Below are 284,278 nucleotides of genomic sequence, written 5' to 3'. Positions count from 1 at the left end.
TTTGTTTGTTTTTTTTTTAAAGAGCACATCTTCACAAGCACACAAAACCAGCCAGAAAAGTTTGAAGGTTTTTCCTGGAACAATCCCAGCAATTTGAATGATGGAAAGACAAAGGGCACAACTCTGGGTGGTAAATCAGTCCAGAATGTGCAGCAGAGTCCCACAGACCCGTTCTCCTCTTCCCCTATTAAGCACTTTTATAGCCCAGGCTGGGGGCAGATGAATTTGCATTTAAACTTTTCCTCCTCCTCCACGGCGGCACTTTCTACCTTCTGCTCCTTTGAATCAGGCGATGCAGAATTGCCAAAGGAAAATAAAATAAAATGTCATCTTTTTTATTTAATATTTAACTGCTGCTTAGACTCCTCCAAGAAAAGACCCTGATATTACTGTTTGGATTGAATTATGACGGCTCCGCCTGAAAGTTATATATTGCTGGTGCTCCATTATTCATTAATCGTAGCTTTTCCTGTCAGGATCAACATGTACTTCTCAGCTGGTGTCTTGCCTGCGTAATGCCTCAGCTAGGGAGGGAATGTAGAAAAGATGCCTCTTAATTGTTTGGGGATTTCAGACATGGCTTTTAAAATGTCAGTGACGGATCCTGAAAGATGGCATCCTTTTCCCTATGAGCTCTAGATTGCCAACAGATGTTATCAGCCCCCGGCTCCACCCGATACTTTATGAACTATAGAGAAAGTAAACAATATCAGGATCCAGGCAGCGAGGTCTGCTTAGAAATTCATTCCTGGGGAGCAGCAAAAAAACACCCCACACCTGGGATTTGGTGCAGCCTGTCTCATTGTGCCGGCGTTGAAAAAGATGTTGGGCTTGCAAAGAGTGATGGAGCTGCCATCAGATGGGAAGTTCAGGGGGAAGGACATAAATTTAGGGCGTATTCTGGGCTTTTTGTTCTCCTGCAGCTCCAGGGTGAGCACTCGTGGGTCAAATCCTGCCTCTCCTGGCTGAGCCACTTGGCATCTCTGTGGTTTGGCTCCTGCATTGAATCATAGAATCACCAGGTTGGAAAAGACCCACTGGATCATCGAGTCCAACCATTCCCATCAAATACTAGACATGAGGCATGAAGGTGTCAGAGATCAGCCTGCACGCGTGCTCTGCAGGAAGGGTTGCTCCATCCTGTAAATTCTGGACTTATTATTTTGTGTTTCTCTGCCAAAATTATTGCTATTTCTTTCCTTAATCAGCTTTTCAGGGTACAGGTTTCTCAATAAATCTCACCTTCCCAGATGTGGAGAAGCCAGGTTCCCAGTGTGAACCTCCCAGCACAACCCATGCCGGCGCTGAGCAGGGAAGAGGAACGCGGGAGAGCAGCGTAGGTGTCGCAGTGCTCAGAGCAGCTTGTGGTTTCACCCATGCAGCTGAGGCTGGAGGCTGGTGCAGGATCGCAGCGTTTCCCATGCGGACTGTCCTTGGGCAGCTCGCCAAGGGCTGTGTGTCTGTCAAAACATGCCACGAGCCGAGAGCTGCTCAGAGGAGATATCCCACCCGCCAGCCCTTCTCTAAGCTGCTGACCAAGGTGTCAGCATGTTGAGAAATGTTGTTTTCTTCTGCTTTCTGCAAGCAGGACACTCTTTAAGACATAAAGCGGTGCAGCCAAGAAATAAAAAATAAGGCTTTCCATGGAGCTGGAGCAAGTTAATAACTTGTACTGAGGATGATCCCCCCTGTGAAGAGAGGCTGAGGGAGTTGGGGTTGTTCAGCCTGGAGAAGACTCCGAAGAGACCTTATTGCAGCCTTTCAATACTTATAGGGGGTTGATAAGAAAGATGAGGAAAAGCTTTTTAGCAGGGCCTATAGCAGTAGGATGAGAGGTGATATTTTTGAACTAAAAGAGAAGTTTAGGCTAGATCTTGGGAACAAATCTTTCTTTGCTGAGGGTGGGGAGACCCAGGCCCCGGTCACCCAGAGCAGTGGTGGCTGCCCCATCCCTGGAGGGGTTCAAGGCCAGGTTGGATGGGGCTTGGAGCCCCTGATCCAGTGGGAGGTGTCCCTGCCCATGGCAGGGGTGGGACTGGATGGGCTTTGAGGTCCCTTCCAACCCAAAGCATTTTGTGATTCTACGATCTACATGTCGGTTACTGCAGTCAGGGCTCGAGGGCATCAGCATTACATGAAGAAGAAGCAACTGAGCAGCCACCCCTGCCCCTCCCAGCTCTGTTGGATAAAGGTTGACACCCTGAAAATGCTTCAGAATACTGCAAAAAGAAGAAATGGGTGGGAAGTGCTTATGTTGGTATAGAGGATGTTGAAAATGTTCTGGAATTCATCAATTTGAGAATTATAACAATAAGATAAATATTTTTCCTCATTTTTTTTCCCAGTAGGAATGAGTATTGGCTGGATATTTCTGCAGGGTACTGACCTCATCTCCACCACTTAGCTTCAGCTCTTGGCTTAAGGATGGCAGGAACTTCTCATGGGATGTGTATTAAAAATCTTTGCCCTTGTTAGCCTTTTAGGCTACAGACGTCTGTATAAATGCATGCAAGTATCTGCCTACTCATGTGCTCCACCACAAAAACATTTCTATTACTTGGTCTTTGACTGGTGAACACAAGAATTGGGTTTCAAGGATAAGACTCACTGGAGATCTTGTCTAAGAAGCCAACTCAAAGGCAGCAGAGATGGCATTTTGGGGACTGAATGTCCCTAGCAAAGAGGTATTTGAATTTTTTGAAGGATGGTTTTTATCTACCATATGGAATAGAGCAGAGCGGCCTGGTGCAAGGGGTTGGGTGGGCCAGGTCTCTAAAGCATTGATGGGTTTTGAGATTCAGATGCTTGTGCTGGCTCACAGCTGAGGAATGGGAAATGCAGCTATTGCGGTCAGCAGCAATGATTCTACGTAGAACTGTGATAGCCCCCAAAATCTACAGCCGTGTGTGGGTCTGCAGTGTGCAGCACCCTCAGATATTCACACGTCCTTGCACGGCATCCTCAGACGTGCACACACCAGTGCACAGCACAGTGCCCCTCTGGGCTGCATGGGGGTGATGTACCTGTACGTGAGTGGTTCCTGCCTTGGAAATAACCCTGCTGGGAGCTTCTTTGCCTTGCTGTGGCACTGCAAGATATTCAATCCGCTCTGCTTCATCCTCTGCCCCCCTGCAAGCTTTGCTGTCCCCACAGGCAGCAACAGGAAGGCAAAGCTTAGCTCTGCCCCCTCCCTAAAGGAAAACACAATGTCCTCAGATGTCCCTCGGACATCGGGGTGATTTCTGCAGTGATTGAACATGTTTATTATAGGGCAGATGGGAATGGAGGATTCAGTGGCAGTCCCATGCTCCCTTCGCTTGTCCTTCAGTTTAATGGGATACAGGCATAAATCATAGATCTGATACTGCACATGGGCTCTGGCTATATTTTTTTTATAAAGAACATTTGCTCTGATTTATAGAGCACTGGGTTTTGAATTAGTCTAGCTTGAAAACTGAATCAAATCTTTCCATCAAGTCTGGTTTTTTGCATTATGAATGGCTTAGCTGTTTAGTAATGGAATGCCAATCAGCCATTGCCTCTCTCCATAGGCGATGCCGAGAAGATCATTTCGGAACATAGACTCTGTGATTAACTGAAATGAACTGTAAAATTGTATTTTGTTTAAAGGTTTTTCTTTTGCTGGGAGATTCCTGAGCCGATTGTGGAGTCGCCTCGCAGGCGGCGTGACAGGGGTTAAAGGAGGAGGGGGGCACAGAGGGAAGATGCTCACCGCGTTATCTCTGCCTGAGTTTTCTCAGGGATGGTCATTTCTTACGTCTTGGGGATGTCTTACCAGCTGGGAGCAGATCTGAGGTTTGGCCAACAAATTTGCACAGAAGGGCGATAGCTTTTTCCTTAATTTAAGAGCAGGGTGTCCTCCCTGCTTGTGGAGGGCAAACTGTGCGTGTTGCTCCTGGCAGGCAGATTGCTGGAGCCAGCCCTCATCTCCACGAGCATGTATTCCCTTATAAACCTCAGCTGCACTTGGAGCTGCTTTCCAGCTTTGCAGGGAGAAGAAGGTGCCACACAGACCTGTACTTCCACAGAATTGTAGAGTCACTTGTTTGGAAAAGACCTTTGAGATCTTCAAGTCTGAATGTACCTGCCCACTACTAAACCATATCTCTTGAGCTCCTGCCCATCTTTTAAACCCCTCTAGGGATGGGAACTCCACCACCATTCTGAGCAGCCTCTGCCAGTGCTGTTAACCCTCTCAGTGGAGACATTTTTTGCAATCTAAACCTCCCCTGGGGCAACCTGAGGCCATTTCCTCTCAGGAAACAGGCTGCCCAGGGAGGTGGTTGAGTCACCTTCCCTGGAGGTGTTTAAAAGATGAGGTGCTGTGGGGCATGGTTTAGTGATTGATAGGAATGGTTGGACTTGATGAGCTTGTGGGTCCTTTCCAACCTAGTGATTCTGTAATTCATCCTATCACTGGTTATTTGGGAGAAGAGAGCAGCATCAACCTCACCACAACCTCCTTTCAGGCAATCGTAGACAGTAATAAGATCTCCCCTCAGCCTCCTCTTTTCCAGGCTAAAAAACCCCAGTTCCCTCAGCTGTTCCTCATAAGACTTGTGCTCCAGACCCTTCACCATGCTGCACCCACAGCCCCACGTGGGGCTGGTGCAGCTCCTCGTCACAGCTAGATGCCCAGGGAGAGGTATGAGTTAGAGGGCAAGCAAAAAAACATGAGGTGCATGGCTACTGCTTTCCCTGGTACAAGCAGGGGGTCCAAGCTGACCCAGGACCCTTGACCAGGACCTTCCTTACCGGCCTCAGTGCTTCCCTGGAGCTCCAGCAGCCCCTGTGAAAAACACATCCCACCCCAGCATTAAAGATGACAGAGTCTTGAAACCCGTCATGTCCCCAGGTCAGTCGGGCTGCTGTTAATTACCCTCCCCAAGAAAAGCGCGTCCCTTCTTTCTAATCCGAATTTGTCAAACTTGAGTTTTAATGAACCTTTCTTCACAGAAGGCCCTTGACACCAAGGTGACTGAGCTCTCCACCTTCAGCTCATATTTTTGCTTTGTCACATACACAGGAGCATAAATATAAGCTGGTTTTCAATCAAACAACCCAAGGTTCTCTAGATCTTTCATATGCAACCAGAGTGAATTATTCAGTGAATTATTTTGCTGTATTTAATGAGTTCCAGTTTGATTTGACTAAGTGTAACTTTACAAACTCATTCTGTCTGCCCCCATCCACCTCAACCACAGCTTTGAGATATTCCTTTAAAGTCACATTTATTGGCTTTGGGTTGGAACTCATTAATGCGGTGATGATATTATGGAAGAACTCACGTGCTAAATCCATTCTGCAGAAAACATCAGTGAAATCACTTTAAAGGGGCTGAAAAAAAATAATTTTCGGAGCTACTCTGGGTAACTATGGGCATTCTGCCTGATGTGATTGGTGCTTTGGTTCCCTCTTCCACCCTTTGTTCAGCCTCCCTGTGTGGGTTTTCCTCAGTGCATTGAAGGCTCACCTGCCCATCCCTACAAAAAGGCATAAAAATAGTAATTCAGTAAAATCAGGAGGGAAAAAAAAACCTTACGTGAATATCAGAGTCCAGGTTGCCTTTCCTGCAGATTTGTGTCTTGTGGGTGACCGTGAGTTCTGGCTTAGACTTTTTGTGTCATTAAGTCTTCTCTGTCTTCTCCCTGCTAGCTTGTGTCACAGCTCAGACGTCTGATCCGGAACGTGATGATGCTGAGGTTCCCTCAGGTCATTCGTGGGGACTTTCTCCTCTGCTCTGCTGCTGTTGACAGGAGGTGGCAGAAACATCATGAACATCTACAACTGCCTGAAAAGAGGCTGTAGCAAGGTGGGTGCTGGTCTCTTCTCCACAGTAACAAGCGATAGGATGAGAGGAAATGGCCTCTAGTTGTGCCAGGGGAGATTTAGGTTGGATATTAGGAGGGTTTTTTTCATGGAAAGGGTTCTCAAGCACTGGCAGAGGCTGCCCAGGGAGACGGTTGAGTCACCATCCTTGGAGAAGACAAGTAGGTGTCGTACTTGGGGGGACAGTCTGGTGTGCCAGGGGAGGGTTAGAGTGAATATTAGAGGTAATGTCTTTACTAAAAGAGTGGTGAAGCATTGGAAATGACTGCCTGGGGCAGTGGTAAAGTTCTCATCCCTGGAGAGGTTCGAAAACCATACAGACATAGCACTTCAGGACATGGTTTAGTAGGAAACAGGGTGCTGAGCCAACAGTTGGACTGAATGAGCTTAGAGGTCTTTTCCAACCTTAATGATTCTATGATCAATTCCTCTGTCAAATTTGCTTGAAAATAGCTAACACATTGCAAAGTTACAGGGTTGGTAGGAAACACAGCTACTTACACACAGCATGGAGTATCTTTTGAGATTAAATTCCTTAAGAAAATGGAGTAAACATCTGCAAAAAGTTTTCCTACATATAGAATCATATCTATGTGTAGGATCTCACCAGGAAGACCATGTCAGTGGCCAACTGACCGGTACAGCAGCAACGAGTCGTGATCACAGAATCATAGAATCACCAGGTTGGAAGAGACCCACCGGATCATCGAATCAAACCATTCCTATCAAACACTAAACCATGTCCCTCAGCACCTCGTCCACCCGTCCCTTAAACCCCTCCAGGGAAGGTGACTCAACCCCCTCCCTGGGCAGCCTCTGCCAGTGCCCAATGACACTTTCTGTGAAAAATTATAGTGATACCTCTGCCTCAGTTTTCCTCCTGGCAGGGAAGGGGTGGTGCTGCTACCTTCCTTTGCGACTGGTATATGGAAGAGCTACCGGAGAGCAAGGCACTCAGTATTAACTCACCTGTAGCCAATTTTGTACCTGGGAACAATATGTGTTTGATTGTGCCGGTGCCAGCAGATTGCATTTCATAAGGGTGTCCCTGGCAGGAGCTAGAGCTGGAATCTTTCTCAGTGGGAACAACCATGAGCTGTGATGTATCGCTTCAGTCTGGAAACATTTATAGCATGCTCCTCGCAGTGGGCATCTGCAAAGCAGGTTCTTAAGCTTTTATCACAGCAGGGTAATATCGACAACCAATGAACTTTCCCTTTCCATAGCAGTTAGAGAGGGATAGGTATTAAAAAAAAAACCCTCCATCCGCTTGGCTCCCTATTGTTTCAGCCGTGCTAAGCAACCAGCTTGTCACGGGGTTGTGTCACACCAGGATTGAGGTTTTCAGCAAGGCAAAAAGTCGATAGGGGGATGCAGCAAACCAGCCCCAGCTACCCCAGCCACTGCACGTCCTTGGGGTGGTAGAAAGTACCCACAGATTTCCTGGGACAATCACCTGCAGGATGACATCCACCCATTGCAGCACCTGCCTGCAAAACCCACCTGCACCCTGTCCAGACTGGTAGGTGTCAGAGTGGGTCCACCAGACCGTGTGGGACTGTACCGCTTCACTCACCCCAGGGCACCAAATCCCCACTGGGAGATCATAGAATCATAGAATCACCAGGTTGGAAAAGACCCACCAGATCATCGAGTCCAACCATTCCCATCAAACACTAACCCATGTCCCTCAGCACCTCGTCCACCCGTCCCTTAAACCCCTCCAGGGAAGGTGACTCAACCCCCTCCCTGGGCAGCCTCTGCCAGTGCCCAATGACCCTTTCCGTGAAAAATTTTTCCCTAATGTCCAGCCTAACCCTCCCCTGGTGGAGCTTGAGGCCATTCCCTCTCATCCTGTCCCCAGTCACTTGGGAGAAGAGGCCAGCTCCCTCCTCTCCACAACCTCCTTTCAGGGAGTTGGAGAGAGCAATGAGGTCTCCCCCTCAGCCTCCTCTTCTCCAGGATAAACAACCCCAGTTCTCTCAGCCTGAGTCAGGGACCGCAAAGGCATCCTTATTCCTAGGGCCTGACAACCTTGGCACCTGGACACGGGAAGGAAGAGGCTGAAGAAGTGAAATAAATGAAATTTGGACAAACATGAGATGTGCCTTTGATACTTTGCCTCCACTTTGTCTGCCTCTTCCTGTCTGTCTCTTTTCTTTGCTCATGACTTCAGCCAGAGGTCATTAAATCAATAAGCAGATTTCCTGGTATCCAACTGTGTGGGGTCAGGATCTTTCAATACAGGGGAGGGAAAGTGCCCCTGCGTACGAGCGCAGCATCCAGCTCATCGCTGTATTTATTATCATGATCGTTATTATTGAAATATCACTCACAATTCCTTTATCGATTTTGGCACACAAAGCGGGGATTCAAATCTGTGTTAAAATAACAGCTCCACTGCAGTGCTCAGTATTGATGGACGGGGAGCACTGAGGCTTCCTGGAATGAAAGGCTGGGGTGCAGCACGGTAACGCTGGGAGAGGGAAATGTCATCGTTTTGGAGTAGAATCCTTTGCATGGTTTTTGGGGAAAGGACCTGCCTTTTGAGCCAATCCCAAGCACAATTACAGGTTGGACGGGGAATGGATAAAGAGCAGCCCTGAAGAGAAGAACTTGGGGATGAGAAGCTCAGCACGAGCTGGCAATGTGTGCTCACAGCCCAGAAAGCCAACCAGGTCCTGGGCTGCACCCAAAGCAGTGGGACCAGCAGGGTGAGGGAGGGGATTCTGCCCCTCTGCTCCGCTCTGGTGAGACCCAGATGGAACCCTGGATTCAGTTCTGGAGTCCTCAGCCCAGCGAGGGCATGGAGCTGTTGGAGTGAGTCCAGAGGAGGTCACAGAGATGATCCAATGGCTGGAGAACCTCCTATACCAGGACAGGCTGAGAGAGCTGGGGTTGTTCAGCCTGGAGAAGAGAAGGCTCCAGGGAGACCTTAGAGTAGCTTTGAGTATTGAAAGGGGCTCCAGGAAAGATGAGGAGGGGCTCATGATCAGGGAGTGCAGGGAGAGGATGAGGAGGAATGGTTTACAGCTGGAAGATGGGAGATTGAGATGAGATCTTAGGCAGAAATGTTTTGCTGTGAGGGTGGGGAGGCCCTGGCCCAGGTTGCCCAGAGCAGTGGTGGCTGCCCCATCCCTGGAGGGGTTCAAGGCCAGGTTGGATGGGGCTTGGAGCCCCTGATCCAGTGGGAGGTGTCCCTGCCCATGACAGGGGTGGAACTGGATGGGCTTTGAGGTCCCTTCCAACCCAAACCACTCTGTGAGTCTATGATTGTATGGTCTGGGAAAGAGGTGTAACAGTGTGATAGTGCTGAGGAACAGTGAATAGTTGTCATTTTGGACTAGGCTCCACTGCACAGTTTTGTAAAGGGGTCTGGAAGAGGAGAGGGCCAAGAGTTGGATGGTTGTTCCAGGTGGGATGCCCACTGGATACGCATGGCATCCCTACATGTGCGTCTTTCTCCCTAAAAAAAATGATTACCCACCATTTAAAAGTTCCTGGACCACCACTCCCAAGACAAAGTGAGGCTGCTTCCTTTCCAAAAGCTTTTGGGTGGCTGCAGACACCTTGGGAACGAGCAGGGGCCTGCGTGTGTTGCACACAGGAGGACCAGTATAAACAGACTCCACCTGTCCAGTTTGATTCATGTTGCAATTTCAGAGGCTCTGAAATACAGTGTTATTTCTGCAGAGAAAAAAAACTACGCTGACTTTCCCAATAACTTTCTGTTGAACGATCCTGCAGGCAGGCCTGAGGAAAGGGGACATTAGCAAAAAAAAAAAAAATCTATTTATAATTTTACTCTTTTTCCCCTCCTCTGGAATGTGTTACCTCCAAAGGCAGAGGCTGAGCAAGCAGGGAGGAGCTGCCAGGTTATCAGCAGCCCTCGGCATGGCCAGCACAGAGCTGTGGCCTCACAGGGAACAAGGGCAGGACAAGCACGGCTGCTCTAAAAACACCGTTTTCATTCTCTACAGGCATCTTTTGCGGGAGAATATAACCTCTCTCTCCACGCTATCCTGAATTCTTTCTCTGTCTATCTCTCTACTTCAGTTTCCAGCTATTTATCTGCTTGCATCGAACAGATTAGATAAAGATTTAGGTGTAAGGACGGATGGAGATGGATTGGTAGGAAGCTACCCAACCATCCATCTGTCCCTCCACCTATCCATCTCACTTCTTAAATCTTGATACATTTCCCATCATAGGGAGCGAGCTCTCCTCCTGGATGAAGACTGAGGATAGATGGATGGATGGCTAAGTAGATCTTCATTTAATCTATCCATCTATCTATCCTCCCAGACTGACCTATCAGCCCGTCTTGCCTCCTAATTTTTTCTCTGCCTGTCTATGTTCCGAAACCCTAATCCATCCAGCCTCATTTAAGGATTTACTACAGCTTCTGTCATCAATGAGCAAATGTGTTTGACCCTTTTCATTATCCATAAAATTACTTGCACTGCTCCTTGGTTTTGCAATAGTTTTAATGGAGGGAAGCAGAGCTCAAAAGCCAGCAAATACCCATGCGCTCTCCCCAATTAAATACCAGGTTAATCACCACCAGAAAGACAAGCAGCGCGCCTGCAGCCAAGCAGGGTGCAGCCAAGGGGACACGGGGGACCCCAGCCCAAAAGATTGTATTAAAAGCACCTGTAGCTCCCCTAGCATCAGTGGATCCCATCCATTTGGATGGCACAAGCTTATAAATTGCTGATCTAGTGGGAGGTGCCCCTGCCCATGGCAGGCGGTTGGAACTGGATGATCTTAAAGGTAGCTTCCAGCCCAAACCATTCTATGATGCTTATGGTTGAAGGCAGGCCTCTGCTGGGCAATTCTCTCATGAAGGTGTGAAGATTTGGTTCTGCAACTTCTTGATGTGGGTCTGATTAAACACCCTGCTTCCAAATGCCGGGTCCTGCACTTGGGGCACAACAACCCTGAGCAGCTCCAGACTAGGAGAAGTCTGGCTGGAAACTGCCTGGAGGAGAAGGACCTGGGGGTGTTGGTTGACAGCGACTGAACATGAGCCAGCAGTGGCCCAGGTGGCCAAGAAGGCCAAGGGCATCTTGGCTTGGATCAGAAACGGCGTGGCCAGCAGATCCAGGGAGGTTCTTCTCCCTCTGGACTCAGCACTGGTGAGACCGCTCCTCGAATCCTGTGTTCAGTTCTGGGCCCCTCACCACAAGAAGGATGTTGAGGCTCTGGAGCGAGTCCAGAGAAGAGCAACGAAGCTGGTGAAGGGGCTGGAGAACAAGCCTTATGAGGAACAGCTGGGAGAGCTGGGGGTGTTTAGCCTGGAGATCCAGTGGGTCTTTTCCAACCTGGTGATTCTATGATTCCACCTTTTCTTTCTCACGACGTGCTGGATAATCTATGACAGCTCCCAACCCTCTATTGTGAATATTCCCAATTGCTCTGGCAGCGCTCTTCCCTCCCTGGTACCCTGTTCCCTCACTGAAGAGTAATGAGCTCAGCTAGTGATGATCTCTGCTGCCTTCAAAAAGGTTCCAGCAAGACTATGGAACCTTAAAACCCAAGAAAATTAAAGAAGGTGAAAATTTTAACCTGAAGGCCAATTAAGTTCTCAACACAAGGAGAAAGCTGGGACTTTAGAAAATGTCTATTCGTTAAAACTGAACTTTTGTGGGAAGGAGCCTACATCGAGCCCCCTCCGTTCTGCCTGCCTCTGGGACATTTTCAGCTTTGTTCGTGTTTCAGCCTTGATATTTGCAGAATAGAAGAAATTTCTGGTTTGAAACGATTCTGCGTTTCACAATGTGGAGCTGATTATCGTGAAATTAATTATTACAAACATAACGTTAACACGGCAGAAATGGAAACAAAAACCTCCCCAAAATTGCCAAGGGAATGATTTGCCCAGATCAAAAGCAATTTACTCTGCCAAGCTTTTATATTACAAATGCTATTTGAGAGCTCCTCTCTCCATCCCAGTGTGGTTTGCAGAGGAGGTTTGCTCAACTCAAAACATTTGGCAGAGCAGGACGTTGTTTTCCTCAGCCAGTTGAAGCGTTGGGTTCGTTACATTGAGTCAGAGGGGATTTTAGCACATCAGGGAGCAAAACCCTTAAGCCCCAAAGAAAGTGCCCCGGATGAGGAAATACCCCAAGGAAATTCCAGGGAAGAGGAGCTGGAGAAAAGTCTTATGAGGAGCAGCTGAGAGAGCTGGGGGTGTTTAGCCTGGAGAAGAGGAGGCTGAGGGGACACCTCATTGCTCTCTCCAACTCCCTGAAAGGAGGTTGTGGAGAGGAGGGAGCTGGGCTCTTCTCCCAAGTGACGGGGGACAGGACGAGAGGGAATGGCCTCAAGCCCCACCAGGGGAGGTTCAGGCTGGACATTAGGAAAAAATATTTCACGGAAAGTGTCATTGGGCACTGGCAGAGGCTGCCCAGGGAGGGGGTTGAGTCACCTTCCCTGGAGGGGTTTAAGGGACGGGTGGACGAGGTGCTGAGGGACATGGTTTAGTGTTTGATAGGAATGGTTGGACTCGATGATCTGGTGGGTCTTTTCCAACCTGGTGATTCTGTGATTCTACGAAATGCTCTTTAAGTTGTGTCGGGGAGGTTTAGATTGGATATTAGAAGAAATGTCTTCAATGACAGAGTGTTGAAGCCCTGACAGAGGCTGCCCAGGGCAGGGGTGGAGTCCCCACGCCTGGAGGTGCTCAAAAAATGTGTAGACATGGCACTTTGGGACATGGTTTTGCAGGCACAGTGGGATTGGGCTGGCAGTTGGACTGGATGAGCTTAGAGGGCTTTTCCAACATCAGTGATCCTGTGATTCTATAACCAGTGTGTTCCCATGTGCACAATATTGCAAACACCAGAGTGGGAGCTGAGGGTGGCTCTGCCTGGCGCAGCGAGGACGAGGTGCCTCGGGTGTGGTATATTTAGGGAACCGCCAGCAACAAAGCCAGGGCAGGGAGAGGGCAGCCGTCTGTCTGCACATCTCCTGTCCGAGGCAGTTTTGTCCTTCATTTCCTGAGCTACAAATTCACTTGGACACATGTACTGAATTTAGAAACAAGCACATTGAGGGGAATTCATATTTTATGAGGCTCCTTTTAGGGGCATATTGTAAAAGAAATGGCTAAATCTGATTTTTCCATTTTTTTCTCTTCACTTAAAACTAGTTAACAAGCATCAGGAAACATAAAAGGTCCTCCTTAGGCTGTGCTGTGAACCTAGAACTCTAAGAACTTATGAATATCCCAGAGTTTACTATGTGCCAGTGAGACATTAAGGATTAGAGGATGGCTTTTCCTCCCATGACAGTCCAGGAAAGCTTTGCTGTTATCACCCTGAGCCAGATTTGGGGAGGAATCAAGTTAAATACTACAGCCCTGGAGATGCAGGAGTTTGCTCCATCCCAGCTGTGTGGTCTTGGCATTGGGTTTTCCATCTTTTACTTTATTTTTCATTTAATCTTACGAATGGCACACACAGAATTACATCCAAAAAAAAAGGTTGGGGCTGTAAAGTCCAGCACTCAGACCTTTGACAGCTCAAATATGCCATTTTAATATTTGTAGATATAGAGATATATGCACACATATACACTTAAGCTGTCCACTTAGTGCTGACAAAATGTCAAGTCCTTACCTTTTCCAGTGACTCAAGGTGTTTCAGCTGCCCAAGCCGATAAACCAGAGAGACATGGATGTGCTGTGAGTGCTGAAAGCAGTAAGCCCTGCAAAAGCTTCTCCCTGGAAACAGAAAGCCCTCAAAACCACACGTCCCCTTTGAAAATAAAGGCAATATTGGTGTCCTTTACATTATCGGAGTTTGTGAAGGATGCTTTTGACCAGTCCCAGCCCTATCCTATGCTCTGGATATGGCTGGGATGCTCCCGGAGTGCACCTTTCTATCCAGAGGGTTGGACAGGACCCAGTTCATACTCTCCAGGGTGGCTCCAGGGCATGGACCAAACCACAGTTGTTGAGGACACCAAGGAGGATCCCTTCACAGGCACATCTTGATCCAAACTAAGACACTAACAGAGGTGGTCCCCAGGGGGCCAGGTCACCATCCCTTGCCCCAGGGCAAAGCTCAAAGGCTTGGAAATACAAGTGTGCAAAGTTCCTCTCCACTCTCTCTCATCTATAAATCATCCCCTAGCCATTTGTTTGGGGGAAATATATGGTTCCTGCCACAACCACTGCGAGATAAAGCATTGTAAGTGTTACAACACACGGCTAATCCCTTTAATAGATCTCTTGCTATTAATTTCAGTACTTACTTTGGCTTTGCCAGGCCCTGTCATTATTCCTGTGGATTATGTCTTCAGGGTGGCCTATCTGCTTTATCCAAACACTTTTCATATTTCAAACTCCGGAGTGCACTTAGCATTCAGCACAAACCAGCCAAACACCTTGCGGAGCCGCTGAACTAGCGAGGCATAAATCTGCCACCCGTCTTGCAGCGAAACAAATGGCTGCAAGGGAGAAAGGAGAGGGCTCCGTACTGTATCGTTTAGCAGTGATGATCTCCAGCGCAGTTGCAGATAAATACAATTTGCTCGTTCTTTGAATAGCAGGAAGGTGCATTTTCTCAGCAGCCTCGTAGGACAGTTTGGAGAAGTGTAGAGTTGACCTGAGAGTCAGCAAAACAAACCAGGTCCTGTTTGTGCCATTCTGATTGACCTCCTTGGGCATATTGAAGGGCAAGGGATGAAGTTTGCTAGAAACATAGAATCATGGAATGGTTTGGGTTGGAAGGGACCTCAAAACCCATCCAGTCCCACCCCCTGCCATGGGCAGGGACACCTCCCACTGGATCAGGGGCTCCAAGCCCCATCCAACCTGGCCTTGAACACCTCCAGGGAATTTTGTCCTAAGATCTCATGTTAATCTCCCCTCTTTCAACTGAAAACGGTTCCCCCTCATCCTCTTCCTGCCCTGCCTGATCAAGAGCCCCTCCCCAGCTTTCCTGGAGCCCCTTTCAGCACCGGGAGGCTGTTCCAATTGTTAAGAGACAATGGAAAGCAGCTGGTGAGCCCCCATATCCTTCCCAGAAAGTCAATCAACCCTGATGCTGAGAGACACCAGGTCTTCAAGGATGTGTTTCCAGCTGACATCTCCCTGTGGCTCTCATGGGTCCCCAGCACCAGCAGGATGCATTTGCAGCCCAGCATCTTTCATCCATGGAGCGTGTGGCAAAGAAGAGCCACCCAGTTGGGTGATCGTGCCTCCCAGGGAATGATGAGTTTATAAAGATGAATTCTCCCACCTCAGCTTGAACTTGTAGAAGCCCAGCAAAGATTAAATAATCCGGCAAAGACATCAGGAACACAACCTAAGAGCACACTGCAGCCTGTTTTGAAATAACCACGTGCGCTATCAACCAGATGCATCCAGCGAAAAAGCTGTGTGGCATCAATTCGGCGGTGTTGGGCCAGGCAGAGAAATGGAGCCCTGGACCCTGTCTTTGAGTCCCTCATCCCTCACTCCCTGCTTTTGTTGGGATGCCAATGCCAGTTGGGAGATGCTGAACCTCGGTGGCCTGTGCTCATTTCTGGTAAGTAATGACTATTAGTATTCAGGCCAAAGACCTCGCAGCATTATACAGTTCAATATTTTCTGCCCCTGTAACAAAAGCAATCCATTTTGCATGCAGAACGCGGGAGTGCAACCTTTTGTTACTCAAGTTTCTTAAATTTTTATCTCAAAAATCAATGAAGGAATTGGAATTCCACATCTCATTTTATGGTCAGGAGAAAAAGAGGGAAAGCACAGGGGACAACGATGAAAGAGGGGAGAAGGGGAAAAAAAACAACCCTAGATCATCCTGATATGCTCATAAATTCTTTAACAATTCAATTACCGTGTATTTTGTGCTTTGGTTTTAAAGCTTTGAATGAGGGTTTGGGGTTTTTTTGTTGTATTTTTTTTCCCTTCCGAGTTTATAGAACTGCTTGTCTTTTTTTAGCTGATCATCTCAGAGAAAGAAATTATTCTCCATTCAATTAATCTAATTAGAATGTAATCAAGTTGTAGAGATCTGTGCAGCAGTGTGAGTGATTAGGAAAAATTACCTTTCCGCGAAGAGTTTAAATTTAATTTTAGGCCCATAATCTAAAGCCCAAATAAAGGGAAGTGTTATTTGCGCTGCAATCCTTCGTGCCACGCTGCCTGTTTCCTGGGTAGAAGAGTAAATTTCAGCCATATTCACAACAAACCACCCTCGTGTTTCACAGCTCAATCCACGTAAAAAAACAACAGGTTCCGTTTTCCAGAAGGAAATGGGAAGATGTGCCCTGCTCACGATCCCGCAGCGGGGGTTTGAGAGCAGAGACGGGTTTTTAGTGCTCCAGATTAGTGTGTCTGGTGGTTAACCCATTACACCGTGGCCCAGAGGTGCTGCTAGGTTGTCAGCACCAGGATGCCCTCACCAACCTTGAGCATTGACATAATATTCGGGTACTTGTAGAACCGATAAGTTGGAAAAGACCTTTGAGATAATCAAGCCCAACCATACCCGTCCACTACTAAACCAGATCCGTGAGCACTTCATTTACCCATCTTTTAAATGCCTCCAGGGATGGTGACTCCACCACCTCCCTGCACAGCCTCTGCCAGGGCCTGAGAATCCTTTCAGTGAAGAAATTTTTCCTGATGTCTAACCTAAACCTCCCCTGGTGCAACTTGAGGCTGTTCCCTTTTGTCCTATCACTTAGGAGAAGAGACCAGCACCCACCTCACCACAACCTCCTTTCAGGCAGTTGTAGACAGTGATGAGGTCTCCACTCAGCCTCCTTTTCTCCAGGCTGAACAACCCCAGGTCTCTCATTAGGCATGTTCTCCAGACCATTCCCAGCTCCGTCCCCTTATCTGGATGCACCCTAGGACCTCAATGTCTTTCTTGTAAAGAGGGGCCCCAAACTGAACCTATGATTGGATGAGGTGCTGAGGGGCATGATTTAGTGATTGATGGGAATGGTTGGACTCGATGATCCTGTGGGTCCTTTCCAGCCTGGTGATTCTATGATTCTAGGTGCAGCCTCACCAGTGCTGAGTACAGGGGCAGAATCACTTCTCTGGTGGAGTAAGATCAAGTGAAACCCAGAAGGAAGGACAAGCCTACAGGAATTTTCTTATTATCTACATTCTCTCTCCAAATAAAAAATAAGTATTACGGACGTCAAATTTATCTGTGCAATGAAATATTTTCAGAACAGTTCTTTCCAGCACATCTGGAGGTTTCCAGGGCCATAAATAGTTCAGGAAATAGGAAAAAAATTAACTGGCATTTTTTGGTAATTTACTAAATTATTCCTTTGGCTTCCAGCCTTCCCATTTCCACTCAGCTGGGACCTTTCGCTTCAGAGAGAGCTTTTTGTTCCCTCTGGGAAAGGTTTCAGGGGTGGGAGGTGTTCCACTGCTCTGAGTTCATCAAAGCATCGGCCCAGCTAAGAGGAGAAGCGTTGCGTGTTCAGTCTCACTGGAGCGACCCCAGTAGCTGCATTTCCCGTTCCACAGCTGTGAGCCAGCACAAGTGTCTGAATCTCAAAAACCATCAACACTTCAGAGACCTGGCCCACCCAACCCCTTGCACCAGGCCGCTCTGCTCTATTCCATATGGTAGATAAAAACCATCCTTCAAAAAATTCAAATACCTGTTTGCTAGGGAGATTCAGTCCCCAAAATGCCATCTCTGCCACCCTTGAGCCGGCTTCTTAGACAAGACCTCAGTGAGTCTTATCCTTGAAACCCAATTCTTGTGTTCACCAGTCAAAGACCAAGTAATAGAAATGTTTTTGTGGTGGAGCACATGCGTAGGCAGATACTTGCATGCATTTATACAGACGTCTGTAGCCTAAAAGGCTAACAAGGGCAAAGATTTTTAATATACATCCCATGAGAAGCTCCTGCCATCCTTAAGCCAAGAGCTGAGGCTAAGAAGTGGAGATGAGGTTAGTACCCTGCAGAAATATCCAGCCAAGACTCATTCCTATTGGGAAAAAAAATGGGGAAAAATATGTATTATGTTGTTATAATTCTCAAATTGATGAATTCCAGAACATTTTTAACATCCTCTATACCAAAATAAGCACTTCCCACACGGTTTTTCTTTTTGCAGTATTCTGAAGCATTTTCAGGGTGTAAATCTTTATCCAACAGAGCTGGGAGGAGCAGGGGTGGCTGCTCAGTTGCTTCTTCTTCATGTAATGCTGATGCCCTTGAGCCCTGACTGCAGTAACCGACATGTAGATCGTAGAATCACAAAATGGTTTGGGTTGGAAGGGACCTCAAAGCCCATCCAGTCCCACCCCTGCCATGGGCAGGGACACCTCCCACTGGATCAGGGGCTCCAAGCCCCATCCAACCTGGCCTTGAACCCCTCCAGGGATGGGGCAGCCACCCCTGCTCTGGGCAACCTGGGCCAGGGCCTCCCCACCCTCACAGCAAAACATTTCTTCCTACGATCTCATTTCAATCTCCCCTCTTTCAGCATGATGAGGACGTTGTCCCCTTAGGACTCCTCATTGAGCAAGACATGACCATTGACCTTTAGCCCTTGAAGGAAAGGGGTGAAGGAAAAGGGAAAAAACAGCCAGTGGGAAGAAGAATGAGAGAGGGAGAGAAAAATGAATTGCTTAAAACTCCTATTACTCTTCATTACCTTCTGTTTTATGTAAGTTCCAAGGTTCATTTACCAGCTGTAAGTAGCCCAGTGCCTTTGTGTGTAAGAGTTGTCATGCCTATTGCTCCCATTAATGGACTGCGTGAAACCAAAGGTAGCTCGGCTGGCGCTGCGAAGCCAAATCAATGTAACTAATGTTCCTCGTGCAGCAAATCCGTAATTGTCTGTTGTTGGACTAGATGGATGGGCTTTGAGTATTCGTCAAGAACAGAGAGAGATTACTGCTAGTGGGAGTAAAAGCGATGCTTGCCCTGGAGCTCAGATGATTGCTCAAAACCTTTCCTTTCTTTGGTGAGACGTGGCCAGGTGATGTTGTATCACTGGTTCATTTGAATGAATCAGTGGGTTTTTTTAAGATTAAAATGTGCCTTTTGCAGAGAATCATAGAATGGTTTGGGTCAGAAGGAACCTTAAAGATCACCTAGTTCCATCTAGATCTAGGGACAACTTCCACTGGATCAGGTCACTTATATCACCTCTCTCTGCACAGACCTACCAGTCAGATACGGCCAGGAGAGCCAACCCCCTGTTTCTGTATCAAAGCAGCAGTGAAGTGAGATGACGTGGTCTGAACATGGAGGAACATTCAGAGTTTGCCTGAGAGAGTATAATTTTTTTAAAGTTTTTTTCCCAGCATATATTTGTAGGCTTGCTCATACCCTGAGCTCCCTTCCCACAGGAGGCAGCTTGCAGGGTTTTTTCTTTGGGCTGCTCTTAAGAAAACAGGAAGTATTTTTTGAAGAAAATATGGTGTAGCTTGATATTTACGTATGGAAAGGAGGCTGGGAGCTCCTGGAGAGCCCAGATTATGCACAGACCCTGGCTTTTCTGGGATCTTCACCCTGCCAGGAGCTCCCAGCATTGGTGAGGTCTCAAGTTCACTTTCCAACTTCCTGCTCTAGGTGCAGTCTCCATGGAAATGAACTGACTTTTCTTGTTTGCAGTCATCAAAATACATCTATCTCATGTCTTGGAATATGTATTTTGGTGAAACAGTATAAATATTTTGGGTTGTCATTCATTAAACATGTGTTTCTTTGGAGTTCACTGGGATGGGAGGTTGCAGTAGACTTGGTCTGTGGGCCGCTGAGGTTTGCTTATGAGGAGAAGTCTGACTCTTTCATGTTTCTTGCCTGTTTTACTGCTTTTCCTCCAAAGCAAGAGCTCTGAAGAGCCTCTGTGTCATAGAATTGTGGAATGGTTTGGGTTGGCAGGGACCTCAAAACCCATCAAATTCCAATCCCCTGCATGGGCAGGGACACCTCCTGCTGGATCAGGGGCTCCAAGCCCCATCCAGCCTAGCCTTGAACCCCTCCAGGGATGGAGCAGCCACCACTGCTGGCCATATATAGCTATGTTACATTAAACTATATTAGAATTAAAAATAACGTAGTATTTCCAAGTCCATGGGTTGGTCTGTAATGTTCCAGGATGAGTCTGGTGGTTTGTGCTGTGAAGGACACAGTGAGAGCCGGTCCCTGCCCCAAAGACCTTGAAAGCTAAATACATAAGAAGTTAAGTGGGGCGAGGAGATGTAAGTAATGGGAAGAGTGATTTACCCAAGGTCACCCAACAAACCAAAGGATTTCCCAAACCCCTCAGTAGTCCCTCACAGGACAAAATTTTCTTTTGTTATAATGCAAAAAATCCTCTTTTCTATATTTAGCTGCAGAATTACTCCTGGAACACGTTAGTTCTCCAGGCTCCTTGGACAAAAATAGTATTATTAGACCCAGTGCTGGTGGAGGCAAAGATGATGTGACATTTCAGTGAAAGCTGCACCCAGAACTATTAAGGAAGGGAACTTATTTGGATGCACTACAGGCACAAACTCTTCAGATTTACACTTTTCAGTCAGAGCTCCCTGCAACCCTTCTGCAAAAGCAGAGGAGAATTTCATACTTTTTCCTCCTCTCTCTCTCTCTCTCTCTCTCTTTCTCTCTCTCTCTCTCTTTTTACACTGAGACAAATCTCCGGGAAAATTCATTACGCGGTTTAAGTGATGGGATTTATCATTCCATTCAGCTTCTCCAACTCGGAGCTCTCCTCGCTGTCACACCAGTGAGGCAATTCTAATTTGTTTCTTTCATATTTCCTCTGTGAAGTTCGCCTCTGAATGACGGGAAGAAAATAGAGACGAGAGCCTAGAATGGCTTGGGGCAATACATAGCACCATGGGATGATTATCTGCCAGCTGCTTTGCTGTCTGGGGCTGGGGAGCCTTCCTAAAAGGGGAGACACTTTAGGAGAACCTAACCCTAACCTTGCAGCAGGGCTCCTGCAGGGCACCAGTGCAAATCAGAAGCCTGGATGGATCTATCACCTACTCTGGAGGAGGTTTCTCACCCCTGCAGGAGGGCTGCTGGCTCAGCTAGTCCTTGTGTGTATTTCTGTGAGGTCTAGAGTCAGAGCACTTCTTCCCATCCAGTGTCTCCTCCCTGCAAGGCACAAGGGTGGAATCATAGAACCATAGAATCACCAGGTTGGAAAAGACCTGCCAGATCATCGAGTCCAACCATTCCTGTCAATCACCAAACCATGTCCCTGAGCACCTCATCCACCCGTCCATTAAACACCTCCAGGGAAAGCGACTCAACCCCCTCCCTGGGCAGCCTCTGACAGTGCCCAATGACCCTTTCCATGAAATACTTTTTCCTGATGTCAAGCCTGAACCTCTGCTGGCGGAGTTTGAGGCCATTCCCTCTCGTCCTGTCCCCTGTCACTTGGGAGAAGAACCCAGCTCCCTCCTCTCTACAACCTCCTTTCAGGTAGTTGGAGAGAGTGAAATAAAGCCTTTCACTCAAAGGACTGCTTCACACCTCATCTGCATAATGAGAAATCTCTGCTGGACAGTTGGCATCACAAGAAGGTCACCATACTCCTGAGAAAGGACTAAAGGTGTCTGCGGCGCAGTATTGGGTAGGGCCAGCAGCTGATTTAGTCAAAACCACCCTGGAGCATCATGAAAAAGTCACCCGAGCATGAGTAGCCCCAAGGCAGAAGTGTGTACAGGGTGGATCCAGCATCCTCACTCCTGTCCACCTGTTATTGCTCTGGGTCCTGGTCCCATCCTAGCCAAGGTGACAGTCCCTGCACCCTGCAAACACCATCCATCCTCCTTCCCCCAGCCCAGCTTGCCAAGTCAAGAGATGTGATTGTCCCACTCCTCTTTTGTGAGACCCTACCTGAAGTCCTGTGTCCAATTCTGGAATCCTCAACATGAGAAGGATATGGACCTGTTGGAACAGGTCCAGAGGAGACAGGAGACCACGGAGAAGATCTAAGGGCTGGAGCACCTCCTGTACGAGGACAGGCTAGGAGAGTTGGGGTTGTTCAGCCTGGAGAAGAGAAGGCTTCAGGCAGAACTTAGAGCAGCTTCCAGTGCTGAAAGGGGCTCCAGGAAAGCTGGGGAGGGACTTCTTAGAAGGGCATACAGTGGTAGGACAAGGGGGAATGGTTTTAAATTGAGAGGGGAGAGTTTTAGATTAGACATTAGGAAGAAATTCTTCACTAAGAGGTTGGGGAGGCCCTGGCCCAGGCTGCCCAGAGCAGGGGTGGCTGCCCCATCCCTGGAGGTGTTCAAGGCCAGGTTGGATGGGGCTCGGAGCCCCTGATCCAGTGAGAGGTGTCCCTGCCCATGGCACAGGGTGGGACTGGATGTGCTTTAAGATACCTTCCAATTCAAACCATTCTGTGATTCTGTTCAGCCAGGGAAGCCTTAGGAGAGGACACCTGAGCATCTCCTTTAGACAAGAGCCTAAATATGGGACCCACATTCAATTTTAAATGTGTAAGTCCTTTATTAGCTCTGACCTTTATCTAGTGTTAATAAATTGATGGTATTTCCTATTAGCCTCATATAAATACATCTCTGGCAAGTAAACTCTGTGGCCATATACCCAGAGAGTTTGTTTCTATCTGCCTAGAGTTATCACTCCATAAAGCAGGAGCTGCTCCACACGCTCATCCAATTGATGTATTTTGCTTGATTCCCAATAAGCTGTAAAAAGGTACGTTCGTTATGGGGGAAAACTACAGTTTTTATCATCTTTTACCTCATTCTACAGGAGGAGAAAAGGAAGAAATCCACTTTATGTTTACTAAAATATTTAGAATAAGCTGTGAAAGATGGAAAACAATTTAGAATCACCCTAAGTTGTATTAATACGATAGTCCGTCCTTGAGAATAAGAAGTAGTCATAGGTACGTAGGCAGCTATTAAAGAGATAAAGAGATCTTACTTTAAATCGACACGTATCTTATTTGATTGCAGCACCATTCCCATGCAGTTTCAATGTTCTTTCTCCACTAACACCGAATTAATTCATTTTGATTATTGTTATTATGGCAAATGGCAAAAGGAATTAACAGTGATGAATCAGGCGCTTACTGCGAAGCGCGGGCTGGATTTCCCACCTCCCGTTGAGACGCAACGAGACCTGCACACGCTTGCAGGGCTATAAAAATGATGGAAGGGAATCATCGGGCAGATTAAAAAGGTTCTTTGCAAGGTAACAGCTGCCAGAGTTTGTACAAGACCCAAGATCATCCCTGTGACCTACAAATGGTTGGAGACAGGAGCATTTTTTCCCTATTGAACTACTTTTTTGGCTCAAGGGAGGATGGCACGGATGCCTGGCACTGGCTGAGCAACCAAAGGGCAATTTCTGCAGCTGCGCGGGGTTGTGCAGCTGAAAAGCAAACTCCAGTTGCAGCAAATGTGCAGGGCTGCAAAAAGTGGAGCAGATCTGGGAAGCAGCTCCAGGGCCTCTCGGGTCCCATCCTCTTGCCCGTACCACGTTTGCAGTTAGCCCCTTGACTTCTCTCCCTCGTTTCCCCATGGCATCACTGGGATACAGGAGGCACCACTCACACTCCTGACGCTAAGCCTGTTCTCTCCACTAATAAGCTCCAGGAAGATCTCAAATGAACCACCCCACGCCCCAGGTTAGAGCCTGATTTTCTTGTATTTCTCAGGCCAGTGGGAGCTCAGCTGAAAAGCAGAGAGGAGGACCAGCTCTGTTCATCTCTGCATCCCCGCGCGGGTGTTGCTGCACAGGGGGTTCTAGCATCGCTGCTCAGCTGTGCAGGGAAAGCAAAGTGCTGCATTTAGGACAGGCAATCGGGGACTCGGATGAGCTACATCCAAGTCCCACCAGGGCTGGAGAATCCCAGATGTTTGAGAGATTTTATCTGCCCTGGAAAAAGATTGCTGGCATTTGTAAGTCTAACAGGACTGTTGGGAGGCAACAAAAACCACAATGCTGACTGACAGGCGTGTTGGCAAAGGGAAAAAAAAGCTAAATAAAAAAGAAACCAGTGCAGCACAATTGAAGTGTTACCCAGGTCAGAGCATCCTAAAGCTCCACCTTGTTCAAGGAGAGGGTTGAGCTCAGCTGAAGAAGTCCCCACGAGAGGGCATTGCTGCAATGGCTCTGTGCAGGTTTCCCTGCTCTCTTAACCCCTCTGCGAGATGGAGATGGAAGTTGTGAAGTCTTTTCTCCCCATATCACGTGTACCTTGGGTCTATTTAGGGCCACAGACTGCAAGTGCCTCCATCAGTCTGGCACGGAGCCCTTGCACCTCTGACACAAACACGTGCTCTGACACATCTTAACCTGAGCTCAGCAGCTGCCAAGTTTATATTTTCACGCTGCTCTGCTCTCGTTTCACACAGGACAGACTGAGCATGAGTGGGAGCAAAGAGCATTTCACTAATGCCACAGCTCACACATGCATTGAAGGGTGTTGCCTGGCTCGGTGGCATTTCACTCACTTTCTTCTCCGTGCTCTCTGGTTGTTTGACTGTGAACGAGACCGTAGGTGGGGGCTCGACACCTCCTGGCATCAAACAGCTCCTGGCAGGGACTCCAGCGGCACTTGCTCTGTGATAACAGGGTGCTGGGCGTGCAGTGTGGCACTGGAGCAGTCCCTGAACACACAAAAGCGTCACCCAGGTAGGTTTATGTTGGCATCCCCACAATTAATGTGCCTCTACCTTGAATCCCAGCCAGCACTTTGTCAGGGCTTATGCTTTCTTTTTACTGAGCTGTTAGGGTTTGATGGACCGAGGCTGTGAGCTGAGAGAAGTTGAGATGCCAAACATTGTACAGGGAGCTGTGTTACTTCCTGAGATGCTCTGGGGCACTCATGCCACCCCTCAGCCTGTGGCCACTGCGGCTCAGAGGGGAGGGCCAGCATCTGTAAGGCAGGTTTGGGCATTAGCTGCTTTATATGGACAAGCAAGAGACACCGAGCTTCACTGGAGGTCACAGAATCACGGAGGGGTTTCGGTTGGAAGAGACCTTTAAGGTCATTGAGCCCAACCAATGATCCAGTCCTGCTACTCCACCACTAGATCATGTCCCCAAGATGGGCAATACCCAATGGTTTGGGTCCTTGTTCTGCCCTGGGTGAGTTTGAGCCTTTGAGAATGGAGAATTTTGCACTTTCTTGAGGTCATATTTTGAGACTCTCAGAAAAATAGGCAGCAAAAAAGACCCATCTGTATGCCAAATCAATTTTGGAGGGCTAACAGAAAGCACAAAGTGAAGACCCAGCACAAACCTTCCCCAGTGCAGAGACTTGCCTCTTGGCCACATCCAGCAGCTGTGTCCATGTCCACATCCCGTACCTCTCCCTGCAGTTAGGGACCCGCAGCCTCCTCTGTGTTGGGTGGTGTTTCAAAGGCTGAGTCCTCTTGGATAATCATGATCCGCTCTGTCCACCCAGGAGCTGCAAAACCAACAAAAACTGTAAGGAGCTAAAAATCATCACTTAGCAGGCACCATATATTTGTTTATTTGTTTGTTTGCAGACACCGAGAAATGATGCTGTACTGTTAGCATCTTCAAGTCCTCAGCCGTGTCGAGTGCTCCGGGAAATCGCAGCGCCGCGTCTCCCTCTGTTTGACCCAGCGGGAGAGCAAGAGCTGCTTTAATAGGGAGGATGCAGAGGTGGCTGCACAGGAGGGAGCAGGGGGAGAGCTGGCAAATGATGTGATCCCCTTTGTGCCAACACCACTGCCTGATCCTGTCCTACAGCTGAGCCAAACTGGGGATCTAGAAGTGCAGAGATGTGGGAAGGAGGGGAGGATAATAGGGTCAGGAGATACAGTCCTCATCGCAAGTGTGGTGTTCCTTTGGGGTGAGATTTGAGAGGGACTAATAATTTAGGGGGGCTTATTGCAGTAGCAGCAAGCAGACTTTGGGAGGGAGGGGGGGATATGGCTACATTTTCCATTTAACAGTCAGTAACCAGTCTCGGCTTCGCGCAGAGTGACCCAGGCTGATTCAGGAGATGTTTCCTTGCCATCCTAATCACTTTGGGGCTCTATATCCCTTCCCTCCAGAGGATCACAAAGCCTATCTCTGTGCCCCACCCCTCCCTCCCCTTTCCCATTTCTAAAGGATGCTGCTATTTCTGTATTACAGGGAGGTTTTAGGAGCCGAATCCATTAGGGGCTCATTTACAGCTGTGCCCTTAGGCAGACGCAAACCTCGCTTCACTGAGATGATAGACTAATCCATCAACCTACTTCACGCTGGCCTGTTCTGTCTGGAAACAGCATTACTGAGCACAAGTACCTAACGCCAGCCTGTGACTGTCTTCTCACTCTCCTCATAGCCTGGAGATGCTCAAGTGCTCCTGGACCCCTGTGTCCGACAGTCCCCAGAGAAAACCCACACGGCACCATGCCCTCGAGCCGCACCGCTGTGCTGAACGAGAGGGTTTCGCTTCCCAGGTTGCCCAGAGCAGTGGTGGCTGCCCCATCCCTGGAGGGGTTCAAGGCCAGGTTGGATGGGGCTTGGAGCCCCTGATCCAGTGGGAGGTGTCCCTGCCCATGGCAGGGGGATTTGGAACAGGATAAGCTTTTAAGTTCCTTCCAACCCAAATCATTCGATGATTCTATGGTTTCTGGTCAGTTATCAGAGGCCATTAATGATAAGAAAAGCTTCCCGGATCAGATCAAAAGTCCATCTAGGCTGGTCTCCTCTATGATCAGCGCAGGAACAGGACAGGCATGTGGCCATAAACCCTTCCTCGTTCTGATAATCTGCAGCTCAGGGCCTTCCTGAGCCAGACGATGGATCTGTAACTTGTATTTAAAAGCCCTTGATGGCCCTTTTCTGTACATATTTGTCTAATGACTTTTCAAACCCATTTCTGCTTTTGGTCTCCACTGGCCCCAGCAGTGAGGTTCACAATTGAATTAGGCATTGTCTGAAGGACTCCTTCCTCCATAAGGGAAGAGATAAAGTTATTTTGAATTTCATCTGTTGCTGGCATCAATCTGAACTCATATCTTTCCTGCATCTCTGTGAGGAAGTGCAAGTCATGCCTGGCCAAAGACTGGTATGTGGCAGGGTCCAGGTGCCCAAGGGATCCATGAAGGAGCTATTGGTCTCCTTGGAGCAATCTGTCCTTATAAGTTGCAGCCTGTCCTTAAAATCTCCTTGGGTGTGTTCCTATCAAGGACCATCCCAAAGAACTGACTTCTCAGAGATGCTTGTGCATTTGTCCAAACAACTCTGTCCCCTTCCTCTGAAAACTGCCAAAGGAGACTTCAGCTCTGAATCATAGACTCATAGAATCATTACAACTTAAAAGACCTCTGAGCTCATCCAGTCCAGGTCAGCCCAACCCTCCCAGCCTACTAAACCATGTCGCAAAGTGCCATGGCCACATGGTTTTTGAACCCCTCCAGGGAAGGAGACGCCACCCCTGCCCTAGCAGCCTCTGCCAGTGCTTCACCACTCTTTCATTAAAGAAATTTTCCCTAATATCCAATCTAAACCTCCCCTGGTGCAACTTGAGGACATTTCCTCTTGTCCTCTTGCTTGTTATTGGGGAGAGGAGACCCAACACCCACCAAAAACCTCATTTTAACTAGTTATGGAGAGCAATAAGGTCACCCCTCAGCCTCCTCTTCTCCAGGTAAATGATCCCAGTTCCCTCAGATGCTCCTCATAAGACTTGTGCTCCAGATCCTTCACCAACTTTATTGCCCTAAGGGCACTTCCCACTGGGACGCCTACCTGTAATATCCTTTGCTGATAACAGCCCTTCTCACTCTTGGGCCATAAACAGAGTTTCAGTGCAGAATGGCGATGCTTTGTTTTATTGGTGCTTTCTCCGTACCCTCCAGATGGTGACAATGCCCCTTTGGGTGGCTTCTGAAGTAGATGACAAGAAAGGAAGGATTGGGAGAAATAAAAAGAAAGTTCCTAACAGCGAAACGGATCAGCACACACCTCCGTTCTCCTGATGTTAAACACTGCTGACACAGGCCCTGCGCTGCACAAATCTGTAGCTTCCTTTAAATTAGCAATTCCACAGACACAGTAGGAGCTTCCATAAGAATTGTCCATAAAGGGAAGAAAGTAACAGTATCAGCCTAGCATGAAACCCTGGTTTCTGCTTTTTAATTAAGATTTCAAGCTTGTGTCTCCCCTGAGGTGCTGCGGAAGATTTTGCCAGATAGAGCGAGCAGCCGGGGTCCCTATCAGCAAATTGGCTTTTCATGGGATCCTAGTTCTTCTCCCACACCCTTTAGTGCTGAATTCTCGGTGCCAGAGTTGGGGTACAAGAAGGTTAAGCCCAGAGGCTGAGCACTGGGACCCATCCTTGCAGGCTCAGGTCCTTTCATGACTCCCTTTTCTCAGCAAGGTCTTGCAGGTGATACGGGGAAGACACAGGACATGAGTTTGGGCACACGTCACTCTCCGTATTAAACAGACACGTGGTAACTCTTAGAATCATAGAATCATAGTATGATTTGAGTTGGAAGGGACCTTAAAGCTCATCCAGTCCAACCCCCTGCCATGGACAGAGACATCTCCCACCAGTTCAGGGTCCTCAAGGCCCCATCCAACCAGAGATGACATTTCCAGTGTGAATCCCTGTGTTTATATATTTTAAAACCCATTCCCCTCTCTTCCAGGTTCTCTCAGTCTTCTCTTAGCTTCTCTTTCCTTACCTGCTCCTGTCTGCCATGTGTCCCTGCAGCTGGAAGGTGAAGTCAAGGAGCCACGAGCAAGTTCTCTTCCAGCATTAAAGGCAGATGTTGGCACCTGCATTTGTCCTGGTCTGTTCTTCCATCACAACCCGGTTCTCCCACCTGTAATTTCAGAGCAGAGCCCAGTGGATCGTGAACATCTCAAAGACGAAGCAATAACAAAACCGCGGCTCCCTGTGGAGTGCCAGAATAACCTCACAGACACAGGGGTCACAACCAGAAATCCCTGTCTCCCTCCCTTTTACATCACTGCCAATTTAGGATTCATTTAGGAGGAAACAGAGACACAAGGGGTACCCCAGCACAGATCTCCCCTGGCTCTGGCAGTTTCACACATGTCAGGACACACTGCTGTGGGCATCCATCATCCCTGGGAATGCTGCTCCTCCAGCCGCAACACGTTCCTGGGCAAACGCAAGCTCGTATCTAGCAGACATGACATCTTCCCCTGCCTGTCACTGCCTCCCTGCAGTCAACATGTGCCAGCAAGGTGTGCTCACAGCCCAGAAAACCAACCAGGTCCTGCACCCAAAGCAGTGGGACTAGCAGGGGGAGGGAGGGGATTCTGCCCTTCTGCTCCGCTCTCATAAGACCTCAACTGGAGCCCTGCATCCAGTTCTGGAGTCCTCAGCACAGGAAGGACATGGAGCTGTTGGAGCAAGTCCAGAGGAGGCCACAGAGATGATCTGAGAGCTGGGGCACCTCCTGTACAAGGACAGGCTGAGAGAGTTGGAGTTCTTCAGCCTGGAGAAGACAAGGTTCCGGGGAGACCTTACAGCAGCTTCCAGTGCAGAAAGGAGCTCCAGGAAAGCTGGGGAGAGGCTCTTGATCAGGGAGTGCAGGGATAGGATGAAGGGGAACAGTTTTGAGCTGAAAGAGGGGAGACTGAGATGAGATCTTGGGAAGAAATGTTTTGCTGTGAGGTTGATGAGGCCCCAGCCCAGGTCGCCCAGAGCAGGGGTGGCTGCCCCATCCCTGGAGGGGTTCAAGGCCAGGTCGGAGGGGGCTTGGAGCTCCTGATCTAGTGAGAGATGTCCCTGCACATGGCAGGGGTGGGACTGGATGGGCTTTGAGGTCCCTTCCAACCCAAACTATTCCATGATTCTGTGATGATTAATACTCCAGAGAAGGAACTTTGCTGTGTGTGCCCACGGTCTCCATTGGAGACTTTTAGATGCCACTTGCAACTTAAAGGGAGAAACGCACCACTGAGCAACAGGTCCCACTGCTGCTTGTCACTGTACAGAGAGGACATCGACAAAGATTGCACTGGAAGTGCCTTTAAAGGTTTCACAATTGCTCCCATAAAGCATTTAATGTGCAATAAAAACAGTGAGTAAGTTATCAAGGACTGGTGTGGAGAAGGAAGCTAATGCCTTGCCCTGCAGATGTTCATAAAATATTAAGTAACTTTAAAAAGAGGAGGGAAAGGACGCAGCTCGCTAGACCACTGTTACAAGCAGGTCCATTCTGCCAAGCACCAGTGAAATGCAGAATTTCTTCAGGACTCATTAACTCCCGTGCCAGCATTAATGGTCCTGTGGCCATTCGTTCCTCTTCCTCCACGCCACGGAAACAGCTTTATTTAGAAGCTGAGATTGGAGCCCAGCTCTGTGAACACGTTTGCCTGGATGTAATTAGGCATCAGCAGAGCAAAACTCCACAGCTGAGAGAGTGGAAATCCAGGTCAGGCAGTTCTCTGCCTGCAGCTACCTCCACCCTGCCTGAAAATAAATGAATTGGGGGAATCTGATGACTTTTCAAGTCCCCACGCTTAACTGAGAGGCAGAGGTGAACTATGTAGAAAGTTTGTTTGGAAGAAATCTGTTAATGATCCTTGGGCTTCCATAGAATCATAGAATCACCAGGTTGGAAAGGACCCACTGGATCATTGAGTCCAACCATTCCCATCAACCACTAAACCATGTCCCTCAGCACCTCGTCCACGCATCCCTTAAACCCCTCCAGGGAAGGGGACTCAACCCCCTCCCTGGGCAGCCTCTGCCAGTGCCCAATGACCCTTTCCATGAAAATTATTTTCCTCTAGTGCCCTCCCTGCCATGGAGATGGACCAATTCAAGCCAGAGCCACCTGAGGAAGACCTGCCCTGCTCCTTTTTCCATCCTCGTGATGCATTTGCACTGGGGCTTGATCAATCAGTGCTTCTTCCCCATCGTTTTCAGGTGTGGACAACAAAGGTCGGACTAGGCAGCAGTGCGACTGCTCCAGGCAGCACATGCTCTCAGACCCAGGCAGGGAGGAAGAATGTAGAGCACCTGCCTTCAATACATGACTGAAGAGCAGGCAGTTTCCAGGCTGGTGTGGAAAAAGCTCTCCCAGGAGCAGTCAGGACCAGGAGAGATGTTGTTTGTCTTGCTTCAGCGCAAAGTGCATTTGATATGTCAAATTTTGAGTGTTACAAAGGAGCAAATCATAGAATGATGGAACGGTTTGGGTTGGAAGGGACCTCAAAGCCCATCCAGTCCCACTTCCTGCCATGGGCAGGGACACCTCCCGCTGGATCAGGAGCTCCAAGCCCCATCCAACCTGGCCTTGAACCCCTCCAGGGATGGGGCAGCCACCACTGCCCTGGGCAGCCTGGGCCAGGGCCTCCCCACTCTTATAGCAAAATGTTTTTTCCCAAGATTTCATCACAATCTCCCCTCTTTCAGCTCAAAACCACTTCCCCTCATCCTCTCCCTGCACTCCCTGATCAAGAGCCCCTCCCCAGCTTTCCTGGAGCCCCTTTCAGCACTGGAAGCTGCTCTAAGGTCTCCCAGGAGCCTTCTCTTCTCCAGGCTGAACAACCCCAGATCTCTCAGCCTGTCCTTGTAATCAATGTAATGTCAGAGTGACTTGGAGACAAGAGGCAATAAAAATCCTAAACTGATGTTTTGACATTTTCTTGTCACAAGCGAGGACAGAAAATTCAAAACTGGAAAAAAAAAAAAGTAGCAGAACTGGAATCCCATGCAATTTCCATTTGGATATGTCAAAACAGCTCATTTTGATGCAGTAAATCATCAACCTGCCTCTGCCCACGCTGCCATTCAGCCCCAGAAAGCCATGGGACAGACACCAAGGAGGGGCTGGCACCCCACGAGCTGGAGCGACAGAGGAAGAACAGCCCATCATGGTCCTCAAGCCAAAGAGGAGGTCGTGGTCTTGAGCTTCTCCCTTGTCGCACATAAATACCTTGAGTCCTCATTTGTCTGCTATACAAATAATGAGGAGAAAACCATGTGCATAGGAATAAAATCTATTCTTCAGACTGAAAAGATTCAATTTTTTTAATATATGCGTGTCTGTGTTTTAGTGAAAAAGAATTAAGTGTCAAAAAAAAAAAGGAGTCCTTCTGAATTAAGGCTCATTTCATCTTAAGATCGTTGAAAGGCAGAACACCGGGTGTTTTGCAGAGGTTCCTTTGTTCGTTGTAACAATTCAACATGAATTTGCAAAATACTTTGACTAAATCCATTCTGATTTTCCTGTCAGAAACATTCCAGGTGACAATTTTTACCCAGAAAACTCCACTTGTGGCAACTCAGACAAAACAGTTGAACATCAGCCTAGAGGGAAGAATTTCATTCTTACTTTCCTGAAGAAAAGAGATGAACACTTCCATAAAATTGACACTTAAAGTGGGAGGTATTTTGCAGAAATCTCTTTTCTCACAGAAACCCAGAAGAACAAGGATGTTTTCATGGAAAAATCTCTGTCAAATTCAATGTAGCCCGAGACCTCCCTGAAAGTTTGCACCCCCCCAGGCTAAAGCATCTGCTTTAAGGTGCTGGACCAGTGCATCCAGATGCAGGCACGGAGATGACTCATTGAATCACAGAATGGTTTGGGTCAGAAGGGATCTCAAAGCCCATCCAGTCCCACTCCCTGCCATGGGCAGGGACACCTCCCACTGGATCAGGGGCTCCAAGCCCCATCCAACCTGGCCTTGAACCCCTCCAGGGCTGGGGCAGCCACCACTGCTCTGGGTAACCTGGGCCAGGGCCTCCCCACCCTCACAGCAAAACATTTCTTCCCAAGATCTCATCTCATTCAGCTCCTGGTACCTGAGCAGAGCCTCAGGAGCTGAACCAAAGGGCCAGTGTAAACCAGCATGTGTTGCCTGACAGTGATGGAGAGACGTTAATTTATAGGAGTTGAGAGCCTGGCCTGGAGCCCTTCCCTGTGCTCCTCACACCGCTGAGCACTGGCCATGGGTGAATCTTGTGCTGTCTCCCCCAGATGTCCCTGAGAGGGATTATTTGCTCAGACGGAATGGAAACAGGGATGTAGATAATCTGTGCCAGCTGCAGCTTTTGCAGCAAGGAGGACCATCTCCCAGCTATGCAGCAGCACTGCAGTGCACCCCCCTACAAAAATGCTGAGAGCTGATTTATTGCCACCTTTCCAGGAGAGACGTCCTGAACTCATCCCTCTGGAGCAATAAATTCCTCTTTCTCCTTGAGTTCTTCTGAGGTGGCAAGACCGGCCATTGCCCTCACACCTCAGCAGGTCAGACGTGCTCCATTGGTACCCAACAACCACCCTGGCTGTGACGAGATGTTCTCCTCTCTTTGCAGGACCTCAAGGTCATGAGACCTGAGGGACCAAGAGCTCTTAGAGCTGAGGGGCTCAGGGCTTCCTCTCACACTGCTGGCTTTACCTGACTTACTTTAACTCCTTATTGCACTTTAGGTTTTGGGTTTCTTTTTCTGCTGGTAAAATTTTTCTCCTTCACATTGGAAAAGCTTGATTAGACTCACCTCATCCTTTCTCTGCAAGTCTGGTTTGGTTCATCTCATCACTCAATGCAGCCCAGGTCCCTGTAGGGTGGAATGAAGGGGGACTCACCTCCTCAGCTGCTGATTCCCAGCTGAGGTATCTACATTGAAGGAAATCCCTGCATCAAGAGAGCTTGGAGGATATTTCTGTGTCCTTTGTGGAGATGTTTTTGCTTGGCATAAATGTGCATTTTGGACTGGCAAAGCAGGAGCACTTCCAAGCTCACTGTGTGGGTAAAAGGGGCTGTAGCCAAGTGATGTAAATTAGAGCCGACCAGCCTGATTACAGCAGGTCTGCCACCACAACAGTGCTGGCATGGGAATGAGAAGCCATCCAAATGATCTCCAACAGCATTGGACTCATTTGAGCTCATCTTGGTCTTTCCTCTTGGTGGAGAGGTCCACCAGTAGGAAATGAGGACTCCACATGCTCCAAACACAGCAAAAGTCTGAATGCAAAAGCAAATGGAAATGCTATGGTTGGCTCGTGCTCTCAGCATAACCACAGATCTCTGCTCCCTGGACCACTGGGAGCTGTTGAACTGGGAGGAGCTGAACTGGGAACTCCCTGTGCACTGGGAGCAATGGAAACGCCAGTGTGTATCTAAGAGGATTATCATTATTATCGTTATTATTAGTAGTATTATTACTGTATCAGCTGGAACTCCCAAGCATGCCCCTGCAGCAATGCACTATAAAAAATAAAGGCACGAAACATATGAATGGTCCTTCCAGAAGGGGTTTACATTTTTCCTGGCTAATGGCCCATCCCAGGATTCGGGCTGAGCCAGATCCTAAATTCTAAGAAAAATCTCTGGCATCCCCCTTCTGTTTGAAGGGAAACTGCCAACATGTCTCACTGATAATCGTCTGAATCTAAGGAGAGACATTCAGATTTATGATGGGAGGCAGACAGCCAAGTCCCATTGATCTTCAGTGAAAAACCCTTCAGTGCAAACCCCCTCATCCCCCGTCACTGGCTGCGAAGAGCTGGGCTTTGCCTGCACAGCCTGTTTTGTTCTGCAGCGCTCGTCATCTTTGGGCTCAAATTCCTATTGCTATCCTATTATTATCTCTGATTAAGCAAGGGGGAAGAGGAAATTAGACGATTCCTGTGTACTCTTCAGCTTGCAGTGATGTGCCCTAACAAGCTCTGTTTAACCCATTCGTTACCTTCAAAATCAAGTTGCCTGGGGAGTTTCCGCTGCTGGATTGTGGTCTCCCCCTCCTGAACTTAGGCACATCACAAGTGGGTCAGGGTAATGACTCACTCTCAGTATTTAAAGCCAGCCCAATAAATCCCTAAACGACTTTCTAACAGTGCAGTAAACTCCTCAGAACATAATCAATGCACATTAACAAAACACTGGGAAGCCAAGAATTTTTTTGGGGGAGGAGGGGTTGCAGTAAAGCATAACCATGAATCTTTTCCATGTTGTATCGGGCAGGAACCTCCAGTTTCCTTAGTGTGTTTGATGTATATAGATGGGAGATATTTTCTAAGGCCATTCGTAGGCTGGTCTTGGTGTTTCTAAGAGGTCTGTTAGAGCAGAAAAGTCTAGGCGTGTTTTTTTAAGGTATATAGAATCATAGAGTCATAGAATGGTTTGGGTTGGAAGGAACATCAAAGGCCATCCAGTCCCACCCCTGCCATGGGCAGGGACACCTCCCACTGGATCAGGGGCTCCAAGCCCCATCCAACCTGGCCTTGAACCCCTCCAGGGATGGGGCAGCCACCCCTGCTCTGGGCAACCTGGGCCAGGGCCTCCCCACCCTCACCAGAAAAAAATTCTTCCATAAAAATGCAGATGCATTGAAAAGAGAATTTTTACAAATGTCAGAGAATTTAGGGTTGAAAGGATCTCTGGAGGTCTCTAGTCTGACCTTCTTCTCAGAGGACTTTGGTTAGCTTCAGTGTTAGCAGGTGTGGCAGCTCCACCACCTTTCTCAGGGACCCGTCCCAGGGCTGCACAACCCTGCAGGGAAGAGGCTTTGGGAAGACTTCATCACATGCAGTAGCATCCAGAAGATGCCCATCCCACCACTGAGAGCCTGTCCTTGATCTGCTCCATCTCCTGGGGCTCAATATACCAGAGGAGATGCTGCTTAAAAGACCTGCTTGATTTTTTTTCTCTGCACATCAGCAAAATTACTCACTCCTAACCTCATTGTGTAATATTAATTTTGCACCTCAAGGAGAAAACGGGCCCCTCTCTCAAACCCAGACTTCGGATGAGTTTCAGTCAGGCACGGATAGTTAAGCACTTCAAGTTACACACCTTCAGCTCTCTCCATAATCCTTATGGGCAAAACAAACCCTCAACAAATTATCTCATACTGCAGTCAGCTCGAAGGTAAACACTGGGCTGTGGAAATGAGCTCAGACTTGAACACATATCAGTGTTCCAGGTTAGGGCAGACAAATCCTGCCCTTGGACAGCCGTCAAGCCCCGAGCGCCAACTAGGATCTCCAGTCTCATTACCAGTGTTGTTACAGGATCTAGAGGTCCTGATTAGACGCGGCGCCCTGTTGGGCTAGGAGCTGCGTGCAGACACATAGCCAAGTCCTGGCCCAAAAAACACTGCAATAAAAATAGACAAGACAGATGGAAGCACAGATTGATGGCAAGTCGCACAGCAGGTCGGAAGCAGAGTTGAAATGAGAGTGCAGGCAAGTAGCAGGTCTGAGATCCCTCAATTAATGCTTTTCCTTTAGCACCAAGGCACAAACCATACACTTTAAAGTTCCCTAGCCCAGGTGCTCTGGCCACCTTGAATTCAGAGCCCAGAAAGCGCAGACATAGCTAGTGCAAAGCCACGATGCCTGAAAACATCTATGGCCCCAAACCACTTCTGCCAAGACCCACAACTCATTGATGTCCCCAGCTTTCACTCTGCCATGACAATTTTCTTCAGAGCAGGGCATCCTCGCCCACTCCCATACCTTTCTCTGGAGGTGACTCATCACACCAGCCTTTTCCCAAACCCTCCTATCTCTGGAAATCAAGATGTGTTGCTGTTGCATCATGAGTTGTAATAGCAGGCAGTATTACTGATAGACATCATTAACTATTAGACCAGCAATCATGCTAAGTAGGCTTTGTGTTCATTAGTACAGTGCTCTGTTTGGGTTAATGTAAGACTTATAAATAGTATTAATAGTAATTGCATCAATAATAATGCTGCAGTTGTGAAATGTTTATATAGCATCCATCTGCTCTGAGATCCACTGTGATAGATAACACTAGAACCATCTGGCATCGCTGGGTTTGTTTGGCTGGTATGTATCAGTATGGCAAATCAGGCAGCCGTCTCCATCTCAGGAGCTCCCACTGGTTCTGGCTTGCCAGCAGCCGTAAATCACCTATAAACTGGAGCCGCTTCTGGAGAAGAAGATGGGAACCAACAGGCAAAAGTTGGGAGCACCAAGATGTAAAGCAAGAGGGCTTCTCCCCAGAAGTGTTCCCCTACCTAGAAGTGTTCGAGGCCAGGCTGGATGGGGCGCTGAGCAGCCTGGTCCAGTTGGAGATCTTCCTGCCAACGGCAACGAGTGGAACCAGAGGGGTTTCGAGGTCCCTTCCAACCCAAACCATTCTGCGATTCTCGTTGCAGCATGTGAAGAGGCCCAGAGAGTGGAACCTGCAAACCTACAGTGAAATAAGGAGAAACACATCATTGCCAAAGCGCAGCCACTTTCAGAGCATTGATCAGTTGGGTTTCAATTGCTTTTACAAGAAGCCCTTACATGGTTTTGGCTTTGAAAGGAATCTCTCTTTACCTGGGCCGGGGGGGGCTGCGCTGATGAGACTCTTGCGCAGCGAACGTAGCACCCCAATGGATGCTCTTACCTGGGCTTTATTTAGTGCCTGGAAAACATCCTGTAATGTAGACCTGCCACTTGGCTCTGGACAGGTTTCACCCATCAATTTATCAGTCTCATTGCAAAAAAAAAAGAAAAAAAAGAGCAGGGCAAGAGGGAATCGTTCCTTCGCCAGTCAGCACCAGTAGGGGCCAAGGGTGAAGGTTTGACAACAAATCCTGGATCCCTGCAAGGAATCCATGTGCTCAAAACACGTACATGCTGCATTGGCCATAGTGTGACTGTCTATGGGTGCACAGGGGCAAGTATTACCTGGTGGAGATGGCTAAAAGCACTCAAAAATCTTGTTCTGTGTCCACATTTTTTTCTTCACCCCTGCGACCAAAGCAGGAGCTTGAATGTGAAAGGAGGAACAGTTAATCCATATTCTCCCACTGACAGAAAAGCACGGGGAGAAATTGTTGGAAGAAACCACTGAATTTGCAGCAGTAACATCCTGGCCAGGGAGTTTCGGTCTTCACCACCGTGTTATGAACAAACCAGATTTCAATCCAGGTCTGTCTCAGGAGGTCTCTCAACCAAGGAAGTCTGAAAAACATGGTGTGTCAAAAGATTAATGTTCACTCCTGCTTCTCATCAACACCCAGACGCCCCTGGAGGAGAAGTCAGCACTTCTGCTCCTGCTGTAGCTGCACAGAGCTGTGTGAAAATGTCCTACAGGGACAGAGAAGGTGGCAGCAAAACCAGCCTCCCAGAAGACTCAGGATCTGCACATTGGCTTGTATGGAAATCTCCTTCCAACACCGAGGTCTTCAAACAATGTACTCCATGCACCAATTTCCCTAGCTAGAAAGCAGGGACAATGCTGTTTACCTGCCACTGGGAAGCCCTCTGCTCTGCCTGGGCAAGTGATTCAAACAGCACTTGCAGTGCTGGAAGATTCACTTTTACTTGCTGTAGCCAAGACAACCGAGAAAGGCTGGATAGCTGGAAAGCTCCCAGCCCCTGGCAACTGGAGACACACTTCATGGCAAGCTGGGTACCCACTGCTGATAATCTTGACCTACAGGGAGCAATATCACAGCAAACCCCAAGCTGAGCCTTTCTGCCAGGTGGAAAGAGACGGTCTCTGCTTCGATAGCTCCATGGGAAGCCCGTGAAGAAATCTAAAGCAGAAGAGTTGCATTGCAGAGACTTTAGAGCAGCTTCCAGTACTGAAAGGGCCTCCAGGAAAGCTGGGGAGGGGCTCTGGATCAGGGAGGGCAGGGAGAGGACAAGGGGGAATGGTTTTCAGCTGAAAGAGGGGAGATTGAGAGCCCCTGATCCAGTGGGAGGTGTCCCTGCCCATGGCAGGGGTGGAACCGGATGGGCTTTGAGGTCCCTTCCAACCCAAACCATTCTGTGATTCTATGACTTCCAACACAGACAATGAGCTACTTCAGTGAAAATAGGAGGAATCAGCACCAGGAACCTTATATTTACCACCCTCACTTGAATTCTTTCTGTACCTTCTTTCAGTTTTTTTTTACAAGTTTTTTGGGCTTCCACAAAATGTTCTGGTTTAAGACAAAAAAGACTTCTCGTTAGAAATGGCATTTGAAGGTAAAATGGTTCATTCCAAGACAAATATCTTTCAAATATTCTCATTGAACAAGGAAAAACAGATTCAGGCAATCTGGTGTTTTTGTCTATAAAAAAAGAACAGTTTTGACCTCACCATCTTTTTCCAGCGGGAATATCTCGTGAAAGTATGTCTCGTTCTCTCAGCTCTGTTCCTAAACGCAGCACGTTCAGGAAAAAGCAGCAAGACACAGCTTGTCCCCACTCGCCAGACACACAAAAGTTCTCCAGCTAAAATTAGGTAAAATAATGGCACATGGAAAGACAGAAAGAAAGGGGGAAAAGAAGTTTCAAATAAACTCTCCTTTTTTTCGCTCCTCCCAGCTCAACTCCAAGCTCTTCAAAGTTTCTCCTCTCGTTGAGTTGAGTCATTAGTCTTCGGATAAGTGATGCTTGAGCCTTTGATTAAAATTACTAGGGAGCGTCTCTGCATGATTAAAGAGAGATAACACAATAAAAGGAGGAGGACTTTACACCATTATTATGGCAAATAAGTGCAATTCCCAACCTGAGAGCTGCATCAACTTGTCTAATGTAATAAATGCTTCCCCTGTTGGAAATGTGTCAAATTAGGCTTGAAGATGTCAGCCTTCAATTTTCAAAAGCCTCGAAGCTTTACAAGGCGCTGCGAGACTGCGAGTCTAACACGCCGAAGAGGTGGAAGGTGACGCTGCCCGATGGCGCAGGGCACAGAGGGAGCGACCCGCGCTCGTTAGTAGCGAACGAACACTGGGGCAGGGTCTGCAGCCTCCAAAAGGGAGGAGAAGGGCAGGCAGAGATGCAAGATGCCAGAGAAAGGAGCCTGGGGGGAGGCAAAGGGTGGGTTTGGGATCCAGGAGGGGCAGGTTGGGGCCGCTGCCATGCAGCAGTGCGCTCGCACGTGTGAAGGCCTCGCCTCAAGAAGGATGTTGAGGCTCTGGAGCAAGTCCAGAGAAGAGCAACGTAGCTGGTGAGGAACCTGGAGAACAGGACTTATGAGGGGTGGCTGAGAGAGCTGGGGGTGTTTAGCCTGGAGAAGAGGAGGCTGAGGGGAGACCTCATTGCTCTCTCCAACTCCCTGAAAGGAGGTTGTGGAGAGGAGGGAGCTGGGCTCTTCTCCCAAGGGACAGGGGACAGGACGAGAGGGAATGGCCTCAAGCTCCACCAGGGGAGGTTCAGGCTGAACATTCGGAAAAAATATTTCATGGAAAGGGTGATTGGGCACTGGCAGAGGCTGCCCAGGGAGGGGGTTGAGTCACCTTCCCTGGAAGAGTTTAAGGGTTAAGGTTTGTCTCTTGGCATCAGTTCCAGTCTTACCCAAACAAGAATGGTTGTTCTGAGGGGGAAAAAAAAGTCATTTTTAGTCCAAAGAGACTGTCTAGCTAAGAATTTATTTCGGAAGAGCCACACAATCTGACTCCCTGAAAATGATTTGAGGGCTCCTACGAGGCCAGGCTGAGAGAGCTGGGGTTTGTCAGCCTGGAGAAGAAGGCCCCAGGGAGATCTTAGAGCAGCTTCCAGCACTGAAAAGGGCTCCAGGAAAGCTGGAGACAGGTTATGTAGAAAGTTCTGTTGTGACAGGACAAGGAGTAATGATTTTAAACTGAGAGAGGGAAGATTTAGATTGGATATAAGGAATTTTTTTACAGTGAGGGTGGGGAGGCACTGGCAACAGGCTGCCAGGGAGGTAGCGGAGGCCCCATCACTGGAAATTTTCTGAGTCAGGTTGGATGGGGCTCTGAGCAACCTGATCGAGTTGAAGATGTTCCTGCTTCTGCACAGGGGTGCTGACTGGATGACCTATAAACATCCCTTCGAACACAAAGCATTCTATGATTCTATGATATAGACAAGCCCTAAACCTCTGCGCTCCTCCTGGGAGAAAATATCATTCATTCCCTCCCAAGGCATGATGTGGGGTTCTTAGTCAAGGAGTGAGGACACTACGCTTGTAAAAGTGTAGACAGATAGCTCACAGAACCATCCTATTTGGGGCTTAAAATATACAAGTTTATCATGCAAATGATATGACAACAAAATAGCTGTACTTGGCAATACTTCCCAAAGTAAATTAAGCAGTTAAACATGCCGTGTGTAATATTAAGGAGGTTATGTGTTACATAGAGTAAGGAGATGAAGCCAAGTTGTCAGGAAGCCAGGGTTCCTCAGCAATCTGAAATCCACCTCCAAGGAATCAAGGTGCGTGCTTCTTCCCACTCGAGCAATGCAGAGAGGGTGAGGGTGAAGCAAAAGTGGGGCTGCGTTCCTGCCAAGCCACCTTGAGGAAACAGGGTCCCACGGTGACCATCCCTGAGATGAATGGTCCAGCCTCAGCTTCCCAGTTGGCATTTCAAGGTTCACTGCACGCTGAGGGCTTGCATTGTGCATTTTTCACAGCTTGAGCTCCGTGCGTCTGGGAGCTATTTGCAGGGGTAAAAATAATGCATGATCCAATCTTCTCAAGGCTTTTCACTTCCTGGAGGGTGGAAATACCAGGCAGGGAGAAAAAAAAAAAAAAAAAGAAAAGAAAGCTCGTGGATTATTTCAGCTCCACAAATTGCTCCCTGAGGCGAGTAAATGTTGTAAAAAAACATGCACAAATATTCAGATTCAAGTTTAACCAAATACCAGGACATTTGGATTTATTCAAGTGTCAGCAGCCCCCAAGCTTTCCCAGTTATTTCAGGCTCCCTTGCATCAGCAAATGTTTTCTGTTTCATAGAAACTCAAAGTCAAACCTGGGGGCTTATGGGGTCCAAAAGATTCAAATAAAACCATTCCCTGCCTGCCCCATGAACCAGCTCATTACACCCAGCCCGCATGCTGCTCTCTGTCCAAAGTGAAAATAACTCCCATGATTTATGGAAAATCAAGGCTAAAATCCTGTTTGTTTATAGATGTGATGTTTGACTTCAGGGTGGTGTTTCAACGGGATGCAATGGAGTGAGATAGGAGACAAGTGCTCCTCAGTCCCACCTTGCCTGGGATGCTGGTTCCACCCAGACTCCAATCCAGACCTTCTCTTCTCCAACACCTCTACCCTCTCCCAGGTCCCCCAACCCATTTTGCACCAGTGTCTTCCTGGGCACCTGATTTTGAATGGCAAGCTCTTATCTCGCTTACGCTCCAAATTTCGTCTGCTGTGAGCCTTTAGGCAAATATTTTTCACACATCCTAAAAAACCATCGCCTCCCTCTGCACACACATATGCACATTCCTTATGGTTTGCTTCCCCTCAGGGCCCCATGGGCCTGAACAGATGATAAAGTTTCAGTAAAGTAGGTGTTTCTTAGGCATTTTCTACAGTTCGTGACCCTGTTTAAACTCCTGTGAGAGACACAGTAGGATGCAGCACATAACCTTGAATAAAGGATTTTTTTTTTTTTTAGTTAATCACTTCCAAAACATCCGGTGATGAGAAATCCAGCAATATCACCGAATGAGTTCCTTCGCTGTTATGAAACACCACCCTGGGCTGGGCTGCCCTGGCAAAGCCATCCACCCACTGATGCTTGTGCAGCCACTGATGGTTGCTCAGCTTTCCTCTGCCGTGTTGTCAAGCTCTCCAAAACGACCATTTCTCTTCCCTGCAGACGTAACGGTGCCATCAGGCAGCTATTACCCTCTCTTTGCTAAATTAAGCAGATCACACTCTTTGATTTTCTCTCCGAAAGGTGTGATTTCCTATTAATTAGTCTTTTTCTGGCTCTTCTTTGAATCTTCTCCAATATTTCCACACCCTTTTTGCACTGCAGATATTGTGCCAAGAACAGGAGTAACGTAACCTTCCTTTGCAACACTGGCCAGAGGATCACAAGTTGCTCCTCAGTGACCTACTGTCTCCCCAGGGCTTTCCTGAGTCATCAGTTACCCCATCCTCCAATTATTCTCTGCATTCCCTGGTTCCACATTTGGGCTTCCTTGACCAGCTTTAGCCATCTAGGAGTTCCATGTGCTGAGTTAACCACTCATCTAAGTTGTCTCATTGCTGGTAGAGAGACAGGAGCATTGTCCAGAGGTGATTGATCCCACTCTAAGGGATATCTGTGGTTAATTAATAACTCATGTTCTGGAGGTGCCTCCAATCCCTCCAGGGACCACATATACCTAATGTTTAGTTGGCCTCAGTTAAGTAAGATGAATGGTCTGACATCTGATCATACCAAAACACCGTGTTTACTTGACCCAGGCTCTATATCATTAACTGGGGCTGTTCAAGGGCTGCTTTTCCCCCCCTGGTCTTTGTGTCACTTTCAACATTTATCAATGAGGGTTTAACAGATTCTTCTCTTTTTCACCCCTGGCTCATTGCTGGGAACATTAAATGGGAGAGGGTCAAGACCAGCCCTATAGGGTCTCCATGAGAAATAAAGCTGTTTGAGGTGGAATTTCCTTTCAGGACTCCATTTGGAAACCAGTTACAAGCCCCATTTGTTTAATGTGCACAATGTTGATTTTGGATAGCTGCTCTCAATCTCTATCTGTTAGGATGCCCTGTGATACTAAGCCAAATGCTTTTTAAAAGTTTAACCAACTTAAGACTAAGTGTAGATGGTGACAGCCGTCCTCCCTTAGACCGATAGGTTCTGAGGGCCGAAAGGATTGTCCCAACCAGGGTTCTGACCTCCTGAGCAACATCAGCTATAAAATTCCATCCATTAGGCTTCTTTGAAAATCCCAACTATAAATCTCTCAGGTCCGATCCTCTCCCTCCACAGCTCCCCTGGACGCACCACAGCTGTTCATAAAAGCTCAAAAGGATGTTGGTGGGGTCAGGAGGGTCCAGCTCCAGCTCCAGTTCTCTCCTACCTGTGTTGACCTAGCAGCAGACTCACGAAGGATTCATATTTTCCATGCTGCTAATTTTAGGTCTTTGCTTTCCAACACCCACAGACTTGGAGACACAGCCCGCTGCCTCGCTGCAGCTTAAATGCTTTCTAATGGCCTCAACCCAGAGATTTACACTGAGCCAACTCACTTTGAAACCCTTCCATAAAAATGCCTTCTGCAAACAGATTTGTTTCATTATCGTTGGGCTTGAAAATGCCTGAAGTAACAAACAACTTCCAACTCCTTCAAATTTATTGTGGCACTAGGTTCACACTTCATTTCCATCCCGTGTACCTGGTGGACGGGTTATGGGGGACCGGGCAGGGGAGGGGGGCGTGGAGAGCCCCGGTGCAAAGTATCAGTGATTATAGTGCAATAAATATAGGATGGAGGATCTATGATAACATCTATTATGGCTTTATGAAATATTGATAGCATCTGAATACATATTGCCTCCTGAACAGCTCGTTCCGGAGATGTTTAATGAAAGACATCTGTCGTTTTATCCTTCAATCTACATGCAGGCGAAGTACAGGCTCGATCCCCACTGTAATCGAAGTAAGAGCTTCCTTACCGAGTGTGAAACGCTCAGGCTCACCTATCCAGAGGGGCGGAGGGGAGAGAGACAGTGACTGGTTTAGGTATTCAGCCTCTTTAATTTTGGAAACGAGTTAAATTCGTGCTCTTCTGAAATCAATCCCTGCACAGACAACTGGCTTTAATGGGCCCGATAAAAGACTGCGCCGGCTGCTGGGATGAAAAGATGGGATAGAACAGGGACTCCCAGGAAAATCAGCTCATCCTTCAGACTTCTACTCCTGCTTGTGCACCTCTTGCTATTTAACCCCTCCCTTGCATGATCCAAAACACGAATCCCTGATAGACATTCACACCAGATGTCCAACATATTCCCAAATTAATGACACGTGGTGTTATTTCTCACCTTGTAGGCTCTCTCCAGGCACACACGTGCAAGCATACACACAAGCACACCAAACACTTGATTATTTCTGTCTTTACAGAGCTGACTTCACTTTCCTTTTAACACATCTGCCTGCACAAAGCCCAACCTCTCCTGCTCAACCCCTCCCAGTGCAGGGAAACCCAAGTGCACCATTTCTATGCCCCTTGCGCTGGCAGAGCTGCAAGTCCCTCTTTCCTCACATGTAAAACCCAAATGCCCCATCACATGATGCTGTGTGGAGATGCACGCCTACGACACACAGCAGTGACCACCCCAAAGGCCTTCCAAACGTGTGGAGGCTTGAACGCCTGTGCCATCTCGTCCATTCTCCTCTCAGCCCATCCTTCAAACCAGACAGCTGCATTTTGAGGGTAGGGGAAGAGGTTGTTTTCCATCCACAACCTCTCTTCTTACTCTACTGGGGAAAGAAAGCAGTTTCTGGCAGTATTACAGCGTCTTATGAAAGACAGGAAAGCCCTGTATGAATCTATGCCCTGAAATCTATGCTCCTTGAATCCTGTGTTCAGTTCTGGGCCCCTCACCACAAGAAGGATGTTGAGGCTCTGGAGCGAGTCCAGAGAAGAGCAACGAAGCTGGGGAAGGGGCTGGAAAACAAGAGGAGCGGCTGAGAGAGCTGGGGGTGTTTAGCCTGGAGAAGAGGAGGCTGAGGGGAGACCTCATTGCTCTCTCCAACTACCTGAAAGGAGGTTGTGGAGAGGAGGGAGCTGGGCTTTTCTCCCAAGGGACAGGGGACAGGATGAGAGGGAATGGTCTCAAGCTCCGCCAGGGGAGGGTCAGGCTGGACATTAGGAAAAACGTTTTCCCGGAAAGGGTCATTGGGCAGTGGCAGAGGCTGCCCAGGGAGGGGGTTGAGTCCCCTTCCCTGGAGGGGTTTAAGGGACAGGTGGATGAGGTGCTGAGGGACATGGTTTAGTTTTTGATAGGAATGGTTGGACTCAATGATCCAGTGGGTCGTTTCCAACCTGGTGATTCTATGATTCTATGAAATTGTGTGCCAGGAACAGAATTCCCACAGGTTTCCAAAGGATGGGGAAATTTTCTTGCACAACAGTGACCCTCTTTGTGCACCTCCTGGTTGTGTCTAGTGCAAACAGAGAGCATCCTCCTGGCACAGGACATACTCCCTGTTGATCCTGGGAGCAGAAGGTGACCCTCTGCTGTGAAGTCAGGGTGGGTTAGCATCCCAGAGAGTACCAGTTTGGCACTCGCTCCTCTTGGCTGGGTCAAGGTTCCCACAAAGACCACTGCACCAAACCCATGTCATGCACACTGAGCTGAACCTGTTGTTATTCCTCATTTTCTGTTGTGGTGGCAAAGCTGGGTCAAGAGGACTGGGAGGGAAGCGTGCTGTCTTCAGAAGGCAGATATAATTGAAGAGCATTGACCTTTCCTCACCCGCGGAGAGAAGACATACCATGAAAAGTGTAGTACAAGGCTGTGTTGGCTCAGCTGCTGTGCTTTGTCCCCGTTCAGTCCTTATCGAGGGCAGCCTTAACTTTATGGGTTCAGCTGCTTGCTTTGCAGACAGGAACACACGTTTCTGTAATTCCTGCCCTGAGCCGCAGCGTTGGGTGATGGGACGGACCTCCCAGGCTTGACCCCAGCAGCTCCTACACATCCCAGTGCCAACCCTGCTGACTGAAGTAACACAGAAAAAAGTTCCTGGAAACCAGGCAACATGTGTTTTTCTTTCCAGAGACGTAAGATATTGACACCTGGCTGCTGCTAAGTAGGACAGAGCCAACAGGGGCACCAACAAACAACCATTTCGCTTGCCTGGATAGAGTCTTCGAAGCTGATTTCTGCTTATTTAACCATAGCTTGTGACTGGAAAACTGGTCCATGGACCTGCCTGTCAGCAGCCTCTATTCCTGGCCCTGCTCAGACACACTTAGCTGGAATGAATCCTTTCACCCTAGGTCTTAACTAGAAAGAATAAACTTTGCCAGCCCAGGAACCACCAAACTGAGCCTCCTCGATTGTCTCCCCAAGGATAAGAACTCTAATGAAACCTTATTTCCCAATGTTTATTTCCCACAGACACAGGATCCTCCCAGTGGCCCACGGGGCACACGGGGCAACATCAAAAGGGAAATGAGAAATGAGTGAACCTCAGACATGTGTTTTCTGCAGCATCTCATAAGATCAATAACCGCTTACAAGCACCACATCCCTGGAAATGTTTATTTTCCCACCGTGAACTGACTTATCCACCCTGCAACAGCCAGAGTCGCTGAGGAGCAACACAACACCTCTCCCACAATTTGTTACCACGTAGGAGAGCCTAATGTATTTACAAAAACAACACAGGGCACTCCCCTCCTCTGAATTAATGATGGGTGCAATTGTGTTTCTCTTTACTTACTCAGCAGGAGGAATCCCAGCGCTAGAGCCTCCTCTGCTCTTCATGCAGGGAAACATCCCCTCCACAGCCTGGGCCTGGGAAAAAAAACCACAAAGCACTGTAAAAACATTGTCAGAGCCATTCCTTGGCCCTGTCTCTTTGAACTTGTTTGATTTTCCTCTATATGGGCTGTGAGGCAGGAGCAGTATCTCTCTCCATGCTTCTACAGAGACCAGCCCCAAGAAGATCTTAAGGCACGAGAGTACAAATGTGATGCAGGTGATAGATGATAACCCACTTCTGGTGAGTTTTTTTTTCCTTTCCTAGTTTCATTTCTTAGTCTGAGCATTGAAAGCTTAGCTTTTTGGCTCAATTATAGCCCTATTATTGTATGAAAATGAGAGTAAGTCCTTGCCTCTTCCAGTAAATTATATCATTTTCTAGGTGAGGTTCCAAACCAATTCAGGGAACACCCTGACAGCACTTGCATGGACATTTCTTACTATGGTAACTTTAATGGTGTTTTTAAAAAGCATCTTTAGCTAAACCAACATGAGTTTCAATAGTAGCATAAGAAAAAGAAACACATGCTTCTCCTGGCCATTTGATGGGAATGGTTGGACTCGATGATCCAGTGGGTCCTTTCCAACCTAGTGGTTCTATGATTCTATGATTTAGCCACTCCCTAGACTACTTCCCCAGCCCCAGTTTGAAAGCAAAGTGCTCCAGGCTCTCTGCCCACCCATCTCCAGGTAAGATGCATGTAATTAACTGCAGGCTCAACGCTGCTGTGCATCAGGGATGGTGTTGCCCTTTTCCCCTTCTCAAGGAGATGGGTCCATAGGCTCAACTCATCTCTGCCCATTTTCTGATTGAGGTTTGGTGCCTGAGCAAGCACACCAGCAGCCAAAGCCAACCCTTCGTCCTTTCCCATCCCACCTTCCTTCACCTTCCACGACAATGTATTTCTTCTACCTCCCTCCATCAACCCCTCTTCAATGGCATTTCCCTTTCTGCTGCCAAATGGATGCTTAGGAGCACGGAGACAGTAAAACATTGATCTAGTGTCCCTTGATGATGCATGGTCTCCTCCCATTATTGGTGTAGCAGCATCAGGTTATGCGCTGTTAATAGCCTTTCCACTTGTTTATAGCTTCTCTGGCATCGTTCCTGGATTTAGCACTGCTGTTTTACTTCCCCTCGTTGCTTCGGGGACGACCTCCCCTCAAGCAGTGGGACTCGCGTGTCGTGTGCTCCATGTGTAATTCAGCATGCGGGTGCCGGTGGGGGCATTGCAAGCAACCAGCACATTGAAAACACATTATAACAAAGCCAGCAGCGAACCTCAGCTTGGATGGATGGGGGGCTTGGGAGGGAGGGGAGTTTTTTTGATGTGTGAAGTGAGTGAATAATTCATAGGCAAACCATTGACATGATAAATTCCTCCATTTCTCCTCTTTTGTGAAGTCACAGCGAACAACTTTCCAATTCCTCCCCTCTGCATTTTTATTACCCAGAATTATTCACTAAACAATTGCTTGGAATAATTCTGGGGAGCAAATTCTCTGCCTGGGACGTCGTCGCTGACGTCAGTGGCATCAGCACCAGCAGGAGCTTTGGTTTGGAAGCAACGGGCCGTCCGCAAGCCTTTCATCACGAGGATTTGGTCTCTAGATTTTGAGCCACGCTGAGTAGCTGTGGCAGAGCACAGAGCCCGGATGGTGCCTTTTTCTCTTCCATTAGACAAGTGGAGTCCTGCAAATCAGGTTTTCCACCGTGAATACTTACATTTATAAATTAACGGGGGTTGAAATTGCTGAGATGCGATGATGTATCGCATTGGAGCTCCCAGAAGCACTTCTCCAGCCCTGCAGGACAAACAAAGTGGGGTTTCTCCATTTCCATTTCAATCCCTGCAAACGAGCCCTGCCCTTTCCAGGAACTCTCCGCACAGTGCCATACGGGCTCTCTGAACCCAGCACCAGGCTCACGGCTCTGTCTCCCTGCCTTTCATATTCATGGGAAGGGAAAGAAAACAACTGAAGGTTGGCTTTTTAATTCCATGGGAAATTCTGAAAGTGGCCTTTGCTCGCTTCCTCACTTCATGTATTCATTTACAGACTGACCCAAACCCCATATGAACAACGAAATATCTCCAGTAGACCGCAGCTCTGACTCAGAAAGTCCTTGATATTTATCTGCCTGCAGTTTCCAATAAGTTAAAGCTGCCTGACCTAAAATACCAAATTCCGAGGGGGCTCTCTGGCTGATGACTCTCAGCATCTGACAGCAATCGTCGGGGGCGTATTTTCTGTATTTATTTATTGTAAATGAGACACCTGACACCGTGAGATCATAAGCAATTTCCAGCTCTCTCCAAAATCACCAGGAGGATTCCAGCACCGAGCCACACAACATCATCATTTCTGCTGCTAAACTTTCTGTGCTGATCATCAGTAATTTGCAACACAGAGCTTGGAGAGAGAGAATCGCTTGCAGTTCTCCTCTTCATCTCATGAAAATCAGCCCATGTTGGGCAGGCCAGCCAGCCTGCCATGACTATAAAAAACCTGCAGAACAGGGAATCTGACTCTCTGTTCCTTGGAATGTTTTAGGTCAGTGGCAAGACCTGTTTTCAGATCTACCCTGGTGAGGCTAACTTCTTTGGTCATTCCTCTGGTTCAGCATCTGCTTTTCCCACATAGGATCATAGCATAGTTTGGGTTGGAAGGGACTTCAGAGACCATACAGCAGGGACACCTCCCACTGGATCAGGGGCTCCAAGCCCCATCCAACCTGGCCTTGAACACCTCCAGGGACGGGGCAGCCGCCACTGCTCTGGGCAACCTGGGCCAGGGCCTCACAACCCTCACAGCAAAACATTCTTCCTAAGATCTCATTTCAATCTCCCCTCTTTCAGCTGAAAACTGTTCCCCTCATCCTATCCCTGCCCTCCCTGATCAAGAGCCCCTCCCCAGCTTTCCTGGAGCCTCTTCCAGTACTGGAAGCTGCTCTAAGGTCTCCTCAGATCCTTCTCTTCTCCAGGCTGAAGAACCCCAACTCTCTCAGCCTGTCCTCATATGGGAGATGATCGCTGCTACCCGCTCCACCACTTTGCAGCAGGGCTGCGTGAACGTTGCGAGCAATTTGTAACCTGCTCCCTTTAGGTGCAAGAATTCCTCATACGTTTTTGTAGCAGGAGCAAACATCCCACCAGCAATGCCGTGCTTCAGCTCCAGCAGCAGTGACATGGAAGCAGGAAGACCCTGCAGCCAATGTATAAATCTGATCATCCTATACTTTAGCAAAGGATCAGGACATATCCATGGGTTTATAGTTTCAATCTGATTCTCCTTGAAAGATGCATCCCTGTGCTTCAGAATTGCACATTTCTAGCATGGAGTAGCTTTTCCTTCCCACCGTCCTCCCAATGTCTTGGACAATCCCAACTCAGCTTCAAGCGCTCAGCCATCTCAGTGATGATGAAACACTATTTACTCCTTATGCTTAAGCCAAAAAAATACAAAGCTTAAAGGCAGAAATAAATTCAACCCAAGCCACTGTGTTTAGTCCCAGAAAGCAGAGCGGTGCTTTTCTCTGCCCCAGGTGCCTGGAGTGCAGCAGAGTTGGAGCATCATCTGGGATCAAACTGCTGCCTGGAAAATGCAGGTGGTGGAGCAGGTGACGTGACAGTGAGAAGCTTGGGGACAGATAAGAAAGCTTAAGCACAGAATGGTAAAGCTTGGATTTTTTTGACCCCTGTTGACACTGAGGATGGGTAACGCCCTTTGGAAGCAGCAGGACCCACATTGTGCTGTTCTGTGCGGCCACCAGGGCCAGAGCCAGAAAGAGAAGCCACCACTACCACTGTCAGGGTGCTGAGGGCTTCTTACAGACACAGGGCTCCTTAACCTGGCCACAGCACGGTGCCAACATTGTCATGCTGCTGCCAAATGCTCATATCTCAACACGAGGTTGCAGTCCACAATGCAGACAGACCATAAACCGATGCTCCAAGGTGACACCAGGAGCCAAACCCAGTGCAGCCCCCAGGCAGCAGCTCCCCACTCTTTTCCTGACCTCTGCACTTCCAGCATCAGCACCATCTGCAGGCAACGTCCCCACCAGAGCTGCAAGTCTAGTGTGTGCTATGATACAGCCCTTCTGCTAGGAGAAAAGAGGAAAAACACATCTCTCACCCTCTCCACCCAGCCCCAGAAGACAAATCTTCTCTGGCTTAGGGCAGGAGAAACTTAGCTGCCTCCTGGCCTCGCTTGATGTGTTTGCAAATCCTCCTGGTGTTAGCTGGATCTAGGCTTCCGGCAGCACGGAGAGATGCTTTCCATCAACATTCAAGACACGCAGACTGAGGGAGAGAGGAGAAAGGGAGAGATGGTCTCCATCAACATTCAAGACACGCAGACTGAGGGGGAGAGGAGGCAGGTAGTGAGAACCTCTGTGCCACAGAGATGAATCAGTCCTGCTCAGAGCCAGAGCAGGAGAGTAGGTGGTTGCAGAGCCCGTGTTCTGCCACAGGCACCAACAAAGCTCTGCTCTTACACAGCCCTCTCGTCCCTGCCCACGACCACCCTGCACCATCACTGTGTCCCAGCCCAGGGCCACCAATTGTGACTGTGGACCCTGGAGCCACTCCAGGGCTTTGCACACCACAAAGCAGCCCTGGTTCTTTTAATTAGCTGGAGAATGTTAATGAGCATGGCATGTGACCAGCCTCCTCCTGCAGAGCCCAGGAGAAAGTGCCACATGCTTCTGGGATCACTGTCAGCAGATTAAAAAGCCACTTGGCACCCAGTCTGCCTGCAGCGGGCTCGCAGGCAGGTTCCGTGGGGCTGCAAGCGCCTGCGAGTGAAACCAGCCACGTCCTGCAACAGCTCCCTGGCAATGACATCTCTGAGCCCTACGTGCACCCAGATCAGGACCACAGAGGAATCATTCCCAGGATCAAGACAAGTGTTCTGGTACCACCACCATCTTCCCATCCATCCTCCAGTTGTGCCATGGGAGGTTCAGACTGGACATTAGGAAAAAATTCTCCCTGAAGGGGTTATCAGGTGCTGGCAGAGGCTGCCCAGGGAGGTGGTGGAGTCACCATCCCTGGAGTGGCTTAAAAGACAGGTAGATAAAGTGCTTAGGGATATGTTTTAGTAGTGGACAGGTATGGTTGGATTTGATGATCTCAAAGGTCTTTTCCAGCCTAATGATTCTATCCCCATGAATTAACGGCTATTTCTTGTACCACCAGACCCGAAACATCCATCCATCCATCCCTCCCTCCCTCCATCCATCCATCCATCCCCTATGTGTTCTTCTATCCATTTCTTTAGCCCCTTTTCAGACTGTCTCCACTTGTTTAAGATTAGAAAGTCAGTGTTTGTTTTCTCACCCACTGTGCAGTAGTCTGTGTATCTACAGGAGGATGCTTATAAGTATCCTGGGAGAGCAGGACCAAACTCACCCACCCTGTGCCTGGGAAGCACCCACCAGCTCTCACTGTGTGGCAGAGAATGTGGGGGCAGAAAGGGTTTTATTAGCGGGGACTCAGGCTGGGACCTGGGGCAGACAGATCCTCATAAGGGCCCTTTCGGAGACATCAAAGGGTCCTTGATTAGGTCCATACCCAGGCTCTCCTGCTGCTCAAGAAAACCATAGGTTTATGTGTTACTGGGTTTCAGCTTTGGTTTAATCCTTTCCTTTTGTTAATGATACAGAATTAAAATCTACTGATTCTGCAGAAGAGCAAAGAGAGCACCAGGACAGAGACAGTGACACATTCAGTGAGACAAATAAATATAGATCCTAATTATTACTAACCTGAGATAAAGTCCCTGACCTCCTTTGGGTGCAGTTCATGTGACTTGGAAAGGCCAGGCTAAGCCATAATTCTCATTTTTTTTCCCCAGCAAATGCCAGCCTGGAAGCAACCCTGGACACCCCTGAGACAGAGCAGCTCAGTCTCAGCAGGATGGGCTTTTCCCTGAGCTGAAGTAGCAATGCTGGAACAAGCAGTGCTCAGCTAACATGACCTGTCATCGCAGCATCTTTTAATTCAAGCTCTACAGGATAATGTATTTCAAAGCAGCTAAACCAGCAAGGGATGTGAGACAGGACCTGAGCTGTAACCTCCCCCACACCATCCTCTGAAACAGAGACCATGAGTCAAACTTTACTGCTTCCCCTGCTCCACCCTAGACCCTCGCTCCTCTCACCTTTAATTAGAAAGAGGAGGATGTGCTCGAAACAAGGAGATGTGACCTGTAGTGCAACAGGGCTGAGACACCTCATCCCTCAAAGACATGGTCCTCCTGGGGCCACAAGGGTCGTTCTGGTGGCGTGGAATGAGAGGAGCCTTGGCAGCCAAGAGAAGCCCCAACGTGCTCCAGCAGCAGCAGCTCGGCCAGCTCTTCAGCCCTCATTGCCCTGGTGTGTGCCAGCTGGCACAGCTGATGCTGTGATGCTCTGGAGCATCCTTATCTCTCCAGGAGAAGCTTTCACTGCAGCCCTTGAGCACTGGGAAATGGAGATACTCAACTAGCTGATACTGCTCTGCAAATCAGAGAGCGAGGATGGGAAGGGGAACAGCTTGTCCCTGCCTGCCACTCCACGGAGGCTTTGCCCTTCACTATTGATGACTGATTAATTCTAAGCCAAGCTCGGGCAAAACTGGTGCCCCAGGTCCCAGCCTGAGTCCCCACTAATAAAAATCACCAAGAAGTTTTAGCCTCTTGCCTGCAAATGACCCACCATGGGGGTCCCCAGGATGCAGAGGTCTTGGATCATACTGTCCTTGGGTACGTGAGGTATGATCATGCCACAAGTGCTGTAAATCTGCGAACTCTCATTGCTGAGAGTTGGCCATTTCCCTCAGGTAAGAGAATGGTCCATTATCGATGCCCAGAGCTGGCAGTGCCATCCCTGCTACGCACAGGAGGTGGGGGTGGCAGCAGGTCTAGAAGGTTTTGGCACCTGGAGATAGAGCCAAGCTTGCTGTGGTCACAGTGCAATGAAAATAGAATCATAGAATAATAGAATCACAAGCTTGGAAAGGACCCACTGGATCATCGAGGCCAACCATTCCTATCAGTCACTAAACCATGCCCCTCAGCACCTCATCCACCCATCTTTTAAACCCCTCCAGGGAAGGTGACTCAACCCCCTCCCTGGGGAGCCTCTGACAGTGCCCAATGACCCTTTCTGTGAAATATTTTTTCCTAATGTCCAGCCTGACCCTCCCCTGCAGGAGCTTGAGGCCATTCCCTCTCGTCCTGTCCCCTGTCACTTGGGAGAAGAGCCCAGCTCCCTCCTCTCCACAACCTCCTTTCAGGTAGTGGCAAGGTGGGCTCTCAGCCCCATGGCAGGAGGCTTCAAGTGGGTCCACACCAGCTCCAGAATTGTGCCCTCTCTCTCTGCCCTCCCTCATGCTGCAGGGATGACAAAATAGAGGCTGAAATATTTGGCCTTGCTGGAAAATGCTGCTCCCTGGTGAAAGCAGCTCATGGCTTGGTGCCTGTCTCCCATTAGTGGGCTGCAGGAACTCTGCTGCCTCACCACAGGGCTGGAATTGGATGATCATTAAGGTCCTTTCCAACCCAAATCATTCTATGATTCTATGAATTTGCTAAGCACCGAAGGAACTCAGCCCCAGCAGGGGTGTTAGCTGAGATGCCACCCTGTCTCAGAGACCCCAAACATCCCTTAAATTGCCCATCTGGCTTTCAAGTCTCATCTTGTTTGGAGTCAGGCTGCGGATCACCCTTTGCCATGATCGGATGTGCTATCGCGAATGTGATCGGATGAAGGTGTTACCTCCCACTGCCTTTTCTGCTGCTTGAGTGGAGTGTCCTGCTGGGGCTCAGTGGGTTTGTAATGAAGTGCTGGAGGACATAGTCCTGGTGTGGGTGGAGGAGTGCTTGTGAGACTGGTTGCAGCAGCAAAGCTTGCAGCGTAGGCTCAGCTGGAAAGGCAGGGATGAGCAGCTTGGACTGGAAGAAATGTTTCGCTGTGAGAGTGAGGAGGCCCTGGCCCAGGCTGCCCAGAGCAGGGGTGGCTGCCCCATCCCTGGAGGGGTTCAAGGCCAGGTTGGATGGGGCTTGGAGCCCCTGATCCAGTGGGAGGTGTCCCTGCCCATGGCAGTGGGTGGAACTGGATGGGCTTTGAGGTCCCTTCCAACCCAAAGCATTCCATGATGCAGTGACTTTCTCAGCCTCTTGGGCTTTGTTTGCAGTAGAGCCCTGACCATGGTCACAGCACAGCTCTCTGCTGTCGGTCACGAGACAGTTAATTCCCATTTCTCTCCAAGCACAGAGAAAGCAGAGAGGTAAAAAAATCTCTGTGATTTCAGTCAATTAAACTAAAGCCTACTGAGGCTGTTGCTTTTTGGATTTTTTTTTATTTATTTTATTTTATATTTTTGTAAATGAGTCTTCCAGGGTCTTCGAGCACTTACCATGGGGAGTGACAATCATAATCCGCTGCCTCGCCTCTCCCCATGCTGCCTCTCCACAGGAGCTCAAGAAATCTTAACATCCCATCAAAAGCTAATTACATTCTGACACACCAATTGGAGACATCGGGAGATGGGGGGGAGAGAGCAGCTTACATAATGGTTTTAAAATTACATGGAGCCTGCTGAATATTTGGTGCTACAAAGTGCCAATAGTTCAGAGCAGCAGAGGGAGAGAGTGATGGGAAGGAGCTCTGAAGGGGTTTGTACTGAAGCCCACTCTCGGCTGTAGGTGCAAGTCCTGTTCCTGCACCTTCAACACTGGAAAAGATGCCCCCAGACATTCCCCTCTTGCGTCTTTTTCTACCTAGAGAATCAAGGTATCACTAGAGCAAAGGGGATGTCTCCTTGTCCTTTGGGAACCCCCATCCAGGTCCCAGTAAACAGAAACAACCCCTGTCCTGTCTGCAGCCCCTGGAGAGAGGGGAGAGCTGTGGGCAAGGTGAGGAGTCTGAGAGTAAATGGGCAGGAGAATCATAGGATGGTTTGGGTTGGAAGGGACCTCAAAGCCCATCCAGTTCCACCCCTTCCCATGGGCAGGGACGCCTCCCACTGGATCAGGGGCTCCAAGCCCCATCCAACCTGGCCTTGAACCCCTCCAGGGATGGGGCAGCCACCACTGCTCTGGGCAACCTGGGCCAGGGCCTCCCCACCCTCACAGAAAAACATTTCTTCCCAAGATTTCACCTCAATATCCCCTCTTTCACCTTAAAATCTCACCCCTTCATCCTGTCCCTGCCCTCCCTGATCAAGAGTCCCTCCCCAGCTTTCCTGGAGCCCCTTTCTGCACTGGAAGCTGCTCTAAGGTCTCCCTGCAGCCTTCTCTTCTCCAGGCTGAACAACCCCAGCTCTCTCAGCCTGGCCTCGTACAGGAGGTTCTCCAGCCCTCGGATCATCTCTGTGGCCTCCTCTGGACTCACCCCAACAGCTCCATGTCCTCCCTGTGCTGACGACTCCAGAGCTGGACGCAGGACTCCAGGTAAGGATCTACTTAGGGTTGTTCACTGCAAAGCTGCAAATGGGTAAGCGGCAGAAGCAACTTTTTTGGAATGTGCTCCTATGTAGTCACCCCCTTCTTGCATCCTTCCCAAGGCCTTGGCTGTTGACAGCTCCTGAGGGCTGGACACTGGCTGAGATGCAAGGGATGCAATCGAGCCTGGAGGTTATGATAGTGAGATGGAGGAAGATTGATTTGCCTTGGCTTTTTCTGGCCTTTTTCTGGTCTGCAGTGCTCTCCTCAGCCTGTTTCAGCCCTAAAACCTGCTGAGAGGTTTTAGACTCCTACTGACTGGAGACTTTGCACCTCAGAGCCCCCTCGAGCTCTTGGGAAAGTGAGACTTGCCAAGTAAGCCTCTGAAAACAATGTTTGGTTCCTCATCATCAAACTAGTGGCGAACCCTCACTTTTGGCTCTGGAGGCTGCATGGATGCCCATCACACCAAGGAAGAGTTGCAGTGTGCGACACAGCGGAGAGGGCTGCACCCCAGCCTGGAGAAGGGGCTGTTCACTGAATCGAGTCATCCAGCAGCCCTAGGAGCAATGTAATTCTTTCTTAATGATATTGGCTGGGCTCAGGAGCATGGCAGGAGGGTTGTGGCTGACCAGGCAGCAAATTAACTGGAATTTCATTATCTAATAATTTACATGGTGCCTATGCATTTTGGCAAGACACCTTCATTAATAGAAGATGCCCTCTGTCTGCTGACTATTTACATTACCGGGTTCCCAGGGACCCCATGTGCTGCTTCCCTTTTTAGTGACCTTCATAAAGAGAGAAAAATGCTCCTCATTTCCCTTGATTTTTATAATTAATTTCGTTCTCTTCGGCTTTGCAGAGATTTGTTCCTCTGGATTTTTAACACTGCAGGCTTAATCTTCCCTCTACTCTGGTGTAAATCAGGATTCACTCCCTGGGTGTGACTGGTGTTACAAAAGGTGCTGGGCAGCCCAAGAAAGGTGCTCACATGGCCCTGTCTCTTGGGTTTGGTGGTCCTAGGCTGTAGGAGAAGAGTGTGATGGAAGTGGGTAACGTGTGTATGAATACCAACTTCTTCTGCAGAAGCCCTCAGAGATACTGCCAGGTCCCCAGGCTGCAGGCATGGTGCCACTTTGTCACTTCTCCTTCATTCCACGGGGCTTCATGCAGGGCAGCACGAGACGTAGCAGGATGTCACTGTCCTGTGAGGATGGTGGCTCGGGGCAGGTTCTAGCGAGGACAAGCGTTCTTGTGTCACTTTGGCATGTTGTCCCCCAGATCTTGCATGCTCTGCTTTTCATAGAATCATAGAATCACCAGGCTGGAAAAGACCCACCAGATCATCGAGTCCAACCATTCCCATCAATCACTAAACCATGTCCCTCAGCACCTCGTCCACCCGTCCCTTAAACACCTCCAGGCAAGGTGACTCAACCCCCTCCCTGGGCAGCCTCTGCCAGTGCCCAATGACCCTTTCTGTGAAAAAAATTTCCTAATGGTCAGCCTGACCCTCCCCTGGTGGAGCTTGAGGCCATTCCCTCTCATCCTGTCCCCTGTCCCTTGGGAGAAGAGCCCAGCTCCCTCCTCTCCACAACCTCCTTTCAGGGAGTTGGAGAGAGCAATGAGGTCTCCCCTCAGCCTCCTCTTCTCCAGGCTAAACACCACCAGCTCTCTCAGCCGCCCCTCATAAGTCTTGTTCTCCAGCCCCTTCACCAGCTTCGTTGTTCTTCTCTGGACTCGCTCCAGAGCCTCAACATCCTTCTTGTGGTGAGGGGCTGTCAGCCAGCCTCCAGGACATTTTTCAGTTCTATCTGTCCTCCTGTGGGGACAGTGGCAGCAGAGGAGAGATCTGCTGGCTCCTCAGGGTGCTTGAGACTCAGCTTCTTTGAGGTTTTCCTGAGCTGAAGAAAACAAAGTCTCATTAAATCCATCTCTGAGCTCTGCTGACACGGAGAGGTGACATCAGTGATGTGACTCACAAAACACCAGCAGAAAAACAGCATCCAGGAGGGCAGGCTGGTGCTTTGTGTTGCTGGGGGGAGGTGGGAGTGAGGAGGCAGGGGCCACCCTGCAGCCCTGTGGGGGTGTTAGGAAGCAGGGGCTGTCCCTGTCCTCTCCTCCTTGGTGCCCTGCTCCCAGCCGAGCAGACTGAGAAAGGTTGCCGAAGGATGAAAGTCCTTGTTCAGGTAAACCATAAGGGGAATTGGTGTTTTGGGACTTACGGCCCCAGACATTGCAGCCTAGCCCTGACATGGAGCTTTTCCAGAAACCAATGCATGGTGGTGCCACTTTTCCAGCCTCACAGATGTCTTATGATGGAGAGCTGCAGGATCCTAAAGATCCATGCAGGAAATACCACACTTTCAGAGCCTGCTCCACACTCCTCCCTGCTAACTGAGCCCTGTGGTGGTGTAAAACAGGGCTGGCAATTCCCCTAGAACAAGTTTTCTGCAATCTGGCCAGGTCTGAACTTTCGCAAGAGCATCTGCCCTGGCCAATGACAGCACACGGAGCATTTATATACCTACAGATGGTGCTTATATCACCAAGCAGTACGTTTACCTACACATCAGCCCTGGCTCAAAGCCCATCAGAGTCATCAGATGCTTTTCATTAACTTCAACAGGCTCTGGGTGAGGTTGGTTTGGTCAGAGTCCCCACCCGTGCCAACAGAGGCGTTCGAATGCATCCTGCAGGATGCTCAACTACACGTGTGTTCAGATCAGCCACGTAAATGCTTCCCTAAACACAAACCTGACACAAACTCCCTGCAAATGCACGTGGCCTGATATGAATCCACCCCGGCACTGAATTAGCTGATGATTTGAAACACAGACACATCCAATACAATAATGAGCCATTCCCATCAAATGCCAATTCAACTGGATAATGGGCCATATTGATTGCTTCAAGGGCCAGACCGATTTCACTTGTCCTTTTAATGATTATTATGACATTATCTATATTATTTGTGCTCAGCAAAATGAATTCCACTCTCCCCACCCCTGTCGCTCTGGATGTGAGTCCATTCAAGCTTCCATTCCTGCTGAGAGAGAAGCTAAGGAGACCTCTTTGCAAGGATTGGACTTAATTCACTTCTAAAGCGTTGTCATGCAATTGGATATTTTTTTCCTCTAATACTGCCACTGGCATTAATGGAAAGAAAACAATAAATGTATCTGGTCATCTAAGTAGTCAGCTTCCCCTTTCATAGCTCTGCTGACATTTCTGTCTCCAGCCTGGACAGTAATGCATTCCATTTTAATTTTAGCAAATGCTTTCTTTATGATCAGAGACATTTTTCATTTGTACTTGTTTGCATCTCCCTTAAAATTCAATATTTCTTTTGGGGATGCAAGGTTATTGCCTGCTCCTCAAAATAAAACATATGTGGCACAAGGATATTTCAAATTATTTCCTGCGGTTTCCTCCGCTCGAGCAGCAATTGCCTTCGCAGCAACTCCTGGGAGCAGCCGAGAGGAGTCAGTCCCAGTCCCTGGACACCACACAGTGTGTCTGGCAGCATCACCACAGGGAGGTGTTTAAGGGACAGGTGGACAAGGTGCTGAGGGACATGGTTTAGTGATTGATGGGAATGGTTGGACTCGATGACCTGGTGGGTCTCTTCCAACCTGGTGATTCTATGGTTCTATGATCCTATGATTCTACGACATGGAACTACATGAGCTGCGCTAGACAGGATCACCCAGAAAAAGCAGAAAGAAGAATTTGAACCAGCTTTTCTTACACTGCGCCAAACAGACCCACTGCTACGTTTATTCCTATGAGAAGAATCATCAAATCACAGAACGACCTGAGTTGAGAGGGACCCACAAGAGCCATCGAGTGTTGCTGGAATATTGTCAAGCTTGGTGCTGTTACTGCTTCCCTGGGAGCTGTTCCAGGGCTCCATCACCCTCTGGGGGAAGAACCTGCTCCTAGTGTCCAACCTAACCCTCTACTGGCATCTTCCTGCTGTTCCCTCAGGTCCAGAGAAAAGAGCTCAGCGCCTGCTCCTCCTCCCCTTGTAAGGAAGCTGGAGACCTTGATGAGGTCTCCCCTCAGTCTGCTCCAGACCCAGTGACTTCAGTCTCTCCTCACACACTTCACCTCTAAACCCTTCACCAACTTTGTGGCCTCCTCTGGATGCTCTCCAGCCCTTTTACATACTTTTTATGCAGAAGCCACATATCCCCGAAGTTTCATCTGAACCAAACTCCTAAAAATGTCTTGCAAGCAGATGAAGGCAGTCACTGTTTGAGGGACAGCTCTGTCCTAACACCCTGACCTCCCCCATCTGCCAACCTGCCAGGAAACTACAGACATCAGAGGCTGAGTGAGCTCAGGACTCCTGCTGCCTTTAGGTATTTGTAATTCTCAGGTGCTCTGAATATAAAACAATAAAGCTGGTGAGATTCCTTTGCAGTAACCTGTGCCTCCCTTCCCTACCAGGTTACCCCAAAGAGGTTTGGGCAGGAGCAGGCGAAGTTCCATGTTGTGAATGAAATGGGGCGCGACTGTGTCTGTCTGAGGGACACGGGTCTGTTAGAGCGAGTCCAGAGGAGCCCACGAGGGTGATCCCTGGAGCACTTCCCATACAATTCCAGCCCAAGCCATTCTGTAATTCCATTGGGAGACTTCAGTCCCCAGTTTTGGTGTCCAGATCCGTGGCAGACCCCAAAAAGGCATCAGAGAACATCTGAAGAATGTTCCCCAGAGTTGTTACTTATTAGAAGCGGTGTCTCAGAAATGGAATCACAGAATAGTTAGAAATGGAAGGGACCTTAAAGATCATCTAATTCCAACCCTCAGCCATGGGCAGGGACACCTCCCATTGAATCAGGCTGCTCAAAGCCCCATCCAACCTGGCCTTGGACACCTCCAGGGATGGGGCAGCCAGGACTTCCCTGGGTAACCTTCTCCAGTGCCTCCCCACCCTCATTGTGAATAAATTCCTCCTTATGTCCAGTCTAAATCTTCCCTTCTCCAATTTAAAGCCATTCCCCCTCGTCCTATCACTATATACCTTTATAAAAAGTCCCTCCCCAGCTTTCTTGTAGCCTCCTTCAGGTACTGGAAGGTCGCTCTAAGGTATCCTCAGAGCTTTCTCTTCTCCAGGCTGAACAATCCCCACTCTCTCAGCTTGTCATGGTCCCTTGACTCACACACACACTTAAAATAAGCATCCATCAGTCTTACAACCTACCTGGAGAAAACAGGCAGGTGGTTTGCAGCATGCATCTCCCCCTTTGGCTTGGGCAGCTTACACTGAAGTGACACCAGTTCCTCTCCCAGGTGTCCTCTCCATCTCCCATACAAGAGAATTCACTGCTGACCCTCCTTCTATAGAACAGAGATCAGTCCCCTTAAAGGTTGCCTGTGGGACCCAGATATCTTGGAGGATAATTATCAGATGCTCTTACCTGAATACTCATCTGATCTGTGGCACTAAGTAAGAATTGACAAGCAAAGTGAGTTGGAGATATACATATCAAATTTCTAATTTGGTTAAAGCTGCTGAACAAGAAAGCCTGAAACCTCAATAATAGAGCAAGAACACAGGCTTGGGAACGACAAAAGCTTTGAACTCAAACACGGGGCTGCCCTGATCTAGAGGGACCATTTGAAAGGCTGAAGGCGATGTTTGTCCTCCCTTGGCCGTTCCATCAAGGCTGCTGAGATGCTGAGGAAGGCTTCCCAGCAAACAGTTGTTTACAATAGAGTTACATCTCCACTGGGGCCTATCGCAAGACTTGTCAAGTGGTCTGAAGCTACCCTTTGACTGTCTTGAGCCAACAAGACAGAGGGAAAGATTCTTCATACAGATTGCTAAAGGGTTGGGGTTTTTTTTGCCAGAGGCTGCACATACACAACTTGAATAATCATAAAACATTTGCAAGTAGGAGGAGCCCCTTCAGCAACCTGCGTGCTGCACAAGAGGATGGAAAGAGACCTTAGCTGGATGTATTTCTGCAAGATGAAAGCGGCCAGCACTGGAGTTTTTCTGAGAGCAGGAATCAGTGCAAGAGCTTGTCTCCCAGCTTCTCTGATCTATCGTAACAACGGTTCAGAACAAAAGGGTTTCTCTCTGAGCAACAAAGGGAGGGGTGTCCTAGTTCCTGCATCCCTGTCCTGGCAGCTGCAGCAGTGGGACACGTCAGCTCTGCCTCAGCTCTCTGTTGATTTGTATTGCCTGCAACAGGTTTTTGGGAGCAGTAAGTGGATCAGCTCAGGGGAAGGTGCCAGCCAGGTCCTGGGCAGAGGGATCAGATTCCCTTAGTGCATAAATCAGCAGCAGCCCATGGAGCTGCTGGAGGAGGAAGGCAGCGCTCCATGTCAGAGCGGCACAGCCTGCCCCTTCTCATCCACACCCACAGCTTTCTGATTCCATGCAGTGCAGAAGCTTGGCTTTTTCCCAGTAAGACTGACTGATGCTCAAGCCACCACCAGAGCCACCAGCCCACTCAGTGGATGTCGGCGAGCCAGATCCACCCACATCCCAGGTAAATGACTAGTGCTGCCAGCTCTGCTGGATCCTGCTCTCAGCTGAGGAAAGATCTGACAAAGCTCTCTTGAAGCCGTATCTTTTGTGCTGTTCTTTTGCTTAACACATTTCTGGTAGCTTTCCAGGACGTATTATCTTACTCATGGGTTTAGGATTCATCTGATACACTAGGGTGTTACCTCCTCTCTTCTGTTGTCTTGCTTTCTCCCTAGCCAGGTTCTCTCACACTCACAAACACCCCTATTTCAGTTTCCAGTACCAGGAATTTCATTTTAATCGTCTTCAGACACAATAGAAGACGTGATGTAATTGTTTAAGATTCACAGGTCCACTAGCTCTGCTCCTTCATGACCTGGGGGTGTTTAGCCTGGAGAAGAGGAGGCTGAGGGGAGACCTCATTGCTCTCTCCAACTCCCTGAAAAGAGGTTGTGGAGAGGAGGGAGCTGGGCTCTTCTCCCAAGGGACAGGGGACAGGACGAGAGGGAATGGTCTCAAGCTCCACCAGGGAAGGTTTAGGCTGGACATTAGGAAAAAATTCTTCACAGAAAGGGTCATTGGGCAGTGGCAGAGGCTGCCCAGGGAGGGGGTTGAGTCACCTTCCCTGGAGGGGTTTAAGGGACGGGTGGACGAGATGCTGAGGGACATGGTTTAGTGATTGATGGGAATGGTTGGGCTCGATGATCTGGTGGGTCTCTTCCAACCTGGTTATTCTATGATTTTATGATTCTTTAGGCAGTGCCAGAATAAAATACACATCATGAGCATCCCAGCTTCGATGCAATGCAGTGCATGGCGTGCCGGTCCCTCTGGAGCACACGGTGAAGGACATCTCTTCTGGTCAATGAGAAAATCCCAGCAATAACAATCCATAAAACTACACTGCATTAAGAAACCCCCTAGACTCATCTTGCCATATCTAATTGATTTAATGCTACTAACAAACGCTATTGTCCATCCTTTTCAGGTTTTATTACAAGTTTTTAATGGAGTTGGAAGGAAAATTGACTCTCTTGGTGGGAGTAAGTGATGTGTTAGCTCTCAGTACCCCCAAAAGGGAGATACTCAGTATAAAGGAAAAGAAATCAGAAAAAGAGGAGGGAAGGCAAAAAGACCAAATGAAGTCTCATATCATGGAGAACATTTTCTGTGCCTGTACTGCCAGATAAACCCAATTTGAGCTCCTGATTTGTTCAAAGCCTTCCAAGAGCATGCTAAGAGATGAACTGCCTCTTAATCAAATCAGCTCTGTCTCTCCTACAAGCCTGATGACACCAACACATGAAAACCAGGGAGATAAGAAGGTTGCCAAGGGCGTGGAGCTGAGAGTAGAATTCCCTAGCTGTTTTCAAACCACACCAATCAACAACTATTTCTTCAGTGCAGCTTGTGCCTCCTGGCTTTTGTCTCCGTGTTCTGCTCTCACCTACTCCACCTCCTACACGCTGAGATCCTTCACAGGTGTCTGGTAGCAATGATGTGGCTCCAGAACACCCTAAAATCAAGAGAGGAGGCTTCCTGCCCTAGGGACACCACCACACATCAGAACTGAGGTGTCCTTGCAGGACAGACATGAGCAGACATCCCAGCATCCACCTGCTCCGTGCCTCGCTCAAGCTGGACAAAGCCACATTACTCACCACTGGTAGAAGATGTACTCCTTCTACTACTGGGAATGTACATCATTCCCATCACCTTTAAATTGCTAAAAGTTTCAGCCATTCCGCACAGCTCTCAAGCACTCACAAGCTTTTGGCTAAGGATATTGATGGGGTTTTTTTCAATCCTAAGCCTAGGTACCTCAGTAAAGTTTGCTGACCTCTGCTTCACCACCTTTTTTTCTGCTGGGAAGCTCTCTCCCCTACCCAAATTGGCCTTGTACAGGCTCTTTCCTTAATGCAGCTTCCCCTGTAACTGCTCTGAAGAGCACACTTACCTGCTTTATTCATCTCTGGGTGTTGCATTCCCCTTCTCTGGGCAGCTTGTTAAAAAATGGATCTGTTGGCGCTTCGATCGATCTCAGGTGCTATTAACAATAATTGGTCTTACTCTAAGTGGATTTCACATGGCTTTTGTGGAATACCTGCTCCTCTCCCTCCATGCTGGCCTGGTGCAGGATGGCAGGGGGTCTCTCCCATCGGCATCGCGTGCCTGTGAGTTTAAGCAACTTTGAGATGAGGATCCATGCTGGAAGCACGGTTGGTCTGAACACAGGCTGGTGTAAACTGCAAGTGAAACCACAGGAGGAGAGGGAGGTGCAGGAGAGGAAAGCGAGACCAGTACCTCAGATAAACACCCAGTGTTTGCTCTGCTCTGAACTTTCTTGGATCAGGAAACACCATAATCTTGCAAGCAGGGATTTCTTCTTGCTTTCTCATCCTCAAAACATGCCAGCTCAACAGGCACTGAAGCCTGAAATCCTTTGCTCCACAACTCTGCTACAGCCACAGCAGCACCAAGGAAATGTGTCTGGAGGGGAGAGCAAAAGAAAAACTGGAGATGAAAAGGGAGCTCCTTCCAAATCACAAAATCAAAGGATAGTTTGGGTTGGAAGGGACCTCCAAGCCCCATCCAACCTGGCCTTGAACCCCTCCAGGGATGGGGCAGCCACCACTGCTCTGGGCAACCTGGGCCAGGACCTCCCCACCCTCACAGCCTTCTCTTCTCCAGGCTTAACAACCCCAAGTCTCTCAGCCTGTGTTTGTACTAGAGGAGCTCCAGCTCATGCATCATCTCCGTGGCCTCTGCTGGACTCACTTCAACAGCTTATGGGCTCATAAGGGCAGAACGAGCCTAGAGACCCCCACGTCCATCCCTCACCCAGGGATCGGAGCCAGGATTAACAGCAGGATCTGCGCACAGATCCCTGGGTCTGGCTGCTTGGATGGCTTGGGAACCACCCTGGTATTTTAAAGGTCCCGAAGTCAAAACAACAGCAAATCTCAGGGCATGCCCACTCTGGAAAGCAAACCACTGAAGTGGACACATGCTGCTGTTTAAATATTAATGAGTCAATAGCCATTAAATCCTGAGAAGCACCCAGACGCAAAACACTAAATCTGGGAAACTAATAGGATTATCAGTGCCATCGGGGGCTTAGCTGGAGCAATTTTCTCAGCCTGATCTGTAGTTGTGGGTTTGAATCACACCCAGTCTAGAGAGAAGGAAGAGGTGCAACCCCTTTTTGCCTGTATTTGTGCTCGCCTGTGCCACAGACCATTTTCTGCCCTGTGCTTCGAGCAACCTGATCCAGTGGGTGGTGTCCCTGCCCATGGCAAAGTATTGGAGATGGATGAGCTATAAGTTCCCTTCGAACCCAAACTATTCCATGATTCTGCTCAGTTCCTGGGGGTCAGACTGTGGAACCCAGGCTGACACAACACTTGGCCCTTCCCCTCATGGAGGAGCTCAGGTTGGTCACATCAAGAGCAGGGACACCCAGAAAAAAGCCCTCCAGGGAAAACACAGGGGTGGATGTGACCAGGCTAACACTCCTCCAGCCACTGCTAAAGCCACCTCTCCCATCCCAAGGACAGGCTCCATCAGGCAACACGTGAAATCCACGTTTGCATGGCTTGAAGAGAAGAAAGGCTGAGGGTGGCTATATATTATATCAGCAATAAATGTCAGCAACAATAAACAGCCTTCAATTTCTAACTGTTGATTTTCAATAAAAATAAAAGCTGAATCCTACCAAGCCTAGTTAACTTGCAGGCAAACTGACAGACCCAATCAGCTTGGTTTTCTTTAACCACTGTGGTATGTGAGCATCTAAGAACTCTTACCACCTCATTAAGTAAGACACCCTCATTAGAAGGGATTTCCCACTGCTAAGTGTGCCCTTACAGCTCAGGATATAGGAGAAGCAGCACAGGTTCAGACATCTTCCAGTGCAACCGCCCCTCCCCGTGCTCTGACATTTACTGTATTTATCACAGTATTTCTGTCACAGAACCACAGTATGGTTTGGATGGGAAAGGAACACAAAGCCCATCCAGTCCCACCCCTGCCATGGGCAGGGACACCTCCCACTGGATCAGGGGCTCCAAGCCCCATCCAACCTGGCCTTGAACCCCTCCAGGGATGGGGCAGCCACCACTGCTCTGGGCAACCTGGCCCAGGGCCTCCCCACCCTCACAGAAAAACATTTCTTCCCAAGATTTCAACTCAATATCCCCTCTTTCACCTTAAAATCTCACCCCTTCATCCTGTCCCTGCCCTCCCTGATCAAGAGTCCCTCCCCAGCTTTCCTAGACCCCCTTTCTGCACTGGAAGCTGTTCTAAGGTCTCCCTGCAGCCTTCTCTTCTCCAGGCTGAACAACCCCAGCTCTCTCAGCCTGTCCTCCTACAGGAGGTTCTCCAGCCCTCGGATCATCTCTGTGGCCTCCTCTGAACTCTCTCCAACAGCTCCATGTCCTCCCTGTGCTGAGGACTCCAGAACTGAACCCGGGGCTCCAGGTGGGTCTCACCAGAGCACAGCAGAGGAGCAGAATCCCCTCCCTCCCTGCTGGTCTCACTTCTCTGGATGCAGCCCGGGACATGGTTGGTTTCTGGGCTGCAAGTGCACGTTGTCAGCTCTGTCCAGCCCAGATGTAAATGACTGAAGTAATAAAGCTCCAACCATTTCCCCTGGAAGATTATTCCACGGTCTAACAGACTTTGCCATTTTTTTTCTTCCCGACAGCTGAAATTTGATGCAGTTTAATTTCATCCCCTTATGTCAAGATATGGAATGAAATGAGAGGAACTACGACTATAGAGACAAGTGCCTGGAGGGCAGAAGGACCTCAAGTGAGGATCCAGAAGGGTCTGGGCAGGATGGGGCTAAGAAGAGACAGATCCTGTTTTATTCCCAGTTCTGTATCCAGTCTGGTGTAGCACACTGGCTAGGGTTGGACTGGATGAGCTTAAAGGTCTTTTCCAACTTTAATGATTCTATGATGATCCGTCTCTATCTTCTCCCCAATCCCTGCTTTGCCCATGAACTGGAATCAGGTATTCCAGAGGTGCTCCCAGCACCTGCTGGCAGGGTAGGATAGTCAGAAACTCATATAATTTTGCATGAATAATGAATCTTCTCTGAACTCCAGGGAGAAAAGTTCAGGGCATCGCAGTTATATGGAATACGCACCTCCTTCCCTAATCAGGATGTGTTATTGGGGAACAATTAAAAACAAGTCAGGGGTAATTAAAGGTAATTAAATGCTCTCAGTGGGGAGTGATATGCCTGTGGGATGCTGCATAGTGTACAGAGAGTCGCCTGCCTGCTGGCACATCTGCCCTAGGGAAGGTTGTGAGTGAGATCAGGATGGGGGGCAATAAATGCACCCCCAGCCCTGCACCAGGGACTGGGGCTCCTAAAACCACACGGGATCCAGACCTCGAGGTGAGGCAGGCTCGAAGGTTCGGTTTGTCCTCATGGGATGGGGCTTGGTGCACTCTGATCCAGTGGGAGGTGTCCCTGCCCGTGACAGGGGCTGGAATTGGATGGGCTTTGAGATCCCTTCCAGCCAAACTGTTCTATGATATATTTCCTGCTGTAAAAGGCAGAGAGGTGTTTCTGAAGGAGCTTAGTCAAGCTCCTCCTCAGATCATAGTTCTCCCTCAACCCCAGCCCAGTTCTTGCTAAGAGCACTATCCCCAAACGCGATGGGCTGTGAGCACACGTGTGACAGCTGACCAGACAATGAACAGGATCTAGGATAGGAACAAGGTGACCGGTGGGACTGGAAAATAATTGATTGCAAATAAGAGTTCAGCGTGAGGAAGAGAAGCTTTCCCAAAAAGTCAGCAGTCACTCTCCGGCAGGGCTGATCTTCCCTGGGCTATCAGGAAAGGCTAATAACTATGGATTTATGCAGTGGCTGTGGGTAGACATTGCAAGACATTTCATAAACATCCACTTGCAGTTTTTACATTAATTTCATCTGCATCCAACTCTGCAACAATAGGTGGAGCTAGAACTACTGCCAGCTCGCAAGAATGAGAGTGATGTGCTGAAGCCAGAATCACAGCCAGAGTTATGTCTGCGTAGGACTGTCCTACGGTCTTCAAGACCAACCTGTGCACAGCCACCCTCTAAGCTTGCAACAGACAGAGCCTGACTGCTGAAATACTTTGAGTGGGAATGACTTCGACTTCTGCATTAACATGGTAGGATGAAGTCTTGGCTCTCACTTCAGGTTTTGTGCCTGGTTGTGTCCACACAGCCAACACCACCAAGCTAGGACACTAGGCTTGGACGTTGGCCACTTGTTCCAGCAAGGCCAGACCTCCAGTTCTGTAATCCCAGTTCAAAATCAAACTAGAGGAGCACAACCTGCACCAAGGCACTTTGGGGGTCTTTGAGGTGGATTACACTGCTTGTGTAGACATTATCAGGGGATGCTTCATTCAACCAGACCCTCACAGACACTGACGGAGTTAAATCAAGCAGATTGCTAAGGAGCAAAACTAAGCCTGGATGGTGCTCAGGAGGGAGCAATATATCCAGCAGCACAAAATTCCTCATAGCTTTGGCAAGGCAGGATGGAGAAGACCCACTGTATCTAATACAGTCCCTGCTCCATCCCCTTTTTCTGTCAAATAAGAGCTGGCTGAAGGGATGCTGAGTACATGCAGTGTGAAATCGCAGCATCCGTGCTGCAGGAAGGTGCTGGCAGAGCTGTTTTGGACCAGGGCAGGAGCCAGACCAGCCTTTCTGATGCACATTGATACTGCTTCTCACCCACCCAAATTCTCTTTGGAGCTTTACCCAGGCAGAGCTGCTGCACTGTCTTTGTTCAAGCCCTGGTGACAGCTAATTGGCTGTTTAGCATAAATCCAAACTGTCTCTCCTGCCTTCCCTTGGGATGGAGAGAGAAGTTTTTAGCTTCTCTGAAGTGAAGAAAACAATCTTGTATTGCAAGGAGTGAGGGGGGTTGCATAGGCTGGCAGCAGCCCCGAGGGGCGTTCGGGATGCTCTCCCCTGCTCCAGCCCCAGGTCAGAGCAAACAGGGCCCAGAGGTTTCTCTGGGACATCTCTTGCTATAAACAGTCAGCACAAACCCTGCAGCTGAAAGCAGAAGGGAGCTGCAATCCCCCTCCTGCTCCTTCAGAAGCTGAAGGAAGCAGCTCCTGAAGGAGCGGGAGGACACTCAGCCCCACTCTCCAAGGGCCACAGTAGAATTCCTACCTGCTTGCAGGCACCGGTTATTGACTGGGCATGGACTTTCATTCCCCTGCACCCCCCAGACTCCCTCACCCTTTCTGCACCAACCTTTGCTGAGCTGAGCCAGGCCAAGGGAGCTGGGGAGGCATTTCCCACTTCTTGCTCCTCCTGGTTGTTCCTGCAGCAACTCTTGTACCGACCTGACCTTGCTCAGAGTTTCCCACACTGCCCAGATAGCCCTTCCCCTCCACCTTCAAGACAGAAAGATGCAAGGGTGGACAAAGTCATCTGCAAAATACTGTCAGTGAGCAAAGCACTCCCAGCCACAAAATGCAACCACCTCTGGGCTTCCTCCAAGTAACAGCAGCAGAAATATTCCGCGCAGGTAAAAGAGGACATCTCAGACTGGACAAAGAGCCAGAAATACATAAGGAAACAAACCCTGAAGAACTAGAGAAACAGCAAGCGTAGTAGCATACCTGTCTCTTCTCTTTGGTGGTGCTGCTTCTTCACAGGAGCAAGAGGATCAATGACTCCCCCAAACATTGCAAGACCTCAAACATCACTTTGGACAACGTTGTGGGGCTGGGAGCAAAGCAGAGAAGGGCTTGCTTTCCCTGGGTGATCATCAAAGCAGAAGCACTGGAAGGCTCAGCTGAATTGAAGACTCTATGGGAGCACCCTGAACTCCTGGGGGCAATGGTGCGAACAAAAACTGACCTGTCATTACATTATATCTTTCTGTTTCATGGATGCAAACGCAAGCTAGAAATCCTTGGAAGAATCCTGAAACAAAATAAGAGCAACGAAACGCCTCACATGTTTAATTCTGAAGCCTGAAGGCAACCTGTGAAGGGGTGGCTTGGAGCAAGGTAGGGGACAGCAATGGTCTGGGGACTCCAAACCCCTCAGCCCTGCTTAGTGATCACCAACGGCCGAGGCTGTGGCTTCTGCACATCCTTCCAGGCTTTCCTCTTCTGCTCATCCTACAAAGTTAGTCTCTCTTTAATACTTCGTTATAAAGTGGTCAAAACTTGATCCCACTGCCTGTTGACCGAGAGTCTCGCACATCGCAGCTGGTGCTCAGATAGACCCAAGCCATTGCCATGAAGATGGTTCTTAAATGCACTGGGCCATGCATAAAAAAACAAACAAACAAAAAAAAAAAAACCAAACAACCACAGTTGCATCCCAACTGCTTTGATAAAAATAGCAGAACAGTTTTCTTCAGCCAGAGCAAGATGCTCGCAGCCCTCCATTCCATATCCCTCTGTCTTGAGCTGAGGACATTTGCTATGTCACCAGCTGGGACCAAGAGTTCAAGCTTTCTCTGCCCACCCTACTCCTTCAAGGTGCCCAGCAAGGCCAGAGTCAGAAGAAGGATGAAGGCACCTGCACCTGCTATTGAGGATTTGGGTCCAAAGGCCAAATATTTCCTCTGGGTCAATTCTTCCATGGGAAGAATCTTCTAGGAAATTGAAGTTTAAAACTTTGCAAAGGTTTAAGCTCCTCACCAGGGCTGTGTCATCTACAAGATGCTTATCGTAGAATTGTTTAATCATAGAATCATTGGGCTGGGTAAGACTGATGCCTCCTCAGGCCCATTTCCATGCATCCATGTAGCCCTGGGAAGGCCCATATGGCAAGGGCTTCTGGCACCCATAAAGTACAAGGGCTGCTGTGATGGAAGCTGTCTCCAAGGTTGGAAAAGACCTTTAAAGATCAAGTCTATAAGCAAGCAAGGTGACCTCTCCAGTCCTCCCCATGGCTGTGCCACCAGGATGCCCAAACATCCCCTTTCATCTGAGAGTTTAAGGCAGCGCTTTAAATTAGAGCCTCTTCGCTGCTACCTTAACAAAGGATGGAAAACTCATTGACAACTCCTTTATAAGCTTCAGAGGCAGAAGCTTTTCTCCAGAGCCGCTATTGAAGCCGGGCACCAATTGCCCTGGTTGGCCGGGCTGCTCCCTGAGACACTGCGGGCAGCAGCAGGCAGCTGGGGTCGTGCTGGTTTTAATGGAAACTCATTCACCTCGGCCGTATTCTGTGCACGGTGTGAAGTGCCTCTCTTTGTGAGACACACTAAGTAATCCTGGCTTCCCGGTAAGATAATTAAGTTCCACTTGACGCTGAGACTGCTAGATTTAAAGCACACACAGAGAATGAATAAAGGGTTGTGGGTTCTTTTCCCCCCTCATAAAAATAATTGGCTTTTACCAGTTGATGGTGTTCCTTCTTCCCTTTTCAGCATTGCCAGGGCAAGCTGAGCCTGCTCAACTTTGAAGCCTGGACCATCTTTTCTACAGCAGGAGGTGGTGCACCCTTCACAGCACCCACTGGATGCACACGAAGGAAGATGTAGCCCTTGTTTTGCAAAATTCATAGTCTAAAATTCATAGTCTGGAGTAGAGGAGGCTGAGGGGAGACCTTATTGCTCTCTACAACTACCTGAAAGGAGGTTGTGGAGAGGAGGGAGCTGGGCTCTTCTCCCAAGTGACAGGGGACAGGACGAGAGGGAATGGCCTCAAGCTCCACCAGGGGAGGTTCAGGCTGGATATTAGGAAAAAATATTTCACAGGAAGGGTCATTGGGCACTGGCAGAGGCTGCCCAGGGAGGGGGTTGAGTCGCCTTCCCTGGAGGGGTTTAAAAGGCAGGTGGATGAGTTGCTGAGGGACATGGTTTAGGGATTGATGGGAACGGTTGGACTCAATGATCCAGTGGGTCCTTTCCAATCTGGTGATTCTATGATTCTAAATAGACAAGAAATCGGCTACAGCAGAGCAGTCTGCCTTCAGGGGCATCAGTTGATGTGAAAACAGAGAATTGCCTGGATGGCATCCTTATGCTGCCTCTGTTCCTGAAGCATGTTTGACACAGCAATGGGAATAAACACCCCTGTGAGCTGGCCCTGCTGTTACCCTCACCATACCGTGGTGACAAACGGAGACACAACAGCAGTGATGACAGTGCTGCAGGCATCCCTGGGCTGGGTAGGACTGCTGCATCCTCAGGCCCAGCTCCACGCATCCATGTGGCTCTGGGAGGCCCCAGATGGCCGGGGCTGCTGGCACCCACGAGGTGTGAGGGCTGCTTGAGTGGAGGCTGCCTCCAAACCCCATCTGCAAATGTGGGCTGAGACACTGAACGTGGGACTGGCACAAGGAGGGGACATTTCTGTCTCAGATGAAGCCTGGAAAGTCCCAGCATCTCAAAGGGGGTGGGATCGAAATTCAGGAACCCATAAGGGAATGGTAGGAAGATGTCAGGGGAGGGTTAGGTTGGACATTAGGAAAAGGTTCTTTCCCCAGAGGGTGGTGGAGCCCTGGAACAGCTCCCAGGGAAGCAGTCACAGCACTGAGCCTGACAATATCCCAGAAGCACTTGGCCAACACCCTCAGCCCCACGGTGTGAATATTGGGGTGTCCTGTGCAGAGACCGGAGCTGGACTTGTTGGTCCTTGTGGGATCCCTTCCAATTTAGGACATTCTATGAGTCTATGAAATTTCTAAGCTTTGGACAAGATGATTGCCATCTTAAATATCAACTTTTCCACCTGCAGATCCCAAAGCATCTTATAAACACTCACCTGCTCCACCACAGCTTCTGCACATGCTGAACAGTCATAGCAACATCAGAGCACCTACACAGCAGCCAAATCCAGGCTACTCCTACCCAGTTTCTGAATCAGTCCCATGTCTGTAGATCTGCTGCCACCTCCCTGGAAACAGACCTGTACAATGTTAGCATCAATAAAGGGCTAAATTCCTAAGTGAGCCAGTAATTACATTTTTACTGTAGTTTAAAAAGGCCATTTGAGGCCCTACGGAGCAAACATTTTTCCCTTTTAATGACACCATAATAGATTAAGAGGAACCTGTCTCCCAGCAAACATTAAACAAAGGAGATTGATTACCCTGGTGACCTGAGCAGAGTTGATCTCCAGCGTGTGGAGACACCAGGAAAACAGCTGCAATCACTTCAGCGCAGATGTGGCACAGGCAGGTCAGGACCTTCCCCTCCTCATCTCCCAACAGCCACCACAGAAAGGGAAGCTGTGTCAGAAAAAAAAGCAAACTGAGAGCGCTCTTGGGGTGGGAAGAGGTGTTATTGCAGATGTTTTGGTTATTGCAAGATATTATCCAGGAGAAGGAGCGAACAGGAGAGACAACAGGGGGAAGGAAATGGTTAGTAAGCTTAAAAAGATGCAGGTGGTTGCGATGGAACAGAAAGCGCAAGCAGGATGACTCCAGCGGGAGCAGGATTAGTCCCGACCTTGTGAAGATTGAAGTGCTCCGAGCCACCACATCATTGCTGAAACCCCAGAGTGCTCATACTCATGCAGGAGCTCCATGCAAAGCTGGGTGCTTGTCTATGCTGAGTTACTGGGGCCAGCAAGATATCTTGGGGGTCTTGGAGCGTCCTCCATCTGCATCGTCAGTGTTCTGCTCCAAGATGGGCATCCAGGCAGGAATCACCTTCCCTGCACTGGCCTTGGGGGGTCTCGGCTGGTGCCTGAGCTGCCCCAGGACTTGAGCCATCTCCAGTCACGACCCGTGGGACAAACACACTGACCTCTTCCACCACCCGCGGTGGGATACGAGCCTGGCCAGAGCTCACCAGCGGAGCCACCTCTAATAGAAGTGCCTGTGACTGGCAGGATGGAAATCTGCCTAATTAGCACCAGTAAAAGCAGCAGCAGCAGCAGGGGCCCAGGCAGCCCCTGCCAAGCAAACATGTTCAAATCAAACTGCAGCTTCTTTGCTCTGAAGTTTACAAGATGTTTCTTTCAAACCGTCATTAAGCCATCCTGTCACCCCCACCTCCCCCTGCACTGCCTGGCGCCCGAGGCTGAGATGCCACCACTCGCAGCCGTTGCTGTATCCTCACTCCCTTGGCCCCATTCCTGCTCTGCTCATGCTGGGGATGCAGATTTCTGTACATTTGGCACAGAAGGGCCTAGGAAACTCAACAGATTGGACATTTCATCAGTCTGGGTCATCCTCCAGAGAGAGCAGCCTCTGTAAAAGGACACAGGGTAGCATTCTCAAAGGCTTTTGGCAGCAGGGTGGCTTCCCCTGAAGGTATCAATGTGTGAACCAATGTTTAAACCTGAGCTGGCCAACCACAATTCCACAATGCATAGAATAACCAGGTTGGAAGAGACCCACCAGATCATTGGGTCCAACCATTCCCATCAATCTCTAAACCATGTCCCTCAGCACCTCGTCCACCCGTCCTTTAAACACCTCTAGGGAAGGTGACTCAACCCCCTCCCTGGGCAGCCTCTGCCAGTGCCCAATGACCCTTTCGGTGAAAAATTTTTTCCTGAAGTTCAGCCTGAACCTCCCCTGGTGGAGCTTGAGGCCATTCCCTCTCGTCCTGTCCCCTGTCACTTGGGAGAAGAGGCCAGCTCCCTCCTCTCCACAACCTCCTTTCAGGGAGTTGGAGAGAGCAATGAGGGAAACTCCCTGACCCTAAATTGGGGCTGGCAAGGAGATCAGTGAGGAGAGAAATTAAGATAATGATGGACATGTTAGACATTTCACCACAATGGATTACAGACAGAAAGAAAGGGTCTCCAAAGGGAAGAGAATATCCCTAAGGATGGATGCAGGTTGGTACATAGGGATGAGTAGACAGCTAGCTGGGACATGGTGGGCTCAGCAAGACCCTCACTGCGAAGGATGGTTCACGCTTACCTTGCTTTAATCTCTCCTCTTCACTTGCTTTTCAGTTGTTGTTGGAATCCTGGGCTGCTCCTACACGCTGCAGGCATTCCCTGGTCAGCGCAGCTTCCAGAGGCAGCAGGAGAGCATCTGAACCGGAGCCGAGCTGCCCACACACATCCCCGGGCAAACAGGCAGGGTGTGCAAATACAACCCTGCCAAGCTGTTCCCTGGCATCAGCAGAGGGCTTCCGAACGAGAGCAGCCCATGCGTTGAACACGATTTTTAAAAATAAGTTCATTTCCTCAGACTCTAATTAAAGGTTCAGCAGCAAGTCTTGGCTCTGGGCGAGTGCCCAGGCACCTTCTGGCACTACAACAGCCCAGCCTGCTGCTTCACCACTAACTGCACTGCTCAAACCCATCCGCTCACCGAGCAGCGCCTGAGGCATCAGGACACAGCACTGAGGAAAGTGCCAAAACACAAAACCCCACACTCCGCAAACAGCCTTCCCTCCTGAGTGGCTGACTCGCCCTCTGGCATGAGGACCCTGATACACCTGAGCAAGGGTGGAGGACCCCAAACTTCATGCCTGGGGCTCAGCATCCCCTTGGCATGTCCATACCAAGAGCAGCTTCGTTGCTTTTCTCTGGACTCGCTCCAGAGCCTGAACATCCTTCTTGTGGTGAGGGGCCCAGAACTGAACGCAGGATTCGAGGAGCGGTCTCACCAGTGCCGAGTCCAGAGGGAGAAGAACCTCCCTGGCCCTGCTGTCCACGCCGTTTCTGATCCAAGCCAAGATGCCCTTGGCCTTTTTGGCCCCCTGGGCCCCTGCTGGCTCATGTTCGGTCACCGTCAACCAACACCCCCAGGTCCTTCTCCTCCAGGCAGTTTCCAGCCAGACTTCTCCTAGTCTGGAGCTGCTCAGGGTTGTTGTGCCCCAAGTGCAGGACCCGGCATTTGGCCTTGTTAAACCTCCTGCCATTGGTCTCAGCCTAGCGGTCCAGCCTGTTCAGATCCCTTTGGAGCCTCCCGACCCTCCAGCAGATCCACACTTCCACCCAGCTTAGCGTCATCTCCAAACTTGCTAAGGGTGCCCTCGATGCCTTCATCCAGGTCATTGATAAAGACATCGAACAGGGCTGGACCCAGCACTGAGCCCTGGGGACACCACTTGTCACTGGCCTCCAGCTGGAGTTAACTCCATCTCCCACCACTCTCTGGGCCCTCCAGCCAACCAGGTTTCCACCCAGGAGAGTGTGCGCCTGTCCAGGCCAGAGGTGACAGTTTCTGAAGCAGAATGCTGGGAGAAACCGTGTCAAAGGCTTTACTGAAGTCCAGGATGCGTCCTGTGCCAGGCTAGGGCCACCAACCATCCCATACAGGGTCCTGGGGACACCAGGGTGTAATGTGCTCCCAGCTCCAGCACGTTGCGTGGGGCAAGAGCCCCCGGCATGGTGATGCTGCAGGCCCTGCCCATCCACACCACCAAGTTCCCTGCATTTTGGCCATGCTGAGGCCTGCCAGCACTCATGACATAAGTGACAGCAATGAGGACGGCCCCGGTGTGGTGGTTAGGCATCTGTTCTTGTGCTGACCGATGTGGGCCGATGATGGACACTGCATAGTCATTGCAGAAAATCTCTTTGTCAAGGAAGTCCTGGGGAGGAAGATCTTTGACACCAAGTCCATGGGAGGCTTCATCCTCCAACTGAGCCTCCATGGATTCCAGCCAGTGGAAGGAGATTCACACATCTCTATCTCCATCGAGAAGCTGCAAGAACTAGCAGCAGCAGGACCTTCTCTGGGCAAGGTACGGGAGTTCCTCCCCCTTGAGAGAACCCTCCAGACATTTGGTGGGGAGAGGGTCACATTCAGCTAGAAGAAACCTTTCCCAGGCAGGGAGCCAGGATGGGGGTGGGAGCACGTGGCCTGAGTTTGTCTCGGGGCTGTTGTCAGGAATTCTAAGTGCAGGATTTTGGAGGAGCAGAAGTGCTGACCAAAAGATTTGGTTGCAGCTGTGAAAAGCAAGCACAGTCCCATCACTTGGGGCTCTTTCTGTGCTTCCTCGCTATCGGGCTGAACGAAAAGTTCCAGTCTTCTTGTGGCATCTACTGAACATTGACCAATCCACGCTGAGTGATTTGGGGTTCTCCATAATTCCCCCATTTTTCATGCTTGGAAAACTCTATGCTTCTCTCCTCCCAAATACTGAGAACCCCAGCATGGTCACCACTTACAAAAGCTCCATCCCAACATTTCATTCAGCCTAAGCTGGAGGGTTCACAGGCCACCCAGAGCCCTTTGTCCCAGCCAAACGCTTGCCTAGAGAATCTCTCTCTTCCTCCTTGTGGCACTGCTGGCCCTGACTCCTGTCCTCTGCGATCCGCAGCTGCACTTCTTCCACAGCCCCTGCTTCCAGAGAGCTCAGCCCGAGCTCCTCCGGAGGGGACACCCCAGCCCTGGGGAAGGAGAGCGAGCCCCGGCTGCAGCCCCACGCGGCCCCGGGCAGGAGGCCGAGCGGCCCAAGAAGAGACGAGCGGATGCTCCGGCGGCGACAGGAGCCACGGAGGAGAAGGACGCCCAGAGCCGCGCAGCCCCCAGCCCCACAGCGACCGAGCCGTGGGCCGACCCCGACGCCCCGAGCACCAGTGCCGGGCCAGCCCCGGGCAGACGGCCCGCACAGACAGCCCTGAGCACGTCCCAGAGGCGGCTCCGGCTCCAGCCGCCTTCACCCCAGCGCCGCTCACCTCCTGCCCCGCTGTTCATTGGGCCCCCTCCACGCCCAGACTGGTGGCCAGGTCCGGATCCCGGGCAGCTCCCCGGGGCTGCCGGCCTTCCATTCCGCCCTCCAGCACCTCCTGCCGCTCCCGCGCCACGGCCACCACCCTGCCAAGGTCGCATCTTCCGACACTGCCGGACCTGCTCCTGCCCACCCCACGACCCGGCTGCCCGACACGGCGATGGGCTTTGAAACGGGCCGGGGGGAAACAGCAGCGACCTTGGGCTGCCAGTCGTGTTGCAGATGGACAAACGTCTTAGTCTATTAATAAGCAATTTAGTGGTGTTTGTTGTTGGCAATAATAAACTTTTTCAAACTGCCTGTTGGTTTTGAGCCTGTTTGACTGCATCGAGTTATTGCAACCCAAGTGCAGGACCTGGTGCTGAGCCTTGTGGAATTGTTTCTGTTCATTTGTATCTTATACTTGACTAGATGGAAAATCCCCAGGATTTAGGACAGGGATGGGGCCAGTCCGTGAAGGAGCCCAGTGTGTTCAGTTTCCCGTCCTCCACATCGTGCCCCCCGCACCACCCTGAGCTCAGAAAGATCTGAACAAACCCCAACAGGCATGAGAGATGGATTTGCCAGAGGATCTTGTCACAATCAGTAGTGGCAGCGGGAACAGCAGCACAATTGAATTCAAGTCTCGGTGTCCCCCAAAACCCCCTTGCCCTGCAGGAGTCCTACTGGGTCCCAGTCTCCACATCCAACGTCACCACCCCAGCACTGTCCCCAAGGGGACAATGACATCTGTGGTGTCCCACAGCTCTGGATGGTGAGGCAGCACTTGCCTGTGCTTGACGCTGCTGGTCAAGCACACAAACCCCGGTGCCTGCCAGGAAAGCTCTGGTTGCAGTGGCTGTCAGCAAGTTGTGGAGCAGGAGATACAGTTTTTGTCAATTCGGGAGGCTTTTGCCCTTCTGGTGAGACCGCTCCTCGAATCCTGTGTTCAGTTCTGGGCCCCTCACCACAAGAAGGATGTTGAGGCTCTGGAGCGAGTCCAGAGAAGAGCAATGAAGCTGGGGAAGGGGCTGGAGAACAAGAGGAGCGTCTGAGAGAGCTGGGGGTGTTTAGCCTGGAGAAGAGGAGGCTGAGGGGAGACCTCATTGCTCTCTCCAACTCCCTGAAAGGAGGTTGTGGAGAGGAGGGAGCTGGCCTCTTCTCCCAAGTGACAGGGGACAGGGTGAGAGGGAATGGCCTCAAGCTCCACCAGGGGAGGGTCAGGCTGGACATTAGGAAAAAATTTTTTACAGAAAGGGTCATTGGGCACTGGCAGAGGCTGCCCAGGGAGGGGGTTGAGTCCCCTTCCCTGGAGGGGTTTAAGGGACGGGTGGACGAGGTGCAGAGGGACATGGGTTAGAGATTGATGGGAATGGTTGGACTCAATGATCCAATGGGTCTTTTCCAACCTGGCTGCACACCATGTCGGGCAGCATCTGCACAGAGGTGCCGCTGATAAACCAGACACTGAACAACCAGCACAGCTGGGATGGGTAAAGCTGGCAATGCTGGCTACAGAGCAGAATAAACAACAATAAAATGTGATGAAGGCAAGTGGCAGTGCTGCAGGGTAAAGGGTTTCCTCCCATGGCTGCTCCCTCCCTGGCAGTGGCACAGCCTGCTCTGGTCCATCATAATCTCAGCTGCAGCACAACAGCCCCAGGATGGGGCTTGTGCCCAGCTCAGCCTTGCCAAGAGAAAGGAGAGAAGGGGCTTCACAAGGATGTGCACAGTGGGATTGGAGACAGGACATGCAAATACCAACCCCACAGCTCGAAATCAACTGCAACTCTCCTGGAAATGCACTCCAAGATTTGCAAAATCTGTTTGGGTTTTCAGGGTGGGGAAAGGCCAGGGAAAAAAACCACTAAAAAATATCTGGTTTCTACACGCAGTGTTGTGTTATTCCCCTTTTGATGCTACTTTTTGTTATGACTGAAAAATATTTTGCGGTCTAACACAAACCTCACTCTTGCCTGAAGAGCCAATGTCAACACAAAGCTCTGCGAGCGCCTCAAAGGGAATTGTTTAAAGTTACAGAATGTTAAAAAATAAAAAAGCAGCTTTCCATTTTCTGGGCTTTACGTCTTCCTTCCTGGGAACTTTCAGCATTTTTTGCTGTCTTTTCCCTATGAAACAGAGTCATATTTTGGGGTATCAAGTTCCCTACCACACAGCTTAAGCAAAGCCCAGCTCCCAGCTGGCAGGGCAGTGCCCAGACCAGCTCTACTCCTTCCAGGACACCATCCCAGGGAGAAGACCCAGGCAGGTTCTTCCAAGAAAAATTATTCCTCCTGAAGCCAAGCCAAACACCTTCCCCTCCTGGCATGGTATGCAGAGGCCAGACAGGCTGCTGGAAGTTCAGTTAATGCTCAAAAAAACTTGGATTAGGAGAAAAGCAACACTTGCCCACAGAAAAATGCAGCCCCAACCCTTTCTTCTGGTCAATTAGGGCACAGGCTTGTTGGAGTCCAGGGGAGGCCACAGAGATGATCCAAGGGCTGGAGCAGCTCTGCTATGAGGCCAGGCTGAGAGAGTTGGGGTTGTTCAGCCTGGAGAAGAGAAGGCTGTGAGACCTTACAACAGTTTCCAGTGCTGAAAGGGGCTCCAGGAAAGCTGGGGAGGGGCTCTTGATGAGGGAGGGCAGGGACAGGAGGAGAGGGAACAGTTTTCAGCTGAAAGAGGGGAGATTGAGATACAAGGAAAAAAAATCCTTCACAATGAGGGTGGGGAGGCCCTGGCCCAGGTTGCCCAGAGCAGGGGTGGCTACCCCATCCCTGGAGGGGTTCAAGGCCAGGTTGGATGGGGCTTGGAGCCCCTGATCCAGTGGGAGGTGTCCCTGCCCATGGGAAGGGGTGGAACTGGATGGGCTTTGAGGTCCCTTCCAACCCAAACCATTCTATGACAGCGATACAGCTAATTAATCTTCCCTGTATGCATCTTGCACCCTCTCCTTGGCCAGCAGTTTTCAGCCCACCCTGGTGCAATCATTAGCCAGCCTTTCACTAAACGAAAAAGCCTCTGAAAGCCATGAAATTAGGCAAGAGCAGGCTTGCAAACAACTTCAGTTTCTGGATCTTGGCAATATGTTTAATTTCAGCCAGAGAAACTCAAACCAAGAGAGGACTTTGCCAAGTGGCAGCACATGCATGGATGTTTAAAGCACTTGCGTCTTATCTTTGTATTTCCTCTCATTATAGCAGTATGGGAGAGGAAAACCTATAGATGCACATGCATTTTTGCCTATCTGAGCATCTCCACACAGGCTTTCTAACGCACCTGCCTGTGTGGATGTGTTTCAGGCATTCTGGGGGGTGTGAGCCTGTTTATTTGTGTCTGTTTATGTATCTGCATTCTGGCTGTTTGTTGGTATGGGCTGCGTTTCCCTCCCCACATGTCTCTGTGGCTACGTGCCTGATTGCGTAGGAGAGTTTCCCATGGCTTCTTGGTGCCATTCCCAGGCAGCTCCGACAGCAAAAGGCACACTCTGCAATGGGAAGCTATTAGACAGCAAAGGGAAAAGAGGGGAAACACTGTAAAACAGTTAATTTGCAGAGAAAAGCCAAGTCAGGAAACAATACCCTGGAGGGTCTCTTTGATGGCTCCTCACAGACACATGAAGCAGATGTGATGCTTGGGAGAGGATGCTGGCATTCCACAAGAGGCATCTGTGGCCACACAGAGTAAAAGAGAGAACCACAGGGAGGGAAACACGTTGCAGGTGCCCTGATGGATGGCTTTCAACCTGCATCTCATTCCTTTAGGGTCTTAAGAGGATCTTTCCTACTCCTCTTTTCCCAGCATCTAAACCAAGAAGCATCTGGAACAGCAAAACTGCCTGCCAGCACCTGCATGGCTCCGTTGAGTGCTGTGCCCACACTACTGGTGTCCTACACCACAGCACAGGGCTCTTCCCAATGAAAAGAGCCTCCAATTCCTCCCACAGTCACTCCAAACACAGCAGCCTCCCAGATAACTGACTTGAATAGCCAGCAGTGCAGCTCAGACACTGAAACAAGGCAAGGACACATCACTAGCTGAGCTGTGATGGCCCCAGGAGACAAGTCCTTGGTGTATCTGCACTTCAGGAGCCACATTCTCCCAGTCTAACAACAGCCAAACTAACAGCACAACCACCCCACAGGAATCTCCACAGGCAGCTACTCACACACCTTGAGATAACAGCCACCAGGCTTCACCAAACCAAAGGTTCTTTGCTTCCCAGGGGTCTGTATAAGAACATTCCCTGGCCCTGAGGTCCTGCCTTCCTTCATTGCTGTCACCTGTGAAACACCTAAGAGGTGCCTGCTCTCATTAATGAAGGTTAACGAGTTAACGATTCATTTATCCTTCAGCCCCCTGAGGAGCTTCCCTGGGCAGCTCTTCCCTGCTTTAATGGAGTTACAAGAGGATTTCTAGCAGCTTTGGGTGCCTCATACCAGTCTCATGTGGTCCCTCCATTCTGTATTCTGGGCTTGTCCACCACTCATGACTGAATTTCCCTTTCCTGGGTGCCTCCTTGCATGTGAGTGTGCAAAGCACACTCTGACCTGCCTTCTCATCCCCACCAAAGATAGTGGGAGCCACCAACACCTTCCACGGGGGGACTTGGCACCACAGCAAAGAGCTGATTCCCCTTTCATCAATGGATTTGGTCCTTCTGATCCCAGAAGGCGCTCAGTAGCCAGTCCCGTACCTTCCAAATTCCTTATAAAGCAAGGGGGGTGGCAGAGAACAAGCCATCCTTGGGAGGACCATGGGGTGCAGGTGGAAATGAACCCCCCGAGCAGTTTGCAGATACGGAGCAATGTCAACTCCCAGTATCTTCACCCAGCCAGACCCACATCGTCTGCCCCATGGTGGGGCCACCCCAGCTCTGCTCCATCGATCTGCACCCCTTGCATGGAGACCAGCCTGTGGCACAATGCGGGTGCTGGGAAGAGGCTTCTCCATCCGCACTGACACATACACACCACCTCTTTATCCTCTCTCTTTCCAAGCAGACATTTAGGTTCGAGCTTTCCTCACATCCCACAAGGTTTCCATCCCATCAACAGCACAGAGCAACCTGCACGGGCTGCTGTGTAGAAGCATCGCTCGGGTTATCTCCATGCCAAAGGTCCCCAGGGGTCCCATCTATTACTCTCCTATCTGCACCCCTCATTGGTTCATTTCTTTAACAAATCTTCCCTCTGCATGTTGGTGGGAACAGTCCAGAGATAATAACAGCAGATATGCGTTGACCTATGGGATTCCAGGAGTGATCAAACTGTCAGATAATGGAATAAATCTTTCTCGTGGGCTGGGGATTAAATCAGAGAGTGTTAGCTGCTCCGGCTTCTTATTTATTTCTGTTCTCTTAAATTGCATCTCCCTTCCCCCCACGAAGAGCGCTTGCTGCCTACAGCTGTAAATTACTGCAAACCTTTATGGTAAGTTTAGACACTGAGTCTCTTAACCTTGCAAACACCTCTTGTTTCTCTTAACGGTCTCCAAAAGCTCTCAGGAAAGAGAAAGCAAAAAGGGGAATGTGATTTGATGATAAGTGCACACTTCGGCATTGCACAACAGTGTGACCCTGTCTGAAGGTCCCCAAAAATGCACGGGCTCCATGTGTAACTCTTGGCTGTTGAATTGACTGGCTTCATGGCCTTGGATGCAGCTTTTCGTCTCTGCTCCACCCAACCCTTCATAGAATCACAGAATCATAGAATCACCAGGTAGGAAAAGACCCACTGGATCATCAAGTCCAACCATTCCTATCAAACACTAAACCATGTTCCTCAGTGCCTCGTCCACCCGTCCCTTAAACCCCTTCAGGGAAGGTGACTCAACCCCCTCCCTGGGCAGCCTCGGACAGTGCCCAGTGACCTTTCGTCTGTCTCTTCTTTGCAGCCTCTTGGGGCTGAGGACAGTCTGCACCCTGCAAATGGGGTTGCCGGGAGCTGAGAGCACAGTCCTCGTACATCAGATCATGGTTGTCCCACCCCTGGAGGTGCTCAGGGTTGGATGGGGCCTTGAGCAGCCTCATCCAGTGGGATGTGTCCTTTCCCATTGCAGGGAGGGTCAAATTAGATGATCTTTAAGGTCCCTTCCAACTCAAACCATTCTGCGATCCTACTATCAGCACACATCCTTGGTGCTGGTGAGACCTCACCTCGAGTCCTAGCTTCAGTTTTGGGTCCTTCACTATAGGAAAGACATTGAGGGGCTGGAGCTCGTCTAAAGGAGGGGAATGGAGCTGGGGAAGGGTCTGGAGAACAAGCCTTGTGAGAGGCATCTGTGGGACCTGGGGCTGTTTAGCCTGGAGAAGAGGAGGCTGAGGGGAGACCTCATCGCTCTCTGCAGCTCCTGGAAAGGAGGTTGTGGTGAGGTGGGTTTTGGTCTCTTCTCCCAAGCAACAAGCGCTAGGATGAGAGGAAATGGCATCAAGTTGCACCAGGGGAGGTTTAGTTTGGATATTAGGGAAAATTTCTATGATTCTATATCAAGTCCAAATGTGGCCCATGAGCTTGAAAACACCTTTGCTCTGGGCTGGGGGAAAGCAATCAGAGAGAATCACAGCTCCTTGTATGGTGCTGCCTGCTCCTGCAACACCAGCTCTCCTCTCCCATCCCTCCGCAATTTTTACCCAAGGAAACTTCATTTGCATACGGAGCAGCGTTTCTCAAGTCACCTCTAATCCTATTTGCACCAGCCAGCAGTGTTTGAGGCCAGCTCTCCTTCCTCAGCTCAGCTTCTTCACTTTCATGAGCACATACCAAGCTGTGTCACAGACAGAAGAGATTGCATGATCAAGAGCTGAAAGAGAGGCTGAAGGAAGCAGGAACCGATGCACGGATGGATGATGGTACAAGTTTACACAGACTAAAAACTCCCGTGACTTTCTAATCCTTCTCTGGAGCAGCAACTTTATAAATCCCACCTCCGTAACTCCTATTCATGCCCCGACCAGGACCTCAGTGAATGCCCAGGGCTCTGCAGAGCCACCAGCACATCCTCAGAGCCAAACCTGGGGAGAGCCTTCTCATTCCCACCACCTTCCCAGCCCTTCCTGCATCCGCTCCAGCCTCACTGCTGCAATCTAGATACTTCGTAAGATCATAGAATGGTTTGAGTTGGAAGAGACCTTCAAGCCCATCCAGTTCCACTCTCTGCCATGGGCAGGGACACCTCCCACTGGATCAGGGTGATCAAAGCCTCATCCAACCTGGCTTTGAGCACCTCCAGGGATGTGAGGGTGATCTGGAGGAGACATATGTCACCCCATTGGTTACCAGGGTTGATTTGGCTGATCTGGCTGTCCTCTTCCTCTCTCCCTGTTCCATGTGCGTCCTTCCCAAATCTGCATGCTCAGTCAAAGAGGACGACCTTCCCCAGTAGAGGTGCACCATTCATCGGTCCAAGGGATACGGTAGCTGCATTCCCCTGCTAGAACCTCCAAACAAGCAATCCTCGCTGTAAAGCTAGTCCTAGGAAAAAAAAAAAAGAAAGAAAGAAAAAAGGGGGGGCTATGAGACCTAGTTCCCAGTCAGACATTTCTAATGAGTTTTGACTTCATAAAACCAAAAAATCCCAGAGACATTGAGTCAGTCGATCCCTCTTCAAACTGCATTAAGTGTCCCACAGAGCAGGGAGAGACAAGGCGCTCCACATTCCCTTTCCTTTTTAAACACCATCCATCTGAGGATGGTGGAAGCTTGATCAACAGGCAGCGCTGGCGTGGGCTGCCCGAGGAGCTCACGTGCTGTTTCGTTAGAGGATGATTGCCCTGCCACCGCAAGCCCACACTGCGACTGGTGGGGAGCAAACAACCAAGTTCAAAGCCGTTCCTCACAGCCCACCCGCTGCTGCGCCGCAGCGGGGCTCGAGCCGGGAGGGGTTCGAGGTCTACGGAGCGAAGAACACAGCCCATCGGGTGCCGGGGAGGTGATGTTTCTTTTCATGTCTCAAATTAGAAAACAAAACAGCGCTGGCACCCCGGGGGAGCAGTGGGGAAGCTTCCATTCCAACGGCAGCGACAAAATTTCAGGGCTTGGCAAGTGGAAGAGGAAATGGGCACAAATGGCAGCTGAGCGGCGGGGGGCTCACTCGGAGGTGAGGACGGGGGCTCGGCCAAATGGGTAGGGTGCGGTTCTGCACCTCCCGCCTTGCCACCGAGGAGAAATGCAGGTGGACTAGAAACTCAGCATGAGCTGGTGATGTGCACTTGCAGCCCTGGAAACCAACCCTGTCCTGGGCTGAATCCAGAGCAGTGGGACCAGCAGGCGAGGGAGGGGATTTTGCCCCTCTGCTTCCCTCTGGTGGGATCCACCTGGAGCCCTGTGGTCAGTTCTGGAGTCCTCAGCACAGGGGGGACATGGAACTGTTGGAGTGAGTCCAGAGGAGACCACGGAGATGGTCTGAGGGCTGGAGCACCTCCCGTACGAGGACAGGCTGAGAGAGTTGGGGTTGTTCAGCCTGGAGAAGAGAAAGCTGTGGGGAGACCTTAGAGCAGCTTCCAGTGCTGAAAGGGGCTGCAGGAAAGCTGGGGAGGAGCTCTTGATTAGGGAGAGGATGAGGGGAATGGTTTTCAGCTGAAGGAGGGGAGACTGAGATGAGATCATAGGGAGAAATGTTCTCCTGTGAGGGTGGGGAGGTCCTGGCCCAGGTTGCCCAGAGCAGTGGTGGCTGCCCCAGCCCTGGAGGTGTTCAAGGCCAGGTTGGATGGGGCTTGGAGCCCCTGATCCAGTGGGAGGTGTCCCTGCCCATGGCAGGGGGTGGGATTGGATGGGCTTTGAGGTCCCTTCCAACCCAAACCATTCTAGGATCCTATAAAATGTGCCTGAGCCCCCCAGCACTCAGCCAAAACCCCACTGCTGCAGGCAAAACCTCCCAAGCATCGTTTAAAGACACAATTGCCATGGGCTCTGCTCCTTTGGATTACACTGATTTTTCAGCAACAACCTCTAGGCTCCCAGCAGACCACGGTACCACGAATCCCCAGTGTCCCAGGGATGGATTCACCCTGATGCTGACCTGGCTGCAGCCCCCATCCATCCCTGCGGAGATGCTTCAGGCCCTCGTTTTCTGAAGTCCATGGTAATTTTGGGTGCATTCATCTCTGACTGCCCCCAGGGGAGGCCTGGAGTTCAGACATGGCTCAGTACCTCCTCTTTAGAAATCTGGCAGCTTTACCAACCAGCTGAGCCCTTTTTAATGGGCAGCAACAGCATCCCAGGCGTTTGCAGCAAGTGCTGCTTCGCTGAGCACTGTGTTGTCCTTGGCCAAGAGCTCTGTCAGAGCAGGGGAGGGCAGCAGGATGGCAGGATCACTGTCCCTAGGGTGACCGTGAGCTCTGGGAGATGCTCTGCTTAGTACAGGGTCTGTCCTGAGCCCTTCCCCAGTGATGAGAAGCCCATCAACTCCAGCCCAGACAAGGTCATCCTGGTTTTAGGAAGGGAGAGGCAAAACCCTGAGAGATCTTGTCCTTGAAGTCCCCAAAAAGATCACCAACAAAACCAAGCAGCTGACCCAGATACCCTCCATGCTTGCCTTACCTGAGGGACAACCCTGCAGCCTGCTAGCAAGTGCACGATTTCTCGATCCACTGGCACCACCAACACAGTTTCTTGGGGATTGAAAGTCCTCCCTTGACCTTCTTCACCTCCTGGGACTGGATAGAAAAGTGTCACTTGCCCGTTGACCCTGAAGTGCAGAGGGTCTGGCACATGGAGACGTGGGTCCAACACATGGAGACGTGGGTCCAGCAGTCAGAGATATGGATCCAGCACATGGAGACATGGTCCAGCACATGGAGATGTGACTCCAGCAACCATTAACGTGGAAGGGCAGATTGAGGACCCCTCACTGGCCATCAGAGATTTCCTATTGACTAGAAAGTCTTTAGGCCGCTCAGGGAAGGGAGGATAATTATCTGCTGCCATTAATCTGCAGGGACATCCATGACCACAGATAAATCACAGATAAAAGCTGTTCTGCCTCTTCCAGCGGGAACACCTCCCCTGTCCTGTAAACCTCAAAGACACGACACAAAGAGGAAAGTTAAATGATTAATTTGTTTTTCAAAAACCGCGTGCTGAGAAAAATATCAAATTTTCTAGCCGGAGGAAAATTCTTTTGGCAGCCTGAGCCCCTCTGAGATGTTTGGGAGTTCATTTTAGTTGACTGAGTGTGCTTACAAATCTGTGATGAGACACACACTCTCCAGATTTTTTTTGTTAGCCTCCTTATTTGAAATTCTCCCCAAACTTCCCAAGCAGGATTTTCTTGTCCAATCATTTGTATTTTATATTCACGCTAAAACACTGCTTTATAAATAGCAAGAGCTTTATCTTGACTCTAACCAGCAACCTCAACTTAAAGCTAAATGCATAATTTACTGCAAATTAAACTTAATGGGACTGGAATAATTATGTTGACTTTTGGAAGTACTTAAGGATAAATACATGATTAGATATTTTGCACACCGTGAGGAAATATTTATTTCAAAATATAAATTCTTCCCATTGAGCTTTTTGATGGAACATTTAGAGGGGACGCTATCAGCATATAGATTACAGTACCATTAAGGCTACTTAAATAAATTATCCTGCTGCATCATCAGGGCTGGGGAGATGGGGCGCGTCCAAAGAAATGTGGTGTCTATGCTGCTGGTTCCCTCTATCATGGAATGGTTTGGGTTGGAAGGGACCTCAAAGCCCATCCAGTTCCACCCCTGCCCTGGGCAGGGACACCTCCCACTGGATCAGGGGCTCCAAGCCCCATCCAACCTGGCCTGGAACACCTCCAGGGCTGGGGCAGCCAGGTTGGATGGGGCTTCGATCACCCTGATCTAGTGGGAGGTGTCACTGCTCGCCAGGGTCTCTGGGGATCAGAGAGGGAAGGACACGATCAACCCAACCTAAGCCCCAGACAGCACTTGGCCTTGCAGATACATCATAGCCAATAAACAGGCTGCTATGACTAATTGAATTTGGGTTTCGCTTTAATGAATTAACCTGCCAAGGTTAATCTGGAGGGTTTTAACACACCTCTCCCCCAGCTCTGCTTTTGCCTTCACCTGTGACTCAAGGCAGTGTTTAAAAAGCCATGTGAAAAGGAACAAGGCAAGAGCTGAGAAGGTGACCTGCCACAGGCTGCTGAGAGGCGCAGGGGAGGGGAGCACCAGGTAGGACCTCACACCGGGAAGGGACTCACCTCACACTGAAGGAGAAGAGTGAAAAGGCAGCTGTTGCTCTGCCCACGACTCCTTTGGTGACCTTGGTCATGTCCCTTGATGATGGGGTGCTCCAGACACTGGGATGGGTGGATGGGATCTGAGCACCATCGTGACAACACTCATCATGTCCTAAAAATATGGTTGGCTTGCAGGCTCTCCAGAGGCTCTGCCTGCAGAGAGACCCTCATGAGCCAAAGACCCATAGGTGGGTTGGGATCTGAAGCTCAGTTTTCCTGCAGCCTTTGACACGCAGGTACATGTGTCACCAGTGGTGCCACCACCACCTTGAACCTCAAAGACAAGAGCGCTGGTGCAAGGACCAACCTCTCTGCATGACCTATTGCTGCTCCAGAGAGGAGGAAAGAGGGGAACATGAATTTCTCCTGTCCCAGGAAGACCAGCACCTTTCTCCATCCCATGACTTGTCAGACATCATGAGCTCCAGCTGGGTCTTTGCACACAAGTAATTTGCTGTGGGAAACAGGGCCACATCCAGAGATATGGCATGGGGAACTCCAGCAGGCACTTATACGTGGCAGGATGGTCTTGGTGGAGCTGGCAAGGACAGAGCAGAGCATCCACTGGGAACACCAGCCCTTCCAGAGGTCCCTGACTGCCACCTCTGCAGCTACCACTGGACACCAGCCGAGAGCTGGAGCTGGGTCCCCCAGAACATCCAGCACAGTCTGTTGGCCCCATTAGGGAATGAGCCCATGAAAGCAACGAGAATATCCAGGTCACCTCCAACAACTCCATGGGAAACAATTACCAGCTCTCCTGGGCATGTGGACAGCAGATAACAGCACAAAGGAGGTGCTGAGTTGGCAAATAAATCTCAAGGGTCAAAATCTGGGCATTGGACAGCACATTTGGATCAGTTCTTGAAATGCAAAGTGCTGTGTTTAAGCAGCTTTAATCTGTCCACCCCCAGTGGAGAGCAGCAGCGAGACCCAGGCACCTGTGGCCACACCAAGGGACTCTTGGCTCTGCAAACTGGGAAAAGTGGAGTCCCATCCCCATCCATGGGCCACCCGACAATGTCACTCACTGGGACAACTGAAGAACCAGAGCTGAGGCAGGAGGGAAGTCTCCATGGGATGGAGACCTGGACTCCTCATCCTGCCCCAGCTCCGTAGGACAGTGCCAGTTACCTGTTGACATCCTTGGGCTGCCCACGCTTCTTCAAGATGTTGCAGGGATGAATCAAGGAAGGAAGGTGCTGCCACCTGCTTCCCCAAACAACCAGAGGAACCAACCCAACCACCACCACCGTCCTTGTCCCCGCAGAAACAGCTCTTTTACCTATAATGGGGCGTAGCAGAGAAGGGCCAATTCATCGTTCCTGGTGGGATCCGGCCCCACGGAGCAGCTGCTGCTTCTCTCGTCATTACGGAGCGGCCAATGGAATGATGGCTTTCATAAAACCAAGGGGAAAGGTTTTTTCATCATTAACAGTCGATGACAGCGAGTGCCCAACGAGCTGTGGCTGAAATACGGCTTGGGAAGAACAAGGCTCCAGCTCCAGCTGGGAGGGGACTGCGGGGGTTCGTGGGTGACCGGGCACTGAAGAAATTACAAGTAGCTCGGGATGGATGAGCCACCAAGGCAGTGGCCAGCCTGGCCAAGTGCTGCAGGGGAGTCAGCGAAGCCGGACACTCAGAGCCACGCACAGCAGTAACCTTGCAGAAGGCTGTCTTTTCCTTATTTTGAAGAGATGCAGATTTATCAGACGTTTTCTGGCTTGGTTTGGTTGCAGGGCTGGTTTTTGTGCACAGTCACCGCCACGGACACCAAGTGGGAAGGGAGCGAGTCCAGAGAAGAGCAACAAAGCTGGTGAGGGGGCTGGAGAACAGGCCTTATGAGGAACGGCTGAGAGAGCTGGGGGTGTTTAGCCTGGAGAAGAGGAGGCTGAGGGGAGACCTCATTGCTCTCTCCAACTACCTGAAAGGAGGTTGTGGAGAGGAGGGAGCTGGGCTCTTCTCCCAAGTGACAGGGGACAGGACAGGGAATGGCCTCAAGCTCCACCAGGGGAGGTTCAGGCTGAACTTCAGGAAAAAAATTTTCACAGAAAGGGTCATTGGGCACTGGCAGAGGCTGCCCAGGGAGGGGGTTGAGTCCCCTTCCCTGGAGGGGTTTAAGGGACGCGTGGACGAGGTGCTGAGGGACATGGGTTAGTGATTGATGGGAATGGTTGGACTCGATGATCCGGTGAGTCCTTTCCAACCTGGTGATTCTATGGTTTTATGAAAGGAAAAGGCAGCAGTGGGACATTGCTGGTGGCTTGGAGGCTACAGCTTTGCTGGGAAGCAGCTCTGGTGCGGAGCCCCTCCCCGAGCAGGAACCAATGTCCCCAAACAGCCCCAAACCAGGGATCGGGGTGCTGGAGGCTGCAGGGGCCATTCCAGCTCGTGTCCCCCAGCACTGCCACAGCTTGAGGCCACCCTGCCCTCCGAGACAGCACCCCAGGGCTTGAGAACAACAAGGTCCCCTGCAGGAACACCCCTGTCAAGGGCTGACCCCGCAGCCCCAAGGAAACATGCACACCGAGACCCTTGATTTAAATTGCATTACCCCCCTTTCTATTATTTATTGGTAAAATCTAATTACCGCATCCTTCACAAACCTTAATTAAAGATGAAAAACAGCCCTGACAAGTCAATTAGATATTTTTTTTTCTTGGGCTCCATTAAATTAAGACTCAAATGTTACTGGAAGTGTTTAATATCACAACACATTTAACTGAAGGTTGCTTTGTAAAAAATAAATCACTGCAGACAATGCACCTTTCGTCTCCTGAAGGCTTTCCTTACGCTAGGATTTCATTTTCCAGCTGGGTAATGCACTGGAAGAGTTTCTTCTTCCTTTGTAACACCTTTTCCAGCAGTGGAAAACTCCCATCGGAAGCATCACCTGAAGTTGTGGGCAACCAGGGTGGCTGGTAGGTCTTGCCCAGTCCAAGATCTCACCGCACAGCAAAGCTCTGCAAGCACACGGCAACCCCACCTCCTCTTTGCAGTGATGGCCAAACGTGGCTCCTCTGAAGTTTCTGCAGACCTGGAAGTTGACCCTGCAAATGCACTGCCCTAAAATACCCTCAAAAAGCAAAATATGGCCAATACAGAGGTCTTCTCTACTTGATTCCTGGTGGGTACCTGCAGCAGGGCTCCCTACATCACAGCTCCTGGCCCAGAGCCGGTGAAAGAAATCCAGAGGCCATCACAAATTTGGAACATTTATTTATGCAACTGATTTTCTTCAAAGGAAAGAAAGCCAAAAATAAGAATAATAATTAATAATAATAAAAACCCAGGTAACAACAGCTGGATGTGCGTGGTCCAACCCACAGCGGACGTGTCCCTCCTTCACTGTCCCTCCCTTTGTCCCCACGCACCGTCCCCCTCGTGGTACCAATCCCTTTGGCAGCTGCCAGCTTTCAGGGGCACTTTTCCTGCATATAGACAAAAATCGTTCCAATCTGGTGTTTTTCTCAGGTTTTACCTTTTTTTTTTTGTTATCATTTTGTTTTTATTAAAAAAAAAACAAACCACCACTCCAATCTGTAATACCAATAAACACTATCCATCTTAAGAACAGTATTTATAGTTTTATATATATATTTCTATATATATCTTTCTATGTACAGGATGTCCTTGCCTCATATCACACGAGCATCTCAGTAGGAGTTGGAGAAGGGTTGGGTTTCATAGCACTTTGATTTCAAAGTCTGCCCTTCGCAAGAGATGCCCTAAAAACCCCGAGACATCCAGCAAGGAGATACCAAAAAAAACCCAACCAACCAAAAAATCTGGCTTTTAAAACATATATACAACTCCTCCCGTCTCCGTTGTCACATTAGGAGTAAATGGGGTTTGAATTTTATTTTTTTTTTTGGCCTTTCTGGCCACACTTTACCTGCAAAGCACTGGGGGATGCTTCTTCCCCATGGACCACAGGGAAGATGCAAGTGGCCCAGGCTCTGGGATGAAGGAGCATCGTCTCTCCAGCCCCCAGGCACAGTGCAACATCCCATCCCCGGGAATCCCAGAGGTTCAGCTCAGCCATTTTCATACAAAACCCAACAATTTCTGCACTATGGGACCTCTCTGCACCCACCACACTGCACCTTCCCTGCTGCATCCCACGACAGCGCAGGCACGACTACAGAGAGATGGGGATTGGGAAAAGGACACTAATTTATTCCAAGTCAAGGCTTGCGATGCGAGTACTGGTGGGACCCAGTACTGGTGTAACTGGACCATCCTGGTGGGGTAAAAAGACTGTTTGGTCACGAGACAGCATGGGCACAGCAGGGTTAGGCAGCAGGGGTGAACATGAAGGGGAATAATCTTGTATAGCCCTTGGAATAAGTTATTGTCAGGCCACATGAATAATTCAACGAGCACATGGGAAAGCGAGTGTTTGGGCAAAAGCTTCAGATGCTGCTGAAATCCTCATCACCACCCCCAGGTGTCTAGAAGGCAGCGGGTAGGACATCCTCTGAGGTGGGGAAAGGACACTCCTGCACCCCCGGAAGGTGGGTGGAAATCTCTCCTGGGTCTATGCGCTGAAGATTGGTTCAGCCAAACAGCATCTCCTAAAGCTTTGAGTCGTGGTCTGGGTCTGAATGCAGCTCCCCAGGGAGAGTGCTCCCCAGCCTCCAGGCAGGCAGGGAGGGGAAGGATGTGACGGAGGAAGGATGGGGTTGCCAACATCCAACTTCAAGCACATGAAGGACCACTTCTCATCTGTTCTGTTCCATCCCCCCAAAAATAACTGTGATAGGTTCTGCCTGGCCCTCAAGACAGAAGCAATCTCCCCTGGGTTCCTTAAGTTTCCGAGGCAGATCCTAGACCTGCATCCCTCCGGTTGCACCTTCTTGAGGCCATTTGCACGGAGAGAAAGCTTTGACCACAGCCTGATTACAACCAGGCTCTTCCCTGTAATTATTATTACACCAGACAAAAAGTGACATCTTGCACCCAAACAGAGCAAGATGAAGCCACAACATTTTCAGGTACCTCCAAATCATCACCTTGGTACGCCTGGACTGCCTGTGCCGAGCCCTAAAGAGCTGCCACGGCTCAGGGCGTCTGCACAGCTCACCCCACGTCAATGCCATCACCAAAACAACCATCCCACTTCACCAACCCCAGCGAAAGCTGGGACCAGCATCCCGGAGGCATACAGCATGGACCCAAACTTTGAGGATTTCATTCCCAGGCACCAAAGATGTCTCATGTAGGGATTCACAAGGGAAGGGTTAAAAATGGACCCATGGGTGGTGCCTTTGGGTCAGCCCAGGTTGAATTAATTGCTACAAATGGAGAAGACAGTGCAGAGAACCATCGCTTCAAAAGCTTTGCAAAGGTGCCAAGAGGGGTTTGGTCGGTCCCTGCAGAGGGGCACTGCATGCCCCATGTCCCCTGCACCGCATCGTAAGACCTCCACCTCCTGTCCCTCATCTCCGTTCTGTTCAGGGCTGGATACATTAAGGGTTGCAACTCACAGAACTCAAAAAACGAAGATCAAACTCATGGTGTAAACAGGCAGAAGCTCAAGACCTTCTCACAGGGTCTTTGCTCTGGCTTGGAATGCGGCCAGCGCCAAGGACAAAACCTGACAGCAGCCATCTGGGCTCCTCAGAAGAGCGGCGTCAACTCCATATACAACCGAAAAAGCAACGTATCTTCTCCTAATATCCATCCTTCACTGCTGGGAAACGGCCTCAGCTCCTTCTGTCGTCCTCCTCCCCACCCTGGCCTCCTCTCCAGCTACTTTAGAGATGCCCAGACAGCACCGCAGGGCCATGTCCTGCACACATTGAACCCGCAATGGTGACTCAGAGCAATGCGCGCGCAGGACGAGTCGTGGCACCCAACCTGTGGCCACTCGGATGCACTTGGGTCAGGAAGAAAAGATGGAAGGTAGAGGATGAAGATGGGGAGTGGCCAAGACGTCCCCATGTCCATTCATTTTTCTTGTTCTGATGGGTTTTCTCATCGGGTCCTTTGCTGTTTCCCTCCTCCCCTTCAGCACTAACACAACGTCCGAGTGCGAAACGCGTGGCTGGCACGGCCCCTGCACAAGCCCTCGCTGCCGCTGTCCTGGCGAGGTGCTATCTGGTCTCCAAAGACTCCAGATATTCCAGTGCTATGTCATAGCAGAAATGATACTGCTCCTGTTTGGAGAGAGAAAAGACGACGTGATGATCCCAAGTAAACAATTTCCCAAAGAGATCCCTTATCGATGCAAAACATTTAATAGCGCTACGGGAAAAGCCTGTAGGGTCTCTATGGGATGAACACAGGTGCCAACCCTCACTGGGGGCTGTGTCCCTCTCCTGTCCCCTGGTGAAGCAACAGCTGGGAGAAACTCAGCTTTTGGCAAATAAACCCTGTTGCTGGGGAAGGGGAACAAACCATCCCCCAGCTCGAAAGGGGCTGCATGCACAGAATGTCCTGCTTTTTGGGAGCACATGGCACCTTTATAGCTCCTCCAAAGGAAGAACAACAATTGTGATGTCCCCTTTGCTCTTCCAAAGGAAGGACAGGGACTGCAACGTCCCCATTGCCTGCCCCAAAGGAAGGACAAGGACTGTGACGTCCTCTTACTGTGAAAATATGTTTTATTCTCTACACCAGGGTACAAACCAGACAGCATCAGTGCGGGGCTCCACCACCCAGCCTCACCCATCACCACCGCAGCGACTGAAATGTGTCAATCAGATGGTGGCAGAGCCCTGGGAATAATGGAATCTGGGGTCACAGGCATCTGAAATAAAACCCCAGGCATGAAATGGAGGAGCGTTTGCATTTCTGAGTTCAGCAGAGGCAGCAAATAGGGTGCACGCCCAGGCGAGCAGCCACGGACTGGGCACGGGGCTGCTGGAGACGCCCTTCTCTGGCTGCCAGGACCTTTCCCATCACAAATTCTCCTGTTGCAGATTAAAAAAAATGTCATTTTCCACCCTTGGCAGGGATTTGGTCCAGATGTTTGTTTTGCATCGGGTAGAGGCATGAAGGGAAGTCCCAGAAGCTTTCACTTCCAAAAATCCAGATTTTCTACAGGAAACACCACAAAAATGAACATTTTGGTGCTCAGGTCAAAGTTGAACCAGCCTGTGACAGGTAGGCTAGTGCCAAGGGGTGCAGGTGAGAAAGGTCTTCTTCAAGCCTACATTGGGACTAGGGTCACTCTCCCATCCAGCATCCTCCACCGTTTGCTCCCCCCACAGCTAACTCCCCAGATGCAAAAGGGTAAGACCAGTATGGCTCAAACTGGGCTTGTGAAGGCCAGTCTTGTCCATCCCTCTTCTCCTTTCCTGGTCCTGTTCTTGTGCTCTCTTGTCCTCATACAACAACAGCACAGAAAGCTAAGGGAGCTTAGCCCCTCAAGGTCTTTTTCGTAGTGAGGAGCCAAAACTGAACCCAGAATTTGAGGAGCAGCCTCACCAGCATCAAGTCCAGGGGGACAATCCCTCCCCCGCTCCTATTGGCCACCCCAGGGCTGATCCAAGCCAGGATGCTCTTGGCCTTCTTGGCCACCTGGGCCACTACTGGCTCATGTTCAGTCGCTGCCAACCAGCACCCCCAGGTCCTTCTCCTCCAGGCAGCTTTCCAGCCGCTCCTCCCCAAGCCTGGAGCTGCACGGGGCTGTTACGACCAAAGCACAAAACCCAGCACTTGGCCTTGTTTTGTTCTTTCAAGCATCCAACAAGCAAAACCAGCCAGAGCGAGGAAAAAAATCCAAATAAATAAAGTTTCTGATGTTGCTGCAAGTGTTGAGACATTCTGGGAGCGTTCCAGGTGTGACAGCAGGAAGGGAAAGGGGAGAACTATCTCCCCAGATCCCCAGCATGGGGATTACAGCCTGAGCACTGGCACGAAAATCCTGTTACCCCTGCGGTGAGTGGGCAACTGCTCAGGGACTCCAGGTGAGAGCAGGCAGTAGGGGAGGTTTCAAAGCGAAGAGGCTGTGACAGCTTAGATTAAAAGCACATCATGCTTTTTGGATTAAGAAAAGTGATTGCTTCCATTTATCATCATATAAAAATAACCCCCAGAGGCAAATAGAGGGGAGATGCAAGGGCAGCGGGAAACCACTACGTGCCAGCTGCTCTCTACTGGGCTGCAGCTCTTTACACCAAGCGAGGATCCAGCCTCCCAGTGACTCCAGTAGATTGGGATTCCTAGAATAGACGGTTCAGGTTCATTTGAGGCAGGAGGACGCTCGTGTCCTGATGTGAAATGGTGCCTTTTTTAATACCTTTGCAATTTAGCCCAATGGGTCTGGTGGCTTCATGCTTGTCACATCATCTTTCCATTATCTGCATCCCTCCCTCTGCTCCCCGTCCCCTCCCTCATCTTCTCCTCCACTTGGATTCCTAATGCAAATCACATCCTCTCCTCGAAACCATTTCATTTTGCAACTGAGGGATTTTATAATCTAAACAGGGTAAATATTCTGGCTGACTTGCTTTTAAAACATCACCAGGCACCTGGATTCCTCCCCCACAGAGACGGACACACGCCTGCTCCATCTCCTGTCCTCTTATTGAGGGCCTGAAACAGGACACGGGCTTTCACCCTGACCTGCTGTCACCTCCAGTCATGAAACACGGCTCCATCACTGCCCGCAGCAGCTTGTCCACCAATTAATTTAACTCAAAACACAGTTTCCCTTTTATATTTCCAACAGGAATTTCCCTGACTCCACCTCGGAGCTGCTCCCGGCACTGCAAACCCTCCGAAGAGCTGCAATCACATCCCATGAATTAATGCGAACCTGCCTTATTACTCCTGGGAAGAATTTCCGACAAGCCCAACGCCGACGCCAAGGACGTGTCAGCACAGTGAGATGAAGGCAAGCCCGAGGCTCCTTTCAAGAGCTGCCTCGCCTCCCCGGCCGCCCCAGCCCACAGCCCAGCGCTGGCGCATCCACCGAGACATGCCCTGCATGGGGATGCTCATCAGGATTTGGGATGGGAAAGGGAGGGGAGCATCATCTCTCATCCCCGCTGGAGGGCTGCATGGGGACCAGCAGCCGCGGCGGACGCCGGCTGTGGCCGGTGCTTACCAAGGTCTCTACCATATTTGGCTTGTAGTTGCGAAGGGTCTTTGCGGCATAGAAAACATCTGCCATGTTGTGACAATTGATCATCTCCAGAATCATGGTGGAGGCACAGAAGGTACCGCTCCGGCCACCTCCATTCCTAGTGGGAGAAACACACGTGTCAGTGGTGAGAAGACAGCATTAGGGCACCTTCCTCCATCCTTTAATTCCTTCCTTTCTCTGTCCATCCCTGCACCCCAGGAGACATCCCAGAGTGGGGGCTCATACCCCGGAGTCCTCCCACACTGGGGGATCTCAAACAGACCCATATTGTGGCAGGAGCTTTGATCCTGCCCCCCAGTTCTCATGAGAACCACAACACCTTTTTTGGATCACCAGGGCTGGATCTTGGACATCTGGGCTCAGTTTCCAGCCCTACCAAGGACTGATACCTCGTGTGACCTTGGGGAAGCCACTGTGTCCCTCTCTTCCCATCTGCAGGGTGACCCTGGACTAATGACCAGTTGGGTAGCACTGGCTGGAGGAACCATCCCACATTTCATCCAGTGCAAAGCTCACTGCGTACCTCCCCTCATCCTGGACTGAAATCATCCCACACCATCCCATCTGATCCCTGGCAGCGAAAGGGACTGGTGGGAGGAAGACAGACCACGATGCCAGTGTTTTATAAAGCATGTTCTCAAATTATCCTTCAGCTAATGAAGACGGACGAGGCTGTAATTAATTTTTGATTAAAGGCTCGTCTGCTGTCTCTACCAATCTGCAAACGTGCTAGGTCCCATCCGAGGAGAGCGCACACGAGTGTTTGTGTGAGTCAAACCCAGCTGGGAGGAGGGGGATGGATCACGTCCACCTTGATGAGAAGCAGGCAGTGCGAGATGCACAGCTCCCGTCAAATCCCCCTACAGTTACACACACAGGACGTGGGGACAGCGCTGGGACCTCTGCCAACCCCCGCTCTAAGGGAGGACATCAGGAGAAGCAGTGGGGATGCTGACAGCAGGTGTCACTCCCCTTGAGCATCCACCTCACAGAGGAGGCTTGACATGGTGACCACAAAGTGCCTCACCCAAAACTCGTTTTGTTGGAGAGATAACACCAGTGGAGAGATGCCAGTGGCATCTTGGCTTGTATCAGAAACGGCGTGGCCAGCATGTCCAGGGAGATTATTCTCCCTCTGGACTCAGCACTGGTGAGACCGCTCCTCGAATCCTGAGTTCAGTTCTGGGCCCCTCACCACAAGAAGGATGTTGAGGCTCTGGAGTGAGTCCAGAGAAGAGCAACAAAGCTGGGGAAGGGGCTGGAGAACAAGAGGAGCAGCTGAGAGAGCTGGGGGTGTTTAGCCTGGAGAAGAGGAGGCTGAGGGGAGACCTCATTGCTCTCTCCAACTCCCTGAAAGGAGGTTGTGGAGAGGAGGGAGCTGGGCTCTTCTCCCAAGGGACAGGGGACAGGACGAGAGGGAATGGCCTCAAGCTCCACCAGGGGAGGTTCAGGCTGAACATTAGGAAAAAATATTTCATGGAAAGGGTCATTGGGCACTGTCAGAGGCTGCCCAGTTGAGTCACCTCCCTGGAGAGGTTTAAGGGACAGGTGTAAGAGGTGCTAAGGGACATGGTTTAGTGATTGATGGGAATGGTTGGACTCGATGATCCGGTGGGTCTTTTCCAACTCGGTGATTCTATGATCTGAGAACAAAGTCACCCCAGTGAGGGCTTTCTAGAGGATTTCCAGGTGGGACTGTGCACATGCGAGCTGGTAGCATCTCCCCCCATGCCAAAGCCTGCTTCTCTCCAGCTGCCACTCACAGGCAGTGCACCACTGTCCTGCCATCACCGCTCTCCTTCTGCCACCTCTCCACTTGGGCCAGGAGGTTCAGAAAGGATTTCTTGGAGTCCGGAGTGTCTCGATATGCTGACCACCGCAGGTACTGGAAATGCCGGACCATTAAGTGCCCCTCCTGCAACTAGAGAAGCAAACATCAGCAGCTTGAACCCATGGGCTGCCCTCATTTGCCTCCTCTGGAGGTTTCATGGAGGACAAGAGAGGTTTGCCATGCATTAATAGTAGAGGAAGACAGGAAAACCTTTTCCCGGTGCTTTAAGATGGATGGTTTGGCTCTCTCCTCCTTAGTTCACACTGACCCACTGGTTTCACCACCCTATCCTGCTCCACTGACATGGCTTGTTCTCACTCACAGTATCTCAGGCTGCCTGTGTATCTCCCAAAGCCTGTTACCAGACCCCTGAGCCTCCTCAAGGCTTCTCCATCACCTCCTTGTCTTGCACACAGAAGATCCCAGGGAATGTGTTGTGTTGTAGTCGCAGTAAGCCAGGAGGCTGAGGAGAAGCTGCTGCCTACAGAGGTGGGGAGCAGTGGAAGCACACCTTAATCCCCTGGTAATCTCGTTAGTGTTATAACCTAATCTGGTTAGCAGGCTCCAGGAGGAAGATTACATCCACCAAGCTAAATGAGGCCAGTCATTAGCCAGGCAGATGTGGGGCTCTTGCTCAGAAGTACCTGGGAATCAAGAGTACCTGGTGGGATCAAACCATGCATCCCACACTCCAGATGTATCTCGAGGCTCAGTGGCTCATGTTGGAAGCACACACAGGAGAAAGGGAGAATCAGACACAGATGGAGGATCCTCAGCTCTGGAGGCCTCTATCCACCCAACTTCAGATATGTGATGAGCAGGGCCAAGCATCAAACCATCTCCAAACAGCAGGACCAGGTAATCCTGCAGCTCTGCAGGGAGCCCCAGCCTGGGCAGTGGGTGCTGGGAGCATTTGATGCCCTCCAACCAGCAGATCCCAAACTCACGGGGGCTTTTCTGAACCTTCTGGGTGGCTCCAGTGTGGATCAGCAATGCCACTGGGACAGGCTGACCTCCCTGGGCTCGAGCTTTTGCTTCCGGTAGAAGCAGAGTGGAGTTAAAACAGGAGAAAACTCCTCTGGTAACCCAGGAGGGAAAGTTTTGGGATCTGTTTGGAAGATCACATGAAAGCTCCGTCTGGCTCTGGAGGAACTGTGACATCCCCAAGGCCCAGCTCCCCTCCAGCCAGGAAGGCTTGGCAAGAAGCAGCTCTTTGCATTTACCAGCGCTCCCAGGGATCTGCTCCCTGGGGAAATCTCTTCTTAGATCCTGAGATTTCAATCACGCTGCAGTTTAATGTAGCACACGGTATGTTCTACCACCTGAGAGCAAAGCACTTCTAGTGAAGAAAATGCCAGATGGTCCCACGGGAAGTGTGAACCAAAACCCGCTTTGTGTTACGAGCCCAGATAATCAGGATTTATCTCCTCCAACCCAGCTCCACGCTGAAGCACTCTTTCCAACCAGGCCATCAGCCAAGCTGCACGCTCCCTTCCAAGCTCCCTAATTCCCATCTGCCCAGTGACTTCCACTGGGACATTGCCCTCGGCCTCTTAGCAACCCTTCAGAAGATTTAAAGACCTCAGGCACGCCACCTCTTCAGGGCTGGATTTTGTAGTTAAATTAGCTTTTTTTCCACATACAGACACAAACCCACATGGGCTGTTCATCTCAGTCCCTGTCCTTTCTCAATGTCCCAAGCTGAACTAGCCAAGCACCAACACAACAAGGTTAATGGGTAAAAAGCTGTGTGGACTTTCTCACCCTACAGGCAAAAAGGACTCTCCTGGTCCCAGAGTTGCTGTCATCCCCATGTGGGGAGTCTCCATCCTGTGATATGTGTGGCAGGGCAGAGATGAACCTCCAGGCAGGATAAGAAAGGTCTTCCTAGAGAGTTATTGGAAATCTTGCAAGGAGCTATGAACTCCAAAAAGGTTGGATGGAGCCAAAAGCAATTTTACAGGCATCTCTCTCTGCCAGGGGGAAAGCTGGGGCTGCATCTTTTGGAGGAACTGATTAGGCTGAAGATAACACAGCATCTACAGCATCGTTCTGCAGGTTTATATGGCAAATTACTTGGCTGGGCAATCCCAAGCTCTAGGACTATGTGCCCTCACTAGACACATCATCCTTCTGCTCTTCAGGGGAGGTCTTTGCTCGTATAAAGAAGCTCTTGGTGATGCTCCAGCCCTTCCCCACAGCAATGGCTAACAAAAGCAATCCATCCCCTACACACAAGCTCAGCCAACCTGGACCTCTGTACTGGAAGATGCCTGGGGGGCACCTGGGCACCGACACATGTGAAGTCCCCACAGCCAGAGGAGAGACCCTCACCCGTGTGATGTTCTGGACTCGGAAGAGACGAGACACGATGTCCTCATCTGCCACTCCGGAAATGTACTCCACCTCCATGGGGCCGTACTGCTGGAGACCCGGCTCGGGCCAGTACTGCAAACAGGGCTGTGGAGAGAAGGAGGACAGTTCACCATAACTGGGGACATGCACTGGGATAAATATCATCATGTAGAATGGAGTGGTTGGTGTGGGACACCGAGAAGGGCTGCCGGCACAAGGGGTGACCCCAAGATGGGATGCTGGACCCACGACGCTGTTACTCACACAGGACCCACAGCAGATTGCTGGATGAAGGATCCCTCAGAGGGATCAACACTGAAAGGTCAAGTCCACCCCAGAGCATCCATACAGCCCCCTCCCAACTGCAGAAACACAACAACTGATGCTCCTGGTGATGATCTTGGCTGGTCCAGCAGGATGCAGGATAGTCCCTGCATTCACAAGCACAGGCCAATCCTGTACTGTGATGGAGCAGGGTTTGGCTGCTCCAAGTCTCAGAAGCATCAGAAGCAGCTCTACCATCAGTAGGAAGAGAAACATGGGACAACAGTCCCTCTCTCCCCATGGCCACGACATCCCTCCAAGCCAAAGTGATCCCAGGAAAGGGCTGGGGAGCAACTCCTGCTCCCCTGCACGTGTCCCGCCTGGCACTGATGCATGGCTCGGTCCAGGGGTCACGGATGAGATTGTTTTCCCATCATGACAGCTGGGAAACCAGCACCGACACAAAATATATGATGTTTGTCACCGCACTTTAACAGGACATTTAGCATTTCAGGCCATCTAACGGCTTGGGCCAAACTGTATGGCAAACGTGTGAGAGAAATAATTGGTTATTAATAGGGGCTATAAATCTCCACAATCTCTGCGCCTTCTAGACTCAGAGCTACAATTTGGATATTAAAACTACCTCTGGCAAGACATAGTTCAAGTGAGGGATCTACCCTCTAAGTCACCTTTCAGGGCTGCCTGCTGTAAAGGTTGATTTATTACCTGTTGGTCCTAAAATGGTAAACATTTAAGATGCAGCTAAATATTGTAACACAGACATCCCTAAAGAATAGATGTCCTGAGAGAGTGGCAGGGGTGAATAATGAAGAGAAATGGCAGAGATCGCGTTGGATGGCGCCCAGGGATGGGGACATGGGTGAGAACGGCATGGGAGCACGCAACTGCTGCGAGGCTGAAGGGCATTTCTGCACCATGGAATGAAAGAACAGGTGGAGAGAGAAATAAAATGGGGTTTACAGCCTCCTTCCCTGCCGTGGTCCTCTGCAGCGGCGGTGAGCTGAGAGCTGTGTTCGTGCTGCAAAGGGGAGATGCTAGATCGTCATGGTAGAGGGACAGTAATACGGGGGCACTGCCGAAGGGCTCAGTTTTTGAAGAAGGACTCAGTCACTGGCCGGTATCACAGCACACGTAAGGGTAAAAGTGAAGCAAGGTGAAAAAAACACACAGCACTCAAGGAGGCCTCTCCAGACCACCTCCCTATGGACACAGGGCATCTCCAGCAACTCCTCTCCCACTTTATCCTTGGTCCCGGCACGACCCCTCCCAGGTGCAGAATCCAGCATTTGCTCCTCTTTCCTTTCCTGCCAGTCATGGGTGCGATCCCAGAGCGGGGGTTGTTCCACAGCAGAGGGCACGGGCGTTTCCTCATGGGGGGAAGGTGCCCACGGGAAGAACTGCAGCTCTGGGCTCTTTGATGTCCAGCACTGCAGCCTTGGCACCCCTCCCCGGGGACAGCCCCATCCTGGAGACACCCCCAGTCCTTTGGGACTGCCCCCAGCCCTGGATGCATCCACCGTTCCTCATTCCCACTGATGACTAACAGGGTCCCTCTTGCACATCCCTAAAGAGCATTTTTCTCCAGAGCCTGGAGAAGAGGAGGCTGAGGGGAGACCTCATCGCTCTCTGCAGCTCCCCTAAAGGAGGTTCTGGGGAGGTGGGTGCCTAGGGGAGTGGAGGATTTACTAAGGGAGGGATTGAAAAGCCATGCGGATGTCGTGCTTGCTCCGTGGTTTAGTGGTTGGCTTGACAGTGTTTGGGATGCAACTGGACTTGATCTGAAAGGTCTTTTCACACTTAAATGACTCTGCGATTCGAGGATTCCCTGAGGAATGGGCAGGTGTTCCTCCATGGACATGCAAGACTCAAAATCCATATTCTGAGTTGGGGCCCCAGTTTATTTCAGCCCCAAGCTGCATTTACAGAAGACAACAGGACTTTTTAGAAGTTGCGCTGCCTCCCAGCTCCTGTCGCCAGGAGACGCGTGCCACACGGTGAGGTCAGTGATGGGACACAGGCATCCCAGTGACCCAGGGCACTGGTCGAGCTGCTGCCCAGGCATCAGACGCCACAGCCCTTCAGCCGCTGACAGGCAGGACTCCGTCTCGCTGCTCAGCCAAAGGGACGAGGCTCCAAGCTGCAACCCAGCTCAGCCATGAGGCACAACATGGAGTCACCTTCCGAAGACTCATCCTCCGACACGGAGGAGCCTGGTTTGGTGCCTCCATCTTCTCCCAACCACGCAGTTGGTGATACGGCAGCACCCAGGGATGCTGCCAGCGCACCTCTCGCAGGAGAGAACTTCCAAGGTAAGCCTGAGGAGTGCGGGGTGCCCAGCCTTCGGTATCATTGGTGGGAGGACAGCTGTGCCAAACCCAGCCCCTCTTCAGCCCGCAGGTTCCTCAAGAACCTCTGGAAGATCGTCGGCAGCCGTCGCTTCCAGTCAATCTGGTGGGCCGATGATGGACACTGCATAGTCATCGCAGAAAATCTCTTCGTCAAGGAAGTCCTGGGGAGGAAGATCTTTGACACCAAGTCCATGGGAAGCTTCATCCTCCAACTGAGCCTCCATGGATTCCAGCCAGTTGAAGGAGATTCTCGCATCTCTATCTCCATCGAGAAGCTGCAAGAACTAGCAGCAGCAGGACCTTCTCTGGGCAAGGTACGGGAGTTCCTCCCCCTTGAGAGAACCCTCCAGACATTTGGTGGGGAGAGGGTCACATTCAGCTAGAAGAAACCTTTCCCAGGCAGGGAGCCAGGATGGGGGTGGGAGCACGTGGCCTGAGTTTGTCTCGGGGCTGTTGTCAGGAATTCTAAGGGCAGGATTTTGGAGGAGCAGAAGTGCTGACCAAAGGGACTTGGTTACAGCTGTGAAAAGCAAGCACAGTCCCATCACTTGGGGCTCTTTCTGTGCTTCCTCGCTACCTGGTGAACCAAAACTTCCAATTTTCTTGTGGCATCTACTGAACGCTGACCATTCCATGCTGAGTGATTTGGGGATCTCCATAATTATTCATGCTTGGAAAACTCTATGCTTCTCTCCTCCCAAATACTGAGAACCCCAGCATGGTCACCACTTACAAAAGCTCCATCCCAACATTTCATTCAGCCTAAGCTGGAGGGTTCACAGGCCACCCAGAGCCCTTTGTCCCAGCCAAACGCTTGCCTAGAGAATCTCTCTCTTCCTCCTTGTGGCACTGCTGGCCCTGACTCCTGTCCTCTGCGATCCGCAGCTGCACTTCTTCCACAGCCCCTGCTTCCAGAGAGCTCAGCCCGAGCTCCTCCGGAGGGGACACCCCAGCCCTGGGGAAGGAGAGCGAGCCCCGGCTGCAGCCCCACGCGGCCCCGGGCAGGAGGCCGAGCGGCCCAAGAAGAGACGAGCGGATGCTCCGGCGGCGACAGGAGCCACGGAGGAGAAGGACGCCCAGAGCCGCGCAGCCCCCAGCCCCACAGCGACCGAGCCGTGGGCCGACCCCGACGCCCCGAGCACCAGTGCCGGGCCAGCCCCGGGCAGACGGCCCGCACAGACAGCCCTGAGCACGTCCCAGAGGCGGCTCCGGCTCCAGCCGCCTTCACCCCAGCGCCGCTCACCTCCTGCCCCGCTGTTCATTGGGCCCCCTCCACGCCCAGACTGGTGGCCAGGTCCGGATCCCGGGCAGCTCCCCGGGGCTGCCGGCCTTCCATTCCGCCCTCCAGCACCTCCTGCCGCTCCCGCGCCACGGCCACCACCCTGCCAAGGCCGCATCTTCCGACACTGCCGGACCTGCTCCTGCCCACCCCACGACCCGGCTGCCCGACACGGCGATGGGCTTTGAAACGGGCCGGGGGGAAACAGCAGCGACCTTGGGCTGCCAGCCATGTTGTACATGTAGGAACCCATTAGTCTTGTAATAATTAATAAACAGTGTTTGCTGTCGTTCAAAACACCTCTTTTCACGTTCCCCTATCCTGTCTCCGCACTCTCACAGTCGCTCTCTCGATACCTTCAGGCTGGGAAGGGTTTGAGCACAACCCAGCCGAGAGCCAACCTGGGGCTGCTCCAGCACCCAGCGCCTCTCCAGCCAAACCAGCGCGCCAGATCTCCCGGCGAGCAAGGGTTACAGACTGAAACGTATCTGATGGTGTCATGGATGCTGGAAACACTGATTCTGAGAGAACGTGCCACTCCTACCAAACTAGGCGTTGAAAACTTTCAGGCTTGTATCACGGTCTCTAGCAGAGGACACTCAGTCCATTCCTCATTTGGGTTTTCTGAGCCAGTGGTCTCCAGAGCGCAGTGTGCAAGATAATCCAGAGCGTAGGAAGAAAATGTTTGACCTTCGATTTATTTTTATGTTATTTATATATTCTCATACAAAGATGGTAGATTATCAACAAGAAATGACTTCTTTACAACATGTTGGAATGAGACAGGGAGCAACCTTGAAAATGTCATGTAGCACATGGAGATTTGCTACTTCTCTTGCGGCAGAGAGCTTAAAAGAGCTGTCACATCGACAGCAGTTCTATTTTACAAATAGACAAGCAGCAGCTGTCAGTAGTACGCTACCTGGCAGATACTGTCCAAAAGCCAAACACCTTAAGGTGCCTGTTCAAGGTGAAGGTGCCTCTCAAACAACAAGAGAGAAAGTAACTGCTTTTTGAAAAGAACTAATGCCAGAGAGAAATCGTTCACTAAAAACCCCAAAATGCAACACCTTTTTGCAAGCACAAAGTTTGCAAGCACAGCTGGCTGACAGCAGGGAAGGTGGATGTCTACCAGCAAAGAAAAGTCTTTGCCTAAGCAGTGGAAGCTCTTATTGGGGAGCAGAGTCAACGATGCACTTCTTCCATTTGCACCTATACACCTGCATGAGGTGTCATTAAACCCAAGTGTCAAAACAAACTGGATTTGGAACCGGCCCTTTGGAGTGCTATACGAAAATCATTAAATCCTTAAGGTTGGAAAAGCCCTCTAAGCTCATCCGGTCCAACCATCAGCCCGACCCCACCGTGCCTGCTAAACCATGTCCTCAAGTGCCACAGCTACAGTTTTTGAACACAATATTTTCCAAATTAATAAAGCGTAGGGAATCGCAGAGCCCTCCCTAAAAAATATTGTTATTAACAACATAACTATTTTTTTAGCAAGGACAAAAAAGGGGAGTACCATTAATAGAGTAAACTTAAAAAATGTTTTCAATAATTGTTCATTTTTATCACCTACTTTTTAAATTTCTACTGCCTGTGTGTGCCTTACAGGGTAAGTCCAGCCTTCCTGGATCCCTTTGCCCTTCAGGGCTGCCTCCCGAGGGACTCTGACAACCACGCTCCTGAACAGACTGAAGTCTGCCCTCTGGAAACCCAAGGGAGCAGTTCTGCAGTTCTGCTGACCCTCTTCCTTACTCCTCAAAGAATCAAATTCTCTATAATTTCATAATCACTGTACGGAAAACAGCCTCCATCCACCACACCACCACAAATCCTTCTCTGTTCACAAACAACAAGTCCAACGGGTGCCTTCCTTACTCGGTTCTTGAAGGTCTCTTCCACATGCTCCAGGTATCTCCTGGATTGTTTCCACTCTGCTGTACTGGATTTCCAGCAGACGAGGTAAGTTGAAGCCCACCATGAGAACAAGGGCTAACAATGGCAAGAATTCTCCCAACTGCTTATAGAATATTGAATTTTTCTACATCTTGGTTGGTTGGTTCACAACAGACCTTGTTGGCCTTTGCTATGATTCTTACCCATTAATGCTTGACCCTTTCATTACCACTGTCAAACTCTAGACAGTCAAAACCATCCCAGCTGCTGGAAGGAGCCTCTCCAATGACCCCAGTCACATAAATACGCTTGCTTCTGCATTCCCATGGGCAGATAGCTTCGTTGAACACACACCTGATCTAAGAGCAACTCCTCTGAGTGAGCACACATGCTGGGAAGCTCCTTGAGGCCAGCTCTGCCTCCTCTCCTGGCAAACCTCTGCAAGCCAAGAGACTCTCCAGGACATTCCTTCAGTCCTCAGGGTCTGCTTAATGTTACCCCATGACAAGCTCCTCAGAGCACGTGGCATTAGCTCAGCAAGGAAGGACGCATGGCTGTGCTCCTCAGCTCTGCATGTATATTTATATATTTAAATAGAAAAACCAGTATTACTTACACACCAGTCAGTACCAGTGCTGCATCCAGCTGTATCCTTGCAACAAATGATAAAACTGCTTTTACAGGTCATTGTCATTGAGTATCTGTTCTCAACTTGTAAAATAAGCCAGCTAATGAAGTCTTCTCCAGACATCCATTAAGAGTCTCTAACGTTAATTTTATGTAAAAATCCAATAAGTTTCTTCACTGAATTAACATTACAGACTTGTAGCAGATTCTTAAATCCACTCCAGCGGTGGCAGGAGCACTCCAGGCACTTCCCTGGGGAGCAGGGCACGAGGAGAGAAAAGCAAGGCAAGGCCAAGGTGGCCTTTCACTCTCTGCCTTCTGTCCTCTCTCCCCCACATCACAGGGGACACCTCCCCTCTGGTTCAGCAGATCTGCTCATCCCATCACACCGTAAAACCCACCAGCTAACTGCTTTGCAGCTGGCTGATTTACAAAGCAGCGCTCACAAGCCACCAGTGCCCTTCGAAGATGAAAGTGGGAAATCATCATAAAATTACCATATCATCAAATCACAAAATGGTTTGGGTTGGAAAGGACTTCAAAGCCCACCCAGTTCCACCCCTGCCAGGGGCAGGGACACCTCCCTCTAGATGGGGTTGCTCAAAGCTCCATCCAACCTGGCCTTAAACACCTCCAGGGATAGGGCAACCTGGTCCAGGGCCTCCCCAGCCTCGCAGGAAAACCCTTCTTCCTAAATCTTCAGTGCCTCAGTTTCCCCTTTGTAAAAGTACGCTAAAAATGCCTTCTTTATAATGACAACTTGTCACTAACCTTGTATCTCTCTGGGGCATCCTCAAAGATTACGATACACTAAAGCAACACCAAGGCAACACAAATACAACGAAGCCAGGCTGAAGACATCCTTGGCTCCAGCTGGGCAGCTCTGGGCTTACGGAGGATAAAACCCGAGTGCCACAGCCAGTCCCACCTCTCTCTGCGTGGGAGAAGGAGCCAAGCGAGCATGACAGGGGGTTGCAACGCTGCCAAGATGGATGGAACAGAAGGACAGAGCCACCCGTGGGGCCAGCAAGGTCCCCAGGGCAGCAGGACTCACCCAGGCGGAGTTGGACTGGTTGAGCTGGTTGAGCATGACGATGGAGGTGCAGCCGTAGTCGTACACCAACCGCCAGAAGTCCGTGGTGGTGTTCTGCAGCGGGTGCAGGGTGACGATGAAGGCAGCGCTCTTGGTGTAGCTCTGTAGAGAAGGAACACAAGCACCGTTAAGGACACGGCAGCGGCGTTGAAGTCACTGCTGCTGCACCCCAAAAAACCAGCGCAACCACAAGATGAGTGACATCAAAGCCATTTTCTCCATGCTTCCCTGGCACAGCCTTGGTCCTGCCACGCCTCGGTGCTGGGGAAATGCTATAAAAACAGGCCTAAGTGATCCCTGCCCTTGGTCAGGACGAAAGCATCTGCTTTCTGCTCTCACAGGAAAGGAGATTTTGGACAAATAGCTAGGGAAGAGATGTCCCCTTTGAGGTGAGAACAAGCAAAAGCCACGGCTACCAAATGGTTCCAGCCCACAGCTCTGCACCCTGGCCTCAAAAGAAAGCATCACCCACAGCATCACCACAGTGCCCCACCACCGAGCACTGAGAGCAGCAAAGAGACTGCCACTGACCCAGGCCCAGTGGGATTTAGAGCAAGGAGAGGAAACCCCTAAACGAAAGAATCCTACAGGCTAAAAGAAGGAAACAGGGCGGGGGGAATCACTGTGCTCGTTTGTGCTTTGAATGAGATTTGTCCCCTCGGCCACCCTGCCACCAGCTTGCCAAGGGTCCAGGAGCCCCCAGCCGAGCTCCACACTGCATCAGACTTCACACATTTTAGCTCAAGCTTCTTGAGACACAGGAATAGAACAGAAAATGTTCTATGCCCATGAACTAGCACAGCTGTCCACTAATAGGAAGTCCTCTCGCTGCTGCAAAATCTCCATGTTCAGCTCCTGGAAATGCCTTTATTGAACCTTTCCCACTGCCCTGTCCATGGGGCAGCAGAGAGAGCCCCTGCTCTTGGTGAGAGCTTTTCACCTTCAAGGAGGGTGATGAGAGCAGCAGGAGGAGGGGGATTTTATCAGGAGGTGACCAAGCTTCCCTTGGCACCTCCAATCTTTTGGCATCGGTGATGGCAGCCAGCACAGAGCAGAGCATGGCTCTGCCAGCCTGCACAGTGCTCAGCATCGCTGACAGGCAGCACAGACCGATCTGACCCGACAGATGGACAGGCTCCCTGAGCAAATCACTTTGGCACTTAAAGAAAATTAGACTACTATTTTTTCCACCCAAAGAGGGAAATGGGTTTTATCCCTTCAGCAAGAATTTCATCCGAAGGGCTTTTTCTCTCTATTCTCTGACCCTGTAACAGAGATTAAGGGAGGCTCAGTGAGGTATAAAAATAAAATGGATATGCAAACAATAAGCAAGCTGAAAACAAAGCTCCAATCCCACCACAGTCAAAGCCTACAGCCCAACATGCGCTGCTCCCCAGCCGCCACCTCTGCTTTACAAATTGCTTTTTGCTGCGAGAGCAGGTAACAGCGAGACAAAGCCCTCCATGGGCTTTTTACCACGGGGTAAAAGGTTCAGGGCTCAGCCTGCTGTCGGGGCTCAGCTGTGACCCTGGGGAAGGTGCTCAGGGCACAGCAGGGTTCAGTGCTGCTCGTGCAAAGCACCTCAGTTCACAGCAAGGAAACAAAAGTGGTTTCAGTGATAAAAGACCTGTTGCTCAGTGGAGGCTTGGAGCCCACAGCATCCTCTCCACTCTGCTTTGGAGGAGACCTTAGAGCAGCTTCCCTGGAGCCCCTTTCAGCACTGGAACCTGCTCTAAGGTCTCCTCAGAGCCTTCTCTTCTCCAGGCTGAACAGCCCAAACTCTCTCAGCCTGTTCTCATACATTCTCCAGCCCTCGGATCATCTCCATAGCCTCCTCTGGACTCACTCCAACAGCTCCATGTCCTCACCATGCTAAGGTCTCCAGAACTGAACTCAGAGCTCCAGGTAGTGTCTAAGCAGAGCGGAGCAGAGGGGCAGAGTCCCCTCCCTCGCCTGCTGGTCCCACTGCTTTGGATGCAGCCCAGGAAATGGTTGGTTTCTGGGCTGTGAGCGTACTTTGCCAGCTCATGTTGAGCTTCTCAGCCAACACCCCAAGTCCTTCTCTTCAGCGCTGCTCCCTACCCAACCTCTGCTCAGCCTGTATTTGTGCCTGGGATAGCCCCGACCCAGGTGCAGGACCTTGCACTTGGCCTAGATGAACATCCTGAGCTTCACACAGACGCACCTCTCAGGTCTGTCAAGGTCCTTTTCATTACAAAATAAATGAAGACCCTTTGTGTGCAGCTTGTCAGAACATGCAAAAAGCTCTTTCAAGACAAGCAAGCTGCTGCTACACCAAAGAAGGGGTGAAGGATCCCACTTATGCTGGTCCCATCCTTCCGCCCCTTGCACACAGCTGGCAGCTGCCATGTGCCTTCATGCCCTTATGCAAAACAAGGCTGTAAATTTGAACCAAACAAGGATTTGCCAGGAAAAGCCACCCAAGACAATCCAAACCGGCATGAACAGCAGGTCCAGAGAGGTTATTCTCCCTCTGGACTCAGCACTGGTGAGACCGCTCCTTGAATCCTGTGTTCAGTTCTAGGCCCCTCACCACAAGAAGGATGTTGAGGCTCTGGAGCGAGTCCAGAGAAGAGCAACGAAGCTGGTGAAGGGGCTGGATAACAGGCCTTATGAGGAATGGCTGAGAGAGCTGGGGGTGTTTAGCCTGGAGAAGAGGAGGCTGAGGGGAGACCTCATTGCTCTCTGCAACTCCCTGAAAGGAGGTTGTGGAGAGGACGGAGCTGGGCTCTTCTCCCAAGTGACAGGGGACAGGATGAGAGGGAATGGCCTCAAGCTCCACCAGGGGAGGTTTAGGCTGGACATCAGGAAAAAATATTTCATGGAAAGGGTCACTGGGCACTGGCAGAGGCTGCCCAGGGAGGGGGTGGAGTCACCTTCCCTGGAGGGGTTTAAGGGACGGGTGGATGAGGCGCTGAGGGACATGGTTTAGTGATTGATGGGAATGGTTGGACTCAATGATCTGGTGGGTCTTTTCCCACCTGGTGATTCTACGATTCTATGATTCACTCCTCACAGCACACTCACATCAGTTAAGGCCGCGTTGATGTAGTTGTTGCTGTCTCCATCCACGGAGATAAGGAAGGGAAGGCATCGGTCGGGCGGCAGGACATCCATGCTGCGGTTCCTCTCCCGGTTGCGGGGCAGGAGGGCAATGCTGCACTCCTCCACATCCAGGTGAGGAGTCACCGAGTTCAGGGTCTGCAGGTACACGTGCTCACATTAGCTCCCTTCCTGCCTACACCGCTAACTGCACCAGCGCCAGAGCCCACTGGTCCTGGCTGTGGTGGGCACCGCAAGGGTGAGGAGCAGAGGGGATACAGCTGGTTATGGAGTCTGCTCACCTGAAACTCCTCCCGCAGCTGCGAGGAGTTGCTCTGTGGCTCTATCCTCACCATCTCCTTGTAGGTGGGCTTGAACTCGCTGATGGGGATGCTGGTCTCCCCACACAGGCAGGCTTCCAGGATGGCATCGTGAATGAAGACGTACTGCTCCTTTTGCAGGGGAGGAGAGAGGAGAGGGCTGAGCCTCCACAACCTGCCGGTGGTAGCAGCCCCATGTGTCACCCGTTGTCCCCAGCGCCCACTCACCTCTGTCTGTATCATGTTGATCCTCCGCGAACACAGGGTCTTCACGCAGTTGTAGATGTCCACGACACCCTCACACTCAGCCATGTCCAACATAACATCCAGGACGATGTAGCAGCCAGTCCTCCCCGTGCCGGCACTGGGGATGGATAATGAAAACATAGCAAAAGCATTGCAAATCCACACGGCATCCACACGCAGCTGGGCATGGGGCAAGATCTATGTGGTTGAGGGTCAAAGTATGGTCTCTACCCACAGATGTGCCTTAAACCACCCTCCCCACCACCCACTCGGGCACCTCTGTAGCAGCCCAGAGGTTGGATGATGGTCAGGTAGCTGGTGGGAGGATGGGAAGCAACATTTTAGTTCAATTTTAATTTAAGGCAATAAAACACATGCTTTTGGCAAAAAAACCAGCTGCTAAACCACCTAGACGCCAAGAGTCTTTTGGGATCCCATCTCAAAAGGGCCATGAGGGATGCCCAGCACCAACCCCCCAGAGCACAAGGAGGTGCCCCCAGCACAGAGCGGGTCTGAATTTCCCCAGGGGAGACTCCTGGGATAAGGCCAAGCACTGCAGGATGCCCAGAGCCAAATAACCCAGCAACAGAGATATCCCGAATCCTGGCATGGCTGGACTCACAGTCAAAAACCTACAGATGCTACAACCCCCCTGCAACACATTGGGAACAGCACTACTCCCCAAGCTCCTTTCTGACAAATTCTTTTCCAGTGAAATACTAATTTCTGGGGCTGATGAATCACTCGTCGTGATTATCAGTGATTACAGGCTACAGGCACTAATCACACTCGCTGTTGCTGGTGAATGAATACTGATGAAGCAATTGACAGCGAGAAATCAAATAAAAAAATTTCTCCTGCTCATCAGCTCCTCCTTGTTTGCCCAGCAGAGGAAAAGCCATTAACCCATCGTGTGGGGATTCCTGCTCAGGGGACAGAAAGCCACTGCCCCCACTCAGACATGCCACCCGTCTCCTTCCAGCTGCAGCGTCCCAGTGCCTGAGCCCTGCGGGGACAGCCCTGCAGGCAACCCTGGAGACAGGGCTGTCCTGCTGTCCCTTCCCACCTCTTCCTTTGGCCATACCCCATGTCCTGAGCATCAGCAGTGGTTGAGCTGCCAGTCTCCCCCTGTGCCACCCTCACCCATGGGGACAGATTTGTGGCATCAGTAACAAACACTAGGGCAGCTCCAAGAAAAGCATCACTCCCTGCTCGCACCGCTGGACCTCCCCATGCCTGATGCCACCAGCCTGGCGGTGACATTTTACAGCTGATGCTATTATAGAGGGACATCCAACCTCACGTTGCCTACCCCGCTGCCCTCCCTGTCCCAGCCTTTCCTACAAACCCAATTTATACATTTTATATTTCCCTGCTGAGTATTTTAGCCTGGAGAACAAGTCTTACAAGGAGCAGCTGAGAGAGCTGGGGGTGTTTAGCCTGGAGAAGAGGAGGCTGAGGGGTGACCTCATTGCTCTCTCCAACTCCCTGAAAGGAGGTTGTGGAGAGGAGGGAGCTGGGCTCTTCTCCCAAGGGACAGGGGACAGGACGAGAGGGAATGGCCTCAAGCTCCACCAGGGGAGGTTCAGGCTGGACATTAGGAAAAAATTTTTCATGGAAAGGGTCATTGGTCACTGTCAGAGGCTGCCCAGGGAGGGGGTTGAGTCACCTTCCCTGGAGGGGTTTAAAAGACGGGTGGATGAGGTGCTGAGGGACATGGTTTAGTGATTGATGGGAATGGTTGGACTTGATGATCCAGTGGGTCCTTTCCAACCTGGTGATTCTATGATCTGCAGCCAGGGGCTCAGCACCCACTTAACACCATATGGTCCCCCCAGGGCCATCCAGATTTGCCCATCCCAGAGGAAGATGCTCCTTGCCCAGCCGGCTTTGCCCCATGGCCACACAGATACCTGCAGTGGATGACGATGGGGCCGGCATCGGGCGGTGTGGACGCCTTCACCCTGCGGATGAAGGCCAGCAGCCCCGTAGCGTGGTAGGGGACGCCGTGTTCAGGCCACGATGTGAAGTGGAACTGCTTCACCTCATGCCGAGCCGAGTAGCCTCGCTGAAAGGGAAGGGCGAGGGGCGGTGAGGGTGGATGGGAGACCAAAGTCCTGCCCATGCCACTTAAACATCCAATTTTCTTGGGAATCCATGACATTGCTTGCTTAGTGCTCAGCCAAATGGACCACGCAGCAGTCAGCTGCTTCAGCAGCCCTGTAACTCCCTCCTCCTCGGCTGCAAGAAGGTTAAAAAACAGCCAAGGAGTAGCTGGCAGCAGCCACAAGTCTCATGCCACAAGCATCTTTGCTACCTGCCCTATAACTAGTCAATAATTTCATCTTCCTGTAGATTAAGAGGTAAATCACACCACCAGCTCCATCCCCAGGTACTCCAGCCTGGAGGTGAGAAAGCATCCCTCACCCTCATCGCAATTACACGATGCTCACATGGAAATTCAAATACCCACTGCTAAAACCAAAGCACGGTTGAGTGGCTCGTCCCGGCGGACGGCGCAGAGCCAGGGAAAAGGCAAAGGAAGAAGCTAGGAGCAACCCCAGGGCTCAGAGGTTGCACCTCAATCAGGAGTGAAAGCCCCATGTCAGGGTAAATAAATAGGAGATCAGTAAACACCAATCTAAAGATGGTTAGAGGTGCCCAAGGTGGTTGGTTCTCTGCCTGGAAGAGCAGGGTGAGCAGGTTTTGGCCAGCAGGAGTGGGATCGTACCCTCTCAAGAGCAAAGGTGCGGACAGCGTACTCGGCCAAGGTTTCCGACTTCACCAGGGTGATCTTGATGTCTCCATACATCTCAGAGTCATCTGGCCAGTATTTGGAGCATTTCACCTGCAGGGAGAGGATGGGATGGGGTTTCAGCTCTGCAGAGGAGGCTTTTGGTAGAGCTGGAGCCAGGAGAGACAGGGACAGGATGGGATCTTTACCCGGCCTACTTCCACCAGCTTGGTTATCATCACGATGCTGGAACAGTGCTCCTGCCACACCATGCGCCAGAAGTCGTACACCATCTCCTGCTTGGGCCCTGTGGGACAGAGGAAAGGCCACCAGGGATGGACAGGTACCACCACCTTACCCCAGCCACAGCAGCACCACGGTGCCCACACATTTCTCCTCCTGTCTCTGCAGCACTGTCTCCTGTCTCATCCCCACACCATTTTAAGCAAAAAAAAAAAACCACTCTCAGGGCTGGCTGAACCCACCCCTTTACCCCAGGGATGTGCAGTGCTGTGGGACATCAGCACTGCGTCACGGTGGGAGCCATTCCACATCACTACCACCCTGTCCAGCCCCAACTGGCTCATTCCTTTTCTTGCCCACGCAAGGTTAAATCCCACCCAGCTAAATCAGGAGCTGCTGACCCACTGGCCGAGAGGGCTCACCTTGGGTGGCTATGAAGTGGTTGGACCTGTGGTAGCCCTGCAAGGGAAGCAGAGACGTCAGTCCCGAGTTGGGGAGACACACTGGGGCACAGTCCTGTAGAACATTTCCCAGTCACCCAACTGGTGGCAACTCCCACGGTCTGCCAGGCCAGGTCCTGGCCACCAGCGTAGTGCTACCCGCCAGCACCGGAGGAGGAGGTGGATCAACAGCCACCTCACACCTGGTGCACCCTGTCCACACCTCACAAAAAGCACATGAAAACACCAACCCTCATCCCTCTTCTGCAGCACCTTGTGAGCATCCTGAGATCCACCAGCTAAACCCTGGCTCCTGCCTGCCAAGCACAGCAAAGACCATCAAGAGAGCCTCATTAATGATATCCCATCCCACAGTAGCCACACGATGCTGGGCAATGGCCCCACTCCCCATCTTCCTCCCAGCCTGTTTACTGGAGCCATTCCCATCTTAACAGGGATGTGCCAGCCCAAAGAGTAGAGCACATCCCAGCAAGGCCACTGCCAAATGGACCAGGGACACAGTGTTCCACACCTTGGCCATGGGTCCAGCAGATGCGGAGGCGATGGCATGAATGTTGGGGTGTCCTGTGCAGGGACAGGAGTTGGACTTGATGATCCTTGGGGGTCCCCTCCAACTCAGGACATTCTATAGCCCTATGAACCTCCATCCACTTTCATGGGGGATTTGCATGGGTTGAATTCAACCCCTCCTCTGAGCACACGGTCCCTGCTCCCCATCGCCTTGGGGAGGACATGCCATGGAGACCTCGCTTTCACGTTCCCTGGACCGTACTCAAGGTTATCCACACGTTTTCCCAACCTGCCTCTCCCAGATGCTATTTAACGCCACGCTGCCCGGTCCGACACCTGGGAGGAAGTGGAAGCAGAGAGAATGGAGGAAAGGGGAACTGTCTACTTACTTCTCGGTTAATCCGAATCTTAACGATCCCGTTGGGACACAGGTTTGAGAGAAAAAGATCAGAGACAGAGCCATTAGTGAGGCAGAGCTCAAGAGACAAGTTAGAGCACCAGCCCCGGAGTGGGTCGTGGAGAGCCACAGGGGAGAAAGAACACACAGGGACAGGCAAGGGCACAGGAAACCCATCGTAGTGGCATCAGGCCACCACTGCCAGATGACATTCTCTGGGAAGAAGGGAAGAGTGGGACTCGCTGCTGCTTCCAGGAGATGCTCAAGCCTTGTGCCCAGTGAAGCCTTCCTGCACCTCCTTTGGACTCAGCATCACTGGAAGCGACAGGGGACGTTGCTCCTAGGGAACATCACTCTGGGGGACACCAGGGCCAACCTCTTTCCAGACTCACATGCACGGACAGGATCGGGAACACCACGGTGAGCCCCCAGCCAGTCCCTGCACACCCCCTAACGTTTGCATCCTCCACCCAGGGAGGAGGTGAGGGGATGAGAGAGGATGGAAAGCAGAAGGAGAATGAGAAAGGAAGGACAGAGTGGAGTAGAGGACTGAGAGACACAGCTGCAGGGGACAGTGACGATGGAGTAAAGAGAAATTGCTGATCAACATCAATAAACCAGGCAGGTTCTTCATGGTGTCTCGGGGATGCACAGTTCAGACCACGCTGGGCTGTCACAGCTCCTCCAAAAGCTGCTGGGTTTTCAGGGATGGACCCTAACATCCCATGGGAAGCTCCAGTCCAGATTCCCTACAGAGAGATCTGCCAGCCCAGATCCCCTACGGAGAGAGCCACTGTCCCCGCTTACATCAATGTAGTTGGCGTTGATGTAGTCTGAGTTGGGATCACCCAGCAGCGGGTGCAGCTTCACTCGGTGGCGGTCATCTGGAGAACAAGAGAAGGGACTATCAGCACACTTTGGGATGAGCACAGGGATGGCCCACCATCCCACCAGGTCCTACGGCTCCCAGGCACCTTTTGCAATCGTTTTGCACCAGGAATCCACAAAATGCAAGCAGGTGGGATGTATTTGGGAGCAATAAACAGAACCTGGCAGAGGACTTCCCAAAGATGGTGGTTTAGACCAGCAGAGCCATGGAGAAGCAGCTTTTAGAACTGTATCTCCTTGAGTTCTGCCCAGTCCTGCCAAAGACACAGGGCACCCACCCTCCTCCAGCACCTTGTCATCTGCCCTACGGGGCACCAGGATGGCCAGAGCCCAGAAGGGTCAGCAGAAAGCTCTGCCCACCCTCAGGTGTCCACCCAGAGTCCTGGACAATGCTGGAGTGGAAGGGATAAGGCTGCAAAGCATGTGGGAGGTGGAGAGCACTAGAGCTCCTGGAGGGCCAGGCTTGGTGTCACCATCCCTGCAGGAACATCAGTGGAGATGCAGCAAGGACCAAGGTGGCCATGCCATACTGATTGTGGAGGGAGCTGGTGAGAAGCATCCTCTGCCTGGTGGGGTCAAGTCCTTCCCAAGCCTTCTGTCCTAAAACCTCATCATTTAACCCTTTTCTCTTATCCTGCATGTCCACACCAGAAGCTCCCTAGGGCAGGGCAACACTTTCATATAAGGCCGTACAAGACAATATGCTCCCAGTTTTCTTGGGCTTTCCAGCACCACCCAGAATAATATGGCAACGTTATAATTAATTTTAAAGCATCCAAAGATGTTCTGTCTTAAAGAGTTATCCAGCACCAGGGGTCAAAGCTAACCCAGCTTCATCCCTCCCCATTTGCTCCAGCGGCCAATGCTCTCCGGCTGGGAGGCTTTCATTGGCAAGGACCTTTGACCAACCAAACCCCATCAGTTTATTCCATGCCATGGACCTACCAAAACAAACCCCAAAGCCCTTCAGAAGCTTTTTCTCAAGCTGTTCAAGGTATCTAAGCCTTCACTAAAAACACTCACATGTCGACATGTGGTCCTGTCTCCCTTTGGTCTTGTCTTTCTTCTTGGAAGCATCCCAGCCTTCAAAGAAACTCTGTAAGGAAGGGGTGGCTGTCAGGATCCAAGGGCAGGACTGGGGGGCATCCCAAGGCATGGGGCAGACACCCCAGTAGTCTCCCAAACCCCAGCAGCCGTGGCTGCAGCCCCAGCTCCACAGCAGGCCCTGCCAGTTCCACGTTTCTGTTGCATCCACAAAATGTCCCATTTTCCAGCAAATTATAGACTGCCTATTTTTTTTTTCCAGGGTTGGCTTTTTGTTTTCCCCTCTAAACCTCCCCAGTCCCTTTCTCTCCCCAGCACAGAATAGGTTTGTGTGTAATAACAGTAACATTCATAGATTGGCGTAAGAGGAGGAAAGTGGAAGGAAATTACATGTTTTCTCCCCTCCCATAATATCTGAGTGCTTTCAAATGATGAGTTCCAAGAACATACAGCAGCTTTTCAAGGAGCACTAATGATTATAGCGAGCCCTGGTTTGTCCAAAACATGAAAGGAGGGAGGGGGGATAAAAGCTCCTGTACTTGAAACAACTAAAGCGTTAAACAGTAATTTCATTGGGAAATTTCAATCCCCAGACCCATGGGACACTGAGGAGCTGGGAAATCAACCCCACTGGGTGCTCTGCAGCAGGGGCAGGCGGAACAGTGTGCTCTGTTACAAAAGCTCTGGCCTGCTGAGGTGGGATGGTCATGATGCGGCCAGTGACCCTTTCGGGGGGGTCCTCTGCCCCTGGGATCACCTTCTCCTACGTCCTCTCCCTAGGGACTTCATGGTCTTGGGAGCTAGCAGGTTGTAGAGGATTGGGTTGTCATAGAATTATGGAATGGTTTGGGTTGGAAGGGATTTCAAAGCCCATCCAGTTGCACCCCTGTCACGAGCAGGGACACCTCCCACAGGATCAGGGGCTCCAAGCCCCATCCAACCTGGCCTTGAACCCCTCCAGGGATGGGGCAGCCACCACTGCTCTGGGCAGCCTGGGCCAGGGCCTCCCCACCCTCACAGCAAAACATTTCTTCCCAAGATCTCACCACAATCTCCCCTCTTTCAGCTGAAAACTGTTCCCCTTCATCCTATCCCTGCACTCCCTGATCAAGGGCCCCTCCCCAGCTTGCCTGGAGCCCCTTTCGGTATATTTCCTTAGGCTGTGGTCATCTTTATTGCAGGATAGAGAATTGTTGGAGAGAATATCATGACACCATGGAGCCCAGAAGAAAGGGAGAAAGGGGGAAGTGTCCCTGGCCCTTGCAGGAGAGGTGGGAAAACACACTGCAGACAGGGCAGGTATGGGTTGGTAGGGCTGGTTTAGCTGACAATGAACTCTTCAGCTGCCAGGACCAGAGGTTTGATCCAGGTGTAGGGACACCCTACACCTTGATAACGCCTGCCCAGAGAGCTGTGACTCACAGTTCCTGCTATCAGAGCACTGCAGCTCCAGGTCTGGTCCATCTTTTCCTTATATATGGGTCCTACCCAAGCCACCTCATCCGTCCTACCTCCCACACTCCCCAAGATGCCAGCACAAGATGGTCTCACCTCATACTCCTGCTTAAAGCCATAGCCTTCTGCCGTCTTCATCTGGTTGATGTGCTGGAGGAGATCTGCCACCCGCACAGCGGGATGAAGCTGCCCAGTGTGATACGGGGACCCTTTGCGGCCGCACTGGCGGCGGGGAGAGCCCCCTAGCAGGCTGCTGGACTCATTGACAACGCTGCTACGCTGGTCACCTGCAGAAAGGAGAATCAGGGGCTATTAGACAAGCAAAGTCTTGGACCACCTCCCTTTCACCTCCTCGCATCCACACAGTAGGGACAAGAGGGCACCTGGAAACATGCCCAGGAGATGCTGGTGCTGCAGCTGGTCTCTCTCCAGGGGCTACAGGTGGTCCAGATCCCCTCTGTGCTCTCTGCAGCTTGTCCTACACCACAAAGCCAAAACCACCCACTGCACTGAATTATCATAGAATCATGGAATGGTTTGGGTTGGAAAGGACTTCAAAGCCCATCCAGTCCCACCCCCTGCCATGGGCAGGGACACCTCCCACTGGACCAGGGGCTCCAAGCCCCATCCAACCTGGCCTTGAACCCCTCCAGGGATGGGGCAGCCACCACCGCTCTGGGCAACATCGGCCAGGGTCTCCCCACCCTCATCGTGAAGAATTTCTTCCTGATGTCTAATCTAAATCTTCCCCTTCCAATTTAAAGCGATTCCTTCTCATCCTGTCACTTCATGCCCTTGTAACAAGTCCCTCCTCAGCTGTCCTGTAGCTCCTTTCAGGTACTGGAAAGCTGCACCAAGGTCTCAAGTCTCTACCAAGCAGAGGGATGAGGAGCAGCCAGCAGGTGGGAGCAGGATCCAGCCCCTCAGCCCCTTTCCCAAAGGAAATCGAGGACTGACAGCCCCAGCCCAGGTCAGAGACCGTCAGCCTTCAAGCATTTTGAGGACAGTAACCAAAAAATAATACACCTAGCCAGACGTATTAAGAAGAGGAAAAGTTTGCCCTCTGGGCTTCTATTATCTGTGAGACAATGCCGGGAAGCGTATTAATCCCGCAGCCAGTGGAGAAGAGCTGTGGGTAAGCAGCATCTTGAAGTTACTGTAACAGATGTTATTAGCATATGGTTGAAACTGGGGCATCCGACGAGTTATTTTACAACTAAATCAGCACAGAGATGCATACTACAGTGGGTGTTAAATTATCAGGCTCCCTCTGATATCAACACGGTGGTTCTTTAACCCTTCAAAGCCCAGGGATGTGCAGAACACAGCAAACTGGAGCCGCATCAGGTGTGCTGGGTGAACGCTGGTACAAAGCTTGTGTTCAAGATGAGGTCGGATGGGGCTTGGAGCAACCTGATCCAGTGGGAGGTGGCCCTGCCTGTGGCAGGGGGTTGGAACTGGATGGGCTTTGAGGTCCCTTCCACCCCAAACTGTTCTACCATAAGCCAAAGTTCACCCAACACCGGTGTTGAAGCCCACAAATGTCCTCAACCCTCCCAGCCACAAGCTCAGATCTCCACCTCGAGAGGTTGAGATGCAGACCCAGCTCGAGCTGCCCACAAATGTTTTTCCTTCAGCAAAATCTAGATGATAATAAAAGCTGCAACAGACACTGATGAGACCGGTGCCCCTCGCGGGGCATGGAAAAGCCTGCAATGTGTCCCACACACCAGGGTGACGTAGATGCAATACCTGCTACCAAGCCTTGCACAGATATTTCAGCTGATTCTGGGACATTTAGGGATTACTGGGGACCCTCGCTGTAGCTGGATGAGAGCATGGGGGATGCTGCAGTTCCCCATCCTTACCTCGGTTGCTGTAGTTGTGGGTGTCCATGAAGGAAAGCCCTAGGCGCTCGTCCTCCTGCAGCGTGCTCTGGTCGGTGAAGCTCCTGTCGATGGCACTCATCATATGTGTCTTCTCATGGCGGTAATTAATGGTCGCCTTGGTCATGTTGACGGGTTTTCTGCAAGGGGATGCAAAGGGGAGGAGGGAGAAGCAAATGTAAGCAGGGCCAACCTGACAGTGCTACAGCTCTAAAGCTACTGGGCTTGGATTATTTTGGGGAGCAGGATGAATTATTTCATAGAATCACTAGGTTGGAAAGGACCCACCGGATCATTGAGTCCAACCATCCCATCAGTCACTAAACCATGTCCCTCAGCACCTCATCCACCCGTCCCTTAAACACCTCCAGGGAAGGTGAATCAACCCCCTCCCTGGGCAGCCTCTGCCAGGGACCAATGACTCTTTCCATGAAATATTTTCTCCTAATGTCCAGCCTGAACCTCCCCTGGTGAAGCTTGAGGCCATTCCCTCTCGTCCTGTCCCCTGTCACTTGGGAGAAGAGCCCAGCTCCCTCCTCTCCACAACCTCCTTCCAGGAGCTGCGGAGAGCAATGAGGTCTCCCCTCAGCCTCCTCTTCTCCAGGCTAAACACCCCCAGCTCTCCCAGCCACTCCTCTTGTTCTCCAGCCCCTTCCCCAGCTTTGTTGCTCTTCTCTGGACTCACTTCCAACAAAGACACCAAGAAAGCCCAGGAGCTCTCACTAGGACAGAACTTCACACCCTAAATTCAAAATGAAACAACTGATTGATTGTTTTTGAGAGACAGCATCAGGCTCCCAAGAAGCCAGAGCAGAGATTAAACCAGGGGACAAATGAACAGGAGATCTAAGCCCATGCTGGCATGTTGACAGGGCCAGGACACAAAAAAAAAAGTGCCAAAATCCAGATTTCAACTCGGAGTCGCTGACCCTTCCCCTTTATGTTGCCTTTGGTCTCTAACAAGCTTGGCAGCATTATTTTCTCTGAGCCAGAGTCCTTTACAATGCACTGGGCAGAGAAAAGGACTTGTTGGAGCAGCAGGGCAAGGGGGTGGCCAGGAGGGATGGCAAATGAGAGAGAGAATGACAATTACTTACGGGTAATAGGAATAAGAATAGTAGTTCCTCCTGGCAAGCGTGCAAACAAAGAGAACAGCAGAAATTGCATAAGCAGCTTTTCTCTGGCATAGGGAGGGGGGGGTTACTGGGCAACTCGGCTGCTGGAGCATTAAATGCACCGTAAAGAAAAAAGAACCGTGGCTCCCCTTCTGCATCCACAGGCTGTTTACTGTGGGCAGGGGCTGGCATCCCAGCAGCAAAACCCAAGCCCCAGCTCTCAAGGTGACCACAATCCCCCACAGGTGATGGGGTGTCCGCAGCATCCTTGTCCGAGGCGTTATTCCATGATTTTTAAAACTGAACAGTAAATGTGTCCAAAATACAGGGCCTTCCCCAGGGAGCTGGTTAGAGGCCAGGCACCCTCAGTGGGAGAGACAGGGTTGGGACATCATTTATTAGGAGCAGGCGTATTCCAAGGGTGCGTTTCCATTCCACATCAGTGTTTTTCCAACAGCAAAACGCTCCAGAGGAGATTTATGAGGTCACCCCGACTTCCCAACAGCCCCAAATTTGGGGTCCTCAGCACCAGCTCTGATTTGTGGCTTTAGTTTGTCCTTCAATAGGTTCACCCCGGGGTGCTGAAGCAAAGCTGCTCCTCCTCCTCCTGCCCTGCACTGGCAATGGGGATGCAGCAGCCGCACTCGTAGCTTCCTACGTATCAGCATCATTCCCAAAAACACACCAGCAGTTGCTCCATCAGGAACAGATCCGAGGCTGAACACACAGGCTAATCCCAGAGCAAGAGCAAGCAAGGAGCCGTGAGCCAGCCCTGCACCCCTCACACTGTGCAGTGATGCTACACAGCCCTGCTCTTCTAGCTGGTGTAAATCAGCAAGAATCCTTTAAGGGTGAACAAAACCATACACAAATCTGCACTTTTCCATGGGCTGAGGTTGTGCCCTGCTATTTTTCTCTCCCCTGTGGCTGCTAACGTACTTTCCTCCCATCATGCCAAGCCCGGCAAGGGGGAGGCGTGTAATTGCTGCCCTTTCTCCCCTGCTTTGAGAGCCCCCCTGGCTCAGCGCCGCTTCGAGCCCACACAGTAAGAAGCCGTTTTCCAAAGCACTGAGTGAAAAAAAGCGTCCACGTCCCCAGAGCGCTCCTGGGGATGAGTGTCCCGAAAAGCCCTTGTCGTCCTCATCCCTCCCGCCCCACCGTGATTGTCACAGCCACATCCATCCACAAGAACTGCACTGAGGTCCCCAGTTAGCAAACTGGGGAGCCCCAGAGGGGTGGGACAGCTGTTTGGGGCCCCCAGGGACCTTCAGCCCAGGGAAAACCTCCAGCACGCACTCAAATTTTAACATCACATTTGGAGCCAACTGGAGGCTCTTAGCAAAGGATTGTTCAAGTTTCACTGGAAGCTCAGTGGTTCCCCACCAAACAAGCCCAGGCGGATGAAGTATGGACTGACTGTCCTCATCCTGGAGCTCCCAGAGCAGGCAGCCACAAACAGCCCCCTGCCTGACCCTTGGAGGAAGGGGGAATGCTGCTCCTCCTAACCCTCTTGAGAACCGGAGCCCAGGACAAGTCAGCTCAGGTATCCAACAGGACACACTGCACTGCTTCCCAGTTAAACACTGTAAATAAAGTCTTTATTCCAGCCATCACCCTAGAACTGAGCACCCTGGGGCTCTGCTCCCCTCAGTGCTGGGTGCTCGCCTGCAATCTCGGAAGAGCTCAGCAGAGGAGCAATAGCAAAAATATTTTCCCTTCCTCCTCATCTCCACGAACACCAGGTCGATGTGAGGGAACTGTGCCTGGTCCCATCCCTAATCCATCCCACCAGCCAGGCAGCAGCACGGCCAGACCCCAGACAGCAACATGCACGTGGATGGATTCAGCCCTGAGCCAGCCAAGGCAGCGGAGAAGCCCCGAGACAATATCTCAGTGCAGATTAAGCTGATTTGGGGAATTTGGGGCTGAAGGGGTGCAGGGCTGCACACCCCAGGGTTGCTGTTAGAGGAGAGAGACAGCAGGAGGGGGCCAGTAAGGCTCAGCACCGAACCAGGGCACCCCCAAGCCTGATCCTGCCCAGAGGCATTTCCATCAATGCATAATCGACAGAGCAGCACAAAGCCAAAAAGCAGCAGAAAAATAGGCTGAAGACTGAAAACTATGTAGAGCGGGATGGTGGAACCAAGCTCCAGAGCCCAGAAGGGAAAGGGATGATGCCAAGACTTTGTTCCTTGGTACCCAGTGCCCCTGGCCTGATACGCCTGGTATCGCTGAGCATGGAGGGCATCGTGCCCAGTGGGATGTGGGAGCACATGTAAACACAGCTTGAGGGAGGGTCTGGAGTCTGCCCAGCACGGCAGTATCACCACCAGTAACTCCCAGTAAGTGCTGGAGCGGTGGAGAAGGACTGAACTAGGAGGAGGGGATGGGTGGAGGCACCAGCCGCGACACTCGAGTCTCCTTACCCCTTCCGAATGACGACAATGATGGCTCCCAGGAGGATAATCAGGACAATGAGGCCTCCAGCGCAGATCCCCAGGATCAGGCCCATCTCCTCCGAGTGCTGTGACACCTCCAAGGGACGCTTGCTCTCTTTGCAGGCAGCTGCCAGGGGACAAGGACAGGCGGGAGGGGTCAGCACTCAGCTCCAGGCAGGTTTGGTGGGAAAACACTGGGATGTGTCCCATGGGATGAACATTTCCCCTTGAAGTTGTTTTATTCCACCACACTGTGACCATGGGCAAATCCCTCTCAGTTCCATGGGGTGAGACAGTCCCTTCATGTCACCTTTTGTCAAGGTCAATTCAAGTTTGTCTGTCCACAGAGTCAGTATCCAGCACCACCAACTCCAGCGTCCCACTGTGATAACAGCGTTAGGAGGAAAAACCCAGATACCAAAGAAAGTGGGAAACAGGAGCACAGGATGGGACTGTTATAAATCACCACGTGCACCCCAGCTACTGGCAGAGCTGGCAACAACCCCCACTGGCACAGCCCCGACCACCGGAGCAGCCGCAGGTGGGATCACGTTGGATGGGAAAGGGAAGTCTCACCTTTGCGGGCGATCCGGACACAGTTCAGTCGGGTTTCCTATGGAGAAAAAAAGAAGGGAATCAGTGTCAGATGAACATCCCAGCAGCTCTGCTCCCGGCTCCAAGAGAATCTGGGTGGACGCAAGGCTGGTCTGTTGGTACTTTGACTCCCAAATCGAGGGAGTTTGCAGGTGACTTGTGGTGCAGCACCTGCTGCTGAGCCACAGGAGCTCCAGGGACACACACACCAAGAATGAATGATGTGATGAAGCTGAGGCCACCACTCCTAGCACACAGGAGACAGCAAAGCTCATCATCGAAGGTGGGACCTGACACAGCTGAGCCGCAGGTCCCCAGTGCATCACCAGCTCCAGCCAAAACACTCCCATGTCATCATTCACAAATTCGTGGTGGGTTTTTCTCCATCAATCAAAGCTCACAATCCCTATTCCTGGCTCTCTGCGTGTGCTGTGAAGGTTGCCATGAGGGCTTCCAGCTGAGTTCTCCAATAATTTTAGCATTTGCTTATTTAGGGATGGGTTCAGTTAAATATTCCATCTTTCCATGCATCCAACTTCCGTTGTGAAATGAAAAGCCCCTCAGGATCTCAGTGCTAACAAAGCTGCTCCTTCCACCCTCAGCCCAAGACCTGTCCATGCAGAGTGCTTAGCTCCAAACCACTCTCCCTGAGGGCTCCAGCTCTTATTTCTCCTGCTTCTCGCTCCATCTGGCATGAAAACCACAAAACCACCAAGCTGGGATACAGCTTTTTTTGCATCATCTGACTGCAGCCAGGACAAATCCATTGCCCCCCAGCAGGAAGGCTATAAAACAGCATCAGCCACCAGTTATTATCCAGCAGCGCCTGAACAAGCCAGAGCTGAGATCTTCCCTGTCCATCTCGGCTCTAATTACAACCCAGCGAGGTGTGAACGATCCCAGAGCAGAGAAAAGGATTCAAAAACCCTTTCTGTGAGATGGAGCCACACAGGATGAGGATGCTGATACAATCTTGCTGCTCTGCTTTCACAGTTCATCTTCCCCCAGGCAGGATGGGAGCTGCTGGAGCAGGTGAAGCCAAGAAGAGTTCTCAGAGGGTCCTGGTGGAGAGCTGGAGGAAATCAGCCCAGGGGGATGCAGGGGCTGCTGCTGGAGAGGAGTTGTAATGACTTTGCTGAGAGAACAGGCAGGGAGAAGGCAACTCAGCAGCTTCCCAGGAGATCTCTGCAGCATTCACTGTGTCAGCAGCAGGTCCCAGTAACACACACAACTAGCTCTTGCTGCCCAAACAGTCCTTTTGCACCCCAGGATTAGCCCCAGGAACGTGTTCTCAGCTGCAGCAGCTGGTTGGTGTCCCGGCTGGTACTGCAGTGGGTGGCAGTGGCTGAGCTCCACCAGCCCTGGATAGAAGGACAGGCGCTGCCCAGGGGTGTCAGGAAGAAGGGAGACACCAACCACATTCCCGATATGCTGTAAGAATGGCCCCAAGCATCAGCTCCTCCCAAAAAGGGTCTGGGGTTAAGCCCAGGGCATTTAAAACAAGTCCTTTTTTTTTCCAACCCACCCCGAGGACCCCAGCTGGGCTCCTGCTTGGTCCACCCAGGACCCCAGCCACCCCACCGGATGGAGCGGGGTCAAGCAGCTACTCACCCCTTTGAGGTTGCTCATGGCTTGGAAGTAGATGAGATACGCCTTCTTGGGTTCTAGGGGTGGGTTCCAGTACCCACTGTAGGTCTGGTTGTCCCCCACAGTGAAGGGTTTGGCTTCGGTGAGGCTGCTGGCGGGCAGCTCAGCCCCGAAATAGTGCACGGAGCCACGGGACACGGCGTCATCGAAGGTCAGCGGCACCGGGAAGCACTCCTGCCCACCCAGCTCCCGCTTGATCTTCTTGGGCCGGTCTTCTTCTACGATCACCTGGTAGATGCTGGTGAGGATCAGACGTAGGTTAGCTTTATTAAGAGGATGGTCCTGCCCTTCCCTCCACGCTCAGCTCCACCATCCATGCCATGACAACCCATTTGCGGGGGTCTCACCCTCACACAGCCTCAACCTACCTGATGGGAGCCCCTCTACCCTGCGCCGGCCGCAGCAGCACCGTGATGGTGCTCTCCGACTCGCTCAGCGGCGATGGCATGTCCCCGTAGTCAAAGGTGGGAGCTGCAAAGGGAGCAGAGGTGAGTTCTGGGTCCCCAGGGATGCGCTTCAGGCTGCTCTCCCATGCAGGGGGAAACTGAGGCACGAGCAAGGCATCACCAAATGGCATAATGAGGATTATTACTAATAAAGAAAACCCTCCTGGGTCTTGAGAAAACATTGCAGCTGGCAGAGGACTCGTGAATGTGCACAAAGAGTGGTTATCAACACCGGTCTGGTGGAGGGGAGAAGTCAGATGCATATTCTGACCTTGGCAGGACCCAGCCTTGAGATGCAGCCTGGGGACAGCAGGGCTCCACAGGACAGTGTGAGCACCCCGTCCACGGCAGAAACACACCTAGGTCAGCCCAGTTACAGAGTTATAGAATCATAGAATCACCAGGTTGGAAAAGACCCATCGCATCATCAAGTCCAACCATTCCCATCAAACACTAAACCATGTCCCTCAGCACCTCATCCATCCGTCCCTTAAACCCCTCCAGGGAAGGTGACTCAACCCCCTCCCTGGGCAGCCTCTGCCACTGCCCAATGACCCTTTCCATGAAAAATTTTTCCCTGATGTCCAGCCTGAACCTCCCCTGGTGAAGCTTGAGGCCATTCCCTCTCATCCTGTCCCCTGTCACTTGGGAGAAGAGCCCAGCTCCCTCCTCTCCACGACCTCCTTTCAGGTAGTTGGAGAGAGCAATGAGGTCTCCCCTCAGCCTCTTCTTCTTCTCCCCCTAGAGCAAGCCGGGGGCCTCCCTCACACCCAGTACAGCCCAGAGGTCTCCAAGCCCTCACCAGCAGCTCATGCTGCTTTGCCATTTCAGTGCCCCCACTAGGGCTCATCTCATCCTATTGGCTGTGATTAATAGCAACGCCACAGACATGAGCAAACAGCCCCAAGTACTGTGAGGCTAATTAACGAAGCCCAATTAATTCTTCAATTGTATGCTGACAGCTCAGACTGCACCAGTGCACCGGGCTCTCCCCTTCCAGAGACCTAAGGCAGCTCAGCTGATGGGTTTGGGGGGGCTGCCTGGAGGACTCAGCAAGGATGCCAGCACTCAGAGCATCCTTCAACAGAAGCCACCAGCCACCAAAATCCACAGCAGCGCTCCAGAGGCTCTGGCATGGCCATCACATCACCGTGCAGAAGCAGAAGAACCAGGTGGGGAGGCCAGGGGAACACACCAGAGATGTTGGTGGTGATCTCAGTGAGTGCCGTCTGGCCAAAACCCTTGCCGGTGCGGGCCCGGACCGAAAAGAGGTAGGTGGTGCCGGGGTGGAGGTTGGAGAAGACATGGTAGGTTTCATTGCGCAGTTTGGAGACGGTGCGCCGAGGGCCGGGCACGTTGACTGCTGGGTCCGAGGACTCGATGCTCTGGTAGCTGATCTGCAGGGACAAGGGCAGAGCATCATCACCAGCAGCCACGGGAGAGGGGAGAGACCCCGGATCCAAGCAGGGGAGGGCTTAAAGGGATGAATTCAGAGGAAGGGATGGTCACAGGGACAGCCTGGAAGGCAGACAGATTTTAGGATAAATCAAAAGCAGAAAAGCTCTTGCTGGATACAAGTGGTGAATCTGAAAATAAGACTCGCAAGTAGGGACAGACTCTGCATGCAGGAGATTGAGAGCAGGCTGGACCCATGCTCCAAATGAATGACTCGGGGGGCAACCCTTAATGCCCACAATCGAAAGGAGTAGTTGCCCCAGATCTCCTCCAAGGGACCCTCTCACGTCCCTGTGGGTGCCACAGCAAGCCAGGACGCACCTCGTACTGTGTGATGAGGCCGTTGGGCTCCACTGGTTCCTCCCACTTCAGAAAAATCATGTCCTCCAAAGGGGTGAAGGTGAGGGACTCCGAGGCGATGCCACCGGGTACTGGAGATGGAAAGGGGACATGCTGAGATGCAGCAAGAAAACAGGCTGGAAAGAGAAATCCTCCAGGAAGCCTCACCAGGAGGCTGCAGCAGCTTTCTCCTGCTACCAAGCCACCACATCCCCTCTGCCACGTCATCCAGCTCCAGCGTGGCACCAGATGAGGCTGGTGGCTCTGCTCCCCAGGGCAGTGACACTCCTGGGCCCACTGGTCACACTTTGCCATGGTGGGAGCGACGTCCCCCCACCTCAGCACACACCCCACAGGTACCGTTTCTGGCATTGCCCCCGATTTCTGATGGCACAGCAGCAAATCCCTGGGCGCTGTCACCAACAGAGCTCATCTGATTCCACCAGTGCATGGAAACAAAAAAACAAATCCCCTTTTCCTGTTCAACCCAACATCCCCCCCGGAGCCACCAGTATCCTTGGGAGATGTTGTCTGCAAGAACATACTCGTCTGCAGACAGGCTTGACATGCCCCAGCCTTCACCTCTAATTAACACCAGCAACGTTAATAACTGCAAACAATAACAGCGATCGACAGCGCTGGGATCAATATTTGCTTCTTTACCATGGCTCGATGGAGTCAACGAGGAGGACAGGAGAGGCAACAGCTCAACAAAGACATGATTCACCAGAAGAATCCTCCACCATGGGGTTGAACACGCAAACCCACACCCTCTTGTTGCAGAGGGGCGTCAGCTCTTCCCCTCTCTTTTCCTTTCTTGCAGCTTTTGTTCAGATCCAATTATGGGGCCAAGAGAGAGGGATCGCCTTCCGCCTGCTTCCCACCATGCAAATACACAATTTCCACTTGATTTACAAGTTAATTTAATCAGAGATGCTGTGTCCTACACATGTACACAAGGCGCTGATTAAATTGGTGGTGAATTACAAAAACCTTTAGGGCAGGACTGCATGTACCTCTATAGATATTTACATCTATAGCCTACACATTTATATATCATAGAATCATTACAGAATCACAGAATGGTTTGGATTGGAAGGGACCCAAAGCCCATCCAGTTCCACCCCTGCCATGGGCAGGGACACCTCCCACGGATCAGGGGCTCCAAGCCCCATCCAACCTGGCCTTGAACCCCTCCAGGGATGGGGCAGCCCCCACTGCTCTGGGCAGCCTGTTCCAGGGACTCCCCACCCTCACAGCAAAACATTTCTTCCTAAAATCTCAATCTCCCCTCTTGCAGCTCAAAACCGTTCCCCCTGGTCTTGTCCCTGCCCTCCCAGATCAAGAGCCCCTCCCCAGCTTTCCTGGAGCCCCTTTCAGTACTGTGAGGCTGCTCTAAGGTCTCCCCAGAGCCTTCTCTTCTCCAGAAGAATCCATGGTCACCAACCATGGATTACCAACCATCCCGAGTTCCCTTGGATCTGTATGGGGCATTGAAAAAGGAGCCAGGAGGACTTTGCACAGGGTCCAAGTGGGATGCTGTGAACAACATCTTTCCTTCAGCCTAGTTATTAATGTCCTAGAAATGGATCTTCCAGACCCAAACCAGGGTTTGTCACTTGGGAGGGGGCATCCTTGCACTGGGACCCTGCCAAGAGAAGCCCCAGCAGATGCTGCAACCAACACTGGCCTTGTGCCAAAACACATCACCATTGAGGGGCTTATTATTAATAAGCCTTTGCCATCTTCATTTAATTGCACGGGCTACTGCTCATCACTCGGCTGTGAGATCTTAAATCCTCATCACCCTCTAAGGCAGGGACACTGGTCCAAGCTGGGGCATCGTATCTGCAGTACATCCTTAGGCAGGTATCCACCAATCGATGCCACCTGAGATGGAATGTATCCATGGCCCCAGGTTCAATCCAAGGGGGAAGCCACAAGCTCCAGTTAATGAAGGCATAGGGAAAGCAGCTGGAGTGATTACAGCATAGCAAAAAACATCTGGAGCTCCTGTATTAATATTCAATAGGAAAAACAGCTGGAGCTGTCACAGTGCAGTGAGAACAGCTGAAGCAATTACAGCCAGAAAATAAACCATCGGGAGTGTGAAGCTGGGTGCCCCCGGTCAGGCAGGCTCGGGGCTGGGGATACAGAAAATGCTGATGCACAGAGGAAGGTGCTGGATTTAGGCTTTAGAGATGAAAATAGGACCCAGCAGCCCTCCTGGCTCTGCTCCAGCTCTGCAGGCTTTGCTTTCCAGCCTGGGAAACGGGAGCGATGAGCAATGCACACACAAAATCTGAACGTTTCGGTGGGTCCCAATTCAAGGAAGAGTCCAACGCTGGGGGATTTCATGGCAAGCTTCTCCTCAAGGGCCATCCAGGGGTCAGGAGCCAGCTGGATCCTTTGCAATTACCAGTTCTTCCACTTTAACTGCTGATTCTTGATGCTGAAAAGTGCTTTGGAGATTAATTATATTCTTGCTTAACAGTAAGCACCAGTGACTCTGCGAGAGCCAGGGATGCTCTGGCCACAGTCAGCACCCAGCACCCTCCCCAGGGTGCAGTGGCTCCTTGGAAGCCCGAGTCACTGCTGCCCTCCACGGCCCAGGATGAGGACCACAGGAGCAGATATCAGAGAAGCAGGTTTGAAGGCTGCCCAGCCATCCTTGAAGGCAATTGAGCTGTCACGGCACGTGGTGGTGATGCTGATGGAACAGTGAAGAGGACACAACAAGCAGAAGGAGTCATCAGCAGGAGCTGCCAGCCCTGGATGTTGCCCACCACTGATAGGTGGCACTGGAGCCATGGAACTGGCTCAGCCCTGTACCTCCTGCAACGTTCGCTGGATCCCCGGAGCCCAAAATGACCCAAGCACACTGCCGAGGAACATGGTGCAGGGTAAAACCAGACCTGGGAGACCTCTCCAGTGGCCCTAGCTCCAGAACGTCCTCAAGGAAGGGCTGCGCAGGAGCAAGAGATACCACCAAACCCAGGAGCCTTGGAGCAATGCTGAAGTCTCCAGGATGTTAGTCCTGCTCAGGAGCTGGCAGTGGGGACCGAGCGCTGGGGTACAGCCAGGAGGAGGTGTAAAGAAACAGCTCGGTTGTTCAGCATTGCTAGTGAACAACTATAGCCAGGCTCCCCTTATCAACACACACTCATCTACACAACCTAAACCCACTCAAAGAGCAAACTTCAGCAGGGAAGAGCACTGGGGAAGCCGAGCAAAGCTGTGCCAAGCCCTGGTAAACAGCACTCTCCCAGGAACAAAACATCAAATTAATCAGTGACTGAGCAGACGAAAGATGTTACCTAAGTGCAAAACATTGATTGTTTTAATTGTTGCTGCTGAAGGCTTTGGATCCATGCTAAGGGATGAGCAAGGATGACTTATACTGGGATAAGTCAGGCATCAGCCAACTCTCACACCTTCTATTGAACAGGGGCATGGCTAAAATGCCCTGCTCAAAGATGACAGCAGTGTTTCTGCAGCAACATCCCTATCCAGTCTCACCCTCCAAAGCTGCTCCCAGCGTTTTCCTTCCCCAGCTGCTGCCATTGCCCCTTTCCCCACCTCCCCTTGCGCAGCCCTGAGGCTGCAATGGCCTTTTCATCTTCTCATTCGCGTGATGGCCACAGGAGATACTCCCATCATGCCGCAGGCCAAGAGCCACAAATGTTCACCATGCCACAGGAGACATCCCAACAGCTCATCAACCACAGAGTCCTATTTTGGGGGATGATGGACCTCCCTGCACAGACTCACCATCCTCATCCGTCTGGAATACCACCTCCTTGCCCTCCTTGCGACCCTCAGGATTGGAGAGGATAAGCTTGACGTGGATGTTCTTGTAGGGCAGCAGGTTTTTGATGGTGTAACGGTTGGCGTTCCGCTCCATCTTCACACACTCCCGGAAGGTTTGGTTGTGGCCGGTGCCCACGAAATAGCGGTAGCAGAGCGAGACGGTGTAGGTGTGACAGCGGGTCAGGTTGTAGCCCAGCGGCTCCCATTGCAACGTCAGCTGCCTGGATTGGATTTCAGAGAACGCCAGGCCTTTGGGGGCCCGCATGGGCTCTGTTGGGAAAGAGAGATGGGCAGAGATGAGTAATGAAGCAAAACACTTCATGGGTTTATGTGCACTATCAGGGAAAGCCCTTTTACAGTGTAGGAATGGGGTGGGTGATTGCATAAGGCAACCCTGACCCCAAAACAGGGAGCAGCCCCAGCATAGGATCCTGATGCCCTGCATACAGGCCTGGGGACATCACTGGGGTTCAAAGCCACCAATATCATAGGGACAGCAGCTCCTGTTGGCTCATCTTCCCCTGCTGAGGTGAAGCCGGGTACCAGCCCCGCTCCCCTGGCCGTGGCAGAGCCACAGTGAGCACACCGCAAGCATCCACACCGCGAACAATCCCAAATAACCAGATAAGCGTGCCTGCATGAGGGGAGCCCTTGCATTTTCATCAAGCCCGTATCAGGCTCTTGAAAGGACAGAGTCCAAATGCCACACTGAGAAGGAGTTTAATTAACTCTAATTGCCAATGGAACAGGAAAAGACGGGTTTAACAAGGAGCTGAGCTCCGTTGCCAACAGCACACGCACACAGCCCCCAGCACAACCACAGCCAGGGACATCCCCCAAGCTCTGGTCACTCCCTCTTGGGATGTTGAGTCAGACCCCTCCAGAGCAAACAGACTCCCCTGCAGCCCCACGGTGCTGGAGAAGGTTTCTCCCCATCACCCCCCAGCAATGGGGACACCAGATCAGCAGCATCGTTGCACCATGGTCTCGGTTGGGACATTTTAACAGAGACAAAGCTCAGCTCCCCCTGAATTTCCCCCCAGACCATCCCTGTGCACGAGAAGACAGCTGCCCCACTCCCAGCCAAAGCCATCAGCCTTCCAGTGTTGCAGAGGATTAACATTGTTTTAGAAGAAATCTTTTTAGACGCACTAATCGTTCAAAAGCAGAAACCGGAGAATAATCTACAGCTCCCTCCAAGGAGGGAATGAGCTGGGAACCTCTCTAGGGACAGCCAAGGGGCTGATCCTCAGAGACATTGGGTTGGAGATTTGGGGATGCCCTGAGCTCAGTCTGGCCCTGAGCCTGCAGCCCCCACAGAGATGGAGCAGATGTCTGCTGCCAGCATCTGCCCAGCTCCAGGGATGGAAAAAGGCTTCAGGCAGCTGATAACTCTGCATCCTGTTGCTGTGCCTTCCTGCACTGAGGTTGCACCCGGCTGCGGCTGACTCCAATCAGCATAAATGCACCGCCCATCAGAGCATTTTTTGGCTGGATTTTCAGGCCTTCTGCACAGGCTGACTGGGCTGGTTCAGGATCTAGCCCAGCCCATGCACCCTGCTACCCTCCAGCCATAATCACAATGTGGGTTTAATTAGTGGTCCCTCCTGAGATGCTGCATGCAACTGCCTATGAAATCAATTAGAACCATAGAACCATAGAATCACCAGGTTGGACAAGACCCACCGGATCATCGAGTCCAACCATTCCCATCAATCACTAAACCATGTCCCTCAGCACCTGTCCACCCGTCCCTTAAACCCCTCCAGGGAAGGTGAATTAAAGGCAGATACATCAGGGGAGCGATGCTTCAGGATCCTGGACCACACCAGCAGATGCCCCCCTAGCACCCACTCAGCCCCAGAGGCTCAGGACCATTGAATTACAGAATGTCCTGAGTTGGAAGGGACCCACAAGGACCATCGAGTCCCTGCACAGGACACCCCAATATTCACACCGTGGGGTTGAGGGCATCGGCCAAACGCTGCTGGAATATTGTCAGTCTTGGCACCATGACTGCTTCCCTGGGGAATGACATGGCAGGGGACCTTGTCCAAGGCCACCCAGGGTGGTCAGGATGCAGCATGGGACCCACCTGCACACTTGGTGCGGCTGATGAGAGGCGGCCCAGGTTTGCCGGTGCCCCCCTCGCCAGGCCGGGTGAGCAGGACGCTGATCTCATACTCCGTGTCTGGATCCAGATGCCAGAGCTTATAGGTCTGCATGTTGACGGCGTGGACCTCCGACCAGGGCCCCGAGGTCATGCGGTACTCGATCTCCTTGCGCACTATGGGGCCATCGCCAATGATGGAGTTGGTGTTGAGCTGGATGATGAGGTAGGTGGAGCCAGCCCGGAGCAGTTGGGGAGGCGCGATGGGTGTGGGGGGCTCTGGAAGAAAGTGGGAAAGGGCAGGTGGAGCATTCCCTTCTAGAGCAGCTCCACAGCATTCCCAGCTGTTACCTCCCAACCCCAGCACGGTCACAGAATCACTAGTTTGGAAAAGACCTACTGGATCATCAAGTCCAACCATTCCCATCAATCGCTAAACCATGTCCCTCAGCACCTCATCCACCCGTCCTTTAAACACCTCCAGGGAAGGTGACTCAACCCCCTCCCTGGGCAGCCTCTGCCAGGGACCAATGACCCTTTCTATGAAAAAATTTTCCCTGATGTCCAGCCTGAACCTCCCCTGGTGGAGCTTGAGGCCATTCCCTCTCGTCCTGTCCCCTGTCACCTGGGAGAAGAGCCCAGCTCCCTCCTCTCCACAACCTCCTTTCAGGTAGCTGTACCTTGACACCAAGCAGTCCTTGACACCAGTCCTAGAACTGAAACATTCACATCTCTTCCCAAACAAAACCCATCGCCTCCAGGTCACAGCACATAGGACAAAATCAGATTCCCCACCCAGAATACATGAGGATTGACACCAAAGCAGAGGAGGACACCATGAACTTCAGTTCATGCATTTGTGTTCCATTGCTTTTAGTGAGGCTTTAAAAGCTTCAATAGGGTTTCATCTGATCAAACCTTAATTATCTTTTAAGATACACTGCCCAGCATAGTGCTATACAGTTTCACCATAATTAATGAATTCCCACCTACTCCAATCAAAAATAAATGATCCAAAGCCACCAGGAAAGGCAGAACTATCCACTCATTTGCAGTGAGAAATTGTGATCCCACCACCCCTTGCATCCCACCTTCCTCTTCCTCTGCAAACAGTGGAGCACAAATAGCCTGTCCATGACCCAGAAACCCGGCGATCACCCACCTTTCACAATGAGCTCAGCAAAGTTGGAGACACCCGAGCCACGGCTGGACTGGGTGACGCAGCGGTACAGGTCCTGGTCCTCCTTGGATACCTCGTCCAGCTGGAAGGTGGCCAGGAAGCGCCGGTGGCTGATGTGCTTCACGGAGGCAGCTGGGACCACCTCGCCGCTCTGCCTCTGCCCCAAGGGAGAGACGAGACATCACCAGGAGGCACGGTGTGACATCCAAAGCCACCAAACACATCCCCAAGTGATGTGTGCTTAAAAGGCAGTAGGGGTATTGCCCTTCTTCCCCTGCCCAGTGGTGCCTCCTCTGGAAGGGAAGGTGCAAAGATATTGCAGAAGCAACGCGTGGGGTGACAGTGGAGATGATGCTACTGCTCACCTGCATGAGGAACCGCTCAGCCTCAGAGGCTTTGCCTGCAGCCACACACTGGAAGGTGGCATTCTGCCCCGCGTTGACCTCCACATCGCCCAGGCGGGAGAAGTGAGGCGCTTTCGCTGCCAACGGACACAAATGAGAGATGATGAAGCAGCCGAGCTCCACGGGGACCCATGGTGGCATTCCCACAGAAATCCCACCGCACCCCAAAAACCCATCCGGGATGCTGGGGCTGGAGCGAAACTCCAGAAGTGCTCATTCTTACAGCTCAGCCTGCAGTCAGGAATTTGTTCCCATCACCATGAAATCATCCAGTGTCTCAGGAAGAGATGCAGCCTTTCCCCTCCAGCATCCTGCAGTGCTGCTGCCAGATACAGGCTATGGGGTTGATACAGGGAGAGCTGATCTCCTACCGCCTCCCTAAGCCTAGAAGAAATCTGTGCACCCCAAAAGCCAACGTGTTGGGACAGCTTGGGATTTCAGGTCTCCACCAGCCTAGTTGGTTCCTCTCAATTAGGGTACTCAGGTTACATGGTCAGTCTACACTTTTCTGAGGTTTATAAAAGCCTCAGTGATGGAGATGGGGAAAGGAGCCCTGGAGGCACCCAGGAGACAGAGCTCCACCACTTCAGGTGATGACGGGACATCCAGGCTGCACGCTGCCATCAGTCCATCAGCTCTGCTCTAACCAACCCAGCTCTGAATGCAGCCCAGCTCAGCAGCACCCACACTCCCCATCACCATCCACCCTTGGATCCCATCCCATGACACTCACAGCACGGATAATTCAAGACCAAAATGTCATCCAAGCCAAGATAGCCCCTGCGCTCGCTGGAGACAACGGCTTCGAAGAGCACCTGTGGCACCAAAGAGAGGGGTCACCACTGCTGGGGAGTCTGGGTTGCATGAGGTGGGGTTCGTGCTGTGCCAGGGGGCTACTGGGACTCACCTGGTACTCGCTGGGCCAGAACAAGCTGACGGCCAACTCTGCCTGGTGCCACTGGCGGCCGTGGGAGCCGGAGGTGTTCCAGACAGCACTGCCCACGGGGCCCCCCGTCACCCGGACGTAGGCGCTGAGGGTGCCGGGGCTGTGGCCATCCCGGCTGTACATGAAGTAGCTGAACTGGAGGCAGTGGGTGTCGTTCTCACTCAGCGTCTGGAAGACCAGGTGAGCTTTCTGGCCCGGGGCGTGCTGCGAGGAGTTCACCATCAGGTAGGAGCCTGCGGCAGGAAGGACAAGGAGGGAGAACATGGAATAATCCCCCTGTTCCGCATCTCCTAAGCTTTGCTGGCAGGGATGGAGCGGGTGGAGGATGTGGGATTGCAACGATGCTTGGGTCTCAGTGGGTATCACTCCATGCTGGCCCATGAGGACGTGCAACACAGCAGCCAGGGACCCGAGATGGAATCAGTGTTGGATGCCTCTCTGGGTGGCAGCAGGACACCAAAATAGGACCCAGATGCCCGACAAGGAGGGAAGGGTCAGACCCGCTGCCTCCAGGATAAGCTGGTCATCCCAAGGCGCCAGGGTTGGTAACGGCTTTGATGCCACAGAAGAGCCTCCACCTGCTTTCCTTTAATGCTCACAGCTTCAGCTGCATCAACATTGCCCTCCCCGGCCGGGCCCCAGCCGTTTCATTTCCATTCCCAGAGCTTCATATCATTTACCACGCAGTTGTTGCTGAGTTTAAACTGCGCTCAGCAGGTGCTCGCAGAGGGAAAAAACTGCTCATCGGCTTAATGAGCAGCAGGACCACAGCTCTATGGGATCCCAGCCCCAGCTTCCCACCTGTAATCACTGCAGCCCACCTCCCATCACCCAAAATCACCAGCAACCAGATCAGGAATCTCAATGTCCCAGTGCAAGCCCAAAGCCGCACTTATAGAGCGAGCAGGACGAAATCCCAGAGGAGATCCTAAAAGCAGGATCCCTCCCTGTCCCCCACACTCCATCCCAGGCAGTCTGGAGGCAGGAGGATGATGCAGGATTCCCAGCTCTTCGTGGGAGCTCTCGGAGCCATCCAGCACAGCCAAAGGCCCAGGAGACAGGGTGGATGGGAAGCTGCTCCATCAAACCTTCCCTGTCACCAAAGGCGAGGGCATTATTAATATCTTTTCCATTTTAATAATGGCAGAAGCTGTAAGTAACAAAGCTGGCCCATTTATTCAAGTCTACCATTGTTTTTGTGACAGTAGGCGCTTAATTATTAATAGCTTTCACCGCCAGTTATTTAAACGAATTCACATGCTTTCCTTCTCCCATCAGCTCCAAGCAAGCAGGCAGCAAGAAAAGCCTAACGAAGGCAATGGGGGATTGTGAGGGGCACCCACTCATCCCCCCTAGTGCTTGGGAGCTGTGCCTCAGGGGACCCCAAAATACCCAGGGGGTCAGAGCATCAGCTGGGGAGACACAGAGCCGGGTACCACAGTGCATTCTCCGGTGCATCCTTCAGGGATGGAACCAAAGCAGGGGAAAGAAATCACTGAAGAGCAAAATTGTCACCAATCCACGCAGGCACACGGTGCTCCCAGCCCCTGGGGGCAGATATTCAGGGGGAAATAAAATGGTAACAATTTATTTTCTTGGATTGAAGCACAGCTGCATTTCACCAACAGAGGGGAAAGCACTATGCCCACGTTTCTTCTCTTGTTTTCCCTTCTTATTTCCCCCAGCAAAATTACTTCTGCACTAACGAGATCGGCTCCATTTGGTCCAGGCGACAGCACGGGGACATCTCCCAAAAGCCACCTCCGCCCGCTCGCTCTGCCAGGCTCCCATTAACAGAGTCTCCTTCCTCCCCTCCCTTTAAAAACAAACAACAAAAGCCAGAGGACCAAAATAAAGAGACTCAGACTAAAATTAAACCACCAACAAGTTATTTTCAAAGACAGTAAATGTCCCTTAAGGCCATCACGGACACAAACAGGCACCAATCCATCCCTGCATCACTCATCTGGCAGGGTTTCCCCCATGTGCTATTCTCCCCCCCCCCCAACTTAATTTTCTTCCCAGTGTTGCTACAACAGAGAAAGCAGGCTCCCACCGCTCGCTTTTGTGCTAATTATATCCTCCTCCCCTGTAAATCTGTAGTCTCAGCTCCAAGCCCAGGGTATGGGTTGTGCAGTTTTTAATGCAGGAGACGCAGAGGTGCTTATCCCCAAACTGGGGTGCTGGATCCTTCACCGAAGCATCCCCAAGCATGCCTGGTGGCTAGAGGGTTACAAGCTCCCTTGGCAGCCCTGGGCTTCACCTGGGTGATGTTTTTTTTTTTTGTTTCAGTGTTGTTTTTTTCAATGCATTCCAATAGAAAAGCAGCACAGCCCTGCCCGGGTGCTCCCAGCAGCAGAGCCAGCTACTGACAAGAGGGTGACAAGCACACCACCCCACTCCCAGCACCCACCCCACAGACACCAGTCAGCTCCTCCTGGTCTCTCCATCCTTGGAGAATGCTCCTAGGGAGATGCAGCAAGGACTTGAGGCTCCCCCAGACCTCTTCCACTTGTTCCCCATTAACCCATCACTACTACAAGGGTTCCCTCTGTGTCCCCCCCACGACTGGTGCTCAGATTCCACCAGGACCCAACAGATTTCCTAATCAGAGCTATGCAAACCTTCCAATTCCAGTTTTTAAAGCTCAGCTTAATTCCCACTAGCAAAGCCAGAGCTGAGGACACAGACGAGGGAGCATCCCAGCCCTGTTGTGTCCCAGAGCCAGGGGGAGACAAGCAGAAACACTGCCAGCAGCTGGAGGCTTGATGCAATATCACAGCTCATCAGCACAGCTGGGTTATTTTTGAGCTCTATCCATATGTTGGCATTACACAGCAAAACTCTGCTCCAAAAAATCATGATGGAGAAAATTTCCAGTCCTCCCGCAAAATGGGAGCCACAGAAAGAGCCCCAGGGCATCCTCAGTTGAGACTTCAAACCAAAGGATGGGATTTGGGAACACAGGGATACCAGGCACACACAGAGACCGTGCTTCACTCCTTAATTGCTTCCTCTGATCCTCAGTTTAAGGTTGGTTTGAATCAAGATGCTGGTCCAGGCAAGCTGTCACCCCCTTCGTCACCACAAATAACAAGTGTCCCCCCCAGCTCAGCTGCAGCAACATGGTTTAATTTAGTTTTCTGGTGGGCTTTTAGAGCAGAGCTCAAGTGTTCTGCAGAGAAAGAGAAAAGACTCAAAGCACTAAATAATATTTCAATCAAACAAATGAAAAGAGAAACCAGTTTCCAGCAACGTTCCCTACGGGAAAGCCATCAGTTTGTTACACACAAGTCAACAACGAGGTTTAAGCTGCAAAATCAGCCCGCAGGGGCTGCATGCAGAAAGCCTTGTACCCATCCTAGCAACATCCTCATGCTGGGTCTCCAGACTAGTTTTCCCACTCCTGGGATCCTGAGCCCTTCCTTGGGATTCAAATCAAGTCTTCAAGGATAACTTGGCACTTCCAATAACCTTGGCTGTGAATCTGAGAGCAAGGATTTTCTCCCCAGCTTCGGGATGAGCCCTGCTCACCCACAGGGAAGGAGCATTGTCCTTCCCAAGCTGCCTGCATATCCCTCTGGGAAAAACCCAGAAGAGCTCAGAAAGAAGAGGAGAGAAGCACCCGCTCCCCTGTCTCACCAAATTTTTCCTCCTACAAAACTACTGAGAGATAAAAATAAGACAAATCAAAGAGCTATCAAAGGCAGTGAAAGGCAGGCAGGCAGGGAGAGGAGCCAAGAGACCAGGTCTGCAGCAGCTGCCTCCAGCAAAATACTCAGAAAGATGAAGCCTGATGGTGCCTCCTTGTGTGCTGGTTTTTCTTCTTGACGTGTCAGAGCTGGCACGGGATTCAGATACCCAACTCCTCATGAGCTCCAGGACAAGCATCTCCCAGGGGAGCCCCATCACTGACGGCTGATCTCTCCACGCAGTCCTCGGACAGACCGGAGCAATTCCCCAGGAGCCAAAAATCAAGCTTGATTTTTCAAGGTTTTTATGGATACACAGCAGGAGCCAGTCAGGAAGCAGCGCCAGAGCTATCAGCTGAAGGAGAAACTCCTCAGAAAGGATGGAGGGACCTCAGAGCTCATCAGGGTGAGGACAACAGCTCGGTCACCCCTGACACAGCCGCACCAGAGCATCGTGATGCAGCTGCACAGAGAGCACAACAGCAGCTCTGGGCATGGAGGGAAGAACAAAGCAGGGAATAAAAACAACACACAAATATAAAGTTTTAATATTTTTGAGTACAGCTGTACAGAGTGGGAGAGCCTGGATGCTCTGGCCCCCAAGGATGCGGCTGCAGAGGGACAGGAGGGCACGCAGCCTCCACAGGGAGCTTCTGCCAGTTTCTCCCAACTCATCTCCTTTAAATTTCCACATGCGAATTGAATCAGCAACAAAAAGAGGTGCATGCAGGTCTTCTAGGAAGACCCTAGGGCTCCACAGAGCGTCCCTGTCCTCCAGTGGGCATCCCACAATTTGGTAGGTGGGAAGACAGGGACCCAACCCCAGCTTTGCTCTGTGCTTTAACCTGAACCTGCCATATCCAAATTCATACAGGGCTTAAGCTGAACATTCTGCTTTATTCTAATGTTCCTTAAATAACCTTAACTTGTGTTTCATCCCAGGAGCTCAAGAAATTGGACATATTTCACTCCTCTGTCCCATCCCTGCCTGCTGAACCACCCAGTCTCCCTCTCCTCAAAAGGCTTTGGGATCCAGCAAAATCCTACAAGCCTTGTAGGTGCTCAGCAATGCCAAGTGCTGCAGAGCAAGGCACACGTTGTCCCTCCTCTCCTCACCTTCAAAACAGTGGGGATATTACAAATATTGCAGGGTCTGAAGGTAGGTATGGACCAGCCTGCCAGGCTGAGGCAACACATGAGCAGGAGGAAAGCACGACCAAAGCATCCAGGGAAGGAGTTATTTTAGTGCAGATACAGTGACAGCGCATCCTCACACCTGCCTTACCTGGAGCCCTGCAACTGCTCCTTTAAAAAACATAAAGGGTTGGGAAAAAAAATATCATGATTGCTACGTGGAAAAGAACCATCCGTTGCCTTTAGGTGAAAGGGGGAGACAAGTGAAGATTGGAAGAAGGAAAAAATACCCCAAATCAAGCAGAGAAGCAAGTAGAAAGAGGGACGCGAAGGTGGAGGTGGGTGGCCAGCAGCCAGCATCCGCTCCAATAAATCCTACGCTCCTTGAAACTGGCTGATCTCCAATAAAAACTCATTTTAATCCGAGAGCACGAGACTCCTTTGGAAAGTGCTCCCTGGAGAGGCCCCTGTGCTGTGAAATACTCTTCATCCACTGAGCTGCTGGGGAGACTGAGATGCATGATGAGGCTGCAGGAGCCTCATGCAAAGCTCCCCATGCATACTGGGATGAAACTACACAAAAACGGGGTTCCTGCACCCACTGGGTGCCCCAAGGCTGTGAGCAGACAGTGTCTCCCTGCACCTCTGCAGCCATCCTGCCACACAGGGTGGGTATTTAGGGGAGCCCCTGGCTACAGGGATGAGCATTCCTTTGGGGGTCACCTTCGATAAGCATCAGAGACAGGTGCTCTCCCCAGGGGCCAGACCCTGCGATGCTCCATGCTCACAGCTCAGCCCCACAGCATCCAGCCTGGGACAGCAGCAGCATTTCCCCATCGACTCGAGTTTCTCTCAAACTTGGGGCTTGGAGCCCCTGACCCAGTGGGAGGTGTCCTTGCCCATGGCAGAGAGTGGAACTGGATGGGCTTTGAGGTCCCTTCCAACCCAAACCACTTCATCATTCTATGAAAGTCCCCATCTCTTGCTAAGTCACAATTATTTCCTCTAGCAGGGGCAACAGCCCCCATTCTGCTCAATCTCTTCAGCCCCTTCCAAGCCCCCAGGCCTTAAGTCCAAGCAGTTTGCTGAAGATTTTAAATTACAGCTGAAAACCAAGCAGAAAATCTAACTAATTACAGGGTTCAGACCCTCCATCGTGTGCTATCTCAAGCCCTACTCTGCTTCCCTCCTCTCTGCCCCAGGACCCATCCCCAGGACACAAACAAATTAGGATAGTTCAGTTTAAAGAAATTATTTGGACAATCATCAAGAGAGAAGCAGGTCAGCAATCCCACAGCCAGGCTAAGGGTTGTTCTGCATTTGCTCAGGGCCCAGGACACGACAGCAGAGACAGAAAACGAAGGAAAAGACGATGGGGAAAGGAGAAAGTAAAGGCAGAAGAGAGTTAGCAGAGGGGGAAAAGCCAAATTAAGCCCTGGCATGAACAAGGTATGAGATAAGCAGCTGGGGGCTGATGGGGCAAATAAGGAGTTTTCTATAAAGCAGTTACAGAGTTAATTAAAAAAGTCATTATTATTATCAAGCTCTAAACCAGCTTTTCCCTCTTTCTGCCAACTTCAGTGTGGGACCTGACCTCCAGGCTGGGCAGGAGGAGCTGGAACCAGCTGTCGCGGAAATGAGGAGCATCTCAAGCTGGTGCATCTCACAGAGCAAATGGGTACAGGGACAACTCAATGGGGTCACAGCCAGACATAGTCCAGATAGGGGAGCAAGCAAAGCCCTCGGATGTCACCCACGCATGGTGCCCACATCACCCCCACAGGAGCAGGGAGCTCCCTGCGGCTGCCTGGCTGGCTCCGCTCCCCCAGCAGAAAAAAAAAAATAATCAAAAACTGGTTTAGAAGCACCAAGATAGAAAAAAAGTCTATTTACATTTTCCTCCTTACAGTCCCCGAGACTCCAGGGATGCCTCCAACTCACAGCCAGGAGCCTTTCCCCACACTTGCAAGAGCCAGAAACACATTTTTTCCTTCTTTTCCACATCTCCCAGAGATGGGAATTTCTCACAACCATGTAAAAGCAGCACGAGCTTTCGCACCAGCACGGAAAGAGCAGGTGGTGGCTGCAGACCCTGGGCAAGGAGAGCAACTCCAGAGGTGCCCCTTTTTGAACAAATCCGGGTGCATCCTGGCTGGCAGCAGCTGCAGATACCGCGCTCGATGCCAGATGGGGAAGTTAGCATTGCCAGAGATGCTGCCGAGATGCAGGAACCATAGAAAGCCACCAGAGCTGCTGCCATCCCACCACTGCAGGCTGGAAGATGCCGTGGCAGAGGAGACATGTCCCCCCATCCACCACCCGGGGAACAGTGCTGGGGGTGCCTGGGCTGCAGGTAAACACAGTGACAGTACAGGTCACGTACAGAGGGAGCAAAACTAGAAATCTTGGCTCTCCAACCCAAAAATACAAACCTGGATGGTTTGCAAGTTCAAGTGGATTGGGGTGACAGAGGGCTACACCCCACCAAGGCAGTAACATGGGGGCTCAGAGGTGTCAAGAGCCATCAGATGTCCCTGCTGTGCTGTTAAACCTCCTCTGGCAGCAGCTGCAGCATCCCCTGTCCCCAAACATCTTCCCCAGGGCCATGCAGCATCCTGCAGTGCTGAGGACCAACATGGCTCATCACACCCTACCCACACGACTGACAAGTCAAGCCTAAAAATGCTGAGGGAATTAAACCACGAGAAGCCAAAAAGACCAGCTCTGAGGTTCAGGGTTGAGGTGCAAAGGTTCCCAGAGACATGGAGGGGACAAGCACGGCCCCACTAGGACCAGGACTCACCGTGAGGCAGGTCGGCTGTCAGATGTGGCATCATATAGCTGCGGATGAGCTCCCACCCAAAGTCATCGTCCTCGCCGTGGCTGTATTCGCACTCATTCGGGTCACCATCCTCCTCGAAGGTGCAGCCAGCTGTGTACAGAGAGACCCATCAGTCCCCGCTGAGGCACTAGAGTGACTGGTTCCTCCCCAGAAGCCCCTCCCAGGATGGTCTGTTGCCCCCCAAAACACAGGGGACCTCAGACATCCCTCCACATGCACCCCAAGCAAGGATATGGTCTTGTCTGCTTATCACAGAATGATTTCAGCTGGAAGGGACCTCAGCCCATGCAGTCCAATGCCCTGACACAGGCAGGGACACCTCCCAGTGCATCACGGTGATCAAAACCCTGGCCTTGAACACCTCCAGGGATGGGGCAGCCACCAGTGCTCTGGGCAACCTGGCCACAGCAAAACATTTCTTCCCAAGATCTCATCTTAATCTCCCCTCTTTCAGCTCAAAATCATTCCCCCTCACCCTATCCCTGCATTCCCTGATGAAGGGCCCCTCCCCAGCTTTCCTGTATGCAAGGGAATCCTAATCCCTATCTCTCCCATTCAGTTCTCCCATCAGTGAAACGAGCTGACAGGTCTCAGCTCCGGTAGAGATCTCTGTTGTGGGAGCAGGATGCAGCTCCCAGCTTTGCTTCCCAGGGACCACACACCCAACGGGGGAGGTTTATCCCAGGAAACAGGCACTCGACTGCAGTTGTTGCACAAAGATTCAAAAGACCCTGTGAGAGCTCCTGCAAAAATCCTGCTTTGCCCTCAGCCCATCCATGTGCATTTGACCCCGACCTCTTGGAGGTCTATCCAGTGCCTGACACAACAGTGCTAGGTGTCAGCCAGAACCTCCAATCCCCCACTGCACCCCTACAAATGCAAGTGTGGGCTGGCACTTATCTTGTGAGGAGGGTCAGGGGTGGGTTTTATCCTTTGCAACGGGCAAAACTGAAAGCCCCGCATCACCTCCCCATCTGTAAGATGCTCGGCTGAGCAGGGAGAGTCAGAACCAACGCCAAGAGATCACTTTCCCTCACATGTACCGAGGTGAGAGACAAGAAACCAAGATGCTGGCCAGCCCCAAGTCCTGCATCCAACTCCCCGGATCCCACATCAGCCCCCGAGATCCTGCATCCCCACATCCAGCATCAGCCCCCTGGATCCTGCATCCCCACATCCAGCCACCCAGATCCCATATCAGCCCCTCAGATCCTGCATCCCCACATCCAGCCCCCAGATCCCATAACAGCCTCCTGGATCCTGCATCCCCACAGATCCCATATCAGCCCCCCAGATTCTGCATCCCTACATCCAGCCCCCAGATCCCATAACAGCCTCCTGGATCCTGCATCCCCACAGATCCCATATCAGCCCCCCAGATTCTGCATCCCTACATCCAGCCCCCCAGATCCCTTATCAGCCCCCTGGATTTAGCATCCCCGCATCTAGCCCCCTGGATCCCGCATCCCCTTATACAGCCCCTTGGATCCTGCATCCCCACATCCAACACTCCAAATCCCACATCTGCCCCTGGATCCTGCATCCCTACATCCAGCCCCCCAGATCCCTTATCAGCCCCCTGGATTTAGCATCCCCGCATCTAGCCCCCTGGATCCCGCATCCCCTTATACAGCCCCTTGGATCCTGCATCCCCACATCCAACACTCCAAAACCCACATCTGCCCCCTGGATCCTGCATCCCTACATACAGCCCCCCAGATCCCATATCAGCCCCCTGGTTCTGGCATCCCCACATCCAACCCTCCTGGATCCCACATCCAACCTTCCTGGATCCTGCATCTGTACATACAGCCCCCCAGATCCCACATCAGCCCCCCCGGATTCAGCATCCCCATATCCAGCCCTCTGGATCCCACATCCGCCCCCTGGATCCTGCATCCCCACATCCAACCCCCCCAAATCCCACATCCACCCCGTAGATCCTGCATCCCTACATACAGCCCCCCAGATCCCACATCAGCCCCCTGCATCTCTGCATCCCGCATCCCCACACTCCTGCACCCAACCCAACCCAGCAGCCCCGAGCTGGTTTTGCCCATGGGAGCTGGTTCGTTAACACTGACCTATTGTTCGTTAAACCCACAGATTACACGCAGACCAGGGCACCAGCGCTAATTAATACGAGTCCCTGGGCTGACGAGGGCAGGCACATTAAGAAAGCCCTGAGCAAGCAGAACGAACAAAAGCAAATATCCCCTAATGGGCCAGCATGAAAGCAGAGCCGGGCTGGGGGATTATTTATCCTGGGGTTTTTTTTCCTATTTTATCCCCAAATTACATCAGTAATTCCCCCAGTGCCCAGGGATTTGCCAGCTAATGGCCTCATGCTGCTGGTGCGGGTTGTGCTTCCCCGTGCCGGGGGATGCTCGGACGTGCTGCTTGTGCAAGCACAAGCCAGAACACTGGAAAAGAACCCATAAAAAGCCCAGAAAATTATGATTCCTGACACTTTCACATATAAAAACTGATCTGGGGCGTTTTTTCCCCCCCTCCTTCACACTTATTTTTTAAAGCACCAGGGTGCACTCCAGCTCCAGCACTGAGGGCTGCTTTTTTCCTTCCAGAGCCACCAGAAACTTCTTTTTTTAAAGAAAACTAGAAGTAAATTCTCTCCTGTTCATATGGAGGCACCCAGACCTCACAGATTTCTTTGAATCCTTCCCAAAATGGAGTGTCTGCACAGCCCACGCCTGGATGTGCCCCCGCACCACAAAGCCCGGTCACCAGCTCCTTTGGTTCTCACCATTGATTTTAAAGAGTTTGAAACTTCTAATGGGAGAAAAAGCACAAATCTCTCAAAATTTTCCAGGAAGGAAAGGAAAAAAAAAATAAAAATACAACATAGTGCCAGAAACTAAGTGCCAAGGGATTTAAAGAAAGAAAAAAAAACAACCCAAGTGTTTCTTTCCAAGATCTGCTGAAATGGGATATTCCGAGACAGACAAATTTGTTCTTAGCATCAAGTTTTTTTGGGGGCTGAGAAACCTAAGCGGAAGCTACAGCGTTTCAGGCTGGCAGAGCCCCATTCCCCAGGGAAAAGAGATTCCTTTGCCCCCAAAACTATTCCCAGCTGCTAAGAACATCAGAGGAGACGCAACCTCCTTCTCCAGGGCTGCATCTCCAGCACCCACATCCTGCTGGCACCCACTGGTGCCATGCCTCAGTTTCCCTACTGCTCCCTCACCCCAAAGCTGGATCCTCAGCCACCTGTGAGATGATGCTGAGGCTCCAGGAGTTTAAAATGCAATTACGTGGAGTAGATATTTTGCTGGCAAAGGCACAGCTGGCCAAGCCAATCCATCTCCCTCCCCAGACAGGTTTATTGTTATGGCTTCCCCTGGCGCAAGCCTTCCCTCCCATCCACGGCACAAAATGAAAACGGCTCAACCAGCCACTCCATCTCACCAACAAATTTGGCTGATTTGTAGACACAGGGAAAGAATGAAAAAGGGTTTTGCAGAGCCTTGGTTTCCATGAGCTATGAGATGCTTTTGGCACTATCACACCCCATCCAAGGGTAGGGCTGGGGAGAGCTCGACATCCAGCTCCTTCTCCCTCCCCATCACAAGATTCATAGGGTCATAAAAATTAACACCCAAGCAATTAAATGCCAACACCCCAGCTCCAGAGGAGGTGGCCACGGGTGCCTCCACTGCTGTGGAAAATCAGAGGGGGTAAACCTAGAGCAGCTTTCAAAACTATTAAGGTTTCAAAGTGTTTGCAAGGAGGTCAGGGAGACTGCAAACCAAAAATACGTGTCTGCAGCAACAGAGACAATTATACCTTTTTTTTCAAGGGCTAACAGACACAGGGCATGACCTGTGGGACCTGGCCAGGACCAGATGCTCCCTAAAAAAACAAATCACCAGGTGGAAACAAGGAGCCCCCAGTTCCCAGCCCCTGTGCTGGCTTGAGCCCAGGGTAACAGCAGCTTCGGGTGGTTGGGATGAAGGCAGCGGGTGTGGGAGGTGCAATTTGAATGCGAGAGCAGCTAAAAATACTGCCGAGGGCGTGACAGTCTGCTCCTGGGGGGCATCATGCATCCGAGATGATGCCTGAACACGCCAAAGTCAACTAAAGCCCCTCAAATCCAGAGCCTGCCCCACGGCACGACAGGTACCCCATACATACCAAGGGGGATACATACAAATCATACCCCACACGAAACCCCGTTGGCACCACAGTGCAGGAGGGAGACAAGGAGTGAGTGTCAGCATGGGGGTTAAACACCAGATGGACCAGAATTTATTAAAATGGAAACAAGAGGCATCAAGGGACTCGCCATGGAGATGGGTACCAGTGCTGCTCAGCATCCCCCCTGGATACTGGGGCCATGCAGCATCTCTCCTGGGTATTGATGCCACCACTGCAGCATCAGGGTATGCCCAGGCAGAGGGGTGAGCACTCCTGTGGGGGTTAAACACCAGACAAACCAATTCTTTTTTTTTTTTTTAAAAAAAAAAGGGAGAAAAAGACATGGGTTAATGGCATCACCAGTGAGACAGGTATGGGTGCCACTCAGCATCCCCTGGGTACCAGTGCTGCTCAGCATCACCCTCCCCAGGGATAAAAAGCAGGAGCACCAGGGAGGGGGGAGAGGAGGAACAAACCATCCATGAAGGAGGAAAAGAAAGACCAAACAACCAAGCACAATGGACGGCATTTAATTAAATCTCCGTGGCCACCGAGGAACGTGGCCGCCTGCCCACCAGCCCGCCCGCCACTCTTTCATCCGCCAAGCCTACGCTCCTCTCGCTTCAAAGTTAATTACACACTTAAACCTTTTCTGTTTAACCTCCTGCACCATGGGACATGCTCCACGGGCTTCTCTTTTCTTTCATTGAGCAGCTTTGAAAAGGCTCCCGTGCTAACAGGCAGCCTGGCACCATCCATGGTGGAATCGCACGCTCCTAGATCCCAAGGAGGGGTAACACCACTACCCAGATCCTTCAGGGCACCATCCAACGGAGATACTACACAAATAGCCCTAAGAACAGAAAAGCTTTTTGAAAAAGGGGGTTTTACCCAAGCTTTCAAAAGCAGAGGCTCCCCAGAGCTTTGAAATTCCACGCAGGAAACCCAAGACTCCCAATACACAAGGATGAAACGGGACCAAGCAATAGGGAAAAAAAAAAAAAAGCCCATTTTGTTCCCATTTTGGCTTAGCAGAGACTGGATTAACCCCAAGATCATCTCTGGGGTTCAACATCTTGGGGCAGAAGCTCCCAGCACCCCGTGGTGCACAGTGCAGGCACCAGTCAGGAAAGCTAAGCCAGGTGACCTTCTGGAGTCAGGGTCACCCCTGCCCTTTTCCACCAGCTCCTGCCCCATATCCCAGGTGATTATCAGCAGGAAGCCAGGACTCTGGTACCCCCAGGCACACCATACATCACCCCAGCTGCTGAGCAGCACATGCAAACACCTCACACAGCAAATAAAGGCTGTAACCCATCGCCACCCTGAACACAAATGGTAGGGGTGAGCATCTCCCAGATCAGCAGTTTTCACCAATTCCCGGGAGCAGGGACAGCGCTGCAGCCTACAAAAAGTCTCACAGCCCCAGACTATCACCCAACACCCCCCTTCAGCACATATGAGAAAGACGCTCTTCACTGCACCAAAGGATCAAGCTCTTGATACAGAATAAAAGGTTAATTCCCTGCAAATGGGGAAACTGAGGCACACAGGCTATTCCTGTAACACCAGAAGAAACCAGCATCAGCCCTGGGAGCAAAGGTTGGCTGGGATGCACAATCCTGATCCAGCAGATGCTGGTGAGATGCCATCCCTTCCCCGGCACCCCCGCGGAGCCGAGCCAGCCTCCCACCTCCTGATTCCGACTGCTATTTAGAGGTGATTTCCTCGGCACACTCCTGTGGGAACATGCCCTAGGAAGGAAATGCTGGGAACCGCTTTCCTCCAGGCGCCAGCAGACACGGGGGATAGGGAACACACTGCAATTCATCTAAAATTAGATACACTTCTTATTCAAGAAGATCTTATACATACCATACTGCAGGCTCCCAGTCGAGGTTATTAACGGATAAAGGACTGGAAACCCCATTTCAGTCCATGAGGAGCTCAGATTCCCAGAGGATGATGCCATACAGGGGTCTGGGACTCACTCAAGGGGATGCAGCACCAAGGAATCCAGCTCAGCAAGCAAACCAAGATGCAAAGTGCAAAGCGGGTCCTGCACTGCAGCCTCTCAGGTTGATGGAGAGCCTGGCAAGCCCTGACCATCAGGTGGTTGAGTCACCTTCCCTGGAGGTGTTTAAGGCACGGGTGGACGAGGTGCTAAGGGGCATGGTTTAGTGTTTGATAGGAACGGTTGGACTCCATGATCCGGTGGGTCTCTTCCAACCTGGTTATTCTATGATTCTATGATCATGTGTGGTGGCTCCACAGTCAGTTCCCAACCAAGCCCAAACACACCAGTGCTTGGGGCTCAATAGTGGGATCATACGATGATTTTGTTGGAAAAGACCTTTGAGATTGTGTTCAGCTGTACTTGCTCACTACTAAACCATATCCCTGAGCACCTCATCTGCCCAGCTTTTAAAGACCTCCAGGGACAGGGACTCCACCACTTCCCTGGCCAGCCTCTGCCAGCCCTTCCAGTGAGAAACTCTTCCTGATATCCAATATGAACCTCCCTCCCAGCACAACTTGAGGCCATTTCCTCCCATCCTATTATTTGTTACTTACAAGAGCCCAGCACCCACCTCACCACAACCTCCCTTCCAGGGGCTGCAGAGAGCAATGAGGTCTCCCCTCAGCCTCCTCTCCAGCCCCTTCCCCAGCTCTGTTCCCTTCTCCGGACACGCTCCAGCCCTTCAAGGTCTTTCTTCTAGTGAGGGGCCCAAAACTGAACCCAGGGCTCGAGGTGCAGCCTCAACCAATGCAGAGTCTGTGGGACAATTCCTTCCCTGTTCCTGCTGGCCACACCATGGCTGATCCAAGCCAGGATGCTCTTTGCCTTCTTGGCCACGTGGACCACTGTTGGCTCATACTGAGCTGTTGTTGACCAGCACCCCCAGGTCCTTCTCTGCCAGGCAGCTTTCCAGCAACCTCCCCCCAAGCCTGGAGCTGCACGAGGTTGTTGTAACCCCAAGCCCACAAACCTGGCCATGTTGAACCCCATCCCAATGGCCTCAGCCCATTAATCCACCCTGCCCAGATACCTCAAGCAGATCGTAACTCCCTCTCAACTTGGTAAAATCTGCAAATAGAGGGAGCACTCAATCCAGATCATTGACTAAAGATACTGAACAGAACTGGACCCAATACTGACCCCTGGGGACAACACTTGTCTCCAAATGGAATTAACTCTGGCCACCACCACTCTTTGAGTCCAGTCATTCAGTCAGTTTTGCATCCAGCAGAAAGCTCTCTCCTACTCCAGGCAAGGTGAGGGTAACTGAACCCCCCCTTTAGCTGCACTTTGCACACTCAAAGGCCCAAAGGAACAACTGCAAAAGGCACCTGCAAGCGTTTCTGTGCACTACACACACCACAGATGATGACAAACTCGCCCTCCTCCTCTCCGTTCTCCACTTCTGCAAAATAGAAATGTTTAAGAAAAAATCACCGATTTCCTGGCCCCGATAAAAGCTGATTAGAAGAATATGGAAAGCAGTTCCATTAAAATTCTTGCCAGTAGTTTGTTTTGCTTCTCCAAATCATTTTAAATATTGCATTTAATAGAAAAATAATTTGCTCAGCTGTAAGAAACATCAATTTGCAACTTGAAGCCTTGTATATTAGCCAAAGAACCTAATGTGTAAACATTAGCAGCTCCAATAACGCATGGGGTTTAGCCAATGCAATTCCAGGGAGAGAGCAGCCAGATATTAAGACGGAGGATTTGCATAATAAGTCACTTATGCCTGATAACCTCAGTGTTTGGAAAGCACAGGACTAGGAAAACAATATCTGTCTACCAGCAACTACAGAAGACATAAATCACCTTTTTTTTTTGCCTGTTAAGGCTCATAGAAACATGGAATGGTTTGGGTTGGAAGGGACCTCAAAGCCCATCCAGTCCCACCCCTGCCATGGGCAGGGACACCTCCCACTGGATCAGGGGCTCCAAGCCCCATCCAACCTGGCCTTGAACCCCTCCAGGGATGGGGCAGCCACCACTGCTCTGGGCAACCTGTGCCTCCTCACTCACAGCAAAGAGTTTTTCCCCAAGATCTCATCTCAATCTCCTCTCTTTCAGCTTAAAACCATTCCCCCTCATACTGTCCCTGCACTCCCTGATCCAGAGCCCCTCCCCAGCTTTCCCGAAGCCCCTTCCAGCACTAGAAGCTGCTCTAAGGTCTCCCCAAACCCTCCCCAACTCCCTCAGCCTGGCCTTGGACGAGAGGTGCTCCAGCCCTCAGATCATCTCCATGGCCTCCTCTGGACTCACTCCAACAGCTCCGTCTCCCCCCTGAGCTGAGGACTCCAGAACCGACCACAGGGCTCCAGGCGGGGTCTTACGAGAGCAGAGCAGAGGGGCAGAATCCTCTCCCTCACCCTGCTGGTCCCACTGCTTTTACCTGCAAGGTAAACCTGTGGGGAGTGCCCAACCCCTGCTCTTACCTCAGCAACCTCTGAGGGACCCCCTGTGCCTGGGGAAATAGGGAGATCTGAATATGGACATCTCCAACCCTAGGAGGTGGAAATACAACAGAGAAAAAACACAGCTCCAAAGGGTGCATAATGCTCTGGGGCCACCTCAAGCTTGGGCAAGGAGCATGTGCAGTGTGCATCATCATGCATCACCTGATCAAGAAGATGTATTTAAAAACAAGGAGGGTATAATTAATCCTGCCAGTTGAAGTCCTTGCCTGGGGCACCTCCAGCTGCAAAATGCAGCTCCCCTTCCCTCTAGCCCCCCAAAGCAGCTACTGGTGGGGTGGATCAGCGCTGCTGGGACCAAGGTCCTGCATCATCTCAGTGCAGGTGCGACCAGGTATTCCAACTCCAAGCTGTTTGGTGATGCTGTGGGGCACGAGCTGGGAGGTTTCAGCCCCACAGCCAGAGCAGATGCATGTATTTAATACCCCACTGATGTTCCTGCACAGCGCCCAGATCCAGCCAGCACTGCTCCTGGGGAAGGACCAGCATCATTATTTATACCCAGGCATTATTTATACCCAGATCCTGCAACACAGAAATGCCCTCAAGCTCCCCGGCCAGAAGGCCACTAACCTGCAACGCAAGTGCTTTAATAATTAACTACCACTTAATTAACATAGTCAGGGCTGCCTCTTTGACTCCATAGGAAGAAAAACATGGCAAGCCTTTGGAAACCTCTGTCCTGCCATTATTGATTGCTCGCTGCGCAATTACAGCTCACAAGCCATGAAGCCATCCAGCTCCTCGGGAAGGAGGTAGAAAAGCAGAAAAACATACAGAAAGAGTAAAAAGGGAGGGAAAAGCTCATCTCTCATCCCAGCTCTTGTGTTGCTATCAAGCCCCCATGGCTCTGCTAAAGGCTACCTGCCTCATGCACCCACAAAGCCAGAGAAACCAGGACCATGAGCCCCAAGAGCGAAACACTGCTTTTGGAGACCCCCTCCAAACAGAGATGCTCCTTTAGCATGAGTTCAGGCAGGGAAAGCAGCTGCCTTGGGATGTGGCAGTGTCATCGCTGCAGTCCTGTGGGGCTCAGACACCAACCCTGGCTGCAGAAATCATGGGAAAGATCAAGTTTTCCAAACCAACCCCATTTTGCAGGGGATAAACATGAGGAAAGCCCTCAGTCTCCTCCTGCAACCTCTCACCCTCCAGGTACCACCTCCTCTGTAGTGATGGACGTGGAGCAAAGCACGCCGATGGGCTAATCCTCTGGTGATGGAATGTGTGCCAGCATCAATAGGGCCCCCAGGAAGCAGCTCAGCCCAGTTATTTATGGCCTTTTGAGGCAGAGAACAGAGCCACTTGCATTGCCAAAAAGCCCTCACAGGGCAAAACCAGCCACACAGTCCCCACTGTGCCTATCATCCGCTCCCCAGCCCTCAAAAATAAGAGTGGGAAGAAGAGAAGCAGAGAGGAAGGTCAAGGCAGAACAGAAGCACATCCCAGTGCAATGCAAAATCCAGGTCAACATCGACATCTCTTCCTTCTCCTCCTCCCATTGCACCAAGCAAGCTGGGAAAAGCAACATGGGAAGACTGACACCAAAGTTTAAAGGTGGTGATGCAGCTGACATGGGCAAATCAATCACACATGAGCCTGGTTGCCAGCACCAGAGCAGGCATGAACTCAGCTAAACCCTTCGCTATTAAACAGGATGGGACAGACAGGATCTGCTGGGAGGTTGCAGTCACCAGCAGAAGGTCCCATGGTGCTCCATGCCCAGGGAGTCCATGTGCTGGACTAGGACAGGCACACAGCTATTCAAACCCCAGACCCCCATCAGCAGGCACAATTTTACCAGTCCCCAAACCGGGCTCAACCACCTATGGTTGGTACCAGCTCAGGCATCCATTCATCCATCCCCCCAGGCTGGATTAAAAAACAGCAGCTCCAGCATCTTTCGGAGGGTTCTACCAGCATCCCAGGGTCATCCCGTGTTCCCAGATGCTAAAGCCTCTTCAACCAAGCAGCCTCCTCAGGTCCTCTGGGTGCAGGCATTAAGCAGAAAATCAGCTGGCACTTGGGGACAGTACGTTGTAAATCCAGGGTCACAGAAGCCCTCAGATGCCTTTCCTCAAGAGCTTATTTAGTGCTTTTAATATCTCCCCTCTGTTGCTTTGCAAATGGCCAAAATGTCAAAATCCCCTTTTTTCCTGGAAAACCACTCAACATCCATCTCACTCTATTTTCATAGGCTTTATAAGAACTCAGCTGAGACATCGGTACACAGCCAGCCCCTTGCCCCTCTCCAGCTCCAAGGGTGAGGAGGTAGGAGCACCACACAGGCAGGGATGTGGTGGCTGCTGCTGCTGAGACCTGGCAGACTCATCACACGTAAATGCTGGGTTTGAATTCACATCCTGGAAAGCAAAAACCCAGGTTTGATCGCACAGGATTAACTCATGGTTCACAGCCCGGCTGCAGGATGGATTCATGGATGGCCCCAGCAGCTGGGAGGGTGCATGGTGCTTTCATCCATCACACATCCCGACTCCTTCTTTCCCTCCTCCCCAGCTGCTTCCATATAGATCCACTCTCCAGCCCCAAACCCTCTCTGCTCTCCTTCTGCCCTCTCCCTGACAGCATCTGTCCCCTCTAACCAGACAAGGGAAGGAATCACCCTCCCTGTGAGCCTGGAAACCCCTCCAAGACTGGATTTGCAGCAAGTCTTTGGGATGCAGCACCCACTCACACCACGTTTCCCACCAGAAGGCTCAGCACACTCCATCCAGCTCCAGGGAAAGCAAACCAGCTGAGCAATGGCAAACAACACTACAGGCTGGGCAGGATGGCTTTGCACCTGCTTTAGTCCCCCCAAAATCTCCCTCACCACAGCTCTCAGCACAAGACCCCACTCCTCTGAGCCCCTCGCTCTGTTCTCAGGCACCCAAGGACTCACTCATGGTACTTTCTTCCCCACCTATTACTCCTCCTTCCTCTGGGAGCCCAAGCTGCAGTTGCTGCACTAAAAACTCTGGTATTGCACTAATTAAGCAGCAATAACTGAAAAATTTGGTGAAGTGTGTGGGTGGTCAGAGAAGAGACCCTGCAGCAGGGCAGAAAGTGTGTGCAGCACCCATAACATGCAGCACCTCGCACACATCCTGCCCCAGCCAGGTCCCAGCTCCCATCCCCAACCCAGGACAGCCCAGCCAACCCGCAGGAAGAACAGCTGGACATGGTCCCTTGCAAAGCAAAGAGTTCAGCTAATAAAAAAAAGAAATAGCCCAATGCTGAGATGCACCTGCTTTAATTTGATATTGGTATAATCAAACAGAAGTAGGCTGATTGCAGGCTATGGAAAATCAATGGGACATTATCACTCAGTAGGCAGCTGAAAATACAGTAAGAAATAAGCAAAAAATGGGAAAATCCTTGGGAAAGACACAGCTGGGCACTGGCCAGCCCCCCACAGCATCCCTGTCCCCACAGGGAGAGGCCAGAACATGTTCTGGCACCACAGGGCTTCAAAAGTCACCCCTGAGTTGCTCCTTTCTCAGAAAGACACCAGAAAGCTCCACAACCACCTCCAACTGGGAGTGCAGAACCAGACATCCCAGCAGGAACTCTGAGGTGCCAGGGGGTGACCAGGGATCACTCTCCTCTGCTCAATCTATTTGCCAAATTGCAGCACCTACGATTGTGGGAACAGCACGTATTCTGCTAATTGCACAGAGCATTAACATGCATCTGCTGAGGGGCAGAGATGCGCTGTTGCAGAGTTAGGAGCATCTAACCCAGCACACAAGGGTGACAGGTCCTCACCCCCACAGGTGGGCTGCCAGCAGCATCCCTGGGGAGATCTGCTGATAGGTTTTAAAATCCCTGCTATCAAACCTCCCACCACATCTCAAGATATGGGGGCAACCAAGGCACCACAGCCATGGGAGAAGGGCTGCACCCTGAGGAGCCCTGCAGAGCACCCCCAAACTAAAGCAGCTCCACAGACACCTCCAAATCCATTCAAGCAACAAATACAGTTTGCCCACAATCCATTCCTTCACATAACTTTGCTTCTGTAAATGAGCAGCCAAGACACTTCATCCCCTTGGCAAAAAAAACCAAACATTTAATTGTCCCATCTGACAGCAACAAGGCCCCCAGGCAGCACCACAAAGACGAGCCCCCACACCAGGGAGCACCTGGGCTGCAGCAATCATTTCATCTCTTCTCCAAGAATGGTCACTGCTCATCTTCCAGGGACATCCTCATCTCTTCTCCAAGAACGGTCACTGCTCATCTTCCAGGGACATCCTCCTCCCGGGGACATCAACCTGCCCCAGCCAGCAGCTGATGGTCCAGTCACGAGGTGAAGCACACTGGACCAGAACAACGCTTGCTCCACAGCTAATTGGGCTAATTAGGCTGAAGATCTCCAGCACGAAGCAGCACACCAAGCTCAAGCAAGCAGGGGCTGCCACAGCTCATCACCAGACAGAGCCAACTGCAAGCACCAAGAGCGGCGGTGGGACACCGGCCTCGTTAAGACACATCAGGTCATCAGTGTCCCCATCCCTTCATCCTGTCCCGAGAACGCTCAGAGCACCTCGAGCCAGGCTGCTGCTGCATCCCAGCCACAACCCTGATTAACTTAACGATGTCAAAGGTCTGATCCAATAGGGAGGTCCAGGTTTAGTATTTGATAGGAATGGTTGGACTCAATGACCTGATGGGTTTTTTCCAACCTGGTGATTCTATAATTCTATGAAATCAAATCAAAGGAGTTCACAGGCTTAGGCAGGGCTTTCCAGCACCCAGTGGGTGCTACACTGGGGCAGAGCCCAGCACCCAGCCCAGCCCTGACATGAGGAGGAATGCACCCACTAGCAGCCCCATGCAGCCAAGGGCTTCAGCCACAGGGACCCAGGGAAGTTTGCACCAGCACAACAACCCTGCTGTGGGCAATTTGCTGATATTTAAGCCAAAAGAAAATCAAAACCCAACAAAAAAAGCGTATGACAAAACCATCCAGAGCATTGCTGTGGCTGCAACACATTTACACTGTGCATAATGCAACACTCCTTGCTGCATCCCTGTCTGGGATGGGGGGGGTCTCTCCCCAGCACCCCACCCACCCACATGCAGAGCCCACCCCTGGGTACCCAAGCAGTGGGATGCGCTCTGCACAGTGTGTCCAAGCCCCCTCATTAGCAACAGGACAAGGCAAAGTCCCCCCCATTGAGCCAAGGCCCCCCAGATCCAGCAAAGGACACTGTCAGGTAAAGCAGACTGCAGAAAGTGTTCCAAGCCCCCACCAGCACTTATTTCCCCAAAATATGGAGCACTTCATGGGGCAGAAAGGTCAGGAAACATCCAATTCATGGCCAAGCAGAGTAGCAAAGCTCCTTTCAGCTCTGCATCTGCCAGACACAGGGGGGTTCATGCTCCAGGACCCCATGTCCCTGCTGAACCCCAAACAGCAGGAGCATCATCCTCCCACTGCTGTCCTGCCTCTGCTTTCAGGGTTAGCGGCAAATAGCCAGCTAGGATGAGCCCCACATGCCCCACAGCAAGGGGGGAGCAGGGGGAAGAAGGAGCTTTGCTGTCCTGCTCCTGCAGCAAGCAGAAAACTGCACCAAAAAGCAGAGCACCAGCATGCAGATTTGGGGTCTGCAGAGGCACGCAGGGAGAGAAGACTGCCCTGCCTCAGCTCACAGACCATGCAGCCACCCCAATCCACACTGCACTTGACTCTCCAGGTGGGAAAAATTGAGGTGCAAAGCCTGAGTCCCTTAAGTCCACAGGAAACCCAGGGGCTACCTCAGGACATCAGTCCCTATCAGCAGCCGCGCAGCCCAGGCTGCAAAACCAGGCTGCAACAGCCTAGGCAGGACCTGGAGATGAGCAGCCACGGGATGAGCTGCAGCTAACAACCACACAGCAAGCAGGAACAACGTTTCTGGCTCAAAAAATAAAAGAAACCATCTCCGAAGGGCAGCCAGTGCATGAGCCCCCCGGTGCCAGCAGCATCCTGGGGGGACAGGGCTACTCCTGCAGGCAGAAACTACGCCTTTGCTTTCCAGCAGCCAGATCAGAGCTGGAGTTTGGCTTTCGATCTGCGCAGAGGGCATAGAAGGAGCTGCTCCAAGCACCAGGAAAGGAAACAGCTCAGGGAACAGCCAGGGAAGTCCCTCCAGCGCCCGCCAGCTCTGCAGCTCTCCTCCTCCTCACCCAGGATGGAAGAGCAGGTCCCGTGTCCCTAGGACCCCTCCAGCCAGGAAAAGCCAGGGCACCACAGGCTGGCATCCCCCTTCTCTCCCACCCACATCCATCCCAGCACAGGGAAAATGCAGCAGCAGCTTCTGCCAAGCCACCTGCAGCGGAAAGAAAAAGCTCCACCTCCAGGAATTATTTATTTTAGGGCTGCCAACAGGAGGCAATTAGCTCCAGGGGACTAATTGCTGGGAATCCTCCCTGTCCGGAGGGGAAAGCCTCGGTTTTCCCAAGTACAAGGGGCAGGGGGGCTGCCAGCCTGCGACAGGAGAGCAGGATCCAAGAAAAGCTGCAAAGCAAATCCCAGGCTGTCGTCAGGGAGAAGAGGTTTGGGAATCTTGACATTTAATCACGCAGTAACTAAAGGTTCCCAGACATGTCTAATAAGACAATTATAGTGCATGTTAATAATAGATTATTAAAAAGCTTATTTATGGAGGTTTAAGCAGGCAGATGGCAGGGCTGTGTCAGGAAGGCTCTCTAGAGCCTGTGTTACCTCCCAGCTCGGAGCATACAGCAGGGATTTACCCGTCTCCCAGCCCCTCGTGCTTAACCCTCGCACACCTGCCAAAAGCAAAGCAGCAAATCCCTGCAGGGGATGCAGCCAGGAGAGGATTTTTATGGGGTGCCTTGGGGTGCTCAGGGCTCCCAGCCCCTCTGCAGAGAGGGGACAGGGTATGGGGTATCCAAAACCAGGCTGGATGGGGCTTTGAACAACCTGATCCAGTCAGAGGTGTCCCTGCCCATGGCAGGGGGGTTGGAGCTGGATGGGCTTTAAGGTCCCTTCCAACCCAAACCATTCCATGACTCTATGGATTGTGCGTGATGAAAAAACTCCGTGCCAGGTGCAGTCAGGGGGAAAACCAACATCAACAGGCAGCAGGGAGGTGGTCAGTGCCAGGGCAGCAGTCAAAGACACCAACAAGCATCTGCCTTTGTCTTCCTCTCTGCTCCACAGGGAGCCTGATCCTGCTGGGCTTTGCTCCAGGAAAGCTCCCAGGGAAGCCAGACTGGGGCTGGTTTGTCTTAGTTTGGATAACAAAGGGAAAAAAAAAAATGTGCAGTGTTGGCCAGGAGGTGACTCACCAGGTTCCCTGTTCCCAAGGCCAGGGCAGGTCCAAACACGCAGAGGAAAAACAGAACAGTTTTGGAGCAAGGAGAAGGCAGAAAGCAAGAAAACGCAAGTCTTGAGGGTGAGGAGGAGGAAACAGGCATTGCCACCCTGCCAATACGGAATCAGAGGGATGGGGTCCATCCAGGAGCATCAGCATCACTCGGAGAATCCCTAAATTCCCCACAGACAGAAGATCGAGCATGATCCACTGCGTGGAGAGGGGACGTAGGAGAGCGAAGGGCTTGGGAGCAGGAAGCCTCCTGGGTACATCTGAGCAAGTGGGATTTTCCAGAGCACTGTGGTGCGGGAGCCTGGGGGTGTAGCAGCGTCTGGGGGCTCTGGGAAAGGCTGTGGCACTGCCAAGGCATTAAAAACATACACATAGGAGCAAGCAAGAGAAAGACTCTTCGCCAGCACAGCAGAATAGGCAGGCAGGAAAGAAAAAACAAACAAGCTGACAAGGAAAATGTAATGCTCTTACACATTTTATGTGCTTGGTGAAGGCAGGGTGGGTAGAAAAAAATACCCTGGCATTGGGGAGCCCATCGGCAGCCAGGTGGAGGGAAATAATCACCGAGCAAAGCGCTGGGATGAGCACCTGACTACCCAGAGAGCAGGGAACACTGACTCCATCCCCAGCATCACAGGGTTGGTGGAGGGGGCTGCCAGCAGCACGCGTCCCCACAACCCCCAGGGACATACCTTGCTCCAAACCCCCACCAGCCCCTGCGCTGGGATGCACAGACGCTGCATCCCTCTCCCTCCCACTGCTCCGAGCATCCCCCTGTGACCCCACTGATGAAGCTGCCCCAGTTAACGTTCGGGGCAGGGGGACGCCAGGCAGATTTGTTCCACTCGCCAACCTCAATCCCAGCTGTCCCAGAGACAGCGTCGGCTCAGCGGTTCCCATTCACTCAGTCAAAACAAAACAGCCGCCACAGGGTCAGGGTCACCCGTGCTGCCTCCTGGCAGACACCCAGGGCTGTCCCAGGGGGTGACAGGACCCTCGAGTGGCCCCAGCCCTCCTGCCTGACCCCCAGCAAGAGGCTCATCCAACACAACAGCAATCCCTCCAATCCAGTCCTGGGGTCACCAGAGATGCCACCAACCTCAGCAAGGGGCTCATCCCCCACAACCAACAGCCGCCCCCCCAGCAGCTCCCCCCAAACCAGTCCTGGTGCCACCGGAGATGCCACCAATCCCAGTCCGGGGCTCCCCAGCAGCACCAAGCTCCTAAGTGGAAGCTCCAAACCCAAATATTTTATTTGCTTAATTGCTGCTAACAGTCAAAGCCAAGTGCAAACAGCTTCCGCATAATTACAGCGGGAGTGCCACGCAGCGCCGGCAGCTGGAGGCGCGTGTTCCCACTGCCAGCGTTGTTGGAAAACAGCCCAGGAACACAGGGGGGGACAGGCTGGGGTACACCTGGAGAGCAACTTATCACTGAAGTTTTGTGGTGAGGGGGTGCAATACAGAGGAGCAGAGCTGCACCCTCTCCTAGCAGGGGAATCACAGTGGTTTGGGTTGGAAGAGAGCGTAAAGATCATCCACTTCCAACTCCTGTCATGGGCAGGGACACCTTCCACTACATCAGGCTGCTCAAAGCCCCATCTGACCTGGCCTTGAACATTTCGAGAACACAAAATGAGGAGGAAAAAGAGCTGAGCCTGCATACTCCACTGCTCTAAGGTCCAGTCGGGAGCTCTGTGAGCCAGCTTGCTCCCAACCCGAGGATTTGGCAAGGGGAAAGAATCCGTATTGTATTGCAAAGAGCCCAGATAGGAAAGATGGGGCCAGCAAATCACAGCAGGTGGCAACAGACAGCTCACAGCACAAGAGCACAGGGACCAGTTGGTTTGGAGGGTCACTAAGTGTTCCAGCACCACCCCAGCCCATCCCCACGATAAGCACAACACAGACAGGTGCCAACAGCTTCGTCAGTCTGAAATCTTAATGAACTGCAGAAGTTTGCACACTCTGGGAAGGAGCAAAGAGCATCCCGAGCTGGTGGGGAAGCTGTGATAGCAGCACACAGCTTCTCTCCCCACTCAGCCACTCGCTCATCGAGGTCAGCCGGTCACAGCCACGCCGTGCCTCGGTCTCCCCACTTGCAGGGGTGATCACACTACACCCCTTCTTGGCAGAGGAGCAGTAAGAAAACCATCCATCTTCCAAATACCCGTAGAGACAAGCAGCTGGTCCTCCCCATGCCTGGCTTCGGGGTCTCTGGTGACATGCAGTTGGCTTAAATATTTCCTACCAGCCCTGCTGGCTGCAGGGATGAGCCGGGCGATGATCCCGCAGCCAGCCAAGCTGAGCACATCGGCAGGAGCAAACATCACGATTCATATGAAAACTGCTGGTGGTGAGGGTGATAGACCTGAAGAGTTGAAGCAGACCCCTCGCCTCTAGCCGAACTAAGCCCTTTCGGCTGCATCGCGGAGCTACGTCTGCTCTGCACCTACCAGGGCAAATGCTGGAACACGCACAGTCCTGATTTACACCAGGAGTGGGCTCAATCCTGTTGTTTGAAACTGCCAGCTTGCAGGGAAGGAAGCCCATGGAAGGGAAAGGGGCTACTTGGAAGGTGGAGCCCCTCCACAAAGCTCCCCCCAAGGAGATCCAAGTCGCCACCACTGTCCCTCCAGCCCCTCATGGGCTGCAGCAACCAGAAAAAAGACATGCACCCCAGAAGTGGGAAGCAGCACAGCTCCAAACTCTCCCCTCTGACACCTAGAGGGGTGCAGGGCCCCCCCTCCTCCAGCACAGCACTCTGCACCCCTCCCCAGCTGCATGCCTCAGTTTCCCCACTGCCTCCTTGCTCTGCCCTGAAGCACACCTCAGCATCTCCCCCCATCCCCACGCACCTCAGCATCTCCCCCCATCCCAACACACAACTCTCTCCCCTCCAGTCACCCTAGACAAACACAACCCCATTCCATCCCCATCTCCTCCACCTCACAAGCTGTAGAAAAGCCTCAGCTGCTCTGCATCTCTCCTGTCCATCATCCCCAGCTCCACACGGATCAGCCTTATTTTCCTCACTGCTGATGGGTACCGCTGTTTGTAACTTTTGGAGAGAAGCCACTACCTCCCAAATAAAAATCAATGCACCAACACAGGGACTGCGTGCAGGTGAACCACTTCATTTTAAAGCTAAAACTAATTAAAGAAGCAGGCAAAAAAAAAGAATACACCTTAACGCAAAGAGCATCACGCAAGAACTGGAGGCTGCAGCGCTGGAGCCCTCTTGGAGCAAGGGATAAACTCCCTTTTTCCCTGTGCCTCAGTTTCCCCTGCAAGAAGGGGTTCGTAGCACTTTGGAAGCCCCAAATTCACCCACCCCACAGCACCCCAGCCCCACTCCTGCCTCCCAAAGGGGCTGGGGAGCGAGCTGCCCCCCCCAGCTCCCCCATCCTCAGCACCAGGATCAGGCCACGCTGGGTCGCAACACCCGGAGAAAGGAGAAAAAGAACCAAACCCCAAATAAAATGAATCAATAACGAAGCCTGTCGCGCTCCCGTTAAACTCTAATTACAGCCCCGGAGACGGCGAGGATGCTGCAACCGGAGAGCAGCGAGGATGCCGCTTCTTTCTCACAGAGGGTCCCCGAGCCCCGCCGGCACCCCCGGTGCCTGGAAATAAGCGCCGGGACCCCCCGCCCGGGGTGCGGGATCCTCTCGGAGACCCCACCCCGCACGCACCGGGGGCTCCGAGCTCGCCGGGACGGGCACCGGCAGCCCCGGGAGCTGCAAAACGGGCGCCGGGAGCCCCGAGACGGGCACAACCCGCACCGGGACGAGGGGGAGCAGCCCCGGGATGGGCACGATCCACACTGAGAACCCCGGGAGCTGCACAAAGGGCACCGGGAGCCCCGAGACGGGCACCGGGAGCCCCGAGACGGGCACCGGGAGCCCCGAGACGGGCACCGGGAGCCCCGAGACGGGCACCGGGAGCCCCGAGACGGGCACCGGGAGCCCCGAGACGGGCACGATCCACACTGAGAACTCCGAGAGCTGCAAAAAGGGCACCAGCAGCCCCACACCGGGAGCCCCGGGACGGGAACGACCTGCACCGGCAGCCCCGCACCGGGACGGGTAGGAGCAGCCCCGGGAGCTCCGAGACGGGCACGATCCACACCGGGAGCTACAAGAAACGCACCGGGAGCCCCGAGACGGGCACAACCCGCACCGGGACGAGCGGGAGCAGCCCCGGGAGCCCCGAGATGGGCACGATCCACACCGGGTGTCCCAGGAGCTGCAAAAAGGGCACCGGGAGCCCCCGAGACGGGCACGACCAACACCGGGAGCTGCAAGAAAGGCACCGGGAGCCCCGAGACGAGCACAACCCGCACCGGGACGAGCAGAGGCGGCCCCGGGAGCCCCGAGACGGGCACGACCCGCACCGGCAGCCCCGCATGTGGGCGAGCAGGAGCAGCCCCGGGAGCCCCGAGACGGGCACGATCCGCACCGGGAGCCCCGAGACGGGCACGATCCGCACCGGGACGAGCAGGAGCAGCCCCGGGAGCCCCGAGAGGGGCACAATCCGCACCGGGAGCGACATCCCGGCGACCGGCAGCCCCGCACCGGCAGCACCCACTCCCCCTCCCCCCACACACCCCCCTCCCGCCCCTCTCCGGTCCTACCGGCGGGTGCCTCGCCGTCCATGGCGCAGACCCGCAGGGCGAGGGCGAGCAGCAGCGCCCGGGCGCCCCGCATGATGTGGGGGGGAAGGGGTGGGGAGGAAAGGGATGAGAAGGGAGGGGTGGGGGGAGCGGGGAGGGGATGGAGGGGATGGAGGGGACGGGGGGGGCCGCGCAGGCGGCGCCGCTCGCGCCCGCGGTTCCGGCGCAGCGGGGCCCGCGCGCGCCCCGCGCCTCAAATAGCGGCGGCCCCGCTCCCCGTGACGTCAGCGCCGCGCGGCGCCCGCGCCGCCCGCGGGAGGGCAGCGCCCCCTGGCGGCCGCGGCCGGGAACTGCGGGACGGGGGGGGAATGGGGATGGCGGGGGGGGGGTGGTCCTGGAACCCGAGGGGATGGGATGGGATGGGGGTGGGATGGGGTGGGATGGGGTGGGATGGGATGGGATAGGGTGGGATGGGATGGGATGGGATGGGATGGGATGGGATGGGATGGGATGGGGATGGGATGGGATGGGATGGGATGGGATGGGGATGGGATGGGATGGGATGGGATGGGATGGGGGTCCCGGTGGATGAGGGGGGAGGCACGGGGATAGGGTAGGTCCTCGGACCTGAATGACTGGTGGATGGAGGGGGAGGGGGGCACAGGGGTGGAAGGGGGTCCCTGTGGATGGGGGGGGGGTCATGGGGGGGGGGCACGGGGATGGATGAAGGGTCCTGGAACCCCAGGGGAATGGGATGGGATGGGATGGGATGGGATGGGATGGGATGGGATGAGGGTCCCCGTGGGTGAGGGGGGAGGCACGGGGATGGGGTAGGTCCTCGTACCTGAATGGGGGGGACTGGTGGATGGAGGGGGAGGGGGGCACAGGGATGGAAGGGGGTCCCCGTGGATAGAGGGGGGGGCACGGGGATGAATGAGGGGTCCTGGAACCCGAGGGGAATGGGATGGGGTGGGATGGGATGGGATGGGATGGGATGAGGGTCCCCGTGGATAGAGGGGGGGGGCACGGGGATGAATGAGGGGTCCTGGAACCCGAGGGGGATGGGAAGGGGTGGGGATGGGAGGGGGGTCCCGGAGGTGGGGGTGGGCGCAGGGGGATGGGGGGAGGTCCTCGTGCCCGAGGGGGCTGTCCTGGTACCCGAAGGAGTGGGGGGCATGGGGATGGGAGGGGGGGCTCGGTAGATGAAGTGAGGCACGGGGATGGGGGAGGGTCCTGGTACCCGAATGGAGGGGGGTCCCGGTGGATGAGGCGGGAGGACATGGATGGGGGGGGGTCCTGGTACCTGAATGGGGGGGACTGGTGGATGAAGGGGGGAGGGCATGGGGATGGGAGGGGGTCCCAATGGATGGGGGTGTAGCAGGTGACAGGGGGTGTGCAAAGGGGGTCCCTGGTTGCAGGAGAGAGTGTGATTGGGGGGGGATGGTTCCCATTTCAGGGGGGTCCTTGGTGGGGGGGGCCAGAGGCAAGGTGGGGGGGTCACGGGAGCAGGAGAGAATGCACTGCAGGGGGATCCCCTGTTGCAGGGGTCCCTGGTTGCAAAGGTGCCCCCGTTTGCGGGGTGCTCCCAGTTATAAACGAGTCCCCAGTTGTAGGGGGGGTACAGCTTGGGGGGGGGGAGTGTTCTATGGATGTAGGGAGAAACCCCCACTAACGAGGCGTTGCGAGGCTTTGGGGGGTCCCTGCTGAGCTGGAGCGGATGCCGGGGGTCCCCAGGGACAGGGGCTGGACAGGGGGCGGTGGGGTGGGTGGCAGTGAGGGGGTAGCCAACCTGCTCCCAGAGGTGACTGAAGCAGGGGGACACCGGCCCAGGGTGCCCCCAGCCCCCTCAGAGACCCCAGCCCCGAGGAGCTGCACACGCAAAGCCGGGGCAGAGCGATGCCCACGCGCGGGGCACTGGGGTCAAATCCTTGGGGACAGGGGCTCCCACCCACCCAAGGGGGTCCTCAGACCAGCAAAACCCGCGGTCCTCTGCCATGAGCTGCCACATAGAATCATAGAATCACCAGGTTGGAAGAGACCCATCGGATCATCGAGTCCAACCGTTCCCATCAATCACTAACCCATGTCCCTCAGCACCTCGTCCACCCGTCCCTTAAACCCCTCCAGGGAAGGTGACTCAACCCCCTCCCTGGGCAGCCTCTGCCAGTGCCCAATGACCTTTTCTGTGAAAAACTTTTTCCTGATGTTCAGCCTGAACCTCCCCTGGTGGAGTTCGAGGCCATTCCCTCTCGTCCCCTGTCCCTTGGGAGAAAAAGGAGGAAAATCTCCAGCCCTTTCCTGGGGGACGCGGGACGCAGGCGCAGGAGGAGGACAGAGCGCTGGCAGCCCTGGTGTCCCCGGCAGCGGTGCCAGCGGGTATGAAAGGCGCCTTGTTCACCAACATCCTCTCAGGCCCTGTTCCTGGAGGAAAATGTTATTCCAAAGGTTCGGGGTGAGGAGGGCGTAGCTTTGCAGCAGCTTTCTGGTGTGATCCGTGCTTGGGTCACCCAGCCCCGGCGGCGGTGCTGGGCTGGGAACAGGTGAAAACCTGGAAGGTCGAGCGAACAAGAATGGAAATATCAGGAATTTTTACCCCAAATGATGCAGGGAGAAGCCCTGGCGTTCACAGCGCCCTGCGATGATGCTGTCCTGTCCTGCAAGACCGGAGAGCATCCAGAGGGGTAGGGAGGGACACAGGGAATGGTTCCCGAGCATTGCTGAACCTCTGGGAAGCTCCCAGCCTTGGGAATGGGACAACGCCACTCATCAGTGCCAAAAACCTTCATCCAGGTCCAGCACAGCCCTGGCTGCTGCTGCTGCTTCTCCACATCCAGCTGATCTGTTAATCTGGGGGCAAATCCAGCCCTGGAGAAACGTTTGCTGGGAAAACTGTGCTGTTTGTGGGAGGTGTCCGTTCCCAAGGCAGGGAGTGGAACTGAATGATCTTTAAGGTCCCTTCCAATCCAAACCATCCTATGATTCTATGAAAACTGGGAACACAAACCACCCCCAGAGCAAGTTCTTGGGTATGGGTGAAGGATTGGGAACCCAGCAGTGCTTGCATTGCTGAAGAAAGGCCATCACTGCCTCATTTTTAGTCCCAGCCCTGGCCACATCATTGCAATTTCATTTCAAAGATGATTTTTTCCTAGGAGCTGAAGAGGTTTTTGCAGCGGGTGCTCCCTGGGATGGGGCAATCACTTAACTGGCTGCACGTGGAAAAACGGGACGCACCAGCTAAGTCAGAGCTGAGGAGAACAGCCTGTTTCACAGGGCCTTCATCCCCACATGGAGGAGGAGGAGGAGGGGAGGAAGGGTGCAGGATGGGGGCTGCGGGTGTGTTGGGTGGCTTTGGTGTCTGGGCTGGCACGTTTTGGGGTGCAGGTGGAGGGCGATGGACCCTTCCTTCCAAACCACATCCATCCTCACCCAGCACTGGCAACGCGTGGTCCCACACCAAGCATGATCCTAAGAAATCCTCTGGAAGCGAGGGGGAAAGCCTGTTAAAATAACGCCTGATAAAGAAATTAAGCTGCTTAGGTGCACGGCAGCAAAGGCAGAGGAGGACTGGCACCGCGCTCCTCTGCGAGTCCCCCCCCAGGTTCCCAGGGAAGTCACAGGATTCAGACATCGCTCTTCTGTTTCCCTCTACATCCCTCAGAGGTTGGGATGGGGAAATTCGTGGGTTTGCATGCCTTGAAGGGAAAAGGCCCCCAAAATCATGCTGGGAAGGGGATTCGGGACATGCAGCACATGAAGGACAGGCTGGGGAGATTCTTCCCAGCAGCTGAACTGAAGCATCTCACTTGAGGGGGAAAATGCAGCTAGGGCCAAGCAGAAGCCAGGTATTTCCAGGATGTGGGGGAAAAACAACCTGGAAACCTGGAATTTTTAAGCCACACAGGCCTGTTTGAGCAATGCACGGCACTTCGCAGAGCCTTGTGAGCCCCAAAGTAGTGTTTCCAAACCAATCACTTGACAACCCACGCTAAGAAGAGGTCTTTTTGCTGCCACTATCGCAACAAAGCTGCCCCCAATTCCGCAGGGTGTCACCATCCTGCTCCACGACCCCACAACCCAGCCCACAGAAGGGGGAAATCCCACCCGCAGCTTCCACGGGATTGATTTGGGAATATATCTTACTGAGGACCATTAACGCACCCAGGACCTGCCACCCGCCACCGGGACGTGGCTCGAATTTTGCATGAGAGGAGCTGGAGGGAGACGGGGGCTCCACAAAGGCGCCTTGTTCCCCGTGAAGGGCTGGCGCTGGCCCAGGGGGAGGTTGGCACCAGCAGCCAACAGCTCCTGGGGGTCTTTCCCAGGGGAAAGGGAGAAGCCTGGAGAAGAGGAGGCTGAGGGGAGACCTCATTGCTCCCTCCAACTCCCTGAAAAGAGGTTGTGGAGAGGAGGGAGCTGGGCTCTTCTCCCAAGGGACAGGGGACAGGACGAGAGGGAATGGCCTCAAGCTCCACCAGGGGAGGTTCAGGCTGGACATCAGGAAAAAATATTTCACAGAAAGGGTCATTGGGCACTGGCAGAGGCTGCCCAGGGAAGGGGTTGAGTCACCTTCCCTGGAGGTGTTTAAGGGACGAGTGGACTAGGTGCTGAGGGACATGGTTTAGTGATTGATGGGAATGGTTGGACTCAATGATCCGATGGGTCTTTTCCAACCTGGTGATTCTATGATTCTATGAAAAGGGGCTCGGAGGAGACCCCAGAACGGTGGCGCTGCTGGCGGCGTGGAGGGGGGCATGGAGAGGGTGGATGGAGAGGCTATGTGCAAGCGTGAGGAGGATGCGCAGCGGGGTGCATGGAGGGAATGCATGCATGCATGGAAAGGATGCGTGGATGGGATGTATGCATGCATGGAAGGGTTGCGTGGGGGCTGTGTGCATGCATGGAAAGGATGGTTGGACCTACGTATGCATGCGTGGATGCTTGGAAGGGATGCATGGAGGGGATGTGCAGAGGAGCTATGTGCATACAAGGAGAGGATGCATTTGTATTGCCAGCAGGTTTGGGGACAAACAGGAATTGTCCATGGGGCTCTGGGTGAGGATGGGTCCCTCTCCAGCACATCCAGTTCAGATGTCATTGCTGTGACAGATCTGAAAGGTGGGACAATTCAGCAAAGAGCCTGTCACCACCTCCCAGAGCTGGGGGGAAGGAGCTGCCTCGCAGTGGTGCTGTGGCAGGGCCAGGTGTGCAGGCAGGGGTGCAAGGATGATTTTGGGGGTGACGTGCATGCAAGGAAGAAAGGAGGAACAGGGAGAAGCAGGGAGGAAGGAAGGACAGGCAGCAACACTCCTTGCAGCTGCAGGGATGGAGCAGGTAAAGACCCACAGAATCAAGCTCCATCCCATCCTTGGGATGCAATTCTCATCCCCAATCCTTCCCCGAGCATCTCCTTCCACCCTGAGTGAGAGCTGAGAGCTCGAGCAGGGAGCAAGCGCTCAGCACCCTGCAGGATGAGCCTGCAGCCCCCAGCCCTTCCTCTGCCCCGTTCCCTGCTGCCATCAGCCTCCGAGCGCCTTGCAGGAGCAATCGAGTTAAAATGAAGTAATCACTCTTCAAGTATAGTCATTTACAGGAAAAATATAGGCCTCGCCGTGATTGCAAATGGTCTCGACTGAAACCGTCCCTCCCATTCAAAGGATAAATGTTTTCAGCTCCGGTGTGTTCGCTGACTGAAGCCTCAAGCACAGCCACCACAGCCCCACCACATCACTTGGGTTCCCCCAGGTTGGGGTAAAAAGCTGCTGTTTGGGGCTTTGAATCTCTTTGGAGTCAACAGAACTTTGGGGAAGATTTTTTTTTGCTCTCAATTATCTCCATACAAAGGCAGATGGAGGGTCAGGGGCTGCCTCGAGCCCTTACCTGGTGCCCACAGGATGGAGCTGCAGAACCCACCGGCCTCACCCAAACCAACTGGACAAGCATCTCCATGCTGACCAGAGCTTTCCATACCAAAACCCTTCAGTTTTTAATTTATCTTCAGAAAACATTTAGGTTTTTTGCTGACAGCACAATAATTCCCCATTTTTCCCCCACGAAACCCACATGGTGTGGGGTCTGCACCACCCCAGGCATCACCCCCAGCAGTGTCTTCTGGCAGAGCTGCAGGGACTCCACCCCCAGCAGCCTGCACTGAAATTGAAGCAATTTCACCCCCTAAATTTTCACCTCCTGCTTCCCCCCCTCCTCTTCCCTTTACACCAGTCTCTCTCTCTTTTTCCCCAGCGTCCTCCTCTTTCTTTTTCTATACCTCCACCTATTACACCCCCATCCTGTTCTTTATCTCTAATAACTCTGCTATTTTCTCAAATCACTTGCCTTTTTCTAATGCCAAAAATCCCTTTTCTTTCTTAACAGACAAAATAGATTATCTCATCCCGCCGCTCTCCTCCCCGTCCGTCCAGCTCCAAGCGGTCAGACGCCCGCTGCAGTGCCGTGGCCGGATGTAATGGGGCTATTAGATGAGTTATCACAGCCTGAAAGGATGAAATAACTTCTGTGTCTTTGTCCAAATAAACCTCCCTATTCCTGTTCGATGCAACGACTGAGCAAGAGTTCCCAGAGGAAATAGCCAAGAAAATGGTAGAAGATGTTATTTAAGACCCAAGCCCTTGCCTCTTGGCTTGTGCTCCAAGGGACCTGGGGTTTGTCCATGGAGAACTTTGAAGCCCGGGGATCCGTGTCCAACACCCAAAGCTCAACCCTCACCCAGGAGCTGCTCTGACAGCATTTTTTGAGCGCTCGGTGACCCAGCCATACAAATGCCCAACACACAGCTGAGTTTGAGGATCAAATGCATCCAGAAAATGACTGTTTTTTTCCCCCCCAGCCACTGAAGGACATGGATCTGTTGGAGTGAGTCCAGAGGAGGCCATGGAGATGATCTAAGGGCTGGAGAACCTCCTGTAATCAGACAGGCTGAGAGAGTTGGGGATGTTCAGCCCGGAGACGAGAAGGCTCCAGGGAGACCTTAGAGCAGCTTCCAGGGCTGAAAGGGGCTCCAGGGAAGCTGGGGAGGGGCTCTTGATCAGGGAGGCAGGGAGGGGACAAGGGGGAATGATTTTGAGCTGAAAGAAGGGAGATCAAGATGAGATCTTGGGAAGAAACCTTGCTGCGCGGTTGCCCAGAGCAGTGGTGGCTGCCCCATCCCTGGAGGGGTTCAAGGCCAGGTTGGATGGGGCTTGGAGCCCCTGATCCAGTGGGAGGTGTCCCTGCCCATGTCAGGAAGGTGGAACTGGATGGGCTTTGAGGTCCCTTCCAAACCAAAATATTCTATGATCCTATGAAAAAAAAAAGGAATAAAGGCACTAAAACCAAGTAGATCCGCACTAAAACTCCCCGTGCCCTCTGCTCCACTGTTGCTTTGGAGTTTTTCTTTTGAGGGAGAGGGGATGTAAATCAGCCAGGGAGTTTTGGGTCTCTGATCACATCCAAAATCACAAAAGCCATTTATTTGCAGACCTGGGGTTTGGATATTGCTCAAATATCTCATAATCATTTCTGAGTACTGACAGGTTGGAGCCTGAGCAAAGAGAGAGATGTGCAACCAGCCTTCCTGATCATTTAAAACCCAACTGAAAGGAAAGGAGGGAACAACATTGTCTCCAGCATTTATTTATTATTATTTTAAATCTGGTTTTACAGCTCGTTTGAGGTTATTTAACTTAATTTTATGTACAGGGGAAGGGCCAGCTCTCCTCCCTCTTGTTTGTCCTCCTCTGAGCATCGGCAGCTCCAGTTTGGTTGTTTTCCAAACTCCATCACAGAAAGGATGCGCTCGGCAGTTTCCAACAAAAAGAGCCTGTCAGGCATTTCAGCCAAGCAGGAACGAACAAAACCAACCAGCTTTGAACCTGCAAAACCCAGAGATCGACCAATTCTTTTCCCAAAGAAGATGGTTCATGCTCACAGTTTCCTGCAGTGTTAGAAATATTTCAGGTCTGCAGCTGATGGGAGCGGAATGGGAACATATTGGGACCTGGAGCCGGAGGCGAGGGAAAAAGAAAAGCTAAAACACAGTTTCAAAAGGATAAAAGATGCTGAACTGATTCTTTTCTTCACCTAGGCTTCTTTACAAGGTATTTGAAGAGGGAAACAGATTTAATCTATAAGAGAGGAGATTGAGATGGGATCTTGGGAAGAAATGTTTCGCTGTGAGGGTGGGGAGGCCCTGGCCCAGGTTACCCAGAGCAGTGGTGGCTGCCCCATCCCTGGAGGGGTTCAAGGCCAGGTTGGATGGGGCTTGGAGCCCCTGATCCAGTGGGAGGTGCCCCTGCCCATGCCAGGGGGGTTGGAACTGGATGGGCTTTGAGATCTCTTCTAACCCAAACCATTCCATGATCTAGGATTCAAGAGATCTCCCCTGCTCACTGCTCCATCTGAAGTGGAGATGGTATGGAGAGCACAGCAGCTCCTACACTGCATTTCCCATGGAAACAGAACTATGAAGCCTCTTGCTTATCCTGCCACCACACACGTGAGCACAGGGCGTGCTGCAGTGGATCTGTGGAGAGGCAAGCAGAGGTGATGCTCAGATGATATGGACAGAGGGGTGCAAATTACCCCAGGGGTGCCTTTGGGTGCTGTTGCAGGCGCTTGTGTCCTAAAAGCAGCATCTCAACCCCCAGCTGCAATCTCCCTCCACCTGTCAGCATCACACCTCAATCCAGCATCAACTCCCAAACACCAATCCCCAGCTCCTGCACTGCCCCAAGCTGGAAAGAAGCCCAAGTGGGTGATTTATGCATTAATCACCGAGAGACCAGGAACGAACCAGCTCTGCTGCCCAGCCCAAATATGACCAGCACAGGAAAAAACAGTGATGGGAAAAGCAACAGCAAGGACCAAGCAAGGATGATGTCCCAAGGTTATTCTGCTCACAGGCAGAGCCAGCAAGCAGCAGCAGAGCTGGATCCTCTCAGCATCTCCCTCTCCTCCCTTATTTGTGGCATTGAGATGAAGCTGCCTTGTTCATCGCATTGGCAGAGCATCAGAACTCATCCGTTCTTTGTTAGCTGCTAACATCGCGTTTCTTGTTTTATTATTATCTGACAATGGAACAATTTAAAGGGGGATAAAAACATTGGAGGGGCAAGAAGCAACCATCAGCATGCTAAAAAATATATAAAGCCTCTTTGGGCATCCAGTCACATCTGCCCTGGACACCACAGTGAGCCGAGAGCATCAGGCATGGGGCTCTGGGAAAAGGATTCAATGGGGTTTATGGAGTTGTCCAGCACTGTCCGAGGGTTTCAGGGATAAGCTGAGGATTATGTAAAGTGGGTCTTGAAGGACAATGTGTTTTTTATTCAAAGATTCAGTCACATCTAATAAAAAGACAATCAATGTCAGAGCCACGGGGCTCTGCCAGTGCTGCTGGGTTTGGGGTGAATGTGGCTCAAAGTGGGAAAATAACAACTGGGCTGTTCCTAAGTTTTATAAAAACCAGGTGGTGGGATGGGTCCAGCCCCAGGACCCTGTGATGGACACAAGAGGAGGACGGGATGGCAGCTGCAGTGATTGGTGGAGACAGAAGCTCTGTGCCTGGTGGGACGGTGCAGCCCATCGACTGCCGAATGTTTCTGAGCATCCCTTTCTCTGCCTGAATAAGGGAATTTTTGCAGATTGTTTTACAAGTCTCGTCCTGCTGGTGCATCCCAGACCTAGGATCCCAACCCAAAACACCCGCAAGGTGCACCTGCAAGGTCTCTGGGAGGTACACAGTGCTTGGACCACATCTCATTGCCATGGAAGGCCACCAAGGTGCAGCACCGAGGATCCCCCAAAAGGAGCCCCTCATTGAGGCAAACTCTCCAGCTTTCGCTTTCTTAATTATTCCTAAAAGAAGCAGAAACACTTCAACTTCTCCACCAAAAAGGGAAAAGGCAATAGATTACTATTGTCCTTAATTAAAATGTGTGCCGATCTTGTAAGCAGTTAATTAATAATTCCACATTAACTTGATTAAGTGCCAGGACACCTGGAGGCAGCGCAGCACACACGGAGCTCCTGGGGCTGCGCTGAACTCGCTGGGCTCACGTTTTAAACCAAGGGACAATTCTCTGTCCTCAACAGGTCTGGAGGTTTAAGGGATGAAATGACAGCGAACGTCACCTCAGTGTCACCCAGCTCTTGCTGGGACTTGCTCCCACCCAGCCCCGTGTCCTGCTGGGCTCTGGGCTGCGGCTTCCCCATGTCTGCAAGAATAAACCCACCTCATTGGCAGAACTTCTCATTTCCAGCCATGAATCAGTCAAATCAATCAAGGGCTGTGCTAAATCATAGCTCATTAACAATAACAAGATTTTAAGGCAGAGAGGAGCACAGAGCATCACCTTTTTCCCCTGGCTGGAGCACCCACCGCAGCACCGGCTACTCAGAACCATCTCCTCTTACCTCTTACTACCTGCGCCGAAACCCTCGACTGCAAAATGGATTTTCATGCATCTCTCCTAAAAAAAACGTAACTTGAGAAGATGAAGTAGTCATTAATCACCAGGAAATGGCGCTTGTTACAGGAGAAACATTAACAAAATAATCATAAATTGTCTGCCAGCCCTCATTTGTGAATGCATATGTTTCTAAGGGTACAGAAAGGCATCTCATTTGGGTGGTGTAATTAGAGATTAACCCTTCGGCATGCGGCGCAGAGCTCGGGCACCCACGTCTCCCAGCGTGCGGGCCTGCTGGCATCGTGAGCATCCTTTGCCATGCCTGAAGCCCCTCCTGCGGCCGCCCCACCATAAAATCTTAAGCACTCTTGACATCCTCACAATGCTGCTGGGTTTGAGGCTATTAAAATCCTATTATTTTATTGCTGTGATTAGATTAAAATGCTGATTTAAAGCAGCCAGCCATGCCAGAGACGGCTACACACCCTGCTCAGCCCCCCTCTCCACTGGTAAAGATGCTTCGAGGACACAGATGCATTCAGGATCCCACCAAACCGATGAGATGGGAGAAGCTTTACTTTACCATCCTCATGACACCACCACCATGGGGTTGCTCTGAGGCCTTTCAAACCCACTGCATGCATGGGGCATCCCTGGAGCTGCAAGACCAGGGAGCAAATCCAGTCTTGCCCATGGTTCACGCTGAATAGAAAGGGTCCAGCCAACCCAAGCAGGGAAACATGGTTTGAAATCATAGAGAATCATTAAAGTTGGAAAAGACCAGTCCAACCATCAGCCCAACACCTCCATGCCTACTAAACCATGTCACAAAGTGCCACATCTGCATGTTTTTGGAATGCCTTCAGAGATGGAGACTCCACCACTGCTCTGGCAGCCTCTTCCAATGCCTGAAAATCCTTTCAGTAAAGAAATCCTTCCTGATATCCAATTCAAACCTCCCCTGGTGCAACTTGAGGCCATTTCCTTTCGTTTCATCACTTGTTACTTGGCAGAGGAGACCAGCACCCACCTCATCACAACCTCCCTTCCAGGAGCTGCAGAGAACGATGAAATCTCCCCTCAGCCTCTTCTTCTCCACATTAAACAGCCCCAGGTACCTCAGCCACTCCCAGAACCCCTGGGCTCCAGACCCTTTCCCAGCTCCGTTGTCTTCTCCAGACACACTCCAGCCCCTGAAGGTCTTTCTTGCAATGAGGGACCAAAACTGAGCACAGGATTCAAGGTGTGGCCTCACCAGCACCAAGTCTGAGGGGATGATCCCTTCCCCACTCCTGAGGAACCTTCCACTCAGCACCCCGGCTGATCTGGATGCCTCGCGGGGTCTGCACGTGTCCTGTTGCTGGAATCATAGAATCACTAGGTCGGAAAGGACCTCCAGGATCATCGAGTCCAGCCATTCCCACCAATCACTAAACCATGTCCCTCAGCACCTCATCCACCCGTCCCTTAAACCCCTCCAGGGAAGGTGGCCACCAAAGCTCCCGCGCTGGCCAGGGGAGGGACTCTGTTAGTGAAGAAATCTGCTGATTGCACGTAGAAGCGGACTGCGATGAGTAAAGCACGATTTATTGAGCTGCTCCCACCAGCCAGTCGGAGCAGTCCAATCCCTACATGAAAGAAGAAATTATTTGTAAAATCCCTGTCGGTTCTGCCCTGACAGGTCGCTCGGCGGGGCAGACGTCTGCACTGGCCTTTTCTTCCTGTGATCTAATCAGCTCTAATTGGAAGAATAAATGAGACCTTTCCTTCAAGCTAATTATACAAAACATTGAATTAAACTACTATTAGGATTTCTCCTCACTGTTCATGTCAGGCGTCTGTTGTTTTAACGAACCAGCTGATTAACGTTTGCTGTGCAGCTTTCCCTGCCTAGAGCACACACACACGTCCGTGCCAGGGTGGCTGCAGAAAGCCAGAGAAAAGGGGCTGTTCTCCCCCAAGAATCATAGAATCATAGAATAACCAGGTTGGAAGAGACCCACTGGATCATCGAGTCCAACCATTCCTATCAAACACTAAACCATGTCCCTCAGCACCTCGTCCACCCGTCCCTTAAACCCCTCCAGGGAAGGTGACTCAACCCCCTCCCTGGGCAGCCTCTGACAGTGCCCAGTGACCCTCTGTGAAGAAGAGTCCCATCACACACACCAGGACCCAAAAACTCTTGTTGCCTGGACTCTCTAGAATGGGTTGGGTTGGAAGGGACCACAAAGCCCATCCAGTTCCACCTTCCTGACATGGGCAGGGACACCTCCCACTGGATCAGGGGCTCCATGCCCCATCCAACCCGGTCTCCAACACCTCCAGGGATGGGGCAGCCACCACTGCTCTGGGCAACCTGGGCCAGGGCCTCCCCACCCTCACAGCAAAATATTTCTTTCCAAGATCTCACCTCAATCTCCCCTCTTTCAGCTCAAAATCATTCCCCCTTGTCCCATCCCTGCCTCCCTGATCAGGAGCCCCTCCCCAGCTTTCCTGGAGCCCCTTTCAGCCCTGGAAGCTGCTCTAAGGTCTCCCTGGAGCCTTCTCTTCTCCAGGCTGAACAACCCCAGCTCTCTCAGCCTGGCCTTGCACATCCCCATGGCCTCCTGTGGACTCGCTCCCACAGCCCCACGTCCTCCCTGTGCCCATCACCGAGCCCCCTGGGCTGCCCTCACCGCGCTGGCGCCGGCATATTTCAGGGTTTCAGAAGGATTTTGGGACAAGCCAGCCCCGCGGCAGGGCCCGGCCCCCGCCATTCCCGGGAAGCCCCGCTAAGGCCCCGCCGACTCATCGCAGCAGTGGCCGCGCCGCCTTAAGGCCGCCGGGGGGCGGGGCTTCCTCGGGACGTCACCGGCAGCCGCGCCGGGCTCAAGCCGAGCGGTGACGAGTACGACCGAGCGGAGCCGAACCTGAGCCGAACCGAGCCCGAACCTGAGCCGAACAGTTACGAGAGGAGCCGAGCGCAGCCGAACCCAAGCCGAGCGGAGCCGAGCGCAGCCGAACCCAAGCCGAGCGCAGCCGACATGCAGCGGGCGGCGGCGCGGGCGCTCGGCGGGTCGCGGTTGCTCCCGGTGCGGGCGCGCTCGGCCCCGGCGCGGCCCCCGCGGGGGCTGCTCTACGAGCGGCACGGGGAGCCCTGCGGCGTCCTGCAGTAAGGGGGGCGGGGGTGGGCTGGGGTGCAGGGCGAGCTGGACTGGGGTGCATTGGGGTCCGTGCTGGTTTGCAGGGGGAGCTGGACTGGGGTGCATTGGGGTCCGTACTGGGGTGCAGAGGGAGCTGTACTGGGGAGCATTGGGGGATCTGGACTGGGGTGCAGGGGGGCTGTACTGGGGTGCATTGGGGGATCTGGATTGGGGTGTATTAAGGTCCGTACTGGGGTGCAGGGGGAGCTGTACTGGGGTGCATTGGGGGGTCTGTACTGGGGTGCATTGGAGTCCGTACTGGGGTGCAGAGGAAGCTGTACTGGGGTGCACTGGGGGCTCTGTACTGGGGTGCATTGGAGGGTCTGTACTGGGGTGCATTGGGGTCCATACTGGGGTGCAGAGGGAGCTGTACTGGGATGCACTGGGGGATCTGGACTGGGGTGCAGGGGGGCTGTACTGGGGTGCATTGGGGGATCTGGATTGGGGTGTATTAAGGTCCGTACTGGGGTGCAGGGGGAGCTGTACTGGGGTGCATTGGGGGGTCTGTACTGGGGTGCATTGGAGTCCGTACTGGGGTGCAGAGGAAGCTGTATTGGAGTGCATTGGGAGCAGTACTGGGGTGCATTGGGGGGTCTGTACTGGGGTGCATTGGGGTCCATACTGGGATGCACTGGGGGATCTGTGGTGGGGTGCAGGGGGACCGGTACTGGGGTGCATTGGGGGGGCTGTACTGGGGTGCATTGGGGGGGCTGTACTGGGGTGCATTGGAGTCCGTACTGGGGTGCATTGATGTCCGTACTGGGATGCAGGAGAGCTGGACTGGGGTGCATTGGGGGATCCGTACTGGGGTGTATTAGGGTCCATACTGGGGTGCATTGAGGGATCTGTACTGGGGTGCAGGGGGAGCTGTGTTGGGGTGCATTGGGGGCTGTACTGGGGTGCGTTGGGGGCTGTACAGGAGTCCATAGCTGAGCAGGGAGAGCTGTACTGGGGTGCTGAGGGCTGTACAGAGGTGCAGTGGGGGGGTACAGGCATGGGGTGCATTGCAGGGAGGGGGGTGCAGGAGTAGGGTTGAGGTTGGGGTGGGTTTCAGCATAGGGAGAGACGGAGGTCAAGGGGGGCTGGGGTGGGGGCAGTGTAAGGTGTAGGGGGGTAGGTAGGTAAGGGGTGGAGGTGCAGACGGGGGAGTGGGTCTGGGGGTGCTGGCGTGCTGCTTTTGGGATGCATTGCAGGGAGTGCGGGGTTGCCCACCCTAGAGGAAGCAGGTGAGGATGGGGTGCAGCTCCTGCAGGACCCCCAGGGCCATGCCAAGGATGCTTGGAGGCTTTTGAGCACATTGGGGGGACACTGTTCCCCATACTGAGGTCTCGCAGTGGATGTTGGGACGGGGGGGCTGCTTCAGCAGCGTTTCCCTTCCCCATCCCCCAGCAGCCTGCTGATAGTTCTTCAATTTGCCTTAAATGCATGTGTTTTTCCCAGAAAGCCCGTTCTTGCTTAATTTGAGATACAGTGGGGAGGTCTGAGCCCATGCATCGCTGCACAACAGCTTCGTCCTTGGTTGCATCACGTGTGAGGAGTTCCTTTTTGAGGTTTCAACTTGGGTCCCATCCCCAAGAGGTGGCTGCCCCATCCCTGGAGGTGTTGGAGACCAGGTTGGATGGGGCTTGGAGTCCCTGATCCAGTGGGAGGTGTCCCTGCCCATGGCAGGGGGTGGGACTAGATGGGCTTTGAGGTCCCTTCCAGTCAAGCCAGCATCACAACTGGTTCTGGGGACAAGCAGCTTGTGCTTGGCAGCAGTGTAGGATTTTCCTTCTAAAATAGGCAAAAAGTCCCAGTTTTGTGATTTTTATGCCTTTTCTTACAAGGTAGGAAGCCTCAAGGACTCACTGCCCTGCTTAAACCAGCTCAGGTCACCCCTAGGAATGTGGGAGGTGCCAATACATTATCCAGGTGCACCCAGACACCGTACCCTAGGGTTTTGGGGGATGAACAGTTGCTTTTCCTTATGACCATTTAGTTGCGCAACGGTGCTTGTCACCAGTGCGGGCTCCTGAGATTTCTGCAAGGCTGGTCTCGACTTCTCTGTTTTTGCAGACTTCTCACAATACCCGAGTTCCCATAATGCTAAAGAGGGGCCGTAAAAATCCCCAGCCAGCTCAAACAGTGGCTTTTTTTTAATGCAACCTGCTGGATTTCTCAAGATTCGTGAGCGTTACTCACGTGGGATGGTTGGCTTTTGGCAGCCTCCATCAACAGTCTGTCTGTCTGTTTAAGAGAAATCTGATTATTTTTGTGGGATCAAAATGCAAGCAGAGGGTTTGTGCTCAAAGCACTGATGCAGGGATTGAGGGCGCTCTGATGACAGCGAGTGCTGGTGACACCAAGCTGTGTGGTGCAGTTGATGTGGTGGAGGGAAGGGATGGGTGCAGAAGGACCTGGACAGGTTGGGGAGATGGAGCTGTGTGACCTCAGGAGATTCAACGAGGCCAAGTGCACCTGCCTCAAAGCAATCCCAGCCAGTGGCATCTTGGCTTGGATCAGAAACGGCGTGACCAGAAGGTCCAGGGAGGTTATTCTGCCTCTGTACTCGGCACTGGTGAGACCGCTCCTCGAATGCTGTGTTCAGTTCTGGGCCCCTCACCACAAGAAGGATGTTGAGGCTCTGGAGCGAGTCCAGAGAAGAACAATGAAGCTGGTGAGGGGGCTGGAGAACAAGAGGAGCGGCTGAGAGAGCTGGGGGTGTTTAGCCTGGAGAAGAGGAGGCTGAGGGGAGACCTCATTGCTCTCTGCAACTCCCTGAAAGGAGGTTGTGGAGAGGAGGGAGCTGGGCTCTTCTCCCAAGTGACAGGGGACAGGACGAGAGGGAATGGCCTCAAGCTCCACCAGGGGAGGTTCAGGCTGGACATCAGGAAAAAGTTTTTCACAGAAAAGGTCATTGGGCACTGTCAGAGGCTGCCCAGGGAGGGGGTTGAGTCACCTTCCCTGGAGGGGTTTAAGGGACCTGTGGATGAGGTGCTGAGGGACATGGTTTAGTGATTGATGGGAATGGTTGGACTCGATAATCCAGTGGGTCTTTTCCAGCCTGGTGATTCTATGATTCTATGATTCTAATGTGTTGTGGGGTACAGGCATCTCTCCAGCTCAAAGCAAGATGCAGCAGACGTTGGCCAAGCCCCTATTAATGCCCTTTTCCTTTGTATCTCGCTGTTCAGACTAAAGGACCTCGAGGTGGCCAAGCTGGGGGACTCTGATGTCCATGTCAAGATGTTGGCAGCCCCCATCAATCCTGCTGACATCAATATGATCCAAGGTAACACGCTGGCTGTAGCTTTTCTGCATATTAATTCTTGTGGGATGCTCCTGGTGGGTTGTCTCGGAGGGTTTGGAGGCAGCTCCTGGGGTGGGGAGGTTTGAGCTGTGATGTGCTCTCCAGCTCACGCTCGGCTTCCTGGCAGGGACCTACGCCATCCTCTCCCCACTGCCGACCGTGGGAGGGAACGAAGGTGTTGGGGAAGTGCTGGAGGTCGGGAAGCACGTAGCGGCTCTGAAACCCGGGGACTGGGTCATCCCAGCGGTCACTGGACTTGGTGAGTGCATTCCGCAGCATTTCTCGTACCGGGAGCCACAGCACTGCTGGATCCTGTCTTGCAGGCGAGCTCTTCCTCTGCTTTCTCTGACCTGCAGAGCATCTTCTCAGGGGGTTTTGGGAATGCTCCAGCCTGCCAGGAGCTGCCCAAGGCTGCCCAGAGAACAAATCCATGGTCGTGTCCCATGGGAACCCATCCTTTGGGACCTGGTGCAGGGATTTTAGGGATCCCGGAGCAGAACGGCTCTTCTGCAAAGCACCCTGATTGCTGAGTGTGGGTAGAGCCCTGTGCTCCTCTTGCTTACAGCAATTACATCCAATTGGATGTGACTTAAAATGAAAAACCAGTTCCATTAGTGAATGTTTGGGCGAGAGAAGCAGCAGTTGGAACCCATTTAGTGCTGTATTAGCCTAATCTTAAATCTAATGGCCTGGATTGTCTCAGACAAGAAGCATCAGGAAAACTGCTGGAGCTGCACAAAGGCATCTTCATTTCTTACCTGTTTAGATCTAGGTTCAAGTTTTATTCTTTCTGCCACGTATTTTTATTTTTAATGTTGCTGTTTTGTTCAAAGCCAACTCAGTTCCTGGTCCCCAGGCACAGCGAGCGATGCTGCTCATCCTATGCTGGTGCAAGGAGAAAGACAGGAGCTCCTAGAGAAGGGGGCACGTGCAATGCAAAACCACAGAGCACATGCAAGAGGAGCAACAGCGATGCCATTGCTTATGCTGAACTTTAATTTAGAAATAATCTCCTTTTCTATAGCACTTTTATATAGTTATAAAGCATCGCAGCAATCTATTTCTCTGGAAACTGCTGCATTTTGTCACATCTGCTTAGAGATGCTTTAAGGACCTGAGATAAAGTGTTTAACCTGGGCAAGGTCATGGTTACATCTCATTACAGTTTTTGCCTTAATAGTGCTGTGATAGGGAAAGCATGGGAATTTAATTTCCAACAAATACCTCTTGTGCTCTTCCAAAATGCCAATGGCTGGAAAAATTGTTGGATCTGGTTTAATGTAACAGCTTGGCTTTTGCCTGTTTCTTCTTAAAAGGCTTTTTTCGCTTGATGGGAGAAGGAAAGCAATCTAGTTAAGATCCAAATGTGGTATATTTAAGCATAAAAAGGGAAGTAAGTGGATGATAGGGGGTTAAATCAGACATAAATGAAGAGGGATAAATCCAACTAAACCAGCTTCGACTGTGTGGACTCCTCCATTGGATGGGGAGTGTTTCCATTAGCTCCACACATCCCCAGCGCCTGGGGAGCCCCCAGTCCCATTATTTCTCTGGGAAATGATTAGACTTGGCTGGGTGACAGATCGTGGTGGGCAGCAAGGGGTTTGTCCCCTGCCTCTCACAGTGTTTTGGCCGTACCCATACGGGAAATGTTTCAAAATTCACTCTCTGGGATTTAGATGATGCACACTGTGGTGATGCTGCTGCGACTGGTGTTAAGCCTCTAGGTTGAAGAAACTCTGGCTTCTCTTGGCAAGAAGTGGTGCCTTCCCCATCCCTGGAGGTGTTCAAGGCCAGGTTGGATGGGACTTTGAGTAACCAGATCCAGCACAAGTTGAGCTCTCCTAACCTTTTCCTTTCCTTGCCCCCCTATCTGTTGCAATGCTGCGGGTACCCCAGGGACGTGGCGGACACAGGGGGTGTTCCCCGAGGAGACCCTGCTGAAGGTGCCCAGTGACATCCCAGTGCTGTGTGCTGCCACCCTGAGCGTCAACCCCTGCACGGCGTACCGCATGCTGGCTGACTTTGAGACCCTGGGGCCAGGTACGGCTTTGCTGGGTGGAAGGGAATCCAGGTGGATTTGATGGTCACTTGTGCAGTGAAAGAGACCTCACCTGGAGTCCTGCATCCAGTTCTGGAGTCCTCAGCACAGAAAGGACATGGAGCTGTTGGAGCGAGTCCAGAGGAGGCCACGGAGATGACATGAGGGCTGGAGAACTTCCTGAATGAGGCCAGGCTGAGAGAGTTGGGGTTGTTCAGCCTGGAGAAGGCTGCAGGGAGTCCTTAGAGCAGCTTCCAGGGCTGAAAGGGGCTGCAGGAAAGCTGGGGAGGGGCTCTTGGTCAAGGAGTGCAGGGATAGGATGAGGAGGAACGGTTCTGAGCTGAAAGATGGGAGATTGAGGTGAAATCTTGGGAAGCAATGTTCTGCTCTGAGAGTGGAAAGGCCCCGGCCCAGGTTGCCCAGAGCAGTGGTGGCTGCCCCATCCCTGGAGGTGTTGGAGACCGGGTTGGATGGGGCTTGGAGCCCCTGATCCAGTGGGAGGTGTCTCTGCCTGTGGCAGGATGTGGGACTGGGTAGGCTTTGAGTTCCCTTCCAACCCAAACCATTCTATGAATCTATGAAAATCTGGATTTATTTATATCCAGGTGACTCCATCATCCAGAATGCTGCCAACAGTGGTGTGGGCCAGGCTGTTATCCAGATCGCCAAAGCCTCTGGAATTAAGACCATCAATGTGGTGAGGGACAGGTGAGTTCCTTGGGACAGGAGAAGGTCCCTGTAGCAAAGGAGCTGCCCTTGGCACAGGTTGGAGGTCAGGCAAGTCTGGGGTCAGGACCTGGTCGTCCTGCCCATTCAACAGCAGATTTTCTCCCGTGGTTCAGCCTGCACCCCATTTGCTCCTCCAAGGTGTCCTCCAGCCTCTGCTCGGTTGTCCGTGAGCTGCCTCTGTGCAGGAGGGAGACAAGGTGACACTTTGCTTTTTGGGTCATTGAATATAATTTTTTTCCTCCCCTAGACCTGATCTCCCAAAGCTGGTGGAGAGGCTGCTGGCGCTTGGCGCAGATCACGTCATCACAGAGGAGATGCTGAGGAAACCGGAGATGAAAGACATATTTAAGGTACCTCAATGCTGATCCCACTGGAGAGAACATCCAGGACTGTCCCTGCCATTCAGCACTGCAGGGAAAGGTGCAGGGGTGGTGGAAAGGACAAATCTCTCTCTAGATCAGGATTTAGCCACAGGAGTTGAGGGCTTTTGCTTCTACCGCAAAGGCCAGACCAAAGATTTTCTCTCTATGACTCTTGGTTGCCCCAGGTAACTGTTGAGCTTAAAGCAGTTGCTCCCTCAAGAGTTGCAGTCCCATCTCAAAAAGGAGCCTTAAAATTTGAGAACCTTCTTAATAAACTCTTGCAGAGCATCCCGAAGCCCCGGCTCGCCCTGAACTGTGTTGGAGGCAAGAGCACTACGGAGATGCTGCGGCACCTGCAGTAAGTTTGGCTGGGCGGTGGCTTGGATGTGGGCTCGGGGATGGTGACCAGTCCTAGGGGGTCCTGCTCCAGAGCCCCCCCAAGCACAGGAGGTGTCTGGACATGCTTTCTGCTGATGTTAACGAGGAGAGAAGAGGTGGGTTTGGAATACAGCAGTGACTTGAACTTAACTCATCATTGCCGCATATCTGGAATGCTGCCGGTGGCTGGAGGCAGCTGAGGTCCAGTTGGGAAGGTCCCGCGGGTCCTGGGCAGGGGTTACTGGTGTGTTTAGCTGCAGATTCAGGTAACAGATTCACTCCCAGGTGTGTGGGAGAGAGAGGGGACCCCTGGAAAGTGGAGCCTGAGGGAGTTCTGCTGTGAGAACAGCCCTGAGGCACTGGTGAGACCGCTCCTTGAATCCTGTGTTCAGTTCTGGGCCCCTCACCACAAGAAGGATGTTGAGGCTCTGGAGTGAGTCCAGAGAAGAGCAACGAAGCTGGGGAAGGGGCTGGAGAACAAGAGGAGCGTCTGAGAGAGCTGGGGGTGTTTAGGCTGGAGAAGAGGAGGCTGAGGGGAGACCTCATTGCTCTCTACAACTCCCTGAAAGGAGGTTGTGGAGAGGAGGGAGCTTGGCTCTTCTCCCAAGGGACAGGGGTCAGGACAAGAGGGAATGGCCTCAGGCTCCACCAGGGGAGGTTCAGGCTGGACATCAGGAAAAAATATTTCATGGAAAGGGTCATTGGGCAGTGGCAGAGGCTGCCCAGGGAGGGGGTTGAGTCACCTTCCCTGGAGGGGTTTAAAAGACGGGTGGATGAGGTGCTGAGGGACAGGGTTTAGTGATTGATGGGAATGGTTGGACTCAATAATCCAGTGGGTCTTTTCCAACCTAGTGATTCCGTGATTCTATGTGGGATTGGATTTAGATAGGGCAGAGGGAGAGGCTGGAAGGACAAAGTTGCAGGTTGGGGACCTGTATCTGAATGCCCCCTTCCTCTTCCAGGCCCAAAGGGACCATGGTCACCTACGGGGGGATGGCAAAGCAGCCCGTGATGGTGCCTGTGGTGAGTTCTGGAGATGTTTTCTATTTTCCTCAGGGCATGTTCCCTGTGCCCCACTGCTGATGTCCCTGCCCCCATGGCACTGCAGAAGCTTGGTTCTCACTTGCCTGCAGCCAGAGGGTTCTGCTGCTGCTCTCAGCTGCTTGGATGGCAAATTCAGAGCCTCCAGGCTGCTTTTGCTTTGACCAGTTTGCTGTACTCTGTTACAGTACGAGCTGCTTTGCACCCCAGCACAGGTCTCTTGGCTTTATTTATGGTCAGTATGGGCTGCTGTGAAATCCCAGAGGGGAAATGGCCTCACAGCCGCTGAGCATCAAAGCCACCTGGATTCCACACCTCTGAGTCCATCTCTGCTTCCCACTCTGTCCTGACTCTTATGAGTGCGCTAACGAAGGTGCGAGGACCCTCATTGCCACCCTCCACCACTGTCACACTGGGAGAGGACGGGTCTTACCCGGGTGTGTGGCTCCCTCTCTCCACAGAGCGCCTTCATCTTCCGAGACGTGCGACTCCGTGGCTTCTGGATGACCCAGTGGAAGAAGGAGCATGCGCAGGGTGAGCTGAATGGGTGCTGGGGGGCAGAACTGGCCCAGAGGGTTGGGTCGGCACAGGAGCGGATGCCTAACCACCACACCGGGGCCGTCCTCATTGCTGTCACTTATGTCATGAGTGCTGGCAGGCCTCAGCATGGCCAAAATGCAGGGAACTTGGTGGTGTGGATGGGCAGGGCCTGCAGCATCACCATGCCGGGGGCTCTTGCCCCACGCAACGTGCTGGAGCTGGGAGCACATTACACCCTGGTGTCCCCAGGACCCTGTATGGGATGGTTGGTGGCCCTAGCCTGGCACAGGACGCATCCTGGACTTCAGTAAAGCCTTTGACACGGTTTCTCCCAGCATTCTGCTTCAGAAACTGTCACCTCTGGGCTGGACAGGCGCACACTCTCCTGGGTGGAAACCTGGTTGGCTGGAGGGCCCAGAGAGTGGTGGGAGATGGAGTTAACTCCAGCTGGAGGCCAGTGACAAGTGGGGTTCCCCAGGGCTCAGTGCTGGGTCCAGCCCTGTTCAATGTCTTTATCAATGACCTGGATGAAGGCATCGAGGGCACCCTTAGCAAGTTTGGAGATGACGCTAAGCTGGGTGGGAGTGTGGATCTGCTGGAGGGTCAGCAGGGTTCCAAAGGGATCTGAACAGGCTGGATCCATGGGCTGAGACCAATGGGATGAGGTTTAACAAGGCCAAATGCCGGGTCCTGCACTTGGGGCACAACAACCCTGAGCAGCTCCAGACTAGGAGAAGTCTGGCTGGAAACTGCCTGGAGGAGAAGGACCTGGGGGTGTTGGTTGACAGCGACTGAACAGGAGCCAGCAGGGGCCCAGGTGGCCAAGAAGGCCAATGGCATCTTGGCTTGGATCAGAAACGGCGTGACCAGCAGGTCCAGGGAGGTTCTTCTCCCTGTGTAGTCAGCCCTAGTGAGACCTCTGCTTGAATCCTGTGTTCAGTTCTGGACCCCTCACCACAAGAAGGATGTTGAGGCTCTAGTGTGAGTCCAGAGAAGAGCAACAAAGCAGAGGCTGCCCAGGGAGGGGGTTGAGTCACCTTCCCTGGAGGGGTTTAAGGGACGGGTGGATGAGGTGCTGAGGGACATGGTTTAGTGATTGATGGGAATGGTTGGACTCAATGATCCGATGGGTCTTTTCCAACCTGTTTATGATTCTATGATGCCGAGAGCTCCCTTCCCTCTCAGACCAGGAGAGCCTGACCAGCATGATGGACGCCTTGTGCCAGCTCATCCGGAGGGGGCTGCTCACGGCGCCGGCCTGCACGGAGGTCCCGCTCCAGGACTACAAGGCAGCGCTGGAAGCTGCCATGAAGCCCTTCACGTCCTCCAAGCAGATCCTGCTCCTCTGACCGGCAGCTCCTGGGCGCCAGCAGCCAGAGCTTGGTCCTGCCTCACCACCGCCAAGCGTTCCCCGGCTGCCTTGTCCTCAGCCAAGAGGTGCTGAAGGGGGAAAACCTTCAAATTCAGGGATTTTTGAACTTTTAGGTGCCCACTTGAAGATTTAAAAGCCTCAGCAGCTTTGCCTCAGAACCCACCTCCATATCCCTCTATTTTGTTCTGCAGCCGAGAGCCCTCAGCCTGGGGCCACTCCCCACAGTGATGCACTGAGAGAAAACAATTTGTTTTTTATTATTTCTATTTCAGTTTCATTTTTCCCTGCCCAGTTTGTCCAACGCTGGGAAGATGGGGCTGGGGACACAATGCGGGCTGGAGGACGAGGACACAAAGGGTTTTTCCCAGCCCTGGACATAATTTCATCTCAAAAAAGGAAGTCAAACCAAAGAAAAAGAGAAATGATAAGTTCCCAAGTGCTGCCTCACCATCCAGAGCTGTGGGACACCACAGATGTCATTGTCCCCTTGGGGACAGTGCTGGGGTGGTGACGTTGGATGTGGAGACTGGGACCCAGTAGGACTCCTGCAGGGCAAGGGGGTTTTGGGGGACACCGAGACTTGAATTCAATTGTGCTGCTGTTCCCGCTGCCACTACTGATTGTGACAAGATCCTCTGGCAAATCCATCTCTCATGCCTGTTGGGGTTTGTTCAGATCTTTCTGAGCTCAGGGTGGTGCGGGGGGCACGATGTGGAGGACGGGAAACTGAACACACTGGGCTCCTTCACGGACTGGCCCCATCCCTGTCCTAAATCCTGGGGATTTTCCATCTAGTCAAGTATAAGATACAAATGAACAGAAACAATTCCACAAGGCTCAGCACCAGGTCCTGCACTTGGGTTGCAATAACTCGATGCAGTCAAACAGGCTCAAAACCAACAGGCAGTTTGAAAAAGTTTATTATTGCCAACAACAAACACCACTAAATTGCTTATTAATAGACTAAGACGTTTGTCCATCTGCAACACGACTGGCAGCCCAAGGTCGCTGCTGTTTCCCCCCGGCCCGTTTCAAAGCCCATCGCCGTGTCGGGCAGCCGGGTCGTGGGGTGGGCAGGAGCAGGTCCGGCAGTGTCGGAAGATGCGGCCTTGGCAGGGTGGTGGCCGTGGCGCGGGAGCGGCAGGAGGTGCTGGAGGGCGGAATGGAAGGCCGGCAGCCCCGGGGAGCTGCCCGGGATCCGGACCTGGCCACCAGTCTGGGCGTGGAGGGGGCCCAATGAACAGCGGGGCAGGAGGTGAGCGGCGCTGGGGTGAAGGCGGCTGGAGCCGGAGCCGCCTCTGGGACGTGCTCAGGGCTGTCTGTGCGGGCCGTCTGCCCGGGGCTGGCCCGGCACTGGTGCTCGGGGCGTCGGGGTCGGCCCACGGCTCGGTCGCTGTGGGGCTGGGGGCTGCGCGGCTCTGGGCGTCCTTCTCCTCCGTGGCTCCTGTCGCCGCCGGAGCATCCGCTCGTCTCTTCTTGGGCCGCTCGGCCTCCTGCCCGGGGCCGCGTGGGGCTGCAGCCGGGGCTCGCTCTCCTTCCCCAGGGCTGGGGTGTCCCCTCCGGAGGAGCTCGGGCTGAGCTCTCTGGAAGCAGGGGCTGTGGAAGAAGTGCAGCTGCGGATCGCAGAGGACAGGAGTCAGGGCCAGCAGTGCCACAAGGAGGAAGAGAGAGATTCTCTAGGCAAGCGTTTGGCTGGGACAAAGGGCTCTGGGTGGCCTGTGAACCCTCCAGCTTAGGCTGAATGAAATGTTGGGATGGAGCTTTTGTAAGTGGTGACCATGCTGGGGTTCTCAGTATTTGGGAGGAGAGAAGCATAGAGTTTTCCAAGCATGAAAAATGGGGGAATTATGGAGAACCCCAAATCACTCAGCGTGGATTGGTCAATGTTCAGTAGATGCCACAAGAAGACTGGAACTTTTGGTGCAGCCGCATAGAGAGCGAGCACAGAAAGAGCCCCAAGTGATGGGACTGTGCTTGCTTTTCACAGCTGCAACCAAATCTCTCTGGTCAGCACTTCTGCTCCTCCAAAATCCTGCCCTTAGAATTCCTGACAACCACCCCAAGACAAACTCAGGCCACGTGCTCCCACCCCCATCCTGGCTCCCTGCCTGGGAAAGGTTTCTTCTAGCTGAATGTGACCCTCTCCCCACCAAATGTCTGGAGGGTTCTCTCAAGGGGGAGGAACTCCCGTACCTTGCCCAGAGAAGGTCCTGCTGCTGCTAGTTCTTGCAGCTTCTCGATGGAGATAGAGATTCGAGAATCTCCTTCAACTGGCTGGAATCCGTGGAGGCTCAGTTGGAGGATGAAGCCTCCCATGGTCTTGGTGTCAAAGATCTTCCTCCCCAGGACTTCCTTGACAAAGAGATTTTCTGCGATGACGATGCAGTGTCCATCATTGGCCCACCAGATTGACTGGAAGCGACGGCTGCCGACAATTTTCCAGAGGTTCTTGAGGAACCTGCGGGCTGAAGAGGGGCTGGGTTTGGCACAGCTGTCCTCCCACCAATGATACCGGAGGCTGGGCACCCCGCACTCCTCAGGCTTACCTTGGAAGTTCTCTCCTGCGAGAAGTGCGCTGGCAGCGTCCCTGTGTGCTGCCATATCACCAACTGCGTGGTTGGGAGAAGATGGAGGCACCAAACCAGGCTCCTCCGTGTCGGAGGATGAGTCTTCGGAAGGTGACTCCATGTCGTGCCTCATGGCTGAGCTGGGTTGCAGCTTGGAGCCTCGTCCCTTTGGCTGAGCAGCGAGACGGAGTCCTGCCTGTCAGCGGCTGAAGGGCTGTGGCGTCTGATGCCTGCGTCCCATCACTTTGACCTCACCATGTGGCACGTGTCTCCTGGCGACAGGAGCTGGGAGGCAGCGCAACTTCTAAAAAGTCCTGTTGTCTTCTGTAAATGCAGCTTGTGACTGAAATAAACTGGGGCCCCAACTCAGAATACGGATTTTGGGTTCTCTTGCACGGCCGTGCTGCAGCTCCAGCCCGTTCCTCAGGGAATCCTCGAATCACACAGTCATTTAAATGTGAAAAGACCATTCAGATCAAGTCCAGTCGCATCCCGAACACTGGCAAGCCAACCACTAAACCATGGAGCAAGCACGACATCCGCATGGCTTTTCAGTCCCTCCCTTAGTAAATCCCCCACTGCCCTGGGCAGCCTCTCCCAGAGCAGGACAGCCCTTGCCGGGAAGGAATCTCTCCCCATACCCAATCTAAACGTCCCCCGCTGCGGGAAGAGCCCGTTCCCTCTTACCATCCCATGGCTTGTTCCTTGGGAGAAGAGCCCAGCACCCACCTCCCCAGAACCTCCTTTAGGGGAGCTGCAGAGAGTGATGGGGTGTCCCCTCAGCCTCCTCTTCTCCAGGCTCTGGAGAAAAGTGCTCTTTAGGGATGTGCAAGAGGGACCCTGTTAGTCATCAGTGGGAATGAGGAACGGTGGATGCATCCAGGGCTGGGGGCAGTCCCAAAGGACTGGGGGTGTCTCCAGGATGGGGCTGTCCCCGGGGAGGGGTGCCAAGGCTGCAGTGCTGGACATCAAAGAGCCCAGAGCTGCAGTTCTTCCCGTGGGCACCTTCCCCCCGTGCAGAAACGCCCGTGCCCTCTGCTGTGGAACAACCCCCGCTCTGGGATCGCACCCATGACTGGCAGGAAAGGAGAGAGGAGCAAATGCTGGATTCTGCACCTGGGAGGGGTCGTGCCGGGACCAAGGATAAAGTGGGAGAGGAGTGGCTGGAGAGGGGCCAGCAGGGGCCCAGGTGGCATCTTGGCTTGTGTCAGAAATGGCGTGGCCAGCAGGGCCAGGGAGGTTCTTCTCCCTCTGGACTCGGCACTGGTGAGACCGCTCCTCGAATCCTGTGTTCAGTTCTGGGCCCCTCACCACAAGAAGGATGTTGAGGCTCTGGAGCGAGTCCAGAGAAGAGCAACGAAGCTGGTGAGGGGGCTGGAGAACAAGAGGAGCAGCTGAGAGAGCTGGGGGTGTTTATCCTGGAGAAGAGGAGGCTGAGGGGAGACCTCATTGCTCTCTCCAACTCCCTGAAAGGAGGTTGTGGAGAGGAGGGAGCTGGGCTCTTCTCCCAAGTGACAGGGGACAGGACAAGAGGGAATGGCCTCAAACTCCACCAGGGGAGTTTCAGGCTGGACATCAGGAAAAAATTTGTCACTGAAAGTGTCATTGGGCACTGTCAGAGGCTGCCCAGGGAGGGGGTTGAGTCCCCTTCCCTGGAGGGGTTTAAGGGACGGGTGGATGAGGTGCTGAGGGACATGGGTTAGTGATTGATGGGAATGGTTGGACTTCATGATCCGGTGGGTCCATCCCTGGAGGGGTTCAAGGCCAGGTTGGATGGGGCTTGGAGCCCCTGATCCAGTGGGAGGTGTCCCTGCCCATGGCAGGGGTGGGACTGGATGGGCTTTGAGGTCCCTTCCAACCCAACCCATTCTGTGACTCTTCGACTGACATGAATTATCAGCAATAACCATTTTGCTGTGAGGGTGGGGAGGCCCTGGCCCAGGCTGCCCGGGAAGCGGTGACTGCCCCATCCCTCAGGTGTTCGAAGCCGTGTCGGATGGGGCGGGCGGGCCCCACCGCGGCGGGTGGGTGCCTCGGCGGTATTGCCGCTTTAAGGCGCGGTGGCGGGCGGGGCGGCGCGCGCGGTGACGTCAGTGGCGCGGGGGCCGCCGCCGCCATGCCGCGCGTTTACATCGGGCGGCTCAGCTACCAGGCGCGGGAGCGGGACGTGGAGCGCTTCTTCCGCGGCTACGGCAAGATCCTCGAGGTCGACCTCAAGAACGGGTGAGGCTGCCGGGCCCGGGGCCTCGTGGCGGGAGGGGTTGGGGAGGCTGCGGGACGTCTGGTCGCTATGGTAACTGCCCCCGACTCCCCCCCCCCTTCCCTTCCGGGACGCTTGTCACCATGGTAACAGCCCCCCAGGTCCCCCTTCTGGGATGTCTGGTTGCCATGGTAACAGCCCCGGCCTCCCCCTAATTTCTGGGATGCTGAGTCTGTAGGGTTAAGAGTGGGGGACACCTGCGTTGTTATGGCAGCAGGGGGGTGGGGGGCAGGATGCTGGGTCCCTATGATAAAAGGAGAGGAGCAGGACACCTTGATTCCCATGATAATGGGGGGGGGGGTACAGGATTCCCCTCTATGGGGAATAGAGGGGAAAGGGGGGGGGGTAGAACACCTGGTTTTCCAAGGTAAAGAGGCGGGGGCCCAGCCGGTGTCTATGGCAAAAGGGATGTTGGGCAGGATGCCTGAGTTGCCGTGGCTGGGGCCCTGCTTTGGTCGTTGGGGTGCTGAGGGTGAAGAGGGGAGGCCACTGGGCTCTCATTCCCCGCTGTGTGGTGGGGATATCCCCGAGGGCTGTTCCTCCGTGCTCCAGGGTGAGCACCCAGGGGCAACGCTCACAGACACCTCCCAAAAAGGGGGTCAACCCCCCCCCCCCCCTTTACTGGAGGTATCACAGCAGTAGATGTGTCTTCTTGCAGCCACAAGACAGGATGGTCCCACCAGCTGGCAGGGGATCCTGGCCCCCCAAATCCCACCATACCTCTTGTGTGCTCCCCCCGGTGCTGTTCCAGCAACTGGCCCCTTCCTGTATCCAGAGGGGTTGGATCCCGCTGCACCAGGACTTGCCCAAGGCACTCGTAGAATCACAGAATCACTAGGTTGGAAAAGACCCACTGGATCATCGAGTCCAACCATTCCCATCAATCACTAAACATGTTCCTTAGCACCTTGTCCACCCATCTTTAAACCCCTCCAGGGAAGGTGACTCGACCCCCTCCCTGGGCAGCCTCTGCCAGTGCCCAGTGCCCCTTTCCATGAAAAATTTTTTCCTGATGTGCAGCCTGAACCTCCCCGGGTGGAGCTTGAGGCCATTCCCTCTTTTCTGTCAAGACAAGTGTGGGTTTTCCAAGAGAAAACATTTGGATGGTTTTGGTGGATTTTTCCCCACCACTTAAAGCTCCATGAGTGCTGGTGGTGTTATTTTTGACTGAAACCCAGCTCGAAGCCTGGCTTAGGGAGACTGTGCAGAACATGGATTTATGGTTGTTAGCCAAGAAAACCAGTTCTTAATTTCACTTTAGAAGCAGAAAAGCAGAATCTCTTTTAAAAGTCAGTCCTTGGGCATAAGAAAAAAACCCTTATTAAGTTTTCACAATGGCTGTGCTGGAAGGTGAACCTGGGACAGGTTTGTAAGATGAATAAAGTCCATTATTAAAACAAGCGAGTGTGCACGTGTCTGTGTTTTAACAAATACGGCTTTACTGAAAGTTGCCCAGCACTGAAATATCCGAGTGCTCCCTGTTCCGGCCCCATTGTGTGTCCTTTAAGGGGCTTTGGAGGGGTCAACGTAATCAAGTTGCTGTTCACCATGCTGTTTGCCTCTTCGGTGCTGTTACTTCAGCTGCAGGGTGGGTAGAGCTCAGTCTGTATCTCTGGGATTAACTCAACGCTTTCATTCCTTTTCTGGCTGTACATTCTGAAGTTCTTTTACCAGACTGCTGTAGGTTTGGAGTCAAATTCCAGTTTGACAACAGGTATAACTGAAGCTGTCTGATTTTGTGTGCCTCTGCTTGGGCCAGCCTCACACTGCGCTTTTGCAGAGGATCTTTGCTGTTGGCTTTGCTCATCCTCTCATCCTTTCACTGGGAGTTAATTTTAGCAGCGCTTAGCAAATGATTAAAAATTATCGCAGGGTGTTGGGCTTGAGCGATCCTTCCCGTTTCTTGTGGGAAGCTGCGGGCTATCTTCAGGGCTCAGCTGCCAGCAGATTAGCTCTTCCATATCGGTGAAGCCGAAACGCTGTTCAGCAGGAGGACGAGACTGCAATGTGATATAGCACAGTTCGAAAAGCTTAGCGGGTCTCACTTGCTGCTAAGTGTAATTTAAGCTTGCAATTCAAATGCAGTTTTTACTGGGGGGGGGATGGAAAAAGAAAAGGCCAGTTTCTGTAGGATTCTCCATTCCAACTTGCAATTCTAATTGTACACTCCTAGTTTTCGGGTTCTTCTCTCCTACTTGGAATTGTGTTGGCAGCTGGAGCTGTGCATGGCAGTCATGTTTGTACTAAGTGACCAGAAAATGGGACTTTTCAGCCTGTTTTTTGTCTTCTATACCAGCTGTTATAACTCTGAGAGCTGTCAGTGATGGGAAAACCAGTCTGCAGAACTGCTAGGTTAAAAAAACTGTTCTGCCTGTGTGCCTGTCCACCCTGCCTCACCCTGACCAGCTTCCAGAATCCACAGCTTCGTCCTCACTAAATACCTGCAAGACAGAGGGATGGAACTTCCCCAATGGACTGAGGAGCATGGATCAGAGCTCAGAGCTTTGACCTTCAATTCTTTCCTCCACTGAGGTTCAAATTCTGTATTTGTTGCTCAAAGAGAAGTGATTTGATTTCCCTGTAGAGGGAAAGTATTTAATATAATTAAATATCAAAGTACTTAATGCCCATTAACTTCAATTAGAGCAACTATAATTAAAATTAAATCAATGTCACAACATAACGGTGCCCAGTCCACCTGGATGGCAATAAGGTGAAACGTGACTGTGAATGAACTGGGGTTTGAGACCAGTGGTTTTTTGGTTTCTTTTTTTCCTCTTTTGGCAATATTAGGGTAAATAAGGTGAGATTTTAATGTTTTTGCTGTAAGATGTTCAAGAGACTAGAGATTCTCAGTGATGTTTGTCATCAGTGCAGAAACTTAGAAGAATCCCTACCAAGTCTCACATTTAAGTGGTTAAGTATTGAAACTCAAATGCTTTTTGAGGTTTTAACTTCAGTGGCTCATTTGAATGAGTGTTTTGTTTCAAGCAGCCTGAAAATGCTTTTCCTTGCTGTCGCCCCAGTACTGGCTGTGGCCTGCTTGGAGCGGGAGGACTGGCCGGCGCCGTGTTCCTGCATCTCTGCAAGTCCCAGAACCTCCTGCCTACAGTGTGGGTGAGCTTACAGCTCGAGAAGACAGCCTGAGTGGACCATGAGACATCTACAGGATAACTTCCAGGAATATTTTTTAGGGCTGGACGTATTGCATTCTTCATTCCAAACAAAGCTGAAGCCAGGAATAGATTTTTATTTGTTTCTTCCTGCGTGGCCACCGTTGTCGATGCCTGCGTGGCCCAGCCTTGCCCATCTGGATAGTCTGGAGGAGCGATGAGGTGCAGTGAGCTCATTTTGAGCACCTCTGTCCACATGAAGTGATTGTTTGATCCGAAATCCAGAAAACTGCCAAACCATCGACTTGATTTGTTGGGAGGAGAGTGGGGTGCGAGTTGAGCAGCTCCCTTTTCGTTGGGAACTTGCAAAGCAGCTGCTGAATCAACCCTGCAGGCGCAGATCCAGCTCAGATGGATTTGCCACCCATCTAAACTTCATGGATTTTTAGCTGTGTGGGGACAGCAGAGTTGAGGGACTCTGGCATAGGAGACATGTGCTTCTGGGCATCTTCAGCGTCGGCTGGTGAAGAGTAGTTGGGGAAAATTGGCACCTGGGGATGGGTTCAGCGCTGGTCCTGGTGAGCTGGCAAGGAAGGCGGGAGCTGGGAGGATCCAGTGGGCTTTGAGGTGGGGGAGCAGCTGGAAGGAGGAGAAGGATGAGGCTCTGCCTTTTATTTCAGGTATTGAACAATTGTAGAAAATCATATTTTTCCTTTCATGTAGGATTTAAAAAAGAACCCAACGCCTTTCAGGAGGTTTGGTCTGTTGCAATTACTTGGGATAAGGATGTGCTCCGGTAGCTTCTCCCTTTTTTGATACAGGACCAGAAATAGTGTAGCTTCCCATTAGCTGAAGTAAATTGCATTGACATTTTTGGTAAGTACTTTTATGCCACATACGAAGTGGTAATGGTAAACACTTAAAAGATTTACTTGTCCTGCTGTCACATAACAGCAGGTTCAGATGCTGTAGTTAAGGCTGTCAACAGTTGTGGCTTTCTGTGGTGTACAACTCAGCTTCTCTGCTTCTCTCTTCTCTGAAGGGGTTTGATTCATGTTTTAGCTCATATGGTGCAATATTATCTATATTCAACAGGTGGATCAGTATTGCTTTCATTTCTGAGCCATGCGGGGTATGTTTTCTAGAATTCTTTAAAAGCAAGTGGTCTAAAGGTTTCATAGAATCGTAGAATGGTTTGGATTGGAAGGGACCATGAAGGTCATCCAGTTCCAATCCAAACCATTGGCAGGGATATCTCCCACTGGACCAGGTCGTTCAAAGCCTCATCCAACCTGGCCTTGAACCCCTCCAGGGATGGGGCAGCCACCACTGCTCTGGGCAACCTGGGCCAGGGCCTTCCCACCCTCAGTGAAAAAATTTGTTTCTTAATATTTAGTGTAAATTTCTCCTCTTTTAGTTTAAAAGTATCATCCCTCATCCTATCACTACAGGCTCTGCTAAAAAGTTTTTCCCTCATCTTTCTTATAAGCCCTCTTCAAGTATTGAAAGGCCACAATAAGGTCTCCTTAGAGTCTTCTCCAGGCTGAACAATCCCAACTCTCCCAGCCTGTCCTCGTACGGGAGGTGCTCCAGCCCTGGAATCATCTCTGTGGCCTCCTCTGGACTCACTCCAACAGCTCCATGTCCTCCCTGTGCTGAGGACTCCAGAGCTGGACTGCACACAGGGCTCCAGGTGAGGTCTCACCAGAGTAAAGGGGCAGAATCCGCTCCCTCTCCCTGGTGGCAACACTTTTTGGTGCAGCCCGTGATCCAGTGGCCTTCTGGGCTGCAAGTGCACATTGTTTGTGTCAGCTTGCTTGTTCATCTCAAAGAAGGAGCAGCTGTGTTCTGTCCAGTGTGCAATCCAGGTGACTGAGTGCCCCCCGAGCTACTTCAGGGTGCAATTCTTTGAATCGTAGAACGACCTGAGTTGGAAGGGACCCACAAGGACCATCGGGTCCAACTCCTGTCCCTGCACAGGACGACCCCAGCGTTCACACCGTGGAGCTGAGGGTGTCGGCCAAATGCTTCTGCAGTATTGTTCAGTGCTGTGCTCTGATCGAATTCACGTGTTCCTCTGTTATTTTAGCTTCAAATGCCTGTGCATTTATTGCCTTGAAAGTGTTGGTGGTACCAGGCACTTCACCCTGTAAATAATTGCTTCTAAGGTGAGATCTCGCTAAAAGGTTTGAGCTTGCTTGCTCTATTTTTGGAATTGAAGGGAAGAAAGTTCCAATTTGAATGGTTTTATAATGACTGTGATTGTTTCAGTTGTTACAAATCAATCATGCTTGTTTCTTCCATGAAGCTACAGCCCTTGCATGAGAAAGCAGCCAATTTATTTGTGGTGTTTGGAGCCGTTCTGAAGCGATTCCTTAATCTAGGTGCTGCACACAGCAAAGATGTAGCCTTGGGGTGGTAGATGGTGAGAAAGCTTAGCAATGAAGTGACCTGATGGCATTTTTGTATCGGGAATTTGTTCTCCTGGATCGTTTAAAACACTAGCACACACAAAAATCGCCCACCATGGCTTGCTCAGACCAGAGTTCGGGTTTATATGTTTGCCTGCAGCAGTCAGAGGGGTAAATTGCTCTTGCCTGGGGTCTCTAGCCTGTGTCTGTGTCTTGGCAAGGAACACTATGTGTTTAATAAAGCGGCGTAGCACTGTATTCAGTGTGTTTGTGGAGTAGTGCTCATGACCTTCAGCCCTTCAGGAGACAGCATGGATGTTCCTCTGAGGGACAGCACGGAGAGGCTCTGCAGAGACCTTCTGGGAGATACAAGCAGGTTTGAGCACGGACACCTCAACTTCAGTTCTTCCCAAGTGATTCTCTCTCTCCCTCTCTCCAGGTATGGCTTTGTTGAATTCGATGATCTACGAGATGCAGACGATGCTGTTTATGAGCTGAATGGTAAAGATCTTTGTGGGGAGAGAGTGATCGTGGAGCATGCCAGAGGCCCGCGGCGTGACAGCAGTTACAGTTCTGGACGCAGTAAGCACTACCATGCATTTGTGTCCGTGGCTTATTTTAAATAAAACATCTTTTGCTCATTCTTTTTAAAAAGTAACTTTAAATGAAAATGATATGAAGTTGTCAATAGTGCTCTGTAATTGTAAATGTAACCATCGATCTGAATATTTATTGACTTGCTGTATTAAACTATTTTAATTGATAAATTAATAAACACAGTTTCTTGTACCATTTTTATTATTATCATTTCTTTTAACTATTTGAATGGTTTATTTGCAACATGATGTCTAACATAGACTTAACAAAGACCTCAATGTTTTAATTAAAAGAGTCCTTTGAGGCTAAGATGACTGCCAGTCCCATTTGCTCACCCTTGGTTACCTTTCCACGAGCGGCTCTTTGACCTTTGTGGCCCTTGGCTGACCAAAAAAAGGAAGCCATGTGACGACCGCAACCTTTTCCCATTAGACTTGGGTGGTGAGGATCCCAGGGGTTAGAGACAGATGAGATTAATCTGAACTAGGTGCCTGAAAAGCTTTATTCCTATCAGATATTCAGAAAACCTTTAAGTAAGTAACATTAGAAAACTGGTTTAATCCTGTTTCTTCTTTCAAACTGTTTAAAAAGTAACTTAAGTTTAATTGCACATTAACTGTAGCGTAATGATAATCATGGGCTCGTAGTAAATTCTTTTTTAATGCTTTGGATCATTGTAACACTTTATATGAGGGGGATTGAGTTTTAGACTAGTGGGTGGGTGAGTTTTTAATGCATTTGCAATCGTACGGGGCAGAACAGTTCTCGTCCGGGATGTAGAGCGAGCGCTCCATTTCCCTAGTTGAAGTACTGCTGTCTGCTTGTCACCTCCTAAAGGTGGATATGGTTATAGAAGAAGCGGAAGAGATAAGTACGGTCCTCCCACCCGTACAGAATACAGATTGATTGTGGAAAATTTGTCAAGCCGCTGCAGTTGGCAGGATCTGAAGGTATGGGGCCCCTTTCCTTACGCTCTCTCCCTTAAAGAGCACGAAGGGTAAAAAAGTTAGCTGCCATTTCAACAAGGCAGTTGTGTTCTTGACTCCAGCTTGTTAATATGTCTGTGTGCACGTATGCATACAGGTAGATTTTGGAAGCAATACACACATTGAGTCAATAGGGAGCTGTATTTGCATATATGAAATCATTACTGCAGTGCTGGGAGTTGACACTGAGAGAAGAACTTCCTTCTTTGACACGAACCATCACGTACAGATGTGTTTTATTGTATCTTTAAGCACTGTCAAGAGAGACTTGTGCCAGTGGCAGGATTCACTGGAGGTGGAGGAGTGCACCCTTGGCACTTTGGGTTTTACTCATCCACACATAATGTGCTAGATGTGTTTGGAAACGATAGCATTGTTCTTGCACAGTCTCTGTTAAGAATTTCCACATCAAGTAAAGCTGTTATAAAGAGAGTTTCAGGGAAAAGATGCTTCCAGAGTGAGCAATTGTGCAAAACCCCTGCCAAAAGCTAATATTTTCTCAAAGTCCAGAGGTGTGGGGAATGATTCTTGGCACTTGGTAACCCTGTGTAGCCCACAGTGCCTCCGCGTATGCTGGAGGTGACGTGTTGACTCGTGATTATATACATGGGGGCAGGACAGGGAGCAGGATTGCAATAGGAGGTGCAAAAAGACAGTATTTCCTTATCAAACTTAGCAGCAATGGTTAAAAATTCTTGTTCTTACAGGAACGCTTTCTTTTATGGTTCTCTTTTTAAGGATGTGTAAAATTTGTTCTAATCAAACTTTGCCGTAGTAGCAACTGGTCTGTAATTGAATATGTAACAGTAGTTCAGGTATGTACTGAGATTTTTCCGATGTCTTCTGTTGTTAATGCTTCGCTCCATCAATAGCTTGTCTTTGCTGCTGGTATTACAAATTGTAAGTAGCGCATGGCATGATTAATCCTCTACTGGATGCGTTGCTCTTTCTGAACAGCTTTCATTGCAGTGTATTTAAGGTGGCAGTAAAACAGACTGAACCAGAGTTGTGTGCCCCGTTTCCCTTGCAGCCAGAGTCTGCAGCAGCTGAACGCTGTTCCTGTCCAACTTGGAGTGGGGCAGCTTGGCCCTCCCTGGTACACAGAGGTCTTTAATTGAAACAGGGAAGCCAGGAAGCATGAAGTGGGGAAATAAGTTGAGTTTTTCCTTGTGGGGGGTTTCTTCCAGCCGAATGAGATGCGCTGCTGAGGCGGAGAATGAAGGAAAGTCTGCTTGCCTGTGGTCTTCTTGCCTCTTCATATTCAACCTTTAAGTTTATTGCCTCTCCCAATTAGCTTTGAAAACGCAATATGGAGAGGAAGCATTTAATTTCTTTAATAACTTTTGTAATTTGAAACTTGTCGTACTCCAGAGTGTACTTATATGAAGCTCGGTGGGGGACCTTAAGCTATCACTAGGCTCAAAACTCTCAACCCACCCTTGGTTCTGATGACACAAACTGAAATCATAGTGTGTTATTTGCTTGCTCAGAAACCTTAGCACTACGAATGGTGTTTGGTTAAAACCCACGCTGACGTCCCTGTGAGTAGAAGAGGATGTGAGCATCATTGCAGCGATGCACGGGGTCAGCCTGGAATCCTGGCTCTGGATTTGAGGCAATGGTTATTCTGTCCTCTTCCTCTAGGATTATATGCGTCAGGCAGGGGAGGTGACATATGCAGATGCACACAAAGGAAGGAAAAATGAAGGTGTGATTGAGTTCAAATCCTATTCTGACATGAAAAGAGCCCTTGAGAAGCTGGACGGGACAGAAGTAAATGGCAGAAAGATTAGATTAGTGGAAGACAGACCTGGATCAAGACGGCGCCACTCTTATTCCAGAAGCCGAAGCCATTCGAGGTATGTGTCTTTAAAATGTTGCTCAGGCTGAATCTGCCTTGAATCACAAATATACAGCAGGTTTCCAAACTCCTTGGAAGTGTTCAGAGTTCTCAATAAGTCTAGTTTTGGAGAATTTATTGGTTACCTGGCAGTAACCAAGAGAAAGGGGGCTCTGTTCAGAGATGTGTCCCTTGATGGGACATCTGCTAGCTGAGCACCCAGCAGCGTGCTGTGGTTCTTCCCTGCTGCATCAGGCCCACAGTCCCTTCTGTCTGGCAGGAAAGTGCTGCTGGGCAGGTGGACCTGGGCAGAGAGTGTGAAACAGAAGGTGCTTTTAATGCTTTGGCTCTGAACATTGTGTTCTGCTGCAAGCACCAGGACTGGCAGTTCTTTCTCAGCTTAGAAGCCCCCAGCTGATCCCCGTTTCTTAGAGATTTGCTGGTTTTGTTGTATGACTGAGAGAATGGCTATCAGCACGTAACACAAGTATTCTGCCCTTTCCTTTCTGGGGCAGGGCTTGTTGCAAGGAGTTCATACAAGCTTCTACTGCTCATAGAACAGCTTGCTTATTAAATCAAAGCCTGAAACCAAAGCTTTATTTTGGGAGTCTCACTGTATTCAGACTCTGACATGACTGGGAAAGTGATTCTCCTTTCCTTGTCTTAAATAAGGCTGCATGTTTTCTTCCAGATTAGGAACCCTCCTCACATCCAGACACAGCAGCAGGGGATGGGCAGTAGGGAGAAGGGTACTCTGTGTTTAATTTTTCTGTGTAACTCTTTCACTATTTGACTGCTTGAAAGGTGTGGGATTTTACACCCCGGGGAGAGGAGACCACAAGCTCCCTGTTGGCATGTGCTAACTTTAAGCTGTTTGGTTTTGTTCCAGGTCTCACTCTCGAAGCAGACATAAGAGCAGGAGCCGCAGTGCCAGTAGCAGTCGCTCCAAGAGTAGATCAAGATCCAGGTATGTCCTTGGGAGGGAAGAAATAGGGCTGCCCGCTTAAATGAGAAGCATCATCCTAAATGTGCAGTAGGAATGCTGTTTGCTTTTCTTTTCCCTACAATATGATGCACAGTATTTCAAATCCAAGCAGCACTAAAGTGGAGCTGTCTGTTGCCCTTGTGCTTCCAGGTCTGTGTCCCGTTCCAGAAGCAAGAGCCGTAGTCGAAGCAAGAGCCGTAGCAGAGGCCAAAAAGAGAAAAGCAGGACTCCAAGTAAAGAGGGTAAAAGTAGGAGCCACAGCAGGAGTGCAGAGAAATCCCGAAACAAAAGTAAAGATAAATCTGAGGGCAGCCTCCATAACAGTGATAAGAAAACAAAGAGCAGGAGCCGCAGCAAGGAAAAGAGTAGGAGCAGGAGTGGGAGTAAGGATGGGGGAGAGACGAGGGAGGGCATGAGGAGTAGGAGCAAGGAGAAGAGCAGAAGCAAAGACAGGGAGAAGAGCATTAGCAAGGCTAGAAGCAGGAGCAAGAGCAGGAATGAGAGCAGGAGCAGGAGCCACAGTAAGGATAAAAGGAAAGGTAGGAAGAGAAGCAGGGATGACAGCAGAAGTAGAAGCAGGAGCCGCAGCAAGAGCGAGAAAAGCAAGAGGCGCAGCAAGCGAGACAGCAAACCAAGTAGCAAGAAGAAAAGGAAGGACAGCCATGAGCAGTCCAGGTCAGCCTCCAAAGAAAAGGAGCACCTGCAATCGGAGTCTGAGAAAAAGGAGGCAAAAGGTGAGGGTGAGGATGCAGCTGCATGCCAGGTGTCTCGCTCCAGGTCTAGGTCGATTTCCAAATCAAAACCAAATATCAAATCACATTCTCGTTCCAGGTCTAAATCCATTTCAAAGCCTAGGTCCAAGTCTAGATCTAGGTCTGCATCTAGGTCACACTCTCGATCACAGTCGAGGTCTCGCTCCAGATCCTAAACTTGCTGCAACCACTCTTGGAATGGATGGAAAAGTCTTTGGTACTTGTTTAGTAGTTGTAGAACAAGTGATTGCAGTGGAAAACATGTCTGTGCTGTGTATTTTTAACAACCCTGGTGGTACGTCTGTCGTTGTCCACTGCAGTGCTCCCTCCCTGCAGTGCTTTCCGTTGCAAGGCTGTTGTGCTCATTTTCTCTCCAATAGCAAGGTTCTCTTTAAATATAACTCCTCCTAGAGCTCCAAAATTTCCCTGTTTTCAGGAATTGCCTCGCAGAGAAGGAGCACTGCCCCTCGGTGGGTCTGTGAGATCGCAGTGACTGGTAGGTAGGTCTGACAGCCTCAGCAGTCTTTGCCCGTGAATCGATGCCCTTCGATGTATGCCATTTAGTGGAAATGCTAAGTCTTAAGTTCCATACTATTTTTCTTTCATATTTTTTGGACTTGAAAGCGTGAAATGGCACAGTCAAAAGGCAAGGGAAAAAAAAGGTACTTGCAGCAATCCATAGGGAAAAGAAATGCAGTTCCATATTCTGGTATTGTGACAAAATACTTGTTTTATATTAAATTTTTTTATTTTATTTTTCCTTGTCTTGCAAAGTACAGTGATTCCTGTTTCCATGAAATTGGAATAAAGACTATTTTTGCTTGATGACATTTGGTGGTGGCTCCATGAAGCTGTGTTGTGATTGTCGCTGGTTTAGATCGATTGGCATAAGCTGGAATTTGCAGAAGAGTTAATCACAACAAATGAGTTCTTGGTCTAGAAAGCCACTTTACGTTAAATGTAGTCACAACACTCAAATACAATCCAGTTAGAATAACTCATTTCTCTAGAAACACTTAGTGTTTTGTTGTTTGGAGCTTTAACATTGTAATAAGGAGAAGAATAGAGGAAAATGAGCTCAAAGCAATGATGGAGGTGACAGCTTGTTTTCACTGTCTTATAAATGAAGTGTAATGAGCTTCAGCTTCCATAATGCAGGGAAGAAAATTCCTTACTCTTTTAACTTGCTCGACTTGAGTCAACTCAAATCATCGTTTGTCCCACAACATTTTAGGTGTTGCACAGCTGATGCCGGAGGTGAGCGTGGCTGGCACGGAGTCCAGAGATCGTCAGCTCAGTTGTTTCCTCTCACACCCTGCTGGCCTTTCTTATGGTGCTTCTGGGAAATGAAGGAGAAAGGGACATGATACTTTTGCAGGTGGTTTTCTAGTCCAGCACACTCGTCAGGAGAGCACAAAGCCGTGTCCAGCACACATGTTTATTTCGGGTGGTTCTTTGATTTCATGATCCTTGACTGTGAGTTTAGGGTCTCAGTCATAAACCATGACTTCCTATATCAGACGACCCTAATGGGACAAGGACATTACAGACTGATAGGAAGAGCCAGCCTTTGCTCTAGGCATTGCAGCAGCCAGTGTTTGTCTTAATGTCCCTGCAAAATCATAGAATCACCAGGTTGGAAGAGACCCACTGGATCATCGAGTCCAACCATTCCCATCAATCACTAACCCATGTCCCTCAGCACCTCGTCCACCTGTCCCTTAAACCCCTCCAGGGAAGGTGACTCAACCACCTCCCTGGGTAGCCTGTTCCAGTGCCCAATGACCCTTTCCGTGAAAAATTTTTTCCTAATGTCCAGCCTGACCCTCCCCTGGTGGAGCTTGAGGCCATTCCCTCTCGTCCTGTCCCCTGTCCCTTGGGAGAAGAGCCCAGCTCCCTCCTCTCCACAACCTCCTTTCGGGGAGTTGGAGAGAGCAATGAGGTCTCCCCTCAGCCTCCTCTTCTCCAGGCTAAACACCCCCAGCTCTCTCAGATGCTCCTCCTGTTCTCCAGCCCCTTCACCAGCTTTGTTGCTCTTCTCTGGACTCGCTCCAGAGCCTCAACATCCTTCTTGTGGTGAGGGGCCCAGAACTGACCCCAGGATTCGAGGAGCGGTCTCACCAGTGCCAAGTACAGAGGGAGAATAACCCCCCTGGACCTGCTGGCCACGCCGTTTCTGATCCAAGCCAAGATGCCACTGGCCTTCTTGGCCCCCTGGGCACACTGCAGGGGTAATCGTAGTTTGGGGATGCTGGGGATGCCCAGTCATGGCTGAAGGTTCAGTTCCCTTTCACGGAAGGGAGCTGATGGACAGAAAGCCCATCTGCTCTGAGTTCACAGCATCCAGGAGGGCTCTGTCTTCCGACTGGAATTCTCCAGCACTGGCTCTCCCAGTGCAGCTTCTCCAGTTACACCCAGAACAATTGTGAGGTGAGGCTGGAGCCCCAGCTTGTGTCTTCTCAGTGTATTTTTTGGGAGTTTTTCCTTCTAATAAAACACCTCGGGGCTTTGGGAGCACAGTGTGGTGCGGGCAGCTCTGCTGTGTGTCCCCAGCATCCCCATGGGTGCGGGGAGGGAGGCAGGCAGCTTCCAGCAGGAGTTTTGTCAATGATTTCCTTGGAAATTGCTCAAAGTGAACATTCCCCAAGCTCTTATGTTTATGGGTGGCTCTGAATGAAGAACTGATGGCCCAGCACCGCACTCTGCCCACCAGCAATGTTCTGAAAAATAAGAGGTGAAATGTATTTTGTGAATTCTTGCTCGGTTAGGGGGGAAAAAAAAATTTAGTTGTGGCTTATGAAAAAATTCTCTTTAGCAGCTTTCAAACTGCTAACAATACCTAACGACAGCGGTTCTCGCAGCTAGATGTGAACTTCGTAGGTGCGAGTAATTCTGTATAATGTGATCATTTGAAACTTGTACAGCCACATTAAGGAGATGAAAGGGTGATGGATCATCAGAGTTGCTTTCAACAGGGAATATTTCCATAGAGTTTAAGAGGGGTCAGGGCTTGGTGAGTGGCTCAGGCTTTATCAAATGTCACGTTACTACAGCACTGTGAGAAAGCTCTGCTGAAGCGATATTTAATTTCTTTAGACAGAAAAGCCTTTTTCAGCTCTGTGTATTTAGTGCTTTTACATCTTAGGCTCTCATAATAACATTTCTAATCCCTTTTGCTACTTAATCTTAGTACAGAAGCAAACCAGGCTGGGCAAGGTGTTTGCGAATAGGGCATAATTAGCTTAAAAATGCCTTGAAGAAACTTTGTGAATGATAAAGTCCAGGCTAAGACATTAGAAAGTGACTCTGGCTTTTGCTGTCTGGCTGCCAAGGCAGCTCCTAATGATGGGAGCATGGGTCTAGTGAGCCCCTTGGGAGAAACATTCCTTCCCTGAATACCCTCCTGCTGGAGATGGAGGGATGGGGAAAACTTTTCTCCGAGCTATACATTTTTATTGCGTGCAGTAGGGTATGTTCCCTGCAACAGGGACAATGTGAAAAGCCTCAGCCCACTGCCCACCTGGAGGGTGCCTCAGTTTCCCTACCTGTGGGATGGAAATAATGACTCGGGTCTGCCTTCTTTCGGGTGATGGGCATCACCACTTCATAGAATCATAGAATCACCAGGTTGGAAGAGACCCACCAGATCATCGAGTCCAACCATTCCTATCAAACACTAAACCATGTCCCTCAGCACCTCACCCACCTGTCCCGTAAACCCCTCCAGGGAAGGGGACTCAACCCCCTCCCTGGGCAGCCTCTGCCTGTGCCCAATGACCCTTTCTATCTATTCTGGGGAGAATGCAACTCTTAGGCGAGCTCTGAGGAGGGAAACCAGAAAGTCGTGTGGCAGGCACCGTCCAACCAGTGAGGCAAAAGGGCCCCCCTAGGTGGGTATCTCCCAACAAAACTGCTATTACTGCAATTAAAACGAAAATATAGGTCTAAATAAACATAGAGAGTTTAGTAATTTATGACTCTTTTGGCTCCTCACCGTCTCCATAAAACGGGACCCAGAGGATGCTTAAACACCACCCAGGAACATCAGCAGAGATCAGGCTTTCGCTGGAGCTTGCTGACACAGATGAGGTGAGAAAAGTGTTTGTTTTGTGACTAATTTTAAAGAGGGGTATTTTATGTGCCTCACTCAAGGGATGGAGAATATTATGCTGTGTGTTTCAAATGAGCCATTTCAAATCTCATCTATTATTTCCCTGAAATCCCATTCCATTTGCGTTGGCACAGCTTGGGGCCGGCTCGTGCTCCTTCCTCGCTCACCGTGGCAGAAAAACCCCAAAGCGTCATTAAAAATCCTACCCCCGGTTCTTTTATTGATGCAAAATTCAAATGCAAAGGAAAATAACATTCTCTGCTAAGAAGAAAAACAAGCTGAACAAATGCAAAGAGGAGGAAATCCTTCATGATAATCATCGTCGAGGGAGGCAGCGCGATGCAGGGGTGCATCCCAGTCCCCATCCAGGGGATGCTGGCCTGACAGCGGTTGGCATCGCCCCTTCAGACATGAATGTGCCTTCTCCATCCCAGTGCCTCCCTGTCCTATCCCCGTGCGTATCTGTCCCAGTTCAGGCTCCACACCAGTGCCAGCCCCGTCCCAGTGCCTCCTTGTCCCAGTGCCAGCCACCCCAGTGTCTGCCTGTCCCAGTGCAGGCTTCAGGACAGCGCCATCCCCATCCCAGTGCCCGTTCCTGTCCCAGTTCATCCCTGTCCCAGTGCCTCCTTATCTCACTGCAGTGCCCGTCTGTCCCAGTGCCCTCCATCCCAGTGACAGCCTGTCCCAGTCCGTTCCCCTCCCAGTTCATCCTTATCCCAGCGTGGTACAGGCTCCATCCCAGCGCCTCACAGTGCCAGCCCTGTCCCAGTTCATCCCCATCCCATTGCCTCCCTATGCCAGCGCCAGCCCTGTCCCAGTGCACGTACATCCCAGCGCCTGCCATCCCAGTTTGTCCTCATCCTACTTCATCCCCATCCCAGTGCAGCCCCATCCCAGTGCACATGTATCTCAGTGCCTCCCTGCCCCGGTTCATCCCCACCCCCATTCCCATCCTTTCCCCATCCCCAACCCAATCCCCATCCCCTCCCTTCTCCATCCCCAATCCCCATCCCCAATCCCCATCCCATCCCCAATCCCATTCCCCATCCCATTCCCCATCCCATCCCCTCCCTTCCCCATCCCCAATCCCATTCCCCATCCCCAATCCTCATCCCATCCCCTCCCTTCCCTATCCCCATCCCCTCCCTTCTCCATCCCCAATCCCCATCCCATCACTTCCCCATCCCCAATCCCTATCCCCAAACCCATTCCCCATCCCATTCCCAATCCTCGTCCCATCCCCTCCCTTCCCTATCCCCATCCCTACCCCTATCCCCATCCCCTCCCTTCTCCATCCCCAATCCCCACCCTATTCCCCATCCCATCCCCTCCCTTCCCCATCCGCAATCCCTATCCCCAATCCCATTCCCCATCTCATTCCCCATCCCCAATCCTCATCTCATCCCCTCCCTTCCCTTCCCTATCCCCATCCCTATCCCCTAACCCTATCCCTATCCCCTCCCTTCTCCATCCCCAATCCTCATCCTATCCCCTCTCTCCATCCCTATCCCCTATCCCCATCCCCTCCCTTCCCCATCCCTATCCCCAATCCCATTCCCCATCTCATTCCTCATCCCCATCCCATTCCCAAGCCTCATCCCATCCCCATCCCCTCCCCTCCTCCCCCCGCCCCGCCCCGCGCATGCGCAGTGTCCCCCCCGCCCATCTCCCGCCGCGGCGCTCCCTCCCCCGCCCCCCCGGTGGTCGCGAGGCGGTGGCGCGGACGGGCCGGGTGAGTGCGGGCCGGGGGCGGGGGGGGCGCGGCCGCCATCTTGTGCGGGGGGCGGCGGGGAAATGGCGGCGGGGAGCGGGGCGGGGGCGGCGCGGGGGCGGCTGTCGGACCGCCCGGGCGGCGTTCGGATTCGAACTAAACTTCATCCAAGTCGCCGTGGGGTTGGAGTTGGGCAGGCGGTCCCTGTGGCAGCACGGGTGTATCGAGTGGTGGCTTTCCAGACACTTTCACGCCCTGCATTCAGTGTGATTGGGCTGGAGAGGTGTCTCCGTCTATAATCACCTGTTTGCGGGCTCTCCCTGTTGATACAAAAAGTAGTTGCTGTTAAAAAAAAGTGGACTCTGCTAAAGGAGAGTTAAGCTTTCATCCAACTAGCTCTGTTTTTTTGAAAGACCAAATATCCCTCTGGGAGAATGTTGTTTTATAACATGTTTTCTTCAAGTAGTGCTTTTCACCATTTGGTTTTTTGGAGATAACAGCGTGATCTGTGCCGAACATGTGTTTTCCTCTAGTCACCTCTGCAGTCATAGAATCATAGAATCATAGAATAACCAGGTTGGAAGAGACCCACCGGATCATCGACTCCAACCGTGCTTCCCTATCGCTGAAAAAAAGTAGTTGCTGTTACAACCAGTGGAATATTTTGATTTAAACTTGAGCCAAGTTCACCCAAGTAACTGTGTTGTTGAAAGTTAGAGAGAATGTCCCTCGGACCGCGTGGGTTTTTCAAGTACTGGTTTTCCAGACACTTTTACATCTTGTGTTCAGTGTGATCTGTGCTGAACAGGCGTGTTTTCCTCTAATCGCCTCTGCGTTCTTTCCCTATTGATAAAAAAGTAGTTACTATTACAAAAAGCTCACTATTTTGATTTAAACTGGAGTTCTTATCAAAGTAACTGTTAGACTAAACATCCTTCCAATAGCACGTTTCTATAACATTTTTTTTTTAAGTACTGTTTTACACTGTGAACAGAGCTAGATAAATAGTGTTGAATGTCATGCTTTTTAAAGTATTGTAGAGTGCTCTGGGTGAAGAACACTGTGGGAAGACCTTAATGGTGTTTGGTGTTCAGAAGAAAGGGATCAGGGCAGCTGTATTGGTGCCACCGAGTTTTATTCTTTGGTGCCACAAGAAATCAGATTAGATTTTTAATGTGGAAACATTTACTCTAGTTTATTCAAGTATTGCCCGGATCATTTTAAAAAAGAAACAAAACTGTGTACGCATTGGTCTGTAACTGGGACTAAGGGATAAGGAGTGCTGATCTTTTGGGCTGAATTGCGTAAGACCTCTCTGGCTTGTGTTTTGTTATAAAACAGAAATAAAAAGAGGGAAAATGGGTCCTTGATGCTGCAAAATCTTGTTAGCGCACAGTGATTAACAGCAGTCACATGTGGGCTCGTTAGCATTGGGGTTTGCTTCCCCGCTTTTCCCTCTCCCATCTGTTAAGGTTATCTATTTTTGAGGGTGAGAATGGTGTTTTCAGTGAATATTGCTACTGAGAGGTGTAAGAGGTGTAATAATAATCCTCAAGATTACTTGCTGGATTGTGGTCTTATAAAGTAATTACAGATGCAATTAAAAGAGAGGACATTTTTGGACAAGTCTTATGAGGAGCAGCTGAGGGAACTGGGGTTGCATAGCCTTGAGAAGAGGAGGCTAAGGGGAGACCTTATTGCTCTCTATAACTCCCGGGTTTTGGAGAGGAGGGAGCTGGGCTCTTCTCCCAAGTGACGGGGGACAGGACAAGAGGGAATGGCCTCAAGCGCCACCAGGGGAGGTTCAGGCTTGACACCAGAAAAAAATTTTTTACAGGAAGGATCATTGGGCAGTGGCAGAGGCTGCCCAGGGAGGGGGTTGATTCACCTTCCCTGGAGGGGTTTAAGGGACGGGTGGATGAGGTGCTGAGGGACATGGGTTAGTGATTGATGGGAATGGTTGGACTCGATGATCCAGTGGGTCTTTTCCAACCTGGTGATTTTCTGATTCTGTGAATTGGGTCAAAACCAGACTGAACCCCAGCAGCAGTTGCTCTGGACCTTTATATAGTCTTTCTGTGGAATAATAAAGTGTTTCTCAAGTTTCAGTGTCTGTTCTTCTTCCTCAGACAAACACTGTTTCCTCCCTCCCTGATTTTATGATTTTTAATCGATTTCTGCCTTCCCTCTTGCCCTCCAGTGGTATCTTGCCTTGAGGCAGAAGAAGGTATCACAGTGGGTTGAAAAATAAGATCAGAGACTGGTGGGGGAAATGGACAAATGTCTGTTTGTTAATGAAGGCAGGCAGTGAAAGCTCTGACACGTGGAATCAATTAGCAGTCAAAGCAAACTGAGATCCATCCAAGCCCCATCCTTTCTAATTAGCAGCACTAACTATGCTCTGCAGGCGAGGTGTGTGTGCAGATGTGCTTTGCTAAGTTGGGCTGATTATTTTCCAGAGGATGGTTTGATTTATTGGCAAAATACTTTGCCTCCAAGGAATGGATGTTTTATTACTGAGTTTAGCATCTTTTGGCTCACCTCCTGTTGTGTTTTTTTAACTTCTCATTGAACGTAGCTAAGTGATGGGATAAAAGCATGGTAGATCTGAGCAGACAGCGGTAGAAGCTGTGTTCGTGAACCAAGCAGAGTTTGTTTTGATAACCCTGTTTGTTTTGTAGCCTTTAAACTGAACAAAACACCTGATTTAAGCAAGAAACCTGAACGTAAGCGTTGGCAGAGTTGGTTCTGGAGTGGTGTGAGGCAGATCCAAGCTTCCTTCCGTGTTGCAGTTTGCCTGGTAACAGGGCGCTGCAGAGATGAGGTCCCATCAGATGATCCCAAACACAGAAATAGGCATCGCTGTAAAACTTGTGTAGCTTGGCTCTGTCTTTGTGGTGGGGCAGACAGGAGTTTTGGAGGGCTTGCAGGGTTGCACTGACTCTTACAACCTGCATCAGGATGGCTTTTCAAATATTGCATGGTGGCTGTCCTTGGATTCCTGCTGTTCCTTGTCCTTGTGCAACCCTTTCTTTTCTCTTTGTACATAGTTTGTTGAGTTGTTGTTTGGTTTCTTTGACTGCTCCCTCGTATTTGATCTTTGTGATGCTACTTTGTGTTGTCCCCAGAGGCTGGAACGTGAATGGTGGGAATACTGGAGCGGGGAGAAAATAGCTGTAGGCAGTTCAATGATGAGCTGCAGCGGTTTTGGCCTTCACTTCCCTTGTTAATGCTAGACTCACATGCCCTTGTAATGGTTCCCTGGAGATGCTTTCTTCCCTGTGCTGTGCTCGGAGGATGTCTTTATGCCTAGAGAGCGATGCCGGCGTGGCACAGGACCTGGGAACCTGTGCTCCATCCCATAAAGATATGTTTTAAAAAATTGTTTCTTTCAAACAGTGCAAGGCCTTACCTGTTTAGCAGTCCCTGTCATTGTTGTTTACTTGTATTGAAACCAGATGCAGATTTCTGTACTTCCACCCTTGCCTGCAGAAGGGGAATTGTCTCTGGAATGCCTGGAAGGGCTCTACAGCCCCCTTGCTCCCTTGGCTGATGTGGACAGTAATGGGTTCTTGAAGAAAAATAACATCTCAAATGGTGTCTCGACTCGGGTTTGTGACTCACTGTACTGAAGCTGATGCAGGGATATCGGAACACAATGTGTCATTTATTTATCCCTCTTATAAATCCCATTTGGAAAATATTGGTGCAGCTGTGTGAATTGTGGGTGAGGGTGTTTCTCTTTTTTGTTTGGTTGTTTTTTTTTTTTCTTCCTTCAAAGAATTAGCTTGGAATTTGTGTGATAACTTTTCAAGGTGAAAAGTTGGGTGATGTGGTCCAACTACAGAAAGGTTGGGGTTCTTGGGGTTCTGGGCACTTGGGTGGGCGCTCTCAGTGAAGCTCTGGAGCTTGCACAAAATCCTTTAGGGTATCCAATAGTACTAAACATATAATTAAATGCATTGCTGGATCAATAACAGAAATATCGCTCACAGAATTTGCACATTCTCTTCCTCAGCTCACCTTTTATGACTGTGATATCTGTCCATCTGTACTTGCTGAAACTTCTGATGGGAAAGGAAGGATGGAAATGGTTTATGTATGCGTGCAAGCTGTGCTTTTCTCATAATGTCTAAAAAAGTACTTCTCTGGATTTTTGTTTAATTAGTTCCTGACTAAATACTTCACTTTTCAGACTCAGATGGTTTTCTAAAAAGATTCATTTCTGACCTAACCTTTTCTGCGACAGGGACAGCAGTATTTTTGCAATTTCTCATTGTATTTAACACAAAGAAGGCATGTGATATTTAATTGGAAGAAGTTTGGATTGTTTTATATGGCCATCTGTGCCAGATTTGACTTTAATTCCTTCATTCTGTAGTAATGCTAAATCTGCAAGTAACAATTTGACTGTGTACTTTACCAAGCTATTTAGAAAACAAACACCAGAAGAAAAATCTGTTCTGCAGTTTTTGTTGCACAATTATGTGCAAAGAATATGGGTGCTCTGGCTGGTTCTGCCTCTTGACTTCAGTATCAAATGGAGCTGAAGGACCAGACCACACTTACTTGTATTTTTAAGCTTCATAGATTATGTTTACTTTTTTCTTTTGAAGTACTTAACATGCATTATTCAGCGTGGAACGGTGGCTGGTGGTGTCAGTATGGCACATGAAAATCTTGTGGAGTAGGTCCCAGTAGTTCTGGAGTTAAGGACTAGTGCCCTTCATCCCAGTCATTTGGAGTTCAGATAACGAAACTTAATTATCCCCTAGAAAACTGTGAGTATATTCAGAAAGGTACAATGTAATGAAGTGGCTTCAGAACAGAAGATAATAAAATAACTGGTGCAGAGCTTTGGCAGCCCTTTAAAACGTATGTCTGGGAGCCTATACCTGATGTGCAGAGGTAGATGTGGTGTTAGGGATGTGGTTTAGTGGTGGGCTTGGCAGTGTTAGGTTTAGAGTTGGACTTGATGTCTTAAAGGTCTTTGCCAACCTAAGTGATTCTGTTATAGATGCAAAATGTGTTGGACATTTTGCATCTACAACATTATAGGTAACACAACATTATAGGTAATGGCATGCTCCTCTTGATTGTTTTCATCAGGCGCTTCGACTTTAAGAGCATGTTTTATTGCAAAACTAGTTCTTTGTGTCTTAGTTAAACATGTCAGTGATGTGACTGAAATTTCTGTTTTCCATTACAAAGAATCACGTTTTCCCCCCAACACTGCCTTTTTTTCTGTTGTCACAAAATTGATTTTATCTTGAATCACAAATCTTACAGCTTCCTTGCAAGTCATTAAGTTTAAGAGTGAAAATAGTTCTGATTACGAGCGATGGAAAGTATTTATATCTTGCATCTGTTGGTGTAGAAATGGGATCAGATTTAGAAGTGACAGAAGGTCCAGGTTGGAACTGGATGATGTTCAAGGGCCCTTCCAACCCAAACCAGTCTATGATTCTGTGATTCTGGAAGAGGTGGATTTGGTGGTGTGTGATTGCTGTGTGGCACTGGGCGATGTTCCTTAGGGTGTGCAAGTGTTTCAGTTGTTACAGGGGGTTCCCAGCGGTGTCATAACCTCAGGCCCCAGGACACATCCCTGGGTCTGCTGGCTGAGCCCCCCCGAGTGTGAGGTTAGCATGGGCTGTGTCAGCAGCCGGGTGCCACCATTTTTTACAAGCAGGAGGAGATGAAGAGCTGGTGAGAAGTTGCTCAGTACCAAACACTTTTAATGAAAGCTATAAAAATGAAGGTAAGATGTGATTCTGTTCCTTGCTTTCAGTAAACGAACAGAAACTGTGGACTCTGTGGACATGGAAGTAAGTTTTGTACCCTCTGTTGTGTGCTTTCTTGTTTGGGGTAGGTTGAAGTGCTCTCCAGCACTGCACTGAGTGCCTCATCCAGCTCCTGCAGCAGGAAGGACAAAAGAAAGGCTGCTTCCTTGCTGGCTCTGCCATGCCACGTAAATCTGAGGAGAAAGGCAGCAAAGTGGGTATTATCGCAGATGGGGACAGCTAGACTGGAAGGGAGGCAGCGCCACTCTCAGCCTTCACAGTCAGACACTCTGTCACTGCCACACTCTTGCTTTCCAGCATGCTCTGTGGGAAAGTTGACTGGTGTGTCAGCGGGGCAGGGAATGGGCTCGTGTATAAAACACAGTTTGCGGGAAGCGCATTCGTATATCCAGCAGCCACAGCCTGTGCAGGTGCTTTTCTTTCCACAGCTGAAATAAATACGTGCACGTACGTGCATTTTTGACACAACAGTGCCAGGAAACCAGGGGACAACAGCATACAAATTCCAGTAAAGATCATCTGCTGGGCTTGGAGCAAATTCACACGGTTGCTGTCCGATCTAATAAATGGATTTAAGTTGCATTGCCGTGGTGCCTGTTTATTTGTCCCCCCGCACAACAGCTGCTAAGCACGCTCTGTACATCCATGTGTGCTTAGAGTAACCTGGGAAGGGCTGTATTGTACTTGTGAACGTGGACAACTCCTGAAAACCAAAGTAGTTATCTTAGTGCTCCTGTGGCAGAGCTAAAACAAAAGTGTTTTTCTCCTCTGTCCCAGACCATTCCCCTTTCTGATCTTTCAGAGCAAATATTTCAGAGCAATATTTTCCTTGTTTTCTCTTTTCTGGAGATTCAACAATTAGTAGGAAAGGTCGAGACTGGGATTTCTCAATTCTCATTTTTATCTTTTTTTTTTTTTTTCTTTTCACCCTTCACTGACATATGCAGTGAAAGCACTTAAGTTGTCTTCACACCATTAAATGCTTGCTGGTGGCTACTAACACTTCATCTTGAGGCACTGGTATCGTTCCATTGCAGGCTCTGGAAGTTCATTTCAGTCCCTGACTGATGAGATTCGTGGAGGTGAGGCTGGGGTTTTTCATAATGGTGTTAGCTCAGCCTTCCAAAATATTACTTGCTCAAGGTGAGTGAAAGGTTTTGATGGATGAGTCTCATCAGTCATCATCATAGCAAGAGGTGGGCACAGGGGTTTGTGTCCACGCTGGTTCGGAGCAGTTCTGCCACCAGCTTAGCTGGGCCCTACAAGAAGTCATTATATTTAAATTGCAGTTTAATTCCCTGCTAGAGTTGTAAGAGTGGCTGGCAGATCAAATGTGTCGGGTGTTAGATGCTGTTAACTTACAGAAACTGGGGGTTCCCTGGGCTCTGGACACTAGCTCACTCTGGATGCGTATAGACTCCAAAAAATGAGATGACAAACTGCTTTGTTTCCTGTTCTGTTCCAAGGAGGTGTTCTGTAGGTCAGGTATTCCCAGAACAGCAAAGTATCAGATGGTTCTCTTGATGACAGCTGCTCCTTGAAGGGAATTGTGCCTCCCCGTACCTGGAAGCTTAACCAAAAGGGCTGTAAACTTCAGGATTATTATGTGATTTGCAGTCTTTGGGTTTCTGCACCCTTGCTTTTCTCACATTTACCCTCTTATGAAGACACCAAAGGCCTCCTGTCCGCCCAGTGGCACCTGGTGGGATTTCTGTTGAAGTGCTTCTCTTCCCGTTAGGTCTGGTGGCGTACAGAGAAATACAGCAAAACCCCATCCACCCATTGAGCCTTCACTCTTTTGGTTGTTTGAATGAACTTTTGCCTTCTTTCTTTCTTCCTTCTTTTTTTTTTTGTTGTTTTTATCTCCTCACCAAGGCAGGATGGATGTTCAAAGTCAAAACTGTTTTTCTACAGTAACGATGAAGCAGTTTCCCAAGGCTGCTCTGTGGTTCAGTGGCAGAAACGAGATCAAAACTCAAGTATTTTTGACCTCTGTCTCTGGTTTCCTTATTTAGGGATAAAGCACAGAGGTCTGGGTGGCAGCATTTTAATTACGAACCATTATCTCTTCCAGTGTGGTAGTTATTCATCATTGCATAAATCTGAATCTGTGACTTGGGGCTCAATGACTCATCGTAGTTTTGCTCTATCTTCTTTTGCGTTAATGTTTCTGAGTCTTAAAATGTTAAAGATAAAAAGCAATCACAAAAAGGGACAAACGAGGAATATTTGTGCTTGGCTGCACCTCTTAAAAATGTTTCAAGTTAGTTTCTGCTCTGTTTTTAATTGCACAGTTTGCTTCCTTTTATTGGGCTATCTTGATTTTATTATAGATTTTACTGATCGGGAGGATTATAAGAAAAGTAATTTCTTTATTATATTTTTCTAAGGGTTTTACTGCATTTATAAAATAGAGAGATGGAAAAGACCCGCTATTGTATCATCTCTTCTCTGGTTAGCACAAGACTATTTTCTACATTGTGTTTTGACAGTTGCCCTGGCCTGAATTTAAATAAATTATACAACTTAATTACTTCTGTCCAAGTATTTTCAAAACCCCTCATCCCAGAGGGAGCTCTGTAACTTGTCGTTGTATCTGAGCTTCTTTATTTTTAAAGCCTCAATGCAAAGAACACCTGTAAAGTCATGCCCTTGCTGAAACTCGTACCAAACTGTTGGCTACAAGTGTTTAATTACATTGGATATCACTGCGTGGTGATATGTGGGTCACAGCCGTGCGGTACCGCCGAGCATACAACTTTTTCAACCTGTTGGCTGGGTCTGTGCAGTGCCAGCAGCTCGTGCTGGTGCTGCAGGGCTGTTCTGTGTGCGTAACCAGGAGCGCCAGAGGGGATGCTCCACACCCGCATTTCAGTTGAAACTGGTGGCAGTTGAGCTTAGCTGCTGCTGCGCTTTGCTCCCCGTTTCACCTTCCTGACTCGTTCAGGCTGGCCTGTGTGCCTTTATTCTTCACAGTTACGCAGGATTGTAAGTAGCTGGAGTTTTATAAGTTAGGGGGATAGAGTAGGGAGGTGGGGGGGTGTTCCTCCTAGAGGCGTTAGGTTGTGATACCCAAACCTATTTGGTGTTGCGGTTCACAAGTAGCTGTCCTGCTTTTCACCCGATTAAAAATAATCATTAAAAGTTATGATGCTTTAATTAGAGTTGCCCGAATGTTCAAACATCATAAATTATCCTGCATCAGATCCGTGGTTGTGCCTTTGGCTGAATTAAACTGTCACTGTCAGCCTGTAGGCAGAAGGTCCAGCGTGAGGAAGGCTTCAGATCAGAAGTGCAGTTTGCCTGCCCTAATTTGAGTGCTCAGCAGTTAAAAACCTGCCCTGGCCATGTGTCTTAAGGCACTTCCCAGTGCTCAAGCAGAGGAACAGTCTGCCAAAGGCGTATCAGGCTCATGGTCCTTGGGTGATGCCCGCTCGCGCTCCAAGTTAAGATCTTGGAGTGACCTTGTTGAATTTGGAGCAAAGACCCCAGCCAGGGGCAGTTCCATCCCCACAGGAATATGGTCAGGCCTGTCAGCTGGGCTCTGCTCCTTGGAACTGAACACCAGTGGCTTTGCTCACCCTGGAAAAATCAGTAGAGCTGAGGGTTATGTATCTTGTTTGTTTTATTTAAAGCCTTTATGTCCAAGATTGAAAATCTTCAGGTTCTGTTTAAAGGGCAGGAATGTAGAGCTAATTTATAGTCAGTATTTGGTTAGCATCTTGCAAAACCTGTCAAGTAATTGGACATGGGGAGCCCATGTAGCCATGTGGCTTTTAGTCAAATCTGCTAACGGAGCCCATCAGTTGCTCCAACTAACTGGTTTAACTTTTTACCTTCAAACTGCAGATACGCTTAATGCTCTAAATTCTCTATTCATATTCACTTAAGCATCATGGGCAAGATGCAAGTTTGACTTTTTTCCCAATCTTTTGGAACTAGGATTACCCCAAAAAGCCTTTGTGAAATGTAAGCAACGGGCTTGTTTATTCTGTGCCTCTTGTTTTGTTTTTTTTTTTGTTTTCACACCCTAGTTTTCTTTCTTAAAACTAATTAAAGAGCCTAGAGACTAAGCAGAAAAATGGAACTGAGTATCTGGGACAGAGTCATCAGTATCCTGACACCAGATCGCGAAACACTGAATGCGATAGACGAGAAAGACGGCATTGGTACCTTGCCTGGTACCAACTTACAAGTAAGAAACCAAGGAACACAGCACATGAGTGGCCACCACACATTTGTAGACACAGAATATTTGCAATGTATTCTGTAGTCTGCAAGTAGAAGTTGTACAGAGGAAACACTTTGTTTTAAACAACTGGGTTGGCGTTACCAGGGAAGTGGTAGCACTTTAGTAATGTTCCTGAAAGCCTGTTAATACTCCCTCTCCACTTCTAATTTCTTGCTCAATTGATTTCTAAAGTCTGGAAGTATTTTAAGTAATTGTTTTTTGCTGATGGAAGTTATGGGCCTTATCCTGATTCTCAATCATGTCCACACCGCATACTCAGGCAAGAAATCCTGTTAATTTCAGCCCAGCGTGAGAAAGACATTTTCTCTGAAAGGCAAATTTTATAAGTTTGCGTGGTCTTTAGGTTTTCCTAGTTTGAGTCTTCAGGTTTTCCTATCAGTGGTGTTTTTTGCAACTTTTGTCGGCTGTCTGTATCTCATGCATTCATGGTAGTGACAAATGCAGGTCTCGTGTAAATCAGAGCCAAGGTCTGATGGTCGTAGACATGTTCTGTGTTAGAGGAGGTTGAGTGTCTGTTGACTGTTTCCCACATTACCTTAAACTGTTATTGGGGTTTAATTGCACTTCTCGTGGGTGAAAATGGATACATCAAATTGCCCTCCAGGCTGCAAGTTCTGAATCTTGGGGGGGTGGTGGAGAAAGATCCATTTCAAGTGCAATAAATTGGAGCTGAAGGGATTTGAGAGCTCTGAAAAATCAGATTGTTGTTATCGCATCAAGCATTGAGAGTCAGAACCTCTTTCTCCTTCCTCCTCTTCCTCCCTGTGTGCACGACAGTCTTCCAAGTGGACTGAGAGACCTCGTGTTGGTTAGCAAATGTCAGGAGAAGGTGGAGGCACTTGTCAGCATGGAATACTTGGAGATCAGTGATTTGCATTCCTGTAAAACCGACCTGGAATTGGGTCCTCTCACTTTCTCAGAGATCCTGTGGTTGATTGTGTTGCAGTGACCTGACTTTAACTCTCTATTTAATCAAAGTCGCTTTACTTCTGCTTCTTGAAACAGCTTAACTGTGCATTGCCACAGGTTTCCTCATGAGCAGCAGTAGCGTCCCTCTGCAGAAACAGCTTCACTTTTCTTGATTCCTTGTAATAGGAGAGAATTACCAAAGAACCATGATATTTATTAGACTGAAAGACACCAAGTAACGTCGTTGGTTTGTGTTGGATGATCAAGTGTAAGAGCACTGGGTACCATGGTCAGTGAGTCTGGTAGGAACATGTAGTGGAACGTGGGAGCTGCCTGCACAGGACTCTTTGTTCATAGGGGACCAAACCCTTTTTTTTTTTTTTTTGCTTTTGATGTTTAATCCTTACCCACCCACCCCTTCCCTTTCCATGCTATATTACAATTCTTGCATGCACAATGAAATAAATTTTTCTTTAACTCCCTTCCTAAAAATTCTCTGGAAGGACAGATCATTTCTGGAGGATTTGCGTGGATTCATATCACCAAAAACACTCTGTTGAATCCATTTGTGTAAAGAAAGATGCAGTCCTGATAGTAATACAGTTGGGCAATAGCACAACTTAGGAATGAGGAACATAGCCTCGAAGAGTCTTGGGATGGAGCTGGAGGCTGCTTCCATGGATCAGCCACTGCTCAGCATCAAAGGTTTTAATAAAGATGCTCATTTTTCTAAACACACTTAGGTTTTCTGGGGCTGCTCCTTCCACTGACCCTCTGCTCTTGATGCTGAGCCATCCTTACCAGCCATGGCGTGGAACCCCTGGGATCTGCTCCTTGGGCATTTGGGAAAAGGAATTGGTTTCTTCTCCTCTGCAGGAAACTTAGAGCACTAAGAATTGCCATTTCTTTGAAATGGATTGTTCCTCTTCATGCTGAAATAAAAAGGATGCTCTGTCTCTTCAGGGCCGCAGAGGAGGAAGTCCGCTTTTTCGAAGGAAGTCCAGTGTCTTTGAAGCTTTAAGAAATACAGGCTTCAGATTAAAAAATAGGGAAGAGGAGGAAGAACGTTTGGGATAAAGCTTTGATAGGGTGCTGGAGGCAGGATCCTGAACTGAGGAAGGTCTAGAGGAAGAACGGTGCTTCTCAATGCACCTGAGCTCTGCTTCAGAGGTGAAGGAAATGCTTTTAAACCAGCTTTAGCGGATTTGAGTGAAGAGCGGCTGCTAAGAAATGATCTCAGACTAATAAAGTGCTGTGAATAAAAGCTTTGGAGCAGAGCTTGCAAACGCAACCCACCTTTGACATGTCTCTCATTCTGGAGTTCAGTGGCTCTGTATTACAGACAGTAAAGATCAAGAAGTGAAGAAACTTTAGAGCTGTTTGCTCATCAGAAAGGCATTTTTTTTACATTTTTTATTCTTCTGGTGCTCGGTTGCCTTTGCAGATCGGCACTTGTCACAGGCGCACATTGACACTGTGTGGCACACTTCAATAATTTTATCTGGGAAGGAGGTTGTGGTGAGGTGGGTGCTGGGCTCTTCTCCCAAGTAACAAGGGATGGGATGAAAGGAAATGGCTTCAAGTTGTGTTGGGGTCGTTTAGATTGGATAATAGGAAAAATGTCTTTACGGAAAGAGTGGTGAAGCCCTGGCAGAGGCTGCCCAGGGCAGGGGTGCAGTCTCCATCTGTGGAAGGGTTAAAAAAATGTGTAGACTTGGCACTTTGGGACATGGTTTAGTAGGCATGGGGATGTTTTGCTGATGGTTGAACTGTATGAGCTTAGAGGTCTTTTCCAGCCTCTATGACCATGACCCACGTCTCTCCCCTTTGTCTTCGGGTCAGCACCCTGCAGTGGCTTTTGCTAAGACTGGTGCTGTGCAAGGCCGAGCTTATCAATTGAGGAAAGATCTGTTCTATCTCAGTGGCTGCTGTTGTTCAACAGCATTGCCTCTGCTTGTCTCTGCATTCCTCTGCTCCTCTGGGAAGTTATTTCCCACCAGACTGTCAAGTGTCATTGAAGAAGGGTTGTGAACCACTTGGCCTCTTGCAGCTCCAGGTGCTCTCTGCGTTCATGCAGTCCCATCTGTCGTTGTGCTCTGAGGTTTTTAAAGCCCAACTGGAGGGCGTATTGGACAAGTTGTCCGCTGGAATGTGACCTTTCTATGAGCAGCTGGACGATTCTTGCTTTGCTGATATTTTAGGGAAGTCACTGTATGTCGTTACTGCGGTAAATGCAATTGTGCTTTGTTGGATAAATTAGCAGTGTCAGAGCAGAGTTTTGGGTTATACTGCTTTTTTTTTGTGGGTATTTATTCTGATTGGCTCGTCAGAAGGCTTTGTTTTATCAGGGGAGCACATCCAAAGCATGGAGAATTAACATTCATTGACAACAAAATGCATCACTGGGGCTTGGGAGGGTCTGTTGGTGCATTTTGAGAAGAGTTGTGTTGGGTATTTCTCACTTTTACTGTCACTTATTTTTAAAGCACATACAGATATTGCTTTTTATCCCATACCTAGTTGCTCCTCAGGGAATCCTATATTCCCTCCTGTCCCCCTTCCTAGCCCTAATACTTCTGCTTATTCACTTGCTTTCTTCTGTTACCCGCAGTTCTGTTTAAATGAGTTTGGACTGATACACATCCTTACTGAAGAAGAAGTAAAAGCCAAACGAACTCCTTCAGCCCCAGAAGTAAATGCCAGCCCAACCAGCTCTGCTCCCACTGCCTCTCAGACTCCTTTGGAAGGTGAGTTTTTTGCCGAGAATGAGAATATACAGTTTTTGAGAAGGCTTCTAGAAGCAGGTCCAACTGAAATGTGTGTTGGTAGCGTGGTGCTCCCTGGTGTGGAGCGAGTCACTGTCTGATCACGAATATTTTAGGAGATTTAGAGTGAATGTAATTACTGCGTAGTCATAACAGTACCGGGTGCACGCTTTGTGCTTGCTTTTGTGCAAGGTAAGTGTGATTATAGACACGATTCTGGGCTAGGTTTGTTGATGTGCTCAAATGTCCCTCCCACGCTGAGTTTTAAGTTACACCCTAGGATCTCTTTAACTGGTGATTCTGGGAAGCAGGAAGCCTTTCTTTCCAGGGTAGTGGATCAGCAATGATATTAGTGTTTCCGCTTCACATTGGTGATGCACAACGAAGTCTGCGTCGGTGTTAAACTAGACTGCCTGGTTTGCTTTGAGACTAGGATGGTCTGGTCATTTATAGCTTATTAAACACTCTAAAATGGAGCGATTGCACCCACTGGGCAGCGTCTTGGCTCCATTCAAACTCCTGAAAAATGCTTGGGAATTGCTTGGGGTGGTGCTAGGTGCCCTGGGCCAGAAGTGTGCTAACGATGCGATGGGCGCTGCTGATTTGTGGGACCTGTTGTGTTTGCTTTACTAGTTTAGTGTAGTGGTGCCTTAGCTGACAGCTCTCAGTGGTTAACAGGAGCTTCCAGCAAGATTCCTTTCTCTGGTTGCAGTTACGCAGTGTGGAGCATGAATGGATGCTAACCAGACATTCCTGGCTCAAGATGAACCCCCGGTGGTGTTAGTTATCTTTACAAGAATAACCTGGGGAGTGTCCTCTAACCAGGCTTCCACACTATAAGCCATAAGAGTTTTGAGGTTTTCAAGGCTACTGTAATTGAAATTAGGCAAAAAATGAGTTTTAACAGAATAATACAGGCATGGACTGGACGTGCACGTCTATGTAATGGATAAGAAATAGCTCCTTTCTTTGCAGACCTTTTCTTACTGTGCTTATTCAGAAACTTGTAGCTCAAGTCAGAGTATTTGTATGTAACCTCTGAGCTCTTCCATTCCAGGTGGCTCAGTTGGTTAAGCTGGCCAGCCTTGCTTACTTTAGTAAATCACAAGTTTCCTTAGATTAAATTACTCAGATTCAGTGGAGCTCCCTCGCAGATGTGGCCAAGAGTCTTCCAGAGAGTACTGATGGAGACTGGTGCTAGGGAGTGACAACTGAAAGCTCTCGTCCCATGAACATGAGGTCATATTTTAAAGATGCTCTTGGTAAAATGTGACAGCACGTCGTTGTGGCATAAGGGAGCCCTGGTGGGTCTGCATGACGCCTCACACTGAGATGGATCTTCCTTTAAGGTGGTGGCATGAGACTTGAGAATCAGCTTAGGCCCCTCAGGCACCACTGTACAGCAGCTGGAACCTGTTCTGTGTCCTGCTGTCCTTGGCATCACCAGTGCATCCTGGTGCAGTAATTGAAAAGACAATAACTCTTCGTGTAAGGTCTCTGTTAGTGATGCTGGATGCCTGGTTGAGGGAGGGCTCCATCCCTGAAGCCAGGCATCCCTGTGCAGCGGATTTCTTCTTTAGGAGAGATCTCTCCTCATGCTGGCAGCCTGGGCAAGTGTTTGTCAGTTGACTTTCCTCGGATTGTGATGGAGCTGTTTCTGGATTTGGGTGGAAGGCTCTTTACCTGTCTTGCTTGCTGCCTTTCTTGTCTCCAGTTTCACTGTAAGCTCTGCAGATTCTTTCAGGCCTGCAGGCATTTGCTTAGCTCCTGCTGGTTGTGGGTCATTCTCCTCTGTGGAGCTGCAGAGGTGTTGGTCCATCAGGCAGAGAAGTGGCTTTTCCTTGGGCACCTCAGCACTAGGAATTTTCCACACCCTTTTAGTCCCAGTGTATTCCGTAGATCCATGTGACTTCTAATCGAGCAGAGCTCTTCAGGTGCTCTCAGATCTTGCAAGTTTTCCCTGGTTTGTCTTTTCCCTACCTGGAATCGCAGGTCCCAAGGACGCTGGGAGAGGCTTTATGCTGTGGTACAAGCAGGCGTGCGTGTACTCTGCGCATAGGCTGTCTGTCTATCTGATTCCGGCCAGGACTATCTGAAATCCGCATTGGGCTCCAGGGAGCAATCGAATATAAATGAAAAATACACGTCATCTTAGGAGAATGAGCACAAGGACTGCTTGGGAGACCATGAAAATGGCTTTGAATGAAAAGCGAAGTGACTCAGAGCTCGGTGTTCTGCATTGTATGATGGGCTGTGTTTTTCTCTCTTCAAGTGTTTAATGGTGCATTCAAAATGGATCGATCAAACCAGAGCACGCAAGCGGTGCCGCTAATGCCAAATAGGAACGGCAAATACATAGGAGCCCCCACGCACAATTTGCACATCAGGTTGCTAGAGTAAAATATACATCAGGATAGTGTCGATGGCTGAGCGATGCAATTGTGTTCTGTTAAAATATTAAACATAAATTAAATTGCACTAGGGAGAACTCAAATTGCAGGAGAAAGTAAGTGATATAGTGGAGTTATTTCTTACATTTTCATGCTTTCATTTAGATGAGAGATTGATACATATCCCCTGCTTGATATAGAAATAATTGTTTCTATTCTCCCATCAATAATGTGATATTTTTAGAGGCTGCCTGTAAAGGATTTTCATACACACAAAATATATAGAAAGGCTGAAGTTTTTAAACTTAACCAGCTGTATTAAAGCTACCCAAACAAGGTGGACTTGTTTGACATTTGCCTTTCAAGGTAGAGGGTTACTAGGAATAAAGAAATATAAGAAGGTTTGTAACTGTGTCCTGGTTATAGCCATGAGGTTATATCCTCCTTTATCACTTTTACAGGAGGCAGGGTTCTCCAAATGAAACTATGATAGATAAAAGGTTTTTCCTTTAATGAGGTGGTGCACTCTCTCTGTGTGCCACTGCAGACATAATTACTTCCCTCGCAATGGGAGACTGAGGTTCACTTAATGAAAGTTTGTAAAGGACTTTGGCAGAACTAATTGCATGAAAGGTGTTTTAACATGTTAATTTAATAGTTGTCTTTTCCTTTGCTGCTGCAGTGGCCAGAGAAGGCGTGCCCTGCTCCAGTTCCCAAACCTGTGAGCAGATGGATTGTTCTGCAAATGGAAAGTCTGGTACTCAACTGGGCTCCCAGCAGCACAGGGGCAGGTAAGGAAACCCCACATTGGTCCTTTTTTGCATTTAAAGATGTTCAGAGAGAACGTTGTGTTAGTGAAAAACGTTGTGTGTGGAGGGAAATCTTGAGAGTGAGTGTCACCATGATAGGGCTGCAGCAGAACCACCAGCACAACTCTGCGAGTTGCCTTCCTGTTACCCTGGAGGCTCCCATGCCTGACAGAGGGAAACTCCTCTCCAGGGCTGTGTCCTCATTTCTCATCCCAGCCCGTGGAAGTGCTGGTTGTGTGCTCGAGGCCTCATTTCCCCACCCTGCAGACGAGGATGACATCTTGATTTCACCTTTTTACTACTACACAGGAACTTAAAAATCCCTTTGAGTTCCTCTGGTGATAACAGCTGTGCCAGTACTTCAGAATGTTCTTGTAGGATCTATATCTAGCAGATCCTGCAAACATGATTCACTTCTCTTGGTTTTCAGTCCAGACTTCCTCATTGTTCCAAAGAGGTACAGAGACACTGGGAATACTGCAGGGGTGTTGTTGCACTTTTAATTTGGTTTTGTTTTCAATTTTGGGTGTTTAGCAATACCAGAGCCGTTCCAGATGTTCGCAGAAACAGGGGAAAGAGTAGAAATCTAAATTCCAGCAGTGGCTGTCAGGTGAATGAGGCTGACAGACGTGCCAAACGTGTCCGAAGGAAGAGAAAAATGCTTCTGGAATCTGACTATGAGGATGAAAATGCAGATGAGTATGAGGTAAATGATTTCCTCATGTATTTCCTTTAAAGAGAACTAAAGAACAGGGACAGTTCTGTGTCTCAGCTTTCACTGCGCAATGCAAACTTAGCTCAGGGAGGTTGTTCCATACTCATGAGAATGGTCTGGGCTGATCCTAATTTGCATCCGTTAGGAGAGTATCTGTTCTGAAGTCTGAGGAGTCATATGGGTGAAGAGCGTGGGTGCAGTCAGTCAGGATTTCAGACCATAACTTCATAGGTGTGGCCCTGTGCAGCAACTGTATTTCACAGTAACAAAAACACATGCTTCCAGAAATGCTTTCTCTGTACAGTCAAGTACTGTTACGTGAGGTTGGTGTCAAACCTTGATTGCTCTTTTATTTTGTGCTTGCATGTACACTCGCTCCGGTGCTAGAAACCTGCATTAACGGCAGATGAGTAGAAGTACCTCAGTCCTGACCTTATCTGTTCTTGACTTGCATTAAGCATCTTACTCCCCTTGGTGCAAGCCTGTACTCTGCCAACGTGTGCCTCTGCATCTCAGGCCTCAATCGTTTCATTTAAATTCATGTGTTGCACCACTTTTGTAACGTAGAGAGGTTGAGGTGGGTGTTAACTAGGAACGTGAGCTGCAGTTTCTGACGTCAGGAAAGGTTTAGCTCACGTTATAAGCTCAGCTTTTCTCCATGAGGTGTATAGGACATGGTAAAGTACGTATGATTTCAGAAGATCTTGCATTCTCTCTCTTGCCCCTTCTCCACCTCCTTGTTTGAACTCTGGAGCATGTTTGTCAGGCAGCTGTAATGTCAGATTTTGCCATTTTTTATTTGCTTCAAGAAATTACAGCTCTGGGTGAGTTAAATGCGAGTTTGAAAGGAAGAGATGGCAACTGACTTGGGGTGTGACACAGGGAGAGCACATGTTCTGGGGGGTTCCTCTGTGGGAGTGGTTTATGTGAAGCTTCTGCTTCCTTCAGGGCTTCATAAATGACTTTTTTTCTGCACAGATGGACATAAGAATCTCTGAAAGGAAAAGGAAGATGGAGTGTTACAGTGAGGGCATTCATGTGAGCAGTAAATCCTGCACTGCAGAGAGGAAATCCTGTGTATTGTGATGGAGACTGGGGGCCTGTGCTGCTCACTGTTTCCATATTTAAATGAACTTCAAGAGTGTCTATTAAGTAATTTGCAAAGCACTTTGGGATACTGCAGGATCACAGTTCTATACATAACTACCCTACTAATGTTCTTGCAGGTTATATATAATGTTAGTGAATACTCCTCTTAGTTACATGTTACATCCTTATTGTGCCTGCATTGTGAGATGATCAAAGAGGGAGGAAAAAACAATATTGCTAAACTTTTTTTTAACATATCTGTGTCTAGGAGAAGAATAAATCAAATAATAAGAAAAGCCGCAGAAACACTAAACCAATAAAACAAGGTGAGCTAAGCTCATAGTCTCTTTTCTTTAATGTGTATAGATTTTTTTTAGTAGCTATTATAAAGTGAATAATAGTAAACAGAAGAGGAAAGGACAGTAGAGCTCATTTCACATTCAGAATAGCTTTTTAGGTACATAACCCTCCTACCACAGCCAGTCCTCTGCAATGGATCAGTGAGGCTGTACTGGCTTTGCCTGCGCAGTGGGCACAGGGTAGAGGAGACAGCCTGCTCCCAAGCTCACTGAAGCCAATAAGAATCTTTTTTCCATTGACTTTGGAGACCTTTGTTAGCCACAGATGACAAATTCTAAATAGAAAATAAGTTTTAAACAACAGGTGGTTGATTATAGATTTTGAGTTAAATTTATTAGATACTTGAAAGGAGTTAGTGTAGGTAAACTGTTATAATATGCATTGAAACGGTAATTCTCTGTGTGTACGACCATGGTCCTACTTGAATGAACCCAAACACCTGCCCAAGCTGTTGTTTCATCATCCATGCACTGGTAGCTGCCTCTCTAATAGATGCATTGTACTATTAGCAAGCTATAAATACATGCGTGTGGATGTATATATCTAAAATCTTGTGAACTGAAGACAAATTCACTTGATTTTTAATTTGTTTTAGTTTAGCTTTGTTTCCACTGCAATCATGTGCCTCTTTATGCTGTCTTTTAGTTTGTATCTAACCCTTTATTCCTCTGTGAAATATCAGGAGAAAGAATTATTCTCCACAATTTGAAGTTGTTATATCTTGTCCAGACTTTACGGTGGCAGCTTTCCATGGGCAGCATGCCAGCAATCCGGGCGGCACAGTTCATTTGACCTGTGACATAATAAATACTTTTAATGAGAAATGAGCACGGGTTTCCTACTGCTGGAATTCATGCCTTTCCTCAAAAGTTGGGTAACACTGCCTCCTTTAGGGGTGCAGCAGCAAAACAGCGTTGGTGTGTATGTGGGAGGAGAAAAAGAGAGGGCAGAGTGGGAGGCATCGGAGAGAAACTAATTTTTCTCTTTGTTTTTGATTGCTTAGTTGTTCCTGGAAAAAAGAAGGTATGGAACTGGGTTTCCTACTTAGAAGAGGAACGGATGCCAGCTGCTCCCCTGAAACTATTCAGAGAGGTTGGCAGCTTTTTCAGCTCTTTTGCTCTGTTTTTCTCAGGCATTATCACAGAATTGCTAGCTCAGAAGAGGTGGGATGGGAGACTGCCCTCAGCCAGCAGTTACATTTATGAGTTGTTTTGGTGCAAGCAAGCAGTAAAACCCTCTGCCCTGTGAATCCCACCCCAAACCAGGGTGCAAAAAGTGGTGGTTGAATCCCACTCACAAATAAACGATGACTGTTTCGATCTGCTTTGGGTAGCTTTGGATAAATGGGCTGTGAGGCAGTTTCCGACTAGCGCTGGAGAGGGACAGCTTCATATCTTCATCTGTGGTTGTACAACACCGCTTCCATCCTTCCCCTGCGGACAACTGCAGGTCAGTCAGCTCTGGAAATGCTGTCAGTTGTCTCAGTGAGCAGCAACCGTTAGGAGGTAGGGTAGGAGTTAAGTTCATCCCTAGTCCAATGCATTGGAGGTAGGAGAAGGTGAGTTCAGCCTTGGCAAAGCGCTCCAGTCTACCAGCCCACTTACAAGTTCAACTTTCGGGGAGCTCTGAAAAGCCAAAGGCTGTTGGCATCTGACAGAGTGAATGAGAAGGGAAGTCAGGGAACTGCTGTGGGTGCAACGAGCCATTCACAATTCCAGTTCACATTTCCTTTACGCCTTTACTACACTTCAAAGGGCTACAAGGATGATCTGAGGGCTGGAGCACCTCCCGTACGTGGACAGGCTGAGAGAGTTGGTGTTGTTCAGCCTGGAGAAGAGAAGGCTCTGAGGAGACCTTAGAGCGACCTTCCAGTACCTGAAAGGGGCCTGCAAGAAAGCTGGGGAGGGACTTTTTACAAGGGCATTTAGTGATAGGGTGAGGGGGAATGGCTTTATATTGGAGAGGGGAAGATTTAGGCTAGACATAATGAGGAAATTCTTCACGATGAGGGTGGGGAGGCCCTGGCCCAGGTTGCCCAGAGCAGTGGTGGCTGCCCCATCCCTGGAGGTGTTCAAGGCCAGGCTGGACTGGGCTTTGAGCAACCTGATCCAGTGGGAGCTGTCCCTGCCCATGGCAGGGGGATTGGAATTAGGTCATCCTTCATGTCCTTTCCAACTCAAACCATCCTGTGATTCTATGAAATGTTTAATTTGGATTAAGACTGCAAATAAATGAGAAACAAATGTTTTCTGGAATAACTGTGTAAATGGGCTCCAGATCAAATATTCCCTGTCCCTTTTACCACTTGAGAAGTTACCCATTGGGAAAGTCCAGACTGCTGACCTCACACTTACACAGGCAAAGTGATTTTAGCCTTCTTGGCTCTGTTTTTGCCAATCCTCCCGCACTGGGCTGTGAAGGGGATTCTTTTGTGTTTGAATAGAACCTGTTTTTGCATCTAATGAAAGATTTGCTGATAACTAATTGCAGTAGGCTCATGGTTCAGTGTTTTTGAAGGATTAATTAGAGTAACAAGTGAAAATGAAATATGGTGATGATGCCGTTATTGATCTTTGTGCCTGGGCCTGTCGAATAAGCAGCAATCACTTACTGATAGAATTTTCTTTTCTGAGCTAAAAATGTGAAACCTTATGTATATCTGATGACTGCTCTGCAATAGATTTTGTCTTTAGGAATTATAACCACGTGTTTTCTTCCTCCCCTCCCTCACAGTATCAGTCATTCCCACAAGGCCGAAATGGATTTAAAGTTGGGATGAAATTGGAAGGGCTGGATCCTGAACACCCCTCTCGATGCTGCGTTCTCACCGTGGCTGAGGTAGTTGCTTTTCCTATCTTTGATTCCAGAAGTCCCATGAACTTCTAGGATTTCTTTCAATAAAAGCAGAAACGTAAGAATAATAGTGCTGTAATTAATGGGCTGGAGGAGTTCGAGGTGGCACTGAAGGAGCAGTGATACGTGATTAAGGATCTGTACTGAAACCCTGCTGTCATATCTATGCAACTTTAATTTACAATATAAACCTGTTAATTGCATGCAGCGGATAAATGTTAAAGAACAGTGCCATTAGGCCTTAAGTCTTAGTGTATATAAGCAAGTCAAAATGCATTTATGCTTCTTCAGTTCTGTGAAACCTGTATCGATCAGGTATAGACATAAATGCTCTTGAGCTGCATTTGTCCTCCAGCTATCGCTGCACAGTAATATCTGCATGAGTATGGAATAGCAGGGCAGTGAGGCTACGCTGAGCGATTTTGTTTTCAGCTGTTTGAAGTGAGGAAAGAGGAGCATGGAGACTGGAAGACATAAATGAGGGAAAATGAAACTAGATTTTGAGAAATAAATGAGATCTTTTGTTTACTTTTATCTGTAAATCCAAATATGGAGGGAGTGTTTGATTAGAGTTTTCCTTTCACGACTCTATAACCCTTTATGATAACCAGAGCTCCCCTCATTACAGGTACGAGGGTACAGAATGCGATTGCACTTTGATGGCTATCCAGAGTGCTATGACTTCTGGGTTAACGCTGATTCCTCAGACATCCATCCTGTTGGCTGGTGTGAAAAAACAAGTCATAACCTGCTCCCTCCTAAAGGTATGAAAAAAACCTAGAATGGTGTACAAGTACCCATAAATTCTACTAAGAACTAGTTGTTCTGGCTCCTCATGTTTCATTTTTAGTATGATACCCTGGTGGAACTCGAGCTGAGAGGCTTAAGGGGGAGAGGTGTAACTAAGATAGTGAATCACAAGAGAGCAGAACAGCTTCCTTGTGATATTCCCAAAGATTGACGTTGCGAGTCAAATTAGAAACTGTATTGGATGAGTATGTAAAGCCAGGAGTCTCTCTGGGGCTCAGAACTTGCTTCGTTCCTGCATTCAATTTCCTAGAAATGTTTGAAGGTTGAGATTAATGATTGGACATTAGAGTGAAAAAGAGAGAGATGTTTTAGCTGAAATGCACAACCCTGAAGGCTGCAGAAGGGCAGTTATCATGCAAAGTTCATATTTTTCCCAGGTAATTTCCATTTCTGAAAAACCAATCTGAATGTAATGAGGCCGAGTAAAACAATCTTTTTATCTCTCTTTTTAGGTTTCAAGGAGGGAGAATTTAATTGGACTTCCTACTTGAAGAATTGCAAAGCTCAAGCAGCTCCAAAAAGTCTTTTTAAGACCCTCGGCACTGTAAGTGGTGATATTAAATACAAGACGTTTCAGACAGGTCTGATACTAAGTGAGTTTTGACTGGAATATTTGCATGTTTTTAATATGCTTATGTCAGAGGTACAAGCATGGTACAATCAGATGCAAGCTATTTCCTGCTGTGATTTATTTTCGAGATGGGAAACTAGCACATTTTTTCTTCCTTCTCCCAGTCACTGGCTTCCCAGAGAGAGAATTTGTACGTCCATTCCTCCTTAATACTGGAGAAAAAGATTTACACTACCATTTATTAAATATATTACAACGGTCTGTTTTGCTCTGTCCCTGCAGTCGAGATATTTGTGTCACTTTCCTCTAATTTAATCATTTCCAAAATAATTTCTGGTTTCCAGCAGCACGCTGATGTGCGCCATGGGAATTCATTAGGAGGCTGTGGATCTTAAGCATTTTTTATCCTTCACCCACTGTTGCTCACTTTGTGGTTGTTAGCCTCAGTTCCCGAATAACACCCACTCCCATTTTGTGTCATTCGGATGACACAAAGTCCGTGCTTTGGTGGATTTGATGCTGCAGATGGATCGAGTGCTGACTTCAGTAGGATCAGGGCCAAACCGTGCTCTGCTTCCAGCTGAGTCACCTGTTTTCCTTGAAGACTCTCTAACTTTTCCACAAATAGGACAGGTCCTGCAACGCTCATGCTTATCCTCAGCCAACCCTCATCGCTGCAAGACGCGTGCATCTGAGCCTTTGACTCTGTAGTGGTTTTGGGTACCTGGAGATTCTGTTATTCAAGCTGCATCAGCTCTGTTGAGAAATAATAACAATCATTACCAGAACACGTCTTGTCTGTAGCCTTCTTGCTACTAACTATAGTGTGTTCTGGCTTTGGGGTTACAACCAGCAACAAAAAGAGTTTATAAGGGTGATTTAAATACCCTGACCTACAACGTGGCTGATTTTCCTTCCCTGATGTTCTGTCCCTCAGCCTGTCACACCTTCTGATTTTCGTCTGGGAATGAAGCTAGAGGCAGTGGACAAGAAGAATCCATCACTGATGTGTGTTGCAACCATCATGGACGTGGTGGATAACCGCCTGCTAATTCATTTTGATAACTGGGATGAGAGTTACGACTACTGGTAAAGACTTTACATCTAATGTATATCTGCAAGTAGGCTGTGGTTTATTTTGCTCTTCCACTAAGGGTAATGTCTTATATTTAAATTGTAGTTACTAAAGTTGGGATCTTAAATCAGTTTTCAAGCATCAAAATAATTACTTCGGGTTTTTACAAAGGGCCCAGTAGCTTCCTCACCCCTCCTGGGTCATGGGACGGAAAGATAGTGACCAGGGATGGCAAGATGGGAACCTGAACATATATATAAGTCTATGGGACCTGATGAGATGCATCCCAGAGTCCTGAGGGAACTGGCAGATGTGGTTGTCAAGCCACTCTGTGTGATATTTGAAATGGCAAATCAGAAGTCCCTGGTGACTGAAAGAAGGGTAACGTGGCCATTTTTTAAAAGGGTACAAAAAATGACCCTGAGAACTGTCAGCCTCACCTCTGTGCCTGGGAAGATCATGGAACAGATCCTCCTAGAACCTGTGGTAAAACGCATGGAGGACATGGAGGTGATCAATGACAGCCAGCACGCTTTCACCAGGGGAAAATCCTGTATGGCCAACTTAGTGGCTTTCTGTGATGGGGTGATCGCAGCAGTGGACACAGGCAAGCCAACGGATGTGATCTATCTAGACTTCTGTATGCCTCTGACACAGTCCTCCACAACATCCTCCTCTCTAAACTGATGGGTGGATAGTACAGTGGGTAAGAAACTGGTGATCATATTCAGAGAGTAGTGGTCAATGGCTCAAAGTCCAGATGAAGATCTGTGACAAGTGGTGTCCCTCAGGGCTTTGTACTGGGAGCAGTGCTGTTTAATATCTTCATCAATGGTATTGACAGCGAGATCGAGTGCACCCTCAGCAGCTTTGCAGATGACACCAAACCGAGTGGTGCAGTTGCCACACCAGAAGGACGGGATGTCATCCAGAGGGACCCAGACAGGCTGGAGAAGTGGGGCTGTGAGAACCTCGTAAGGTTCAACAAGGCCAAGGTCCTACACCTGGGTCAGGGCAATCCCCGTTTTCAGTACACGATGGGGGATTATGTGATTGAGAGCAGCCCTGTGGAGAAAGACTTGGGGGTGCTGGTCTATGAGAAGCTCGACATGAGCTGGCAATGTGTGCTCACAGCCCAGAAGGCCAACTGTATCCTGGGCTGCATCCTAAGTGTGGCCAGCAGGTGGAGGGAGGCTTCTGCCCCTCTGTGGTTCTGCTCTTGCTCTTCTATTCCTCTCTTATGAGACCTCATCTGGAGTATTGTGTCCAGTTCTGGAATGCTCAGTGTAAGAAGGAGATGGAGCTGTTGGAACAGGTCCAGAGGAGGCTACAAAGATGATCCGAGGGCTGGAGCACCTTCCCTGTGAGAACAGGCTGAGAGAGTTGGGCTTGTTCAGCGTGGAGAAGAAAAGGCTCTGAGATCTTATAGTGACTTTCTAGTACCTGAAAAGGGCCTACAAGAAAGCTGGGGAGGGACTCTTCATAAAGGCTTGCGGTGATAGGTTGAGGGGGAATGGGTATAAACTGCAGAAAGGCAGATTTAGACTGAACCTTAGGAAGAATTTCTTCACCATGAGAGTGGTGAGACACTGGAATGTGTTGCCAAGGGAGGTTGTGGCTGCCCCATCCCTGGAGGTGTTCAAGGACAGGCTGGATGGGGCTTTGGGTAACCTCATCTAGTGGCATGTCCCTGCCCATGGCAGGGGGGTTGGAACTAGAAGATCTTTAAGGTCCCTTCCAACCCAAACTAATCTACGATTCCCTTGCTGCTTGAGTGCTCATCAGGCTCAGTGCAAATCCAGCTTGAGTTGCCTGTGAGGCATTCGAGGGAAGAATTGTTCAAGATAATGCAGCTGGGTCAGGTCAGGGAATGTTCATGTTATTCATTCCTCAGGCAGAGGCAAAGGAAGAGTGAGCTCTGCAAGTTGACACCACCTGGGATTAGCAACATCCTCTCCTCCAGAACTGGTAGTGGGTGTTGGCACATCTCTCTGCAAGCTTAAATTTGGAAGCAGGCAGTACGGAAGTCAGTAAAGATCTTCTCCTTTTGCTACAGCAGAGTTTGGCTCAGGCCCTTTGAAAATAAAACTGATTGCCAACTTTAGGCTTTTCCATGCTGACCTGCACTGCAGTTGTTCTGCATGTGAAAATCTCAATCCCCTGCCCTCGTACTGGGGCCAAGTGGAATACAGTCAAGGAAGTGTTTTTCTGGGCTGTGTTTTCCAGCCTACTTGAATGGAGTCCCTTTGAATTTATCTATGAAAGCGACACAAGGCACATGCTTATTAAAACAGCACTGATTTGATCTGTGTTCTGTGTTCTCTCCCCATCTCCTTTTGTTTGTTTATTTCAGAGCAGGCAGCTGTTGGTGACAAGTTGGTCTTTTCTTTCTTTGCCGTCAATACATCCTGCAGAGCTTTGTAACACCCATGTTTCCATTTGCAGGACTTCAGATCTTGCTCCTTTACTGTTTCAGCCTGTGAAGCTTTGTTTCTGTGCCATTTTTAGTTTGGAATTTGAAAATTTTAATGGGAAACACGAACAAACAGAGCTTCAAAGTACAGCTTGGCTGAAAACACAGTTTTTTTCCTAGATGTGAAAGGCTGCTTTGGTCCCTTCCTCGGAGTGGATGTGACAAAAGGGGCTGTCTCCACTTGGCTTGTTCCCTCCATCAGGGACTCAGGTGATCTAAATGTGCAATAAAATTGGGAGCCAGGCAAACTACCACGAGGTTTCAGCTAGAATTAGTGGATAACGTGCAGTTCTTGGCAAGGACCTTAAAAGTAATTTTCCTTTCTTCCACAGTTACAGCGTTGGAGTTAGGGACGAGGGTTTGGTTTCTGTTTCTTGGTTGATCTGTGTCCAGGCTGCACTGCGGTTGGTGTGATCAGTGTGTGGGGGTTTTTTTGTTGTTTTTTTTAAAGCACCAGGCATTCTTCTTTGTATTTCCACATCTTTTGGGGCAGTTTGAACACCTTGAAAGCTTGGCATTATCAATACTAACGACGTAATGCTTGTCTTCTACACTGTGATTATACCCATTGAAAGCATCTGCTAACCCAGCAAAGACAGATCAGACAGCATTTGAAAGCCTGCTTTTCTTTTTGCTCCGAGATTGACTGGTGCCAACTTTCTCTCTTTGATTCAGGTGTGATGCGAGCAGCCCGTATATTCGTCCTGTTGGCTACTGCCAAGAAACTGGAACCCCACTGACAACACCACCTGGTATGTTGGAAGTGAGACTTATTTCCTGCCTCAGTAAAAACCTGCAAGCTTTATCTTCCACATAATAATGTGTTTGCAAGTTATAGGTTCCACTCCACTCTTTTCTCTACTGACTGACCATATTATTGTTCATACTTTTTGCCACTGCATTGCATTTTGTTTCATAGCTCTTTCAAAAGATGGAACGGGGTTTGGTAATTTGTGATTGAATTTGATTTCAAAAGGGAAAGAACTTTGAAGTATTTGCAGCATTTATTTTAAGGTGAGGTGGAAGAAAAAGGAATTGGTATCATGATTTCATAGATGATATAATGGAATTTCTGGAAATGAAGGAGTAACTGAAGCCACATCTCTTTGTACTGCACTGGAATTCAGTAAATGAAGAGAATGTTGGCAAATGAAAAAGGACAGAATGCACAGGAAAATCAATGTTGTTTTAGGCCTTGGAAGTTCTCATTCACCTTAAAAATAACAAATATAAAAAAAAAGATGCCTGCTGTTTGCTAGATTGGCAGCCCTGGAGCAAGAAGTTCTGTAATTACTGCGTATCGAGTTTAGCAGAGTGGGTGGCACTGCAAATCCTTCTGCGTTGGAGCAATTAACCTTTGTGCCTTTGCTGCAGATGCAGAAGGGATTGTAACCGCTTACTCTTCCACGCTACCACATCTGTCCCTGCTCCTGGAACATATAAACAAGGCTGTGGCGTGCAGTTTTTGTGCTCAAATCACGATTGCCTCTGCCCCTAGCAGTCAATTCTGATTTCTTTGCTGAGAGATCTATGTGCAGCAATCGCCAGGCTGTCCTGTGTGTTTAGTCATTGCGCCCTGCTGCCAAAAGGAGACAATACTGAGGCTGAAAAACACTGAAATAGGAAGGGAAAAAAAAAAAAGTTGAGCAGTTTCTTAAATGTAGCTGCCAGGCAATGGAGCCTTTTATCTCCAGACTGCAAGTTTTACTCAGCTATGGGTGAGTAGGTAGCAGGGAACAAGAAGTTTCTACATCTTGCAGGCATTCACACATAGAATAGCTAATAAAATAGGGAATTAATTCAGCGATGCCACTGCACATCACAGAATCCTCTGACTAGCTCTTAATTGGCAGCTTTCTTTACAGAATAAGCATTGAGTAAGCTGTACAGAAATGAACTCTTCAGGCTTTTCAGGTCAGGTTATGGCCCTGTGTAGAGCTGGGGGAACTTGCAGTGCTGCAGTGTGCACTGGAAGTGCTGTGTATGAATAAACTGAGCACTCTCCGGCGCCATCCATTGTAAGTGCTAAATTAACATAATAACTATGTGTTATGTAGGGGCTTTTCTATTGTTTGTAAAAATAAATATGGGTTTTTCATGCTTAAAAGTTAATTCTCTGATTTTTCAGGGTATGAGAATTCCCAGCCCTTCTCATGGGAGAAATACTTGGAAGAAACTAATTCCCAGCCAGCCCCAGCAAGAGCATTCAAACTGGTTGGTGGATCTCTTTGATTGCCCTAGACCAGGAGGGTGGGGGAAGCTGCTGTTATCTGCCCTTTCTTGCTACAAGCTTTATTTGTTGGTAGTTCACTATCTTTGTGCCAAGAGGGTGAAACTGGGCTTTTGCCTTTGTGCCTGAGTTTAAGATCATCTTTCACTGCTGCTAAAACAAAACACACAGCAGACTATGAAATTTAAAAATTTTTTAAAAAAACCCAAACAAACAACTGCTGTGAAAAGCTGTCTTGGAAAGGATTTTTGACTCTAAATACCTCCAGTTGCTCCACTAGCAGCTTTAAGGGAACTCCTCTAAATTATTTTCATCTTGCAAAGCCTTCTTTCCCTGGGTGGTGAGGCTGGAATTAAGGCAGACTGAGAGGCTCCTACTAGGGGCTTATATTTTCTAGCGTAGATTGTGGTTCTTCTAGGGAAGACCCAGCTGTGCCCTCCACAAAAATAAACATAATAATGGATGGGTCATCATCTCTGCCAAAGCCCTCAATGGAGTAAGATCATTCTGTAGACTAAATCTGAAGATGTTTCTCTCAACCTTGGGTGCATGAGATTTTGTTCCTTACGTTGGAGTTCAGTACATTTAGCTGGAAGCTCACTGTGAGCAGAAACAAAACAAAAGCCTTCAAAATATCTACTACCTCCCCCCACCCTTGACTTTAAAGTTGATTTGTTTTCCGTAGCAGCTTCTTCCACACCACCGTCTCACCTTCCTAAACTTGGCTGCATGTTTAAAAACTTTTCAGTGCCTTGGTGACACTCGTCTTGATTCCTTTCAATGAAGTTAGTGTTGCAGGTTAATACCTGCTGCCCTCCCATACATTTTGTTGATAAGCTCTTTGGGTCTGAGGAGGAAGAGCCATCAGGGAGGCCTCAGATAAGGGAGGTGAAAATCCAGCCAGACAAGTTTGATAATTGCTAGATTTCAGCAGGTGTCCATTTGAAGTTGTTGTAGGTTGCAAGGTGGGTGTCAGGGAATAGGAAGAGGCTGAGTTTGCCGCTTTACAGAACTGTAATGCCACAGCTGGAGTTATCTGCAGCACAACTGAACTCCAAAACACCCCTAGGATTAAGGGTTTCCAGAGTTGGGCAGACAGCATCTTCAATCATGCAGCGCAGCATGTGAAGCGCCTCGGGGCCAGCGTGCAGGATAAGGAGTGAAGCTGTCAGTAGGGGCATTTGTTGCCCCCAGGGTAGGCTCAGTGCTCATAAAATCTCAACAGTGCTGGAAAACAGGAACCTTCACAATACAAGAACAAAAGAATGTGGTAATTGGTCTTCTGCACAGTAGAGGAACAATAGAAGTCATTTTGTCAAGAGAGATATTTTGGAAAAATAATGAAACTCTTTGTGATACAAAAAGAAACAGTGAAGTGCGACCTACTTCAGACTCCAGTCTAAAGTCAATCGTGATCTGTCATCATGGCATTTGTTCCTCAGGTTTGCAGAGTATATTGAGAATCATCACCCAAAGATAACAGAGCTTTGCTCCAGACAGGGTATCGAAAAATACCTGTTACTCCCTTTTTTAGGATTCTTCCAATGGTGAAGTGCCTTCTGAGGGGGAGTGAATAGAATCACAGAATCATTAAGATTGGAGAAGACCTCTAAGATTAGCCAGTCCAACCATCATTGGACATAGTGCAGCTCCCATGTCTGACTTTTCCTGTTGACCCTACATCTCTGCAGTTGCTGCTTTGCTTCTTCAGGTGTCTGGCTTCAAGAGAACAGCAGAAGGGCCAGTTCTGGCTCTCATGGAACTCCAGAATATGAGTCAGCATCCAAGACTGTTTCAAAAATGAGGCGGGAGGAAAAACAGAAAAAGGCACTTGGTATATCAACAGCTAATAGAAGTCTTTCAAGATCAAACCTCATTATTTTTCTGGCTTGGCTGGTGCAAATACATGGCACAGTTATTGATTTTTTTTTTATTATTATTATTATTACAGCCAGCAATTACAGGAAATCAGTACATAAAAATATATATTGAGAGCCAGAGCAGACATTTCTCACTGAATTAGTTTTTAATGGTTTTCAAGGGCTCTTTTACATGTAGTCTGGCAACACTGACCATCAGCACAAGGAGCGGATCTTGTGTCTGAATTTCACCTTCTCCTCCACCCGAAGACCCAGGAGGAGACAGCTTGGTTGTCAGCATCACTATTTCAGTGCATTGGCTTGGGCTGTCGATTCAAAAACATTCATGTTTTTATGTTGCCAAGAAGGCAGCATCCCTGCAGCGTGACTTAAACAAATGACCCTGCTCATCTTCAGGGCAGAATTTTGTTCTCGAGCGCTTAGGCTCCTTCCTCGAGGAAGATGGACGAGGTTGGCTGGTTCAATAAGATGGTTTTAAAACTAAGAGCAGTTTAGATTGTCTGGCTTCCAGTGTGTTGTGTTGCTGAAAGCTTGTGGATAAATATCTGCGTCCGAATGAAAAGACCAAAGAGAAACTTTAGGTGTGGAATCTGTAATCCCCTTAGCTCAGAAATGGACTCTTTCCCTGCCTCAGATACCGGCAGGGAAAAGAGCAAGGGAGATCATGAGGGAAGAGTGATTATCATCTTTTCATTAACCTGATCTTGTTCAAAGACACAATTTACCATCTCTTGCTAAAACCCTGAACTCTGTGTGCAGAAGTGAAGAAGGACGTGTTTGGAATGAGCATCTGTTGCTCCGTAACCCCCAGCTGAGAAGGTCACAGGAGGAATTTGCAGTCAGGCCTTGAAAGATAAATGGAAAAATTGGGAAATACTGTTTGTTATTTGGAGGTCTGCATCTGTGGGGGCTACAGAGGGCACACGTCAGCTCAAAGGAAAGGACATACTGGAGTTTTTACAAAGTAGTTTGACTGCTGGAGTTTGAGAGAAAGGGAAGCTGCAGATGGGAGATTGGTGGCTGGAGCTGCTTTTGAGTTCCAGCACCCCAATTCTCAGCAGTCCTCATTAACAAGACGCAGTTAAGGATGTGGTAACCTGCTTAACGAAGGTAACTCTGTGACATCCAGATGATGCATCTGGTGCCTAGAAGGATGCCGTGTGTAGAGGCGTCACATGGTGGTGTGTTTCAGGTGTAGAACAGCGGTGAACTGGCCCCAACCTTGTCAGGTGTGAGATGGTATCTCTGCTCTGTTTGAAACTTGTGCTGGCACACTGTGTGGTCTGTCAGAGGAGCTTGTGGTAGCATCTGGTGTTTCTTCTGTCAGGGAAGTGACTCTTACCCTGGCTGTGAAATGCTCCTCTGCACTGAGAAAGCTCAGACATCCTCTCAGGTACTTTTTGTATGATGACAAACAGGTTGATCCTCTAGAAAACTCTGGTTTTAACCTCTGACGCATGTGAGGTCAGGGGCTAAAGCTGCAAAGGTTTTTGAATGATAGATGAAAACTTGAGCGCATTTTATTCAGAGCAGGTGACTCACTCTCAATGCCCCAGACCTTTTAGCATTCTGCTTGCAATCTTCTCTTGCAGTGTCCTGCTCACGGATTCCAAGTTAATATGAAGTTAGAGGCTGTGGACAGAAGAAATCCCATCTTGATAAGAGTGGCAACAATAGTTGACAAAGACGACTATCGCATTAAGGTATGACCTTGCCTGAAAGCGCAGAGCCCTGCTGCTGAGGATTATAGTGCTTGGCAGAACTGATTTGGTATGGGGAGCAGCGGGCAAACGCCTTGCAGACGATCCAGCCTCCAGGCCTGCCCAACTGGAAACGATTTCTGTTGTTTTGTCCTCTGGAAATCTGATGGAATTGCTGGTGTTGTTAGTTACTGTTCTAATGTAACTATTTTGAAATAGCATTTGACAGTATGATTTTCCATCTCTTTGCGGTTTCTGTGTGAGCTGCGCGAGTGAAGGCAGCGTTAATGTTCTGCTGCTGGGAAACTGCCTCAATTTTTTTTTCCTAGCGTACTTAAAGGAGAACCCAAAGCAAGTTAAACCCTCATACGTGTGGAAAGGGGCTTCATTCTTCAGTATGAATTCCATAGATGAGTGATTTTAACTAATTCTTTTTACATAAATATATTGCCAGAAAAATCTGTTGTGCTTTGGCTTCTGAGAAGTTAAGTATGAGCCGGCTAAAGCGGGAGCTGCACCAATGAAGACCTGTGACCTGCACTTGGTCACAGGTCTCCTTCCCAAGGGATCATTACATGGGCAGAAGAGGAGTTTGCTCCCCATTATCCATTTGGTTCCCAGTCTCATCACCATTATCACAAGCAAAAGCCAAGATTTGCTGGTATACAGTAGCATGACACTCAGTTCACACATGGCTGAGAGCAGTGGTGGCTGCCCCATCCCTGGAGGTGTTCAAGGCCAGGTTGGATGGGGCTTGGAGCTTCCTGATCTAGTGGAAGGTTGTTTAAAGTGGGGTGCAACTGGATGGGCTTTAATGTCCCTTCCAACCCAAACCATTCTATGATTTGTTTGCAGCTTTACTGCACAGACAACCCAGTAGCCTTTAAACATAGTGATCATTTGTCTCTGTAAACCTGACCTGGATTTACATTACCTGTTGCCAGTCTCTTCACCCAGCAGAAAATTCTAGTTTGTTCGCTGCGACACTCACTGAACTTGTTGGCTTTTATGCTGTTTTGAGATCCTCAGAATAGAAAACAATTAAATGAACAATGGTGTTTGGATAGATTTTGTCTCTGTGTATTGAGTGTGCTGGATTAGCTCCGTGCTCTGTGCTTTCTTACAGAACCTCTGATTTGACTGTGCCACCAGAATCCAGTTGTTCTGTAAAACATAGATGCAGGGGTCGGGAAAACAAATAGTTACGCTGAGCACAAAGGACGATTGTGCTTGACTGAAAGATTGATTGAATCAGCCCCAAGCTGAGCGAAGTGAAATAAAGGGGAAGTTAAAATAAAAGCTGAGTCACGTCCCTAACTGTATCTCTCACTGACAATGTGTGCTTCTTTTAGATACACTTTGATGGTTGGGACCATAATTACGATTTCTGGGTCGATGCAGACAGCCCTGATGTTCATCCAGTAGGCTGGTGTACAAAAACTGGACACGCTTTGCAAGTCCCTCTAGGTAAAGCAGATGACATCATGTTGTTATGCTGGATGATTTTTCGAAGTGCAGTCTGCTCTTGAGAAGCACGGAGCGTTTTACAAACCCATTTAACTTTTTTCTTATTACCAGGAGCTGCTGATCAAGTGGGACCAGGGGGACAAGTGTGTCCCACTCCAGGCTGCCATGGCATCGGTCACATCAGGGGACCGCGATATGGAACCCATCATACGTACGTACCTAAGATCTTCTCGCAAAGGTTCTGCCTGCAAGAGTCTGACTGCTATCTGTAATAATAATGCAGCAACAAGCATCTGCACTGCACTGAAATTATCTCAGGGTGTTTATTCTGGAGATAGTTATAACTGCAATCACAGCTCCCTCTCGTGTCTCAGTGTGCCGTTTCATCATAAATTCTGTTTATAGCAGTATAATCATTACAACTGCATTGCAATCCAAAAGAGATTAATTCACTCTGATTTCTACATTCCAGCATTACTGAAGGAATGTTTTTTGTGAAATAATATACTCGGGAACAGCATGCAAGGAGGCAGTTAAAGAGGGAGAGAGTGTGGGTAGATTATTAAAGTATAAGAATGAGGAGAACTAGCTCATGTTTTGTGCTCTGCCTTTTGATTGCTTATGTGCTTGTGGAAAAGGAAGGTTTTTCTTGATTAAGCCATTTTAAAGAGCAATGAAACAAACTCAGATGGGAGATCTGAAGATCCAGTAGTATATAATATGGCAAAGGGCTTTGCATTTTTCAGAGTGGAAGCTGCAGGACTTTGTTGTTTCATTAAATATTGTTCAGGCAAGCAGGTTACAGAAGAAGAATCGTAGAATAGTTTGGGTTGGAAGGGATCTTAAAGATCATTTAGTTCCAACCCCCCTGCAGGGACATCTCACTACGTCAGGCTGCCCAAGGCCCCATCCAACCTGTCCTTAAACGTCTTCAGGGATGGGGCAGCCACAGCTTCCCCTGGCAACCTGTTCCAGCGTCTCACCACTCTCATGGTGAAGAAATTCTTCCTAATGTCTAGAAATTCTTCCTAATGTCTAGAGCGCCTCTTGTACTCTGAGGTGACTCTTGGAAACTGTGACTTTCGTTTCTAGTTTTGCAATGGAGTCCTCTGCTTGCCCGTAACTAAAGCGGGGTAATAACATCTTATGGGAAAGTTGGGGAGGGCTCTTGATCAGGGAGGGCAGCGATAGCATGAGGGGGTGCGGCTTTCAGCTGGAAGAGGAAAGACTGAGATGAGATCTTAGAGAGAAATGTTTTGCTGTGAGGGTGGGGAGGCACTGGCCCAGGTTGCCCAGAGCAGTGGTGGCTGCCCCATCCCTGGAGGGGTTCAAGGCCAGGTTGGATGGGGCTTGGAGCCCCTGATCCAGTGGGAGGTGTCCCTGCCCATGGCAGGGGTGGAACTGGATGGGCTTTGAGGTCCCTTCCAACCCAAACCATTCTGTGATTCTATGATCTCCCTGAGTATTTCTGGCTTGGCTTTCTTTGGGTTCGTTGATGAATATGTCTGCCTGAGGCTGGGAAGTCTGAAGGGCTTAAAAGCATACATTGTCATCTCTCTCTCTTCTTTTTTTTTCCCTTTTTTTCCTTAACAGATTAGTTGGCTGCCCATACTCCGATGTGAACCTCAACAGAGAAAACTTGTTACAGGACCGCCTGGGCATGGAGAGACCTTCCCCTAGCAACCCAGTGCAGAAAGCCGAGAGGCTGGAGACTCCTGCCCCATTTCTGTTGGGAGCAGGAGACTCTTCTCAGGAGGACTCTCCGCAGTCCAGGTGAGCTGAACCCTTTCCTTGGGCAGATTCTGGAGAGCAAAACCATTTTACAAGGCTGAAAAACTCAGGACTTGGCAAAGAAGTAGCAGAACATTGAGTCTGTACTATTGACCCATGCCCCAGACACTCTTAACAAAGAGCAGTACACTTTTATACCCTCGTATGCCTTAATAGGTTTCTTGATTCCTTAATCCCGCTGCTCTGGTCACATTCCAAGAAAGGAAATTGCCTTCTGTCTCCATAAATTTTTCCTGCTATTTCCATTTAAAATATATTCTTTTCCTTTGTTTCCTGTCCTGAAACTGTCAAGCAGGGTTGTTTTGCACTATTAAACTGCAACTGCATCCACCCTGTAGTCATCTGCGTTGCACTGGTAGGCGGAATGTCTCTGTGTATCACTTCACAAACAAGTTGAGCTCCTTCAGATACTTTATTTATTATCATCACCTTTAGTCCATGTGAATCTAGTCTCTTAGGGCAAACTCCAGCAATACTTTTGGTCTTCATTCTATGTGAAGGCTTACATACATTTTAAAGTTCATTTATTTGCTTAGATTTATACTATTTTCAAGATACATCTGGAAAGAAAAAATTACTACTTCTCTCCCTTCTCTGCTGTTCTGGCTAAAGTTTGCCTCCTTCCATCCCAGAAATGTTCAGGCATCTCTATTTCCTAATTTTAATGCCAGAATTGGTTGCATTTCAGTGATTGCCATAAAATGCTCACAGGAGCTTTGGGATTCTCCCAGAATAAATGTCATTCTAAAATGGTGATATATTTCCATTCTTCTGTGTATTTGATTTCCTGATAGCAGGAGGTCTGAATTCAGTATGCAAAGCTGATAATGCCCTCGTGCTTGTCCTTCCACAGGCAACTGCGTAGTTCAGTTTATGCATCAAACTCAGTCATGGAGCTTGGAGTCATGGAGTCTCCAAGGAGACCTTATAGCAGCCTTCCAATACCTGAAGGGGGATATGGGAAAGCTGGGGAGGGACTTTTTACAAGGGTTGTAGTGATAGGACGAGGGGAAATGGCTTTAAATTGGAAGGGGGAAGATTTAGACTAGACATCAGGAAGAAATTCTTCACAATGAGGGTGGGGAGGCCCTGGCCCAGGTTTCCCCAAGCAGTGGTGGCTGCCCCATCCCTGGAGGGGTTCAAGGCCAGGTTGGATGGGGCTTGGAGCCCCTGATCCAGTGGGAGGTGTCCCTGCCCATAGGGAGGGGGTGGAACTGGATGGGCTTTGAGGTCCCTTCCAACACAAACTATTCTATGATTCTGTGGAGACTCTTAAATGTTATCTGGAGGTTTGAAGATTCAGAAATGTTAAATTTCTTGATTTCACTGTAATCCATGATTCACTGAGTTTTGTGTAGCTGCCGGGATCAGAGCCTCAGTCTGCAGGGACTGGTTTATTTCACATAATCCCTAAATCTGCCCTTAAGAGTGAAAAACACTTTGTTCTGTGCCAGTGTTGCTGGTGGGGGAGAGGAACGTTTCTACCACTAGATGGTAGTTGTTGCTCTCAGTTGCAAGGCGCAGCCAGCTTTGCTCTCCTGCAGGAACAGGGAACTGAGGATGTCAGCATAACTACTATAATTTATCTTTCTTTGCAGAAAATCTGCACCAGACAGTGAAAAGTCATGTCAAAGCAGTGTTCACAGTCCGTCGAAACAGTCTGATCACAGTCAAAAGATGCCCTGGGTGGAAGACAATTCCTCTGCAGACATCAAAGCCAAATCGAAAGAGTAAATAAGACTTTTGTGATGTATTTTCATGCATTAACAGTTGCTTTTCTTGATGCTGCTGCTAGATCTGAAAGACAGATGTAAATCATAACTTAGCATGGCCCACTTTGATCAGAGAGAGCGTTTTAGAGTGCCCTGGTAAATCTCCCTTCCTTCTACTACTTTGGGCCCTCTCTTCCCTGCCGTAAGCTCCAGTCCTAGCCATGAATTTGATGGCACAGTCCTTAGCTTAGCAAGAGAGGTCAGGGACAGAGCATTGCTGTTGCTTATTTTAAGAGGGAAAAGTTTTTGATTCCTGTAAATCCCATTAATCTCTGTTTAGAGAAAAAATGATACCAGTTTGTATATCGTTTGAAATATTTTGTAATTTATGCTTTCAGGCTCGGGTGCTCGCATGCCTATATAAACTTCCAGCTGGCGAAACAGCAAAGCAATGGAAAAGGTTGGTTTATTTTATTTCTTTTTCTGTGTGTGTGAGTATATATGTGCAGTATTCCACCGTGACAAGGAGCACTTGAAACTTTACAGCTTTTTTGTCTTTGATTCCACAACCAAGAGAAAGCAGGAGGTGATGGTAAGGGTGGTCTTTCTTCCTTTAAAATGAGGAAGGGTGAAATCGCTCAGAAGTGAAAAGGTTTAATACTCTCATAGAATAATAGAATTGTTTTCTTGGAGAAGACCTTTGAGATCGAGTCCAACTTTACCTGTCCACTACTAAACCACATCCCTGAGTACCTTATCTACTTGTCTTTAAAACACCTCCAGGGATGGTGACTCCACTACCTCCCTGGACAGCCTGTGCCAATGCTTGATAACCCTTTCAGTGAAGAAATTTTTCCTGTTGTCTAAGCTAAACCTCCTCTGTTGCAATTTGAGGCCGTTCCATAGAATCATAGAACAGTTAGGGTTAGAAGGGACCTTAAAGATATTGTAGTTCCAGCCCCCCTGTCCCTACGCATCCGGGCAGCATCTCTATACACATCCCAGGTTACCTGTCCCTGCTTGCACTGCCTGTGCAGTTCCCTCTTCTTTAGTTTAACTAGCAGGTCTTGACTTAGCCACGCCAGTCTCTTCCCTTCCCTGCCTGATTTTCTACATAATTTTTCTGCATAATTTCCTCTTACCCGTTAACTGGGAGAAGAGACCAGCACCCACCTTGCTACAACCTCCTTCCAGGAGCTGCGGAGAGCGATGAGGTCTCCCCTCAGCCTTCTTTTCTCCAGGCTAAACAACTGCAGTTTCTTCAGCTGCCTCTCATTATTCTTGTTCTCCAGCCCTTTATTGGCTCTGTTTCCCTTGCCTGGATGCACTCCAGCCCCTCAGTGTCCTTCTTGTAGTGAGAGGCCCTTTGCAGAGTGATGTCTCATGTTTATTAACTGAAAAGCCAAGGTTGCAGCATCTCTGTGTCACTACATACTCTTCTGAATGGCAAGGGATTTAAGTCCTATCAGCTTCTTTCTTTAGACCCCACAGTGTCTTGAGAAACGTAACTAGACTAATTTTGGGTTGTGACTTGTTTAAGTTTCTCCTAAGGATGAGAAAGAAAACAAACAATTAAATGGAAAAACAATGCCTTGTTTTGTTTTTCTGGTGTGTGACAGGTTAAGTTTTAAGAGCAGCTTTCTGGTATCGCTTTAGCAAACCATATGCTTAACTTTCAGATTTACTATAAAAAGCCATTTCACAGAAGTGAGCTGACCAGGCTTTCTGGAGGATTTAAATGGTAATAAGTCTTCAATCAAAAATAGTTAAGCAGGCACAAACTGGGACAGGTGCCGAGCTTTTTTTTTATGTTTAGTACTCATTTTTACCTAGTTCAGTTGGAGAGGGAGAGCTCTGCCAGCTGTCAGCTGCAGCTGGCAGGGAAAGCTGCCTGCTCTCCCCTCTCCTTCACCTGAAAAAGAATGATGGGAATCAGTGGAGAGGAATTCTGCAATAATCCACTGACCTGTAGTTTTACAATTATCCAGAGATTTCATGCCACAACATTTAAACTGTTAGAACCCTGCTTCTTTCTCAGAGGGGAAAGTGCTTTGTTTAGCTCATGGTTTGGGGACTTACCCCTGAGGATTTGGGCTTAATGAAGACAAGGAAATGGTCTGTGGTCATTGAATCACAAAATGGTTTGGAACGGACCTCAAAGCCCATCCAGTTCCATTCCCTGCCATGGGCAGGGTCACCTCCCACTGGATCAGGGGCTCCAAGCCCCATCCAACCTGGCCTTGAACCCCTCCAGGGATGGGGCAGCCACCCCTGCTCTGGGCAACCTGGGCCAGGGCCTCCCCTCCTTCACAGCAAAGCATTTCTTCCTAGGATCTCGTCTCAATCTCCCCTCTTTCAGCTGAAAAGCATTCCCCCTCATGCTATCCCTTCACTCCCTGACCAAGAGCCCCTCTCCAGCTTTCCTGGAGCCCCTTTCAGTACTGGAAGCTGCTCTAAAATTTCCCTGGAGCCTTCTGTTCTGCAGACTGACCAACCCCAACTCTCTCAGCCTGTCCTCATAGCAGAGATGCTCCAGCCCTCAGATCTTCTTTGTGGCCCTCTGATGGAAGCACTGCCCACCCAGCAGGGATGTCAGTCCCTGTCATCCCTGTCAGATGGCAGACTTTCAAATCTTTGGCATGAAGAAGAATCCCTCCTGCCACACGGAAAGAGGCTGGGGCAAGCGTGGCTGTTCCCACCAGCAGGGAGTCAGGGGTGGAGTGGGTGACAGCCCTTCCAGGACCAGTGGTCCATACCCTGTTGTCAACAGCAGCATCAGCTCCTGAACCAAGCAGTTCTTCCTCAGGCTTTATTTTTTCAAATCCCCCCTCTTTGGGCTCATTATCGGTAGTGGAGACCTGTATTTGATGGTGTCGAACATGCTTTAAGAGGTAGAGGTGAGGTAAGGTGGCACGACTGATAACAGGGGAGTGCCCTTTGGCTAGATCGAGCTCTACCCTCCAGCGCTGCATTTCCTTGGGCTGGTGAGGAGCAGGCAGGCTATGGAGATCTGCTTTTTCTTTAGAATGCTGTTTTCTTTCGTGCTTTACATGTAGCGGCTGGCACACCCCACAGATCCTTAAACACCATCCCACTGACAGCCGGTTGTGCCAGCACTGAGCGAACCCCATGAGCAGCAGCCGCGCAAGACAGGAACAAAATGGGAATGCTGTCTGGTTGCCAGGGGATGGCGCTGAGCAGCCTGCACACAGCCCTGCAGGGTAGGGGGCGAGGGGCTGCTCACCTTAATCGCTGTGAGCCAGAGCAATGCTTCTCATCTTATTTCCATCCTCTGTTTTGCTTCCTGTTGCGTAACCAGGCAAGTCCCTGTAGGACCATGACTCTGCACTACTCAGTGATCTCATTAGGGAGGGGTGATTTCTTCCTTTTTTTTTGCCCTGGTTTTGAAAGCTTCCGTCACTTGAGACATGAGGAGGGAGTTGATGTCTGGAGGTAACGTGCAGAACTTCTGGGCTGGGAGTCTCCTGGGCGAGTCCAGGCCGTGGGCTGGCACACGTCGTGCTCCTTACGGGCTGGTTACAGCTGTGAGCTGGAACGGTGCCACTAGTTTCCAGCCGAAGATGCTGTTACCAGAACTCCTCCACCTTGTCAATAACACGCTGCAAACATCTCTGTTGGCAGCATGACATCATTTTCCAGGGAAGAAGCTAACGATAAAGCCTCCAGCCTGGCAGTCTTATCTTTTTTTTCCTTTCTCATTCTCGGAAGGGTGGGAAGAACACCCTGAGAGCTCAGTGTGCCATGCAGTAGCCATGCCTGGCCGCCTGCTCACCCTGCCTTGCTTGTCCCTCCAGAGCGTGACCCTTCTTTCTGCGTTGCTATAGGTGCTCCTACTTGAAGCCTTGCTCTGACTTGTCTCATTTTGTTTTCCAGGCCCTGATTTGGATCTCCAGCACGCCCTCCACCAGTCCATCTTCATGCCTGCCCTGGCCTCCAACCCGACCCACCGCCTCCATCTCTGCTGGGAGCAGCACTGCAAGCTCCTGCCAGAGGTCTCGGGCCTTACAGCCAGGCACGTGGCCAGATGGACCGTGGAAGAGGTAAGTTCCCTGTGCTGCTCTCTTGGGGTGTGGGAATGGCAGAGCTCTCCTTTTCTGGAGTGCTACTTGGAAGACGTCTTTATTCCCTTTTCTTTCCTAGGCAGTGCTTTTCTGTTTGCTTCTCATGTGCTGTAGCTGACTCAGCTAGAAGTTATATCCAAGTTCCTCTATAAGGGAGGGGAAGGATCCCTTTTAACCCTCTGGTGTTCACAGCTTATTTCCCTGGATAGGATTCCCTCCCTTTCTGGTTTGTTCATTTACTCCTTGATCCAGTCCTCAGGCCTCATTCTGACAGCAGATTCCCCTTTCTCTCTGATCTCCCTCCCCCTCTCCTGTGACTTTGCTGCTGGTTTGCTTTTACATTGCAGATAATTCCAGACTGCTCTGTGCATTCCCACTCCTCCTGCGCCTCCCTCCCTGCTTCCCGGAGAACCAAACTGCCCACAGCCTGGCCTGATTTCTGAGAGAGGTAGCTGTGCAGCTGGGGATGTGTCTCTGCAGTCCCAGCTCTGGAGGTGTCTCCTGTAATTAGGCAACATGTGAAAACGCTGCTGTCTTTTGTGTGCTGAGTAGTTGGGTTTTGCCTCGATGCCTTGGGCATAAATAAGACTTGTATCCGCGCTTGGGAAGCGGTGACAATTTGGATCCTGGCGCTTAATCGCAGGCCATTTAATTCAAGAGGAATGTGCTGTAATGCGCTTGCAAGGATGTAGGTAATCTGCAAAGCAGGAAAAAGGTGCTGTTCTTCATGATGCATAGGGGAGCTTCAGAGACTGTTAGAGAGTTCATTTTCCCTAAGTGCCTCTTACATCAGATAAATCCAGTCTTGACTTTGCTTGTCACGCTGGAGGACTGCTAGGATACTGGTGGGATTGCGGTGTCACAGGGGATAGAGCAATTAGTGTGGCTGTTTGAAAATGTGATCCTTTTTTGTTGCTGTTTGTTTAGGGTTTTTGTAATGAAAATGTGTTTGAATTAAATTCATAGCAAGGAGGGGAGAACCTTTCTGAAAGACTGGCTGGCCAAGTCCTTCTGAAGCTTCCAGTGATTTTTCCAAAAGGTGTTTTTGAAATCAATAAAGGCAGAAGCAGTTAAAATCCTCTGACAAGAAAGCATGGAGGCTGGTTCATGGAAGAGCTGAGTGAGGATACAAGCCAGATAATGTTGTCCTTTGCAGTTGACCTTTAAAGCAACTGCTGGGTAAATTTAACAGGGATATTAGTTTGATAAGGGATGAATGTAAGCAGGGACCACAGGGCACTCTGGATATAGCAACTCAAACCCAGAACACACTGAGCTGTGCTCTGTGCTGCAGCCTGAAACAGCTGATGAAGTTTTGACTGCTGGTCAGAGTGTGAATGGCACATTAAAAAGGTCAGTTGCAGCTCCACTGGACTGGATGAAGTCATGGCAGCTTTCATCTTGGATTTCAGGGAAGTGGATCCAGTTTTGCAAATTATGTTCATCACAAATTCCCATAGGGATCAATTTGGCCTCTGTGCGAGCATTGCGGGATCGGCATATGCAGGGAAATGTGGCCGCAGGTCTGGAAGATGAAAGCAGCAGGACATTCTGTGTTTTAGGGAGTCCAAAGAAGATTTGATCTGTTGGTGTTCAGGCTCCTAACATCTTCCTGCAGGGCAAACATTTGCCTTTGGCTTGTGCTTTGAACTCTGCACAAAGGAGACACATTCTGCTGCTCTGAAACAAGAGCAATGGGAGGGGTAAAATTCTCCTTTGGTTTCAGGCTGAAGAACTGTTTTTATTTTACAAAATCCACATTAAGGAAAAAAATGTTGCTTTGATTCTCTGTTGGTTGAGCACAGCTGAACAGCAGAGCAGCAGCAGCATTTAGGGGCCCTCAAGCTAAGAAACTCCTGGTAACACTGAACAGCCAACAAGAGGAGATACTTTAATGCAGCTTTGTTATTTATGGAAGGCTTCCTGTCAAGTTCTCAGAGCAGAGCTAGTGAGGGAGATTGAATCACGGAAGAACATCACTATGTGCTAAGGTTGTATTGTTCATTAGTTAATCCTGTATCAGATGCTAATACCTTGTCCTTGTGCTAACGGCTTGTGGGTTATTAAATCCCAGTTGAACGCTGCTCCTCTCTGCAGTCTCCCAAGGTGCTGGCAGTTCTGTAAACCTCATGAGAAAGGAATCATAAAATGGCCTAAGTTGGAAGGGACCTCAAAGATCATCCAATTCCAACCCCCTGCCATGGGCAGGGACACCTCCCACTGGATCAGGGGCTCCAAGCCCCATCCAACCTGGCCTTGAACCCCTCCAGGGATGGGGCAGCCACCACTGCTCTGGGCAACCTGGGCCAGTGCCTCCCACCCTCATTGTGAAGAAATTCCTGGAATTCAAGGGAATACCCATGCTGTGCTGATTTCAGCGTCTCACACTGTTGGGGTTGCATCAGCACCTTCCGTAGGGGCTGCACGGAATTTCCAAGGTGCTCTCAGAATTACACAGCTCTTTTTCACACCCCTTCCCTTTGCCAGTCTGCAGTCCTAGTGTAAGACACTCCCACCAGAGAACTCTGTGAGCAATGAGGTTGTTCCCAGCAGGAAGGGCAGGCAGGCATTCCCCTCCTTAAAGGGAAAGCCCTGATTTGTCTGATCCCACCATGCTCCTGACCTGTCCGACACCTCACCTTGAGCCCTCCAGCCTCACCCTTTCCCGTGGTTGAGGGCTCCGTTCTGTTGGTTTCCTCCAGGCCATGGAGTTACTGTTCTTTCACCTTGTGCACCTGAGCCTCCCTCGTCCCTCGGCTGCTGCATCTTGGACTGGGGATTTGTCCCCCAGCGGTGGTGGGCCAGTCTGTAGCTCAGCGGAACCAGGATCCAGCTTGCATCCTGGGGACCTTCTCTCCTACATTCTTCTCTTGCACCCTCCTTCCCTCTCTTTTCTCCGTTCCTGGTAAACCCCAGGGCTCCTGTTTGTTTAAAAAGCTGCTCCTGTGGTGCAGTGTCCGTACGAATGTCTTCTGGAACAGATCAAAGGCTCATCACTCTGTGTCCGTGACAGTAGCCAGCAGCAGTAGTGCAGGGAAGGACACAGACTCGAGGCAAGCTCAGATCATTCCCTGGAGATTTCTACCAGCCTCTCAGTACTGTAGACACTGAAGGGCACTTATCGTCTTGCCCCCAGGTGTCCAGCTGTCTCTAAAGTTCGTGAAGGTACCACTTGCAGAAGGATTTCTGTTTGTGTGTTAATTAGATGAGGAGGATTCAAAAGAAAAGTAGTGTTTAGTTATTTATTTATAATGGGATTTTACACTTCTGCAGAAGGAGATTTAGCCTGGTGGAGATGTGGATTCTAGGGGTTACCTTTAAGTGGAGCAGAAGATGAAGGCGGAACGTGAGAAGGATGCTCTGCTTTCAGATTGCATAACAGAAACAACAGGAGTCAGAGCTGTTCACCAAAATCGGCTTCTGCCAGGGCAGAGCAAAACCCACAGGGCACGCTGACAGCTCCGTTCCTGCGTGGTTGGAACGGGGGGGAAGGGAGTGACTATTAGTCAAGTGGTGGGATCAGCGGGGAATGCAGTGACACGCTTTAGGAGGGAGTTTGACAGTCGTGAGTTAAGAAAGAGGCTCGTATTTGACAGTGACCCCTCCTAACTGTTTGTTTGTGTTCATGGAAGAAATGCCACATCTGTAATAAATCAAATGAATTCGCCTCTGAAACAGAGCTGTTCCTGTGAGGGAGGATCCAATTAGCATGAGATGTTTGATCTGATTTTGCCTCAGTATACAAATCTTCTGTGAACCAGTGAAGCTACAGCTGGAGAAGACAATATGTATTAAGTCATCCTCCACTGCATTAGGACTGCTCCTCGCACTGCTTAGTGTTATATAATGTAATCCAAGGGCTGCTTGCACGTCTCTGGGGAGATTATTCCAAATGGTAACAGATTTCCTGCTTAGGCAGGTTTTCCCTAATGTGAAATGTAAAATTAACTTTTACTCCTTTAATCCTGTTGGTTCCATGGATCCTGTGCACCCACTGGGGATTAAAGAAAACCAAAACTCCTCTCCTTCCCAACTCTCCTGCTTTCTGCGTGTTGGTAAACCAGCAGTGCTCGTGTGGTTTATTTATCTTGTCTCCCAAAGGCACATCATCATTGGAGACTGTCTAAATCCTTTTTCTCTCTGTAATTTTACTTTCCAGCAACACCGCAGAGAAAGTGAAGTTGTGGGTGGGTTTAAAATAGCACAGCCATACACCTGTAAAGATATTGGTGATAGTTTCTAACAACCCTTTTGGGCAATGGAGAAACTGGACTTGCACAGAACGTTAAGTGGCCAAAAAGGCAATAGGGAAAGTATTATGGGTACCCAGAATGTGCTTTGCAGCAACAACCCAGTAGTGTTTTTCATGTATACCCTTGATTAATGGCAGAGTTGTAAGTTGGAACAGTGTTTCCTGCTCTACTCTGCACTGGTGTGGCTCCACCTTGAGCACTGGGTGCGGCTTTGGATGTTACAGGATAAAAAGGATCTAAAGCGGCTGGGGAGTGTCCAGAGGAGGTCACAGAGCTGGTGAAGGGTTTAGAGGGGAAGCTCTATGAGGAGCAGCTGATGTCCCTTGGATATTCAGCCTAGAGAAGAGGAGACTGAGGGGAGACCTCGTCACGGCTGCAGCTTCCACACACAGGGAGGAGGAGGAGGCACTGAGCTCTTCTCTCTGGCAAGCAATGACAGGACCTGAGGGAATGGCTGGAGGCTGTACCAGGGTTAGGTTGGACTTCAGGAAAAGGTTCTTCTCCCAGAGGATGGTGGAGCCCTGGAACAGCTCCCAGGGAAGCAGTCACAGCTCCAAGCCTGACAATATTTCAGCAGCATTTGGCCTACGCCCTCAGCCCCACGGTGTGAGTGTTGGGGTGTCCTGTGCAGGGACAGGAGCTGGACTCGATGGTTCTTGTGGGTCCCTTCCAACCCAGGTCATTCTATGGTTCTGTTAAAGTTTAAAAACTCTTGCTTACAAAACTCATATACGGAAATACGACCTTTTTTTCTTGATGATACTCCATTTTAATTGTCCCTATTTCTTTTTTCCCAAATGTAATTCCAGGTGGTGAGCTTTGTGCAGCGTTTACCTGGTTGCAAAGAACAAGCATCTGTTTTCAGAGAGGAGGTAAGTCAAGCCTGCCCATGCCCTGTGCTGTGCCGCGGGTCCAGCGACAGCGAGGTGGGTTTGTACCCCATCACTCCAGTTACAGCGCAGAGAGCACAGACATGCTCACAGTTGGCATTGAAGAGCCTGTGGCATTTAGGAGGCAGCTTCAGCATGAGCTGAATTCCAGCATGGCTAATTGCATTCTGCTGCTTTAAATTTCCCCTGCAGTTCCAATCACTGAGCTTATGCTTAACATCTTCCCTTGGACTATTGTGCAGTGGGTTTGGCATCGCTATAAAGATGTCCTGTTGGAATGGTGCAACAAAGATCTCATCTGCTCGCTCTAACGAGCACATATGCCTGCTTCTTCTGGTGAGGCTGGCAGGCCTAGAGTTTCCCAGGAATTGCTGGCTTCCCCCAGGGCTGAGGTGAGAGCAGGAGGGGAACCTTTCCTTGAATGAGCGGTGGTTGGGAAATCAGAGCAACTCCTGCATGCAGCCTGTGCTTGTCTTTGCTGCCGGTTGCTGGACTGGGCTCTGTTCTCATTGGTTCACCATGGTTTGTGAGGCTCTGCAGCCAGTGCAGGACACTGCTCTCCTCTTCCTTAACACCCCTCTTTGCATGGATCACATTCACTTAGGCTCTATTAGACTGGTGAGACCGCTCCTCAAATCCTGTGTTCAGTTCTGGGCCCCTCACCACAAGAAGGGTGTTGAGGCTCTGGAGCGAGTCCAGAGAAGAGCAATGAAGCTGGGGAAGGGGCTGGAGAACAAGAGGAGCAGCTGAGAGAGCTGGGGGTGTTTATCCTGGAGAAGAGGAGGCTGAGGGGAGACCTCATTGCTCTCTCCAACTCCCTGAAAGGAGCTTGTGGAGAGGAGGGAGCTGGGCTCTTCTCCCAAGTGACAGGGGACAGGACGAGAGGGAATGGCCTCAAGCTCCCCCAGTGGAGGTTCAGGCTGAACATTAGGAAAAAATTTTTCACGGAAAGGGTCATTGGGCCCTGGCAGAGGCTGCTCAAGGAGGGGGTTGAGTCACCTTCCCTGGAGGGGTTTAAGGGACGGGTGGATGAGGTGCTGAGGGACATGGTTTAGTGTTTGATAGGAATGGTTGGACTCGATGATCCAGTGGGTCTCTTCCAACCTGGTTGTTCTATGATTCTATGATGCTTTGGCCCCCAATTAAACTGCAATATGACGTGGAGATTCTTTATGAAGATAAGTGTGCACAGATGCACCTCACCTTCTGTCATCACAGCTCTACTGCTCTGATCCTAGGAGGGAAGAGGCTGTACCCTCTCTGTCTGTGCAGCACTGATTGCACCCTCTGTACCGAGGCAAAGCACTGCATGCTGTAGCTACTGTAAAGAGCAGGTTTTTAATAGATGGCTGCTCCCCAGAGCTGGCTTTCTTTCAGGATGAATCAGACTGTAGTGCATTTTATGCGACTTAGGTAACTGTATTTTGTTTTCCCTTGTTTTAAAATTCATGCACACACACAAAATATAAAGCAAAAGAAATGGAGGCTTGCAAAAAGCACTTTTGACAGTGTAACGATACAGTGCACTACTCTTTAATTGAATGTAGAGGGAATAATGAAGTTTATGCGAATGAACCAATCATTCAGTGTAGCTGGGTGTAAAAGGTGCATCCTGATTTCTAGTGAAGATGTGTTTGGAGGAGACAGTTTGGCAGGTAAGATGTAACTGGCAAATCTAATGAATCCAACCATTCACAATGTGTTTTATTTCTTCTAGCCATAATTTAAGTGGGTTCTGAACACAGTGACTGCTTTCCAGCTGAGAGAGTGGATAGCCATGTTCTATTTTAAAGCCTTACTTTCTGCAGCCTTAGTCTGATTCCCTGTGCCAAACGAGAGGGGCTGGGGTAGTTTTTCAGGTTTATGCTCAAACCAAATTCTCAGTTTGAAATTAAAACCCTTTTAGCAGTTTGGCTTTGGCCAGAATTCAGGTGCGAGTGGTGGGACTGCTGAGCTCCACCCGCATGGCCCATTATCTGTAATCAGGCCTTTGAGTGCTCTCAGGACAGGATAAATAAATCCCTTGCAGACTTCTCTTGGCGGAGAGGTTGAGGTTGCTGCTTACATTAGGAATGAAGGGAACAAATTGTACGCAGAATTCTAAAACCCATCCCTTCTCTTTTGCAGTTAGAGAAGGGGAAACCAAATCTCCTGACTCCCAGCTCTTTGCTTTAGTTATGTGTTGGCCCAAGTTTATTCGATGTGTTCTCTTCTACCAGTCACAGACGTCCAAAGAAGTTCTAGTTAGGACGACTACGGAAATAGAATTGTTATTCTGGCTGAGCTGAGTGTCCGGTGGTGTCTGCTGCACTGGTGAACATCAAGTGAGAGGATGAGATGCTGTCAGTCCCTATAAATGGACTTTAATGGAGTGACTTAGGGAAGACACACAGTGTTTGTCTGTGTCCATTAATCTTTGGATTTTTCCCTGCAGCACTGGGTTTCATATTAATTAGATCTGTCCTGTCTCTGGGTGTTCTTGTAAACCCAAGTGAAGCTTTAACCTCTTCTTAAAATAATCTGTTATGATTTCACTCGCTGCTACCAAAGGCATCCTGTATTTTCACAAGGCAATTTGTTTTTCACTTGCTTACTTTGAATTTAATCAAGTATCTCTTTGCTCATGGGTTAGGAGAGTGTGTGTGTAAGTCCAGATGGATTCAATGTCCTTACTGTGCCTTGTTCTCTTTTACCATGTGCTATGCAAGCCTATTTAGTGTCATTGAAAATGAAATCTCTACAGCCTTCTGTTTCTCCTTTAAAGAGAGACTTAGCGTCTGTGGGCATGAAGTGTCCTGGTTGTGAGAGTAGCCAGATGTTGACAGCTCAGGAGTTGTCCTCATCTGGAAGGTTTTTAGCAGAGCTGAATGAAAAAAAAAGCAGAAAAGGAGGTGTTTGGCTTTAAATTTTATCCTGAGGAGTCTCCACAGTGACAGGAAGTAGTGAGTGCACTGGGAAATGGTAATGCTATATTTCTAATCATCGTAGATCAGTGTAATAAATTAATTCTTGGAAAGCTACTTCCTGAAGACTCACATCTGGATTTTCTGATCTAATTTTTGGCCAGAGATCATGAATAGGCCATAGGATTTTTGACAGTTGTTAGCTTTTTAGAGCAAATATAGTGAATACAAAGTTTGATGAGTGAGCATCCTCCTCTTGGTCTCTCCATAAGCCTTGCCCACACTTGGGCTTCTCTGTTCCTATAAAAAGGGCGGCTAGATGAGGTCTGAGACCCCAGAAAGGGCAGCATCGCTGGGAACCTCACAGGGGTGTGGGTGCCAGAACTCGGGAGAAATACGAAGTTTTAGTCTTCAGATCTGCATTCGTACTTCCATTCCTCTGTGCAAAGTACGTTGTGTAACTGAATCATTGAATCATAGAATCGTTAAGGTTGGAAAATACCTCTAAGCTCATCCAGCGCAACCGTTGGCCCAATCCCACCGTCTGTGCTAGACCATGTCCCCAGGTGCCACGTCTACACGCCTTTTGAGCCACCCCAGGGCTGGAGACTCCACCACTGCCCTGGGCAGCCTCTGACCGTGCTTCACCACTCATTCAGTAAAGAGATTTTTCCCAATATCCACTCTAAACAGCCAGAGGTGAGAATCCTGTGTATCTCTCAATGCTAACCTTGGTTTTACCTTGTGTTTCCACCCACCAGCAGATAGATGGTGAGGCCTTCCTGCTCCTGAACCAGAACGACATAGTTAAAATACTTGGTATCAAGCTGGGTCCCGCCCTGAAGATCTACAATGCCATCCTCATGTTGAAGTCTGCAGAAGACAACTGAGAAGAGCCCTTCAGCAGAGGAGTTGACAGGGAACAGATCTTCAACTGAGAGCATTACCACTGCAGATCGGGACTCAGATGTGTTTTAAGTAGAACTACTAAAAATATTTTGAGGACATAAAAATCCTGCCATGGTTTGGAATATGGGGCAGCTTCACTTCCAAGAAGAGGATATTATTATATTTTGTAATTTTATTTGGTTTTGAGCTATCAATCTCTTTTGGAGATCTAGAAGAAACCTCCAGTTCTAAGGGGAATCCAGGGTAACATTGGTGGAGCTGCAATAGCAAGAAGAAAGCTGTGAGTAGAACGACTACTATGTCCAAGATAGTGCCTGAAAGAGAGACTGAGTTATCACCAGCATGTTTAATACATTCTATATGTATGAAAACTGAGAAAAGGGAGTAAGAAGATAGGAAAAAGATGCACTTCAGAGCAACTCACTCCTGTCCTTCAATGCTGTGACCCAAGAGCTGACCTTTTCCGGACTGATGTTTAAATTCCAGTTTCTCCTAGATCCGCGTTGTTTGATACCCTTGGTTACTGGGCTGCTTGCACCACAGCGGAAAGGTACCATGGGCAAAGCATTTCCATCTGTTATGGCTTGCATCGTTTCTGGCAACCAGCAAAATGTTCTCACTCGTGTCACCAGAGAGCGGAGAGTCAGCCCTGTGTAGGTAGGCTTTGGGTAGGCAAAGATCTCTGGGAAAGATCCTTCCCACAGGAGACAAAGATAAAGATTGTAGCTGTAATGCTCCTGCCAGTGCTTTTGTACCACTACTCTCTGGAGCAGGAACATCTCATGGCAAAACAGCACAATGAGGAGCACTCAGGAGTTTGATGGGTTCCTTCTTGTCCTCTCCACTGCCAGCCAAATACTGGGAACATGAGCTTCAACTCATCGGTGGCCAGTGTATGCATACAGATTTCCTAGAAACAGTTTGCTTCTTGTTTGGAACAATTGAAACACGTGAGCTTTATGCTTTAGTTTTCTCAGCTTCCATGTGGGCTGTGGTCCATTCTACCAGAGCTGGTGTGCTGTAGCAGCAGGCCACTGGCTTTGCTCCCTCTTCCGTTCATGGAACTGCTTGGAAGGGGAATTGGGGTTTAAACAGCCAGAAAAATGAGCTGAGAATTACTTCTCAAAAGAAAGGGGAGGAAGCAAAGCCTGTGGCCACGATGCTGTGTGTGTAGTCCATGCTTTCCTGGCAGGAGGGAAGCACAGTCCTGCTCTGCTCAAAGTTCTATGAACTAGCACATAGGACTGTGATGCCCTGGATGAAGGATTTCCTCGCTCTTACTTCTGGAACTGAAGCTCCGGGGGAAGTGGTGAGCCCTGCTGGGGGCTCTGCTCAGTGTTTCCTTTCATGCCTGGTAACATATTAGCTCCTGACTCCTCTTCTGGCCCCTCTCCATTAGGTATTTGACTGTTCCAGAGTTTAGCTAGAACCGGCTTAGCTAGGGAAGCCTTTTCACCCCTTCATTCAAAGCTGCCAAGCTGAACCTTGTGTGTGTGAACCCCTCGGAGCGCTGTCAGCATGCACAGACGGTGTTGCCAAAGGCCAACGTGCCATCAGCCGCAGCCGATGAGTTTCTTGGGACACTGCATGATGAGATGCGATCCATCCTCAGCCTCCCTCTTGTACTTAGCGTCCTTGTCATTGGTGCTGTTGGCTTAGTCCCAGCCCTGCAGCTTCTCCAAGACCCATCGGGAACTGCGAATGAACTCATCCCTGTGAGTGGTGACACAAGGAACGCACTTCATCTTCCCTCCCTAATCACTCCTTGTCCTTCCTGCTGCTGAGAAGGTCCTTGGGACTTGCCTGAAGTAGTAAGTTTCTTAAATTGTGAACAAAGCAAATCCACGCTGCTGAAGCCATACAGTCCTGGATTAATGGACAGAGCAGTTTATCTCCATACTTTCTATTTTTGTATAAGATGTTAAGGAGTTTGAGCCTTCCACGGAGAAGACATTGATTTGGTGGGATGTTTCATAGCCAAAACATTAAATGTTATCCAGGCAACCACAGGAGAGTTATTTAATGTGGTGTTAAGGACTAGACAAGATAGGAATTTAATTTATTAAAACACATTTTTAGTATGATAACTAGGATATTCACCAAAGAGTCACATTCCTTTATCCTACTCTACGCATCCAGCATCAGTGTAAAGACTTGAATTGTAAGTGGCATCTCCTGCACTCTGACACAACTCGCCTTCTGGGCACAGCAAAATTGTTTCCTGACAACTGGAGCAGAGGATCTGTAGCTGCACTGTTTGTCCCTGGCTCTCCACTGACTTGATAAATAACCCTGAGCCCTTCCTTGCTCCCGTTAACCCCCTCTGTGACACCCAGCCAGGTGGGATGGGTGCAATTCCACCTTGCTCTTGTTTCTAGCAAGCGGGTCCTGACAGATTTTCTGTTTTAACTCCTTTCTTTGGGAAACTCAGCTGGAGGACAGCAGATTGCCTCGAGCAGTAAAAGAAAATGTAATGTTATTTCATCTTTTACTATATATAGATGGAGGATGAAGAGAATCGGTGAAACAAGCAATGAGATTCTAGTCACTGAAATTATTCAAACAGAGAGAAATCTCTAATCCTAGAGACTTACAAGCCAGCTGGATCAAAGATGAAAATGTGCGCTCGGAGTTTGCTCAGTGACAGCAAGAGTAGTGCTTTCAAGCAAGGAGGAACCCCTTTTAGGGACAGAAGGAGGAGGAATGTGCTGCTTGTGCCTTTTTTTTGTAATCTGAGAGTTGTTTTTGCAGAGCAAGCAAGAACATGCACACATCTATCACTGACTGCTTTGCCAAATATAGCTGTATTCCAATAAAATCAGCCACTTCACAGTAATGCGAGAACAAGAAGATTTTTAATGTCTTCACTGGACACGTTTAAAATTCCCTAATATTTACATGACTGAAAAAAAACCTAAACCAGCTCATCTTTTAGCGCTGTAACTTAGGAATTCACAGGTTGCTGCTGCTGTTTCCCTTGCTCTGGGCAGCGCTCACCTGCGGTGACATGTTCCTGCTGGCAGCCTCTGCCTGCTCACACTCAGCTCTGCCTTTTTCCCCTCCTGCTCGAGGTGTGTGTCAAGATGAGGGGTCTGCAGGTGCCTTTGATTGTCTCATGCCTTGTTGTCTCGTTTGAAACATGCACTTTGAAGCAGAAAGCCAAAAAGTTGTAGCTTTGCGGTGAACAAAGCAGAAACTGGTTAATCCTGGGTTTCGTTCACTGAGCATCAGCAGAAACTGGCCGGTGGCCCAACTGAGCCCAGAAGTCACTTAGAAACATAAATATAATACTCAGAACCAACACAGAGCTGTGGCAGCTTCCTCTGGGCCAGCAGGGAAGCACAACAGGGACAACAGGGAAGTCGCAGTTCTTTGTTAAAATGGAGCTTATTCCTGGATATGGTTTTGTTCCTGTTTTTGAAAACAAAACGATGAATTTTTTCCCATTTTTCTCCTCAATAAGGAGTCCTGTTAAGACTTTTTTCCTGCCATCGCCAGTGATCACCCTTGGAATTCATCCAGTAGCAGCAGATTCCGGCTCCAGGTAACGGATCACGTTGAAGTTGGACCGAAGTGTCCCCAGCGCTGATAGCAAAACTCCAACCAAAGGGAAAAGCACCATTCAGCACAGGGGATAAGCCAGTTCAGCTGGAGAAGATTTCCTGCCTGCTACTTTCATGCCCTGCTTAAGGATTTATACCACAGAAAGCTTTAAAGTTTCTGACATCTTCTCCATCCTGCGATGAGCCAGCTTAATTTTGACATTCCTGTTACTTGAACTGGAAACGTGCAGGGGAAGGAGCGCGCTTCTTCTGCTGCCTCAGTTCTGCCTCTGAAATGTTTGCCTCTTCTAAACCAAACAAATACTTGAGCTTTGTGACACTAGCCATGGCGTTGTGCTCCACCAATGCTTTCTTCTGGAAATGTGAATAAAATTAATATAAGTTGGAACCTTGCTCATTCTTCCCATGTTTGGGTCCAACACGTTGGGGAGCTGGGCTGGCTCGCTGCCCTGAGGGACTGACCCCAGCGTGCATTGGTCATCCTGGACGTCCCTGGCTTTGTCCCCTTGTTTTCCTCCCTCTAAACCTGGCAATCAAAAAGAGGCAGTGTTTTTGTCTTTTCTCTCTTCCATCAGGTGGAGCCGAGCCCGAGTTTTCCTTGAGGTGCACACAGGACAGCATCAGCCTGACAGGCTTCGTCAACCAGGGCTGTCCCAGAGCCCCTTATTCCTCGCTGTCCTCTACTGCTGACAGAATATTTTGATCCCTCGTGGTTTGCTGTTGCAAAGCATCCAAGGACTCTTCCTTCTGCCTAAAGCAAGTTCCAAATTTGAGTGATTAACCAAAACCAGCACAAACCTGTAATCAGACCTAAACTCTGCATTTGGGGTCTCTGTGTCTGTTTTACCTCCTTAGCACCCTCTTGGGATTCCTCACTTCCCCCCAACCGTTTTAATTAACTCACCTGGGTATTCATGTCAGCTCTAATTGTAATTAGCTGATAATTCCAAACCGCTCTGCAGTATACCCTCAGGGGGTTTGCCCCCAAAATCGGGTGTTGAAGCTTTTGTCCTGATCTTCCTGGATGCGTTGCTGATGGAGCTGGGAGGCTGCAGCTGCCCCTGAGAAGGGACCAGGGATGGATTCATGTCAGTGGCTGGGATTAGCAGACCTTTCGGAACTAAAAATACTGGGGAGCTGGCACTCAGCCATAATTTCTAAGCTGTCTCATCATCAGAGTAAACACTGGCTGTCATTGGTTTTTCCCTTCCAAGGTTTTTTGTTTCTATTTAAACCCTGGCTTGTTTGCTTTTGTTACCGTGATCGGATTCCCAGGCTGGGTTGCTTGGATGCTTGTTACATGCCCGGTAACATCACATTCTGCTTTTCCTTCTCCTTTAGTTCCCTCAGGGCTCTGCTGGGATGCGTGCTTGTGTTTGTCGATGCACTCGTGGTGTCTTCATTCCTTTGTGGAAGGGATTTGATTTAACCTCAATATTTTGCTGGAGACTCTCACCAGAGTGGGTGTATTTATCACCCAAATGGCTGATTACGTTTGCAGATTATTCTGCTCAGGAATTTTTTCTCCTGAGTCATTTTTTTCCTTGGGCACAAAGAACCTGTAGTTTGTTTGGTTTTTGCCTGCCTGCATGCTCAGTTTGGTCTGTGCTGAGCCTTGCTCCTGCTTCTTGGAAATGTTTTTTCCCCTCGTGCTGAGGCCCTTGCACGATTCCCGGTGGGGTGGGTGCTTGAAGGTCCCTGATGTAAAGCAAAGACAAGGTGTGGTGGAAGGGATGAGCCACCCTCATTGCTTCTTCGCATCATGAGTGTCGTGTACTTGCAGCCCAGAAACCAGCCGTGTCCTGGGCTGCACCCAGAGCTGTGGGACCAGCAGGTGAGGCGGGGGATTCTGTCCCTCTGCTCAGGTGAGACCCCACCTGGAGCCCTGCATTCGGTTCTGGAGTCCTCAGCACAGGAAGGACATGATGCTGTTGGAGCAGGTCCAGAGGAGGCCATGGAGATGATCTGTGCGGCTACACTGAGCTTTGAAAGCTCTGAGTTGAGGGTTACGTTTGGACTTACCCCATTGACACAAGTCGGCAACTCCTTGAGCCTTCCTGGAGTCCAGCAGAGACCTCTTCCTCCTCTCCAGCAGCTCTGCCACATGGAGGACAGCGATACTCAGGTATATGCGCAAACCTTCACTTATTTCCTAATGCACGATGCTTTCCTGTTGGGGAAGGATTAACCTGCAGTGCTCATAGAATCATAGAAGAACCAGGTTGGAAGAGGCTCACGGGATCATCGAGTCCAACCATTCCCATCAATCACTAAACCATGTCCCACAACACCTCATCTACCCGTCCCTTAAACCCCTCCAGGGAAGGTGACTCAACCCCCTCCCTGGGCAGCCTCTGCCAGTGCCCAATGACCCTTTCCATGAAATATTTTTTCCTAATGTCCAGCCTGAACCTCCCCTGGTGGAGCTTGAGGCCATTCCCTCTCGTCCTGTCCCCTGTCACTTGGGAGAAGAGCCCAGCTCCCTCCTCTCCACAACCTCCTTTCAGGGAGTTGGAGAGAGCAATGAGGTCTCCCCTCAGCCTCCTCTTCTCCAGGCTAAACACCCCCAGCTCTCTCAGCTGCTCCTCATAATGCTCAGCCTTCCAGAGAGCTGGGGGTTACAGGAGGCTGTTGGCCTCGGCTGCGTGGATTTGGAGTTTAAGACCTGGTACCTGCTAGGCTGAGCTTTGCTCCCATCATCACAAGTGAGATGGGGCGACACAGAGGGGCAGGTGGATTGATGTTTTGTGGTTGGGGTGGTAAGAGCTGGTCACTTTCAAAGCTGGATAACGTGAATTAGCCTGAATTTAGCCTGGAGAAGAGGAGGCTGAGGGTGCGACCTTGGGGCTCTCCACAACACCCTGAAAGGAGGTTGTGGTGAAGTGGATGCTGGTCTCTTCTCCCAAGTAACAAGGGATGGGATGGGATGGGATGGGATGGGATGGGATGGGATGGGATGGGATGGGATGGGATGGGATGGGATGGGAGGAAACAGCTCCAAGTTGCGGCAGGGGAGGATTAGATTGGATATTGGGAAAAATTTCATTACCAAAAGAGTGATGAAGCCCTGACAGAGGCTGCCCAGGGCAGGAGTGGAGTCTCCATCCCCGGAGGGGTTCAAAACCGTGTAGATGTGTCACTTGGGGACCTGGTTTAGTAGACGCGGTGGGGCTGGGCTGATGGTTGGACTTGACGATCCTAGAGGTCTTTTACAACCTTAATGATTCTGTGATTCTATGAATTTCGAAAGAAGCTTGTGCCTGTGTTTCCAAGATGCCTAGGGAGCTCTGGGAGCTGCAGGGGGGTTGCTCTGGTGAAGGAGGTGACACCAACCCTCTGGGGGTACCACAAAGGTTGCTCTGCTGAGCACCTCACTAAATGAATAAGCGGCGAAGCCCACCTTTAAGAGCTTTTAAATGCTGGTTTTCAACGCAATTTTGCAGCGAGGTTAGCATGTTAATCAGCATTTTATCAGGGCTCGGTTGACCTGCCTTTACCAGTGGGTGTACAAGGAGGTGTGTACTGGACAGGGACACAGGCTGGTCCCTGCACCACCAGGGACCCCAGGAAGGGTCTCAGCCTTTGCTTCCTACACGTGTGTCTCATCTGCAGGGACAGAGGGGAAACCTGCCCTCTCCATCCCGCATCTACAAAGCTGATGGACCAATTCCAGCTTCAGGAGAAAGAGATAACGGTGGTTGGAGGGGCTCAGAGATGATGCTGGCTGTGTTCTGCCTGGCACGAACTGTGTTGCGGTGCCCAGCGTTCCAGCAGGGCCCTTGCACCATGATTTGTTGGCTTTGCCTGTCCCTTCTCCTAATAGTTTCTTAAATCTTTGCCACTGAGTACAGCCACAGCTTATTAATCTACCCACAATGCTCTCTCCTCTCTACATTATTTACCATCCAGACACTGTTAATGTAAGCAAGAGATTTTTTTTCCCTTTTGGGGACGGATACATTTGCTGCTGGAACTTTTCCAGCTGTTTCTCTGCGAAATGCACCCTGGACTTGTGCGAGCAGGGTGCCACAGCCCGAGAGATGCTGCTTCTGGGGCTCCAGCATCCCCCCAGCAAAGTCCTTCTCCACCACCTCCCTGGTTGGAACTGAGCAGTGGTGCCTTTGGTCACGTGTCTTATGTTTGCAGTAAGGTCTGTCCTCCAAGACAAGGTTATGGTGTCCCCAAAGTCAACGTGGTGTCCCCACACATCATTGGTTGTGTTTCCATGGTTGGGGTTGTGGCGGAGCTGGAGCCAGCAGCTCTGTGGGTCAGGGTTGCTTCATGGTTGCTTCTTTCAGAAAAATGTTTGGTTGGAAAAGGTCTTTGAGATCACTGAGTCCAACCATCCCCATCCACTACCGAGCCCTTCCTAAGCACCTTGTCTGCTTGTCTTTTGAACACGGGTGGGGACTCCACCACCTCCCTGGGCAGCCTCTGCCAGTGCCTGAAAACCCTTTCAGTGACGGCATTTTTCCTGATATCCAATCTAAACCTCCCCTGGTGCAACTTAGGCCATTCCCTCTCATCCTACCGCTTGTTACTTGGGACAAGAGCCCAGCACCCACCTCACCACAACCTCCTTCCAGGAGCTGCAGAGAGCAATGAGGTCTCCCCTCAGCCTTCTCTTCTCCAGGCTAAACAGCCCCAGGTCCCTTCCCAAACTCAAGTGAAGCTTTTCCGCTCTGGTGCCCGGGGCATGCGGCTCTGGGATTTGTTATCCCTGGCAGACACAAAGCACTGGGAGGCTGTGGTTTGTCTCTGCCTTACGCAGTGGGACCACACAACTATTCAATGAGTCTCTCCCGATGGTTTTCGCACCATCTTGAACTCATCTTTCTTATGGAGATGGCCTTGAAAAAGGCCAGAGAAGAGGCTCCAATATAAATTTCCTTTTTCCCCAGCATGTCTCTGCTGCTGGTTGGTGGCTAGGGAATGTCTTGCTCTTATGTTTCCGTGGAAAACTTCTCAAGTGTCTTCATTTCAGAAGAACCACAGTAGTCAAAATATTGATTCTCTGCCCCATGATTTTTTTTTCCCTCCTCCTTGCACTGTGCTAGAGCCCCAAGCGCTGAAGAATAAACCTAATGAGTTATTTCTTTTTACTCTCTTCAACTACCTGAATGGAGGTTGTGGAGAGGAGGGAGCTGGGCTCTTCTCCCAGGTGACAGGGGACAGGACGAGAGGGAATGGCCTCAAGCTCCACCAGGGGAGGTTCAGGCTGAACATTAGGAAAAAAATTTTCATGGAAAGGGTCATTGGGCACTGTCAGAGGCTGCCCAGGGAGGGGGTTGAGTCCCCTTCCCTGGAGGGGTTTAAGGGACGGGTGGACAAGGTGCAGAGGGACATGGGTTAGTGATTGATGGGAATGGTTGGACTTGATGTTCCGGTGGGTCTTTTCCAACCTAGTGATTATATGATTCTATAATGAGTTCCCAGAGCTCAAGAGCACCCTTTCTCCCTGGGTTCGTTTTCCTCTTTCTGGTCTCCCTCTCCTGCCTGTGGGATTTCCCTGCCTGCTCAGCCCTGCTGCCCTGGAAGATCCCTTCCCCATCCATCAATTCTTCATGTGATCAATTGATTCTGCCACCCTCCCATAACGAATTCTCTTCCCACCCATGAACGCTGCACAAGTCTTACAGGGAGCAGCTGAGGGACCTGGGGCTGTTCAGCCTGGAGAAGAGGAGGCTGAAGGGAGACCTCATTGCTCTCTGCAGCTCCCAGAAAGAAGGCTGCGATGAGGTGGGTCCTCGGCTCTGCTCCCAAATAATAAATGATGGGACTAGAGGAAACAGGCTAAGTTGCGCCTGGGGAGGTTTAGATTGGATATTAGGAAAAATTTCTCTACTGACAGAGTGGTGAAGCCCTGGCAGAGGCTGCCCAGGGCGGTTGTGGAGTCTCCATCCCTGGAGGGGTTCAAAAACCATGTAGCTGTGGCACTTGGGGACCTGGTTTAGTAGGCACAGTGGGGTTGGGCTGATTGTTGGACTGGATGGGCATAGAGATCTTTTTCCAGCCTTAATGATTCTGTGATTCTGATTCTATGCTGCTGGGATCTTTGTGCTCCTGCAATGCTCTCCAGTTAGAGATCACAGGCTGGGATAGAAGGATAAATGAGCATCAGAGATGTAGTTGGTCTGAGTGGGAGAGCGATGCTGGTGGTTGCAGCGTGGGCTGCGTTGCTCATCCTGCAGCATCCTCGCAGCAGGTCTCCAGTGCTGGCGGCTCTGGGAATGCTTTGCCAAGGGATGGAGGAGGTCCCTTTCCCACCTTCCTCTTCATAAATCAGCCAAGAAGGTTTCTGTGCCTTCCCCACTGCTTTCTCCACTTCCCCAGGACTTGGCTGAGAGACCCATTTGGAAGGCAGCTGGCCTAAACCCCTCAGGAACCAAACAGCAGATAAAGGAATCATTTACATTTTGAATAAATAAACCATTATTTGGCTTTGGACCAAACCAGTTGTGTTCAATGTTATCAATTGCAGAGCAAGTAGGGTTTTTTTCATGCCCAGGCAGTTTCTCTTATAAAATGTGCATGAGGACTTGATGTAAGCAGGGCAGGAAGCAGACTCTATTTTGTTTTAATATTATACGGAGTTATCCCCACAACGGAGCCCTTGAAGCTTTTCTCTTGCCCTAAAGCCAGTTCTTGTTTATGTCTGTTTACAATCAAAATGCACCCAACACCTGGGGTGATGCAGCGGGGAGAACTACCACGTGTAGGCACAGTATTTCCAGCTGGATGCTGAAAATAAATCTACTAGAAATGGAAAACCTTTATAGAATCATGGAATGGGTTGGGTTGGAAGGGACCTCAAAGCCCATCCAGTCCCACCCCTGCCACGGGCAGGGACACCTCCCACTGGATCAGGGGCTCCAAGCCCCATCCAACCTGGCCTTGAACCCCTCCAGGGATGGGGCAGCCACCCCTGCTCTGGGCAACCTGGGCCAGGGCCTCCCCACCCTCACAGCAAAACATTTCTTCCTGAGATTTCATCTCCATCTCCCTTCTTTCAGCTCTCCCTTTCCTGTCCCTGCACTCCCTGATTACAAGCCCCTCCTCAGCTTTCCTGGAGCCCCCTTGAAGTACTTGGGTGTGAAAGATCTGATCGTGAAGCCATGGAGCCTTCCTCCAGATGAAATAAAAATACAGGATTTTGCCCTTTTAACTGCAGACTGCTGGACACCAACACGGAAGGTACAAAATTAACCCAGTTGTAGCCACAAAAAGCTTGTGGTGATAACCAGGAGGAGCATAGGATCCTAATATCCCCCCTAAAACAGTATTCACCCCAGCTGGAGACCCCTGGCATGGCCTTGCCTCTCATTCGAGGTGTTGTTCTTAACTAACACTCAAACCATCAAGGTACCACAGCCTTTAGAGTGAGCTGATGCAGCCTCTGGCAGATCCTACTGCCCACTTTTATCATCCAGGTAAGATGCAGGTGATGTTTCTGCATGAGCTTTATCAATAGGAAGAGCTGGGAAGAGGTGTTTGAAGTCCTTCTGGACAGTGGAAATCAGGTAACAGGAATGGTTGGACTCGATGATCCGGTGGGTCTCTTCCAACCTGGTGATTCTATGATTCTATGATTATGATGTAGTAAAGTGAGTTCTCAGAGCACGGTTTGGACCTTCAGAGTCTTCAGCCAGAGCAGTAGCAACTGCATCCCCTTAAGAAGACACGTCTGGTTAAGATCATCTACTGCTTCCTCCGAAACAAGATTTAAATAGGAGACCTCCCCTTCAAAGAGGCGGCTTTGTTCAGCAGTAAAATTGACTAATTGCTCCAAGGGATAAAGCAAACAAAGTCTTGTGTTGATCCCACGGGCTAAGACCTGCCCTGGCAGAGATACTCCGAATAATGGATGGTTTTACCTTCTGTTTCCATCTTCACTCCACGAGGGACCATCGCGTGTTGCTCTTGCCTGGCTTCAAGAGAGAGCATCGTCCAGATGGGTGCAGACCCATCTGCCAGCAGCTACAACGTGGAAAATCAACTACTCGGCTCGAGGGCAAGTGAGGACAAGTGCTCCAGCCTGAGCCTGCTCCTACCACACGCGAGTGCTGTTTGCTTTCATCCTTTCTCCCTGGCCACGCGCAGGAGAGAGGGAAATAAGATAAGACAGGAGTTATGTGATCCGGTGTGGTGCAGGGATTTGCAGGGCAGCGTTGAAAGTATGATTTGTGCCAACTGGCATCAGCTGAATGTCTTACCTGAGGCATCTCAGCTCCTGCACTGGTCAAGGGAGAAGAAACCAGCTTAATCCCCTTTACCCTACATGGTTGGTTTGGGGTCAGATGTGTGGAAAGGCTAACTTTCCCCTTTAACTCCTGGTAGAGCCCAGAAGACGGCTGAGTTTCTGACAACCAAGGTCATAGAATCATAGAATCACTAGGTTGGAAAGGACCCACTGGATCATCAAGTCCAACCATTCCCATCAACACCTCCAGGGAAGGTGACTCAACCCCCTCCCTGGGCAGCCTCTGCCAAGTGCCCAATGACCCTTTCCGTGAAAAAATTTTTCCTGATGTCCAGCCTGAACCTCCCCTGGCGGAGCTTGAGGCCATTCCCTCTCGTCCTGTCCCCTGTCACTTGGGAGAAGAGCCCAGCTCCCTCCTCTCCACAACCTCCTTTCAGGGAGTTGGAGAGAGCAATGAGGTCTCCCCTCAGCCTCCCCTTCTCCAGGCTAAACACCCGCAGCTCTCTCAGCCGCTCCTCTTGTTCTCCAGCCCCTTCCCCAGCTTCATTGCTCTTCTCTGGACTCGCTCCAGAGCCTCAACATCCCAGGCTGGAGGGGTTAGTGATGTCGGCACGTGGCTTGAGTGGTCCTGGAGGGAAGGAACATTGAAGCTCTTTTCTCCAGGGCAGGAGGATCAACTAATTTGCTGCTGCTCGGTGTAAATCCGTAGATGGAAACGGTCAATTGTTGCACGTGAGATCATGAAATAGTTGCAAGAGGATGAAAATTAACCCCCGTCCTGATATGCCTCTGGGAGCTCGGCTTCAGCAGGGCTTAAAATCACCACTGAGCCCTTAACAGAGTGTTAATTATTCTCCTCCCTATTAGAACCGTGTGTCTAATTGCTCCAGCACCCATTAGCAGGGTTGGTGAATTACCCTTCCAAATGGCTCTTTTTTTTCCTCTGCTTTTCATCCAGAGTTGCTTGGAGACCAGATCCAATTCTTCTACTTAACGTGGTGTCTAAAACCATTGCTCCTCTGCTGATCCCTGGATCACTGAGAGGGAACCCGTTTGGTAGCGCTGAGATGCCACAGGAGCTCGCACTGTTGCCTCAGGAGAATTCCAGGGTCTATCAGCCTGTTTGTTTACTAATTCTCCAGAAAATCATCCTAAATTCTGTATAATTTCTCAGAAGATTAATCAGCATGTGGAGGAAAGCAGAGCTCTGACAGCTGGGGTTCAGGAGCATTTCTTTCCCTCGTGGGTGGCTTGGACCCCTCGTGGGTGGCTTGGACCCCTTGTGGATGGCTCTGCTCCCTCATAGATGGCTCTGCCACCACCCAACTCCACCGAGCATCCAACACGTGTCCCCATCCCAAGGAAAGACGCTGCTTTTTCTTTCCAGCTGCAGCCCCGAGAGATGCTCTCGCAACTGGGCTTGACTCCTTGACAGGTTTCAGCTAATAATCACACTCCGATGTGCCGTCAAATACAATCGGTGGTAAATGCACAGATGTAATCCTGCCAGGGAAGAGAAGAGGTGCCATTTAGCAGCTCTAGAAAAGCCTCCAACGAATCAGCTTTCTTCAGACTATCAGTCCTTGGGGAGCGATAGCACATGCAATATTCAGTGGGACATGGAAAGCAACACGGAAAGAGCCATAAATATCTCCAGGAAAATTATCGCTAGCGGATATAATGAAGCTGAAGAGGATCAGAGGTCTGGAGAGCCTCCTCCGTGAGCCACCACACCTTGAGACCTTCATTGACTCTTCTTCAGCCCATTCTAATGGTAGGAAAAACCAACGGTGTTTACCCACAATGTGATGGTGTTTTAGGCACCAGGAAGGTTTTTGAGCCCAAAAAATCTTTGCAGGGAGAAGGAGAGGCTGGAGGAAACAAGCACACAGGGCAGCCCATGCGTGTTTCCATGCTGCTTGCCGGAGGGGCCTGACACAGCCCTCATCTCATTACAGGATTTTCCATAACATTACAACGCTGACATAATTTTTACAGGATTTTCCGTTAGCCAGGCTGTAATTGAAAACTTGCTGAGGAGAAGAGTGTCACGTTCCCTGAATGAAAGTTATCCCCTTCACTCCCCCAAAACTCCTGGTTGTTCTCACTTGCTCCATTCTGGGTCCCTTTGCTTGGACCTCAGGTGGCCATGAAATGTCTTTATTTCCGAAAACATAGAATCCTAGAATGGTTTGGGTTGGAAGGGACCTCAAAGCCCATCCAGTCCCACCCCTGCCCTGGGCAGGGACACCTCCCACTGGATCAGGGGCTCCAAGCCCCATCCAACCTGGCCGTGAACCCCTCCAGGGCTGGGGCAGCCACCACTGCTCTGGACAACCTGGGCCAGGGCCTCCCCACCCTCACAGCAAAACATTTCTTCCCAAGATCTCATCTCAATCTCTCCTCTTTCAGCTGAAAACCATGCCCCCTTGTCCTATCCCTGCCCTCCCTGATCAAGAGCTCCTCCCCAGCTTTCCTGGAGCCCCTTTCTGTGCTGGAAGCTGCTCTGAGGTCTCTGTGAAGCCTTCTCCAGGCTGCACAACCCCAACTCTCTCAGCCTGTCCTCGTACAGGAGGTGCTCCAGCCCTTGCATCATCTCCTTGGCCTCCTCTGGACTTGCTCTAACAGATCTATGTCCTAAATCAGCGTAGCTTAATCCTCTCCACAGGAATTCTAGCCAGCATTTTTGATGGTTTCCATTGCCTTGAGTGGCGATGGTGTCAGGACCCATGCTGAATCTGCAGTGACCTCTGAAGTTGTGGATATATATGTGTGTGTATATATATTTATATATAAATACACAGGCATGTAAGGATTAAGATGGGTTGTATGAGGCTTGGTGTTTTCTAGGTAAAACTTCTCAGTAAAATGTGGTCACTGGTGTTATTTCACCTGCTGAATTTCTGTCCATGCATCCAGCCTCTTCAGCCCTCTTTGCTGAGGGACATGATTTAGTATTTGATAGGAATGGTTGGACTCGATGATACGATGGGTCTTTTCCAACCTGGTGATTCTCTGATTCACCTCTGCTCCGTGCTGTCGACCCAAGCAGCCAAGTCCTTTCCAGTGAGGCTCTTGGGGAAGACAGGGGGAGAACTCACCCAGTGCCAAGAAAAACAAGCCAAGGGCTTGGAATTTTGCTGAGGTCCGGCGGCAAGAAGTAAGACCTTGCAATGGGAAGGGCTGGGCTGTTTTAATTGCAAACAGCGTTGCTGGCTTTGCTTGTAAAATGACTGCACGAGCTGCTGGGTCGCGCCACCACCGCATCCAAACCTGCCCCTAGCGAGTGGGAGCTCGCAGCGGCTGCTCCCCTGGTTTGGAGAAGCAACTTTTTGGTGCTTCTGCCCAAGAAGCGGAGCGGGGAAAGGCTGAGCCATCGTTTCACCGGCAGCGCTCACCTCAGACTCCTCTTGGCAAGGCGAGTTGTGCGGCAAAGCCTGCGTGGGCCAATGCTCTCCGTGGGGGGAGGCAGGTTGGCTTTGCATGCTTGCTTGTTAGCATGTGGGCTTAATTATGAGCAAGGAATAGCAGGAGGTTGGCAGGGGAGGGAGACTCCGTGTGTGTCTCTGTGTGTGTGTGTGAACACTGCAAACTATCCCGGTTGCCGCAAGCGGTAATGGTTGCCATATGGAGCAACGCGCTGAGGATGCTGGGCTGGCTGGGCACAGCCAGAGCCTGATTCTCATGATGGGTTTAAGCTAAAAAGTATGAGGTTTGGGTACCTTTTGAATGCCAGCCTGGGACACCAGCAGAGCAGGCATTTTAGAGATGGTCACGCAATGCGTGTGTAGCTAATGTGACATGAAACTGCCCTGATATCTCTTTTTCTTGCTGCGTCTCCTGGTGCTCAGCGAGAGACAGGGGACACCAGGATGTCCCCTTATGTTTAGGTTGCATATTTTTGGGGCACAACAACCCTGAGCAGCTACAGGCAAGGAGAAGTCTGGCTGGAAAGCTGCCTGGAGGAGAAGGACCTGGGGGTTTTGGTTGACAGCAACTGACCATGAGCCAGCAGGGGCCCAGGTGGCCAAGAAGGCCAATGGCATCTTGGCTTGGATCAGAAACGGCGTGGCCAGCAGGTCCAGGGAGGTTCTTCTCCCTCTTTACTCAGCACTGGTGAGACCGCTCCTCGAATCCTGTGTTTAAAGGACAGGTGGATGAGGTGCTGAGGGACATGGTTTAGTGATTGATGGGAATGGTTGGACTCGGTGATCCAGTGGATCTTTTCCAACCTGGTGTTTCTATGGTTCTATGACATTTACGCAATGCTTGGCCTTGCAGGAAGCAGGGGTTTGCACTGAATTCCAGATTTCCACTATTTCTCTATACACTGGAGTGGGGGATCAGTGAGCATCTGCTGGCACATCTCAGCTCTGAGGAGCTTGGAGTCTCTTCTAGCTTCCCCTCACAAACCCTCTCCCGTGCTGCAGCAAGGAACATGCTCGGTGCTAACGTTCCAGTGGGATTGAAGCCATTTCCCTGCTGGGGACCTGGAGAGACTGGAGAAGGGAGTGGGAGTTTTGTCCAGCTGAGGGTGGCAAACCCAGGGTTGTGCTCAGCCCTCACCAAAATCCCACTCAACGGGGTGACACATCCCAGCTGGAAACCAGAACAGGAGGGACCTCCTGTGCCCCATGGACAAACTGCAGAGCTGGGTGGTTGGACTGAGGCTGGAAAGGATGCTGCTACGGTCCCATGGGCTTTTAGTTAATCCAATCATTCTGTTCATTTCTGGGTGATCTGTGTTGGGACTGAGCCTACGGGTGGGAATTTGTAAAGCGCCCTGCGAGACGTGTCTGGAAAGGCACCTGCTCCTCATGTACAGGGATATCGGGGAGGCTGAGGCTGACACTGGAGGAGAGGAAAAGAGTAGGGAACTCACTGTAAAGAAGATGAAAGAGAACAGCGTTCATCCATCACACTCCTTTTCCCCCTTCTTTCTCATTTTTGTGAAAATGTACTCGCTGTTTCAAAAATTCCAACTTTAATCTTAATTACAGTCTTTAGCAGGGAGATATCTGGGGTAGCGGGCTCACTGCTGGAGGGTGATTTACCACTTTAGTGGCCTAAAATTGCCTATTTTCTGGATCATTCATCACCCCTGAGCTGCCAGCACTGACACGGTGAGAACTAAGTGGGCTCAGGCAGTGACGATGCGATGGTCCAGCCTGGTCCTGCAAGTGCAATTGGCTCCGGATGCTGCAGAACATCAGCCCAAGGTGAGAGGTCCCACCTCCTTATCTTGCCCCTTTCCCAAATCCGTAACACACTCTCCAGGCTCACACAGGGGAAGACCTCACAGATTCAGGTCTGTGGGTGTCCTACTTTATCCTCGAGCTTATCGTCTGTCCCCAGAGCCTTCTTGCTCTGGCGGTTTTACCTGGGTAAGCTCCAGCTGTCGATTCCATTTATCTGGGCTGCATTAAGTAGCTGGCAGGTTGCATTATTCTTTAAATGTATGTAATTCTTCCAAAACTCATCTGCTTCCTTGTGAGGCACCGCAGTTCCAGAGGCTGAAGTTTTGCAGCATCCCAGACAGCGATTCCTAGGGACCTTCCCCAGGTGGTGGTCACAGTTGAGGGTGCTGAAACTCCCACAGCGGGCTTTTTCCTGGTAAAAAGGGAAAAGCATGATTACAGCTTCACTATTTGGGCTTTTTCTTGTATCCCATCACCTGTGGATCTGCTTATTTTTATATAGGAAGCAACATACTGAAGGCATACACCTGTTGCTAGTAGATATTTGAACTAAATTCAAAGTACAGTCCCTTGTCAAGTCTAGGGGGGATGCAATTAAAATATCTCCCTTCTGCCTATGATGATTAAACAAGTGCATTTATTAGCCAGGGCAGCTCCATTTCGGGTTGGCATCAGTAGGACTCACGTGTGATGAGAGAGATGGCACTAGCGGTGAAGTTCCCTGCACTGGGACTTCTATCCTGGAGTGAAAATATGAGATGACAGAGGATGTGTAGCATCTTCACTGGTGAGCCTGCTCCTCAAATCCTGGGGTCAGTTCTGGGCCCCTCACCACAAGAAGGATGTTGAGGCTCTGGAGCGAGTCCAGAGAAGAGCAACGAAGCTGGGGAAGGGGCTGGAGAACAAGAGGAGCAGCTGAGAGAGCTGGGGGTGTTTATCCTGGAGAAGAGGAGGCTGAGGGGAGACCTCATTGCTCTCTCCAACTCCCTGAAAGGAGCTTGTGGAGAGGAGGGAGCTGGGCTCTTCTCCCAAGGGACAGGGGACAGGACGAGAGGGAATGGCCTCAAGCTCCACCAGGGGAGGTTCAGGCTGGACATTAGGAAAAAAATTTTTCATGGAAAGGGTCATTGGTCCCTGGCAGAGGCTGCCCAGGGAGGGGGTTGAGTCCCCTTCCCTGGAGGGGTTTAAGGGACGGGTGGATGAGGCGCTGAGGGACATGGTTTAGTGATTGATGGGAATGGTTGGACTCGATGATCCAGTGGGTCTTTTCCAAGCTGGTGATTCTGTGATTCTATGATTTTGAGGGAGGGAATGGAAATTGGGATTTTTATATCCCAGGACTCTTACAGCCTCGGCAAAGCAGAGCTGAGACCTGCACTGGGTACTATCCAGCCAAACGCACACTGCTACCAACTCCCAGCACTGGGAAATGGGGATCCCTGGCCCCAACTCATCACTCTGCATCCCCTCTGGCTCTGTTCCTGTTCATCCCACTGCCCTTGCAGTGCTCAGCACCCAGCCCTGCTCACAGCCCAGCCGGGACCCTCTCCAGCACCAGCCCAGGGTGGGGAGATGTCTCCAGCTTTCCTGCAGGGCAGGAGAAGACATCAAAGGCACCAAACCCCTGACTTGTCCATGTTCCGCCTTGGCCCCTCTCCCCGCAAGAGTTTACATCATGGAAAATAATGTCCGCAGGCCTCTGGCTCGGCTCCATGGAGCCGCTGAGCTCCCTCGTGCCCAGGACTGGCTGAGACACAAACACAAGTTCCTCCTCTATGCGGGGAGGGGGCATTTTTTCCCCTCCTTCCCCTGATGCTGCATCTTTTCCCCTCTCCCAGAATAATTATAGCTGCTCGAGAAACATCAAGGAAAGCCAGCAAAAGAAACTGCAGCCTTTTCCTCCTTCCTCCCATCTTATCCACCAACCAGAACCAATTAAACCCACAGAAGCTCAGCTCTTCCCCACTTCCCTTTTAATTTCAGACCTCCTGGTCATGAGGAGTCATGATAAAATGCAAGATTAAATGCCTAATACCTAGGATTTGGGATTACTGAGGCCAGGCTGGAGGTAGAAGGATGTGTCTGTTAAAGGAAGGTTTGAACTGGTGATGTCTCCCTGCGTCTTCTCTCCTCTGTGCAGCACTGAGAGGTCAGGGCATGCAACAGGTTGGGTTGGAAGGGACTTCAAAGCCCATTCAGTTCCACCCCTGCCATGGGCAGGGACACCTCCCGCTGGATCAGGGGCTCCAAGCCCCATCCAACCTGGCCTTGAACCCCTCCAGGGATGGGGCAGCCACCCCTGCTCTGGGCAACCTGGGCCAGGGCCTCCCCACCCTCACAGCAAAACATTTCTTCCCAAGATCTCATCTCAATCTCTCCTCTTTCAGCTGAAAACCATGCCCCCTTGTCCTATCCCTGCACTCAGTGGAGGGTTTCAGACTTTGATGGCTGGAAAGATGCTTCTGATTTATTCATGGCCACTTCCCCTGCATTAGCGTTGTTGGCTCTCATTGCCCTCTTCTGTCTATGGAGCTGCTCCTGCTCCTGCTCCTGCAGCCTTTGCTGGGAAGGTCAAGCACAGTGAGATGCTGGAGCCTCAATAATTTCCTGGAAATAACTGGTGTGCCAGGTTTCCATCCTCAGCATCTGACCTTTTCAACAGGGAAGGAGAAGAATGCCAGCAAATGTCCCCTCTCTGTTTCTTCTTCTTCTTCTTGATCTTCTCACTCAAGAGAAGAAAATTGCAAAGATGGGATTGTGGAGAGCTGCTCTGCCTTCCTCCCAGCTGCTCGCTGGCCACGCCATATGGCAAACAAGCTCAGCACTGGCTTGTTTTGGGTGAAAATGTGCCTGTTGGGTAGAAATGTACCTACCCTCTGGGAGAATCCTAGCCCTGTGCAAACCCTGTGTTTATGAGGCCCCCACATCCCATCCCACCAAGTAGCCTTGGGCGGGGGGACTGGCCTAGGACCTTCCCAGGGGAGGGAAAATCAGGTATCTGAGATAAACCTCCTTGTCTGAGCTGGTCAGAGGGAAATGAGCTCCCCAAAAGATGCCGTTAAATGCCTAGGTGCTCCTGCCCTTCAGTTCCTTCTTCGCTTCAAACCCATCGCCCTGCTCTGGCCCTGCACCTCCACCCCACATCTCATCAGTTTTAGCACCATCATCATTAAACGTGACCAGGGTGCAGCTCCAGTCCCTCTGCCAGACTGGTGTCCCTGGGGACTGGGACAGGAAGGATTCGGGGGGCTGGTTCTGTAGGGTTGAAATCCCCTGCCGAGCCCCTCGAGGGCTGCCCTACATCCCAGCGAGATGTGTGGGAGCTTTTCGCATCCTCCCAAGCCCTGGAAAGTGAGAGATGCTCTTTGTGCACGGCAGCTCTGTGCCTGCAAAGCCACGTGGGTG

The 284,278-nt window shown here is 50.4% G+C and overlaps 4 protein-coding genes across 7 annotated transcripts; 3 read left to right on the top strand and 1 right to left on the bottom strand.

Annotated features, from left to right (window-relative positions):
• Window positions 1-92,487: 92,487 nt before the first annotated feature.
• PTPRU (protein tyrosine phosphatase receptor type U) lies at window positions 92,488-168,663 on the bottom strand. 4 transcript variants are annotated; one of them, XM_069875203.1, is made up of 32 exons: window positions 168,566-168,663; window positions 147,903-148,031; window positions 140,235-140,506; window positions 140,061-140,142; window positions 139,289-139,404; window positions 138,906-139,080; window positions 137,729-138,022; window positions 135,595-135,903; window positions 131,806-131,915; window positions 131,225-131,426; window positions 129,952-130,054; window positions 129,548-129,821; window positions 127,919-127,955; window positions 127,331-127,469; window positions 124,887-124,916; window positions 123,772-123,929; window positions 122,000-122,190; window positions 120,428-120,500; window positions 119,324-119,400; window positions 118,509-118,526; window positions 117,571-117,607; window positions 117,115-117,212; window positions 116,903-117,019; window positions 116,085-116,239; window positions 114,154-114,289; window positions 113,908-114,057; window positions 113,591-113,764; window positions 110,504-110,644; window positions 102,988-103,113; window positions 100,586-100,743; window positions 98,784-98,919; window positions 92,488-95,886 (listed from the first exon to the last, which is right to left on the bottom strand). In XM_069875203.1, exons 1-32 carry the CDS (start codon window positions 168,636-168,638, stop codon window positions 95,824-95,826), a joined length of 4,353 nt encoding a protein of 1,450 aa, XP_069731304.1. In that variant the 5' UTR covers window positions 168,639-168,663; the 3' UTR covers window positions 92,488-95,823. The 4 variants fall into 4 exon arrangements, with proteins under 4 accessions (XP_069731304.1, XP_069731305.1, XP_069731307.1 ...); XM_069875204.1 differs by lacking the exon at window positions 118,509-118,526; XM_069875206.1 differs by lacking the exon at window positions 124,887-124,916 and having other exon boundaries at window positions 92,489-95,886.
• A 13,172-nt stretch (window positions 168,664-181,835) lies between these two features.
• MECR (mitochondrial trans-2-enoyl-CoA reductase) lies at window positions 181,836-192,150 on the top strand. Its single transcript, XM_069875306.1, has 10 exons — window positions 181,836-182,107; window positions 185,312-185,409; window positions 185,555-185,686; window positions 187,327-187,470; window positions 188,074-188,176; window positions 188,445-188,547; window positions 188,844-188,917; window positions 189,900-189,960; window positions 190,440-190,512; window positions 191,704-192,150. Exons 1-10 carry the CDS (start codon window positions 181,980-181,982, stop codon window positions 191,865-191,867), a joined length of 1,080 nt encoding a protein of 359 aa, XP_069731407.1. The 5' UTR covers window positions 181,836-181,979; the 3' UTR covers window positions 191,868-192,150.
• A 4,411-nt stretch (window positions 192,151-196,561) lies between these two features.
• SRSF4 (serine and arginine rich splicing factor 4) lies at window positions 196,562-208,134 on the top strand. The gene is made up of 6 exons (XM_069875254.1): window positions 196,562-196,680; window positions 202,681-202,823; window positions 203,676-203,788; window positions 205,469-205,683; window positions 206,554-206,631; window positions 206,800-208,134. The coding sequence occupies exons 1-6, from the start codon at window positions 196,574-196,576 to the stop codon at window positions 207,575-207,577; spliced, it is 1,434 nt and encodes a 477-aa protein (XP_069731355.1). The 5' UTR covers window positions 196,562-196,573; the 3' UTR covers window positions 207,578-208,134.
• Window positions 208,135-218,975: 10,841 nt separating this feature from the next.
• Window positions 218,976-267,863, top strand: LOC138730413 (lethal(3)malignant brain tumor-like protein 4). The gene is made up of 22 exons (XM_069875586.1): window positions 218,976-218,981; window positions 219,093-219,221; window positions 226,797-226,932; window positions 230,023-230,131; window positions 230,684-230,855; window positions 232,222-232,279; window positions 233,317-233,405; window positions 235,047-235,151; window positions 235,795-235,930; window positions 236,429-236,520; window positions 237,485-237,636; window positions 240,771-240,847; window positions 242,224-242,309; window positions 245,798-245,908; window positions 247,258-247,372; window positions 247,484-247,583; window positions 248,966-249,145; window positions 250,762-250,893; window positions 251,274-251,335; window positions 254,770-254,936; window positions 260,020-260,082; window positions 263,765-267,863. Exons 1-22 carry the CDS (start codon window positions 218,976-218,978, stop codon window positions 263,891-263,893), a joined length of 2,406 nt encoding a protein of 801 aa, XP_069731687.1. The 3' UTR covers window positions 263,894-267,863.
• The last annotated feature ends 16,415 nt before the right edge of the window (window positions 267,864-284,278 follow it).

Source organism: Phaenicophaeus curvirostris, chromosome 23 (assembly GCF_032191515.1).
Source record: "Phaenicophaeus curvirostris isolate KB17595 chromosome 23, BPBGC_Pcur_1.0, whole genome shotgun sequence".
Lineage (NCBI taxonomy): Eukaryota > Metazoa > Chordata > Aves > Cuculiformes > Cuculidae > Phaenicophaeus > Phaenicophaeus curvirostris.
The sequence above is the reverse complement of the archived record's forward strand: the minus strand, read 5'-3'. Positions and strand labels throughout refer to the sequence as shown.

What these genes read in the sequence shown, in the direction of transcription:
- PTPRU (XM_069875203.1), bottom strand. Translation starts at nt 168,638, where the DNA reads ATGCGGGGCGCCCGGGCGCTGCTGCTCGCCCTCGCCCTGCGGGTCTGC. An exon ending in GCACCTTTGCTCTTGAGAGG is followed by an intron (nt 116,240 to 116,902) that starts GTACGATCCCAC and finishes CTTCCCTTTCAG; the next exon opens with CGAGGCTACTCGGCTCGGCA. An exon ending in AGCTGCGGGAGGAGTTTCAG is followed by an intron (nt 113,765 to 113,907) that starts GTGAGCAGACTC and finishes GTGTACCTGCAG; the next exon opens with ACCCTGAACTCGGTGACTCC.
- MECR (XM_069875306.1), top strand. Translation starts at nt 181,980, where the DNA reads ATGCAGCGGGCGGCGGCGCGGGCGCTCGGCGGGTCGCGGTTGCTCCCG. An exon ending in ATCAATGTGGTGAGGGACAG is followed by an intron (nt 188,177 to 188,444) that starts GTGAGTTCCTTG and finishes TTCCTCCCCTAG; the next exon opens with ACCTGATCTCCCAAAGCTGG. An exon ending in AGCCCGTGATGGTGCCTGTG is followed by an intron (nt 189,961 to 190,439) that starts GTGAGTTCTGGA and finishes CTCTCTCCACAG; the next exon opens with AGCGCCTTCATCTTCCGAGA.
- SRSF4 (XM_069875254.1), top strand. Translation starts at nt 196,574, where the DNA reads ATGCCGCGCGTTTACATCGGGCGGCTCAGCTACCAGGCGCGGGAGCGG. An exon ending in GAGGTCGACCTCAAGAACGG is followed by an intron (nt 196,681 to 202,680) that starts GTGAGGCTGCCG and finishes CCCTCTCTCCAG; the next exon opens with GTATGGCTTTGTTGAATTCG. An exon ending in GCAGTTGGCAGGATCTGAAG is followed by an intron (nt 203,789 to 205,468) that starts GTATGGGGCCCC and finishes CTCTTCCTCTAG; the next exon opens with GATTATATGCGTCAGGCAGG.
- LOC138730413 (XM_069875586.1), top strand. An exon ending in TCCCAGCAGCACAGGGGCAG is followed by an intron (nt 230,132 to 230,683) that starts GTAAGGAAACCC and finishes TTGGGTGTTTAG; the next exon opens with CAATACCAGAGCCGTTCCAG. An exon ending in CCCACTGACAACACCACCTG is followed by an intron (nt 240,848 to 242,223) that starts GTATGTTGGAAG and finishes CTGATTTTTCAG; the next exon opens with GGTATGAGAATTCCCAGCCC.